General features: G+C 42.4%; 6 protein-coding genes and 3 pseudogenes across 41 annotated transcripts; 6 read left to right on the top strand and 3 right to left on the bottom strand.

Annotated features, from left to right (window-relative positions):
• Window positions 1-2,873: 2,873 nt before the first annotated feature.
• On the top strand, window positions 2,874-84,597 carry SYNPO2L (synaptopodin 2 like). Of its 3 annotated transcripts, XR_009448357.1 has the most exons (5): window positions 2,874-3,161; window positions 4,271-4,422; window positions 4,857-5,371; window positions 8,840-12,427; window positions 82,144-84,597. XR_009448357.1 is itself a non-coding variant. In XM_059662380.1 (4 exons), exons 1-4 carry the CDS (start codon window positions 3,057-3,059, stop codon window positions 11,050-11,052), a joined length of 2,985 nt encoding a protein of 994 aa, XP_059518363.1. In that variant the 5' UTR covers window positions 2,874-3,056; the 3' UTR covers window positions 11,053-12,801. The 3 variants fall into 3 exon arrangements, 2 of the variants coding, with proteins under 2 accessions (XP_059518363.1, XP_059518364.1); XM_059662380.1 differs by lacking the exon at window positions 82,144-84,597 and having other exon boundaries at window positions 8,840-12,801; XM_059662381.1 differs by lacking the exons at window positions 2,874-3,161; window positions 4,271-4,422; window positions 4,857-5,371; window positions 82,144-84,597 and adding an exon at window positions 5,389-6,957 and having other exon boundaries at window positions 8,840-12,801.
• Window positions 15,072-21,539, top strand: MYOZ1 (myozenin 1). The gene is made up of 6 exons (XM_059662355.1): window positions 15,072-15,225; window positions 16,374-16,465; window positions 17,323-17,501; window positions 19,429-19,672; window positions 20,047-20,212; window positions 21,031-21,539. Exons 2-6 carry the CDS (start codon window positions 16,393-16,395, stop codon window positions 21,260-21,262), a joined length of 894 nt encoding a protein of 297 aa, XP_059518338.1. The 5' UTR covers window positions 15,072-15,225; window positions 16,374-16,392; the 3' UTR covers window positions 21,263-21,539.
• USP54 (ubiquitin specific peptidase 54) lies at window positions 24,719-148,799 on the top strand. 23 transcript variants are annotated; one of them, XM_059662365.1, is made up of 23 exons: window positions 24,938-25,229; window positions 69,131-69,249; window positions 69,538-69,701; window positions 76,033-76,125; window positions 97,692-97,826; window positions 100,067-100,180; window positions 102,260-102,342; window positions 102,759-102,864; window positions 102,972-103,118; window positions 105,198-105,347; window positions 108,671-108,839; window positions 110,411-110,581; window positions 113,499-113,630; window positions 113,795-114,175; window positions 114,596-114,827; window positions 120,987-121,111; window positions 123,242-123,409; window positions 125,817-125,951; window positions 126,880-127,075; window positions 128,879-130,275; window positions 140,066-140,184; window positions 145,168-145,354; window positions 147,502-148,799. In XM_059662365.1, the coding sequence occupies exons 3-23, from the start codon at window positions 69,555-69,557 to the stop codon at window positions 148,059-148,061; spliced, it is 4,947 nt and encodes a 1,648-aa protein (XP_059518348.1). In that variant the 5' UTR covers window positions 24,938-25,229; window positions 69,131-69,249; window positions 69,538-69,554; the 3' UTR covers window positions 148,062-148,799. The 23 variants fall into 23 exon arrangements, 22 of the variants coding, with proteins under 22 accessions (XP_059518341.1, XP_059518345.1, XP_059518362.1 ...); XM_059662360.1 differs by lacking the exon at window positions 24,938-25,229 and adding exons at window positions 25,388-25,596; window positions 33,057-33,181 and having other exon boundaries at window positions 69,131-69,701; XM_059662364.1 differs by lacking the exon at window positions 24,938-25,229 and adding an exon at window positions 25,388-25,596.
• LOC132215065 (U2 spliceosomal RNA) lies at window positions 26,379-26,516 on the bottom strand (annotated as a pseudogene).
• A 2,641-nt stretch (window positions 148,800-151,440) lies between the features above and the next one.
• On the top strand, window positions 151,441-203,576 carry PPP3CB (protein phosphatase 3 catalytic subunit beta). Of its 8 annotated transcripts, none has more exons than XM_059662388.1 (15): window positions 151,442-151,637; window positions 167,284-167,484; window positions 168,168-168,292; window positions 171,047-171,158; window positions 173,307-173,452; window positions 173,717-173,856; window positions 173,961-174,038; window positions 174,144-174,238; window positions 177,002-177,127; window positions 187,586-187,663; window positions 192,566-192,592; window positions 194,983-195,067; window positions 195,708-195,805; window positions 200,628-200,657; window positions 201,953-203,576. In XM_059662388.1, exons 1-15 carry the CDS (start codon window positions 151,553-151,555, stop codon window positions 202,129-202,131), a joined length of 1,605 nt encoding a protein of 534 aa, XP_059518371.1. In that variant the 5' UTR covers window positions 151,442-151,552; the 3' UTR covers window positions 202,132-203,576. The 8 variants fall into 8 exon arrangements, with proteins under 8 accessions (XP_059518378.1, XP_059518371.1, XP_059518374.1 ...); XM_059662394.1 differs by lacking the exon at window positions 151,442-151,637 and adding an exon at window positions 151,776-152,419; XM_059662395.1 differs by lacking the exons at window positions 200,628-200,657; window positions 201,953-203,576 and adding an exon at window positions 196,444-196,753 and having other exon boundaries at window positions 151,441-151,637.
• A 1,914-nt stretch (window positions 203,577-205,490) lies between these two features.
• On the bottom strand, window positions 205,491-206,527 carry LOC132214827 (ran-specific GTPase-activating protein-like; annotated as a pseudogene).
• A 19,860-nt stretch (window positions 206,528-226,387) lies between these two features.
• On the top strand, window positions 226,388-231,005 carry MSS51 (MSS51 mitochondrial translational activator). Its single transcript, XM_059662382.1, has 7 exons — window positions 226,388-226,912; window positions 227,442-227,597; window positions 228,185-228,309; window positions 228,505-229,071; window positions 229,358-229,451; window positions 229,779-230,170; window positions 230,388-231,005. Exons 1-6 carry the CDS (start codon window positions 226,674-226,676, stop codon window positions 229,996-229,998), a joined length of 1,401 nt encoding a protein of 466 aa, XP_059518365.1. The 5' UTR covers window positions 226,388-226,673; the 3' UTR covers window positions 229,999-230,170; window positions 230,388-231,005.
• Window positions 231,006-236,062: 5,057 nt separating this feature from the next.
• ANXA7 (annexin A7) lies at window positions 236,063-261,877 on the top strand. 5 transcript variants are annotated; one of them, XM_059662383.1, is made up of 14 exons: window positions 236,063-236,199; window positions 243,342-243,396; window positions 245,194-245,398; window positions 246,216-246,314; window positions 246,885-246,949; window positions 247,885-247,950; window positions 252,750-252,852; window positions 253,062-253,156; window positions 254,942-255,055; window positions 255,292-255,462; window positions 257,660-257,830; window positions 257,910-257,985; window positions 259,332-259,444; window positions 261,451-261,877. In XM_059662383.1, exons 2-14 carry the CDS (start codon window positions 243,343-243,345, stop codon window positions 261,571-261,573), a joined length of 1,455 nt encoding a protein of 484 aa, XP_059518366.1. In that variant the 5' UTR covers window positions 236,063-236,199; window position 243,342; the 3' UTR covers window positions 261,574-261,877. The 5 variants fall into 5 exon arrangements, with proteins under 5 accessions (XP_059518366.1, XP_059518369.1, XP_059518368.1 ...); XM_059662384.1 differs by lacking the exon at window positions 236,063-236,199 and adding an exon at window positions 242,964-243,250; XM_059662386.1 differs by lacking the exon at window positions 246,216-246,314.
• Window positions 241,927-242,943, bottom strand: LOC132214600 (uracil-DNA glycosylase-like; annotated as a pseudogene).
• Window positions 261,878-263,862: the final 1,985 nt, after the last annotated feature.

Raw genomic sequence — 263,862 nt, forward strand, 5'->3', positions numbered from 1 at the left:
CCCAGGTCGCAGATAGCAGGCCTGGATGGTGGCAGGGCAGGCAGGATGGCGCTGTCCTGCCCCACCACTCCAGGTGGCAAATAGCAGGCCCGGATGATGGTGGGGCAGGCGGGATGGCGCTGTCCCACCCTGCCTGCAGTATGCAAATTAGATGCCGTCTTTGTTGGTGGTTAATTTGCATATCATGCTGATTAGCCCATGGGAGGCGTAGCGAAGGTATGTTCAATTACCATGTTTGTCTATTATTAGATAGGGTAGAGGCCTGATGCACAGGTGGGGGCCAGCTGGTTTGCCCTGAAGGGTGTCCCAGATCAGGGTGGGGGTCCTGCTGGGGTGCCTGGCCAGCCTGGGTGAGGGGCTGAGGGCTGTTTTCAGGCTGACCAAACCTCCCAGCAGGCACCCTCACCCCCTGGGGGTGTGGCCAGCCTGGGTGAGGGGCTGAGGACCGTTTTCAGGCTCCCCACAGCCCCTTCAGGGTGGGGGAATGCCGCTCGGGTGCCTGGCCAGCCTAGGTGAGGGGCTGATGGCCATTTTCAGGCTGCCACATCCCCCGGCAACCTAATCTCCCAGCCTCTCTTTTCTTTCTTTTTCTTTTTTTTCTGGGATTTATTTATCTTCTATAATTGAAACTTTGTAGCCTTGAGCAGAGCCAAGGGCCGGCCAAGGCAGGTGGGAAGCTTGGCTTCCTCCATCGCTGGGGGCAACCCAAGCCTCCTGCTCGCTCCACTCCCTGGCCACCACCATCTTAGTTGGGTTAATTTGCATACTTGCTCCTGATTGGCTGGTGGGCATGGCTTGAGCATAGCAGAGGGATGGTTAATTTGCATGTTTCTCTTTTATTATATAGGACTAGAGGCCCAGTGCACGAATTCATGCATGGGTGGGGTCCCTCAGCCTGGCTGACAATCAGGGCCAATTGGGGCAGCGGGAGGTTGGCTGAGGGAGCACACTGACCACCACCAGCGGCCGCTCCTGCATTGAGCATATGCCCCTTGGTGGTCAGTGTGCATCATAGCAACCAGTCAACCAGTCATTCGGTCACTTAGGCTTTTATATATAGAGACTAGAGCAGGGTGGGCAAACTTTTTGACTCGAGGGCCACAATGGGTTCTTAAACTGGACCGGAGGGCCAGAACAAAAGCATGGATGGAGTGTTTGTGTGAACTAATATAAATTCAAAGTAAACATCATTACATAAAAGGGTATGGTCTTTTTTTTCAATAGTTTTATTCATTTCAAACGGGCTGGATCCGGCCCGCAGGCTGTAGTTTGCCCACAGCTGGACTAGAGGCTCGGTGCACAAAATTCATGCATGAGAGGGGGTTCCTCAGCCCAGCCTGCACCCTCTCCAATCTGGGACCCCTCGGGGGATGTCCGACTGCCTCTCACAATCTGGGACTGCTGGCTCCTAACTGCTCGCCTGCCTGCCTGCCTGATTGCCCCTAACCACCTCTGCCTGCCTGCCTGATTGCCCCTAACTGCTCCCCTGCTGGCCTGATCGCCCCTAACCCCCTCTGCCTCACCCCGCACCCAGGACCCAGGATTCCCTCCTCTGGCCGGTCACAGGCACCCAGGACCTGGTCCAGCCGCAGCCGCAGGGGACCGTGGGTGGGTGGCTTTGCCTGGGCCGCAGCCGCAGGCACTCAGGACCGTGGGGTGGGTGACTTGTCCCTCTTCCGGGCTGCAGCCCCAGCTGCTGGCGCCTGGGATTGCAGGGTGGGAGGCTTGTCCCTCTCCCAGGCTGCAGCTTGGCTGATCCCCATTCCTCTCTCGTGAGCTCATTTGTGTCTAGCTGGTCCCCATTCCTCTCTCCCTAGTGTTGAGTGTCTGAGGTGTTATAGGGTGATGGCATGAGGGTGTGATGACTATTTGCATAGTAGCTCTTTATTATATAGGATAGGTTGGCATATTTATGCACAACTATTTGTATTCACCTGTCCATGACCACCTTATTATAATAGGTAATTTAATTTAGAAACATTTATTTTTTAATATATTTTTATTGATTTCAGAGAGGGAGAGAGATAGAAACATCAATGATGAGAGAGAATCATTGATCAGCTGCCTCCTGCATGCCCCACACAGGATCAAGCCCTTTATCCAGGCTTGTGCCCTGACCGGGAATTGAAACCTGACTTCCTGGTTCTTAGGTCGATGCCCAACCACTGAGCCACACTGGCTGGGTTAGCAAAGATTTATTGAGCACTATTCATATCTGTCATTGTTCTGTGGGCTGTTAATTGGCTGTTGCACACAAGTTTCTCATAATCTAAGAGAGAGACAGGCAGATAGACAAACTGTAATAGTGGCTGAAAAATACAACAATAGAAATATATTGATACATCTGTTGCCCAGAGGAAGAAAGGCCTATTGTATAGGTAGGGAGTCAGGAGATGGGCATGAAAGGCTTTATGGAATAGGCAACTGTTCAGCTGGAGCAAAGCTGATCAGAATTCCTCTAAATTGCACCCAGCACTGCAGTGGGATATAGATCTCCATTTTGATTAGCAGGTAGATTCATGCAGGAAGGGGCACTCCTTTCTAGGAAGCTTGAGAACTTGTGGGACAAACCCAGCCATTCCTTGCTCTGGTATTGAAGCCTCTGCTGCTGCCACTTTGAAATGAGCTTTGGAGGAAAGCACTTGGAATTAGTCTATGATCCTATCAGGGAAACCACAGTCCCTGAAAGGGTGTGAGTTATAGAGCCCAGAGAACTACTAGTCTGAGTGTTGAGTAAAAGGCCCCTGCAGGAGAATGGGGGACAGGGGAGAGCAGAAATTTTTACTATAATTAGTTCTGGGAGTAATAGAGCTGGGGGAGGGAGAGGAGTACAGCCGGCAACTATTTTGAGCACAACTCCGATTGACAGGACACGTGTGCTGGACTGTACTGATCCCAGGGCCAAGTTGCCTGCCTGTGGTGTGTGGTGTGGGGGGGAAGGCCTGGGGCAGCAGGAGCAGGACAGCCAGACAGACAGGCCGGACGGGGTACCAGCACCCCGATTCCTCTCCCTGGGACACTGTCCACACTCCGAGGGCCATAGGCCAACCTGAGCCATGGGTGCTGAGAAGGAGGTGCTGGTCACACTGTCAGGGGGAGCCCCCTGGGGCTTCCGACTTCAGGGGGGGGCCGAGCAGAGGAAACCCTTACAGGTATCCAAGGTAAGGGAGAGCCCCTACATTGAGGTTTCAGGGAAAGGGGGAACTTGGGAAGGGTCATGTGGTGAAGTGGGAGGCGGTGAAGAAGAGGAGTGGGGTGGGTAGATGGGCAGGGAAGCATGCTAAAGTTTGGTGGGGGAAGTAATGTCTGAACACCGGCTTCTTGTGGGGGTGGGGGCTATTAGAAAAGGGAATTCCTGGTTTCTGGTAGCGAAGAAAAAGAGACTCTGCCTCCGTTCCCTGTGGCACCATAGCAGCAGAGGCTCAGGGCTGGCCACCCAGTCTCCTGGGTCTGTGCCTCTACCCCAAACTCCAGGAATGTAGGGAAGGTTCTAATTTCTCTCTAACTAAACTGATATGTGATGAGCTGAGGCTGTCATGCCAGCCCAGCCCAGCCCTGCCCTGCCCTGCCCTGCCCTGCCCATGCCTTCCATGCTCCTCTTTTCCTACGCCAGATCCTTCCTCACTAGGCAAGACTCTTTTTGTGGTGCTAGCCTGTCAGTTGAAGTTGTTGCCCTATTGGTTTCATCGTACAGGCTTAATTTTTTCAACTGTAAAATGTGGGTAACAAGAGTTGCTACTTCATAGAACCACTCTAAGGATTAAATGCACTAATACATGTAGAGTGCTTAGCACCGTGCCTAACATTTAGTAAGCACTCAGGAAAAGATAGCCACCATGGCACACCTATACACACACAATCCCAGTCTCCCAGAATCTGCAGGACTCCCTCCAATCTGGAATAATGTTCTAAAACATTAGACTATGTAGATAATAGTGCCTGGGATTCCAAGACCTGGGGGTGAACTATTGCTAGTATAGATATTGCCCTTAGAGGAAAATCTTGGAAAGTCATTTCTAGCACCGGTCCTGCCCCCAATCCTCTCACTCGATGATTATCCTACTTCCCCTCATACAATGTATTGCTCCCTCCACTCTGTACCTTCTTCCCTCTAGGAAGGCCCCCTTAACTGCAGTCCCATGCCCCTCTCTACCCTTTCTTACACTGAAAATCCCTTCCATACATGGGTCCTTCGCGTCCTAACTCCTTTCATGCTATTCCCCCTTGGAGCCCTCCCTCACCTACACTCTCTCCTCCAACACCTTCTCAGATCCGAAGACGGAGCCAGGCTGGCAGAGCAGGACTCCGAGAGAGGGACCAGCTTTTGGCCATCAATGGGGTCTCCTGCACCAGCCTCTCTCACGCCAGTGCCATGAGCCTCATCGATGCCTCAGGGACTCAACTTGTCCTCACTGTGCAGAGGTATGGACTCCTCCCAAGGTGACCCACCTTGTCCCCCTGCTCCCTGACTCAGCTCTGTGTCTCACTGGCCTGGCTTCAGCAACTGACAAGTACCTATTTCTGCTTGTGTATCAGTGCTGGAGTATAGATGTTAGTGTAGGCCTCCCACAGGGCTTGAATAGATCTGTAATTTAGGGATGGAGTGTCGAGTGGCTATCTGAGTGTATGGGCCTCCTTCAACCCCTTGCCTGTCTCATTATCACATCTCCCTCAAAGCCCATTTCTACTCACAGTCCTCCAAGCACATTTGCCTCCCAGTTTGTCTTCAGAGCTCCACTCTCCCCAACCCATTCCACCTATATCTCCCTTCTCCCCTTACCTCCTTTTCCCATCCCCTCCAGATCCCTAGCTGGCAGTCATCCAACCCATTTCTCAAGTTCTCTCATCTTTCGCAGGGTAGAGGATGAAGGGCCTGTGCGATCTCCATCCCCTGGTGAGCTTCAGGTGCTGTCACCTTTATCTCCGATGAGTCCTGAGCCCCCTGGTGCTCCAGTTCCCCAGTCTCTTCAGCCTGGGAGCCTCCTCTCACCCCCTGATAGTGAGGCTTACTACGGAGAAACAGACAGTGATGCTGATGGCCCTGCCACCCAGGAGAAGCCCCGCCGACCCCGCCGCCGAGGCCCCACAAGGCCCACCCCTCCGGGAGCCCCACCTGATGAGGTCTACCTGTCTGACAGCCCTGCAGAGCCGGCACCTGCTATCCCTGGCCCTTCCAACCAGGGTGACAGCCGTGTGAGCTCCCCATCTTCGGAGAATGGGGCCACCCTTAAGCCACCCCCAGCCGAGGCCCTGCTGTTGCCCCATGGTACCCTCCGGCCTGGCCCTCATCTCATCCCTATGGTGGGGCCTGTTTCCCACCCGGTGGCAGAAGATCTTACTACCACCTACACCCAGAAGGCCAAGCAAGCCAGTGAGTGTCTGAACCATCTCCCCCTAGCCAGGATCTTTTCATCTGAGCCCTAAATCTACCCCGTCATAACCATACCTTATTCTTCCCTTGGATATAGTCTTGGGGACAAGTGGAGAAGAGTGATGAGTAGGAGAGGGAAATAATTATTCTCATGGTCCCCATTATTTCTGCTGTTGGAACTAGTTCAGGAAAAAGGTACAGGTGGTTCAACCCAACTCAGTAATAGGGTAAGTAGGGAAGGTGGAATGAGACATGAATCAATGAAGGCTTTGCTTGTTGTCCTTGCTATAATTTTGCTAGGTGCTGGATATAGGGCAGGGAAGTATTTTGAAGCAGGGCACGGCTACAGGGCCTCTTCAGTGTTAAATGCAGGCATAGAATCAGAGCAGCCTTTGACCTTTGTAAATTCAGTTAGCATTCCTGGGGACTGGGAGGCTACGGGATAGTCCCTAAGACAGTGGTTCTCAACCTTCCTAATGCTGCGACCCTTTAATACAGTTCCTCATGTGACCCCCAACCATAAAATTATTTTCGTTGTTACTTCATAACTGTAATTTTGCTAATGTTATGAATCGTCATGTAAATATCTGATATGCAGGATGTATTTTCATTGTTACAAATTGAACATAATTAAAGCATAGTGATTAATCACAAAAACAATATGTAATTATATATGTGTTTTCCGATGGTCTTAGGCGACCCCTGTGAAAGGGTCGTTTGACCCCCAAAGGGGTCGCGACCCACAGGTTGAGAACCGCTGCCTTAGGAAGTGGTAGAGGGAGGGATCTTCAGCTCTTTATCTCAGGCAAGAATGTAGGCCTGGGCAGAAAAAAAAAACAAACCCACAAAACACAGTTCCACTTATCTCAAGCGCTCTGCTATTTTTGATGTGAGCTATAGAACACGGTCTAAGAGTGAGCTTTCTCCCCATCCTATGCCTACCATGCCTCTCCCCAGAGCCCTTTCTCATCACCTTGGAAATCTCCGGATTATCCCTCTAGTTCTCATCTCCCATTCCTCCCCTCCACCATTCTGATTCCTGATCCCTAGAATTTTTGTGTCTCTAAGTCTGTATTAGAAACTAAAGATGTGACAGTTTAGCGTCTGGCATCCCTAAGAATGTCCCATATACCACAAAGAAATTCCAGATGCATGCCCAGGATCCCATGCTTATCCCCAATTCTCATTTTAGCACTCTCTCCCTTCCCATCATGCTGGGTGAGACTGGAGTTAGTGGCTCAGGGCTATTTTTAGTCAAGCAGACCTCATTGTCCAGTGGGGTGAAGTGGGGGGAAGGGTAGGCAGGTGCCCACGTCTATCACACCGGGGCTTGTGGAGCAGGCCAGAGAAGGGAGGGGGACAGGCTCCAAAAATAGCAGAGTGAACTCATTCAGCTGCCAGCTCTGGGGACAAGACAAAGGGGCTTTAAAAGGCATGGGGGGTGGCTCAAGCTGGTCCAGCTCCAGCCAACACTGCCTTTCTCGGCATGGAGACCTTTGAGCCCATCAGCCAAGAGCCCCTCAGCCAAGCCAGCTCCAACAAAGCTCCAGGCCCAGCTCCTGAGCTACAGGACCCATTCTATGCAGGTACTACCTTCCCATGGCCAAGGGAGTCCTGGGATCTAGAATACAGGGGAATGCATCAACAGTTAGGAAGGGAGGTCTTTGGGAAAGGTCTTACTCCCTTATCTATTCCTCCTTTTTGCCTTCCTCTTCCTTCTTTTCTAAGGAAAGTTTCATGACCCCTCTCTCAGAATGGACTAATGCTGTGGTCACATGTCAAAGAGGTTTGTGACCACGTGAGCTGTAGAAAACTCAAGGGGAGAGTGTGTATATGAGAGAGAAGGGTGAATAATCTATGAATATATTAAGGTCTGTATGTGGGAGAAAATAGGTGTGAGTAAGAAAGTGTCTGTATACAGGTGTAGCTACTGACAAGAAAGCTTTAATAGTAATGGTTACTCACAGTGGAACTTATGGCTGCTGTTAAATGCTAAATTTACCTACATTATCTCACTTAATCCTCATAGCAACCCTATGAGGTAGCTATTATCATTCTCATTTACAGATGAGGAAACTGAACTTCAATGAAGTGAAGTAACTCTCCCCAGAACCAAAAACCTAAGCTGAACTCTGACTCCAATATCTATCTCTTGTTCACAGTTCTATTCTGTGGCATAAATGTGGGGATGGGCACACTGAGAGCTCTAATAAGAAGGGAGCTCGGTATCTTGAGTAGAAAGTAGATGGAATTTCAAGAATTTTTTTTTAGGAGGAAGTGGGGATCATGGATCAGAAAGCCCAAGGCAGGGTCCCAGCAACAGGGCAGCCTCTCCCACTTCCTGGCCCCACCTCCCAGGCCCCACATGGCATGGGAAGCCCTGCCTCCCCTTAGTATATAATCCTTTTGTGCCAGCCTGGTAGTGGCTGCCTGAGTTCTCTACCTAGAAGGCTGACCCCTAAGGAAGATTACTCCACTCGCAACCTCAGCTGGGGGGAAAGGTGAATAGATTTACTCGGTGACTTTGAGGCATAAAGATTTGGAGGACTGCCTTGGAGAGCAGCACTCTGGCTTTTCCTGCATCTCGGACCTGACGCTATTCCTAGCTGTGAGTAGCGGGATGTGAGGCAAAAGAAGAGTGCCTGGCAGTTGGAAGGCCAAAGTCTGCTCTGAAACTTTGTTCAAACTTTTAGGAAAAGGCCCTTTGCAGGGGGAACTCCGGGAAGAAGGGCCATCTGGAGTGTGCATGTGCGTGAATATATTTAAGTGACTCTATGTGTTTTTGTTTAAATACCTGTGTGAACTAGGGTATGTGTAAATGAGAGAGAAAGGTACATGAGAAAATGTGCCCACAGCTGGCTTTTACTAGCCCCATATGCTTGTTGAAATGCTGGGTAGTGGGTTATTCCTATGAATGTATATGATGTGGACGGCATGGTGGGGGTGGAATTGTGAATGAAGATCCTTGTTGCTAGGGGTCCTTTGTGTCCTTATCATAGGGGATAAGTGAGTAAGTCCCAAACTTTCCGAGATCTCTGTAATGTGATCTCTGTGGTGGGAGAAAGGTGTCCCTTCTCATCTTTTGTCTCCCTGGGACCTGCCTCATCTTTCTGCCTGGGAAGTGACCCCCCACCCCCAACCTACCCCTGCGTTGTCAGCCAGAAATGGAGGGAGGCAGGGAGGAATGTGAGTGGGGTGGGTAAGAGCACATCTCTGGGAAGATAGCAGAGTAGAGGGAGGCGAGGATGGGAGAGCTGTGGTCAGAGTGGTGTCTGGACAGCCAGCTAGACTCTGCCTTCCTTCCAACTGTCCTTGGTTTCACCTTTCTCCCGCCAATCGGCCCCCAAGTCAGAGGACCTTGAGAAGGCAGGAGGTGGGAGGGCCGAGGCGGCCGGCTGGGAAGGGGGTGGGAGCCTGGGGAAATGGACTCCAGGAGGATCACGAGCTTTTCCCCTCCGGCCTCCCCAGAACTGCAACGGGCAGAGAGCCTCCAGGAGAAGAGCGTGAAGGAGGCCAAGACCAAATGCCGGACGATTGCGTCCCTGCTGACGGCAGCCCCCAACCCCCACTCCAAGGGGGTGCTTATGTTTAAGAAAAGACGGCAGAGAGCCAAGAAATACACCCTGGTGAGCTTTGGGTCTGCAGCTGGGACAGGCGCCGAGGAGGAGGAAGACGGGGTCCCTCCAACGAGCGAATCCGAGCTGGACGAGGAGGCCTTCTCCGACGCCCGCAGCCTCACCAACCAGTCCGACTGGGACAGCCCCTACCTGGACATGGAGCTGGCCAGGCCGGGCTCAGGCGCAGCCGAGGGCCCGGGCCCGGGGCCGGGCGGGCAGCTGAGCGAGGCCTCGGGGAGAGGGGTCCAGCTCTTCGAGCAGCAGCGCCAGCGCGCAGCCTCCAGCCCCCAGGAGCCGGCGGGGGACGGGCCCGCAGCCGCGCTCCACGGGCGCGCCCTGCAGTCACCCCCTCGGGCCCAGAGTGCTCCCCCCGAGGCGGCCGGGCCCCCCGCGTTGCCAGGCCCTTTGGGGGGCCCCGGCCCCTTCCTCCCAGGCGGTGGAGCCCCCACCCCATCTCCCAGCATCTTTAACCGGTCAGCCCGGCCCTTTACCCCAGGCTTTCAGGGGCAGCGTCCAGGTACCACCTCGGTCATTTTCCGGCCCGTGGCCCCCAAGAGGGCGAGCGAAAGCCTGGGCGGCCTCAGCCCTGCTCCACCACCTTTCCTGGCCTCTCCTCAGGGGCCCGCCCCTCTGCCCAGCTCCACCCCCGGGGTTCCCAGCCACCTGCCAGCCTCCAGTTCCCCCGGCACCCCGCGCTCTTCGGGCCCCGTGACGGCCACCAGCTCCCTGTACATCCCAGCCCCGCATCGTCCTGTGACGCCAGGCGGGGCCCCCGAGCCCCCCGCTCCCTCCAGCACGGCTGCCATGACCTCCACCGCTTCCATCTTCCTGTCGGCGCCTCTGCGACCCGCTGTGCGCCCAGAGGCGCCCGCCCCCGGCCCCGCCGCCCCCGAGCCCCCCAGCGCGCGGGAGCAGCGCATCTCCGTGCCAGCCGCTCGCACGGGCATCCTCCAGGAGGCCCGGCGTCGGGGGACTCGGAAGCAGATGTTCCGGCAGGGGAACGAGGAGACGAAGAACTCTCCCAACCCGGAGCTGCTGTCGCTGGTGCAGAACCTGGATGAGAAACCCCGGGCCGGGGGTGCGGAGTCCGGCCCGGAGGAGGATGCGCTGAGCCTGGGGGCTGAAGCCTGCAACTTCATGCAGCCACCAGGGGGCAGGAGTTACAAGACCCTGCCTCACGTGACGCCCCAAACCCCGCCCCCCATGGCTCCCAAGACCCCGCCCCCTATGGCTCCTAAGACTCCACCCCCTATGGCTCCTAAGACCCCGCCCCCTATGGCTCCTAAGACTCCACCCCCAGTGGCTCCCAAGCCCTCATCTCGAGGGTTCCCCGAAGGGCTAGTGAATGGGGCAGCCCCTTCCGCTGGAATCCCTGAGCCCCCCAGGCTTCAGGGCCGGGGTGGGGAGCTATTTGCCAAGCGGCAAAGCCGAGCGGACAGGTTCGTGGTAGAGGCCGCACCTAGTCCTGGCCTCGGCCCTCGGCCCCGAAGCCCTTCTCCTACTCCCTCGCTGCCCCCTTCCTGGAAATACTCACCCAATATCCGAGCCCCGCCTCCTATTGCTTACAACCCACTGCTCTCACCCTATTTCCCCCAGGCTGCCCGAACTCTCCCGAATAAGGCCCAATCCCAGGGGCCGCGGGCAACCCCCAAGCAGGGCATCAAGGCTCTGGATTTCATGCGGCACCAGCCCTACCAACTGAAAACTGCCATGTTCTGTTTTGATGAGGCTCCCCAGACTCCTGGTCCCACCTCCTCAGGGCCCCCCAAAACGGCCCGAATCCAGGAGGTCCGCCGATTTTCCACTCCAGTACCCCAACCCACTGCAGAACCCCTGGCCCCCACTGTGCTTGCCCCCAGAGCAGCCACTACATTGGACGAGCCCATCTGGAGGGCAGAGCTGGCCTCAGTCCCTGTCCTCAGCCCAGCCCCTCCTCCAGAGTCTCCCAGGGGTCTTGGGACCTCACCCAGCTCCTGTGGCTTCCAGGTAGCCAGGCCCCGGTTTTCAGCCACCAAAACGGGATTGCAGGCTCAGGTGTGGAGGCCTGGTGCAGGCCACCACTGAGCAGGGCACAGCTCCCAGGACCAAGGAGAACTAGTTGCTTCTCCAGTGCCTAAAGTTGCTTCTCCTACCCGATCCACCCCCTCTCTCGGGCATTTGGAGGTTAAATTCCCTCCTGCCAGAGGTAGTTTTGGAGTTGGTATCCCATCCCTGTTCCTCCTGGCTCCCAACCTCCCTGCTGCTTTCCAACCTAATACTTCTGCTTTGGTATCTGTGCTTCTCTTTGTGTCTCTGTAGTTTCTTGCCTGGATCTTTGTCTTTATCTCTAGGTCTCTCCACCCATGTGCCCTCACCGGTCTGTATTTCTCTACTTTGTTCTTTTCTCTGTGAACTTCATAACATTCAATGAGAAGCACACAGAGAAGCTACCACTGAGCACTCAACAAGAATCTCACCACCAGGCAGGCAGCGATGAAACTGAATTGATCCTTGTTTGCTCTAAGTTAGTCTCTGCTGCTCACCTTTTCCAAACCTGGCTGGCATATACCTCGGCATGTATGTATGCGTATACGCAAGTGCACAGATGTGCTCTTCTGTCTGAGGCAAGAGCAAGAGGAGATATCTAAATAAAGACCTGATGTGGGTCTCACTCTTGCACTGATGAAAGAAGGGTGAGATAACCCCACATGGATAATCTAGGGGAGAAAGAGGTTCACTACAGTTGAAGACTAGCATCTGTAACTGGTATACAGCATCTTGTGAAACGTGTGGAGTATGGGGAGACGTGAAGGACCAAGGCAGTTTGTATGGGCTGCATTATACCAGTCAGATCAGGAATCTAACTAAAAATTCCATTCCTCAGGATTTCGGACAGTTAGCAACTTGACAGGCCCATGCTGGGCAACAAGCACCCAGGAAGTGAACAGAAAGAAAAACGTCCTCTGAGAATGAACAAATCATTGGCTTCACTTCCTCTAAGCCTAGCACAGACAGAAAGAAAAGAGCCATGGTGTGGAAAATGAGGCAGAACCGGGAGCAGAGCAGAAATTAATGAAATCGATGGAGCCACAAAGAGGAGCATGGTGATAGAGAATGCAGTGTTGGCAGAGAGTAAAGTTAGGTAACAAGAAACCAACTGTGGGCAAGAGGAGGATTTGGGGGGAATTGTGATGGAGAAGAATGCATTTGTTAGAGTGAAGTGGATGATGGTGGGGGGATGTCAGAGTATATACTGAGTGTTGAAAAAACAGTTGGTATCTGTGCTACCTCCTTTGAGTCTGTCCCTCTGTCTTCTTTTTTTAAATTTAAAAGTATATTTTTTATTGATTTTTTACAGAGAGGAAGGGAGAGGGATAGAGAATTAGAAATATCAATGAGAGAGAAACATTGATCAGCTGCCTTCTGCACACCCCCTACAGGGGATGTGCCCACAACTGAGGTACCTGCCCTTGACAGGAATTGAAACCTGGGACCCTTCAGTTCACAGGCCGGCACTCTCTCCACTGAGCCATACCGGTTAGGGCTGTCCCTCTGTCTTCTGCAGCTTGTCCTGACTACCTGGGAAAGGTCGAGGAAACACCTAGAGCCAACCCTCTTTTCAGTCCTACCCTACCCCTCAGACCCTAGCTCTTGTTCCTTTCCAGCTCCAGGTCCTGATCTCTGATCCTAGAGGAATGGAGACTCCCCTTTCACCATGACTACCAAGGGTCACGTTTGCTGCTTGATCTGGAAATTGATCATTTCTTTTGCATATTGGGTGTGAGTCACAGTACTTTTGTTTGTGCACAAGAATAAACTTATACCCCACACCTTCTGTTGCTGTCATCTCTTCTAGGTTTATACCCAAACCCTGATTTCCCCTTGATCTTAACTCATTCAATGATCCTGACCTCCCGATTCCTGGTCTCTTTCTCCATTGCTGCCCTCCTATGTTTCACCCTTTTGCCCTTTACCCCTGGTCTCTGGATCTTCTCTGCCAATTCTGTTCCATTTCTATTTAGTCACTTCTACCACTCCCCTTGGTTCCCTCTCCCCACATTTCCCATGCAGACTATCCCTCTTTCAGTCTCTTGCTCCATACTTCCCAAGCTAGGCCTCAGTTTACAGAACTAAGAGAAGTTGGAAAGGCCTTTTGCCGTCAACATTTCCTAGCTCCCTGGAGGAAGCAACCATATTTCCATGGGAAAACCAAATGGCTGTAGGCCAGTGGTTCTCAACCTTCCTAATGCCGCGACCCTTTAATACAGTTCCTCATGTTGTGGTGACCCCAATTTCATTGTTACAAACTGAACATAATTAAAGCATAGTGATTAATCGCAAAAACAATATGTAATTATATATGTTTTCCGATGGTCTTAGGCGACCCCTGTGAAAGGGTCGTTCGACCCCCAAAGGGGTCGCGACCCACAGGTTGAGAACCGCTGCTGTAGGTGAAGGTGGGGTGGGAGAGGGAAGAACAATAGAGGGTGGGCGGGTAGTGTGGATTGAGACTAATAAAGAAGAGAAGGCACAAGAGGCAAACTAGAATGAAAGACTTTGGAGAGGAAAAGTGCCATTGCTCCAATTTTACCAGCAGGGGGCATATTTGCACCAATAACCAGGTCGAGGACCCAGATGCTCCTAGGTACAGTCTCAGAATTCCAAAGGAAGGGCCCAGAGAGCATAGGCTACATATTCTATCTGTATCACCTGGTAGTTAATTTAGGCACTCAATGACAGGAGACCAAAATTTTGGTTTGTTATTGAGGGAAGGATGGTAGTGATGATGAAATCACCATTTGCTATTTGTTTTTTTTTCTTCTAATTGCTTCTTTGGGATGGGAGGAAATGGAGAAGGAAGACAAAAGATGAGGGATCTAGAAGCTAAACTGATCTAGGAAGAGGCCATCTACAGAAAGCTCAAAGCCCTTTCAGCTCCTAGCCCGAACCTGGAAAGTTTAGGATGGGAAAAGGGCATGGTCAGGAAGAGGGGAGAGCTCACAGAGGGACAGGGGGGGTATTCTGGGAGCTATGAAACCCATTTCTTAAAGCAGCCACACAGGGTGGTGCCAGAACCTAAGCAGAAGGTAGAGGAGGATCCAGATGTTCATGGAGCTACTAGGGAAAGGGCTGGGCACATGACAGGCTTCTCACAAGGGGGCTCTCCAGCTAGTGCCCCTGCCCAGAGGTTTCTCTGGAACAATACAAATGGGGTATGTGCTCCTTTAAAGAAAAGTCCAAGTAGGAACCTTAGAGAGTAAGGCCTTGGCAGGTCAGAAGGCTTCATACACTTCTCAGAGAGACATCAACATCTACCCTGCAGAGCAGGCTGAACTGAGCACCCCAACAGAAAATAGGGGTGAAAAGGCAGAAATTGGTCAGGTCTTCCCCCCCGTCTTCCCTTACAGCCTAGAAAGCACTGGGTTTGGAGAATTTGGTCCCTTAATCTGCTAAGATCTGGCCCTCCCAGAGGAAAGATCAACCCACCCAGGAACTTTCAAAGAGTAGTTCCATTGTGAACAGACATCCCTTCCCCAAACACAGTGCCTTAAGCTTCCCCACCCCAAAATGCACCCACATGTCCTTCCAGCTGTGATGTAGATCGGCTCTGAGTGGCTCTCCAGGTTCTTGTTCTCCCACCCTGAATTCCTATCTACCATTTGCTGCCTACCTCCTCTCGCCTTCTCAGTTTTCACTTTCTCCCTGAATGCTTCTCAGACTCTAGAGCAGTGGTTCTCAACCTTCCTAATGCCACGACCCTTTAATACAGTTCCTCATGTTGTGGTGACCCCCAATTTCATTGTTACAAATTGAACATAATTAAAGCATAGTGATTAATCGCAAAAACAATACGTAATTACATATGTGTTTTCCGATGGTCTTAGGCGACCCCTGTGAAAGGGTCGTTCGACCCCAAAAAGGGGTCGCGACCCACAGGTTGAGAACCGCTGCTCTAGAGGTTAAGCCAAAGGGAGTTCCTGGGCAGACTGGCTCAGACAACTTAGTGGGAGAATCCCAAAGGCCTTTCTGTCATTCCTGAGCCTCTGGACGGGGAGGGCGGGACCTTGGTTCCAGGGTCTCAGTACCCCTTGTGCCATTTGAGCTGCTTACGCTCACCATCTCTATTAATAACCACCCTCCCTCCCCCACTGCCAGTGCTTCCCCCACGCCTGCCCGGCTCAGGTTCTCCAGTCACAGCAGCTCAGTCCTCCAAAGCTGCTGGACCCCAGGGAGAGCTGACCACCGCCCAAGCAACTGGTAAGTCTCCAACTCTGTAACCAGAGGGGCTGGAGCCCATTCTGCTGACTGTTGTGTCTGTGAACGCAGAAGCGACCCTTGATCCTGGGGTAGTTCCCTCTCCCCCGTCTGTGCTCAGCTCCCAGCTGTCCAGTTCAGGGGAGCCACAGAGAGTTGGAAGGAGAGGGTCCCTGAAGGGTGTGGGGAATAGAGATATGGGGGGAGGCACTGGGGAAATAAGAAGGGGGGGGGGGGTCTAAGAGGAAAATTAGAACCTCGAGGCTGAGAGATACAGGGAGAGTCCATTTAGCAGTTCCTGGACTCTGACCTCAGCAGACCCCACTAAGTTAGTAGAACTGCAGATGTGTTGTGGGACAGGACTCAACAGAAAACAACATTTTTGCTGGTTGCCAACGTCTCTCAAGGAGGAGCTGAAGTCTGTATCTTTTCCAGCTTGTCCCCCTTCACTGCCAGAGACTATTATTATGCCCCTGTCCTCCTTCAAATTCCCACTGCTATGATATTGCTGAGTTGACATGCATCAAGGTTCAAATGTCCCCTGACCCGCCCCCCACCCCTCTCCAATTCTGGGGTCTGGGATAGGAGTGACTGAAATGGAGCAGGGAGCACTGCTGTGACCTCCCAGGCCATATTCCAGCTGGCCCAATGGAGGAGCAACAACCTCTCCTTCCTATGGAGAATGTTTTTGGCTGGATCTCAACCCTGGCAGAACATTTTTTCTGACCCCCTCGGGGTTGGGAAAGACTGAGGAGAGATCAGAGCTTGGTATGACAGCCCCAATCTGAGATCCCCATGCAAATAAAAACTTCAAATCATGCTAATGAAACCTGGGTGCATTGCCCTGCCTGCGTGTTACTTTTTGTTTTAGCCCCTGCCCCCCAACATACACTGTGCATCTAACGCATGCACTGGCACTTTGTAAAACAGCTGCAAAGAGGTTGGGAGAAGGCAGGGGCAGGGCTACATCTATAGTTTCTGCCCTGCCTCTCAAGAGAAGAGAAGCCCTAAAGTAATGAGCTCTCACCACTTGAGGGAATTTATTCTGTTGAAAATCTAATAATGAAATTTTGCTCCCTGAAGCCCTTACTGTAGGCACACCCTTCCCAATCCCTGTTCATCTTTCAACTCCCTCTTCCCACCCTATCCAGGCTGAGTCCTACCTCCACAATGCCGCTCTCAGGAACGCCAGCCCCCAACAAAAAGAGGAAATCCAGTAAGCTGATCATGGAACTCACTGGAGGTATGGCATATTTGCACCTGCCTAGTATGGGGCTTCTTCTTAAGAGTATCTCTGGCCCAAGAGTCTCGGAGATATCATAAGGTTATACATGTCTTAGGGTGAAGAGACAAGAGAAATTCAGGGGTAGGGTGGGGTGAGGGATGGTGGTAGTGGGATAGGAGAAAGTATTCAACACTAACTCTTCACCCTTCCACACTTGTAATCTGAGACAATAATACCCAGGCCATATTACCCAGAGTAGGTCCAGGACAACAGGACCCACAGGTCAGTGAGGTAGGTATGTTCACGGAAGAAAATATATGCAATGGAGAGTGGCACAGAGTTAGGTTTCAATAAATGGTTAATCTCCTTACTTCTCTCCTCAAAGCTAGGGAGCCGGTGTACGTATTTAAAATGGAAAACTGCACAGGCTGTTTGCGGCCAGAGTTCACTGAGGGGAAGAGTAGGAGAAGGAGTTAAGGCAGGAGTATGCTGAGAGGTGTCCAACTCCGCACTGTGTTGGCCTTTGGGCTTCACACAGGCCACAGCTTCCCCAGGGGCTTCCATGATGTACTTTATTTGCCCTGTAACCCCATGTCCATGTCCCCTTGACCCCATTCATTCTCTCTACTCTAGTATTTCCACTATCTCCACTCTGCAACCCAGTTCCCATGCATTCTCTCCAACTTTAAAACTAGGAAATCAAAATCCCTTACAAACTAGACAGAAATCTGATCGGACGTCCCAGACAGCATCTGCTTCCCTTAGCGATCTCTGCTGGGACACACGCACTGAGTTATGGATGACATCTGCATTCTGAGCCCAGAAAACCCTATTTTCCTCTTTCCCTTGCCTCTTCCTCCCCACCTCCCTGAAAGGTGGACAGGAGAGCTCGGGCCTGAACCTGGGCAAGAAGATCAGTGTCCCAAGGGACGTGATGTTGGAGGAGCTGTCACTGCTCACTAACCGGGGCTCTAAGATGTTCAAACTGCGGCAGATGCGGGTGGAGAAATTTATCTATGAAAACCACCCTGATGTCTTCTCTGACAGCTCAATGGTGAGTTCGGAACTTTACTACTCTCCAAGCCTAGTGCCCCTTCCGAAAGCTTCGCGGTAGGCCCCGAATCTCCAAAATACCACCAACCTCCCTTTCCCAGAAATTTAAAAGCCCACTAAAACCCCCAGATACAGTGAGCCCTCAACAGCTCCAGGCGGAGTTACAGCCCACCTCTGAAAACTCAGTCTCCATCTTAGAGCTAGTGAAGGTGGGTGGGGAGTACCACACCCTCAGGGAGAAAATTCCTTTCCAGTATGGGTAAGTGTTAAAGATAGGGTTGCCAGATAAAACACAGAAAGCCCAGTCCTGTGTTTTAAAGTTGAGATACACACAGATAATTTTTTAGTAAAGTATGTCCCATTCAATATTTTGACATAAAAATAAAAAAAAATTTTAAATACCAAGACACAAACTAAAATTTTAGATACAAAATAAATACTTTTTAGTATAAATATGTCCCAGAAACTATTTGGGACATAAAAATTAAAAAAACTTTTTTTAATCCTCTCCCGAGGATATTTTTCCATTGATTTTTGCAGAGAGGGGAAGAAGAGAGAGGGAAAGACAGAGAGAAACACTGATGTGAGAGATACACATTGATTGGTTGCCTCCTGCACGCACCCTGACCAGGGCCTGCGCTGGGGAGGAGCCTGCAACTGAGGTACATGCCCTTGACCAGAATCGAACCTGGGAGCCTTAGGTCCGTAGGCTGACTGTCCACTGAGCCAAACTGGCTAGGGCTAAAAATTAAATTTAAAATATAGGGCACTCATTTAAATTTGAATTTCAGATGTACAATGGATACTCTCATATATAAATATGTCCCATGCGATATTTGTGGCATATTTATACTAAAAAAGTATTTGTTGTGTGTCTGAGATTCAAATTTAACTAGTGTCCTGTAATCTTATTTGCTAAATCTGGCAATCCTATAAAGAGTTAAGTGAATTTTTATAGCCATCTCCTTCTTGAGCCATTCTTTTATCTAAGGACCCCAGATGTGGGGACTGACACTATCCTTGAAGATCCTACGTTCCCTAGTCAGGATTCTTCAAAGAAACAGAAGTAGGGATTGAAGAGAAGCCAGGCACAAGATGTTATAGCTGAGAAGGGCATCGTCTCCATTTCCTTTTCACCCCCTCTACCTCCCCTGGGTAGTCAGGGGGGAGTGGAAATAGATGCATACATGGGGCCAGGGGCAGAAGTGTCTGTCACTGGCCTTTATGGAGAAGCAGAGTAAAAATGCTGAGCCAGTTATATCTAACTTTAGGAGACCAAAAGCCCTCCTTCCTGCCTGGGTCTGGTTACACTGGGTGGAGCAAGGGGATGTGCACAATGGGTGGCCAGTAGAGCCTCCTGAAGGAGTTGGTGGGTTATTTTTAGGCTTTGGGGTGAATCCAGTTTTGCTCTTTTGGTCACCCTTCCCCCTCCCCACTATAGTTTCACTGTCAGGAAGTCCTGGTCCAACAGGCACCTAGAGGAGAGAGGGAGAGAAAGAGAAAAAGAGAGAAGAGTTCTGTCTGTTAGACAAGATGAGGAGAGGGCTGGACAGAGACCTCTGTAGCTCTGCAAATGAAGGCTGGGTTCTCCATGCCAAAGCTATATCTCAAATTTTAGTTGAGCCGAAGTCTTGGTCCTCTTCGCTTTGGTAAGAATGGGAAGGAGGGGTGTGGAGAATGAGTTGTCGCCATCCTAAGGTATTATTAGGGGAACTGAGCCAAGGGGGCCCTGCCCCTTAAGGAGAGTTTAATTCCTCATAGTTAAGCTACCCACTATTCATCTATTGGCGGGGAGAATCTTAGAGGATTCAGTGTCTCCTGGTTGTCCATTGTCTCTGATCCAATCTTCTTTGCTATGCATACCTGTGTCTTTGTATATGCTCCATACCCATTGCTAACCTTTCCTTCACTCTGTCCTTTTCTTTCAGGATCACTTCCAGAAGTTCCTTCCTACAGTGGGGGGACAGCTGGGCACAGATGGTCAAGGATTCTCCTATGGCAAGGGCAGCAGTGGAGGCGAGGCAATGAGAAGTGGCTCTTCTGGACAGTATGGCTCTGACCAACAGCACCATCAGGGCCCTGGATCTGGATCTGGGGGTGCAGGTGGTCCAGGGGCCCAGACTGGCAGAGGAGGAGCTGCTGGAACAGCAGGGGTTGGCGATACAGGAACAGGCAAGTATCCTCCCCCAAGAGTAATGTGCCTGGTCCCTAGAGCAGCGATACCCCTAGGAATGAGGCCTAGATTGGGTGTAGGGAGCAGGGGAGGCCTGAGATATCTTAGTGGACTCTCTGGGTCCAGGAGAATAAAGAGATGTGTCAATTTCATTCAGAAGCCTTATTTCTCAGTCACCTTTTGGGCTTTTCAGTTGAAGTCACAGATCTGACCCCAGGCTATCATTATTCCACAAACCTTATACAATTACCAGGAGGATGTTATACCTTTGGTCTCTGGCTCCAGCAACTTCCCTTGCACAGGGGTGTGAGACTAACTTCCCTTGGCTACTAACTGCTATTATTTGACTTCCTTTTCTTTCCATTGCTGCTAGGAGACCAGGCAGGTGGAGAAGGAAAACATATCACTGTGTTCAAGACCTATATTTCCCCATGGGAGAGAGCCATGGGAGTTGACCCCCAGCAAAAAGTGGAACTTGGCATTGACCTGTTGGCCTATGGGGCCAAAGCTGAACTCCCCCAGTATAAGTCCTTCAACAGGTAGGAGTGATGGGGAAGGAACCAGATGCTTCCCAGTGTGTGGCAATGTGTCCTTAGTTGGGATGAAGACTTGGGTTCAAATGCTTCAGGAGGCAAGAGAGGAATATGGGGGACCTAACTGAAGGTCTTCGCTCTTTTTGCCCTAGCTCAGAGAAACAGAAAACTATGATAAAAAAAAAAAATTGCTGGGAGGCAGGATTTGAATTTTAGTTCATAGGCCATTTATTAGCTGTGTGGGCATGGGGAAAGTCACCCTACTTCTGGCCTTGGTTGCTTTAACTATAAATACTATATTATACATTTAAAGTCCTAATGAGGCTCCCTTTACTCAAAGTTAGGTTCCATTACTGTTCCTGCAGTAGGATTCTGGCCCTTTATTCCCTACTTTAGTAAAGCTTAACTGTTCTTTTGAAATTGGGCTTCTCTAGACCATGCATAGTAGATCTGTGTGAAAGCAGGATAGGGAAGTGTTAGAAAAGTGCTTTTTCATTTGGTCCTAAGGAGCCTGGATTTCCCAGGAAATGTTCATTCCTCTCACCCAGACTATATACTATCCACTGGAGTCAGGGTAGGGATTCTATGTTGAAATTTAAGGTGGTCTCAGACCGTTGGGTCTATAATGTTTGGGGTTACTTTCTCTAAAATGCTGGGGAACCAGGAAAGGGGATGGGAATGTAATGGAGAACAACAGGGGTGCAGAAGCAATCTGCAACTAAAATTCACAGACTTCCCTATCTTCAAAACAGAGTAACATCTCACTGATAAAGCTCTGCCCCTTTCATTCTGGTTTTTAATGAAATGATATATCCCCTTTTCAGGACAGCAATGCCTTATGGTGGATATGAGAAGGCATCCAAACGCATGACCTTCCAGATGCCCAAGTTTGACCTGGGGCCCCTGCTGAGTGAACCCTTGGTCCTCTACAACCAGAGCCTCTCCAACAGGCCTTCTTTCAATCGAACCCCTATTCCCTGGCTGAGCTCCGGGGAGCCTGTAGACTACAATGTGGATATCGGCATCCCCTTGGATGGAGAAACAGAGGAGCTGTGAGGTGTTTCCTCCTCTACTTTGCATCAAGTTTCCCCTCTCTGGCTCCAACTTGGAGAGGGAATGCTGAACAGGATACCCCACCCTCATTCCTTTTGGGAATGGAGGGAAAAGGAGGGATAAATCTGCCATTCCATCCTTCACTCTGAGTTCCCACTCCGAGGATCCTTCCTCACCAACTCAGAGCTCTCCTTCCACCTGCTCTGTATGGAAACCTGCTCTTTTATGTAATTTTCTCTGCCACCGGTAACAGTCAATAAACGTCAAGGAAACGCGCTAATTTTTCCTCTGATATTTGAGGGCAGATGAAAACAATGCACAGAGACTACTTAAAATCAAATACTAAACATTCACTATTCAAATTTCAAGACCAAATCTGAGCTCTGGTTCCTTACACACCTACATCCACACTCATGAAACCACATTCATAGATGTATACGGAAACATACTTATTTAATAGTACATAAGGCAAATAATCATGTACAAACACATGTGCCAGCCTACATGTGGGCACAGCTAAGAAGCTACTTTATGCTATGGTTAGGAAATAGGTGTCGGTGACCCTGCTGTTAGATTTCCTTATGTTGCTAATTAGGATTTGGGATAATAAGGATTATCCAAACATTACAGAACTAGAATATGCCACAAAGTTCCCAGATGACACCAGAGTGGGCTTAGTAATATACGTGTTAAAGGTTATAGATTCCCGAAAGGATGAGATGGAATAGGGAGTCATGTTGGAATCCAGAAGGAAGTGGGAGAGCCCTAGTCAGTCTGGCTCAGTGGACAGAGCATTGGCCACAGACTGAAGCGTCCGGGTTTGAGTCCAGTCAAGGGCACGTACCTTGGTTGCAGGTTTCCCGGCACTGGTTGGGTGCGTACAGAAGGCAACCAATCGATGTGTCTTTCTCACATCGATGTTTCTCTCTGTCTCTCCCTCTACCTTCCACTCTATCTAAAAAAATCAATGGAAAAATATCCTTGGGTGAGGATTAACAATAGAAGGAAGTGGGAGAAACCAGCTGTAGTTATGATATGCCTGGCTCTGAATGAACACAGCAAGAAAAGAACTAACAGCCACAGGGGTACGGCAGTGATGTCCAGAAAGTACTATGACTGGGAAGAAACAATGAGAGCCAATAGGAATGAGTAACAGTTCGTTCATTCTCTCTCTCTCTCTCTCTCTCTCTCTCTCTCTCTCTCAGCATAATTATACAGACTTTACTTTTTTTCAATTACAGTTTACATTCAACATTATTTTGGATTAGTTCCAGGTGTACAGCATAGTGGTTAGACATCACTGCTCTACACAGACTGATTCAATTTTCATGGGCCTTGCGTCACATGACATTTACCCTGGCACTTTCCTTTACAACCTAAATAACTTCCAGGGATTCTTTCTGTAAAGTTGTACACAAAGCTTTATTTCCGTGTGCATTTTTCTAAGGAGAGTGTTGTTATAACTTGATTTCCCTCCAAACAGACCCTGAAACAAAAATCTGGATGCAAGCAGCTAATTTGAGAGGTGATCCCAGAATCCAAGAAGTGTAAGGGAGTGAGAAGAAAGCCAAAAAGGATGTTCTGGGCAATTAGGACTGAATCCCACTGGGGACTCAGAATAATACTATTCAAATTGTGGTCCATGTCTTAGCAGCATGATTATCTCTTGGGAGCTTGGTTAAAAGTAGACTCAAGAATCGATGGCTTACTAAGCTCTCGAGGGGACTCCTATGTGTTAGTAAATTTTGAGAAACATTAGATAGAGATCATACCTCAGAATTACCCCATTGAGGGCATAGGGAGCTGGACTTTTTAGCCTCCAAATCTCATCTCTCATTGGTTGCAGATTGCTATTAGGAATGTTAATTCTGCTGGCAATTCCAGACAAAGGTGTTTGAGGTAGGAAGCTATGGGCTTGTACAAGATCTGTCTACCAAAGCTGTAGTAAACTCTGAGGTGGACTGAGGGAATATGGGTTTGACAGGATCTGGATAAGGCTCATGGCTTTCATCATATTCTCAGGTTTGAAACTCTGAGAGCCTACCCCAAAAGTTAAGGACAAATGTTTATTGAGCGCCTCTATATACCAGGTACTAAGTCAGACATCAGAGGTACACAGAAAAATAACTCATGTGACAAGGATATTTCACAGTCAACCATAAAATAATTATGATATGCCTACTCTTAAGGTTGGGATAAAAATAATTCCAGGGTCTGCCAGTAAACAGCCCTGGAAACCTAGCAACTTAATTTTCCCAAGCTCAGAATGTCTGAAGTCTTAAATGTAACAAAAATAATCACGATACAAGTTTACTAATTCACAGGGAGCCCAGGTTGGTTGTGAAACTATTTCCTTAGTAGAAAAGCCTACTTGAAAGTGTAATTATTGCGACGGTGGTCTAATGCCTTAAAGTGCACACTTGTACAGGATCCAGCCAGAAATCCAGTCAAATCCTGAAGCTTTGCCATCCATGTGTTTGGAAATTATTCTTCTGTTAAAACCACCTTTCTTCACAAATGTTTCATACATTTGAATGCCACAGTTCACAGATGTCACCCGTTGGCAGCGGAGCTGTCAATATACTGTTCATACACACCTTTCTGTTTGCCATCGCTTGGTTTAAAACTCAGGAGAGTTTTCAGTTCAGGAGCTCAAGAGAGTTCCCTTCTAGATATGAGCTTGTGCTCTCCCGTGGGTCCTAGTCCCCACTCCTACCTATTGTTTTACACCAGGCCATCTTCTATTGTAACTTGCCTAGCCTCTGCAGCCATTGGAGTGAGCACCCTCACGGGATTCTTTTACATAAACCACATGCCCATAACACTGGGCCCCTAAAATCACCCAGAGAGCAGCTCATTCTCTAGATGAGGGTCTGGAGCTTTGCTGTCTAATATTATTGTCACCAGCCATTAATTATCTAATTGATCATTAAGATATTGATTACGTGCTGAAATATTTAGAATGTTGGGTTAAAAATAATTTCCTATGTATTACTTTAAAAAATGTAGCTACTAGAGGTTTTCAATTGCACAATATATGTCTACTGGCCAGCACTGGTCTAGACCATGAGAGCTATTCAGGAGCTTTAAGAGAGAAAAATGAATTCTCCATTTATTATTTCTATTTCCTTATTATTCCCCTCCGTTTTATTCTTCCTCGTTGACCGACGTTAGGTTCACCCTCTGTTCCCAGATGCTGCTCGGTCTGCATTTAAAGTTGTCTGAGCAGAGAGACAACGCCCTGCAACTAAGCGTTGAGTCACGCAGTAAGGATGTGTCCACCGGGCAGCCAGCAACCGGGGCAAAGTTGAAACCACACAACAATGCGGTCCCCTTCCGCATTCAAACCTCCGTGTTTCCGTCCCATTAAAAAACACACACGTTTATTCCCTATTTTGGTCGGGCTCACTGATGGGGGTGTGGCCCTCGTGGGTAAACATAAACATTTCTGTGGCACCAAACACCGTTTGCAAACCTGCGCAGGGGAAGAGCGGGTGGAAACTTCCTGAAGGAAGGGCACGAGGAGATGGATGGGACGGTCGGTTTCTGCCCGGCTCGTCCCCGCTCTACAGCGGCCTGCAGAAGAAAACTTCAGCTAAAGGCGACGCTGCGCCAAGTGCGAGGCGCCTGGGAAAAGCTATCCCGGGGTGGGGGCTCCCTATGCTACGCCCCGCAGCCCTGACCCTCTGCCAGCGATCGTTCCCCGACTTTCCCGCCAGCTCAAGGCTCTCCCTCGCTCTCGCCCACCTTCAGACCCTGGCACGCCATCCCTAAACGCCTCGCGGCCGCCATTTTACAGGAACTATCGCGAGACTTACTCAGCGGCCCGGAGCCTGACTCATTTACTTTCCTGTGAGAGGCTCCTCGCGGTGGTTCTCGCCGTCGTGGCGGGAAGTGTCGCGAGATCTGGTTGCCTTGGCTCCCTGTAGCTATAGCAGCCGCGGCGGTTCAGGATGCGGCGGCAGGAGCTGTGAGTGCGACACCCTCAGGGGGGCGGGGCTGGAGGTAATGGGGCGCAGGGGGGACAGAGCCTGGGGGGTGATGAGGAAGGTCGGGTCACGGGAGGAGTGGACCCGAGTGTGACGTCTAGGGAAGGACCCGGGTCCAGTGGGTCCTGGGACCGGGCGCCGGTCTGCATTAGGGCACCCAGGGAGGGCTGATCCCTGGGAAGTCCAGAGGGAGGGACCGGGGTGTAGTAGGGTTCAAGGAGCAGGGACCAGAGCGTGAACGCTTGTGTGTGGCGGGAGTAGCAGGGCTCCGGGGACTGAGAACTGGACCCAGGGACCGGACTCCATTGAGGAATCAGTGGGCAGAACTGGGGTACAGCCCGGAGGAGGGTATGTTGAATGGGAGCATAGAGGTTGGGCCCGGTTTGCTTTGCCCTGGCGTGTGTGTGTGTGTGTGTGTGTGTGTGTGTGTGTGTGTGTGTGTGTAACGCGCCAGGACCGAGGTCCTAAATGGCTTGGCGGGAATGGTGGCGTCCCGGACCTCACCGTCCCCCCGCCCCTTCCACAGAAATTCCCGCGGACTCAGATGTGAAAGGAGGAGAGCTAGTGTGTAGTCTGTAGAGAGACTGCGTGGGGTAATGAATGATTGCTGCTCCCAAATAAAGTGTGGGGTGGGATCCGGAGATAGATTTTTGAGAAAAAAAAGAAAAAGAAAAACTCAGATGTTCTTCTTTTAGAGCGTACCGAGTTGGAAGAAGAGGGTGTGTGCCAAGATCACCTTTCTTCCCAGATTCATTCAAGTGTAGGATCCTTTACGGCGCATTTATTAAATTATATATGCAATGCAAAAGCAGGTTAGATGATACGGTGAAAGAATGTGCAGTACGACACGGAAGCCTTCCGCGAAGGTAATTTAAAAACTCGGAACAGTGCTTTTATTGCCGCAGCACCAGGCTGAACGCTAGGGATAGTTTTAGTTACTTGGATATAAAACCTAGTGTTCCCTAAGTGTGCGTATTCAGGTTATGTGCCTTTTAAGAAATGGGTGAGATTTTATCTTCGAAGACTGCACATGTTTTGAATACCTGTCAAAGGACTCTCCCAGGAGTGAAAAGAATAGAGAGGGCAAAACATTAGTCTCTGAGTCTCCAGGACTGTTTTCTGGAAACAGGTTTGCACTGCTTTTCTGGTTAACTTGTATTTCTAGTGAAAACAATGAAGTCTAATGAAATCACAAAGATGATTTCAATCTACAGATACAGCTTTCTGATATTTTACACTTGATCTTAGCCAAAAGGCCGAGAAGCGATAGCTTTCTGATATTTTTACTCACTATCTTTTGTAGGTATAAAGTTGCAAGGGATAACCTCTCTTTTGATGATGTAACTGGATTTTTCCATGTTGAGGTTGACAAATTCATTAATTAGAATGATGGCTTTTAAATCCTAGAGCTAGCCTCGATGTGGCTAGTCATTGAACCTATTTATTTGATATGTGTTAGACTAAAACTTTTAATTTGTAGCATCAGTAGCTAAACTTTAAAGTGCTTTTCTGAGGCAAGAGAAAGCTTATGTGGTTGGGTCCAAAAGATTTCTACATGAATCCATTAACAAGCTTTACTGGGTTCTTTTTATGTGTAGAGTACTGTGTATAAGGCATTGCAAGGTGGGGCATGGAGTGGAGATTAATTCATTTATCCATTCCACGAACATTTATTGAGACCTGTTTTGTGTTTGATTACTAAACCTTCAGGATTCGATGCAAGTAATCCTTGCTCCCTGCCTTGAAATTGTCCAGAGCCTAGGAAGGGAGAGTGACAGAGAAACAAATAATTACAATGTAATAAAGCACAATATATGAACACAGACTCCTGAAACAAGTTTTGGCCCTGAGGAATTCACATAGTAGTTGACAAGACTAAAAAGAAAGAAAGAATTTAGAACATTACAAAATATTAAAGCAAATTCTAAACTGTATGCTATATCAAAAACATATTACATTTCCTGCAACCTTGTTGTTATTAATTCTAGGAGTTTTTAAAATAGATTCCTTGGGATTTTCCATGTAGACAAACATATCATTTGCAAGTAGAGATGGTTATATTTCTCCCTTTCCAATCTGTATGCCTTTTATTTCTTTTTCTTGCCTATTACAGTGCTTAGAACTTCCAATATTGTGGTTGAATAAGAGTAGTGAGAGCAGACATCCTTGCTTTGTTCCTTACCTTTGGGAGGTTAGAGGGGGGGGGGGGGCAATGCATTTAGTATATCACCATTAAGTGTAATATTAGCTTAGGTTTTTGTGTAGATGCCTTTTATCAAGTTGTAACCATATATTTTAAAAATTTCAGTTGAAATGGTAATTTTTCTGCAATGATTTTTCAGATTCTCCAACCTAGTATTCACTCTCCATGTTTCCTGCTTATTCTACTATTATTGAGCTCTTTATTCAGTTGCAACATCCTGCCCTCTCCTTCTCAGACACATACACCCTCTAGGCTATGAAGGGCAGTGGCTGTTTTATACATTTTTATATCACTAGCTTAGTACAGTATGCCTGGCAGCATTGAATTGTTTGATTAAATGAAAGAGTCAATGAATGAATAATTGAACAAAAGAATGAGAAATTATCTCTCACAGGGCTTAAGATAGTTTTAGTGATAAGAGTGAGTTTTGGAGTCAGACAGAATTAAAATCTCAGCCCTTCAATATAATACTGTATTGGGAAAGTTGAGCAAATTACTAAATATTTCTCAACCTGAGCTCCCTTATCTATTAAATTAGGATTACACTACTGGAACAAATTAGGTGAAATAATAGATGTTAATTCTTAGCACAGTAGCTATCATGTAGTAGGCATTCAAATTTTAGTTTTATTTTTTCTTTATTCAACTGTTTTAAATAATAAATGATAGGGATTTAAAAATACTGTGAACTGTATATAGTTATTTCAAATATTGTTCATGTTTGTGTTAAAATAGTCAAACTAATTTAGATTATGCTGGTTTAAGGGGAAATATGGAGACATAAGAAAATTGTATGGAAAAAGTTTGAATGTTTTGTTGAGCAATACCTTGTGCCAACCACTGTGTTACAATGCTTCGCATGAAATAACCCATTTAATCCATACAACAACCCAATGAAGCACACTTCTTCCTTTGAAGGATTATTTCTTAGTTTTTTAATTATAGTTTTCTCATCTCCACCCTTTCTGAGTAAGCCTTAGGAATGGGGCTTATACAATTTAATGCAGATTTCAAACTTTGTAAAGCAGGTAACAAATAATAACTATTTTATTTCTAAGCTACCATCCTTAATATTTGGGGACTATTATTTAGGCTAAGCATTTTTCCTGCAGCAAAACTTAGTGATAATATTTACTTTCTACTTCTCTAGGAGTACATTAGCTGCTGCCAGTATATTAGGTTCTTCATTTGTATGAAACTGATCAGAATAATGAATTTGCCTATTGCCTATAGCACATGAGTCTTTCTCAACAAATAATGTTTGACTCGATTTTTCAAAGAGAAGAAAAGCAGCAGAATGTTTGAAACTGAATTTAGAGTTTTTCTTACTTAATATCTAATGTTGATCAGGCTAAGCAAGGCCTGTTTTGATTAGTTCTCTGTATTTTTTAAATTGTGGTAAAATATACAACATAAAAGTTACCACCTTAATCATTTTAAAAAAATATATTTTTAAATTGATTTTAGAGAGGAAGGGAAGGGAGAGAGAGTTAGAAACATCAATGATGAGAAAATCATTCATCGGTTGCCTCCTGCATGCCCTATACTGGGGATCAAGCCCGCAAACTGGACATATGCCCTGACTGGGAATCGAATCTTGACCTCCTGGTTCATAGCTTGATGCTCAATCACTGAGCTACACTGGCTGGGCACCATTTTAAAAAATATATATATCTTTTTTTATTTCAGAGAGGAAGGGAAAGGGAAAGAGATAGAAACATCAATGATGAGAGAGAATTATTGATTGGCTGCCTCCTGCACATCCCCCACTGGGGATAAAGCCCACAACCCAGGCATGTGCTCTTGGCTGGAATCGAACCTGGGACCCTTCAGTCCGCAGACTGACGCTCTATCCACCGAGCCAAACCAGCTAGGGCTGGGCACCATTTTTAAATGTACAGTTCAGTAATATTAAATACATTCACATTGTACAATTTTTATCTTGCAAAACTGAAATTCTATACCCATTAAAAAATGCTCCCTACTCCTCTCCCCCGAGTCACTGGCAACCACCATCCTACTGTCTATCTCTGAATGTGACTATTCTAGGTATCTGATATAAATGGAATCATAGAGTGTCCTTTTGTGCATGGCTTATTTTATTTAGCATAATGTCCTCCAGGTTCATCCATGTTTTAGTATGTGTCATTATTTCCTTCCTTTTTAAGGCTGAATAATATTTCACTGTACACACACACATCACATTTTGCTTATCCATTCACTTGGATTGCTCCCATCTTCTAGCTGTTATAAATAATGCTGCTAGGAACAGGGGTGTACACTGATCTCTTTGATACCCTGCTTTCAATTCTTTTGGATATATAACCAGAAGTGGAATTGCTGGATCTTATTTTAAATTTTTGAGGCATTGCTATACCATTTTCCATAGTGGCTAACCCATTTTACATTCCCACTAGCAGTATACAAGTGTTTCAATTTCTCCACATCCTCATCAACAATTGTTATTTTCTATTGGATATGAGATAGTATCTCATTGTGATTTTGATTTGTATTTCCCTAATGACTTGTGATGCTGAGCATTTTTACATGTGCTTATTGGCCATTTGTATATCTTCTTTGGAGAAACATCGATGTAAGAGAGACACATCAATTGGTTGCCTCCTGCACATACCCCAACCGGGGCTGGGGATCTAGTCTGCAACAGATGTACATGCCTTTGTCTGGAATTGAACCCACAACCTTTCAGTCCCTGGTCCGATGCTCTATCCATTGAGCCAAACTGGCCAGGGCCCTTTGTGCACTTTTGAATTGGTTGATGGTAAGTTGTTGGAATTCTTTATATGTTCCGGATATTAACTCCTTATCAGACAAATTATTGACAAATATTTTCTCCCATTCTATGAGTTGCCTTCTCACTCTGTTGGTTGTGTCTTTGATGCACAGTTCTCTCTTTTTAAAAAAATTTTATTATTATTTAAGACATTTAAAAAGAATAATACAGTAAGCTTTCTTATATTCATTATCCAGGAAACTAAACATTACTAAATTGGTTGAACGCTCTTACATTTCCCCTTCTTTTTTTTTGTAATCCTCACCTGAGGATATGTTTGATTTTTTTAGAGAAAGGAAGGGAGAGAGAGAAAAACATTAACATGAGAGAGAAAATCCATCAGTTGTCTTCTGTACGTGCTCCAACAGGGGACTGAACCTGAAACCTAGGTATGTGCCTTGACCGGGAATCAAACCCACAGTCTTTTTAAACATTTATATTTAATATATTTTATTGATTTTTTACAGAGAGGAAGGGAGAGGGATAAAGAGTTAGAAACATCGATCAGTTGCCTCCTGCATACCCCCCACTGGGGATGGGCCCGCAACCAAGCTACATGCCCTTGACCGGGATTGAACCTGGGACCCTTCAGTCCGCAGGCCGACGCTCTATCCACTGAGCCAAACCAGTTAGGGCTAGCCCACAGTCTTTTTGTTCACAGGATGATGCTCTAGCCAACTGAGCCACCTGGCGAAGGCAGGTTTGCCCTTCTTTTTTTTTTTTAATCCTCACCTGAGGATATTTTTTCCATTGATTTTTTTTTTTTTTTTTAGAGAGAGTAGAGAGGAGGAGGAGAGAGAGAGAGATCGATGTGAGAGAAACACATCAATTGGTTGCCTCACAACCATGGTACATGCTTTTGACCAGGGATCAAATTCATGACTCATGACCCTTTGGTCTGTGGGCCAGCACTCTAACCACTGAGCAAACCAGCCAGGGAAGGTTTCCCCTTCTTGATTGCAAATCCCTTGCCATCTCTCAAAGAAAACCACTAATGAGTCTAATGTTTCTCTGGCTAGTTTATACTCCTTAGTCCAGCGGTTGCCAACTGGTGGTCTGCTGACCACTGGTGGTCCATGAGGTCTGAAAGGTTGGCGACCGCTGGTTTAAGGAAACCTTTGGAGCAGCGATTGCCAACCGGTGGTTGGCGGAGAAGCTTATCATGAAAGAAGTAAAAACACCACAGAAGTCCTGTGGAAGGTTAAAGTGGGAAAGGCTCTTTCTCAGATTTTATTTTATTTATTTAGTTTAGTTTAAAACTCAGGTCAGCACCCTATCAGAGATGGTTGTATATAATAGGTGCACAAAAATACTTGTTGAATGACTGTTTGGTATGCAGATACTTATGATTGAATATATTTAGTACCAATATTATATCACTTTGAAATGAAGTCTGCATATCTTTTGGATTAGGATTATTATGTGCTTTACCAATAAATAGACCATTATGGCAGAGTAAATGTTTTCTTAGAAGTAGTGAAACTGAGGCAAACTTGAGTTTGCAGGAGTTAGCTCTAACTACATGCGGCACATTTAGCTGGCTGAGTTAATTGAAACTTATAGACAGGACAAACAGAATAAGAGAGATGGGGAAGCATTATGTTCCTGGTTCATTCAGGAAAATGAGATGTAAATTCTAAAAAAGGAGATGATTCTGGTAAGGTCTGACTCTGGGCAAGACCTGTTGGAACAAAACTGTGGGATGTTCACAGGATAGTGGTGAAGAATCTGAGCTCTATTACAGCTGAAAATGAAATCCTTCTCTAGTGACGTTATAATAGAAGCAGCTGCTGCTGCTGCAGCCACTGCTGCCTGAACTTGGTGGCTGCATGAAGTGGCTAGAGCAGGAAATGATTCTATGGCACTAGGCGTGGATAGGGAAGGACTTGTCTGGCTCTGGACAAGTGGTTGCACAGGTTGTGGGTGTCACTTTAAACATACAGAAACCTGCTTGCTGGAGGAGGAGCACCTCCCTGAGGATCAGGTGCACGTCTGAAGGAATGAGCTCATCCTTCTAGCCAGACCTGCTCCAGACGCTGAGTGAACGTTTTCCTAATTGCAAGTCCTGCAGCTGGGAGAAGCAGGAAATGGTTGAAGCTTCAGGTACTTTGTGAGTAGCAAGAATATGGAAGCTATTTTGGGACTCAGAATGTGTGACTGTGAATATCAGGTTGAAGGTGACACACATGCACATTCAGTCTTTCTCTCAGTTGAGGATTGCAGTGAAGTGTGTGGTGGGTTGAGAAAAGCTTTGGTGGTTTTAACTTTATTCCAGTGATTCTTTTTGAGGTGACTTAATAATTTGTTTTCTATATTGTCTTGTTTGGTTATGCTGCTTTGGAAAATAAGAATCTTGAGGGCTTGCCCTGTCCAGGTAGCTCAGTTGGTTAGAGTGTTGCCCGATATGCCAAGGTTGCACGTTTCATCCCTGGTCAGAGCACATAAAAGAATCAACCAATGAATGTATAAATAAGTAGAACAACAATTGATGTTTCTTTTTCTCTCTCTCTCTCTCTGTTTCTCTTTCCTCTCTCTCTCTAAAAGCAATCAATCAAAAAAAAAAAAAAAAGAATCCAGGGGGCTCTTTTTCAATTTCCAAGGATATTTATGGCTTTTTTTTTGAGCTTTGGTTGATGGGACTTACTCCCCTTTTGAAGTTCACTGTGCTTAATTTCAGAGCCCTATGCATGATTCTATTTTGCTTTGTTTTGTATTAACTTACCTAAATTATTCATTTTAAGTAAGCCTCTTTTAAATGAATTGGTTTTAAAAAGAAATATCAATTTTATTTTTTTTTAAACATTTATTTTGAAGTAATTCTAGATTCACATGGAATCAGAGAGATCTGATGTATGCCTTTCCCAGTTTCCCCAGTGGTAACGTCCTGCAAAACTGAAGTGCAATATTACAACCAAGATATTGACACTGATACAGTGAAGGTAAAGAATATTTTCTTGCCGAAACCGGTTTGGCTCAGTGGATAGAGCGTCGGCTTGCGGACTGAAGGGTCCCGGGTTCGATTCCGGTCAGGGGTATGTACCTGGGTTGCGGGCACATCCCCAGTGGGAGATGTGCAGGAGGCAGCTGATCGATGTTTCTCTCTCATCGATGTTTCTAACTCTCTATCTCTCTCCCTTCCTCTCTGTAAAAAATCAATAAAATATATTAAAAAAAAAAAGAATATTTTCTTCACAGGATCTATGTTATTGCTCTTTTATAGCCACACCTATTTCTTTTGTACCTCACCCCCTCTTAAATCCTATCAACCACTAATCGAAAAATCAATTTAAAAATAGATTTTTATTACATTTTTTTAGAGAGAGAGAGGAAGGGAGAGGGAGAAACATCAAGGTGAGAGTGAAACATTGATTGGCTGCCTCCTGTATGCCCCCTACCGGGAATAGAGCCTACAACCCAGGCATGTGCCCTGACTGGGAATAGAAACTGGCAAACTTTGCATGTTCAGGCAACGTCTGACCAACTGAGCCACATCAGCCAGGGCTTGGAAAAATCCGTTTTTAAGCAAGAAATTTTATGTGCAATCTTCAGTATTTTTTTAAAAAAATAATTTTATTGATTTCAGAGAGGAAAGGAGAGGGAAGAGAGTGACAGAAACATCAATGATGTCAGAGAATCATTGATTAACTGCCTCCCGCAGGTCCCCTACTGGGGGTTGAGCCCACAACCCAGGCATGTGCCCTTGACTGAAATAGAACCCAGGACCCTTCAGTCTTCAGGCCAAAGCTCTATCCACTGAGCCAAACCAGCTAGGGCAGTGGTTGGCAAACTCATTAGTCAACAGAGCCAAATATCAACAGTACAACAATTGAATTTCTTTTGAGAGCCAAATTTTTAAAACTTAAACTATATAGGTAGGTACATTGTTATTAACTTAATTAGGGTACTCCAAAGGCTTAGGAAGAGCCACACTCAAGGGGCCAAAGAGCCACCTGTGGCTCGAGAGCGCAGTTTGCCGACCACGGAGCTAGGGCAATAGTAGTTTTGTATTAGAGATCTGCATGGCTTATGAAAAGAGCCCTAGACTGCAATAGGAGATTCTGGTTAATTGTAGCTCTTTGACCTTGGGCAAATAATTTTAATGTCTCTGTGCTTTAGTTTCCTTATATATAAAATGGGATAATGGTATATTAATTTTTATCTAACCTATTTAGAAACTATAAAGTTCTTTAGCCCAGCCAGTGTGCCTCAGGGGTTGAGCGTCAACCCATGAACCAGGAGGTCGAAGCTCGATTCCCGCTCAAGGAACATGCCGGAGTTGCTGGTTCAATCCCCAATGTGGGGCATGCAGGAAGCAGTCGACCAATTAGTTCTTTAAAAAAATAAGTATTATGTATATACAACAAAGAATTCTTGAAGGATTATGGATTTAAAACATGAATTTTAAAATAATAAAGCTTCTAGAAAAAAATGTGAGACAATAACATCATGACCTTACGGAGAAAAAAAAGTACTATGTAGATTATTATTAGCAGCAAGAACAATAGTTTTCAAACTAGAAAGTAATTAGCAACTTGTAAACTAGAAATTGTAGCCCACTATGGTAAGACTGAACATTTAAGAATGAATATAAGCCTTAAGGCTCAATTGAATTTCAGAGTGCTGAATTAATTAATTAGCTAATGATCTTAGAGCCACTGTTGTTAATCATAAATCATAAAAACCAGAGAGAGGCAAATGTTCCGATGTACAAAGTGAGGAAAGTAGTTGGAAACTACAAACCTGTGAAAATTGATATTAATTCCTGGGAAAATTCAATTACAAATGGTCAAAATCAGTTGATATGGAGTATTAAACAAAAAGTTAGCATGGACCCTGGCTGGTGTGGCTCAGTTGGTCGAACACTGTCCTGTGCACTGAAAAGTCGCTGGTTTGATCCCTGGTCAGGGCACATACCCAGGTTTTGGGTTTGATTTCCAGTCGGGTGCTTACAGGAGGCAACTGATACATGTTTCTCTAACATCGATGTTTCTCTCCCTATCTCTCCCTCCCTCTCCCTCTAAAAATTCAATAAAGCTAGGCCCACATGGCTCAGTGGTCGACCTAGGAACCAGGAGGTCCCAGGACGATTCCCAGTCAGGGCACATACCCAGGTTGCGGGCTTGATCCACAGTGTGGGGCATGCAAGAGGCAGCTGGTCCATGATTCTCTCTCGTCATTGATGTTTCTACCTCTCTCTCCCTCTCCCTTCCTCTCTGAAATCAATAAAAGTATTTTTAAAATATATATTTTTTATTTTTTAAATATATATTTTATTGATTTTTTACAGAGAGGAAGGGAGAGGGACAGAGAGTTAGGAATATCGGTGAGAGAGAAACATCGATCAGCTGCCTCCTGCACACCCGCTACTGGAGATGTGCCCGCAACTGAGGAACATGCCCTTGACCGGAATCGAATCTGGGACCCTGGAGTCCGCAGACTGACGCTCTATCCACTGAGCCAAACCGGTTAGGGCTTGAAATACATTTTTATTGATTTCAGAGAGGAAGAGAAAGGGAGAGAGAGAGATAGAAATATCAATGATGAGAGACAATCATTGATCAGCTGCCTCCTGCGCACCCTCCACTGGGGATCAAGCTCGCAACCCAGGCTTGGCCAGAATCAAACCCGGGACCCTTTAGTCTGCAGGCTGACGCTCTATCCACTGAACCAAGCCAGCTAAGGCCATGTTCATAGTTTTAAAAATTCACATAGTATTGTGCCCTGGCTGGTGGCTCAGTTGGTTGGAACATCTTCCCAAACCCCAAAAGGCTGAGAGTTTGATTATCAGTCAGGACACATACCTAGGCTGCAGGTTCCATCCCTGGTTGGTATGCTTATGGGAGGCAACTGATTGATATTTCTCTTTCGCATTGATGTTTCTTTCTCTCTCTCCTTCCCTCTCTCTCTAAAAAATCAATAAAACATATCCTTGGGTGAGGATTTAAAATAAAAATTCAAATATGCTTTGAAGGAAAAATAAGTTATCCCATCCCTTGAGGCAACCATATTCACCTGCCTGAAATATTTCTAATAGCATAATTTATCACTTAATATAAAGTACTAAACTTATAAAGTGCCATATGGTTTTGCCTTTTTTTTGTTTTTGTTTTTTTTAAAATATATTTTATTGATTTTTTACAGAGAGACAGGGAGAGGGATAGAGAGTTAGAAACATCGATCAGCTGCCTCCTGCACACCTCCCACTGGGGATGTGCCTGCAACCAAGCCACATGCCCTTGACCGGAATCGAACCTGGGACCTTTCAGTCCACAGGCTGACGCTGTATCCACTGAGCCAAACCGGTTAGGGCTTTGTTTTGTTTTTTAATTGATTTGAGAGAGAGAGAGAAAGGGAGAGGAAGAAAGAGAGAAACATTCATTGGTTGCCTCCCTCATGTGCTCCCCCTGGGGATCAAACCCAAAACCTGGTTATGTGCTTGGCTGGGAATCAAACAGCGACCCTTTGTGAAATAATGCTTCAACCAACTGAACCACACCAGCCAGGGCAGTTTTGCCTCTTTCATGCATATATGTCTTTTCCCTTATAATCTCAATATAATTATGTAATTTGGAAGATTAAATCATTATTTTTTGTTTACATATACAGATATTGAGCCTGAGCTATATAATATACAATGATTATAATTTTCTTTTTAAAATAAAATTATATAGGTTGTAGGTGTACAATTTTATAATACATCATCTCCATATTATATTACTAGATGCCCAGTGTACGAAATTCGTGCATGGGTAGGGTCCCTAGGCCTGGCTGGTGATGAGGGCTGATTGGGGGCATCTGGCTGCCGGCCAGGGCCTTCCTTCCAGCCAGCCTGGGTCTCCCTTCCTTGGCTGCCGGCTGGGGCCTTCCTTCTTTCCGCGCCGCCCCCTGGTGGCCAGCACACATCATAGTGAGTGATTGAGCTCCTGGTCTCTCGGTCAAACTCCTGAGAGGACAATTTGCATATTAGGCTTTTATATATATAGATATGTTCACCACCCTAAGTCAAATCTCCTACCATCAACATTTATCCCTCTTTTACCATCTTCTACCTCCCTTCACCTCCCTTTTCCTCTGGTAATCACCGTGCTGTTGTCTATGTGTATGAGGTTTTTGTTGTGTGTGGTTTTTTTTCTTCTCAATCCCTTCACCTTTTGTTTTACTCAACTCCCCTTTGACAGCTGTCAGTCTGTTCTCTGTATTTATGAGTTTGTTTCTCTTTTGTATGTTAGTTTATTTTGTGCATTAGATTCCACATATAAGTGAAATCATATGGTACTTGTCTTTCTCTGACTGCCTTTTTTCACTGAGCATAATACTCTCCAGGTCCATCCATACTGTCCAAATGGTAAGACTTCCTTCTTTTTTTATGGCCAAGTGGTATTCATTCCATTGTGTACTAGTAAATATACACAGCTTTAAAAAAAATGTCTACCTGACATTTATTTATTTATTTTATATTGTTTCTTCTCATTGAATTTATTGGGTGACAGAGTGGCATGTGGTAATTTTACATGAGGCCCTAGCCGGTTTGGCTCAGTGGATAGAGTGTTGGCCTGCAGACCGAAGGGTCCCGGGTTTGATTCCGGTCAAAGACATGTACCTCAGTTGCAGCCTCCTCCCTGACCCAGGCCCCTGGTCAAGATGCATGCAGGAGGCAGCCAATCGATGTATTTCTCTCACATTGATATTTCTCTCTGTCTTTCCCTCTCTTCTACTTTCTCTAAAAAATCAATGGAGGAATATCCTCAGGTGAGGATTGAAAAGAAAAAAATTTTAAATGAGGTGTTCAGGGAGTCCCTTTGAGGAGAGTAACATTTAAGTAGAGAGCTGAATGAAGTGAAGGAGCAGGCTATTCAAATAGCTGGGGAATGGGCATTCAATGGAGAGGGATTAGCAAGTGAAAAATCCTTGAGATGGGAATAATCGAGAGAAGTAGGGGCTAGATCTTGAGGGATATGATTCAGAATGTAATGGTAAAATATTGAAGTTTTTTATGTGGAGTAATGATTTGATTTTTTTTTTAAATCCTCACCAAAGGATATGTTTTTACTGATTTCTAGAGAGAGAGAGAGGAAGGGCAAGAGGGAAAAGAAACATTAATGTGAGAGAGAAATATCAATTGGCTGCCTCCCATATGCGCACCAGACATGGGGTCGAACCTGCAACCTTTTGGTGTATGGGGATGCCAATTGAGCCACCAGGCTAGGGCAGATTTTTTTTTTTTTAAATAAATTTTTATTGGTTTCAGAGAGGAAGAGAGAGGGAGAGAGAGATGGAAGCATCAATGATGAGAGAGAATCATTGATTGGCTGCCTCCTGCCCACCCCCCACTGGGGATTGAGCCTGCAACCCAGGCATGTGCCCTTGACCGGAATCGAACCTGGGACCTTTCAGTCCGCAGGCCGACGCTCTATCCACTGAGCCAAACCAGCTAGGGCAGGCTGATTTTTTTTTAAGGTTGTGTTTTTGTTTTTGTTTTAAATATGTTTTTATTGATTTCAGGGAGGAAGGGAGAGGAAGAGAGAGAAACATCACTGGTGAGAGAGAATCATTGATTGGCTGCCTCCTGCATGCCTTATACTAGGGGTTGAGCCCCCAACCTGGGCATATGCCCTGACCGGGAATCGAACTGTGACCTCCTGGTTCATAGGTTGATGCTCAACCACTGAGCCACACCAGCTTGGCACATTTTATTTTTTTAAAGATGATTCTGATTGTTGTGTGAAGAAGTGGTTGTAATGGAAGCAAGGAGACCAGATAGAAGACTATTACAGTCTTCTAGGTAATATCCTAGGTGACTCTGTTAGGATGGTAGCAGTGGAGGTGGTGAAAAAGGATATGTTTTGAGAGTTTTAAGTCAGCTTCTGAGTAAGTATCCAGGGAAACATGCTCAAAAAGTATGTGGTGGAATGTTTGTAATTATTTAGCAAAGGGTGTGCCCAGCAAGTATCACTCCAGCTTGCCTTGTTCATCTGTTCTGTCTTTTCAGCCAGACATAAGACATGTACTCTGACTTTAGCTGCTGTGCTATTTTGGTGACATTTTCAACCTTATTTTTGTCAAAGTGAATTATCTGTGTCTATCCACTTTGGACATATGTGTAATTGGTGGTATTACTGTTGGCTTCTTGATTAGGGAAATGGTTATTGCATTCTGTACCAAGTTAAATGACAACATCAGAGAGTAGAATGCACCGACAACCTGATTTTCTTTGCTTATGCATTATAAAAAATGATTAAAAATCTCATATGCACAGAAGTTGCTTGCCAAACATTAGAAGCCATCTAGTTTTACCAGGTGGCAGCTGCTGTTATTTGTAGGGATCCAATTTAAAAAACAGACATGAAACAGGGTCCTGTCCTTGTTTTGCAAAAAGGGAAACTGACTTAAACACACACACACAGCTTTATTGAGATATAATTTACAAACCATACAAGTCAGCCATTTAAAGTGTACAATTCAATGGTTATTAATATATGAAAGGCCCAGTGCACAAAAATTTGTGCACTTGTGTGTGTGTGTGTGGGGGGTCCCTCAGCCCGGCCTGTGCCCTCTTGCAGTCTGGGACTTCTTGGGGGATGTCTACTTGCTGGTTTAGGCCCGCTCCCTGGGGGATCGGGCTTAAGCTGGCAGTCAGACATCCTTCTGGCAGCCTGGGAGCCCTCAGGGGATGTCCACTTGCCAGTGGGGAGCAGGCCTAAGCTGCAGTCGGACATCCTTAGCACTGCTGAGAAGGCGGGAGAGGCTCCCGCCAACACCGCTGTGCTGGCAGCCATCAGCCTGGCTTGTGGCTGAGCAGAGCTCCCCCTGTGGGAGCGCATTGACAACCGGGGGGCAGCTCCTGCATTGAGCATCTGGCCCCTGGTGGTCAGTGTGTGTCATAGTGACCAGTGACTCCCAGTCGCTCTGCTGTTAGGGTCAATTTGCACATTACCCTTTTATTATATAGGATAGAGGCCTGGTGCATGGGTGGGGGCCGCCTGGTTTGCCCTAAGGGTGTCCTGGATCAGGGTGGGGGTTCCCACTGGGTTGCCTGGCCAGCCTAGGTGAGGGGCTGATGGCTGTTTGCAGGCTGGCCACAGCCCCTTCAGGGTGGAGGTCTGCGCTGGGGTGCCTGGCCAGCCTGGATGAAGGGCTGATGGCCGTTTTCAGGCTGGCCATGGCCGCGGGCTGGAAGCAGGTATCTGGGGTTTATTTATTTTCTATAATTGAAACTTTGCAGCCTTGAGCAGAGCTCAGGGCCGGCCAGGGCAGGCGGGAAGCTTGGCTTCCTCCATCGCTGGGGGCAACCCAAGCCTCCTGCTTGCTCCAGCTCTGTGGCTGCCACCATCTTAGGTGGGTTAATTTGCATATTCGCTTCTGATTGGCTGGGGGCATGGCTTGTGGGTGTAGCAGAGGTAGGGTCAATTTGCACATTTCTCTTTTATTAGATTAGATTCATAGAGTTGAACGGCCATCACCACAATCAATTTTAGAACATTTTTGTCATCCCAAGAAGAAACACTGTACCTATTAACAGCTACTTTCTATTTCCTTTACACCTCCTCTCAGCCCTAGGTAACCACAAACCTACTTTCTATCTCTATAGTTTGCCTATTCTGAACATTTCATATAATTTTAATCATATAATAGATGGTCTTTTGGGACCAGCTTTCACTTAGGATAATATTTTCAAGGTTTAAATATGTTGTAGCATGTATTGTACTTCATTCTTATTATGGCTGAATAATATTAGACTGTATGAATAACCACATTTTATTTATCTACCAGTTGATGTATATTTGAATTTCCACTTTTTGGCTATCATGAATAATGCTCTTATGCACACTGGTGTATAAGTTTTTGAGTGCATATAAGTTTTAATTTCTCTTAGCATATATCTAGAAGTAGCATAGCTGGGTCATATGGTAATTCTATGTTTAATCTTTTGAGCATCAGCCAGACTGTTTTCAAAAGTGTCTGTACCATTTTACATTGACACCAGCAATTTAGGAGAGTTTAGATTTCTCCACGTTTGTGCCAACTCTTGTGTGAAGAGGTATCGCATTGTGGTTTTGATTTTCTTTTAAAAAAAAATATATTTTATTGATTTTTTATAGAGATGAAGGGAGAGGGATAGAGAGTTAAAAACATCAATGAGAGAGAAACATCGATCAGCTGCCTCCTGCACACCCCCTACTGGGAATGTGCCCGAAACCAAGGTACATGCCCTTGACTGGAATCGACCCCGGGACCCTTGAGTCTGCAGGCTGATGCTCTATCCACTGAGCCAAACCGGTTAGGGCTGTGGTTTTGATTTTCATTGTGTTGTTTTAATTTAATTAATCTGTGTTTGTTTGTTATTGTGGGGGAGGAAGAAATTTTCCTCTACTTTTATGACCTCTTCCATAAGAATCAGCCAAAACTGGTTTGGCTCAGTGGATAGAGCGTCGGCCTGCGGACTGAAGGGTCCCGGGTTCGATTCCGGTCAAGGGCATGTACCTGGGTTGCGGGCACATCCCCAGTGGGAGATGTGCAGGAGGCAGCTGATCGATGTTTCTCTCTCATCGATGTTTCTAACTCTCTCTATCTCTCTCCCTTCCTCTCTGTAAAAAATCAATAAAATATATTAAAAAAAAATAAAATAGTGGAAAAAAAAAGAATCGACATAAGACAGATTAATAAGAGAAAATAACCAAATTTAGTTGCATATGTACATTTGGAAACCTCATACACATGAGAGGTTCAGAGACAGAAAATTAAAATGTATGGCAATCTGAGCTTAAGGTTTAGGTAAAGCGCCTGAGCTTCAGAGGGAGGAAGGTCGTTCTTAGGACAGTAAGATGAGCAGAAGTTTAATAATTAGATGTTTGCCCTGCCATATACATAGGTCATAAAAAGTTATTTCTGATAATAATCCTTATTATGAGCAAGGCCTCCAATTTAAATTCTTGAAGGGAGAGGTAAAAGTTCCCTTGGGCCTGCAGGGTCTTGACTGCCTTCAGCTCAAAATAATCCAGTGTCAGCAGGCCTCTTGGGGAGACCTGTTCTAAACCCCTTCATTATTGAGACACTATTTTTAGAATAGTTTTAGATATACAAAACAATTGAGTGGATAGTGGAGAGAGTTCCCATATGTCCCCATCCCAATAGTTTCCCCTATTATTAACATCTTATATTAGTATTGTATATTTGTTGCAATTAAGGAACCAATATTGATATGTATAGTTATCTAAAGTCCATAGATAATTCAGATTTCTTCCATTTTTATTTAATGTCTTTTTTCTGTTCTGTTTCCATCAAAAATTCCACATTACTTGTCATGTCTCCCTAGGCTCCTCTTAGCTGTAACTTTCTCACACTTTGTTTTTTGGTGACTTTAACAGTGTTGGGAAGTACTGGTCAAATATTTTGCAGGATGCCCCTCTATTGGAATTTGTCTGATAATTTTCTCATGATTAGACTAGGGTTATCAGTATTGGGGAGGAAGATCACAGAGATACAATGCCATTCTCATCACATCATGTCAAGGGTACATATTATCAACATGATTTATCATTGTTATTATTGACCTTGATCACCTGGCTAAGGCACTAGTTGTTAGGGTTCTCTACTGTAAAGTCACTCTTCCTGTCTCTCTTCATATTCTGTTGTTGAGCAGCTTTTCATGTGTTTATTATCCATTTGTATATCTTTGGAAAAATGTATGTTAAGATCCTTTTTTTAATTGGGATTTTTTTCAAATACCAATTCTAAAATTGGGTTGTTTTTATTACTTAGTTGTAAGTGTTCTTTATATGTTCTAAATACAAGTCCCTTACTAGATATACAATTTGCAAATATTTCCTCCCATTATTTGGGGTGTCTCATTACTTTTTTGATGATATCCATTGAAGCATAAAAGTTTTAATTTTGATGAAGTAAAATGTATTTTTCTTTTGCTGTTTGTGTCATATCTAAGACTTTGCCTAACCCAAGAGCATGAAGATATATGCTTATATATATTTTAATATGTTTTTATTGATTTTAGATAGAGAGGAAGGGAAAAGAAGAGAGATACCTCAATGTGAAAGAGAAACAACTAGGTTGCCTCCTGAATGTACCCTGACCGGGGATCGAACCCACAACCTGGGTATGTGCCCTGACCAGGAATCCAACCAGCGACCTTTCGGTACATAGGATGATGCTCAACCAATTGTCACACCAGCCAGGGCTTATATTTTCTTCTGAAATTTTATAGGTTTAGCTCTTTCATTTAGATTTTTTTAAAATATATTTTTTATTGATTTCAGAAAGGAAGGGAGAGGGAGAGATAGAAACATCAATGATGAGAGAGAATCATTGATTGGCTGCCTCCTGCACACCCCCCACTGGGGATTGAGCCCACAACCTGTACATGTGCCCTTGACTGGAATCGAACCCTGGACCCTTTAGTTAACAGGCTGATGCTCTGTCCACTAAGCCAAACCAGCTAGGGCTCATTTAGATTTTATTTTCCAATTTGGCTTCTGCTATGAAGCCACTCAGCTCCTGTCTTTACTGCCAAAATCAACATTATCATTAGCATTTCAAAAGTAAAAAACAATAATAATGGTTTTGCTTTGGGTTACTCCAGGAGGGAGTCACCTTTGTTTTTCCTGGAGAAATTCTGTTTGTCTTTTAAACAAATGGTTCTTTTATTAAATTGAATATTCTGCTGTATCCTACCCTGCTTGCTTATGGACACCAATAATGAAAGGATGTGGGATCTGACCAGATAGGACTTTTCAGCCTGTGTTCTTTCATCCCCCACCCTATTTCTCTTGGTTGCTTTATTTAAATGTTAAAGGTAGGTTCTTTCTGCTAATATTATTTATATTTTTCCAGAGGCCTTTGTCTGTTATGGTCAAAGGTAGACTATAGAGGTGTAACATTGCCTGCAAAATACTTGAAATAATACAAGTTTTGTTGAAGCACAGTTGTTTCAAAGTACTGCTGTAATTAGTCATCCAAAATTAGGATCCCTGGACATTTAAACATGACATCTTTAGAATGAGCATAAATGAATCAGAAGGCTTTGCTAAAATGAAAAGTTGCCAATTTTCATTCCAGGGTCTTAGGATTTGCAAATCAAAAACACTATCTGGTAAAGAAAAGAAAGAAAAAAGAAAAGTTGAGAGTTCTTATAGTAAAAAATACACTGTTGAGAAGAATCAGTCCTGCATTCTTAGCCTCTGAATTGGTCTGAGATGGTAATCTTTCAGATGTCTGTTGGTCTGGATAATAGATGCCAGGTGGTCTGAACACGTGAACATTTTCCCCTAAGTTCTCCATAGTGTTATCTATAGGATATATATGTATCTACAGGCATTGATGTGTGAATAAAAAAAGGGACCACATGGCAGGCCTGACAAGCTCAGTGACCAAAAGTAATCACTTGGGATAATATGATCATAAATTCCCAACTGGGCAGCATGTTGGGCAGTCAAGTCCCAGGTGTATGCTTCCTTAGAAAAGGTTAATGTTTACCTTGAGTGAACCCTGCCCATTGGTTTTGTGCATCTAAAATAACATACCCTTGGAATGTAAGTATCTACCTTTTCCAGACCTTTCTGAGGCATAATTGTTGGCTGTAAAATGGCACCAGGTGTTAGACTTTGGTTCAGCAACCTTGGTACTTGAGTTCTGGCTAAGATAGAATTCAGAGCCAAGACTCAAACTATAAGAGAAAGTTTATTTAGAAAGTCACAGAGGTTGAAGAAGTGAGCTACAGAAGAAATGGGCTCAGGAAACAAGTTACAGAAAGAAGGGCCCTTGGAGCTTAGGAGAGCGGGAGATACTGGCCTTGAGAGTTGAAAGAGGGAGGAAAGGTAAAGGCATGCTCCTGAAAGAGACATAGCGCACTCAGGGTCCCTGTCTTAAGGGCTTTTACCTGGAGGTCTCAGGGGAGGATCTCAATAGAATATTCATCAGATTTTTCAGGTGTGCCCCTCAGGTCATGGTCTCCACTGATTGGTTGGTGCCAGGGCAGGGGGCCATTTGTCAGTGCAGCTGGTCCTGATGTCAGCCATGGTGTCACTCTGTCTGATTTTGCTGCTTCTCTGGGTATGGAGCTGAAACACAGCTGAGGCCTAGATGCTATCTCCAGGGGTTAACGTTTAAGGGAGTGGTCGTGCAAGAGCTTGTAGTTTTGCCTATTGTTAGGCACCCTTGACTCTCTGCCCTGGTGACCCTCTGTGCCTGGCCTATGGTTCATGCTCTGCTCATGCCTATCTAACTACCTACTACATAACCACCTGCAGCAGGACTCCTCATTGCTATCTTGTTGCCCCATACCATCTCTATTTACTGTAAATGTTAAATGTTAACTCTCCTATACCCATCAATGTAAAATATTAAGGAGGTGGGAGAAATCTCTAAAATGGAAAGATACATACAGTATGTATCTTTCCATTTTAGAGATTTCTCCCACCTCCTTAATCTTAACCACCGTGGATTTCATAACCTTCCTTGTTTCCCCTTTAATTCAATCCTTTGAGATTTTGCTTCCAGGCTGGTTCTTCGTGTTGTTTTTTTTTTTTAGTTCATTTTTTTGGGGCACCTCCCCTTGGCCCCCCGCCTCTGCTGACAAATGCATAACTGAAAAGTTCAAAGTTTTCAGGCTAGTTAAAAGTAAAATAAAATCTATTCCTCATGCTTTAGCTCATTTGGTCTAAACCAGTTTTATCAGGATGACTATACAGACTCCATGTTAAGTCAGCTTAGCTATACTGACTTCATCTTATTTTCTTCACTCATTCCTTTAATCTAAAACCATATATAGCCGAAACCGGTTTGGCTCAGTGGATAGAGCGTCAGCCTGCGGACTGAGAGGTCCCGGGTTCGATTCCGGTCAAGGGCACGTACCTGGGTTGCGGGCACATTCCCGGTGGGGGATGTGCAAGAGGCAGCTGATCGATGTTTCTCTCTCATCGATGTTTCTAACTCTCTCTATCTCTCTCCCTTCCTCTCTGTGAAAAATCAATAAAATATATTAAAAAAAATAAAAAAAATAAAACCATATATATCACTCTCCCTCTTGACCTACCAGTCATGCCCAGGAAAGCTCCCCTAAAGGCAATTTGGCAAATTGGCACTTACCTAGAACAAATCTTTAGTTACTCAATTTATTTTGGGTGGAGAGGCTCAGTGCTTGATGCAGTTCTCTCTCTCTCTATGAGACAGAATCTACTGTTTAGTCTTTAAAAGGAAATAAGAAATGTCCAAATATAACGTATGCAAGGAAGAATGTATGAATGAGAGTTTTATGTAAAACGAGAGGTACGGTGCCTGAAATTTGTGCACGTGTAGGGTCTCTAGGCCTGGCCGGTGATCAGGGTTGATTGGGGCCTTCCAGCTGCCGGCCAGGGCCTTCGTTTGTTCTGTGCCACCCCCTGGTGGTCAGCACACATCATAGCGAGTAATCAAATTCCCGGTGTCCTGGTCAAACTCCCGAGGGGACACTTTGCATATTAGCCATACACACACACACACACACACACACACACACACACACACACACACTAGGGGCCCGGTGCACGAAATTCGTGCACTGGGTGTGGGGCTGGGGGGAGTGTCCCTCAGCCCAGCCTGCCCCCTCTCACATACTGGGAGCCCTCAGGTGTTGACCCCCATCACCCTCCAATCGCAGGATCGGCCCCTTGCCCAGGCCGGACGCCTCTGGCCTAGGCGTCCGGCCCGGGCAGCAGGGACCTGCAGTGGCAGCGGGGGGTGGGGGGGGTGGGGGGGGGCGCCGCGATCGCGCGGGCTCCGCCCCTGCCCCTGCAGGATGCCTCTGGCTGAGGTGTCCGGCCCGGGCAGCGGGGAACTGCAGCTGCAGCGGCCCCGCGATCGTGGGCTTCGCTTTAGGCCCAGGCAAGGGACCCCTAGCTCCTGGGACTGCCAGCTTCGACCGTGCCCAGCTCCCATCGCTGGCTCCACCCCTACTTCCTGCTATCACTGGCCAGGGCGGAAAAGGCACCTGATTCTCTGATCATGGCTGGGGGGCAGGGCAAAGGCGGCCCCAGGGCCGCCTTTGCCCTGCCCCCCAGCTCTTAGCTCCCCCCTGGGTTTCCGATCACTGTCAGTGGCAGGGGGCTTCTTCCTGCTTTCCCTTTCGCCTCCCTGCATTGTGCCTACATATGCAAATTAACCGCCATCTTGTTGGCAGTTAACTGCCAATCTTAGTTGGCAGTTAATTTGCATATAGCCCTGATTAGCCAATGAAAAGGGTAGCTCGTACGCCAATTACCATTTTTCTCTTTTATTAGTGTCAATATATATATATATATATATATATATATATATATATATATACACATACACACACACACATATATACATATCTATATCTATATATATATACATATCTATATCTATCTATCTATCTATCTATCTATCTATCTATCTATCTATCTATAGTTTCTGAGGGGTTTCAAAAGAGATCACAAGCTATCAGGGTGAGATTTCCCCATGGGTAATCTACCTTGCCTGGCTGAGGTTTGGAAAGTCATGTTACCTAGTTGCATTGTAATCAGGGTTGAAGCTCTTTAACTCTGCTCCAGTACTCTAGTTTTATTTGATTAGTTCCATAATAAAATATGTAACCATCTCTTAATGACTTAGAGAACTTGACCTTGCTATTTGCACATTTTTTCTTTGCATTAGCACTGATCAGTAGAGATGCTGTGCTTCACACTTGAAATGGCACTAATAGCCTCATCCCTACCCAGCACTAGAGCTGAGTTAAGAATACTAATGTGAGTGAAAAAAGGAATACATTTTCCCCCTTTTTAAAAAAAAATATTTTTATTGATTTCAGAGAGGAAGTGAGAGAGATAAAAACATCAATAATGAGAGAAAATCATTGATCAGCTGCCTCCTGCATGCCCCCCACTGGGATATAGCCCACAACCTGGGCATGTGCCCTTGACCAGAATCAAACTGGGGATCCTTTAGTCTGCAAGCCAATGCTCTATCCACAGAGCCAAACCAGCTAGGGCTTTTCCCCCTGTCTTTAAAAAAATATTTTTAGAGAGAGAGAGGAAGGGGGAGAGAAAGAGAAACATTGATTTGTTGTCCATTTATTTACCCATTCATTGGTTTTGGATGAAAGAGGCCACATGCTAACCTGACAAGCCCAGGGAAGGCCTGCATGGCGGTCTTACAAACTCAGAGACCTACAGTAACCACAAAGGATGGTCTGAAATTAAACTTTTAACTAAAAGCAGTCGTGGTGGGCAGCTACATCCTAGACTGGTATTTTCACTGACAAGGTCAACCTTTACCTTAACTGAGCCTGTCTGTCTTTTTGCATCTATAACAACATACCCTTGAAATGTCTGGGTAACTTGTAACTTCCCTTTTCTGGACCCCTTGGAGCACAACCTAATGTGCTTGGACACCAGGACAGATACCATAAATGCCATCATTGTTATCATGTTAATTGTTTCTGCACCCACCTAAGTATGTGTCTATCATTTTCCTTTTTATCCAATCCCAGGGGTTTTGTGCCGCCGCCCCGCCCCGCCCCCGGCTTGCTTTCTCCCACCTCTCTAGTCTATCACCAATGGATTTCATGTAACCCATGTCCCACTTCCCTCCTTTGATTGCAATGTATAAATATTGATGTAACCTGCCATTCTCAGGAGCAATATCTCAATTTGTTGAGGTTCTGCTTCCTAGCATTTGTCGACAGTTTGGCTCAAATAAACTCACAAAAATTCTTTACAGGTTTGAATGTTTTTATGTTAACATGTTGATTCTTGTATGTGTCCTGACGGGGGCTCAAACCTGCAACCTTGGCATATTGGGAAGATGCTCTAACCAACTGAGCTACCTGGCCAGGGCTTCTTTTTTCTTTAAAAAAATTTTTTTATGGGGGTATTTTCTTGTTGCCAAAGTACTACTTTAATTTAGTATATTGATAAAATGTAAGAGCTCAATTCGTTTTGGGCATTTCCTACATCTGTTTAATTTTACCAATAAATCTTAATTAAATATTTTTTAAACATCAACTCATATATTTTTTGTCAACCTATAGAAATACAACGGCTAGGATTCTGCTGATGAGTTTTTTCCCGAGTATGCTTATAAAACAACTCCTTTCAATAAAGCTGTTTTATAACTGGAGTGATACATAGAAGGGTGTGTTGGTCCTCTGGGGCCTTTGTGCCCTGCCTACAAATGTAAGTTCTGGGCTGACTGATCACATGTTTGGGGACAAGACCTTGCCTGCTGTTTGTTTTTAGTGATAGAACTTGGCCTCTTCCCTAAGAGAGGGCTGGAGATCTTTCTCTGCCCTCGCTTTTGGGTTGGGAACATTTGAGATCCAGTGCGTTTAAAAATTGATTCTTGAACCCAGCAGCTCAGTTTACACAACATTTTTTCTTTAAGAGTGTGCATTGCTTAAGAAAGTTGCAGGAATTTTGCCTGTTAAAATGATTTAAGTCCTGACAGTCTTGGAATTCTGAAAAAAGGATTCAAATAATGACATTGTTTTAGTTATTCGCCAAAGCACTATAAAAGTGTCTTTAAGTGCTCTTTTTGACTGTAGCGCAAAGGACTGTTTTTACTGCTGGCCCTCCTTTTGGAAGCAGCTGCCACCCTGCAAACCTTATTGTTATACTGCTGACCTTTGTCATCAGGAATGCCCCTGGAGGAAACAGCCTCCTAATTGTTTTTGTTAAGCCTCTATGAAGTTTGTGATTTGTCCTTTCAAGTTACTTTTGGTTAGTTTCTTAAGTTTACTTTGTTTGCATTTAATTGGGGCTCCACCTTTTCAGTTTTATCATGAATTGTCAGTGCCGAGTTCCTGGTAGGTGGTAAAAAGAATTACTCTTTCCCTGTTATCCTGTTCTGTGGGAAACCTTTGTGGTTTAGATTCACAGTTTCCCATTGTTGTTAGCTGCAGTTGTCTCCTCCCTCCGACCCTTCCCTCCCCACAACTCTAGCTCTTCCCCCTTGTCCCTCCCCATTCCTGCATCCCTTGCCCCACAAATGTCCTTGTGATTGCTGGAGGTTGAGTGTGCTTTGGGGTAAGTATTTTTCTTGTGGTAAAATTGGGTAGATGAGGAATGTAGGAAACGTTAGTCATTGTGAAGTGTTGCTTTTAACAGCAACATTTCAAACTCTGAAATTGAAGTTTTAGGACTCTTAATTTTCAGGAGGCTTCATTCATGCTGACTCTTGTTTCTGTTCTTCCCTTTTTTGTTTCAATTATCAAGGCTTTAATAATTTGATTTTTATTATTGGTTTAAAAAGCTATTCCCATAGATTTTCTTGAGCTTGTTAAAATTAAGGGCAAGGGTTTTGGGGTTTATTATTTTAAATTTCCTTCAAATAGAAGGTTATATGTGATTTTATACATATTTTCAGTATTAACATACTGATAAAAGTAAAAATGAAGAAAAGATCTTATTTTGTGGCTAAGGTGGAAAGTAGCACTTACTTCCAGAATCAGAATGATTCTTTTTTCCTCTTAGCAGAATGTTGTTGGCAAAACTCACTAAGATTTTGGCAATATGTTGTCAAGTCTGGGAAATGGTTTTCTGAGTACTTCAGGATAACAGATGCTTCTGGGAATTATTTTTGGAAATTTAGATTTGTTCATTAATACCTGCTCCCTAGAGGCATGAGATCTATAATCCTTTGGAAAGTAACATATTTAATATTTGAGTCAAGTCACTTTCATATTCCATTTTCTTGGATTGTTTGTTTTGATCTTCAACTAAAACAGAAACTGTGTGTGTGTGTTGTTATTTTTGACACAGAATGGATGGTACTCTGGTATTTCAAGGAGTTGTAAGTTGGAGCCTTGGGTTCTCCAGAAGTACTGCTAATTAAAAGCCATTTTCATGGTAGACATTGTGAGGAAAAACTTGTTCATGGGCCCTGGCCGGCTTGGCTCAGTGGATAAAGCGTCAGCCTGCGGACTGGGGAGGTCCCGGGTTGAGTTCCGGCCAAGGGCACATGCCTGGGTTGCAGGCTGGATCCCCAGTGGGGGGTGTGCAGGAGGCAGCCAATCGATGATTCTCTCTCATCATTGATGTTTCTATCTCTCTGTCCTTCTCCCTTTCTCTCTGAAATCAATAAAGAAATATAAAAAAAAACCCAAAAAACTTGTTTATGGGATTTTATTACTGTTCGGTAGTGATTTCCTGAGCTCCTAGTGTGGCAGGTATTAGTTCCTATGCTCAGTGCTTTGCTTCTAATTCCCACTACAGTCCTGCCAGCAGGTAGTATTATCCCCCTGGGAAGCAGTCATGCATAGGTAGAAAGAACATGGGATGTTCTTTTTTGCAAAATGAGGAAAATAATCCCTGTTTGCTAGATCAATTGTGAGAATTAAAGATATACCATGTTTCTAGTGCCTAGCACTGAGTTGGTGTTCACTAAATGGTGTTTACTATTATCATAATTTTACAGCTGAAAGAGCTGGGGAGGCTAAGTAACTTCCTGAAGTAAGTGGTAGAGCTAGGATTTGAACTGGCTCAAAACCTGGAGTCTGGTATGTTTTTGCTTGAGTATTGTCAAGGCTTTCAGAATAGATTTCAGTGGATCTCTGCCCATCCTTCCACCTCCTTCCCCTACAGAGGAGGTTTGTTGTGTTTTTTTTCTTTTGTTTTTTTTTTAAATAGATGCCCTTCTTTCCCTGGTATCCTCTGTCACCTTCCCAGTCATGTGCTTGGTCTGTCACACTGGAGTTGCTTGTGCCATTCAGTACCAGTGTTCTCCCAGCAGAAATGAGTCAAGCTGGTGCAGTCAGTGGTTTCCCTTCCTATTATCCTCCTGTTGATAGAGCCATCATGCTTTCATTATTGTTTGTGATGAAATAATTTGGGTAATGGTGTGTTATAATGATTCATAAATAATGCAGAGTTGCAACCAAGGATTTAAATTAAAAAGCTTTAGTGGTTTAAAAATTAGGGGAAAAAAAATCTCTGGTTCTAAATTATTGAATCAGAGGATAATATAGGGCAACTTTATGGAACTCATAGTTATGCTTTTGCTATCCTGGGGCCTAATATAATTGCTATTGATTCTCTTTCCTTTATCCACAGCTGTTAACTGATTGGGTATTAGCAATCTGTTTGAGAAAGAATGTTGTGTTTGTCCTACTGGTCATAGAGTATCTTTCTCCCATAGACCAAACACAAGATACTGAATTGGGTATGATATGATTCAGACAGTAGATTCATGGAAGAGATAGATGACTGGTCGTGCTTATAAACTAAGTTATCTCTGAACAAAAAAATGTGTTTCACAACACTTAGTTCTTCATTCATTCTTTTATTTAACTCTGTTGAGTGTAAAGCAATGTAACTTTTTAACTTTGTAGTCTAATAAAGTACTCATACACATGGTTAAATACTGGTTAATAAAGTTCCTGGGAGGGACAGATTAAGTCCCAATTGGTGGGAAGTGGTATTTAGACAATCCTTTGGAAAATGAGTTAATATAAATGACTATTCCTTCCTGATAGGGTGTGACTATTATTAGTATCTAATATTATAATTTGCCAGCAGAATGTCTTTCTCAAGCAGTTTTACTGAGTGAAAAAGATTAGCAGCACTAGGTAGGACTGGGAAGATCGGGGTGGAGAAGAAGGTAATATAGACAGAACAAATCTTGTTTTGTGTGTTTTAAGGGTGATAGTGGTAGATGAGGTTGTAAATGTGCATGGGTTAAGATTGTGGAAGGCCATTTAAGGCCAAGTAGGTTTTCTATAATTAAAAACAAATGTTTGTTGTTGATTTTAGAGAGAGGAAACGGGGAGAGAGAGATTGCCCCAACTAGGGATGGAACTTATGATCTGGGTATGTGCCCTGACTGGGAATTGAACCCGGTCACCTTTTGGTGTACAAGACGAAGCTCCAACCAACTGAGCCACACCGGCCAGGGCAAGGCCAAGGAGTTTTGATAGTATTTCATCATTAAAGTTTTCTGAGCTAAATAGTGATTGATTTGAGTCTGCTCTGGGCAATCTACACTAATAAAAGAGAAAAATGGTAATTGGCGTACGATGATACCCTTTTCATTGGCTAATCAGGGCTATATGCAAATTAACTGCCAACTAAGATTGGCAGTTAACTGCCAACAAAATGGCGGCTAATTTGCATATGTAGGCACAATGCAGGGAGGCGAAAGGGAAAGCAGGAAGAAGCCCCCTGCCACTGACAGTGATCGGGAATCCAGGGGGGAGCTAAGAGCTGGGGGGCAGGGCAAAGGCGGCCCCCAGCCATGATCGGAGAATCAGGCGCCTTTGCCACCCTGGCCAGTGATAGCAGGAAGTAGGGGTGGAGCCAGCGATGGGAGCTGGACACGGTCGAAGCTGGCAGTCCCAGGAGCTGGGGTCCCTTGCCTGGGCCTAAAGCGAAGCCCACGATCGCAGGGCCGCTGCAGCTGCGGGTCCCCGCTGCCCGGGCTGGACGCCTAGGCCAGAGGTGTTAGGCCTGGGCAGGGGCGGAGCCTGCAACCGCGGGGAGCTGGGGGTCTCCTGCCCAGGCCTGACACCTCTGCCGGAGGCCTCAGGCCTGGTCAAGGGGCCGATCCGGTGATTGGTGATCGGAGGGTGATGAGGGTCAACTCCTCTGGCCGAGGCATCAGGCCTGGGCGGGGGGCTGAGCCGGGGATTGGGGGGATATGATGGTCCTCTTGCCCAGGCCTGAAGCCTGGGTCAGAGGCGTCAGGCTTGGGTGGGGGATGGAGCAAGCGATCAGAGGGAGATGGGGGTCCCCTGCCCAGGCATGATTCCTGGGCCAGAGGCCTCAGGCCTGGGCGGGGGCAGAGCCTGTGATCGGGGGGAGATGGGGGTCCCCTGTCCAAGCCTGACACCTCTGGCGGAGGCGTCAGGTCTGGGCAAGGGGCCGATCAGGCGATCGGAGGGTGATGGGGGTCTACGCCTCTGGCTGAGGCATCAGGCCTGGGCAAGGGGCAGAGCCAGCAATCGGAGGGGTCTGGGGGTCCCCTGCCCAGGCCTGATGCCTGGGCCAGAGGCATCAGGCCTGGGCTGGGGGCAGAACCAGTGATGGGGGGAAATGAGGGTCCCCTGCCCAGGCCTGACACCTCTGTCAGAGGCGTCAGGCCTGGGCAAGGGGCCGATCCTCGATTGGAGGGTGATGGGGGTCAATGCCTGAGGGCTCCCAGTATGTGAGAGGGGGCAGGCTGGGCTGAGGGACACTCCCCCCCCCACACACACACCCAGTGCACGAATTTCGTGCACCGGGCCCCTAGTATTTTATAAATAGAATTAGAAGGGGAAGAACAATTTGGAAGTTATCATAATAGATGAATTGTTTTGAGACTGCATTATTTTTGGAATACATTTCCCTCAATTTGATAATTGCTTTGGGTTTATGCTATCAGTTATAATTTAATCTTATGGAATTTTTATGGTAAGTGTATGGATGTGTTAGTAAGAGAGAAGGGAGAGAGGATGGGTATAGGGCAGCTGTGGGCAAACTACGGCCCGCGGGCCGGATCCGGCCCGTTTGAAATGAATAAAACTAAAAAAAAAAAAAAGACCGTATCCTTTTATGTAATGATGTTTACTTTGAATTTATATTAGTTCACACAAACACTCCATCCATGCTTTTGTTCCGGCCCTCCGGTCCAGTTTAAGAACCCATTGTGGCCCTCGAGTCAAAAAGTTTGCCCACCCCTGGTATAGGGGATGGTCACTCATCATAATCATAGCTACTCTTTATAGAACTCCTATTTTGTACCTGGCCCTAAGATATTTTGTATGTATAATTTGTTGAATACTCTCAACAAATTGCATTTATTATAGACTAGGGGCCCGGTGCACGAAATTCGTGCACTGGGTGTGGGGCGGGGGGGAGTGTCCCTCAGCCCAGCCTGCCCCCTCTCACATACTGGGAGCCCTCAGGCGTTGACCCCCATCACCCTCCAATCGCAGGATCGGCCCCTTGCCCATGCCTGACGCCTCTGACCTCTAGTAAAAATATATTTTTTAAAAATATAATAATTAACATATATACATACATTGGTATTGTGTTACACAATTATTCCTCATAGTAGCGTGAAACTGAGTACCTTTGTGTAAATTCCTACTTTTTTATTTTTTGCTCATTTCCCCCCATCACTGGTTCTGCCCCCAGCCCAGGCCTGATGCCTCTGGCCTAGGCGTCCGGCCCGGGCAGCGGGGACCTGCAGTGGCAGTGGAGGGTGCTGCGATCACGCAGGCTCCGCCCCTGTCCCTGCAGGATGCCTCTGGCTGAGGCGTTCGGCCCAGGCAGCGGGGACCCACAGCTGCAGCAGCCCTGTGATCGTGGGCTTCGCTTTAGGCCCAGGCAAGGGACCCCTAGCTCCTGGGACTGCCAGCTTCGACCGTGCCCAGCTCCCATCGCTGGCTCCACCCCTACTTCCTGCTATCACTGGCCAGGGCGGCAAAGGCACCTGATTCTCCGATCATGGCTGGGGGGCAGGGCAAAGGCGGCCCCAGGGCCGCCTTTGCCCTGCCCCCCAGTTCTTAGCTCCCCCCTGGGTTTCCGATCACTGTCAGTGGCAGGGGGCTTCTTCCTGCTTTCCCTTTCGCCTCCCTGCATTGTGCCTACATATGCAAATTAACCGCCATCTTGTTGGCAGTTAACTGCCAATCTTAGTTGGCAGTTAACTGCCAATCTTAGTTGGCAGTTAATTTGCATATAGCCCTGATTAGCCAATGAAAAGGGTATCATCGTACGCTAATTACCATTTTTCTCTTTTATTAGTGTAGATAGTAAATGACTTGAAAGTGATGGAGCAGGATTGGAATATAGATTCATCATCATCATCATCAAAAAACATTTATGCCTCACTAAATACTAGGTACTGGGCTAATTATACATATACTATACTTTATTTTATTAATTTGCATAATAATCCTATGTGATGGATCTTATTTATTAGTCCCATTTTGCTGATGTAGTGCCTGGGAGACTTCAATACTGATTCAATAACTTGATTAAGATGACACAGTTGTTAGGTGATGAAGTCCAGACCTGCTTTACTTTGCTAACTCTGGGTCTCTAATTCTAACTCTGGGTCCCTAAGTTGTATAATTCACGTTATATTCTTTGGGAATGGTACACCTTGGATCTCCACTATGAGCATGGTGTTTCCTGAGGTTATACAATATGGTTGGCCCTGCAGAGGCTGCACTTTTTTTAAAATAACCTTATGATTATTTATTTTTTAAATGTTTATTTATTGATTTGAGAGAGAGACATTGATTTGTTGTTCCACTTATTTATGCATTCATTGGTTGATTCTTGTATGTGCCCTGACTGAGGATCGAGCCCACAACCTTGGGTGCTGGGATGATGTTCTAACCAACTGAGCTACCCAGGTAGGCCTCAGAGTCCATACTTCAAAAAATATATATTTTTTAATTGATTTCAGATAGGGAGAAGGTGAGAAAGATAGAAACATCAATCATGAGGGAGAATCATTGATAGCTGTTTCCTACATGCCTCCTACCGGGGATCGAGCCCACAACCCAGGCATGTGCCCTGACCTGGAATTAAATGGTGACCTCCTGGTTTTTAGGTCAGTGCTCAACCACTGAGCCACACCAGCTGGGCTCAGAGGCTGCACTTTTAACTATTATGTTCTTCCTACTATCATGCTGCATCCTCTAGATAAGTCAGTAAATTATATACTAGTATACATCTCCGGATCTTCATAAGGAATGGTTAAGTAGCCTCCAATTGTCATTTCTTAGTCCTTAAAGTTTGTCACTTGTAACAAAGTGAAACATGTTTTCTTGTCGTTTTACTTTGTTTTTCTACTGGTTTTGGACAAATTTATAGTAAATGACATTTTCCTAAGTTCTTATGAAAGGAAAAACAAAGCTTTCTTTCCTTTATCAGCATACAATTCTTGTTGTACATGATGTAATAATTTGAAGTTGCCAGAGACCAACCCTCAGAAAATCATTTGAGTTGAGTAATTGTGTTCGCTAGAGAGTTTGAGATAACCAGCCCATGAATCAACAAATCACTTAGGTTTTTTAATGGTTGTAGATGGTTATCTGTCTTTATTTTCAAGCTTGAATCAGAAGGAAATATTAATTCAATTGATATAATCTCCATTAGAAAAATTTGTCTGCAGTATCTCAAACTGAATATGGACATTTTGGGGGCTCTTTTATTTAAGGAGAGTCAGAATTTATCAGGTTGTTGGAATTGATTGTTCACCCATCAAACAGCAAGTTTTCTCCTTTAGTTAAATTTTTAATGATTCAATGTCTGTTATATTCAACCTCTGTTTGGAATAAAAAGCTGTTCTTACGGAATATATAATGTTATATAATGTAGCCCATGTACACGAATAACATGGGGGAGGATGGGAATGCTGTAATCTAAGCCCCACTTGCACTGAGAGCAGAGAAGATGAAATAAATGAAGAAAATGGAAAGGTGAGGGAGGGAGGGAATCTGAGAACGCTTTTCATGTAGCTGTTCCTTGTATAATAGTTATTATTTTTAAAAAGAAAAGGAGAGGAAAGGCACTCCAGGTAAAGGCTTTATTAGAGACCAGACACTGAGGAAATAGAGTGCAGAGCATATTCATTATACAAAAAAGAGTCAAGTTTACCTGGTGTGGAGTAAGAGTGAGGAGCACGTACTAGGTGCTAGGTGAAATGTCTGATCAGTGAGTGAGTGAGTAGAAGATGTAGCTAGACGTGGAGGTAACATCTAATGTTTCTCATATTTGTGCAGTTGCTAGACATTTAATTAAATCTAATAAATTAGTGATTTTACTGGCAGGATATCCTATATAATAAAAGGGTAATATGCAAATAGACCAAACAGCAGAACCACCGAACAACCAATCAAAGTGTAATCCTATACTAATAAAAGAGAAAAATGGTAATTGGCGTACAACCGATACCTTTTTCATTGGCTAATCAGCGAGATATGCAAATTAACTGTCAGCCAAGATGGCGGCTGGCAGCCAGGCAGCTGAGAATAGGAGGCTTGGTTGCCCCAGCGATGGAGAAAGTCAAGGATCCCCGCAGCTGCGGGGCTCTGAGCTCCTGAAGCAACAACTCCAAAAGATACAATGTTTTAATTATAGAAGCTAAAAGATGGCGGTTAATTTGCATACTCAGGCTCCAAGCAGAGCGAAGCCAAACAGCCCTGAAGCAGCAGGGCAGAGAGGCCTCAGGGCCTGGGATCAGCAGAGTCGAGAGGCCTCCCGGCCCCGGTGATCAGTGGATCCGAGAGGCCTCCCGGCCCCTGTGATCAGCGGAGCCGAGAGGCCTCCCGGCCCCTGTGATCAGTGGAGCCGAGAGGCCTCCTGGCCCCGTGATCAGTGGAGCCGAGAGGCCTCCCGGCCCCAGTGATCAGCGGATCCGAGAGGCCTCCCGGCCCAGGTGATCAGCGGAGCCGAGAGGCCCAGCCCCGGTGATCAGCGGAGCTGAGAGGCCTCCCGGCCCAGTGATCAGCGGAGCCGAGAGGCCTCCCGGCCCCAGTGATCAGCGGAGTCGGAGGCCCCGCGATCAGCGGAGCCGAGAGGCCTCCGGGCCCCTGTGATCAGCGGAGTCCAGAGGCCTCCCGGCCCGGTGATCAGCGGAGCCGAGAGGCCTCCCGGCCCCGGTGATCAGCGGATCCGAGAGGCCTCCCGGCCCCGTGATCAGCGGAGCCGAGAGGCCTCCCGGCCTGGTGATCAGCGGAGTCCAGAGGCCTCCCAGCCCCGGTGATCAGCGGAGTCCAGAGGCCTCCCGGCTCCGTGATCAGCAGAGTCGGAGGCCCCGCAATCAGCGGAGCCGAGAGGCCTCCGGGCCAGGGATCAGGGGAGCCGAGAGGCGTCCTGGCCCTGGGATCAGCGGAGCAGGGAGGCTTCCCAGCACCGGGATCAGTGTGACAGGGTGCGGAGCTCCAACCCTCTGATCGGCCCTGCTCTGTGCATGACAGGAGTGGCACTGCAACCTCCCTATGGACCCTGCCTTGAGTGTGCCAGGGGGTGGTGCCCCAACCCCCCAATCAGCCCTACCCTGAGCATGACTGAGGGTGGCATCGCAACCTCCCAATCCGCCCTGCTCTGTGCATGACAGGAGGCGGGGCCCCAACTCCCCAATGGGCCCTGCTCTGAGCCCGACCAGGGGTTACACCTAGGATTAGGCCTGCCCTCTGCCACCCGGGAGCAGGCCTAAACCAGCAGGTCCTTATCTCCTGATGGGTCCCAGACTGTGAGAGGGCACAGGCCAGGCTGAGGGACCTCCTCTCCCAACCCCGAGTGCACAAATTTTTGTGCACCGGGCCTCTAGTATGTTAATGATATGCTAAGGTTGCTCAACCGCTCACCATGATGTGCACTGACTGCCAGGGGGCAGACAGTCGACCAGTCGCTATGATGTGCACTGACCACCAGGGGGCAGATGCTCCGACTGGTAGGTTAGCTTGCTGCTGGGGTCCGCCAATCAGGACTGAGCAAGATGGGTTGGATACGCCCTGGAGCCCTCCCATGGTCCCTCCCTGGCCCAATTGTGCACTGGTGGGGTTCCTCAGCCTGGCCTGCGCCCTCTCGCAATCCAGGACCCATCAGGGGATGTCAGAGAGTCGGTTTCAGCCCATTCCACAGGCCACTCCCCTTGGGAGGGCACCAGACACAGGGCTCATGGCTGGTGAGTGCTGCTATGGTAGCGTGAGCCTCTCCCCATCAGGACTGACTGGGCACGAGCCTGGGGCAGGCACAGTGGGGCTGGGATGAGTGGGAGCGGCAGGTAGGAGCTGCAGATGCCATTGAACTATGGGTTTCAGCCCGATCCCTGCAGGCCACCCAGAGGGACCCCACCTGTGTATGAATTCGTTCACTGGGCCTCTAATGTGAATATAAAAATATGGGAATGTAAAAAATTCACAATCAAGAACATGAATCCATTTTTAAGAAGCTGTCAAAATAGGTCTGATTGACTGCTTTGGTTTTTCTTTCTTTAAGCGTGCTATTTGTTTATGTTTTTGCCCTGTTAGCAATAGAATAGTGGACAAGAAAAAATTATGGAAAATAAACTTGTGAAAAACCCATCCATTGCCCTGGCTGGGTGGCATGGTCGGTTGGAGCATTGTCCCATACACCAAAATGTAGTTGGTATGCTTAAAAAAAACTTAGTTGGTATGGAAAAGCCACTGGAAATGGCTTGGGTGGACTGGTGAGTTGGGTGGGGTGGAGTCTCAGGGAATCACCAGGGCAGGTGAACAGTGTTAATCAGGTTGATGAAGACTCAGATATGGTGCCCGCCTGCCAGCTCTATAGGGAGAGGGCTTAGCATAGGAACAATGGCCTCTGCCAGCACTTCTGTGTGGGAGAAAGCAAAACCTGCAGACCTTGCCCCAGCGCCAGACAATTCAGTTCTTCCCTTTATGTCCCTGGTGCCTTTTGAGATGCTGCCCCAGCACTGGAGCTCAGAGGGAGTGAGTCCAAATAAGTCCATATATGGTCCCTTTAAGAAAAATGCCCAGTACTTCAGCAGCCGTTGTCTTACTCAGCCACCCCCCACCCCCATTGGTATTCTCAGCCAGAAGTTGTGGGGACTAGGCTTCCTGGCACTGGAACCTTGGGATGGGGGCTTGGTCTGGGGCTGGAACACCTTGCTCCTCAGGTGGGGACCTCTGCAGCAGAGATCTCTCTTCTGATTTTTAACCAAAGGTCACAAAATTTTCCTCTGTCTTTTAGAATTTTTAGTTTAGGTTTTCTATTTAAGACTATGACCTAAATGGTTGATTTCTTTCACCAATGTTTTGTAGTTTTCAGCATACAGGTCCTACATATATTTTGTTACATTTATCCCTAAGTATTTTATATTTTGTGGTATTATTGTGAATGGTACTTTAAAAGAATTTAAATTTCCATTTGTTCATTGCTAATATATAGAAACACTGTTGACTTTTTAAAAATAGACTTTGTATTTTGTGACCTTACTGACCTCACTTAATAGTTCTTAGAGGTTTTATTATTATTTCTTGTAATTTCCTCGGAATTTTATAACGTAGAACATCATGTTGCCTGTAAATAGAAGCAGTTTTATCTTCCATTACAATCTATATATTTTTAAACTTCTTTTTCCTTGTCTGTTGCACAGGTTAGGGCCGTGGTCGGCAAACTGCGGCTCGCGAGCCACATGTGGCTCTTTGGCCCCTCTTCCATAAAATATCACGTGAGGGCACGCACGTATAGTGCGACTGAAACTTCGTGGCCCATGAGCAGAAGTAGGTATTTTGTGGAAGAGCCACACTCAAGGGGCCAAAGAGCCGCATGTGGCTCGCGAGCCGCAGTTTGCCGACCACTGGGCTAGGGCCTTCAGTATGGTGTTGAACAGGAGTGGTAATGTTACCAGAGAATTGAATTTCTCCATTGCTAGTGGGAGTGGGGTTCTTGGGGTGCTTCTGGAATAAGCATTTTTGGAGGCCCCGATGGGAGGATGAGATGTGGTAAAAGGCTTTATTTTCATGGAGTTATATTTTTCAGGTTCCAAAGTTCCATTTCCCTTATTCCAGTCCTATAAAAGGTGCAGCTAAGGCTTTAGCAGAGCTAAAGCAAAGCCAGTGTCCAGAGTTTCTGTTCCATGGTGGAGCTGGGTTCGATGTAGCATCAGGCTAGTTCAAGTCCACTAGTCCATTGTGTGGAGTCCACATGGCTGTGGGCCACGCTGGTGAGTGCAGAGCATGAGAGCCCCATAAGCCAGGAGTCAGGGGTGAGAGCAGCAAGAGAGAGAGAGGGAACTTTCTTTGTTCAAGGGTTAAATATCACATCTTCCTGGGCTTGCAGTGGCTATGCCTATTTTGGCTAGTGACCTGCTCCCAGGTGTGATTGGCAAGCATCTTCCCAAATCATCCAGACCTTACTGGGCATGTGTCTAAATTGCAGCTTCCCTTTGCTCCTTTCAGTTACTAATTAATAACCAGGTTATTACAATGGTACCAATAAGAGTAGACATTTTTACCTTGCTTGGACCTGAAAAAGGTAGAAATGATCCTATCAAAAACTAATTTTGGCTGGCAACTGATATTGTTCAACTGCTAAGGAAGTTTAAGCTTTTTGCTTTTTTGTGTGAAATATACACAAATAAATAATGGGCCTGGCCGACGTGGCTCAGTGGTTGAGCATCGACTTATGAACCAGGAGTTCACGGGATGATTCCATCAGGGCACATGCCTGGGATTCGGGGCTTGATCCCTGGTAGGGGGCGTGCAGGAGGCTGCCGATCAATGATTCTCTCTCATCATTGATATTTCTCTCGCACTCTCTCCCTCTCCCTTCCTCTCTGAAATAAAAAATATATATATTTAAAACAAAACAAAACAAATAAATAATGGTGCAGCCCTAGCTGGTTTGGCTCAGTGGATAGATCATTGGCCTGCAGACTGAAGGGTTCTGGGTTTAATTCCAATCAAGGACACATGCCTGGGTTGTGGGCTCAATCCCCATAGGGGGCATGCAGGAGGCAGCCAATCAATGATTCTCTGTTATCATTGATGTTTGTATCTCTCTTTCCCTCTCCCTTCCTCTCTGAAATCAATAAAAATATATTAAAAAAATAATGGCACATGTTAAAAAGAAATATTAATTAAAAAACCCCCGATATCAATGAAATGGAATGGCAAGAGATGGGAAGCCAGAAAAACTTATCTATTGTAATAATCTAAATGGGAGGTAATTGTGGTGTAAACTAGGGGCATGACAGTGGAAGTGAAAAAGAAGGTTCAATACAGAGATTTTGAAGGGAGAATTGATAGGCCTTTGTGATGTAGATAGAAAGGGTGAGAGGGATAGAAAGAAATAAAACATTATAGATGTTTTAAACCTGAGTTTTTGGAGGTACTATTAGTAAAAATAAGTAAGTAAGTAAGTAAATAAATAAATAAATAAATAAATAGAAAGGTCAGAGGAGGAACTATTTTAGGTGATGGTGGGGGCGGGGAGGGGAAGAGATGACTTCAGATTTGGGCATGTTCAACTTGTTACAAAAGTGGGACAATTTGCAAGAAGTTGGTAATTTGGTTTTAGGGTTCACAAGATTTGTGATTTATCAGACCAGAAGTAATGTTTGAAGTTCTGACAGAGAAGGGGATGAGAACACCATGGGAAATGCTATAGAAAAGAGCAGGAAGGTCTGATTTAAACTTTAGGGAATGCCCCCCCTTTTTTTAACATTCTTTTTTAAAATTTATTTATTTATTTATTTATTTATTTATTTATTTATTTATTTATTTATTTTTACAGAGAGGAAGGGAGAGGGATAGAGAGTTAGAAACATCTATGAGAGAGAAACATCCATCAGCTGCCTCTTGCACACCCCCTAGTGGGGATGTGCCCACAACCAAGGTACATGCCCTTGGCCGGAATCAAACCTGGGACCCTTCAGTTCACAGGCCGATGCTCTATCCACTGAGCCAAATCGGTTAGGGCAGGGAATGCTCACTTTTAATAAAGTAGCAAAGGATAGAGAAAATGAACTGTCAGCAATAGGTCTACTGTTCATTTGTCATTCTTTCATTTTATTTATTCTCTTGTTTTCTAAATTCACCCAACGAATCCAGGATTATATAGTATCAGGGCAGCCAGTGTTAGGTGCTACAGAAAAGTTAAGAAGAATAAGGCTTATGGGAAGAGCCAGTAGGTTTTGAAATTAGGAGATTTCTTTAGAAAGTGAATGTTCCATGAAGTAAAATTGTGGTGGCGGAGTAAGGAGCAGTACCATGTTCTGATGGTAATCAAGGAGTGGCAGCAGTTGTAAATTATTAATTGTAGAGACATTTAGTAGTGAAAGGTTGAAAAATTTTTAGGACAGTAGGTATAGGCGATATGTTCAAGGTGGCCTTTGTTGTTGCTGGTTTTTTGTTGTTGTTGTTGTTTTTTTAAAGAATATCAGGTATCTCTGTGTGGTTATATTTCAAGGGAGAAGAGCCCTTGAGGAAGGGATGTTTGAAAGGCAATAATAACAATAACAGTAATTTACATAACACTTACTGTATGCCAGCACTTTGCATGTATTAACTAATTCCAGTCCACATAATAACCAATAAGATAGTACAGATATAGTTTGGAATTGTTACTGGTGGAAGTGGAGTTCTTGGGGTGGTGCGAGGAAAATAATTTCCTGAGGCCTCCATGGGAAGACAGGGTTTCATGGAAAGCTTTATTGATGGTGTAAATTAGGGGTGTTCCCCTCTAAGGTCCCATCTCTGTCCATCTCACATGGAAGAAATCCAGTCTTATCTTCTGCAGGGCCAGAATTAGGGCCACTGCCCAGAATTTCTGCTCCATATTTAAAGCAGGCCAGTCTAGCCTCCTGCATGTGGTGTCTTCATGGCCAAGGGCCATGTGGCTGCTTAATGCCACATGGCTATGGAGATGAGTGCACGGGCGAGTGGAGTGGGGTCACAGAGCAAGAGAAAGCAAGAACAAGAGTGCAAGAGCGAGAGAACTCTCTCTCTGGGGATTTTAACCTTTCAAGATTAAAATCCAAGCTTGCATTGGGATCTACCCTCTTGCCAACCCATTGTTCCCCAAGCTAGATTGACAGCAAGCACCTTCCCTAAGTCACCCTGACTTTACTGTTCATCACCCCTTTGGGCCATTCCCTCAGTGATCTTCAGGGAATAGGTGGTTGGTTCCCTGGGGAGCATGAAGTTATAGCTTCCTGGTGAAGTGTCCATGCTTATAATGTCTGGCCTCCTCCTTGCTCTCTTCCTGTTATTAATATTAATAAACTAGCTAATTATGACAGTAACATAATTATTGACATGTGGAGTGTACCAAGGAATTAAGGTAATTGCCTGTTGATTTATCAGGGAAAATATAGTTTCTTAAATAAATTATAAGTAAACTGCTATATAGAATAACAGAAACTAGAGATGTGAGCAACTTTCCTGGTTAAACTGTTTGGATATCTTGTAGATGCAGTTTGACTTCTAATGTTAGGGTTACTTTTGGCTTTAATCACTAGTAATGCGTTACTTAACTGTCCCTTCATTAGAAACAGATACTCTTCATGGTTTTTCCATTTGAATCATTGATTAGTTGAACATGGTCATTCTTTGATGACCTTCTAAAATGTTACCCTATTCCTTGTAATAGGTTCAGTTGTTTGCCTTTTTAAGTTAAACTGCTCTTTATTGATTGATTGATTGATTGATTGATTGATTTTAGAGAAAGAGAGAGACAAGAGAAAGACAGAGAGAGAGAAAGAGAGAGAGAGAAAGAGAATCAATTTGTTGTTCCACTTATTTATCCATTCACTGCTTGATTCTTGTATGTGCCCTGACCAGAGATCAAACCCACAACCTTGGCATATCAGAATGATGCTCTAATCAACTGAGCTACCTGGCCAGGGCCTGAATTTTGTATTTTTAAAATAATTGTAAAATTCAAATGTTTCTCCAAGCACTTAGCTAAATTGTACTGACATATCACTTATCCTATGTGAGGTTTATTGTTCTTTTTATACAATTAGAAGACTTATTCCCGGTACCTTACAACTTTCTGGTATCCTGAGGTCCCCAAACCAAAATTTACTTTTCTGCTTTTAGGCATAGCAGGTCACTCATTAAGTGAACTTATTCATTGCTTATTTTGAAAACTTGCTAGTACTCTCACGTGCTTATCACATTAAAATCTCAGCCATTGTTTGAAATAGGTATTGTGTCACTGTATTACAGACCTGGAAAACAAAGTTCAGAATACCTAAGTAGTTTAGGATTTTACAAAGCAGTAAAAATGTGGAAATTGAACCCACGTCTTCTAACTCAAAGTCTAGTCCTAGTCCTCTTTGTATAATATCACAATTATTCTATATCACTTGTTCCTTATGGCAACTTGACATTATACTGTATTTGAGCTGTCCTTTTCACAGAAATGTATTCAAGTTTTATTCCATTTTATTTTGTCATTATACCTATACTTTATATATATATATATATATGTATATATATATATATATATATATATATATATTATATATTTTTAGTTTGAGATTGCCAATATCATCTGGAATGATACTATTATCTACCAGCTTAGTAATTTTAGTTATAATTTTACATTGAATCAGTAATATGCATACAGTATAAGGTAATTTTTACATAATTTTAAAATCTTTTTTTATTTTTGCAGATATCAATTCCTTTTCAGGTTAAAAACATAATTTAAAATTAACTTCAATAAGTTGTAAGAAATGGTTCAAAGAATTACCATATACCCTTTAGCCAGATTTAGATGTTGTTAACATTTTGCTATATTGATTTGCTTTACCTTTTTCTCTTTCTCTCCCTCTTCATATATACATATAAATATATACACTCTCCATATATGCATATATACTTATAAATTTTTTTCTTCTGAACCATTTATGAGTAAGTTACAGACATCATGCTCTTTTACTCCTAAATACTTCAGTATTGCTTAAGAAGTTCTTTTTCTTAAAAATTTTTTTCTTAAATAGATTTTTAGAGAGAAAGAGGAAGGGGAAAGGAGAGAGAGAGAGAGAGAGAGAGAGAGAGAGAGAAAGAAGAGAGAGAAACATTGATCTGCTGCCTCCCCCACGAGGGAACAAATCCGCAACCCACGACCTTTCTGTGCACGGGATGATGTTCAGACAACTGAGCCACACCAACCAGGGCATGTTTTTCTTCTTTTAAATAGGTTGTTAGAGCCATGTGGGTAGAACTCTTATTTTCTCATGTGTCTTTAGTAGATGACATTGGAAAAGAATCATGTTGTTTGGTGCTAGCCCTGCCACTTAAGTGAAATATTTTGTCATCAGTATTTCTTTGGACCATTTGTTACTGCCTCTCTGGGCTTTGTTCTTTTTGGCTCTCACTTCCAGTTTCTGACACACCTAGAGCAAATGTGAGAGCTTATTGCCTTACCCTACATAATACTGCCATTCAAAGCCTGGAATCTTCTTTTTCCGCTACTGCCTATTTTCCCTTTGCTCCCTAAACTCAGGGGTGTGTACTTAGGGCAGGCTGAGTTTCAGTGAGCTCCTAATGTGGATATTGGAAGCCCCACCTGCTTGCCAAGTCCTTTTGGCTGTGAGCAAAATAGAGGCTTGGTACTTGTCATTCCTCTGCAGCAGTTGAGCTGAAGGAATGCTGCAGGGCTTGTTGGAAGTTGCTTAGCACCTTGCGTGGGTGTGTGTGAGGGTGTGTGTGTGTAGAGTTGAGGGTCTTGTGTAGTTAGTGTGGGAGACCTGAAACCCTTCCTGGTGCCATGCTAATCATTAGGCAGTATTTATTGAATACCTCCTTATGACTAGCACTGTGATAGGAGCTCTTGGAGTAGTATAATAAAATACTTCATTAAGTCACAGTATATTAGGCAAACAATTCTAGCTCTGCCACTTACCAGCTTTGATTTGGGCAAGTTAATGTCTTTAAGCCTCACTTTACTTTCTATAAAATCAAGCTATTAAATCCTACATGATAGGGCTGTTGTGGAGATTGAATAAAGAATGTAAGTATAGTGTTTAGCACATGTCTGACAATAGTTAGGATTTCATTTCATAGTCATATTTAGGATTTATGACTGACACCATATAAAACAAATAGAGAGTAATAAAACAAATAGAGAATAATATAATTCTACAGTGTGTAATCAAATACTTAAATTATGACATGTAAATTATAAATAGTCTGGGAATTTAGAGAAGAGAAAGAACAGTCTTGTGCAACCATTTAATGTTTCTGTGCCTTAGTTTTTCCAATGGACACACTGTGGAGATGCTAGGTGACATCCCAGAGAATGATTAAGGTATTATAGCATTTTAGCTTTTTTAGGTGGTTTATGTGATGGTGGAAAAAAGGGAGAAGCTTGAGGAGCTGTTAGAAACCAAATTTGACACTTATTCTTAATTTTTTCCTTATGTGGTCATGGCAGCCTTATAGGAAAATTTGAAGCTGGAGATTAGAAGCATTGCCTTCCAAAGAAGGTGCTTGCTTTGGTATTTCTCCCTGTTGCCTCACTGGCATTTTAATTAGTTGAGAACTCATGTTGGTCAATGGATGGCCTCTGATTGTAAGCACCTTGGATATAATCTGAGGATTAAGTGATTTGTACCCCAAATTATCTCTCTGATCTTCTAGCAAAAATATAACATACAAACAGACAGGGCAGGATAAGATTTAGTTCTCTTGAACTAATGTTAAGGACATACGGTTTACTTACCATGAGTAGTTCTCTGGGATGTGACATCTTTACTTGAACAGAATCCAGACTGATAACTTGGCCCTCCCAACTTCTAAATAGCCATGAATATGTAAAATACCTTTAAAAATTTCTTTACTTACAATATCCAAAAGAAACTGTTTCAACTCCTTGTTTGTATGTACTTACTTGGTAATTTTTTTGCAAAGTGTGTATTTGGTTTTAATTTTTGTCTAGTTCTCTTCTAGAAAATTTCAGAGAAGTTTCCCATGAAAGTAAAGCTGCTCATACTTTTTTTTCCCCTCTTTGGTTTCTCCTTTTTGTTGTTGTTAGTTTTTTTTCTTCTTGGAATTGTTTGCCAAGGTTTCAAGTTTATAGTGAGAGGTGAGGCAACGTTGATCTTGGCAGAACAGCACAAAGCCAGTAGAGTCATTAAGTGACGCAAGCTTTTGATTTTTTTTTTCTTTCTGTTAAAGCTCTCTGGCACAGCTGGCTATTCTAGTCACAGAGGAAGAGAGGAGAAGAAGTTCTGGGTGGAATGATAGAAGATGTTTGGAGCATATTAAAAAACAGCAGCAGCAACAGCAAATGCCCCATATAATTCAAACAAGGTTCTTAACTCTGTGGAAGCTATGTCAGTTGCTTAGAACTTGAGTTTTTACTTCAGAGGATAATGGGACAAGGCAATAGAAGGCGAGGAGGGTTGCGTTGGATTCTTGCTTATCTGTCTGCCTCTCCTTCCAGTTGGAAAAATCTTCAATCCACAAGAAGCATTGTTAACAAGCCTAAGGAATACACCTTACCCTGATCCTGGATTCTGTTGGAATTGAGGATTACAGCCATTTCACCAGGATTTTATGGAGGTTGTTCAAGAAAAATAGAAGGAAACAATACTCAAGAATTTCTCTGTTTATATTAGTCCTGTGCCATGGTACATTTTGGGCATTGTTTGGAGCAAGTTGGGGACAGCTCTTTCATGTGGATCTAAGTGGATACCTGTATTCCTCAACTACATATATGATGTTTGGAAGGCTATAAACGCAAATTCTTTCAACATATGTTCATTAAGTTCTGGATTCTCTTTCTATTAAGGACTTCAGCAGACAGAAACTCCCTCATCAAAAGACACAAAACCTCCTCTGTGTTTTCAGGCTAAATGTGAACAATCATGTCTTGGAAGAGAAATTATTTTTCAGGGGGCCGTGGTAGTGTCCAAGGGATGTTTGCACCTCGAAGCTCAACCTCTATAGCCCCCAGCAAAGGCCTCAGCAATGAGCCAGGACAAAACAGTTGCTTCCTCAATAGTGCCTTGCAGGTAAGGGCTATTTCTTTCTTTTTGGTTAAATGTATTTTAGTTGCTGGTGCTGTATTTCTGATAACTCTTAAATATAATACTTGACGGTCTCTGTTTGAGGTCAGCACCCTGAGATAATTTTTTAGGTTTATCCGTGTGATCTTAGGCAAGGCACTTTATCTCTGAGTCTCAATTACCTCATTGGTAAAAAGGGGATTAATATGATAATGAAATAATAACTGTAACTACTACTTACCTGCCTAAAGGGGAGGAGGTACACAGACTAGATGATCTTACTACTTGTTTATTGACCTTTTTTCCTGATCAGTCTCTTATTTCCTTTTTTACCCTAGTTGCTTTTCTCTAATATAAAAAGCAAAATTCTGCCCAGCCGGTGTTGCTCAGTGGTTGAGTGTCGACCTATGAACGAGTGGTTATGGTTCAATTCCTGGTTAGGGCACTTGCCCAGTTTGTGGGCTCAATCCCCAGTGTGGGGCATGCAGGAGGCAGCTGATCGATGATTCTCTCTCATCATTGATGTTTCTGTCTCTCTTCCCCTCTCCCTTCCTCTCTGAAATAAAAATATATTTTTAAAAACAGCAAAATTCTTTCCACAAGTCAGACTTTCTTGTCTCATAATTTTCAGGCTTTTAGCACATATACTGAATGGAGTCCAGTCTTTGTTCATTTCTTCATCTCCTTCCTATGAGATCACACGTAGTAGCTCATAATTGGTGTCTGGTTAAATATGCTTGAACAGAGCTAGTGGAAAGTAAATTTTCCTAAGATGATTATCTACTCTAGATTTTCCCTTTTGTTGTTGCTTGCCACCTTAGTGGTCGCAGAATCCCAAAGCTTCCTGATCTGCCTAATCAGGCCCATAATGTTAGGTTCATACCCCTTGTCCTAACTTTCAAGTAATCCCTTTCCTCTCTTTTATACTTTTCAGAGTAAAAGTAAATGAAAATTTCCACCCAAGATAATTATGCTTTGGTTAAGTATTATTAGTTTTATACCTCAGACTTAATGAGAAGGTAAGTTGCTAATGAGAGAAGAAAAGACAAGAGTATCCTATCTAATAAAAGAGAAACATGGTAATTGGCGTACGACCGCTACCCTTCCCATTGGCTAATCAGGGCAATATGCAAATTAACTGTCAGCCAAGATGGCAGCCGGCAGCCAGGCAGCTTGAAACTAACATGAGGCTTGCTTGCTTCAGTGATGGAGGAAACACAACGTTCCCCGCCTGCCTTGCAGGCCTCTGAGCCTGCAGTTTGAAACATTTTAACAAATATATCTCAGAGCTGGAGTCAGAGCTGGAGTTATACATTGTTTTGAACCGAAACAAACCAGATACCTACTTTCAGCAGCAGAGGCCTAAGAGCTGGAGCCTCAGAGCTAAAGCTGGCCCAGAATTAAAAAAGAAAAAAGAAAAAAAGGAGCGGTTGGGAGCTTCCGTCACCTGCGAGCCTGAAACCAGCCCTCAGCCCCTCACCCAGACTGGCCAGGCACCCCAGTGGGGACCCCCACCCTGAAGGGTGTGTGACCAGCTGCAAACAGCCCTCAGCCCCTCACCCAGGCTGGCCAGGCACCCCAGTGGGGACCCTCACCCTGAAGGGTGTGTGACCAGCTGCAAACAGCCATCATCCCCTCACCCAGGGTGGACAGGCACCCCAGTGGGGACCCCCACCCTGATCCAGGACACCCTTCAGGGCAAACTAGCCAGCCCCACCCATGCACCAGGCCTCTATCCTATATAGTAAAAGGGTAATATGCCTCCCAGCACCGGGATCAGCAGAGCCGCGAGGCCTCCCGGCACCGGGATCAGCGTGACAGGGGGCAGCGCCCAAACCCCCTGATCGCCCTGTGGCTCTGTGTGTGACAGGGGGCGGGGCCACAACCTCCCTATCCGCCCTGCTCTGTTCATGACAGGGGAAGGCGCCCCAACCTCCTAATCAGCCCTGCTCTGTGCCTGATATGGGGGGAGCTCCCCAACCTCTGATCGCCCTGCGGCTCTGTGTGTGACAGGGTGCGGCACCCCAAACCCCTAATCGGCCCTGCTCTGTGTGTGACAGGGTGCGGCGCCCCAACCCCTCCTCCTTCCCCCCCACGGGCCCTGCTCTGTGTGTGACAGGGTAGAGCCATAACCTCCCCATCGGCCCTGCCCTGAGTGTGACAGTGGCGGCATCCCAACCCCCTGATCCGCCCTGCTCTGTGTGTGACAGGGGGCGGCGCCCCAACCCGCCCCCCCCCGCTCCACGGGTCCTGCTCTGTGTGTGACAGGGTAGAGCCATAACCTCCCCATCGGCCCTGCCCTGAGTGTGACAGTGGTGGCGTCTCAACCCCCTGATCTGCCCTGCTCTGTGTGTGACAGGGGACGGCGCCCCAACTCCCCTATCGGCCCTACTCTCTGAGTGACGGGGGAGCTCCTCAACCCCCTGATGGGCCCTGCTCTGTGCGTGACATGGGGGAGCTCCCCAACCCCCTGATGGGCCCTGCTCTGTGTGTGACAGGGGGCAGCACCCCAACCCCCAGATTGGCCCTGCTCTGTGCGTGACGGGGTGGCGCCGCAACCTCCCCATCGACCCTGCCTTGAGTGTGACAGGGGGCGGTGCCCCAACCCCCCAATCGGTCCTACTCTGAGCGTGACTGGGGGTGGCATCGCAATCTCCCGATCCACCCTGCTCTGTGCATGACAGGGGGCGGTGCCCCAACACCCCAATCGGCCCTGCTCTGAGCCCAACCAGGGGCTGTACCTAGGAATTGGGCCTGCCCTCTGCCACCCGGGAGCAGGCCTAAGCCAGCAGTGCGTTATCTCCCGAGGGGTCCCAGACTGCTAGAGGGCACAGGCCGGGCTGAGGGACCCCCCCTTTCCCCCGAGTGCACAAATTTTTGTGCATCGGGCCTCTAGTTTAATATAAAAAGCATTGGATTTAGGAATTAGGAGACCTGGATTCTACTCTTTGGCCTTCTGTAGACTAGTCATGTGACCTTGTACAGGTAATAGTATTTCCGTTTCCTCATTCATAATAAAAGAATTGTGTCAAGCTTATTTGTATAATCAAGATTTCATACTCCCAGTTTCTAAATTTTCATTTGGAAACATTAAAAAATTCTATGCTATGAAGCCTATAGGAAGAGTTTAAGCACTTTCACTAATTACTACCACAAATTTCTTGCAGTTGAGTGGGTTGGTTAGGTTTTTTCTAGGTGATGCATATTAGGTTTTTGAGTGACTTTTCATAAACTAATAATACTTTTGTAATTTTGAAGCAGGCAAAATAGTGTTGGCTATAGGTGTGTTTGTGTTTACATCCTTTCTGGCCATAGTCCTGTTTTTATAATTCTGTTTCTATATTTTCTGTCTATACTGTCAATTGAAACAATATTGATGACTTTCCGTTCTAATTTCCAGTGCTATATGCTATATACATATATATACACACATACATATTTCTATACCCATATTTAAGGATTGTGTCATTGGTGATTTTGGATTGCATACTATAATTGTGTTACAAGTTGAAAATAATTGTTTCTATGAAGGAATATTTTAACTTTTGATATGAAAGCTGTGTTCACCACAGCTGTGTTGAATCCATTACATTTGTTTAAAAAGCTGTTACTTACCTGGGAGCATAGTGTGTTTCAAAAAAATTTGAAATATATACTTTGAGACATAAGTAAGAAGCTCCAGAGGTGTTCTGTGATCTGGGGCTCCAGTCACAGAAGTGTAGTGCCTTTTCATATATGGTGACATTTAAATGTTTTCCAGGCAAAAGGAACCCACTAAGGAATTATGCTATATATTACACCATCCTGTCTAATAATAGACAAACATGGTAATTAACCGTACCTCCAACACGTTTCCCATTGGCTAATCAGGGCGATATGCAAATTAACTGCCAACCAAGATGTCGGCCGGCAGCCAGGCAGCTGAAGCGAACAGGAGGCTTGCTTGCTCCAGTGAAGGAGGAACCCAAGGTTCCTCGCCTGCTGCTGCTGGGCTCTGAGCTGCACTCTAAGAAACAATGTTGCAATTATAGAAGCTAAACAAACCCCATGCTTTCAGCCAGCCAGCAGAGCTGGAGTTGCAACAGTGTTTCAATTATAGAAGCCAGACAAACCAGATACCTGCTTTCACAGTCGAGGCCTCAAGCTGGAGCCGAGCCTCAGAGCTACAGCTGGCTCTCAGTTTCAGTGACAGCCATAGAAGGTAAATAAATCCCAGAATAAAAAAAGAAAAAAGAAAAAAAGGAGAGGTTGGGAGTTTCAGTCACCCGCCAGCCTGAAAACAGCCCTCAGCCCTCAGCCAGACTGGCCAGGCACCCCAGTGGGGACCCCCACCCTGAAGGGGGTGTGACCAGCTGCAAACAACCATCATCCCCTCATCCAGGCTGGCCAGGCACCCAAGTGGGACCCCCACCCTGATCCAGGACACCCTTCAAGGCAAACCAGCCGGCCCCCACCTGTGTACCAGGCCTCTATCCTATATAATAAAAGGGTAATATGCCTCCCAGCACCGGGATCAGCGGAGCCACGAGGCCTCCCGAACCGGGAATCAGCGGAGCTGCAAGGCCTCCCGGCACTGGGATCAGCGGAGCCGCGAGGCCTCCTGGCACCGGGATCAGCCGGTGGAGCCACAACCTCCCCATCGGCCCTGCCCTGAGTGTGACGGGGGAGTGCCCCAACCCCCTGATCGGCCCTGCTCTGTGGGTGATGGGGGCAGCGCCCCAACCCCCTGATCCGCCCTGCTCTGTGTGTGACGGGGGCGGTGCCCCAACTCCCCTATCGGCCCTACTCTGTGCATGACAGGGGGAGCTCCCCAACCCCTGATCGGCCCTGCTCTGTGTGTGACAGGGTACGGAGCCCCAACCCCCCTGATGGGCCATGCTCTGTGCGTGACAGGGGACAGCGCCCCAACCCCCTGATTGGCCCTGCTCTGTGCATGACAGCGGGTGGCGCCGCTACCTCCCCATCGACCCTGCCTTGAGTTTAACAGGGGGCGGCACCCCAACCCCCCAATCGGCCCTACCCTGAGCGTGACTGGGGGTGGCATCGCAACTTCCCAATCTGCCCTGCTCTGTGCATGACTGGGGGCAGCGCCCCAACTCCCCAATCGACCCTGCTCTGAGCCTGATCAGGGGCTGCACCTAGGGATTGGGCCTGCCCTCTGCCACCCAGGAGCAGGCCTAAGCCAGCAGGTCATTATCTCCTGAGGGGTCTCAGACTGTGAGAGGGCACAAGTGGGGCTGAGGGACACCCCCCCCCCCGCCAGTGCACAAATTTTTGTGCACCGGGCCTCTAGTTTCTTTTATAACTAAAGTCCATAGTTTATCTAGATGTCTTTAGTTTTTACCTAGTGTCTCTTTCTATTCCTAGATCCCATCTTGGATACCACATTTACATTTACTTGTCATGTTTCCTTAGGTTCATCTTGGCTATAACAGTTTCTCAAAATTTCCTTGTTTTTGATGACATTGACAGTTTTGAGAAGTACTAATCAAGTATTTCATAGGATGTCCCACTGTTTGAACTTGTTTGATGTTTTCCTCATGATTAAATTGGGGGTAAGGGTTTTTAAGAGGAAGACCATAACAATAAAGTGCCATTTTCATCACATCATATCAAGGTTACATATGATGGACATGATTTATCATTGTTGATATCACCTTTTTTTTTTAATCTGTTTGACTTAAGGAAGTTACAACTCTCCAAAAATTGAGAAGTCTAACAAAGACAAAATCCCACACTATAATTCAAGCTTCTAAATACATTTTTGTTTTTTTTATATATTTTATTGATTTTTTACAGAGAGGAAGGGAGAGGGATAGAGAGTCAGAAACATCGATGAGAGAGAAACATCGATCAGCTGCCTCCTGCACACCCCCTACTGGGGATGTGCACACAACCAAGGTACATGCCCTTGACCGGAATCGAACCTGGGACCCTTGAGGTCGCAGGCCGACGCTATCCACTGAGCCAAATCGGTTAGGGCTCTAAATACGTTTTTAAATATTCGTGCTTTTTTGTGGACCATTAAAATAAAATCTTACTCTGCAGCTATTAACCCATAAATATCCTCTTCAGGTTCACATTTGATGTATGTCATACCATATTTTCTGTGTGACCTTCCTTCGTGTTCAAATTACTGTCTTTTCCAGAATATGGTCGTCTCTCTCTCTTGTTAGATGCCTCCTCATCTTTTTTTGACATTTAATATACTAGAATAAACTTTGCGCTTGGGAATAAAGATATATTCTGCAGTCATTACCAATATTCGCTTGAACTCTTGAATTTAAAATTAAATGGTGGCTTCTTATAGAGTAATGTGTTTTCCCTCCTTTGCCAGGTTTTATGGCACTTGGACATCTTCCGACGTAGCTTTAGGCAGCTTACAACTCACAAATGCATGGGAGATTCCTGCATCTTTTGTGCTCTCAAGGTAAGTACTTCAAATTTGATTCTTCTCACTATCATTAGGTTGCCAAATGGTCAATATTGAGGATGCTTTTGATTAATCAAAGTTATTTGCTTGTGGTTCAGTGTAAAGGATGACTATCATTAGTTTTATTTTTCTTCAAAGAATTACTACTTGGCTTAAGTAGTCTGTTTTTTTTAACCTTTTTGCCTATGCAGCTCTATTTAAGGTGATAGGATAGTATTAAAATGTGCTTAGACTTTGAGTGTTTAATTGAAAAGCTAATTCTAAATTTTTATTTTGAAAGCATAAACAACCCAAGTATTCTTAATGTAATTAACTATTGTCTGTTAAAGCGAAATTTAGCAATAAATTCTTCCTACTAAGAAAAGCCAAGTCTGAATTCCTGGTTTGTCACAGGGATACTGGGATGCGATGACTATATGTTTAGTTGCTTGTGACCAAATGAATTGTGACCCAAAAATTCAGAATTTCCCAGTAATATTGGTTATTGCAACAACTGACTCAAAACAGTTTTTTAACCAGCATGAGTTTTAAGCCCATGATAGGTAGATATCTTTAAAAAGAAATAACTGAGTCTTCTGAACTTTTGCTACTTGTGTCACAAGTATCTTTTTTTTCTCCACCCTTTGTTTGGAACCACTGTAACTTTTAGCAAAATATAGAATATAAATTACTGGTTAATTAGGAGTTTAAGTATGAAATTTTAATAAAATCAAACTCTGTACAAATTGTAAGGTTTCTTACTGTGCTCATTCAGACAGAATTCTATTCAAAAGAGCATTTGGCTTGATTTTCTGGGAGGTATATTGACATTGAATTCTAATTTTAAATATATTTTTCATTGATTTTAGAGAGGAAGGGGGGGGGAGAGAGAGAGAGATCAATGATGAGAGAATCATTGATTGGCTGCCTCCTGCACACCCCACACTGGGGATTGAGCCCATAACCCGGGCATGTACCCTGACCTGGAATTGAATCGTGACCTCCTCGTTCATAGGCCAATGCTCAACTATTTAAGTCCGCCGAGCTTAAATATCTAGTTTTAGATAAACAAAAAATATAGTGATCTTTGGTCAGCAAGTCAAAGGGAATTCAGTTCATTGCATTAAAAGCAAAATACTAAGGCATGATACTTGCTAGAGAGATTTGACCACTGAAGAAATCCCCAGTAGAAGAATCTCCTAAAACTGGAAATTCTTATCTATACGAGGAAGGGATAATAAGAACTTATATGACCCCTTGGCATGTCTTTGATTAGTCAGGACTGTGCCATATTCTTTTCATTGATACTTATTATATTTCACTTTCCATAGGGACAAATTGTTAACGCTAATATAAATAAACTAGAGGCCTGGTGCACAGAATTCATGCACTGGGGGAGAGGGGCCCTCAGTCCGGCCTGTACCCTCACAGTTTGGGACCCCTTGGGGGATGTCCGCAGTTCAGTAGCCTTCACTCCTTACCGCCTGCCTGCTCGCTGCTCCATACCACTCAGCTTGCTGCTCTTTAGCACTGCTGCGGAGGTGGGAGAGGCTCCTGCCACCGCCGCTGTGCTCACCAGCTGTGAGCCCGGTTTCTGGCTGAGCAGTGCTCCCCATGGGGGAGCACACTGACCACCAGGGGGCAACTCCTGCATTGAGTGTCTGCCCCCTGGTGGTCAGTGTGCATCATAGTGACCGGTCGTTCTGCCCTAATGGTTGCTTAGGCTTTTAATATATAGACTAGAGGCCTGGTGCACAAAAATTTGTGCACTCGGGGGGAAGGGGGGGTTCCTCAGCCCAGCCTGTGCCCTCTCACAGTCTGGGACCCCTCAGGAGATAACGACCTACTGGCTTAGGCCTGCTCCCGGGTGGCAGAGGGCAGGCCCAATCCCTAAGTGCAGCCCCTGGTTGGGCTCAGAGCAGGGCCGATTGGGGAGTTGGGGCGCCGCCCCCAGTCATGCACAGAGCAGGGCAGATCGGGAGGTTGTGATGCCACCCCCAGTCACGCTCAGGGTAGGGCCGATTGGGGGGTTGGGGTGCCGCCCCCTGTCACACTCAAGGCAGGGTCAATGGGGAGGTTGCGGCGCCACCCGCTGTCACGCACAGAGCAGGGCCAATCAGGGGGTTGGGGCGCTGCCCCCTGTCACGCACAGAGCAAGGCCGATGGGGGGTTGGGGCTCCATACCCTGTCACGCAAGGAGCAGGGCCAATCAGGGGGTTGGGGCGCTGACCCCTGTCATGCACAGAGCAGGGCCCATCAGGGGGGTTGGGGCTCCGTACCCTGTCACGCACAGAGCAGGGCCCAGCAGGGGTTTGGGGAGCTCCCCCCTGTCACGCACAGAGCAGGGCCGATCAGGGGGTTGAGGAGCTCCCCCCGTCACTCACAGAGTAGGGCTGATAGGGGAGTTGGGGCACCGCCCCCTGTCACACACAGAGCAGGGCGAATCAGGGGGTTGGGGCGCCGCCCTCTATCACCCACAGAGCAGGGCCGATCAGGGGGTTGGGGCGCCACCACTGTCACACTCAGGGCAGGGCCGATGGGGAGGTTATGGCTCTACCCCGCCACACACGGAGCAGGGCCTGTGGGGTGGGGGGGTTGGGGCGCCACACCCTGTCACACACAGAGCCGCAGGGTGATCAGGGGGTTGGAGAGCTACCTCCTATCAGGCACAGAACAGGGCTGATCAGGGGGTTGGGGCGCCTTCCCCTGTCCCGAACAGAGCAGGGCAGAAAGGGAGGTTGTGGCCCCGCCCCCTGTCACACACAGAGCCACAGGGCGATCAGGGGGTTTGGGCGCTGCCCCCTGTCACGCTGATCCCGGTGCCGGGAGGCCTCGCGGCTCTGCTGATCCCGGTGCTGGGAGGCATATTACCCTTTTACTATATAGGATAGAGGCCTCGTGCATGGGTGGGGCTGGCTGGTTTGCCCTGAAGTGTGTCCTGGATCAGGGTGGGGGTCCCCACTGGGGTGCCTGTCCACCCTGGGTGAGGGGATGATGGCTGTTTGCAGCTGGTCTCACCCCCTTCAGGGTGGGGGTCCCCACTGGGGTGCCTGGCCAGTCTGGGTGAGGGGCTGAGGGCTGTTTTCAGGCTGGCGGGTGACTGAAGCTCCCAACTGCTCCTTTTTTTCTTTTTTCTTTTTTTTTTTATTCTGGGCCAGCTTTAGCTCTGGCTCCAGCCCTGAGGCCTCTGCTGCTGAAAGCAGGTATCTGGTTTGTTTGGCTTCTATAATTGAAACACTGTATCAATTCCAGCTCTGAGATCCCGGCCTGCTGAAAGCTGTTTTCTAGGGTTTTGTTTAGCTTCTATATTTGTAACAGTGTTTCAAACTGCAGGCTCAGAGTCTGGCAAGGCTCGCGGGGAACGATGGTTTCCTCCGTCGCTGAAGCAAGCAAGCCTCATGTTCGCTTCAAGCTGCCTGGCTGCCAGTCGCCATCTTGGCTGGCAGTTAATTTGCATATCTCCCTGATTAGCCAATGGGAAGGGTAGCCGATGTACGCTAATTACCATGTTTCTCTTTTATTAGATAGGATACCATTATATAAGCAAGAGAAATGAAGAAAACTAACCACCAGACTTTATGGGACACCTCCTGAGATATCTAAGTACAGAAGGGAAGTTGTTTTTCAACCTGTAGGGGCTGAGGATATATATTGGGAGTCTTTCAGAGAAGCAGTTGCTTATTGTAGATAGATAAGTGGGTTGAGGGGATCAAGGCTGTATTTTGCATCTTCATTGTTCTGAGCCTATGTTGGAATTCTGGTACTTTCCTCATCACATCACTGCCTGATCTATCCATTAGATTTCTTTTCCTTCACTCTTTCTTTTGTTATATTGGGAGTTTATTAAAAATTTTGATTTCTCCACTAAAGTGCTTTTCAATCCTTTAGTGCTATATAAGTGTTAAATAATTAGATTTCAGTTTGCACACATTTCATGTTTTAGATGACATTGTTTGCATTCTTTTAATTATTATATTCTTAATTTGAAAATTTTAAATAGATTTATAATGCAGATGGATTAATTTGACCATATGTATGAGCTGAACTTTTCTAATAACTGAGAAATTTCAATTGTTAGACTAGCCATAGTCTCTAAGACATAGTCCTTGATTCATACCGGAGGGCTTCATTTTCTGTGAGAAGAGAAAGGATGATGAGAGTATGGAGGAGCAGCCCTGGGATAGACCATCAAAACCTGGGCCCTCCTATAGGATGTATCTTTTGTTTCCTACTTTAGAAATATTTTTATAGAACATGAAAATAATATATCATTAAACTAGGTTAAATCAGTATAATAAGGCAAGAAAGACAAAGGAAGAATATATTAGAAAGTTGTCATTGTTTGTAGATGATGTGATTGGCTATTTAAACAAATCTCAAAGAATCTACTGATAAATCAATAGAATCAATAAGAGAATTTAGCAGGTTGTTGCTATTAAGGTCAAAGTATAACATTCAATTACATTTCTATATACTGGAAACTAACAGAAAATTCAATGTAAAAAGAACTTTTATAATAGCAACAAGAGATATAAAGTAGATATGAATAAATTTAACAAAAAAGATATATGATATAAAATCCCAGCAGAGATCCAGTATCATCATCAAGTGAACATCCTTGTAACAACTATTTAGGTCAAAATAGAACATTGCCAGCTCTAACTGGTTTGGCTTAGTGGATAGCGTCGGCCTGTGGACTGAAGGGTCCCAGGTTCGATTCCAGTCAAGGGCATGTACCTTGGTTGCGGGCACATCCCCAGTAAGGGGTGTGCAGGAGGCAGCTGATCGATGTTTCATTGATATTTCTAACTCTCTATTCTTCTCCCTCCCTCTTTGTAAAAAATCAATAAAAAATTTAAAAAAAAAATAGAACATTGCCAGTACCATAGTCATTCACCCTCCTTTCTTTCTCAATCACATCTTCTTCTTTCTCCCATGGGTAACCACTTTCCTAATGTTGTGGTAATCACTTCCTGTTTTATCTGATAGTTGTACTACCTATGTGTCCATTCTTAACCTAATTTAAAAATTACCTGTTTTTGAAACTTTATTGTATAAATGTGTGTGTGTGTGTGTGTATGTGTCTTATTTAGCTCAGCAATATGTTTATAAGGTCATCTTGTTGTTTGCAGATTGAGTTTGTTTATTTTCATTATCATATGGTATTTCATTGTATAAAGTAAATCACTGTTTATCCATTCTACTGCTGGCAGTCATTTAGGTTATTTCCAGTTTATTTATTTTATTTATTTTTTGTTAATCTCACCCAAGACTATGTTTTCCATTGATTTATAGAGAGAGTGGAGGTGGGGGTGGGGTGGGGGGGGAAAGAGAAACATCTATGTGAAAGAGACACATTGATTGGTTGCCTCCTGCACATAACCCGGCCGGGACCGGAGACTAAACCTGCAATCCAGGTAGGTGCCCTTGACCAACCAGGAATTGAATCCGAGACCCTTTGGTGTGAAGGCTGACACCCTCTACTGAGCAACATGGGCCAGGGCTCCAGTTTTTTTTAATTTTTTATGAATAATATTGCCAAGAACATTCTTGTACACATCTACAAATGTGTACACTTTTCTTTCTTTTTTCTTTTTTTAAAAATATATTTTATTGATTTTTTACAGAGAGGAAGGGGAGAGAGATAGAGAGTTAGAAACATCGATGAGAGAGAAACATCAATCAGCTGCCTCCTGCACATCTCCCACTGGGGATGTGCCCACAACCCAGGTACATGCCCTTGACCGGAATCGAACCTGGGACCTTTCAGTCCACAGGCTGACGCTCTATCCACTGAGCCAAACCGGTTTTGGCTACACTTTTCTTTTTCATACATACTTAGGAATGGAATTACTTGGTCATAAATTATGTATATCTTCAACTTTTTTATTTATTTATTTTTTAAAAAATATATTTTATTGATTTTTTTACAGAGAGGAAGGGAGAGGGATAGAGCGTTAGAAACATCAATGAGAGAGAAACATCAATCAGCTACCCTCCTACACAGCCCCTACTGGGGATGGGCCCGCAACCAAGGTACATGCCCTCGACAGGAATCGAACCTGGGACCCTTCAGTCCACAGGCTGATGCTCTATCCACTGAGCCAAACCAGTTAGGGCATCTTCAACTTTTTTAGATAATGCCAACTGTTTTCCAGTATTTCCATGTTTTCCAAAGTGGTGGTAATAATATACACTTTGACCAGCAGCTTTTTCCTGGAAATTGAGAAAATTCAATTCTAAAATTCATATGACAAACAGTGAAGAATAGATAGGACACTTTGGGAGAATAATAATAAAATGAGTAACTTACTTTGTGTATCAGTATCAGTCAGAATAGGCTAAGTTATGTTGTGGTAACAAACTAAAACCTCAGTGATAAACATGCAAAAGATTTATTTTTTATTCATGTTACTTGTCCACTGCAGGTTAGTAGGAAAACCCTACAGATGATAGTCATTCGGGAATTGAGGTGCCAATGTTATAACCAAAGTGAATATTACTAGTTGCTAAGCCAAAGGGAAAAAGAGCTCTGGAGGGTTTTACACAGACAGTTTTGTTTGCTCAGCAGGTCACTTCTGCTCACAACTCATTGACCAGAGCTAATCATGTGGCTCTAATGAATCACAAGGGGGCCAGGAAGTATGATCCTATTATACTTTTTGGGAGAAGGGAGAACCAGAAATAGTTGGTAGGCAACACTAATGACTACCATACTTTATCAGATATCAAGACTTATAAAACTATAGTCATTACGATAATGTGGTATCAACACAGTTTGACTAATAAACCAATGGAGCAAAATCAAGAGTTCAGAAACAGACATAGGGAAATTTGCTCCTTGTCCTGCCAATCAAAGAAGAAAGTGGACTTTTCAATAAATGAAGCTTAGATAATTGGTTATGCATATAGGAAAAAAATAAAGGAAATTAGATCCCTAGCTCATATTATACCAAAATTAAGAATTTCAGATGAATTAAGGACAAAATGTGAAAGGCAAAATTTTTCAAGATTTAGAAGGAAATATGAGAAAATAACATGACATCAGGGATAGAGAGGACTTATTATATGAGTGTTAGTACACGCAGATCCAGGGAAAAGCCTTGAGACTGAAAATCTACCTCCATAAGTGGAGGGCAGAGAAAGATCGAAGAAAAAGGTTAGCCACTCCAGTGTAGTATTTAATCGAATTTATTAAGGGAAACTTACATTTGAGGCATATTTTGGGTGGCTGTAGGATGAAATGTATCTATCTGCCATTTGGCAGATGCCAAAGAATGATGTAGGGTAAGAGGAGAGGGATAGTCACAGGTATTAGTACATGAATGCTACCAGGTGTGAGAAATTACTTCACATGCTTGACTAGGTCAGGACAACAACCTGTTCCAAGAACCAGTACATAGCAGGGGGCAAGGGCTGATTTATGTCAGAGTGAACAGCAATTATAATCACTTTCTAAGTGGGCTTTGCAGAAAGCAACCCCCTTTCTGGCCGAGGTCCAGCTTGTGGGACACACAGCAGTCATGTCATGGAACTAACTACCTCTTCCCCACAATAAGACATGAAAAATACAAAGTGAAAAGTATTGATACATTTCAGTACAAAAAAATTTAATGTTCACAGATGACTCCCTTTCATAAAGAGAATAAAAACATAAGGCTACAAGTTGGGAGAAATATCTGTAGTACAGCTGGCTGGTGTGGCTCAGTGGTTGAGCATCAACCTATGAACCAGGAGGTCATGGTTCGATTCCAGTCAAGGCAAACGCCTGGGTTGCTGGCTTGATCCCCAGTAGGGGGCATGCAAGAGGCAGCCAATCAATGATTCTCTCATCATTGACATTTCTATCTCCCTTTCCCCTCTCTGAAATCAATAAAAAAATATAAAAAAATCTATGGTACAAATAACCAACAAAGAACTGGTATCAAGCATAGAACTTCAGAGAAGAAATCTTACAAAGAATAAGTAAGAGTGTTGGCCCATGGACTGAAGGGTCTTGGATTCGATTCAGGTCAAGGGCACGTGGAGTGTGGGCTGTCAGGCATGTGCAGGAGGCAACCAATCAATGTGTTTCCCTCACATCGATGTTTCTGTCTCTCCCCCTACCTTCCTCTCTCTCTAAAAATCAATGAAAAAATATTCTCGGGTGAGGACTAACAAACAAAAAAAGATAAATGTGTCAACAGGAAAATGGGCAAAAGGCATAAACAGGCTTTAAAAGAAGTATATGAAAAATGCTTACCCTGTTTAATAATCTAAGAATATAAATTAGACCATACCCTTTAGATAAGTAGAAATTTAAAAATCAGATAAAACTGTTATCTAAAAGGTGGAATAATGAAAATTTACATACATTGCTGGTTGGAATATAAACTGATATTACTACTTAGTAAAACAGTTTGTCATTTTTCTAGTAAAATTGAACTAGCATATATCCTACCACTCAGTGAATTGCACTCCTACATATATGCTGTGGAAAACAAGTACATGCAATATATACATACATACCTACCAGAAGATATACTTGAGAATGTTCAAAGTATTAGTAGTTTCTATGACTACAGAAAAGTGGAAACAACCCATTCCAACTATAATAGAATGGATTTAAAAAATTATGGTTTATTTCTAAAGTAAAATACTATATAGTAGTGAAAATGAATAGCCTGCAGCTACATATATCAACTTGGATTAATCACAAAAATATACTGAATGAAAAAAGCAAGTCATAGAAAACTACGTAAAGTATGATTCCATTAGTACACTAATCAAAAACAGGCAAACTAAACATATTGTTAGGGATATTTATGTGTGATAAAACTAGAGAAAGAGGAATGATTCACAAAATTCAGGATAGTGTTTATCTCTGGAAGATGGAGGGAGGAGGATGTAATCACTTGGGAAGTCTCAAACTCATTGTTAATTTTTCTATTTCTTTTTTTAATATATATTATTGATATTTTACAGAGAGGAAGGGAGAGGGATAGAGAGTTAGAAATATCGATGAGAGAGAAACATCAATTAGCTGCCTCCTGCACACCCTCTACTGGGGATGTGCCCACAACCAAGGTACATGCCCTTGACCGGAATCGAACCTGGGACCCTTCAGTCCACAGGTCGACGCTCTATCCACTGAGCCAAACCGGTCAGGGCCAATTTTTCTATTTCTTAAATTGGGTGGTGGACACATGGGCATTTATTTATTATTTTTTGGCTATATACATGTCATGTTTTTTTTTTATTTGAATGATGATTTTATTGTAAGTATAAAAAAATGTTTGCTATCATTCTAGAAAGTACACTAAAGTGTAAAGAGAAAAACTGAAAATTTCCTAATTCTACTACAGAGATTATCATTTCTCTTTATGCTTCCTCTCTGGTCTATGACACTTCTAGTAATAAGTCTTTTTGCTCACTGTTTTAGTAAAAATAATACTTTTTTTAGACTCCTAAATTGCTTCTCTATCTCTAGTGTCTTCCTATTTCATTTGTTCTAACCTAAGAATTACCCTAGAGTTACTCTCTTCTTAAAACCTTGAAGTGGCTCCTAATTGTCTCTTAAATCACTTCAAAATGCATGATGATAGACATTAAAAAAAAAACTACTTTCTTTTCCCTTCTTTTCCTTCCCCAGGCACTTGCCATGTAAGCTATGATAGCAGATGGTGTAATTGTTATGGCTACCCCGTAGACATTACAGATATTGTTCACTTGGCCTGGATCCCTTGGTACCCAAAACAGTAACAACAATGAACAAAACAATAACACATCCCTTTTAATCCAAACCACATCCGACTTTCAGAACTCCACTTCAGAAATTTATCTTCATGAAGTTTTAAAAACACTGTCTCTGTCCAGGTCCATGATTGTTTGACTTCACAGTGGTTACCATGGAGTGAGTTTTTGGGAAGGTGGCACAGCTTTTCTTCCCTCTTGGTGTTCCTTACAGTGCCTGCACCATAACAAAAACACTTAGCTTTTCTGGGTTCATATATTGTTTTAGTACATCTTGGATTTTAGTTATGGAGCTTTGGGTACTTGCCTTTTTCATATTGTGACTTTTGGTCTCACATATTTTTTAGGTAGGTCTGCTAATCTAGGCCTTCATGCCTCACTTAGTAAGGGAAGGGTGCGGTGTGTGTGTGTGTGTGTGTGTGTGTGTGTGTGTGGCCAGTGTTGATGGTGGAAAGATCTGCTGAAGGAAAAAGCTTGGGAGTCTGTCAGCAAAGGAGTTATCTGGTATCCTGTAGTTAAGTTACATGTTGACTTTGGGGTGTCACAGTGTGGGTGTAATTCTATGTGTTGTTTTTTCTTTCTGGATGTAATTCTATATTTTCTTTCTCACTTTCCTCTGCCCCCTATTTAAAAAGTAGAGGGATAGTTGATGAGGCTAGTAAGTATTCTTTTTTGCTTATACTTCATGTCCTGTTTATATTCTTTAATGGTAAGGTTGATATGTAAAATTTTAAAACAGGATACTCCAGTCTAAAGTAATCACCCTGTTCCATGTGATTATATGCTATTCAAGAGGCTGAATGGTCTGAGTATCCTTAGATAATTACATCCTAGTGGCATTCTTCTATGAATTCTTGGATAAAAGTATTCCGTAGTACATGGACACAATAAACATAACAAAAACCAAACAAATCCAGGAAACTCCAAAATTCCTGAATTTGAGTACTTTGTTAAACACTTGCCAATTCTATGAAGTCCAAATTTTTTATGTTAGAACATAAGTTTTAGCTCCAGAACCCATTATTAAGGACAAAGAGAAACACAAACATGTTCTTAGATGCATCAGAAGCTAGACAGCTTGCCCTTAATCTGATGTTTGGATGAAGGATTTGCCCTTCCAAATTTGGTTGAAAGTTATGTATATCTGCTTTTTCTTCAGTTGTTTACTTTCCTTTGCACCAACCCTTAAACTGCATGTACTGTTGGCCTTATATGAACACCTCTTGGTTCATGTCTTTGTTTAATATATATATATATATATGTACATATTTTTACATATATATATGTGTGTATGTATATATATTCTCTTCTGCTCTATGAATGTCTGTCACTATTCTGGTGCTTTGTGATCTTCACCAGGTACCATAGTACATGTTGTATCCAGTGCTTAATATTGCTTTTTGGTAGTTTGTACACAATAGTAATGATAATCCATTACTTTTTGTCCTGCAAAATGTACTGAGTTTTTTCGGTGTTATTTGAAGTCCCTAATGTAATTTCAGCCTCAGAATCTTGCATAGGAATTTCTTTTTTAATATATTTTTATTGATTTCAGAGAAGAAGGGAGAGGAAGAGAGAGATAGAAACATCAATGATGAAAGAGAATCATTGATCGGCTGCCTCCTGCATGTCCCCTACTGGGAATCAAGCCTGTAACCGGGGCATGTGCCCTTGATCACAATCGAACCCGGGACCCTTCAGTCCACAGGCCGATGCTCTCCATTGAGCCAAACCGGCTAGGGCCATTGGAATTTTTAATGATGACTTTCATTAAAAAGAATTTGTGTCAGTCTGTCTTTCTGCTTACTTTGAACTACAACGCCTTTCCACTTTGAGACACTAGAAGAGATGTGTGCTAGTTACCTTGTCCCTTCTAAAATCCCAAATTTATTTCTGTCTAGTGTTACTAAAAGATTTTTCCTGACCTCAACTGTTGTCATGCCCTATAGCTTAGAGCTCTTAGTTATTATTCATATTGAATCTACTCTTACACCCTCAGGGTATGACTTTACTTTGGTGTTGGCTTATTTATTTATCTCAGTCCAGGGGAGGAAATCCGTCCTCTGTACTTAGTATGCCACAAAGATTTTGTTCTCCTTCCAGGGATTGTACTAAAGGCTTTGCAGTGCCAGGATGTAGGACAGAGTGTTTTTTGTTATAGGCTAAGAAGAATGTTGCATTGATTGATTAAATTCAACAAATTTCAATTAGTCATTTTTCTTTTAAGAATGCTAGTGTAAGACATAAATCCCAGGGAATGGTGGACAGGGAGGAAATAGGCTTTTGTATATAGGTCTCCCCAACCTAAGTCTGTTTCTGTAGAACAGTATGACTGTTCTGAAGGGGCAGGAAAGTCTGTGTTCTGTTAATAGCCCACTTGTTAATTGGGGGGAAATTTGAGAGTTCAGGGAACAAATCCCTCAATTTTTTTGCATGTTCCATGTAGCTGTTCCTCTCTTGGGTACTGAAGCATAAGCACAGGGAGTTAAAGTGGTATAAGAAACTACATATCATTCATTAGCAATCCAGTCTTTTTTTTTTTTTTTTTTAACTCTTACCATTTGCAACAGCATGGATGGACCTGGAGAGCATTATGCTAAGTGAAATAAGCCAGTCAGAGAAGGATAAGTATCACATGATCTCACCCATTTGTGGAATAAAATGAACAACGTAAGTGGATGAACAAAAATAGATCCAGAGACCTAGAAACATAAAGCACACTGTCAAACCTCAGAGGGAAGGCAGGGGAGGGTGGGGGGGGGGAGTAAGAGATCAACCAAAGGACTTGTATGCACGCATATAAGCATAACCCATGGACACAGACAGTAGCGGGGTGATGGCATGTGCTGAGGGATGGGAGTGGCCTGGGAGATGTCAATGGGGGAAAAAGACGACTTATGTAATACTTTTAACAATAAAGAATTTAAATTAAAAAAAAAAGAAGCTACATATCATTCATTAGCAATCCAGTCTTCTTTTTCTTTGCTTTTTTTTTTTTTTGGTGTATTACAGGTATGGAAGGCTCTTCATTGTCCTGTACTCATGGCCAGTGTCAGAGAGGACTGAACCCATTATCCTGGACTATTTAAACCAAGAAATTAGATTTCTAGTATGTTTCCTGGAAATTTTAGCTTGTAATAAACAGCCCTCATGGTATTATACTCAGTGAAATAAGTCAGTCAAAGGCAAATACCATATGATTTCATTTGTATGTGGAATCTAAAGAACAAAATAAATGAACAAACAAAACAGAAACAGATTCATAGGTACAGAGAACAAACTGAGAGTTGCCAGATGGGAGGGAGATTGGTTCAATTCCTGGTCATGACACATGCCTGGGTTGGGGGTTTGATCCCTGGTAGGGGGTGTGTGGGAGGTGGCCAATCGATGTTTCCCTCTCATCGGTGTTTCTATTTCTCTATCCCTCTCCCTTCCTCTCTCTAAAATCAATAAAAACATATTTTTAATAATAAGAAGTACAAATTGGTAGTTACAAAATAGTCACAGGGAAGTAAAGTTCAGCATAGGGAATATAGTCAATAATATTGTAATAACTATGTATGGTGCCAGGTGGGTACTAGAATTATCGGGGAATCACTTTGTAAATTATATAATTGTCTAATCAGTGTGCTGTATACCTGAAACTAATATAAAATAATATTGAATGTTAACAGTAATTGAAAAATAAAAAATATAAAAAATAAAATAGGAAGATATGTCCTTATATTTAATGAATATATCACCTTGAGTTGAACTTTTTTCTTTTGCTTACCTATGGGATACAAATGTATTTGTCTGGTCTTTTGGTTAAGCTTTCTTAGTTTTAAAATCCTAGTAGGCTGTAACCTAAATATTTTCAACAAATTTTACCACTGACATAACTGGGATAATATAACTCTGAGTCTTTTATTCTTTTTAAAGTTTGGAGTTCAGAATTTCACATGGTAGTCTTATAGAGGGGTATGACTGCAAGGAAAAAAATAGGTCATCATGAGTCTCTCCTTCCCAGTGTATGGAAGAACCTGAAACTTATATAATCTTAAAATATTTGTGTTTGTCCAGAAGGGCCCCCCTTTTAATTTTCCCTGTGGAGAAAGTGGTTATAGTATTAATCCTCAAAATTTGATTTCAATACTGTCGGTACTCTATAAGATCCTATATTTTTTATCTGGGCAAAAATTAGCAAATTGAGTATTATATTTTATAAAAATCTCTACATTAGTTTGTGATTTCCCACTGAAAGCAATATGATTCTCTGATGAATTGGGCTTGCCTCTGCCTTTGTGTGTCTCTGTTCAGTGTCTTGAAATCTTGGTGTTTCTCCCTACCTATGTCTATATCTTTGTGTGTGTGTAGGTGTCTGTCTGTTTTTTATAGATAACAGGAATGAGTGTGGTAGCTTATAATGATCTTTAACTTTATGGCAGATAAAGTGGTATAAATTTGCACTGGGGGCAAATAAAATCCTAAACTCATGGGAAGATATGACATTAACTGAATTTAATTTAAAGGCACTGGTAGAGCATATGTGGGCAATTTTCTGATCAAGAAGTTCAGAAGGTAGCTATTTTTAGACATAAGGTTAAAGAGTCCCAAGAGAGAAACTAGCCAGCTGTTTTCTGCTTTTCCCAAAGTTGGAGCAAGAATCTCTATTAAACTGACTGTATATTTAATGAATTATATTTATATAATTATATATTTAAGGAATTATTATGCTTTTCTGTGTGTTGTAACGATATTATGGTTATGTTTTAAATAAAAAGATTTCTTCATTTATATATATATATTTAAATATATTTTTATTGATTTCAGAGAGGAAGGGAGAGGGAGAAAGATAGAAACATCATCAGCTGCCTTTTGCACACCCCCTATTGGGATTGAGCCTGCAACCCAGGCATGTGCCCTTGACCGGAATCGAACCTGGGTCCTTACAGTTCACAGGCTGACGCTCTATCCACTGAGCCAAATCGGCTAGGGCTGACTTCTTAATTTTTAGAGGCATATTCTCAAATATTTATAGATGAATATTATCTGCAATTTGCTTCAAAATGATCTGGGAGTGGAGTGAGTGGGTTGTATATATGAAATGAGATTGGCCACTGGCTGATAATTGTTCAAGATGGATGATAGGTGCATGGGAGTTTATTGTGCTATTTTGTCTACCCTTGTATTTTTGAAATTTTCCGCAATAAAATGTTGAAAATCCAATATTATTGTTTTGGCTGCCATAATGTTAAACAGTTACATATTCTTTTTCCTCTTGAAAGAGAACATTTAACATTCTTTTGAACACAAAACTAGTGTGAAGTTCTCTTCCAGCAGTCAGTAACAGTCAAGGATTAACTCCTTTATCTTACTTTCAGAGGGTTGATTGGCCACATTTAGGTTTATAATATTTAGGTCTATGATTTCTAGGAGGTGTGGAGAAAAGGACTAATTATGAGAGCCAAAATGATGAGAGATTTGTGAAGCCCAGATGAATAAGAAAAGCCTAGGAACTGAAGAGAGCGGGGCATAATGTGTCACCTCTCAGGGATAAGCTGGACTGCTGACTAGGGCACTTTCCAAAAACCTCAGGCCCATAAAGCATCAAATTTGGTGACAGCCCTTCTCCCCATTTTCTGTAACCATGATTTCTTCTAGTTGCAAGGCTGGGATGTCCTGGAAGAGAAATAAGCAGCTGTTCCCTGCCTACAGATAAAAGTCTCTGTTTTAGAGAGGGGAGGGGGGAGAGGGGGGCAAAAACTTAAGCAACAGCTGCATTTGTAGTTGCCAAAGCACAAAGACTTTCTGCCTTTATGGCACTTCTCTCGTATTTACATGTTTTTTTGCTAATCCAAATAATTACGTGCTCATGTGGTAGAATTGTTTGGATCCAAGAGAGATGGGTGGGGCAGCACCTGCTTTTAGCCATTAAAGTCATGTTGCTTTTGCACTGCATCCAAGAAAATAGTTAACAGACAAAAAGTGATTTGCCTTTTCCTATGAATGAAAAGGAAGACCTCTTTGGTTTCATCCTGTGAAGAAAAGTAAAGAGAAACCTCAAAGGTGGGTTTTCTCTGTTTATTGAAATGAAACCATCAGGGACCCCACAGTGAAAAATTCCTGGGTTTTGGTTCTTCCTGCCCTTTCTTCCTCCCTGCCATAGAACTCAGCAATTGGAAGAATACCAGTTTTTGTTCCTTATTGGTGCTACCACCTGTTCTTACTGCTGAACTAAATGTTCTTGGCTTTCTTTGGTGTGAACAGGATCTCCCTCTGGGAAAGGTGGGAGGAGGGTGAAAAAGGGAACAGGAGGAGGCCCATTGCAGCCCTGTGCTCATGTGAGAGGGACACACAGGGGTTAGTGTGCTGCCCTAACAGAGGGGCTTTGTGCTCTAGCTTCTTCCAGAGCTGGGGCTCCACAGATGCATGCTGGGCAGGCTCAGGCAGCTCCATCCCTGATACACTTGCTTCTTTCTGACAATAGCAGAGCAAGACTGGTAACAATAATTAACATAAAAAAATAAAGAAGATGCAGGCAGAGCAGGCTCAGGCAGCTTCATCCCTGATACACTTGCATCTTTCTGACAATAGCACAGCAAGACTGATAATAATAATTAACATAAAAAAATAAAGAAGATGCAGGCAGAGGCCATTCTGAATGCATTCAAATACTCAATATGTATGGAGAAAGCTGTCCGTAACTAAGCGGTGGAGCTTAATTAAGAGTATAGCATGGAGAGATGGATGCCACTGAACACAAGAGCCAGAGCTGTTGTTGCATATCCACTGTGGGTGCAGGCAGAGCTCTTACCTTAGGTCTTTCCCTGTCTGTGCTGAAACCCTTGTATCTAGGTCATGGGAAATCTTCCTCTCTTGAATAGCAGCAATGGAATGAGAAGTTTGGTCCTTCCTACCCAGATCTCAGAGACTGGGGAGGTAGCTGAAGGTAGAAGCATTTCTGAGTCAAGGCTCTTTGTCAGGAGAGGTCAGTGGCAGACATGTTTCTTAGCAATCTAAAAGGGCTCTTAAATATAATAATAACTAGAAGCCCGTTGCACAAAGATTCACGCAATAGGCCTTCCTTCCCCTGACTGCTGGCACTGGTTTTCCTCCAGCACCTGGGACCCAGGCCTTTGGTCTGGCTGCAGCAGAGAAGCCAAGCCTCTTCAGTCTTCAGTCTTCAGTCTTTAGTCCAGCTGGAGCCTTCAGTCTTCGCTTCACGCCTGCGTATGCAAATCAACTGCCATCTTTGTTGGGTTAATTTGCATACTCATCCAATTGGTGGTGGGCGTAGCGGAGTGACACCAATTTGCATGTTTCTCTTTTATTAGTGTAGATGATAATATAATAACAACTAACACTGAGATAGCACTTATCATATTGCCAGGAATTAGTCTAAGCTTTGGATATACAGATAACTTATTAATCCTTAAATAACCCAAGGAGGTAAATACTATTATAAATTCTCTTTTTAAAAGAGGAAACTAAAGCCTTAAGAAGTTAAGTAACTTGTTCAAGATCATAAAAATGGTAAGTAACAGGGCTGGTATTTTGAACTCAGATAGTTTGGTTCCAGAGTTCATCTTCTTTAACTGTTATACTACACCATCCTTTAGTGGAGCCCTGTTCTTCCTCAGACTGAACCATAGAACAAAGAAAGTTACTATTTTCTCTCTAGAATGTTAACATAACTAGTACTATGCTGGGATAGAAGTTAATTCATTAGGAACTGTTGATGCCTTAGAACAGTGGTTCTCAACCTGTGGGTCGCAACCCCTTTGGCGGTCGAATGACCCTTTCACAGGGATTGCCTAAGACCATCCTGCATATCAGATATTTACATTATGATTCATAACAGTAGCAACATTACAGTTATGAAGTAGCAATGAAAATAATTTTATGGTTGGGTCACAACATGAGGAACTGTATTTAAAGGGCCAGAAGGTTGAGAACCACTGCCTTAGAGTATTAGGGCTTACTTCTTGAGGAAACCCAATTGATAAAGATTAAAGAAGCTGTAGTTTGCAAATATATTTATATAAAGTATTCTGGAACTAATTTATCATTACTTTGTTTTGGAACCAGTTTTGAACTCTGAACAAAAAGGACCAAACCTAATACATCAAACCTGTAGAGATAGAGCCTTCATCAGAAGTAATGTCTTACCATTAACAATTGAGAAGAGCAGCAGGTTGGCTTATGATAGTGGTTACTAAGATTTGCCAAGCTGAGGTGACTTTCAGCAACTCAATGCTCAGACCCCTATTTATTTATAGAAGTAGTCACTGCTTCTTTCCCACCATCGTTTTCCTTTGTTTTTTCAAATTCCCCCAAGTTTCAAAATCCCAGAGGTCACTTGGCAGATATCCAGTTGCCCTCTGGGAGAGTTTAACTATGGACCTAGACCTTTCCTTTTGGTCTATTTAAGAGGTTACTCATAGATATTATTCTACTTCCAGCAAAAAATTATGGAAGGTCTGGCCCTACATTTATAATAGACTTGTGAATACTTGGAGTAATTATAATGGACTAGAGGCCCAGTGCACGGAATTTGTGCATGGGTAGGCTCCTTAGGCCTGGCCAGTGATCAGGGCTGATCAGGGCCTTCCTTCCCCTGGCTGCCGGCTGCTGGCCAGGGGCTTCCTTCATTCCGAGCCACCCCCTGGTGGTCAGTGCACATCATAGTGAGCAGTCGAACGCCTAGTCCCGTGTTCGGCAAACCGCGGCTCGCCAGCCACATGTGGCTCTTTGGCCCCTTGAGTGTGGCTCTTCCACAAAATACCACGTGCGGGCATGCACGTACAGTGTAATTGAAACTTTGTGGCCCATGTGCAGAAGTTGGTATTTTGTGGAAGAGCCGGTATTTTGTGGAAGAGCCACACTCAAGGGGCCAAAGAGCCACATGTCGCTCGTGAGCCGCGGTTTGCCGAGCCGGTTTGCTGGCCACTGTCCTAGTCGGTCAAATGCCCAAGGGAACAATTTGCATATTAGCCTTTTTTTATATAGGATTTCCCTCCCAGCTCCTATCTTATTAAATAATACTAAATATGTATTGCTGGTACTGCTTTCTCCACAGCATATAAAATTATATGTAGGGAAATGCTAGCAGGTTACACAGTAATATATTCTTAAACTGCTATAGGGATGGATGCTCCATGTGTATGAGGAGAAATGATGCTAGTAAGAGAGTAGAATGAGGAAACAGTTCCTACTTGAAATGAGCAGAACGAGGTTTAGTCCCATTTTGTTCTAGCCAGTTATATTACCTTAAGAAAAATGTTCACCTTTTCTAGTGAATTCTTTACCTGCTTTAAAAAGAGAAAGAGAGAGAGAGAGACTTGGCCGGTGTGATTCAGTGGTTGAACCAGGAGGTGACAGTTCGATTCCCAATCAGGGCATATGCCTGGGTTTTGGGCTTAATCACCAGTAGGGAGGGTACAGGAGGCAGCTAATCAGTGATTCTCATCATCGATGTTTCTCTCTCTCTCCCTCTTCCTTCCTCTCTGAAATCAATAAAAACATATTTTTTAAAAGAGGGGGGACTTAAAAATATATTCCCTGCCCTGACCGGTTTGGCTCAATGGATAGAGAGTCAGCCTGCGGACTCAAGGGTCCCAGGTTCGATTCCAGTCAAGGGCATGTACCTTGGTTGCGGGCACATCCCCAGTAGGGAGTGTGCAGGAGGCAGCTTGTTGATGTTTCTCTCTCATCGATGTTTCTAACTCTCTATCCTTCTCCCTTCCTCTCTGTAAAAAGTCAATAAAATATATTTTAAAATAAATAAATAAAATATATATTCCCTTAATAATATCTACCCACATCACATGATTGATTAATTTGTTCAATTCTTCATTTATTTATTTAAAACTAGTTATTGGTTGCCTTCTGTATGCCAGTACCTTTCAAGGTGCTGGGAGGATAGCAGGGAATTAAAGGACAGAAATTTATGTCCTCATATTTATATTCTAGAGAGTGCAATCAGACAATAAATATGTAAAATACATGCTATGACAGATGGTAATAAGTGCCACGGGGAAAAATAAAACTGGCAAGGGTGGGAGATTTAGGAAGAGGGGGTGGAGTTTGCAATTTTAAATAAGGTGATCAGGAAATACTATATTGAGAAGATAATATTTGGATAAAAACCTGAAGGGAATCAGTGACTGAGCTACTGATAGGTCAAGTAAAATGAGGACCAAGAATTGACCATTCTAGGTGGGTGGGGCCTTTTATTCTTAGATCACTTAGGTAGGTTTATAAAGTGAAACTATAAACTATAGACTTATGGTCTCATTAGTAAGTCTGAAAAATGACCCTGGGATTTTTTTATTTGAAGAAGTTACTGGCAAGAATTTTAAACAAATGACATTCTTTGATATGTAACTCATTGTTGAGTGAGGTGTTTATCTGGGTGGTTTAGTGAGGATCTGGGCCATGAGCTGCGGCTGTCAAGGAGTGCATTCTAGTCTCTGTGGGTAAGATTCAATACCACTTGGGAAGGACTCATCAAGCCAGGTGCTACTCGTTGCCACTCTTTGTTTCCATTCTGTGGACATAACACTCATCGTTGTTTCAGATGTAGATAAAGATGGAGAAGACAGATGCATTTAATTACATCAAAATAAAAAACTGCTGCACATAAAAGACACCAGAGACTGGAATAAGATATTTGCCACAGTAATACTTACAAAGACCTAGAAAAACCAAATGTAGCTAGAAAGACTAAAATGAATCAGTCTGATTGTATTAATTGCTGATAAGGATATGGGGAAATTTATTTATAGTCATTCACTCGTGGAAGTAAAAGTTTGCACAGACTTTATAATAGCAAAAAATTGGAGACTGCCAAAATATCTGCCAATAAAGAGATGGATAAATACATGTGGTATCGTCACCTGATAAAATACAACACTGCAGGGAAAAGGGATAAACCAGGTATATATATTATATCATTATGGGCAGATTTCAAAACAATGCTGAATTTTTTTAAAAAGTTAAATTCAGTGTGATACTTTGTACATGAAAAAAAAATACACATACACAAAAGTATATATGTGAAATACTTGTACTTTTATTTATTAATTATTGTATTATTTTCTATATGAACAACTGTAATCCTACTTTTAACCCACTCTCTCTCTATATATATGTATATACATGTATATATGTGTGTGTGTGTGTATATATATATATATCCCTAAATATACAGAGTGTGTATATATGTATATGTATATATGTAAAAGTATTAAAAACAAAAGATTATGCAACAAACTCATGATAGTGAGTGGCTGGTGGAGAGTGGGCAGTCTCGAATGGGACGTTAGCTTTATTCTGTAGATTGGAAGTAAAAATGATCGAATGTTTATTTTTTGGTGTTAGACATGTAGGTGTTTGTTATATTATTATTTGCACTTTTGGGGAATTTTGAATTAGCTAAACAATTAAAAAAGAAGGGAGCCAAGTTTCATAGAATGAGCCCCCAGAGAATAATTTACCAATCCACTTACATATAATTTATCTCTATTTACTGAAGAACACCCACCTCTGTCTATATCAGAGGAAGTGAGGTGATTGAATTGTATTAACTCATGACAGTGGTCTCTCCTAATGTGTCTTTGATGATATCATACTCAGCTGGAAGAGCAAGAATCCTTATTCTTATTAGGATCATGCCCTTTATTCTGACTCATTTTTCCTTTTTTTTTTTTTTTTTTTTTTTTTTTTACTAACTGCAAGCTTATCAACCTGTAGGAGGTACATTTGGTTCCACAGCTATAAGCATGGAGTTGCTAGCATGACAGACTGGGATGTTTAGAAGCTTAATAACAGCATTGTGCTTTTCCCCTTGTCTAACCTCTTCCCTGCAGGGAATCTTTAACCAGTTTCAGTGTAGTAGCGAAAAAGTCCTTCCATCTGACACTCTCCGCAGTGCTCTGGCAAAGACTTTCCAGGATGAACAGCGCTTCCAGCTGGGAATTATGGATGATGCTGCGGAGTGCTTTGTAAGTGCTGGCCTCTGGCCTCTCTCTGATTTGGGGTGGGACTATTGATGGTCTCCATGAGGGATTGGCTACTGTATTGTGGCTACTTACTGTGCCCCTAGTCTCTACAGTTAGAACTAGACATTTCCCTAGTTTCTCAGAGCTCAAGTGTATCCCTGCTAATGCAGTATGAATAGCTTCACAGGCTTACTCTTTTTCCTGTACGCTTAGGGTAGTTTTGTGCTTGCCATTGCATAAAACAGTGCTGTCACCTTCAGAGCAGACAGGGCTCATTAAAATACAAATTGCTGGCTCCTATCCCCTTGAGGTTATGATTCAATAGTTCTGGAATAAAGACCCAAAATATCTATCTCTGACAAGTGCCCAGGTGATGCTAACACTGATGCTACTGGTTTGGGGACCACACTTTGAGAACCCCTGTATTACTAAAGATAATTAAACAGAGAATAACTGAATTCTTAGCACAAGTGTAATGTGCTATTTGGATAACTACATTTCTCCCAGTGATTTTTGGTAGGAAACCCTAACTCTTTTGACCGCTGGGTTCTATCCATCAACCTCCAAAAGACTGTGCATTTATTAAACAACTCAGAATGATATACATCCCATTACAGGGTAAAATGTAGGCCAAAATCAGAGGTACCCCTGAGAATCTGGATCATTGCTGTATTGCTGGTGGGATTATAAAATGATAATGCTACTTTGGAAAAGTTTGGCAGTTTCTTAAAAAATGAAACTTGCAAACTACCATATGATTCTGCAGTTGCCTTCCTGGACCTGTATCCCAGAGAAATGAAAATTTATGTTCATACAAAACCTGTATATGAATATTCATAGAAGATTTATTCATAATAGCCCCAAACTGGAAACAACCCAGATGCCTTTAATAGGTGAATGGTGTTACAAACTGTGTTCGGCCACACTGTGGAATACTATGCAGCAATAAAAAGGAATTAACTCTTTTTTTAAAAAAAATATATTTTATTGATTTTTTTACAGAGAGGAAGGGAGAGGGATAGAGAACTAGAAACATCGATGAGAGAGAAACATTGATCAGCTGCCTCCTGCACACCCCCCACTGGGGATGTACCCGCAACCCAGGTACATGCCCTTGACCGGAATCGAACCTGGGACCCTTCAGTCCACAGGCCGACGCTCTATCCACTGAGCCAAGCCGGTCAGGGCATAACTCTTGATTTATGTAGTCTTCAGGATGGGTCTGAAGGGAATTAGGCTAAGCCTGGCCGAGTAGCTCAGTTGGTTAGCCTGATATGCCAAGGTTGTGTGTTTGATCCCTGCTCAGGGTATATACAGGAATCAGCCAGTGATTGCATAAATAAGTGGAACACTAAATCAATGTTTCTTTCTCTTAAAATCAATCAATAAAAATTTTTTAAAGGGAATTATGCTGAGTAAAAAACACAATAGCAAAAGATTATATATTATATGGTCCCATTTATGTAGCATTTTATTTTTTTAAAAAAATATTTTTATTGATTTTTAGAGAGAGAGTAAGGGATAGGGATAGAGAGATAGAAACACCGATGAGAAGGGAACATCATCGATCAGCTGCCTCCTGCACGTTCCCTACTGGGGATTGAGCCGCAATTTGGGCATGTGCCCTGACTGGGAATCGAATCAGTGACCTCTTGGTTCCTACGTCAATGCTCAAAGGCTGAGTTATACTGGCTGGGCTAGCATTTAAAAAATAACAAATTTTTTTTAGAGAATTTGGAGAATTCTATTGGAGAATCTATTTGGAGAATAGATCAGTGTTTTCTAGGGATTAGGGTTGGAATTGGGTGGATAAAACTATAAAAGAATAGCATGAAGGGAGCCTTGTGGGGGTGGGACAGTTTTGTATTTTGATTATGGTTGTGGTTCCATGACTCTATACCTGAGATAAAATTGTACAGAGCTACACATAAACACAAATGAGGAAACCTGAATGCACTCTGGATTGTATTGATGTCCAATCAATTCCTGATTTGGATATTGTATTATAATTATGCAACATGTTATCATTGGAGGAAAGTGGGTGAAAGGTACATTTGAATTCCTATATAATTTTTTTGAAACTTCCTGAGAATTTATAGTTATTTCAAATTAAAGAGTTAAAAAAATCAGAAGTATTCCTATCTTCCAGAAGGGTTGCTACTTCTCTGAGTAAACTGACAACCAATTTGTACATTTGTCTATTAAGTATTGTTGATATACTGCTTTTGTTCTTTCCCTATTAGGAAAACCTGCTGATGAGAATTCACTTCCATATTGCTGATGAAACCAAAGAGGATATATGTACTGCCCAACACTGCATCTCCCACCAGAAATTTGCAATGACATTATTTGAGCAGGTGAACCTTATTTTTATCCCTATCACTTAAAATGTGTGTATATATATATATATATATATATATATTTATTTATTTTTCTATCTAATAAAAGAGAAACATGGTAATTAGCCGTACCTCCGCTACCCTTCCCATTGGCTAATCAGGGCGATATGCAAATTAACTGCCAGCCAAGATGGTGAACATGAGGCTTGCTTGCTTCAGTGACGGAGGAAACCAACGTCCCCCGCCTGCCTTGCCGGCCTCTGAGCCTGCAGTTTGAAACATTGTTACAAATATAGAAGCTAAACAAAACCCCAGAAACCTGCTTTCAGCCAGCCGGGATCTCAGAGCTGGAGTTGAAACAGTGTTTCGATTATAGAACTCAAACAAACCAGATACCTGCTTTCAGCAGCTGAGGCCTAAGAGCTGGAGCCAAGCCTCAGAGCTAAAGCTGGCCCAGAATAAAAAAAAAACGAAAAAAAAAGGAGCAGTTGGGAGCTTCAGTCACCCGCCAGCCTGAAAACAGCCCTCAGCCCCTCACCCAGACTGGCCAGGCACCCCACTGGGGACCCCCACCCTGAAGGGTGTGTGACCGGCTGCAAACAGCCATCATCCCCTCACCCAGGCACCCCAGTGGGGACCCCCACCCTGAAGGGTGTGTGACCAGCTGCAAACAGCCATCATCCCCTCATCCAGGCTGGCCAGGCACCCCAGTGGGGACCCCCACCCAGATCCAGGACACCCTTCAGGTCAAAGCAGCCGGCCCCACCGTGCACCAGGCCTCTATCCTATATAGTAAAAGGGTAATATGCCTCCCAGCACCGGGATCAGTGTGACAGGGGGCAGCGCCAAAACCCCCTGATCGCCCTGCAGCTCTGTGTGTGACAGGGTGTGGCCCCCCAACCCCCTGATCGGCCCTGCTCTGTGTGTGACAGGGTGCGGTGCCCCAACTCCCTCCCCTCCCCCCCACGGGCCCTGCTCTGTGTGTGACGGGGTAGAGCCATAACCTCCCCATTGGCCCTGCCCTGAGTGTAACAGTGGCGGTGCCCCAATCCCCTGATCAGCCCTGCTCTTTGGGTGATAGAGGGCGGCATCCCAACCGCCCCCCACAGGCCCTGCCCCTGTGTGTGACAGGGTAGAGCCATAACCTCCCCATCGGCCCTGCCCTGAGTGTGACAGGGTGTGGCGCCCCAACCCCCTGATGGGCCCTGCTCTGTGTGTGACAGGGGGGAGCTCCTCAATCCCCTGATCGGCCCTGCTCTGTGTGTGACAGGGGGAGCTCCCCAACCCCCTGATTGGCCCTGCTCTGTGCGTGACAGGGGGTGGCGCCACAACCTCCCCATCGACCCTGCCTTGAGTGTGACAGGGGGCGGTGCCCCAACCCCCCAATCGGCCCTACCCTGAGCGTGACTGGGGTGGCATCACAACCTTCTGATCCGCCCTGCTCTGTGCATGACAGGGGACGTCGTCCCAATTCCCCAATCGGCCCTGCTCTGAGCCCGACCAGGGGCTGAACTTAGGGATTGGGCCTGCCCTCTGCCACCCGGGAGCAGGCCTAAGCCAGCAGGTCGTTATCTCCCAAGGGGTCCCAGAGTGCGAAAGGGCACAGGCCAGGCTGAGGGACCCCCCCTCCCCCCGGAGTGCACAAATTTTTGTTCACTGGGCCTCTAGTATATATATATATATATATATATATATATATATATATATATATATATATAGAGAGAGAGAGAGAGAGAGAGAGAGAGAGAGAGAGAGAGAGAGAGAGAGAGAGAGAAAAGATTTCATAGAGGAAGGCAGAGGGAGAGAGAATTGGAAACATCAATGATGAGAGAGAATCATTGATTGGCTACCTACTGTATGCCCCGCACTGGGGATTGAGCCCAGAACTTGGGTATGTGCCCTGCCCGGGAATCAAACCATGACCTCCTGGTTCATAGGTTGACGATGCTCAACCATTGAGCAACACTGGCTGGACCCCATCACTTCTTGTACCTTTTCTTCAAGGACATTTTATCCTGAGATGTGGGGTGTTAGATGGGTGCCAAAACAATTAATGACTGTGGCTGCTTGGTTTTGCTTTTTCCTTCCTGGGCCCAGTGTGTATGTACTAGCTGTGGCGCCACGTCTGATCCGCTGCCTTTCATCCAGATGGTGCATTACATCTCTACCACTTCCCTTTGGTGAGTCTTACAGGGTTCTCTGTCCCCTGAGGCATGCATACAGTTGATTGGGTTTTAACTGGAAGCATCCAAATAGCTTATATCCTTATTGCTGAGTCTATGCTATATTGTAGGAACTCAGAACTATAATTTTAAAATAACCTTTGTTCTTCTTCTTTTCCATCCCTCATTTTTTCCTAGGCTTAGTTCTGTCCAGCAAAGTGGGAGGAGGAATGGGGATTCTATGAGCTTTGGATTTGGGGACAGGCAGAAGCACTCACTGTGTTTGTGGGACACTGAGGCTGGTTAGGACACGGGCCTTAAGTATAGTGGGCAGGGGAAGAAAGTCAAACATATGAGTTAGAAGTTTGCATGAATGATTTATTTGATTTAGTTGTAACTCTCACCATCATCCCCTTTTATTCCCTATCTTGAAGCAATCAGGCTATTTGTATGCTGGAAAGACGAGAAAAACCCTCCCCAAGCATGTTTGGTGAGTTGCTGCAGAATGCCAGCACCATGGGGGATCTCCGGAACTGTCCGGTGAGTAAGTCAGTGGTGGGGTTTGGGTAGAGAGGGGACCCTGGGATTCGTGGAATTGAAGTGGAGCCAGTGGGAAACGTCAGACTAGCCTCATGTATGTATTCCAGAGCAACTGTGGGGAGAGGATTCGGATTCGCCGCGTGCTGATGAACGCTCCGCAGATTATCACAATTGGGCTGGTGTGGGACTCGGACCACTCAGACTTGGCAGAGGATGTCATTCATAGCCTGGGTACCTGCCTCAAGCTGGGTGATGTGAGTGTTAGTTTAACTCGTAGTGTTATTGCGTCTTATTCTTGCTCAAGGGTGTGAACACTGAACACAAAAGTATATCCTAAATGACGAATATTACAGAGTTTTGGACAATCATACCTGTGTACAGTAATCCCCTCTTATCCATGGTTTCGTTTTCTGTGGTTTCACTTACCCACAGTCAACCATGGTCTTGAAAATATTAAATGGAAAATTCCAAAAGTAAACAATTCGTAAATTTTAAGTCACGTGTAGTTCTGAGTTGTGTGGTGAAATCTCACCCTGTTTTCACTCCCTGCTTCCTGGGAATTGGATAATCCCTTTGTCCAGCGTAGCCACACTTTTATGTATCTGTACATATACATATACCGGTACATATACATGTACATATACTGGTACATATACATATACAGTGATTATTACAGTGCAGCAGTGTTTATATTCAAGTAACCCTTAAAGTAGCCTAATGTTACATCACAGTGTCGACCTATTTCATTCATTTCACTTCTTCTCATTAACTAGTTATTGTATCATCTTACATCACAAGAAGGGTGAGTGCAGTACAAGAAGATTTTGAGAGAGGGAAAGACCACATTCATATAACTTTATTGCAGTATATTGTTACAATTGTTCTACTTTATTATTAGTTATTATTGTTCATCTCCTCTGTGCCCAATTTATAAATTGAACTGTAAAGGAAAAAAACATAGTATATATAGGGTTTAGTACTATCTGCAGTTTCAGACATCCGCCAAGGGAGTCTTGTAATGTTATCCCCTGTAGGTAAGGGGCACTACTATATATGTATATGCATATATTTACATGCATGTAAATGCTCACTTACCTCTTTTGGGTAGGCAGCAAAGGCTTTTTATAAAAAGTGGGATGACCATGGCCTTGAAAGACAAGATAAGCCAAGCTTAGGTACTGGTAAAAATCATGCAATTTATAAAGTTTATAAAGTGTGCTCTACTCACTATTAGTTCATACCACTGTAGAACAGGGAGTTGTATTCAACCACGGGAGGTGGTAAGGTCAAAGAAGTGAGCAATCCTGATTAAAGCTGCTTTGGGGGGTGACGGAGGTGAAAGTTGGTGGCTTGGGTCCTACAGTACGGAATTCACAGTGAGGAACCAATATCTGTTGAGAAGGTAATGAGGTAGCCTGGCAGAGAATTTGGTGGGTTAGTGGTTTTCCGTGGGTCTAGTTAGGAAAATACACAGGGAAACAGACGTCACACCGGGGGGCTTAACCTCATCAGCTCCATGCCCTGGTGCAGGGACAGCCATGGTTTTCCTTTGGTTTAAGAGAAGAACCAGAAACTCTGTGGTTTTCTTTCATAGTTTTGCTCTGGGATAGTACTATGACTAAGGAGATTCCTATTGTTGTGTTTTAGTTTCATTAAACCACTACTGAGAATAAGTGAATACTTTGTCATCTTATTTTAGGTCTTCTTCCCAAGAAATCTCTGACATGAGTAGGCTATATATAACAAAATCTCCTTTTTCTAAAATTCTGTAGCCTACAGTATATTCTGCACTGTTCTAGTTTTATTTTTATGATTGTTTTTCCAACCAAATAAGTTCCTCGTGCAAGAATAATTTTCTTCATTTTTTTTTCTTTGTATGTCCCTTTGCACCTAGGACAGTGTTGGACATGTAGGAATTGAAATGCTGGTATTGCTTCTCCTAAGGGCTTTCTTACTCCCTACTTAGGGACTCAGCAGGAAATTTATATTTGTGGTGCCAGCTGATAAATAACTTTTGAAACTTGAGAATGTTTTTGTTTTGTTTTGGTTTGGTTTGTCAACTTTTTCTGAATCTTGTGATCGGCCCCATCAAGAAAATATTATTGGGAGTTATGGGGGAACATCATCACCTTACCAGTTTATTGGCCACTATTTTGCTTTTCCCTACATTTTGCCTTTTTGGGTTCATTTCTGATGACTAATTGGATTAGCAAAAAATCTTATACTGATGGGCAGAGAAGCAAGTCGATATCTTAAGAAATGATGGAGTCAGTCTGCTGGCAGATGTGAGAGGGTTATGTCACTGCTCTTTCCTTTCTCTTCTTTCCCTGCAGCTATTTTTCAGAGTGACAGATGACCGGGCCAAGCAGTCTGAACTGTACTTAGTAGGAATGATCTGTTACTACGGCAAACATTATTCTACATTCTTTTTCCAAACAAAGATCCGCAAATGGATGTATTTTGATGATGCTCATGTCAAGGAGGTAGGAATATTCAAGCCCTGCTTAAAGTGTTTGGTGACTGCAACAAAAAACTAAGGATAATTATTTATCTTCAATGTTTTATTTTCATAATTTTAGTGTCTATCACTTATCTATTGGATTTATGAGAGTACTAGGGGCCCGGTGCACGAAATTCGTGCACTGGGTGTGTGTGGGGGGAGTGTCCCTCAGCCCAGACTGCCCCCTCTCACATACTGGGAGCCCTCAGGTGTTGACCCCCATCACCTTCCAATCGCAGGATCAGCCCCTTCCCCAGCCTGATGCCTGGGCCAGAGGCGTCAGGCCTGGGCAGGGGACCCTCATTTCCCCCCATCACTGGTTCTGCCCCCAGCCCAGGCCTGATGCCTCTGGCCCAGGCGTCAGGCCTGGGCAGGGGACCCCCAGACCCCTCCGATTGCTGGCTCTGCCCCTTGCCCAGGCCGGACGCCTCCGCCAGAGGCGTAGACCCCCATCACCCTCCGATCGCCTGATCGGCCCCTTGCCCAGGCCTGACGCCTCCGCCAGAGGTGTCAGGCTTGGACAGGGGACCCCCATCTCCCCCCGATCACTGGCTCTGGCCCCCGCCCAGGCCTGATGCCTCAGCCAGAGGAATTGACCCTCATCACCCTCCGATCACCAATCACCGGATCGGCCCCTTGACCAGGCCTGAGGCCTCTGGCAGAGGTGTCAGGCCTGGACAGGGGACCCCCAGCTCCCTGCGGTTGCAGGCTCCACCCCTGCCCAGGCCTAACGCCTCTGGCCTAGGCGTCCGGCCCGGGCAGCGGGGACCCGCAGCTGCAGCGGCCCCGAGATCGCGGGCTCCGCTTTAGGCCCAGGCAAGGGACCCCTAGCTCCTGGGACTGCCAGCTTCGACCGTGCCCAGCTCCCATCGCTGGCTCCACCCCTACTTCCTGCTATCACTGGCCAGGGCGGAAAAGGCACCTGATTCTCCGATCATGGCTGGGGGGCAGGGCAAAGGCGGCCCCAGGGCCGCCTTTGCCCTGCCCCCCACCTCTTAGCTCCCCCCTGGGTTTCCGATCACTGTCAGTGGCAGGGGGCTTCTTCCTGCTTTCCCTTTCGCCTCCCTGCATTGTGCCTACATATGCAAATTAACCGCCATCTTGTTGGCAGTTAACTGCCAATCTTAGTTGGCAGTTAATTTGCATATAGCCCTGATTAGCCAATGAAAAGGGTATTGCCGTACGCCAATTACCATTTTTCTCTTTTATTAGTGTAGATTAGTTTTGTCTTCCCCAATAAATGGCAAGTTTCTCAAGGACAGGATGAATATATCTTCTGTTGTTGTCTCTAAATGCCTTCACATGGCATTCAGCACAGTTAACATTTATATTGACAAATTATTTTTTAAAATGTGTTAATTATTTGATTTGAGCGACAACAGTCTAGTAAATCAGATTAGATTATAAGAATAGCAACAAGTTCAGTATTCCAAATTTTGGAATTATTAGTGGGTAATACTTTATCTCAGGCTGCTATAAAATAGAATCTGATTGTTAGCTCCCTGAAGTACCCTATCACCAATTAACATGATTTTGAGATAGCATAGAAAAAATGGGGCTATGATGATATTTAAAGCTGGAAATTTGTTACTCTCTAAACCAGTGATGGTGAACCTTTTGAGCTCAGCGTGTCAGCATTTTGAAAAACCCTAACTTAACTCTGGTGCCGTGTCACGTATAGAAATTTTTTGATATTTGCAACCATAGTAAAATAAAGACTTATATTTTTTATATTTATTTTATATATTTAAATGCCATTTAACAAAGAAAAATCAACCAAAATATGAGTTCACATGTCACCTCTGACACGCGTGTCATAGGTTTGCCATCACTGCTCTAAACCACAGAGTCCGGATGAAATAGTTTAGGTGATTTGCATGAGTTAGAAAGACAGTTGGGCCAAACCGGTTTGGCTCACTGGATAGAGCGTTGGCCTGCGGACTCAAGGGTCCCAGGTTCGATTCTGGTCAAGGGCATGTACCTTGGTTGCGGGCACATCCCCACTGGGGGGCGTGCAGGAGGCAGCTGGTCAATGTTTCTAACTCTCTATCCCTCTCCCTTCTTCTCTGTAGAAAAGCAATAAAATATATTTTAAAAAAAAAAAGAAAGACAGTTGTGATTAGGTTAGCAGCTAGGAGATTACTTAGACATTCTACACCAATCCATGGACCTTAAGCAGCATCTTCCACAAATAGTAGTCTTTGTCAAATTCTCTTCTTCATCTCTTTTTTGCTGTTGTCATTTCGGGCAGCATATAAATTCTTTGAGCTTTAACTTTTGTTTATTTTATTTTATTGATTTTGAGAGAGAGAGAGAGAGAGAGAGAAACATTGATATGATAGAGAAATATTGGTGTGAGAGAGAAATATTGGTGTGAGAGAGAAACATTGATGTGAGAGTGAAACATCCATCAGCTCCCTCCCCCTGACTGGGAATCAAATTTATACGGATGACACTTGGACCTTACCAGCCAGAGTTAGGATTTTTATTTCAATAATGCTACATGCCTTATAAGATATTATGTAAGATTATATAAGAAGCATATAAATGTGTTTTAGTTAAAATAATGATAACCCAGTTATAAATTTACTAAACATCTATTGTAAATCAGGACTATGGTAGTTATCCTACTCCAAGAATACACCTAACATTGTTACTAGTTTAAGCGTGAGAGAGGGTGACTTTGAGGATTTGACTGGGTTGTTATTTCCATGGCTATTCAGGTACTTTCCCCACTGCCGTGGCAGCACTGAATCCAGCACAAAGCTAAGGCAGAGAGGTCCAGATGTCCATCCTAAGCAGTTTGACGTTTTATGTCCTGCCATGTGTGAACTGACACAGAATGTCATTATTTCTAAGGCAGCCTGTGAAAGGGTTTCTATCTCTTCTTTAGCTTCCTAAAAGTGATTTTAATATTTAGGAGAAATTTTAGAAAAGCAAATTTCAAGAAAGGGTTTTGACTTGATGTCTGTGAAAAGGAAAAGATCACCAAGGCAGCTGATGTCCCCTCACATAGCATATTCACCTTTGAGAATTGTTACTCATATTTCACAACTGAATTGATGTTTCATGAGAATAAAAGTAATTTTATTCATCATTCCTGTCTTGTATGGGGTTTTAATGCTTTCTAAAAGGATTTAACAAAAAAAATTATTAAGTGTAGCTATAAGATCTCTGTTGTGTCTCTTTTACCTAATTCTTGTCTTTTCATCTTTTATTTTCTTTAGAGAAACAGACAGGAAGTTATGTTTTGAATTGTTGGTATGAAATATAATTGTTATGTTCTTCTGATTGTTTTTGGTTCAGATTGGGCCCAAATGGAAGGATGTGGTGACCAAATGCATCAAGGGGCATTACCAGCCTTTGCTGCTGCTTTATGCAGACCCGCAGGGTACCCCAGTGTCCACCCAGGACCTGCCTCCCCAAGTTGAATTCCAGTCATACAGCAGGATGTGCTACGATAGTGAAGATTCAGGTGAGAAGCCTAGCTCTTGCCTCCCCCTTTCTCTCTCCAATGTGATCATTGCATATTTGGGACTCTTGATCATGAGCCTAGCACACACAACCAGCTTGGAGAAAGAGGACCCATTAGAGCAGCGGTTCTCAACCTGTGGGTCGCGACCCCTTTGGGGGTCAAAGGACCCTTTCACAGGGGTCGCCTAAATACATCCTGGATGTCAGATATTTACATTACGATTCATAACAGTAGCAAAATTACAGTTATGAAGTAGCAACGAAAGTAATTTTATGGTTGGGGGTCACCACAACATGAGGAACTGTATTAAAGGGTCGCGGCATTAGGAAGGTTGAGAACCACTGCATTGAGAAAAGAGGAAATGCCAACTCATGCTGAAGCCCAACTTGCTCCAGGCTTTGTTTCCTTCAGCTTCCACGAACGCGTTGCCTGTATTCAATGCAGCCCCAGTTCAAAAGTTCAAGGGAAATTATGTTGATTGAGACTGATAATAAATTTGTGAGGGAAACCTCAGCATTTAACCTTATAATATTGGTAAAGATGACAGATTTTTTACTAGCAATTTAACAGTGACTTAAAAGAGTTAAGACCAAGAGAAATGATATGTTACTACAAAGGTAGTCATATTGTTAGGGATAAGAGATTTTTGTTTTAAAATGCCAAGTGCTGTAGTGATATTCTTCAGCTTATGAATCAATTGTTTACTTCGAATTCAGTTGTTTGGAACCCAAATTATATTTTCCTGTAGAAACAATTTGCCACTTGATGGTTAGTCTCAGGTTAGCCCACAAGAGGCTCATAATACATTAGAAATATAGCCCTAGTGGTTTTGGCTTGATTTCTTAAAAGGAGGAAAAAGAAATGTTCTTTTTCATTTCTATTTTTAGGGCTGGCCCTAAGTATAATTTTGAAAGAGAAGACATTTGTCTTTGGATTCTTTTTCCTTCCCTTTTGTATCTCCATCCTGGTTGGTAACTGGGCTTCTTCCCACCTTTGTAACCCTATCCAAACTTGCTCTACTTCTCTCTTCAATCAAACACCGATTTCCACTACTTATCTTAGCTAGGTGTTTAGAGAAATGTAGTCTAATTCACACTAAAGTATAAATAACAGCCCTATTAACTTCTCAGAGATATTAAAAATGCTTATAATGTCAATTAAAAAAATTTAAGCGACATTTCTGACAGTATAGGAGAAAACTTAGAGGATAGTGGTTATATATGCCAGGTCAGCCTGGGACTCTTTATCTAAGTAGATTTTATTTTTCACACCTTTTTCCTTTCTTCCACTTTTCCCCCCATAGGTTTTCTAAAAGCCCCAAAGTTTTTCACAGTGGCAGGCAAAGTGAGGGCTTCAGCAAGGTAGGGGCAGGAGTGGGAAGAATTGTTTGTGTGTCTGGGTTATCTGGAAGTTGGGTGTTGGGAAGAATGGCTCTGGTATATCCTTTTCATGTTCCATCTAGGACTTTCTTGCCTTATGGATCTTTGTTGCCATCCAGCTCTTTGCCCCCTCTCTACCACTGTCCTTCTCTCTTTCCTCACTTTTGCCTATGTGTCTCCTCCTTCTCTCAGGGAGGGAGCCCTCCATCTCAAGTGATACTCGAACAGATTCCTCAACGGAGAGCTATCCCTACAAACACTCCCACCATGAGTCTGTGGTCAGTCACTTCTCTTCTGAGTCTCAGGGGACAGTCATCTATAATGTGGAGAATGATTCCACGTCTCAGAGCAGTCGGGACACAGGTAGGGACTTATGCAGTGGGTCCTGCTTGTTCCTGCATAGAGTGTATCCAAGGAAAAGAAACTGGGGCAAGTCAGAAATGTTTTTCATGCAAAGGGAAGAAGGCACAGAACATGGGTAATTGAGTGGGATCGAAAGAAGCAACACTGTTCTGAATAAATGATGATGTTCCATTGCATATATTCCTGTCAACAGCAGCATATCAGTAAGGACCATTGTAATGTGATTATTGGTGTGATTGTTTATTCTGAAATCTGCTTTTCTCCTGCTATGCTCTTAATCCCCACCCTTCTAATAATACTCCATTAAATTATTGTGTTCTTGTACCTCATAGGGTTCTCATGCCAGGCTTTGTCCCAAGTTAAGGGCTTTGAGCGGAGAGGCGTGTTATAGGCAGGGGTACCTGCTTATCACTTGCTAGGCTTCCTGAAGAACAGAGACACAAAAGAATGAAAACTTGCTTGTTTGTTGTTGTGAGTTCCATGCATAGAACATTTTTAAATTTTTTTGTTTATCTATGGAGAGTGTGCCAGTGTCAGTGGAAAAAATCAATACAGGGCATAAAAGGAAGAACAGTGAATAATTGACTGCTGAGATGAAATGGTAATCACCCAAGGCTTAGAACAGTGATGGCGAAACTATGACACGTGTGTCAGAGGTGACACACGAACTCATTTTTTTGGTTGATTTTTCTTTGTTAAATGGCATTTAAATATATAAAATAAATATCAAAAATATAAGTCTTTGTTTTACTATGGTTGCAAATATCAAAAAATTTCTATATGTGACAAGGCACCAGAGTTAAGTTAGGGTTTTTCAAAATGCTGACACGCCTAGCTCAAAAGGTTCGCCATCACCGGCTTAGAAAAATGCCCATGCTTTTAGAAACTTGGGGATTAGTGAGCTCATGGCTTCAGATTGGGGTTTATATTTTGTGCATGGCCTTTAAAAAAAATAGAGAATTTCAAATATATTCAGAAGTATACCGAATAGCATACTGCTCCTCCACATACCCATCACCTATTTTCAATAATTATAACTCATGGCAAATCTAGTTTTATCTGTACCTCTACCCACTTCCCCCACTCCCAGACATGTCACTTTTTTCAGAAATATTTTAGTATGTACCTCTAAAATATAAGAAATAATTTTTAAACATACCAATAGTGCAGTTAAAAATATTAATGATTCCTTTAAACCCTAAATAATCAATAAGTGTTTAAATATCAAATTTTCTTTTAAATATCATAACTTTTTAATGGTTTATTTGTTTGCTTGACTCAGAATTGAAATCAGATCTACACATTGCAATGGGTTGATGAGTCTTTTGAATTTCTTTTACTCTGTAGGTTTCTCCTCTGTTTTTTTCTTGCAATTTATTGTTGAAGAAGTAGGCAGTTTGTCTTATAGATTCTGCATTCTAAATTTTGTTGATTATGTTCCTATGGTAAACTTTAGCATGTTTGTTTGTGCTCTGTGTTTTTTGTAAGTTGGTAGTTGGACCTAGAGGTTTGTTCAGATTCATGTTGAATATTTTTGATGATATTGCACAAGTGACTACTTCAAAGTGTGATATATTTTATTTTTTTAGTCTTTACACGAGGGTTTGTTTATTGATTTTTAGAGAAAGAGGAAGGGAGAGAGAGAAAGAGAGAGACATCAATTGGTTTCCTCCCGTATGCACCCCGATCGGGATTGAACCTGCAACATAGGTAATGTGCTCTGACCAGGATTTGAACCTGCATGCTTTTGGTGCATGGGATGATACTCTAACCAACTTAGCCATCCAGCCAGGGCAATGTGATATTTTTAAAACCATATTTCTGAAACTGTGAACCATGGAGGAATTAAGTCACAGGATAAATAAAACATATTTTCCAGGAGAATCAGGTTTATGTTAAGGTTTGTGAATAGCTGAGGGTAGGGGAACATATCTCCATTGGTTTAGTATTTGTAGTTCTAGTAGCTCCAAGTGATTTCCTTATTTCTTAAATCCTTCTTATGGGTCCAGAGGTAGCAAGGGATCAGATAAAAGCAATAAAATATTGCACTGGAAAATATAGCCATATAATTATATTGCTGATACCTGAATAAGTAATTGTTCTAAGTCTGTCTTCCAAGTAAGTTCAGTTGCTTAATTCACCTCTGGCCTCCAGCAGCTTAGATGACTATATCCTTTATAATCTGACCTTTGCTGTTGTCAAATCACCCTCGTACATTCACATACACTGGGCATGAAATAAGGCAAGTTCCATAAAAAGCCCAGACCTCCTGGGTTTCCCAGCAATTAGTATTGAGGAACTGTGAAGTATAATCTCTGGGTTTTGCCAATTTTGGTGAAGCATGGTTGGGGTTGAGAATGAGAATTATTCAAAGTTCAAATGTTCTTTTAAATGACTCACATTTAAGGAAGGTATGGAACTGGGTCTCAAAGCCATACACAGTCAGAGCTCTTATGAGCAGAGGCTGAAACACCTGGGATAATACCAGATATAATAAAAATTAGACTTGATATGTGTTGCTAAATAAGTAAAAGGAAAGCTCTGTGTTCACTTATGAGAGTGAAAATATATCGGTACATGACATTTTTATGCAATCTTTAAAACTTTCACCTTTTAATAAGTATCAAGTAATAGGCCTCTCAGGTTACTGGGAACATTTATGAGTGGGATTGAGACTGGTAATTGCTCAGGAAACTTGTAAATTTGGAAGCTCCCATTAACTACTTGAGCTTCTTTGCATTTATCTGTTGAGAGATTCCCGCTACACTTAAATCAGGTAGCAATGGCCCTTTCAGCTTTCAACCATGGGTACACTAAATTTGTGCCACTGCCATGAATCCCAATGGGAGACTAGTTTCTCAAGAGGATGGAGGTCAGTCTCAGATACCAGCTTACCCCCATTTTCTTTTTCTTTTAGGGCACCTGACTGATAGTGAATGTAATCAGAAACTCACATCCAAGAAAGGGTCGCTGATAGAGCGCAAGAGGAGCTCTGGCCGGCTTAGGAGGAAAGGCGATGAGCCCCAGGCCTCAGGGTACCACAGTGAAGGCAAGCCACTCTGCATTGCTTCTCTCCTAAATCCAAACTTGTCACACTCCAGACCATGGCTTCTCTTTTCTGCTCAAAGGGCTTTCCTTGCTTTCTTAACTTTGGGATCTGGTATCCATGAGCACTTTAAACATTTATATTTGTTTCATTCTTTGTGTTTTTAGGAGAAACACTGAAAGAGAAGCAGGCTCCTAGGAATGCCTCTAAACCACCCAGCAGCACCAACAGACTAAGGGATTTTAAAGAGACAGTCAGCAATATGATCCATAACAGACCATCCCTGGCTTCTCAGACCAACCTAGGGTCTCCCTGTGGGGGGAAAGGAGGAGACCAGATGGACAGAAAACCTCCCAAGAACCTGCTTTTACACTCTCATGACTGGGAAGTAGAGAGTACTAGCAGTGAGTCAAAATCCAGTTCTTCTAGCAAGTATCGTCCAACATGGAGACCCAAACGAGAGTCTCTGAATATTGACAGTATTTTTAGTAAAGACAAAAGGAAGCATTGTGGCTATACTCAGCTCAGCCCATTTTCTGAGGATTCAGGTGAGGAGATAATTAGGGAAGAACTGGGCTTTTGAATAAAGTTTATTTATGTACTAGAGGCCTGATGCACAAAATCTGTGCAAGAGTAGGCCTTCCTTCCCCCGGCTGCCAGCACTGGCTTCCCTCTGGCACCCGGGACCCGGGCTTCCCTCACAGCCCTGGCTTCATCCAGAAGGACGGAAAAACATCCTGAAGGACGTCTGGTCTAATTAGCATATTATGCTTTTATTAGTATAGATTAAAAAAAACCTGGGTTTTCTGGTAGACTTGACAAGGTCCATTTTCACCCCATTGTTGGGTCTTTTGGGATATAATTTTTTTTAGTAAATGAATAGCTGGAGGGAGGAGTTAGTCATGCCTTCATTTGAAGCAGCTGCTAACTCTATCTCCTTTTTCATACTTGTGCTTTGATCGGGATAGCAAAAGAATTTACACCAGATGACCTAAGCAAGCCACCTGCTTACGACCTTAAAACTGGTGGACCAAGCCCCCAATACAAGCCTTGGGGCCCAGCACGGCCAGGCTCTTACCTGTTAGAGCAGCACCCTCGCCTAATCCAGCGAATGGAATCTGGCTATGAGAGCAGTGAGAGGAACAGCAGCAGCCCTGTCAGCCTGGATGCAGCCCTGCCTGAGAGCTCCAGTGTCTGCAGGTATTGTTTGACCTTTGAATAGTGGCATTGTCCCTAGCAGCAGTATGAGCCACCAAGAGGCTTATCAACTCAGGCAAGTAGAGGGGGCATTTTATTACCATCTTGTGGGCAAGCAAAGTATTGTGCTCTATCAACCTTCTATGACAACAGCCCCCTCTGCTGGGAGAAAGAGCAATGGCATTTGAGAAAGAAGAGAGGAGAGACTACTTTATTTTTATTGTTGACTCTATTACAGATGTCCCCCATTTCTCTCTTCCTTCCCCCTCAACTTTGCCTTTCTTTACCCTACTCCCGTCCCCCTAGGCCTTCACCCCATTATTGTCTGTGTCCAGGGGCTTTCGGGGTTGATCTCTTCTTGCACTTCCCACTCCCCTCCCCTCTGAGATCTGTTAGTCTGTTCCATTTATTCATTAGCTTCTAGTCCCCATTTTGTCAGTTTATTTTGTTCTTTAGATTCCACATATAAGTGAGATCATGTGATACTAGTCTTTCTCTGAATGGTGTATTTCACTTAGCTTAATAATCTCCAGGTCCATCTATGCTGTCTCAAAGTGTAAGAGTTCCTCCTTTTTTACAGCCAGGGCACTTGGGCTGTTTCCAGATCGTGGCTATTGTAAATAATGCTTCTATGAACATAGGGGTGCATATATTCTTTCTGATTGGTGTTTTGGGATTCTTAGGATATGTACCCAGAAGTAGGATTGCTGGGTCAAAAGGCAGTTTCATTTTTAATTTTTTGAGGAAACTCCAAACTGTTTTCCACAGTGACTGCACCAGTCTGCATTCCCACCAGCAGTGCAGGAGGGTTCCCTTTTCTCCACATCCTCGCCAGCACTTGTTGTTTGTTGATTTATTGATAGTTGCTATTTTGACCAGTGTGCGGTGATGCCTCATTGTAGTTTTTATTTGCATCTCTCTGATGATTAGTGACCTTGAGCATTTTTTCATATGTCTATTGCCCATCTGTATGACCGCTTTGGAGAAGTGTCTGTTCAGGTCCTTTGCCCATTTTTTAGTAGGATTGTTTAGTAGGATTGCGTGATGAGATATATAAGTTCTTTATATATTTTGAAGATTAACCCCTTATGTGATGTATCACTGGCGAATATGTTCTCTCACATGTTCCCTTTTTTTTTTGTTGGTGATTTCTTTTGCTGTGAAGAAGCTTTTTAGTCTGATGTAGTCTAATTTGTTTATTTTTTTTCTTATGTTTCCCTTTCTCTTGGAGACATATAGGCCAAAATATTACTCCGTGAGATTTTACTGCCTATGTTTTCTTCTAGGATTTTTATGGATTCATGACTTACATTTAGGTCTTGTATCATTTTGAGTTTATTCTTGTATATGGTATAAGTTGTTGGTCTAGTTGCATTTTTTGCATATACCTGTCCAATTTTCCCAGCACCATTATTGAAGAGACTATTTTTACTCCATTGTATGCTCTTGCCTCCTTTGTCAAATATTAATTGACCATAAAGGCATGGGTTTAGTTATAGGCTCTCTGTTCTGTTCTGTTGATCTATATGCCTGTTCTTGTGCCAGTACCAGGCTGTTTTGATTACATTGGCTTTGTAGTATAGTGTAATATCGGGTATTGTGATCCCTCCAACTTTGTTCTTCTCTCTCAAGAATGCTGAGGCTAGCCGTAAGCAGTTTGGCTCAGTGGATAGAGCGCCGGCCTGCGGACTGAGGGGTCCCAGGTTCGATTCTGGTCAAGGGCATGTGCCATGGTTGCAGGCACATCCCCAGTGGGGAGTGTGCAGGAGGCAGCTGATCGATGTTTCTCTCTCATCGATGTTTCTAACTCTCTATCCCTCTCCCTTCCTCTCTGTAAAAAATCAGTAAAATATATTTATATATATAAAAAAAAAAGAATGCTGAGGCTATTCGGGGTATTTTTTGTTCCATATAAATTTTTGGAGTGTTTGTTCTAGATCTGTGAAATATACCATTGGTATTTTAATAGGGATTACTTTGAATCTATAGATTACTTTGGGTAGCATGGACATTTTAATTATGTTGATTCTTCCAATCCACAAAAACAGTATATGAGTCCACTTGTTTATATCTTCCTCTCTTTCTTTTTTTAGTGACCTGTAATTTTCCGAGTACAGGTCTTTTACCTCCTTGGTTAAGTTTATTCCTAGGTGTACCTTATTTTCATTGTTGTTGCAGTAGTAATTGGATTGTTTTCTTGGTTTCTCTTTCTAAGAATTCATTATTGGTGCATAAAATGCTACCGATTTCTGAATATTAATTTTGTACCCTGATACTTTGGCAAATTTTTTAAATGTAGTAGTTTTTTTGGTGGAGTCTTTAGGGTTTTCTATATACAATATAATGTCATCTATGAATAATGACAGTTCTACTTCCTCCTTTCCAATTTGGATGTGTTTTATTTTTTTCTTCTCTGATCACTATGGCTAGGACTTCCAGCACTATGTTGCATAAGAGTGGAGAAAGCGAATATCCTTGTTTTGTTCCTGAGCTTAAGAGAAACACTTTTAGTTTTTGCCCATTGAGTATGATGTTGGCTGTAGGTTTTTCATATATGATTTTTATTATATTGAAGTATGATCCCTCTATTCCCACCTTGCTGAGAGTTTTTATCAAAAACGGGTGCTGGATTCTGTCAACTGCTTCTTTTTTGTGTCTATAGATATGATCATGTGATTTTTATCCTTCATTTTATGTATGTGATGTATCAAATTTATTGATTTGTGATTTGACTACATCCCCAGCATAAATCCCACTTGGTCCCAATGTATGATCTTTTTAATGTGTTGCTAGATGTGATTTGCTAATATTTTGTTGAGGATTTTAGCATTTATGTTCATCAGGGATATTAGCCTATAATTTCTTTCTGTGTAGTATCTTTGTCTGGTTTTGGAATTAGGATAATGCTGGCTTCGTAAAAAGGGTTTAGAAGTCTTCCTTCCTCTTTAATTTTTTGGAATACTTTGAGAAGGATAGGGGTTAGGTCTTCTTTGACTGTTTGGTAAAAATCACCTGTGAAGCCATCTGGTCCAGGACTTTTGTTTACTGGGAGTTTTTTTATTTTATTATTATTGCTTCAATTTCATTAGTTGTTATCAATACATTCAGGTTTTCTAATTCTTCCTGATTCAGTTTTGGAAGAGTGTATGCTTCTAGGAATTTGTCCATTTCACCCAGACTGTCCAATTATTGGCATATAGTTGCTCATAGTATTTTCTTACAATCCTTTGTATTTCTATGATGTCAGTTGTTACTTTACCTCTTTCATTTCTGATTTTATTTGAGTCCTCTCTCTTTATTTCTTAATGAGTCTGGCTAACAGTTCATCATCTTGTTTATCTTTTCAAAGAACCAGCTCTTGGTTTTGTTGATCTTTTGTATTGTTTGGTTTTTTTTTTAGTCTCTATGTTATTTATTTCCGCTCTAATCTTATTTTCTTCCTTCTACTTACTCTGAGCTTTTCTCATATTTTTTTTTTCTAGTTCTTTTAGTTGTAGGGTTAGATTGTTTACTTGAGATTTTTCTTGTTTTTTAAGATAGGCCTGTAATGCTATGAACTTCCCTCTCAGGACTGCTTTTACTGTATCCCATAGATTTTTGGTTTGTTGTGTGTTTGTTTTCATTTGTTTCCAGGAAGTTTTTTATTACTTCTGTGATCTCATTGGTAACCCATTCATTGTTTAATAATGTACTATTTCGTCTCCATGTATTTGAATATTTTTGAGTTTCTTTTATTGTAATTGACTAGGGGCCCGGTGCACGAAATTCGTGCACTGGGTGTGTGTGGGGGGGTGTCCCTCAGCCCAGCCTGCTCCCTCTCACATACTGGGAGCCCTCAGGCATTGACCCCCATCACCCTCCAATCGCAGTATCGGCCCCTTGCCCAGGCCTGACGCCTCTGGCCTAGGCGTCCGGCCCGGGCAGCGGGGACCCACAGCTGCAGCGGCCCCACAATTGTGGGCTTCACTTTAGGCCCAGGCAAGGGACCCCTAGCTCCTGGGACTGCCAGCTTGGACCATGCCCAGCTCCCATCGCTGGCTCCACCCCTACTTCCTGCTATCACTGGCCAGGGCGGCAAAGGCGCCTGATTCTCCAATCATGGCTGGGGGGCAGGGCAAAGGCGGCCCCAGGGCTGCCTTTGCCCTGCCCCCCAGCTCTTAGCTCCCCCCTGGGTTTCCGATCACTGTCAGTGGCAGGGGGCTTCTTCCTGCTTTCCCTTTCGCCTCCCTGCATTGTGCCTACATATGCAAATTCACCGCCATCTTGTTGACAGTTAACTGCCAATCTTAGTTGGCAGTTAACTGCCAATCTTAGTTGGCGGTTAATTTGCATATAGCCTTGATTAGCCAATGAAAAGGGTATCGTCGTACGCCAATTACCATTTTTCTCTTTTATTAGTGTTGATGTCTAGTTTCATGCCACTGTTATCCAAGAAGATGCTTAATATGATTTCAATCTTTTTGAATTTGTTAAGACTTACTTTGTGTCCTAAGATGTGGTAGGAGAGACAACTTTTAAAGTATTATGTATAAAATAATTGTTTAGTAAATAATTTTTAATAAAAAATGGATTAGTGAATCAAAACTTATAGAGTCCTAAGATCAGAGATAAAACCCAATTGTTACTTATTCTTGTCTTTCATTTTAGGATAGGTTCTTGCTTTTGGGGGACCCTGTGTTTTATAAAGCCAATCATATTCATAATTACATAAGGTAACAATGACAACTTAATATTGCTCATTGGCTGGGTAGCTCAGTTGGTTAGAGCATTGTCCTGATATGCCAAGGTTGCAAGTTCAGTCCCCACTCAGGGCATATACAAGCATCAACCAATGAATGCATAACTCTCTCTAAAAATCAATAAATAAAAATAAATAGTGCCCTTGCATCTTGTCCATAGGGCCCAGTTTGCTTTATAAATTTTAGCTCTCCATATATATTTTTTTAAAATATATTTTATTGATTTTTTACAGAGAGGAAGGGAGAGAGATAGAGAGTTAGAAACATCGATGAGAGAGAAACATCGATCAGCTGCCTCCTGGACATCTCCTACTGGGGATGTGCCCGCAACCCAGGTACATGCCCTTGACCGGAATCGAACCCGGGACCTTTCAGTCCGCAGGCCGATGCTCTATCCACTGAGCCAAACCGGTTTCGGCTCCATATATTGTTTTTACTGAGTTGTCACAGAGGCAAGTTTCCTAACAGTACAACAACTTTGAAAGGAGTGATTATATCTTCTGCAGGGGTGATAACCACATCCTCATACTTTCCACTGCTCTTCTCTGTCCACTGGACCCTGTTCAGTTTTTTTTAATATATACATATATATTAGTGACCCGGTGTGCGAAATTGCGTGAGACCAAGACCTGCAGGAAATCGCCCGAGACCCGGGACCCCAGACACCGCCACGCTGTGAGACTCCCCTAAGTCCTGCTGCGCTGCGAGACCCAGAGTCAAATCTCCGCCCACCCATGCATGCCTCACTGTGCACGCAGCCTCACCCACCCACACGTGCCTCACCGCGCGTGCAGCCTCCTGGTGACCCGTCTTTGGTCATTATGGCATTAGGGCCACTGGGTTTTTATTATATATATATAATATATATATATATACACACACACACACATATATATTTATATATATATTTTAAATATATGTTTATTGATTTCAAAGAGGAAGAGAGAGGGATAGAGAGATAGAAACATTAATGATGAGAGAGAATCATTGATTAGTTGCCTCCTGCATGCTCCACACTGGGGATCAAGCCCACAATCCGGGCATATGCACTGACCAGGAATTGAACCACAATCTCCTGGCTCATAGGTCAATGCCCAGCCACTGAGTCACACCAGCTAGGCAGACCTTGTTCAGTTTTAGTCATGAGAATATGTTACAAAGGAATAAGAAAGAAGAAGGCAATCCATATTAGAGCATATGTTTATTAATTCATTAAATAAGGTTTGTCCTAGATGCACAGAATGTGATTGAGGTGAAATAAGATGGGGAATAAGTATTTCATTTTTTTCAGAAATAGTTTAGCAGTTACTTTAATTACACTAATTCAATAATTTGTTGGTTTTTTGAGGGAATTTTGTCCTAAGAATGTTGCTAGTTATCACTCTTCTACTGCTTTCACTAGACTCTAGTTTCTCTTTTGAAGGGATCCAAGTGCTAAGAGATCAGCTGGGTTGGCACCTTCCTGGCGTCACATCCCAAAATCTCACAGCAGTAGCATCCTGGAGGCGGACTCTAGGAGTGTCTGGACAAAGAATCAGCCCCTGTCAGGTAAGCAAAAGGACAATGGATTTGGAGGACTTGATTTGTCTGCCAATTTTATTTGGGAAACAGCCTTACCTGAGAACATATGAAATTAGAGGACAGTTGCACTTTGAGTATTCCATCAGAATGTAAATGTGGAGGCATTTGAGCTGCTTTGGATGATCTATTTTTGGTTTATCACAACTTGCCTGATTGTTTCTTTCTACCTTGGAAAGACCCCTTGTGGGAGCAAGAAGGAACAGAAATTTGGTGAATGGTGTCAGTAGTATCTGCATTCCGCAGAAAAATAAGTCTAGGGCTTTCCTTGGTGTAGAGGCAGCTTCTTGGGAATGTATTTCTTATTGTTTAGTACTATGAATTGAGATAACACAGGGGGACATGTAGACTGTGGACAAAACTGAGAAATAAGTAGGTCAAACCTACCCTTACCCCTGCCTCCATACCCTGTGCAGTACCCTTGTTCTCTTTCCTTCTTGAGTTGCCTTGTTTCCTCATGCTCCCTCTTCCTCAAAACAAGCTCTGAAGGAATGATGTGACTCCCTCATATTAAATATAAGTGACTGAAAATAGTTAAAAATATGCTTTCTCTAAGAGTAGCTAGCATTTTAACAAGCCAAAATCTGAAGATAAGGCAATACTGGAGTTTCAGATAGAGATTTGAGGTAATCATAGGTTTTAGCTCCTTTTTACATTTCTCTCACAACACACATATACTTCTAGTGCATATTCCACTTAAGTGGAGACCCAGTCCAAATGAGGAAGGAAGAAGGAGAGAGAAAGAGACATCAGTGATGAGAAAGAATCCTTGATTGGCTGCCTCCTGCATGTCCCCTATTGGGGTTCGAGTCTGCAACCCAGGCATGTGCCCTTGACTGGAATTGAACCCGGGACCCTTCAGGCCAACAGGCCAACGCTCTATCCACTGAGCCAAACTAGCTAGGCCTGATCACTCTTGTAAAAAATTACATAAGTAAAATTGATCCAACGATTCAGTAACCTGCCCATTGCCTTTTCAAATTCAGGGTACCAGTGATAGATATGATTATGGTATATATCTCTCTACATCTTTCTCTATGCTAATATAAGTATATAATTAAGTTTATTACTACTGTTTCTTAAAAAAATAAAATGAAGTCATACTATAGCTATTAATCTGTTATTTTGATTTTTCACTAAATATAGCATGAACATCCTTTAGATCTATGAACACTGATAAAATTAAATTTGTACTACTGTGGACATTTTACAAACTCATTAAAGAGAAGGTAGAAAGTAAGGATGCAGAATTGACTTGCTCGAAGCTTCCCAATGTATCAGTGACAGCATGTGGCAGAGAATGCTCCCTGATGGTTAAGAGCATGGATTATGAATTTGACTTGCTTGACTTTAATTCAGCTCTACCATTTCCATCAGTGTTACCTTGGGCAATTATTTACCCTCTTTTTTACTTAGTTTCTTCATTCCTAAAATGTGGGCAGTAATAGTATTTACCTCATAGTTTGTTGTGAGAATTAAATGGAATACTATATGTAAAAGTGCTTAAAACTGTGCACTGTTATAGTAAATGCTCAACAAATGTTAGTTGTCATGTTGTTACAAAACACTCAATAAATGTTTTTTATTATTATTACTAGAGACCCGGTGCGCGACATTCATGCACTGAGGGGGTGCGGCCTTAGCCCGGCCTGCGTCCTTTTGCAGTCCAGGAGCCTTGGGGAATGTCGGTCTGCCGCAGAGGCAGGAAAGGCTCCCGCCACTGCCGCTGCAGCACCGCTGTGCTCGCCAACTGTCACTCTGGCCTCTGGCTGAGCAGTGCTCCCCTGTGGGAGCGCACTGACCACCAGGGGTAGCTCCTGCATTGAGCATCTGCCCCCTGGTGATCAGTGCACATCATAGTGACCAGTTGTTCCGCCATTCAGTCAATTGGTATATTACCCTTTTATTATATAGGATTATTATTATTCACAGCCCAGGTCTCACACTGAATCTGATATGGAAAGCAATATTCAAAACATGAATTTCACATGGAGCTAAGAGTTCCAAGGGAAAAGCAGTACAGTGGCTGCAACTGCTGCAGAGGTTTAGTCTTGGTTATGGAAATGTGGTAACTTCCCTTCTCCCTTGCTTGCATTCCAGGTGGGGAGACACCTGCCAAAAGTGAATTGGATGAATTGCAGGAAGAGGTGGCCAGAAGGGCCCAGGAACAGGAACTTCGAAAGAAACAAGAGAAGGAATTAGAAGCAGCTAAAGGGTTTAACCCTCATCCCAGCCGCTTTATGGACTTGGATGAACTGCAGAATCAGGGTAATTGTTGTGAGCATTAGATTATTGGTGATGGGGTCAGCGAGAGAGGGAAGAAAAAATATTCAAGCTCATAAATTTCCCGTCTTCATTTTATTAGCAAAGTTATATTTTATTTTAATTCCGCCATTTTCATGAGAGCTAGTTAAAATAGGAGGTAACAGGCCTCTTGATTGGAGACAGGCACTGCTTTGGGGCCCATCTATTTAAGGCTTATAGATTAGAGATAGTATATTGTTTGTGAAAAATATTTCCCATGAACATCTATAGAAGGTGTAAATAAAACTAGTCACAGTTCAGACAGCAGGAAAGGGCAGTGTGCAAACCACACTGACTGGAGAATTCTACTTGCTGGGCAGAAACATACCTTCAGGATTTCCCACCGGGAGTTCTAGGGAAGTCATTCTACCAAACAGGCTCTAGGAACATAGAACCTGATTGCCTTCTGGTCCTCTGATGATAAATTTCCCAATCTCATATGATTTTCATGAGCTTTACTTAAATTTCTTAACTGCCCCACATCTGTCACTTTTTTCCTTCAATTGCTTTAGGATGTCTCTTTGTCCAAGGTCAGACTAACCTTCAAAACAGGAGTTCAAAAAAGCTGAGCTATCTATTTAGGCCCTGAAACCTATATCTCTGTTGTGTATTTTTTAATAAAATGAATTTATTATTCTCATTATTCAGAATTCCTGGATGTAACAAATTGTGCTAAACCAGCATAAAGAATAGGAGTCAGTGCTATTTTGGGTGGCTGCTTTCTGTTGATCACTTTCCCCTTTTTACTTAGAGAAATTTCCTGGGCTAATTTGGGGGCCACTTTTCTCCTGTAATCTTGCAGTCTTTTGATTTAAGTCTATTGTTGACTTTTATTTACCAAGGCATTGTATTTATCAGATTTAAATTCCTCATTCCTTAGCTATCCCTAAGGATAGTCTTTTCTTCCTGTTTATCCTCAAGATGTATTGCATTGGATCTCAGGTTTATGCTGCTTTTGAAAGAGGAGCCTTTTCATCTCCCTCCTTTGCCTTTTTACCTCCCTTTGTCTGTAGGGTAGTAAGTACATTAAAGTTGAGATGGGATCCCTCTGGCTATATTTCATTTTCAATTTTCCATACACTTTGATTCAGTATCTTTTGAAAAAGCAAGAAATGGAGTGCTAAGATTCTAGAGGATACGAATTAAAATGTAGTACAGTGATTGGTCAACTGTAGTTTCCCTATATCTCTGTAGAAAACTTTAATGACTGTAGCCACCACCTGTTATTATAAAGGTTGAATAGAGTCAGTTGATTTCAAATAATATAGGAATTCAGGCCTGGAGGTCAGGGGATTACGTCTCTGGAGGTGGCATAGAACCTGAATGCTAAGTTCTTCAGAACCAACTTGCTACTTTCACCACCTTCCCATTACTCTTCAAGAGCCATGGTGAATTAGGGAGTGAACGTTAGGGGTGTGGAAGAGCCTTTCTTTCCATGTCCAACTAAAGGTAAGTGGAGGATTAAGACATTATGGGAGAAATGAGTGACATTTTGATTTTTTTTTTTTTTGTGAGCTTGGGGAAACTCACCACTAATCCCAATTGTAGATGAACTTATATTACAGCTTACTACCAATCGATGGTTATTGAAGGCAAAGGAGTACCTAAACTTGAGGAACCTTTTGCAGAAGTTGCCCTCACAGTACTTTCTTGCTTTTTCATCTGGCTCTGTACTTGGACTCTCCTGCACCTGCTTTGGCACGCATTCACTTTCAGGGGAGGAAGGAATATCTCATGCTCTCTGTATGGGAATGTAACTTTTGTGAGGTAGGTTTGGTGAGCAAGGACATGATAAAAGTAAATACTTAGCTGTGCTGATGAAAGATATGTGTATGCAAACCAACAACCAAGGCAGTTCAACAGATATATTGAGGTTAGGAACTGTAGACTTCCTGTGTCCAAGAGGCGTCCTGGTCTTCCAGATGAGGGTGTTTAGAAAGGACTGTGAATTGATGTAGGAATGAATTGTTTACAGATGGCTTTTCAGAGTAGTGAAGCCACTTTTGCCTTAACACAGCAGCTGAGGTTTCTTGGAGATCTGGGGTGTTCTGATACTAGTTGGCAAGATTGTGGAAAAAATGGTCAATTCAGGCATAAGAATCTACCTTCTGCTCTAGACAGTGCTTTATTCTTTCCTTGAGGTCTTGGAGTTGGAATATGTGGTGGACAATGACATACCCTCTTTCATGGCCTTGGGTAAGGTGTCAGTTAAGGCAAAAATGGATGTTCTACGTGTTTCAGAGAATTCTTAATAGCAATGGACAGTTGGAATAAGGGTAGACCGAAGGCTCAGCAGCAGGGATCTCTGTGCATTGAAGGGAAACAACAGTACATAGGAAAAGTTGGAAGCAATTGTAATGAAAATGAAAAGTGCTGGCCCTTTCAGGGAGGAGTGACGGCTTTGAGAGGTCCCTGAAGGAGGCAGATTCAATATTTGAAGAGTCACGGCATCTGGAACAGAAGGGAGACTGTGCTGCAGCCTTGGCTCTCTGTAACGAAGCCATCTGTAAGTAACTCTAACCACTATGCCTATGGCACTTTTGATTAACTTCATAACAGGTATTAGTGTTGTCCCACTCAGGTGGGATAAAAGCAGCTTTTATGTCTCCTCACTCATTCTCCCAAAGTGAGAGGCTCTTTAGCTCTTTGCCCTTCGGAGTTCTACTAGTCAGTGTGCCAGGCACTGACACTGCAGCCTATGGATATTTCCTGGAATCATCTCAGCAGGAGTCCACAGATGAATCACCCAGCCAGGCCTACCTTCTTATCCCAGGACAAGTTAGACCTCAGATGTGAGGTTGGCTTGCTCTTTCTCTAGTCACTGACTAGTGAGGTGCAGCTTATGGCAGGAAAGAAGGAATGAATTGACTGCGGCTTCCCAGGCCTGTGACTTTGCACTGCATATGTGGTTCTTTATGTTTTTCCCCTGCCTTTCTGGTGTGCCACATCATTAGGGTACAACAAGGGACTAAGGCTTAGAAGTTGTATCTGGTTCGTAAGTGGGACCCACAAGAAGCTGTGTTCTGTAAAGACACATGTAGGAGTGGATCTTATTTCTGCTGTTGGCCTCCAGGAAGGGGGAGTTGGGAGCAGAGTGTGGAGACCAGAGTCGGACAGATCACTTGCAAAGGACAAGAGTGGCAACCTCTAAGATGGAAGCACCGATTTACCTTCCTAATTCATTTTAGTTTAACTTTTTGTTTGTTTTTAAAATTTGAATTAACCTGTTTAGCCTCCATGGCTTCTGCGAATGTTCCTTATAGCCAGGGCCAGCTCTGTGCCCTGACAGCATATGCATGGTCCACGCCTTACATTTCTGCTGCATCTTTTGAGTTTTACTGCATATCTTTGCTCATTTTTGGTTCAATTTTATTCTTTTTATTTTTGTTTGTATTTTGTGTTCTGTTTCTGCTATATTTTCTTTTGCATTTTAGCTAAACTAAGACTTGCCCTGCATGGTGCCAGCTCTAGCACGCACAGCAGAGCCCTAGTCGATAAGAAGTTGCAAATCAGTATTCGAAAAGCACGGAGCCTGCAGGATCGCATGCAGCAGCAGCAATCATCGCAGCAGCCGTCGCAGCCCTCAGCCTGCCTCCCCTCACAGGCAGGGGCCCTCCCTCAGCCAACAAGGTAGTGCCTGGGAACCACAGTAGTTCATGTTTGCCAGGGGAGGAAGAGCCCAGGGGTGCTCCATAGCCAGAGCTCTCATTGTCTTGGCGACTACAGGGGAGAGAAGACTCCTATGAAAAAACTTCTCTTAGGTCAGACATACAGTGAAAGTTCATCCCACTGCTGGTTCTTTTCTTAATAGTTCCTGGAAAGATGTAGGAAATGTAGTATAATAAATAGACCATTTGTTCGTATTTCCTGTGGGGGCATTTGTCCCTGGATTTGTGTAGTAACATGATTATTAAATTTGTACAATAGGCATTCTTAGACGTGGCAATCCAAGCTACATTTCATGTTGCAGTAGCAGCCATGTGAATTATTTGGGGATTTCAGTGGTTTATTGTCCCTCATGGAAGCAGAGAAAAGAGTCTTTCTTGCTCTGATGAAACCATAGAGAAGTGACACGAAGATTTCCTTTGTTTTGCTTTGCTATGGTTAGGACTGGCCATTAGTGTAGTTGTCACATTTTAGCCCTTGAATTTGGCTGTTCCTCCGAATAGGTAGATTTAAGTAAAAGTAAATATTGGCTTTTAATAAACCTGAGTAGTTTTCAGAACATAAACATTATAAAAGCAGCTAGCATTTTTTGGACATCTGCCTATGCTCAGGCACTAAGTTTAAACACTTTATGTTTTATTGTATTTAATTCTCACAATAAACTTAGGATAAGGACTATTATTTAGTGATACTGTATAAATAAAGAAATCAGACTTAGAGGATAAGATAAGTAAGGTACTATTATTTAGTGATACTGTATAAATAAAGAAATCAGACTTAGAGGATAAGATAAGTAAGGTACCCAGTATTATTCAGCTAATAAGTGGTAAAAGTGTGGAATTCAAATTCAGGTAGGTCTATTTGACTTCATTAGGCTTCTCATATAAATAAAATATCATATTTTCCATAATATTGTAAGAGTAACTGAGTGACTGTACCCACAAAAGTTTATAGCATATTGTCATTTAAATGTAATTCTTTTGTTGTATACTCCACCAGCAGAATGTTGTTATGAGAACCTGATCAGATATGTTTTGAATATAAGCAATTTAGGCAACTAAACTCTTTCCAGAAAACTTATGCTACTTGATGTATGTGAGTGACTGAGGTTTTATTTTAGTTCTTCTAACACAATTTTTAGGTCAGAAATACAAAACAATTAGTAAGAAACCAATAAATACAGTTAATCCTGACTTCCACTCCCAAATTCCAAGACAGTCACAGTACCTTACTTTGGGGAAACATCTCAGTGCGTAATACACCAAATTCAGATTATGAGAACATACTTGAAATGGTTGGTTTTTATGTAACCCCATGAACCCAAATTACCCTGTACTATGGCCTTTTGGTTCTTTTGGCTGTTCTGCCTCTTAGGACCCCAGGTATGAGTGATTTCTAGCTTTTGCTTACTTCCCAGGTCATCTGCATGTGGGACTAGAAATTTTTTTTTAAATTTGCAAGTAATATATGATTGGAATAGGACTGTGTGGGTAGTAAAGAATATTGTCAAGGGCTTTTCTTAATATTACTGAGTGCAGTTTTGGTGAGGGCATGTAATAAAGAGGGTTAATATTTAATTGGGTGTGAGCAGACCATGTGCCTTCTCTTGTGAGCCTCTGAACTGTTGATTTAGTTGTGCTTGTCTTTCCATTTATTTTCACCATTCCCTTGGTGGATAGCTAGAACTTGGAACGGAATGAACAGTTTTTTTGTAAGTGATCTTGTCAATCAAGACAGCTTACAACTGGCTCTCTCCCTTTATTTCAGTGAACAGCCTATCCCGCTCCAAGTATTGTTAACCCGGGAGGCCCAACTGGAACCCTACACGAATACAGAGTTTGGGGCCAGTTCTTTCGTCTGCTCATCTGCTTCCTGCCATGAGTCACACTCATCACTGTTCTCAGAGTCATCTGCCCTCTCTGCCCCACAGCATAATTCCCCCAGTAGGTCTGCCTCGAACCTTCTTAATTCAGTTGAGGTAGATAGCATTGACCCCTCTGTGTTCCACAGGCAGGGCTTACCTAAAACACCAGGGAGGACTGAGAAGAACTCTCATCATGCTTGGGAACCATTGGATGTACAAGAGGGTAAGCTGCAAGGCTACAGGGATGACAACAGCAGCTGCAACAGGTTCCCCCCTCAAGAAGGAAGAGGCATTGATCAAGAAGAGCTATTTCAAGAAAAGAGGGATACTTCTGGCTCATCCCAGGTGATGCCTTGGTCACATCCAACTGGAACAGCTGGGTGTGAGAGAGGAGATGCACACACCCTAAGCTGTAGTCCTGCAAGTTCATCAGCTCAGCCTGGCCTCCCCTTTTACAGAGCCTGCCACCCTATAATGCCTGCTGCTTCCTCATCTGTGTTTCACTCTCCTGATACTGTGCAGAAAACTAACCAATGCCTCCAAGCCAACAGCCTCACAACTTTGTTGACGTCAAAAGTGGACGGAAGCAGTGAGGAGCCCTGTAGGCCAGAGTTTCCGGGCACAAAGGGGCTTGTTCGCTCTCTGACAGAACAGTTCCAAAGGATGCAAGGCGCCACCACGAGGGATGGCACAGGCTCCCAGGATAGAAGCTTTCCAAATAGTCGGAAGAAGAACTCTTCTCCTTCTGACTCTCAGCCTCCTTTCCCACAAGGTCAAGGGAAAGGCCATTGGCCTTGGGCTAAACAGCAGCCCTCTGTGGATGGTAGGAACAGACTGCCTTCCCGGGAAGAAACTCCTGATCATCCTTCCCTTGCGATGAACTCTGGGCTACCTAATGGTGAAACTTCTTGGGGAGGACAACCCAGGTTGGCAGAGCCAGATATGTACCAAAGGAAGCCAACTCAAGTAAGAGATGCTAGGCCTAAGGAACTGGGCAGCAATGTTGACTTGGGGACTCCCTTGCCTTTGGATTCCTGGGTGAATGTCACAAGGCTCTCTGATTCTCAGCCTAAACATGGAGCCCCTGGGCCAGAAATGAAGTCCTCCCTGAAAAATCCCCATACTTGTGTAGCCTATCCAGACAGAAACCACATCTTTTTTCATCCACATTGGAACCAAGATACAGAGCAGGAGACCTCAGAATTGGAGTCTCTCTACCAGGCCAGTCTTCAGGCTTCTCAAGCAGGCTGGTCTGGATGGGGGCAGCAGGATGTGGCCTGGCATCCACCTAGACAAACAGGTAAGCGTGCTACCAGGGGTGGGGGGTTGGGGAACATATAAAAGCTGAAAGCATGAGGACAAGATCAGAGGTGGGGTGGTGTTCTGTCCAAGTAGTATCCCCAGCTTAGGAGGTGGTAGTAAAACTTTTGACTTTATTTGTAAGGACTTCAGGACAAGGGCTAGATATTTTCTGGCTAGAGTGAAGAATGGGGACAGAATCATCACTCATGGGCCCATTCCCTCCTTCTAAAGAGAGAAACCATTGAGTATATGCCAGAGCTTCTTCAATATACACTAAGGAAGGGCACATATGTCTTTGAAAGTAACTGGTGTGACATGGGTGAGGGAGACTTCCATGGCTTAGAAGCTAAACTAATCCCAAGATCCAGCTTCCAGATCCAACTTGCAGTGAGGATGTGCCCGTTGAGTCAAGTCTGCAAAGGGCATTATCAGATCACACTGAACCAGCAATAAATATCAAGACCTTCCTTGATCCCTCCAGGAACTGTCCGGTTTAGAATTTTCAAGGTAGTATGCCTTTAGGGTACCCGCTCGCTGACTTTTCATGAGATTTTATTATGTGAATTCTATACTTTAAATGCATATTACAGACTTAGTTCTAGATATTGAATAAAGGAAGAATATTTATAGCTTAGATTGATGAACTTAAGAATTTCAAAGCCTGAACTATCATTAACTGTCAGTATACATTTAGACAAGTCACTTAATATCCCAGTATCAGGTTTTTACCTATAAAAAGGGAAAATTAGTTCAATGATTTTGTTTTTTAAGATACCTTCCAACTCTTAAAATATGTATGATTCTATGAAATTGAACTCAGAGAACTTTATCATCAGCTCGGGCCTAGCAGTTTCTATAATAGTATGGGTTCCTTACATGCTGCCAACCAATGTTTAATTACAGCCAAACAAGTGTTCAATGAGTACCTACTATGCTCCAAGGAGCTGTGGGGAAATATCACATAAATATGAAATTTGATATGATTTTTAGGATGTGTATCCTAGTGTAGACTTTACAATAACATTTCTTAAGTGCTCCTCAGGTACATGGGGGCAGGACAATATAAGAAGATTCTAAAGAATGAGGGAAAGCTGGAGTCTGCCTTAGTTAGCTTCCTGTATAATGTAATGGAGAAAGAATAAACAAATGTCAAGTGTCTTAATAATCATAAACACATAAAATTACATTGTAATCTATATGTATATAAATGCCTAGGCGACCATTCGACTGGTAGCTATGACACACACTGACCACCAGGAGGCAGATGCTCAACGCAGGAGCTGCCGAGTGACAGTAACATTGCAGAGTGCCCTCTTGCACTCTGGGACCCCTCGGGGGATGTCGGACTGCCAGTTTTGGCCCGATCCCCCGCAGCCCAGGCCGAGGGACCCCACCTGCCGGAGGGATCCCGTTCACTCCACAGATGCCCTTTGAGCCTGGGAGACCAGGGAGGGACCGTGGGAGGTTGGCTCCAGGGAGTGTCCGGCCCGTCTCGCCCTGTCCTGCCCTGCCAGCCACCTTCTAATTAATTTCCTTTCAATGTGCACCAATCCATGCACCGGGCTTCTAGTCCAGTAGTCGCCAACCTTTTGGACCGCATGGACCACCAGTGATCTACGGACCACCGGTTGGTGACTGCTGCTCTAGTCTATATAAATAAAAGCCTAACCGACCGAATGACTGGTCGATGGTTGCTATGATGTGCACTAACTACCAGGGGGAAGTGACTTACCATTCAACAAAAAGAAATAAAGAAATAAAAAGTATAAGAACAAGAAAAAAGAAAGAAAGGGAGGGGTGGGGGGGGAAGGTAAAGATTACTTATAATGTAATTATTAAAGTAGACAAATTATGAGACTTTAAAAATATATTTAACAAAGTATTATGATTTAAAAAATCATTTATATACAACAGCAGCCAATATTTTAAGCTCTAATTAAAGATACTATTTAAATACCCTGAAAACATAAAGTAGCTAGAAACAAATCTAGCACAAGATTTTAAACTTGTTGGGAAGAAAAGAGTAGGCCTTCCTTCCCCCGGCTGCTGGCTCCAGCTTCCCTCTGACACCTGAGACTCGGGCTTCCCTCGCAGCCCCTCTTTGTCTAGAAGGACATCTGGTCTAATTAGCATATTACACTTTTATTATTATAGATAATTTACATACCATACAATTAACTTAAACTGTACAATTCAGAGGTTTTTATTGTATTCACAGAATCGTCCATCACCACAATTTTAAAGTGTTTTCCTCACCCCCAAAAGAAAGCATGTATCCATTAGTGATCACTACCCATTTCCTCCTACCCCTTTTCCCCAGCCCAGGCAACCTCTAATCTATTTTCTGTGTATAGATTTGCCTATTTGGGACATTTTATGACATTTTATATAAATGGGATAATATAATATACTGTTTTTGTGACCAGAAGTACCTAAAGATTTATAAAAACACTAGAGGCCCAGTGTACGAATTCATGCACCAGTGGGTTCCATCGGCCTGGCCTGCGGGATCGGGCCAAAATCGGCTCTCTGACATACCCCAAGGGGTCTCATTGCAAGAGGGTGTAGGCCAGGCCGAGTGACCCCACTGGTGCACGATTGGGGCCAGGGAGGGACCATTTGTTCGACTGTTTAACCAGTCGCAATGATGCGCACTGACCACCAGAGGGCAGACGTTCCGACTGGTAGGTTAGCTTGCTGCTTGGGTTGGGCCATCAGGACTGGGGGAGACGGGGCCAGACACGCCCTGGAGCCCTCCCGCAGTCCTTCCCTGACTCCAGTCATGCGCCAATGGGGTCCCTTGGCCTGGCCTGCGCCCTCTCACAATCCTGGACCCCTCGGGGGATGTCGGAGAGCGGGTTTTGGCTCAATCCCCACAGGCCAGGCCGAGGGACCCCACTGGTGCACCAATCCATGCATCGGGCCTCTAGTATGTTAATAATTGGCCAAAATAATCACCATCCTTTAGTGATAAGTACATGGGAGTGGGGAGTATTATAACATTTTACCCTTAACTTTTAAATATATTTGAAAATTTTCCATGACGAAAGGTTATTTTTTATTTTTTGGATAAGGTCTGCCCAACTTCAAAGAAAGAATACAGGTCAAGGTCAATCCTATATAATAAAAGTCTAATATGCTAAGTGTCCAGTTGTCCATTCAACCAATCAAAGCATAATATGTTAATGATATGCTAAGGCTGCTCAACTGCTTGCTATAACGTACACTGACCACCAGGGGGCAGATAGTCGACTGGTCGACCAGTTGCTATGACGTACACTGATCACCAGGGGGCAGACACTCCAACCAGTAGGTTAACTTGGTGCTGCGTTTGGGCTGATCAGGACTGAGCATATTAGACTTATCACTAATGGATGGTGATTATTTTGGCCAATTATTAACATACTAGAGGCCGATGCACGGATTGGTGCACCAGTGGGGTCCCTCAGCCTGGCCTGTGGGGATTGGGCTGAAACCGGTCGGAACGTCTGCCCTCTGGTGGTCAGTGCGCATCATTGCGACTGGTTGAACAGTCGAATGAATGGTCAGACACTTAGCATATTAGGCTTTTATTATATAGGACTAATGGCCCGGTGCACGAAATTTGTGCACAGCGGAGGGTGTGTTCCTGCACCCTCTCCAATTTGGGACCCCCTCGAAGAATGTCCTACTGCCAGTTTACAGGGATCGGGCCTAAACCAGCAGTCGGACATCCCTCTCGCAATCCGGGACTGCTGGCTCCTAACCGCTCACCTGCCTGCCTGCCTGCCTGCCTGATTGCCTCTAACCACTCTGCCTGCCGGCCTGCTTGCCCCCAACGGCCCCCCCTGCTGCCAGCCTGCTTGCCCCCAAATGCCCCCCGCCAGCCTGATCACCCCAAACTGCGCCCCCCCTGCTGGCCTGCTCGCCCCTACCTTCCCTCCCCACTGGCCTGCTCATCCCCAATTATCCCCCTGCTGGCCTGCTCACTCCAAACTGCCCCCCCCCCCCCGCTGTCCTGATCATCTCCAACTGACCCCCACTGATGGTCTGCTTACCCCTAATGGCCCTGCCCCCCACCAGCCTGATCACCCACAACTGCTCTCCCCTCTTGGCCTCTAACCGCCTCTACCTCGGCCCCGCCACCATGGCTTTGTCCAGAAGAACATCTGGAAGGTCTCCTAGTCTAATTAGCATATTACTCTTTTATTTGTATAGATATATTTGTCTGTAAATATGGTTATGATTGCAGATATGAGTAGGACCAGGTAAAATTTTATAGAATGGGCCTTTTATTACAGATGGTTTGCCATGTATGCATTTTTTCTAAAGAAGTAAAAATTACTTTAAAAAATGTTTCAGGAAGACTTTGAGAAATTTACAATATCTGCTTTTCTTCCAAGAAAGTTGTCACTTTTATGCCAGAGTGAGAATTATTTATATGCTTTGTATGTCAGCATTGGGCCACTGTGACTGGGGGGCACTTAGCTTGACTTGAGAGTAATTATCTTGCTCACTGGCTGGAAGGGAGGGTGTGTGGCAGAGGAGATAAAACTCGGTTCTGGATTATTCATAGATTGCTGACTTTCTGGATTGATTGTGCAAGCCCCTCCTTTTATTGATGTCCACCTTCTATTGACAGACATCTACCCTGGGAGAGAAATGAGATGAAACTCTCTTTCTTTTCATTGTAAAAAGCATTTGAATTCCTTGTGATAAGGCCACCCAGCCATCCACAGTCAGGTACACATTTTCATGGAGGGTGTTCCCACTCTTGAATAAATTAAAACAATTTTTTTCTTTTAATTTAAACTTTCTTCTATAGCTGTTTTCTTGTTACTTAAAAGCTAGTTTTTTTGAAACTACTTCCAAAGCTTTTCAAGCTGTATATGTCCTTGGAATGAATTTATAAATAAGAATTGAGCCCGGCCGGTGTGACTCAGTGGTTTAGCATCGACCTATGAACCAGGAAATCACAGTTTGATTCCAGGTCAGGCCATATGCCCGGGTTGTGGGCTTGATCCCCAGTACAGGGCGTGTAGGAGGCAGCCAATCAATGACTCTCTCTCATCATTGATGTTTCTACCTCTCTCCCTCTCCCTTCCTCTCTGAATCAGTAAGAATATATTTTAGAGAGAGAGAGAGAGAGAGAGGAAGAGAGAGAGAGAGAGAGAGAGGAGAGTATATATGTTTGTAAATAAGAAAACATGTATTTGATGCTCTTAGAAAGTCTTATTTTCTTTCATTAAAACTTGTGCAGTATAGGGAACTCCATAGATTCTCTTAATTTGAAGAAAGTTAGAGGGAAAGGTACTAATTCAGAGTTCCTTGGGAAAATGTGTCACATATATTTTTTTATGTTTTTTTTAATCAAAAACTGAAATATTTTCTATTCAGAAAATATATTTGGATCTAAATATCTACTATAATTTTAACCCTAAAATATCAATTTAAATATTTTAAAAATGGTTGGGATGTTTGTTTTTTTAAATAAGTTAGGTTTCTGGACTTCTACATGTTATTGGATCACCTGGGGTAATTTTCTGATTTGAAAATTAAGAATTATAGTCAGAGGGGAGGACATGAGAATTTTTAAAGAACATATTCAATTTACTTTAGAAGCCGAACCTCTCTTATCATGTGACTTGTTTTGTATGTTTGTTAAACTATATTATCACATAAGCATTGCTGCTATTGGGACAAACAGTGACAGTTGATTCGGGTCATTTGAATGTCCACTGTCTGTTTTAATTTGTATGTTCGTTTTGACTCTGTAATATGCTCAAACTTCAGTGGAAGTCATGAGAACCTATTATTTTTGCCTGCTCCTTCCTTTACATTGGAAATACTCTATTTTACTCAGAGGGACCTTAACTTTGATGTAAGGGATTGTTTCCATTGCCAACTGTTTTCTTCCTTGCCAAGTAAGAGAGTTGTTGTGAACTCTTCAGTGATGCCTTCCCCAGGATATTTGCAGATGTGGTTGGGAAAAGTCATTTCATCCCCGACCTTTGCATGTCGGGTGCTGGGGTGCCGGGGTGCCGCCTTGCCTGCGGCTCTCCGATCCTGATGCGGCTCTCTCTACCCCCATGGTGACCACCGGCCTGTGCCCCGGCTCTCTCTCCCTCCGATCGCCATGGCGACCATAGGACGCAGGCCAGGCATCCGGGGGTGCCGCCTGGCCTGCAGCCTGGCTTTCGGATGGCGATCACCGGCCCGGGGGGCCGCCTTTGACATGCCACTTGGCTCTTGCCTGCTGCCTGGGTTTCCGATCACTGTTCTTCTGTCCTTCTCCTTTCACCTTCCATCATTGTGCCTACGTATGCAAATTAACCGCCATCTTTGTTGACAGTTAATTTGCGTATCGCCCTAATTAGCCAATGGGAAGCGTAGCAGAGGTATGGTTAATTACCCTTTTTGTCTTTTATTAGATAGGATGGCCAATAATTGATTTAGCTATAGCACCCTCCCCTTCCCCTTTCCCACTGGATTATTTTAATGCAAATCCCCAGACATTTCATCTATAAACTAGAGGCCTGATGCACGAAATTCATGCAAGAGTAAGCCTTCACAGCCACAGTGGCTGCCTGGATTTCTCCCTCACAGCCGCGGCGGCTGCCTTGATCCTGTGGCTGCAGCCCCGGCTTCGTTTGGAAGGTCATCTGGAAGGATGTCTGGTCTAATTAGTTTATTACGCTTTTATTATTATAGACTAGAGGCCCAATGCACAAAATTCGTGCAAGGGGCTCAGCCCTCGCAGCCGCAGTGGCTCCCTCAGTACTCACAGCCCCGGCTTCGTCCGGAAGGACGTCTGGAAGGTCGTTCAGCTGTCTGGTCTAATTAGCGTATTACGCTTTTATTATTATAGATAGTTTAGAATCTATCTCAAAGAAATAAAGACTTTTAAAAGGCAAAACTATAACATTACACATAAAAGTAACAATAATTTCTTAATATAATGCAGTTACCAGTATTCATATTTTTTCAGTTGTCCCATTGATGTCTTCTCACAGTTGGTTTACTTCAAATCAGAATCCAAAGAAGATTCTCACATTGCATTTTGCTGATTTGCTTCAAGGCTTTTTTTTCTTAAGGCCTGTAAGATATCCTTTATCTTTTACCCCCATTTATTTGTTGAAAAAATTTCATCATTTATCCTCCGCATTCTAGATTTTATTGATTATATTCTAGTAGAGCTTTTTTAAAATTTTCTAAACATGTTCTTCTAGCCTCTGTTTTTCCTGTAACCTGGTACTTAGGGCTAGAGGATTGATTAAAATCAGATTCCATTTAAAAAAAAATTTCATAGGTAGGACTTTAAACTTCTTATATCAGAAAGTACATAATATCTGGTAGTCTTTCTTGTTACTCTTTATCGGTAGTAGACATTATCTTAATTCTACCATCTATCAAATCCAGAAATCCCTCAACAGTACTCTTAACAGATGGCCACCTCCACCTCTGCTTAAATATCTTTAAAAGAATCAGAGTCTACTCCCTTCAGGACAGCGGTCACCAACCTTTTGGACTTCACGGACCACTGGTTGGTGACCACTGCTTCAGGAGGTTTCAATAGCCACCTCCTGTCTAGGGAATCATGCTTGACTTGACTAGCGGAGCACCAGATTCTAATCATCGTAGCTGTAATTCTTAAATCTGACTGCCTGTCATAGTCACCTGATGAGTAGCTTTTAAAAAAAAAAACAAAGAAATAATTTTATATAAATGGGATCATAGCACACATGCTGTTTTTATTATGGATAATTTTACTGTTTCTCTCTCCTTCCCTCACATTAATCCCTACCTTTTATTCCCACCTTCCCAGGTAATAATGTACTGTGCATATTTCTGTAGTTTACTGTTCATAAAATCTTATGTAGATTGACATATAGTGTTTTTTGAGGGGGATAATATTACAGGATGTTGTTTTTTTCATCTTAACAATACTTCATGAAAATCCCTCCCAAGTTGGGGTGGATGCCAAGGTTGCGGGCTCAGTCCCCAGTAGGGGGTATGCAGGATGCAGCCGTTCGATGTTTCTCTCTCATCAATATTTCTCTCTCTCTTTCCTCCCTTTCTCTCTCTCTCAAATCAATAAAAACATATTTAAAATAAATAAGTAAATATTTCTATGCTCTAACCACAAAGATTCCGATTCAGTAGGTCTGTGGAGAGGTACAGGAAGCTGTATTTTTTAAAGCTCCTAGATGAATCTGCGGTAGTTTTAGAACAACTATGTTTAAGCTCCAGGAAACATTAAAAAAAAACTGGTCTTCTACCTTAATATCAGCAATAACATGTGTCAGCCTGATAGCATATAAAATCAAAATACCAAACCAAGACAGGAATTGGCAATAGGCATAGATATATCAAATACAGGTCAAGGGCATGTACATCTTCAGAATGGAAGGCTTAGTTAGTTATATTGGGGCAAGCCCCTTGGAAGTCACATATCCAGTTTGTAGCAGTTCTTAACAGTCTAGCAAGATTTTGAGGAAGAGGTAAGCATTTAGTGATTGTTTAGAACTTAAGTGATTGAGCCCAGCTGGCATAGCTCAGGGGTTAAGCTTCAACCTATGAACCAGGAGGTCACAGTTGGATACCTGGTCAGGGCACATGCCCGGGTTATAGGCTCGATTCCTAGTGTGGGGTGTGTAGGAGGCAGCCAATCAGTGATTCTCTATGATCATTGATGTTTCTCTCTCTCTCTCTCTCTCTCTCCCCCTCTCTCCCATTCTCCTTTTTTCTCTGAAATCAATACTATATAATAAAGAGGTAATATGCAAATTGACCATCACTCCAACACACAAGATGGCCGCCCCCATGTGGCCACAAGATGGCCTGCAAGGGAGGGCAGTTAGGGGCTATCGGGCCGGCAGGGGAGCAGTTAGGCATCGATCAGGCTGGCAGGGGAGTGGTTCTGGGGTGATCAGGCTGGAAGGCAGAAGTGGTTATGGCAATCAGGCAGGCAGGCAGGCGAGTGGTTGGGAGCTAGCAGTCCTGGATTGTGAGAGGGATGTCCGACTGCCCACCTGGATCGGGCCTAAACTGGCAGTCACACATCCCTCGAGGGGTCCCAGATTGGAGAGGGTGCAGGCTGGGCTGAGGGATACACACACCCCCATGCACGAATTTTGTGCACCGGGCCTCTAGTAAAAAAATATTTAAAAAAAAAATTTAAGTGACTGAGAGAAGCTAATGGAAATAAAAGAGCATTACACATACAAAATATTACTGAAGAGCTCCTATTCATAAAATTTAAAAATTGAGAGACTTGAATTTTAATACTGGTTAAAGTACTTACTACCTGTCAGACCATGGAACTTATTTTCCCATAATGTAAAATGAGGAGGTTTGATAGATGATTATTCGATCATTTCAGTTTCTAACTAGACTATAGATAACAGTTTCTTTGTCATCACAGATGCTCTAGAGAATCACTGTGTTGGAAAATTTCCTCTGTATGTGTATGTATATATATATGTCTTGGGCCCAAGTCTTGACAGAAGCAAAGTTAATGTTTACAAAAATGAAATGAGGCAAGATGGGACATTAAGCTATCTCTCCACAGAGCCCCTTCTCTACGAGGTTCTTCAAGGCCTGTGATCTGAGACCTTCTGTGGCCTATAAGAAACAACCCATATTCTGAAACTCCTGTTTCTACATTCGAGGAGCATACCCTCAATTGGATTTAGGGATGCATATTTGTTATTTAATGAAACAACTCCTGAATTTTGTGCTGTGAGGCGCAGAGTTTAGGCTCCAAGAAAAGGGATGGCTTCAACTTGTATTTACCTTTCCCTCCTCAGGCTCTGCAGATGACATGGGAAGAAGACTGCACTCAGCCCCTGGCCTTGGCCTCTCAAAGACCCCAACAGCAGAAATGGAGCAGAGTCTCCATGAAGCCAGCACAGTGCCAGCTTCTCAGGTAGCAGTTTCAGGTGCTAAAGTGCTGGGCATGGGGTGGTATGTTGGGGAAGAAATTGTGGCAATATGAACAGTTGGCTTGGTTGTAAGGCAGGGGCATGGTAACATGGGGCTATTAGATGAAAACAAGGTCTATGATTGAGCTTCTTTTGAGTGAGAGGAGATCACCACTTGGGCACTACCTTTCAAATACATCTAATTCAGGTCTCTACTAGTAACTCTTACCTTATTCTCTCCCAAATCCCTGGGGACAGGATCTGTGGGGAAACCATAGGTCTGGTTTTATGTGTTTATCTATGTATGTCTGTGTATTTGAAGGCTACCGCTTGCTGAGACCCCAGCAGGGAGTATGGGGACAAACACAGTGCAGAGAATTTTTGCTGCATCTCATGTAATCTCAGCGGCACTGTTGTCTTAGAGAGGGCAGAGGTCCCAGTCTCTTCTCACAGTTTTGTAAGTGTCTGTCTATTCAGAGCACCTCTTTCTCTTGCTAGGTAAAATATGGTGTAAGTGAAGGGGAAGAAGAAACTGAAGGTTGTAATTTGGGGGAAAGCTATGTGCCCTCAGCAAAAATGAGGACACATAATTATGATTTTATTGACACACATTTAGTTGGAGCTCAGAGGAATGTCCCTTCCCTGTAACAGTTCTGCAAGGTGTATTATAGGGATGCCCAGGGTGAGAAGAATCCTAGTAGCTTGAGAGGGGTTTCTAAGAAGCAATGACTGCTGATTTGGGTCAGAACCCATTGCACTAATCAAAGGAAGAGATGGGATGGAATGTTGTTTTGCCTTTTCCTCTCCATCTCAGTACATGATTGAGTGAAGTCCAGTGTGCTTTCAAGCTGAAATGAAGCATTTGCATTAGCAAAAAAAAAAAAAAAAGATTTTAAAATCCTCCTTCTGAGGCCTTTCTTTTTTTAATTTGTTATTTATTAATGAGAGAGAAAGAGAAAGAGAAAGAAAGATCAATTTGTCATTCCACTTATTTATGCATTCATTGGTTGATTCTTGTATGTGCCCTGACTGGGGATTGAACCGTGACCTCCTGGTTCATAGGTCGATACTCAACCACTGAGCCATGCCAGCCGGGCCTGAGGCCTTTCTTACATAATTAATGTGGTAATCTGTAGGTGAAAGGGACGGAGACATCCACATTAACAGAGATCACAAACTCAAATAGTTTCAGTGGCTGGGTTTATAAATTGTGCCTTTTGAGAAGTTCACACAATTGCCCAAAGCAAGTTGAGTTTTCATTACAATAGCGGTCAAGATGCAAAGCACCAGTGCATTGAACCTTGCTCACCAGATTAGTTCAATATAGTTTTAAAAACAGGTTTTAAATATGTGGTATAAAAATAAAAAGAACTAATGAAACGGGCCGGTGAGCGGGTGGCGCCAGGCCACCAGCCAAGGCGGGTGCCAGTGGGGGCCCCCCCAATTGCCCTGCTGGTTGCCCCACAGATCAGCCCTGATCGCCAGCCAGGCCTAGGGACCCTACTCTATATATTGGGAACAATCCCTTAGATTTAAAAATTAAAACTTGGCAAGGCTATTCTAACACTGAAAAACAGGATGATGCAGCAATGACATCCATGTACTCCGGCTTGCACATTTTGTGGTCAGCCCTGATTCTGACACTTATAACTGTGTGACAAAGCCAATTACTTGGCTGGGGAAAATGGTACTACTGTCTCAGAAGGATCATGTTATGTACTACTTTTTATAATTAGGGCAAAAAAATATAGCTGCCCATACAACAGCAAGATGCCTTTCACCTGTATGAAAAGTATGGTTACTGGTGCATGCAGCATCCCGGATTGTGAGAGGGATGTCTGACTGTTGGTTTAGGCACAATTCCATGGGGATTGGGCTTAAACCGGCAATTGGACATCCCCCAAGGGGTCCCAGATTGCGAGAGGGTGCAGGCCAGGCTGAGGGGAAATCCCCCCCACCCTTGCCATGCATGAATTTGGTGCACCGGGCTTCTAGTATATATATATAACAAGTAAAGGGACCTGAAGCAGATGCTAACTGAATTAAAAGAAGCTACTTTGGTATGGCAAGATTAGAGTCTGACAAGGAAAGAATGGAGAGTGTTGACAAGTGAGACTGGACAGAATATAAACAAGGGTTATATCATGAACCACAGTAAGAAGTTTGGGAAGATAGAAGTGGACATACTGGAGAGCCAATTAGGAAGCAAAAATCAATGGGTTGATGCTTGCCTGCCTGGATATGGGGAAAGGAGAATCAAAGATCATATCCAGGAATTAGGAGTTGATTGATAATGGTATATTTGAGGGAAGAGAAGTAAGAATATATTTGAGGGAAGAGAATTATACAATTTTGGATATATAGGGTGGGGCAAAAGTAGGTTTACAGCTCATATGGGAATACTATATAATAAAGAGGCAATATGCAAATTCATCATCACTCCAACACAAGATGGCCGCCCCCATGTGGACACAAGATGGCCTGCAGGGGAGCGCAGTTGGGAGAGACCAGGCCTGAAAGGGAGGGCAGTTGGGGGGGGACCAGGCCTGCAGGGGAGGGCAGATGGAGGCGACCAGGCATGCAGGGGAGGGCAGTTGGGGGTGACCAGGCTGGCAAGGGAGGGCAGTTAGGGGCAATCGGGCTGGCAGGGGAGGGCAGTTAGGGGTGACCGGGCCAGCAGGGGAGGACAATTAGGGACAATCAGGTTGGCAGGGGTGCAGTTAGGCATCTATCAGGCTGGTAGGGGAGTGGTTAGGTGGTGATCAGGCTGGCAGGCAGAAGTGGTTAGGGGCAATCAGGCAGGCAGGCAGGTGAGCGGTTGGGAGCCAGCAGTCCTGGATTGTGAGAGGGATGTCTGACTGCTTTCGAGGGGTCCCAGATTGGAGAGGGTGCAGGCTGGGCTGGGGGAACCCCATCTCCCCCGTGCACGAATTTTGTGCACCGGGTCTCTAGTTAATAAATAATACAAGAATAAACTCTGTGTTTTGTGTAGTCATAAACGTAAGTCTGCTTTTGCCCATCCTATGTTAAGCTTGAGTGGAGATATGTGGTAAGCCTTTGGATGTGAGACATAATAGGCTTGAAGTTGAGATTTGAGCATCACAGCCATTGAAAAGAAGAAAAGAATATTGTTAACGAGAAGACCAGGATATATCCCTGAAGAGTATCAGATTCAAGGTAGTTCTTCTGAAGAACTCAAAAAGGGGACTTGGCAAAAGGGACCAAAGAGATAGAGGGAAAACAGGGAAGTGTGGTGTCACTTCTGTCCAGAAGAAAGGAACAGTTGTTTGTGTCACATGCTAGGAGTGCCTGGTCCTTAGGCTGTATGGTAAATGCCTGTGTGCCATGCTATGGTAGATGCTGTGAGCATACTGGTAAAACAACACAAATTCTGTCCTTGAATAACTTGCAATCTAGTAAAGGAAATAAGATATACTGGCATATAGATTATTTTGTTTAATACTTATAAAGTGCCTGTAATATTCCAGGTGATGTTCAAGGTGCTGGGGATACTGGAGTAAAAAGAAATGTATTCTACTAGGAGAGAAAGACAATAAACAAGTTAATCCTAGACAATGTATGATAAAGAAGAATAAAACAAAGCAAGAGGAGAAAAGGAGTAAGGAGGTAACTGGTTATTCTCAGGGTTATTTTTTTAAAATATATTTTTATTGATTTTAGAGAAAAAGGGAGAGGGAGAGAGAAATAGAAACATCAATGATGAGAGAGAGTCATTGATCTGTCGCCTCCTGCGTGTCCCCCAGTGAGGATCGAGCCCACAACCCGGGCATGTGCCCTTGACTGGAATTGAACCCGGGACCCTTCAGTCCACAGTCCAACGCTCTATCCACTGAGCCAAACCAGCCAGGGCCTCAGGGTTACTTTTGATAGAGTAGGGAGGGAAATTGGCTCTAAGGAAGTAATATTTGATCAGAGGCCTCAGTGATATGAAGGTGTGTGCCATGGGAAGAGCATTCCAAGTAACAGAAGCACTTAGTGTAAAGAGCCCAAGGTGAAATGAGCGTGGCATGTTTGAGGAACAGTAAGAAGGTGAGAGTGTAAAAGGTGCAGGAATGGTGTTGGAGATCAGTGAGAAAGATTGGCATTGCCATATCATATAGGAACGTGCAGGCCACAGGAATGAGGTAGCGGGCTATAGTGGAGATAGGAAGATCAGATCGGAGGTTGTCTCCAGGGCCCAGTTAAGTTGAAATATGGAACCTATTGGTAGAAATAACAGTCCTTGGCAAAGGGAACTAATGGAATTGTGGATAAAAGGTGCAAAATTAAGGGCAATGTCAACATTTGAGTATGGATGACTTAAAAAAATGTGATACCTGGAGGAGGAGTTTGGAAGAATGTTGGTTCACTTGTGTACATATTAGTGTTTCAAATGTTAAAGGGGAAATTTCTGAGATTTTGCCACAAAAGTGAGTGACTAATGGAGTATAAAGCAGGGTATACTGGTAAGCATCAGTGGGTGCAAACTTGACAGGCAAAAAAGGAGATTGTGGAATGTAGCAGTGAGAGGAAAGAAAATCTAGTAGTAGAGTTCTTGATTGTACACTTAAGGATATATATTTTGGTTCCCAATATTTAGAAAATAGAATTTTCTTTTTCAATCTCTCAGGCTTTCATAATTTCTCTCATTTCTTCTTTATTTTTAAATTTCTATTTCTCTCTAATTCTACTGTTAGCATTAAGGAGTTTGCTAAAGACATAGATGGTAGGTTGGGAAGGTGAAGGCTATGAGGAAGGTAAGTTAAGAGGAGAGGATCTACAATTTGGTGTCTCCAGTTTACAGTGATCAGGAGTTTCTAACAAGACTAACAGGAAGGGTGACTGAGTAAACTGAGTCCTTTCCAGAACAAGGCATGTTTGCACTTTAGCTCCCTCCATCTCCCTCTCATTGCCTCACTGTGTTTACCTAACCATATCCTGCTATGTGTTAATTCTCATCTCTGTGTTTTTTGTCGTCTCATTATAAGGATTCATCAAACGCAAGGAAAAAGGCTTTGGAAACCGGGCACCGTTGTTCCAGCTCCTCTTCCCTCCCTGTCACTCATGACCCTCCTGTGTTTCTCCTTGGTCCCCAGCTCTACCCACCCCAACCACAGCTCCTGTCCCCAGAAGTCTTGATGCCCAGCATAGCAGGGGAGTCCCATAGACCCCCAGGTAACTCTCCCCAAGTCTAATATTATGTGCCAGAATGTGGTACCTTTCCAGGGACCTAAGGTTCAAACTAGTCAAACTATAGGTAGGGGTGTGTGTGTGTGTGTGTGTGTGTGTGTGTGTGTGTGTGTGTGTGTCTCAAGATGGGGCTGTAAAAGGATAGAAATTATTGTTTTAAGATCAAGCATTGAGCTAGATGAATTGTGATTGAGTCATTTCTTGGGCAACATGGTTCTTAGACTGAGGGTCTAAACCAGAGTTCCCATAATCTAACTACCCATGAAAATGAACTGCTTCAGTCCTGATAGGATAAGCTTTTAAGTGACCCTGGGTAGTTAATACCCAGTCTTTAGGATCCCCCCAAAACAAAGTATCATCTCTATTAGTTTTCTCTCCTTGTATCCCCTAAGTCTTAGTTGAAGGATGGTCTAGGACAGCGGTTCTCAACATGTGGGTCGCGACCCCTTTGGCGGTCGAACGACCCTTTCACAGGGGTCGCCTAAGACCATCCTGCATATCAGGTATTTACATTACGATTCATAACAGTAGCAACATTACAGTTATGAAGTAGCAACGAAAATAATTTTATGGTTGGGTCACAACATGCGGAACTGTATTTAAAGGGCCAGAAGGTTGAGAACCACTGGTCTAGGAGGACGTGGAGTGAATGGGAGTCTTGGGAAGACCCTGTACATGGAATACCCATGCCACATAGACAGATCCAAACAGTCCTGGGGAAGGTGGGCAGCATCCATCTGGCTTTCTACTAGTACACAGTGAGATTTGCTTCCTTTCCTCTTCATGGGCTGAATCTACAGTTTAAGGCACTGATTCTCATGGGAAAGGGGAAGTGATACTAGCATCTAATTGGTAGAGGCCCGGGATGTTGCTAAACATCCTGCAATGCACAGGGCAGTTTCCCTGCACTCCTTTATCCCCCAAACAAAGAATTATCAGCCCCAAATATCAGTAGTTCTAAGGTTAAGAAATGTTGGCTTATGGATATAAATGCCTTAGGGCAGGGGATGGTTGTGGTTCTAGAACAGAAGATAGAGTAATATTGTTGATATTTGTGTCCACATTTTTGTTGTTGTTGTTAATCCTCACCCGAGGATATTTTTCCATTCATTTTTTAGAGAGAGAGAGAGAAAAAAACTTCCCATGTGAGAGAGACACATCAATTGGTTTCCTCCCACACGGCCTGACCAGGGCTGGGGATTGAGCCTGCAACTGAGATACATGCCCTTGTCTGGAATCGAACCTGGGACTCTTCAGTCCGTAGTCCGGTGTTCTATCCACTGAGCCAAACCAGCTAGGGCTGGGTCCACATTTTAGCGAGCTTTGGATAAGCAGGCCTTCCGGATAGATGGACTTTCTATTATTCTGTGGAGCAGCCAGCTAGCCAGCTTCCTTTCACAATTGTTAAAGGCGTCTGATCATACAGTCAGCATTTATTGCCGCCTGTTCTGCACCAAATGCTATAGTGAATTCAGAGGAGAAAGAAGGCCGCTCTCTACTCTCAAAAAGCTCAGTGTTTAAATCAAAATATGCATACATACATCATATGACATATAGTACAGATGTTGATGGGATATAAAATTGAAGAATGGGAAGTATTTTTTAGAAGTGATTTTTGAAGTTAGTTATTTTGTTTCTTTTACATAAAGGAGAATTAATATATAGAAAAGACATTTCACATTGCATATGTGGGAGGTAAGAATAAAAGCAGAGATCTCAGAATGTGCAAGAATGTAGCAGAGACAGCTTAACTGGAATGAAGGTACCATGTTAAGAAAACGAGTGATGTTTTGGAGTGGTGGCTCTAGGAGTAGAGCTGTCACAATGAGAGTATACATTTGCAATATTAGGGAGACATTCTACTGTGTGTGTGTGTGTGTGTGTGTGTGTGTGTGTAGTGGAATGAGGTATGGCAGTATCCAGGAGACTACTTTATTTGCCAAGGTTGAAGGTAAGAGACTTGATTTTGATGTAATTAAAAATGAAATTAAAAGCAAAGGTAGGCTCCTCCTTCCCCTTGTGTGTATGCTCTTAGAGGGGTGGAGAGTTGGGAGGAACAGCCAAGAAGGGTCGTCTGGGAAGGAGAATGGTTTACTGAAGATGCTCAGTCTTTGGTTCTTTTCTCTTCCCAGGAACTTCAAGGAGTGTCCAGCCGTTTCTGGCTATGTGTGACAGGGGTGAAACTTCCCAACGGGTCAAGTACGCAGGAACGACTTTGAACTACCGGAGTCTCCCCCATCGTAACAGAACAGATGCCTCTTGGGGAGTGTGGTCAGAGGCCAACCAGCGTATTGGGGCTAGATTCCTGACTACTCCAGGGTACAAGCCTCAGCTAACCCACTCTGCCACACTACCAGAAAGACACCAGGGCCATCATGTTCCCCATGCTCAGTCATGGGGAGATCTTTTCCATTCACCTTCCCCCGCTCCCATTGTTCACCCTGTGTCCCCACCATTAAGCAGTCTTCATGTTCCCATGAGGTCAGCTTGGAATTTGGGTCCTGTTCCAGGGTCTCGATCCCCTGGTCCTCGGAGAGTAGATATGCCCCCAGATGATGACTGGAGGCAAAGCAGTTATACCCCGCAACCTGGGCCCAGGAGGACAGGGGGACAGGAGTTTCTGTATGTTCTAGCAGATGCCCCTAGAAGAGAGCAGACCAGGGCTAGAGCCCTGCAGCACAGCAGGTGGTAAGGGTCACCCCTTTCTTCTCTGAGAGCCACGGCTTTCTTTTTAAACAGTACTGTGCAGAGTTCATACCCTACATCCCTGCCAGGGTTGTGCTAATCTCATCTCATCATAGAGCTGGCAGTTTCTCCTAAGGGTGCCAGGAATCTCTAATGTGATGTGGCTTTTTGAGAAGGAATATTTGAAATTCTAATTTCCATTCACCTAGCGAAAGGAAGCAGCTGCTATTTAGGGCTTTATTTGAGCCACTTTAAAAATGAATCCATATTACTCTGGACACTAGCCATTCCTTAGGTCATTGTTTTAGTCCTGGATACTTTATGCCCATACCTGTTCCTGAGCCCTCATCCTCTGTTCCTCTACTATATTACCAAATCCTACCCTTCATTTTACCTACCTGTCCATATTACCTGTCTTCCCCATCCCCCATTCTTGAAGGGACATGAAGCCCTATGGTCATTGTCCTGACCACAGGGCAGCCCATCTACCCAAGTGTTATAGACTGTCAGCCTTCCCTGTGCTCCCAAACCTTAGGCCTAGAATGCGGAACTGCCAACATTTGCCCTCTGAACAGATGGAGTCGGGCACACTAACACACCCTCTTGTCTCAGCAGCAGAGCCATTACTGCCACTTGCTCAGTCCCCATTGTAAACCCTCAGAGTCAGCTGACCTATTTTAGGGCCAAACATACTGTTTTTGTAAAGTATTTTTCATTAATAAATCTATAATATAGTTCTATTTAATTCCTTGTCATTTAATTGTCTTTTAAAGCCCCTTTTTATGCTCTTGTTCTTTTATATTGGTGTGGGCTGGCATATATATTAATTAGATGCTTTGTGCACGAAATTCATGCACTGGGAGCGGGGGTGGGGGGGGAGGGATCCCTCAGCCTAGTCTGCAACCTCTCGCAGTCCGGGAGCCCTTGGGAGATGTCTGATTGTTTAGGGGGGAGTGGGCCTAAGCTGACAGACATCCTTAGAGCTGCCACCACTGCCGCTGCGCTTGCCAGCTGTGAGCCCAGGTTCTGGCTGAGTGGTGCTCCCCCTGTGGGATCGGGCCGAAGTCCCCTCTCTGACATCCTCTGAGGGGTCCTGGATTGCGAGAGGGTGCAGGCCAGGCCGAGGGACCCCACCAGTGCATGATCAGGGCAGGGGAGAGACATGGGAGGTTGGCCAGCCGGGGAGGGACTGCTGGAGGGCTCCAGGGTGTGTCCGTCCCGTCTCGCTCAGTCCCAATTGGCTGGACCCCAGCAGCAAGCTAACCTACCAATCAGAGCATCTTACCCCTGGTGGTCAGTGCACATCATAGTGAGTGGTTGAGCGGCCTTAGCATATCATTAGTATATTACACTTTAATTGGTTGACTGGACGACTGGACACTTAGCATATTAGGCTTTGGTTATATAGGATATATATGGCTTTTGAATCAGTGAAAGTGAGGAGCCAAAGAGTTTAAGGGTTGAAGGATAGTTGAAGGATATATATTCAAGGTAGGAGTCAATGTGCCCTAAAATGGAGTGACTTTCCTTGTTATTGCTGCTGCCAGTATATTTCCTACTCCTTTCCAAGAGGCACTAAATACATTACCTGCTTTCTCCATACCTCCTTAGGGAGATTTTCTAGAGATTTGAACTCCTCTTATAAATTCACTCTTGATCTATGCATTCTTGGTGCCCTCCCTCTATAAGTTTGTGATGTGCTTCCTCTCCCTCGTTCTCTTTCCATGGCTGCTCCTCCCTTCCCTTCCCCTGTGGAATTATTGCACTTCCATGCCTGAAATCATTTTTACCCCGTCCCACTCCCAAATTCTCCTCCCTCTAAAAGATATTTTGTGGGTTCCCTTTGCAAAGAATACCTATTGGGTATTCCTCTTCTCTTTTACCCCAGGGCTCAGGATCATTGAGTCTGACAAAAAGAAGAGGTAGAATGTGCTCTTTAAGACCTTTGGCTGCTGCTTACCTAATTATCACCCATTATGAACAGATTCTGAGCTCATGCAGTGCTGAGCAGGAGGATGGGCAGGAATTTCTCACCCCTCCCACTTGCATCCTGTGCCATCAAGATACATACATCTTAGTGGATGTGCTGGTCTCTATCCATGATCCAGTACATCTACTGGTGATAATTATTGAGTAGTCAATCAGTTCTTTTTTTTTGTTTGTTTTTTTAAAAAATATATTTTATTGATTTTTTACAGAGAGGAAGGGAGAGGGATAGAGAGTTAGAAACATGAATTAGAGAGAAACATCGATCAGCTGCTTCCTGCACACCCCCTACTGGGGATGTGCCCGCAACCAAGATACATGCCCTTGACTGGAATTGAACCCAGGACCCTTCAGTCCGCAGGCCTACCGATGCTCTATCCACTGAGCCAAACCAGTCAGGGCAATCAGTTCTTTTTTAAAACATTTTTTATTTATTTCAGAGAGGAAGGGAGAAGGAGAGATAGAAACATCAATGAGAGAGAATCACTGATCAGCTGCCTCCAGCATGCCCCCGCCCCCCCCCCCCCCCGCCCTCGCAAGCCCACAACCCTGGCATGTGCCCGCACCAGGAATCGAACCGTGACCTCCTGGTTCATAGGTCGAGGCTCAACCACTGGGCCAGCCAGGCCTCAATCAGTTCTTGTCCCACTGTCCTCTTCCCCATGAATATCCGTCCCTATTTAGGTTTCATAGGTCACCTGTGCGCGGATTCTGTACGTGCACGGAAACACCACATGAGGTATTTCTTACGAGGAACTAATTTCCAATTCTCTACTTGTTCCTCGGCCTTCCAAATCGAACTTCTGAATGAACCAAGGGGCAGGCGTGCTCTTTTCAGGTGAATCTGTAGACTCTTGGAGTATCGTTTGATGTCACCCCTTCCTTTCCCTTACCTATTTGGTCCTTAACCTCGGAGCCTAACCTTCCCTACCTGCATTCATTCTTACTCTGTGCCATCCGTCTTAACAATCCCAGGCTCTACACACACGGGCCAGATTCCCTCTCAAACGCCACTGTGAACGATCGCTTTGTGGAACCTGCAATGCCTCCTCTATTTCTCTCGTCCCTTACCAACCAAAGTGCCCAGATCCGGTAGCCAAACTGTTCTACACTTGTTTTCCTATTAGTAGGAGAGTCTGAGATTTCATCACGTCTTCCCTCTTACTGGCAGCTCCTTGAGAGCCCGTCCTGCTTTCTGGCTCTCCTTTCACCGCAGCACCTAGCCACGGGCAACCCTTGCTCCTCACGCTTCGGTTTTCGCCTGCCCAGAATTTTAACTTGATCCCTTGGCCACGTCCTGCTGCTCCAGCCGCAGTAATTTTGACCAGGTCCCTAGAGCCTGCCCCGCCCCCGCCCCCGCCCCCGCCCGCGCGGTGCATGCCGGTCCGAGCCCCTCTGTAGGGAAAGAGGGTCCGCCATGTTCCCCGGCGGCGCCGCCGCTTGGCTCTGGTAGCCGCCGCCCCCGCCCCCAACCCCGCCCGGCCCAACGCCGAGCCGAGCCCCGGGCCCAGCATGGCCGCCCCGGAGCCGGCCCGGGCCGCACCGCCCCCACCCCCGCCCCCGCCGCCCCCTCCCGGGGCTGACCGCGTCGTCAAAGGTGAGAGGTGGACGGAGCCCTGGGGGCCCGGCCCGAGGCGCTGAGTGAGGGCGGGCGGAGACCGTCCCTCCCGAGCGGCCCGGAAGGGCGGGCGAGTGACTGGCTGCCTCCCTCGGGGAGTGGCCCCTGGGCGGGCCCCTGCTGGGCTGGGCTGAGCCGGTGGCGGCGGCTCCGCGGTCTCTCCGGCCTGCGGGCCGGGCCGGGGGGTTCGCGCTCGGCCTCGGAGCCGAAGGGCTGGGGCCTCTGGGCGCCGCGACGAGCCCCTTCCTTTTCCCGCTGGGCCCGTCCGAGCGGCCCGGGGCCGCGATGCGCTTCCTGCTCGGCGACAGCTGCACGCCCGGCTGCCGGGACGGACCGAGGGGCGCCGGCCGCCCGCCACGCGGGGCGGGGGCTGAGCCGTCAGACATCTCGGCTCTGGCCGCGCCCGCGCCCCGGTGACAGCCGCCCGCCCCTCGCGCCCCCAGTTAGAGCCGGCCCCCCGGTTTCGCTCCGGGACTCCGCGGCCACCCCGCGCGGGGGAACCATGTGGGGTTAGACCAGGGTGAAGGGACGAGGCAGGATTTGGGGACCCGGCTTTAGGTGCAGAACAGATGGAGAAAAGACACAAAAAAAAGCCTCGTGGGTAGAAAGAAGCGTTTACAAAATTTAGAAAACCGTCAACACTGGTCAAAGGCCTAAGGGTTACCCCTGCCCTTCGAGCGCACACCCATACACTCCCCGTGGAAGGAAAAGTTAAATATTTCCCAGCTGGGGCCGAATTTATGGATGTTTACCCACAACAGGTCAGCAGATGCATTTAAAATAGAAAAAAAAATAAAGGGCTAGTTGAGAGTTGCTTCGATTTCCATGCTTTCTGGGAGAGCCCATCAACCGCAAACACTTCCGTGGAGGTGAAAAACGATTTGGAATGATTTTTTTCTTTACCATGTAGCTTGGTCAATAAATTGAAATCATTATAGGATAAAGTTTTTTTTTATTGTATTACGTTTATTCTTGAAAGATAGATACTTCTTTTGTTTATTTATTTAATTTAGTTTCTCAAATATACTGGCACAATCTTTAAACACTGTTAAGCCTAGTGACCAGGTATGTTTCCATTAAAATATTTAAAAACAAGAGAAAGTTTTTCTTTTGTGTTTATTTTAAGTTTTCAATTTGAGCCTCCTTTAATAATAACACTAATTTGTATCCAGGCTTCTGCAGATAATTTTTAAAAGTTAGTAGTATATCCGACTGGGCCAGGCATTGGAATGAGTTGAATAAAGAGTTTATGGGATCCTGGTCCTGTGAAATCTTCTTAAAAAGAAAGAGAGAAAGATTGGTAGGTCAGGCATTCATCCTATTATGAAATACTGGAGTTTTTGTCCGGGTGGGCACAAGAGACATGGGCTACCTCTTCATTTTCTGATTATTTATCTGTGTTATATGTTCATTTCCTGGGCACTTCCACCCTATTATTGGATGGGACAACCAATCACATTCCTGAACAATGAGTTTATGCTATTCTTACGCTGTGTATCTTCTTGTTTCTTGTATATATGTGTGTGTGTGTATTAGAGGCCTGGTGCACAAAAATTTGTGCACTGGGGGGGGAAGGGGGGTCCCTCAGCCCGGCCTGTGTCCTCTCACAGTCTGGGACCCCTCGGGGAATGACCACCTGCTGGCTTAGGCCCGCTCCCTGGGGGATTGGGCCTAAGCTGGCAGTCAGACATCCCTCTGGCAGCCTGGGAGCCCTCGGGGGATGTCCACTTGCCAGCAGGGAGCAGGCCTAAGCTGCAGTGGGACATCCTTAGTGCTGCTGAGGAGGCGGGAGAGGCTCCCACCACCACCACCACTGTACTGGCAGCCGTCAGCCTGGCTTGTGGCTGAGCAGAGCTCCCCCTGTGGGAGCGCACTACCACCAGGGGGCAGCTCCTGCATTGAGTGTCTGGCCTCTGGTGGTCAGTGTGTGTCATAGTGACCAGTCATTCTGCTGTTAGGGTCAATTTGCATATTACCCTTTTATTATGTAGGATAGAGGCCTGGTGCACGGGTGGGGGCCGGCTAGTTTGCCCTGAAGAGTGTCCCGGATCAGGGTGGGGGTCCCCACTGGGGTGCCTGGCCAGTCTGGTGAGGGGCTGAGTTCCGTTTTCAGGCTGGCCAAGCCCCTCCGGCAACGGAAGCTCCCAGCCTCTCCTTTTTTTCTTTTTTTTTTGTCCTGGGATTTATTTACCTTCTATAACTGAAACTTTGTAGCTTTGAGAGGAGCTCAGAGCAGGCCAGGGCGGGCGGGAGGGAAGCCTCCTGCTCGCTCCAGCTCCGTGGCCAAGGCTGAAAGCAGGTATCTGGGGTTTATTTACCTTCTATAATTGAAACTTTGTTGCTTTGACTGGCGCTCAGAGCCAGGCCACGGCAAGTGGGAAGCTTGGCCTCCTGCATCATTGGGGTAACCAAGCCTCCTGCTTGCTCCAGCTCTGTGGCTGCTGGCCGCCATCTTGGTTGGGTTAATTTGCATATAGTTGCTCTGATTGGCTGGTGGGCGTGGCTTAAGATGTGGCAAAGGTGTGGTCAATTTGCATGTTTGTCTTTTATTAGTGTAGATATATATGGTAATGTTTTCCCTGTACTATTTAAATACAGTAAAAATAAGATTTCAAACAAGGTGTATTCTAGGGGTAAGATGTGATTCCAAAACAGTCATATCTGAATATAGAATAAAAATAATTTGATTTAGTAAATAGAAAATCATAGTTAAATAGAGTTTATAGGTATAAGATCTCATGTACTCAATAGTATATTTTTCATCAAGACAACTTTCATTTCTTTATTGTGTTTGTTAGCCAGTTGGAATGCCTGATATGGATCACATGTTTATAGAGATAGTTTGCAACAGACTAGTTTGCACATGGAGTCTCATCCCTGGCTTACTCAGAAATTACTGGGAAATTCACCTTTCATACAGAAACCCACTTTTAGATTTCAGCTGCTTTCTTGCATTCCTCATTCAATAATTGCATACCATAATATTACATTTGATGACAGAGAAGATATCCACAGTGTTCATTCAATCAATTTTAAAACTTGTTAAAATCCAGATTTTTTACAAAGTACATTATGTGCTAGTTTTGCAGTTGTACCATTTCATATTAGTAATATTATGGAGACCATCATTGGTATCAAATACAAGTAGTCGTTTATACCCTGGAACTTTTCCTTTTCTCAATTTTATACTCTTAACACTTCTAGTCAAGAGGCCTGTATTTTATAGTCACATGGATTTTAAAGGGAGGAGATAGGTCTTTCAGCGTTGAATATTCAGGTGTCTGAAATTCACTTCATCTGAAGTTTGAGATATTGGAATACTATAGGTGATTCATGTATAAATGTAATTAGCTCTTCACTGAAATTATTAGTGGTAATTCCATATCACTAATAAAGAGTAATTAGGTTTTCTGGTTAGTTAAAGCAAATTTAGTTGTGAGCCCACTCCAGCTGATGGCTCTGGTATAATTCTTCTCTTTTAAAGTTTATGTAGCCCAAGTGCTTTGGGTGAGAATAGTATGCCTTCTTTAACTATTTTCTGTTAAGCATTTTTCTATTCTTTTAGATAAGAAGTTGGAAATAAGAAAATAGAAACAAACTAGGAAAAATAGCTAACTGCATCTCCATAAGTGCCTTACTGCCACATCAACAAAGTTGGTATGGGTAATTAATTAAAGCATAAAACTTTGAATTTTATGTATATTGCTCTCCCTCCTCCCCTGCAAATTTGCTTGACCTAAATTGTACAGACACTTCCTTTTCTTTCCAGATACTTTAAAAATGTACCCAGATTTGTAAGACTAGGTTGTCCCTTGAGATGATTGAATCTTTTAGTCTTAATTTTTTTAAAAAGTGTACTTTATCACTTGCAGTGCATTGTCTATATCAGTGATGGCAAACCTTTTGAGCTCGGCATGTCAGCATTTTGAAAAACCCTAACTTAACTCTGGTTCCGTGTCACATATAGAAATTTTTTGATATTTGCAACCATAATTAAACAAAGACTTATATTTTTGATATTTATTTTATATATTTAAATGCCATTTAACAAAGGAAAATCAACCAAAAAAATGAGTTCGCGTGTCACCTCTGACACGCGTGTCATAGGTTCACCATCACTGGTCTATATTGTGTGTATGTTCATTTTAGCACACACAATGTGACTTTCTTTTGGATTCAATATAAATATTTTTAACCTCATTTCTTAAATTTTCAGATTTTCTGATTAAACCAAAACACTGAAGAGTATGTGTTTTAAATTTTTCAAAGCTGATGTATTTCTAATGGGCAACCTTTGATTTACTTAGGTTCTGTTGCTAGCCTGCCCTGCTTAGGTCATTTGGCTAAAGTGTTTCCCAGTACCTTAGCTTTATTAGGATTGCTTATTTTTCATTACAGATTTTTATTTTTATTTTTTTAATATTTGTATTTATTTCAGAGAGGAAGGGAGAGGGAGATAGAAATAGAAACATCAATAATGAGAGAGAATCATTGATCGGCTGCCTGCTGCACCTCCCACACAGGGGATCAAGCCCACAACCCTGGCATGTGCCCTGACCAGGAATTGAACCGTGACCCCCTGGTTCATAGATGATGCTCAACCACTAAGCACCACTGGCCCGGCTCATTACAGATTTTTAGATGAAACACATAGGTCTTGGGGTCACATAGCTACTTCAGTGTTTCTTGCTAATTCTATTTCATTATATTTTAAAACAACTTGAATTTTAATTTTTGTTTACTAGAGGTATTTTGTGGACTTGCCTATGTAAAAAGATAACTATTAAAATTGATTTTTAATTTTTTTTCTACCCCCATTAAATTCTTAAGCCTACTAAAATAATTCTTCAGTACTATGTGTCCTAGAGAAAGCAAAAGAACAGAGAATAGCGTGTGTGTGTGTGTGTGTGTGTGTGTGTGTATGAGAGAGAGAACACACTGTGGTAACAAGGCATCTTAGAAGGAACATACCAAGGAGGAAATACAGCTGCTTACTAGTGAGGCAAAGGTTTCAGGTTCCAGAGCCATTGAATGAATTGGTAGAAGTTGTAAACACCAGGCTGGTATTGCTCAGTGGTTCCACGTCGACCTGTGAACCAGGAGGTTACAGTTCGGTTGATTCCTGGTTAGTGCACATGCCCCAGTTGCAGGCTCGAGCCCGAATAGGGGGTATGCAGGAGGCAGTTGATCAATGATTCTCTTTCATCATTGATGTTTCTACCTCCCTCTCCCTTCCTCTCTCTGAAATAAAAACATTTTCAAAAAAGTTGTAAGGAAGTTTAGTGAAAAGAACCTTGATTTATTAAATGAGTTATGTTTTACTGCCAATCATATGACATTATTTCATCATAAAAATGCTTATACACAGAGATAAGATAAGCTGAAGCTAATTGGATATCTTTGTTTGGTATGTAAAATTTATTTTGATACCTCAAATAATCAAATGGGAGATATTTGTTAAATGCCTGCTATATGCTAAAACTGTAGAAAAACAAGTGTAAAAAGATAAAATACAGTATTGGTTCTTGAAGAAATAAGTACTCATGAAAGGTTATATGTCATATGGACAGGTGTGTTTGATAAATGTGAGTAAAGGGGCAGAACCAGCAATTATTTGAGTTCAAAGGAGGCTGTGATGACTCTGGACTGGAGTGGTCTAGCAAGAGTTTGTATAGGAGTAAAGAGGCCTTGAAGGATGGGTAGGTTTCAGATAAGTAGAGGATTGGAACCAGTTATTTGTGCAACATTTATTAAGTACCTGCTTTGCACCAGGTATTATATTAGACATTGGGGAATTAAATATATTAAGTTAGATAGATTCTCTTGGAGTGCTGGCAGTCTAGAGGAGAAGGATGGGTAGGTTTCAGATAAGTAGAGGATTAGAACCAGTTATTTGTGCAACATTTATTAAGTACCTGCTTTGCACCAGGTATTATATTAGACATTGGGGAATTAAATATATTAAGTTAGATAGATTCTCTTGGAGTGCTGGCAGTCTAGAGGAGGAGACATTATTGTAATAAATAATACAGTGAACTAGGTACAAAGTGCTGTTGGAGCTGTAAAAAAGGGATTGACTATCTTACCTGGAGAGAAAGCATCACCAAGTCTTATGTTTTGAGGTGGGCCTTAACGGACAAGTAGAATTTCTCTAGGTAGAAGTTAGGTCTGGGTAGAGAAAATATTTTCTGGTAGCACAAACAGCAGCAGAAGGGCATGGAGTTGTGTTTTTTCTTAAGCGTGAAATATGTGACAGTGTGTAAAGTGCTTGGCAAGTAATGGCAGGAGATGAAGTTGGAGGGATCTTTTGTACACCAGCTGAAAAGCTAGGACTTGAGCTAATAAACAGTATAACCTCTGAATGATTAAGAACACAGGTTCTAGAGTTAGGCTGACTGGGTTTGAATCCTAGCTCTACCTTAATAACCTTTTTACTGTGGACAATATTCTTAATATCATTAAGCCTCAATTTTCTCATCTGTGAAGTAGAGGTAATGAAGTAATATTATGGGGGTTTCGAAGGATTAATGAAGATAGTCGAGGTAAAGTATGTACCACAGTGTCTGGCCTGGCACATGATAAGTATTCAGCAATGGTAGCCATCACCATTATTATTGTTGAAGGTTTCAAAGTAGAGGAATGATCCAATATCTTAGTTTTGAAAGCTAATATGGTATTGTGTAGAACAAAATGTTAGAAGAGGAGAGGCTTAAATCAGGGTGTCAGAAGATTAATTGTGTAGTTCAAATACAGAATGACCAAGGCATGAATTAATGGAAAGAGAGAAACCAGATATGACACAACTTATGAGTAATATTAAACGGTAGATATATATTGGATCAGTTATTGGATATGGGAATGAAAGAGGTGGAAGAGCAAAACTTTTTAAAGGAAACAATAATCCAGCTAATTTTGCTTTAGGAATTGATTACATTGATTAAATTTAGAGGCAGAGATTAGAATGACATGTGAAGACAAATTGAGAAGGCCCCTGAAAATAAGTTCCAGGCCCTGGCCAGGTAGCTTGGTTATAGTGTTGTCTCAATACGCCAAGGTTGTGGGTTCCATCCCTATTCAGGACACATACAAAAATCAGTCAATGAATGCATAAACAAGTGGAACAACAGATCGATGTTTCTCTCTCTTCCTCTCTCTCTCAAAATCAGACAAAAATTTTTTTAAAAAAGAAAATAAGTTTCAGGCTTTTTTCCCCTTTAAGAAACTACCCAAAGTTTTTGAGTTGGTTAATCGAGCTGTGCTTTACACAATCAAGGGGGAGAAAAAGTAGAGCTTAGATTTTTCTAGTACACAAAGTGGTAAGACCTTGAATTAGCTAACATTGATTGCAGTAATGGAGATGTAAGAAAATGAGCATATGAAGAACCAATAGGACTTGGGGCTTAAAAAAACGACACCAAAATTTTAAGTCTGAGTGACAGAGAATGGTAATATAACAAAAATAAGCTGGGAAAGGGAATCAGTTTTGATGGGAAGGTATTGTATTCACAAAACCCCCACAAATTAAAAGGAACCCGAAGGATACTTTGAAATTTTGAATACAGTACTATAGGATTTATTGAACCTTTTCCTTTAAGAGCATGTGGCCAATGCATGCTTCTACCTCTGGCGACCGTTTTTCATGATTAAGAAGACTCCTGATGAATCTTTTAGTTACAAAAGCATTGTCATTGCGTTAGTATAAGACAGATGGTTCTGGATTAGCATTTGAAGATCTCAGTTGCAATCATGGCTCTACCATGGTTGTTAAGGTAGAGCTAGGATTCAAACCCAGTTAGTTGAAATACTTTGAGTCAAAACTGTTACCTCATTTGTGAGATGGAGATAAAACCTGCCCTATAAACACACAGGATGTCTCTGAGAATCATACAGGATTATGTATGTGAAAATACTTTATAAATAAAGCACTATGTTTTTATGGCTATAAATTAGTATCAAGATACACAAATATTTTAGGAGCTGTAGTATATCTTCAATTCAGTAAACACTTATTAGTTACCTATGTTCCAATCTCTAGGTATGTAGAGATGAAAGACAGCCCTCTCCCTTCAAGGAGCTCAAGCTCATGGGGGAAACATATTTACAGTGCAGTTGCTAAGTGCCATGATATAGGTGTGCATCAAATGTTATGCTATGGAACCACACAGGAGGTGGTGACCTTAACCTCGTCTGGAAACATTAGGAAAATTTTTCAATAATGGGAACACTGAAATGAGTTTAAGGACAAGGAGAAATTAGGCAAAAGATAGGAATAGTGTACCCCCAAACAGGCATGCAAGGTAAACATTTTAAATAAAACGATGTAATTTAAAAAATGAAAATAAAGTGTCCATAGTGTAGGATGTATGTGGAACGTGAGAGAGTGCAAAAGATGAGGGTTGGAAATGTAGGGAAGGGTCAGATCACAGAATCTTGTATGCCATGTTCGGATAAAGAATTTAGATATTATGTAATGAAACCTGTCTTGAAACAAGAGAATGCTGAATTTTTAAAAATGTTTTTATTGGTTTTAGAGAGAGAGGAAGGGAGAGGGAGAGAAACATCTGTGTGAGAGAGTAATATCAATTGGCTACCTCCTGCTTGCCCCCAACTGGGGATTGAGCCTACAGCCCAGGGCATGTGCCCTGACTGAGAATTGAACTGGCAACCCTTTGGTGCTCAACCAGCTGAGCCACACCAGCCAGGGCAAGAATGTTGAATTTTGGAATAAGTATTCTGATTATTGTGGAGTATGGGAATAATTGAAAAGGTCGTAGTAATTCCAGGAGGAGTGGGCGAAATTCCCTCCCCAGTTTTCCAGGACCAAAGGAAAATAGACAAAAAGTGAGAAGATGAAGATATCCGTTGTAGATTACTTTTTCAAGAAGCTTAGTTGTCAAGATAAGGGATAGCTACCTTTATATTTCTTCCTATCTCAGGGAAGAGGTATTCCTCCCATCCAATACTAAACATTCTATCTGTGCTCTGAAGCCCATACCCCACGCATGTCCCCCTATTCTGTTTCTTCTGCCTCTGACTCTCCATTGGGTCTTTCCTTTGAGCAGATAAACATAGTTAAGTCTCTGATCTTAAAAATAACCCAGGCCAGCCGGTGTGGCTCTGTGGTTAAGCATCAACCTATGAATCAAGAGGTCGCCAGTTTGATTCCTGGTCAGGGCATATGCCTGGGCTCAATCCTCAGTAGGGGACGTGCAGGAGGCAGCTGATCGAAGTTTCTATCTCTTTATACTTTTCCCTTCCTCTCTCCCTAAAATCAATAAAAACATGAAAAAACAACACAAAACAAGCAATTCTCCCTTACTCCTCATTCCTATATATTGTGAGTTTTATATGAGAGATGACTAGAAGTTTAACAAAGGCAGGGACTTCAAAGGAGGAGGTGTTTTTTGCCTCAGTGAACTGATGATGTTAGAAGTGGTAATGGGGAGCTAAAGGCTGAACTTTTTTTCTCTGCTGGAGTAGTGGAGTGTGGATTAATGAGGAGTGTTCACTTTGAAAAATGTGTTTGAGAAAATGTCCTTCAGGGGAACCAAGATTTAATTAAGCTAGAGAGATGAAGACAAGAGTTCTTTGAACAAAGAGTAAAATGGGGGCGGGGAGGGGTGGATTTTTTTTTTTTTTTTTTTTTGCTTGTGATGGGAATTCTAGAGGCCTCAGTAAAAAAGATTCAGAGGGAGGAGAACAGCCAGAGGATGGCATGGAATAAGTGAAAGAAATACAGAGAGCCCAGCCAGTGTGGCTCAGTGGTTGAAAGTTGACCTATGAACCAGAAGGTCATGGTTTGATTCCCCATCAGGGCACATGTCCTGGTTGTGGGCTTTATCCCCTGTAGGGAGCATGCAGGAGGCATCCAATCAATAATGCTCATCATTGATGTTTCTATCTCTCTCATCCCCCTCCCTTCCTCTCTGAAATCAATAAAAAAAATTTTTTTAAGTTAAAAAAAAATACAAAGAAAAATTCAGAAGTATAGATGACAGGGGGGACTTCATTTTACGTCGTTGCCAATAGCACAGGCATCTGAATGGCACTTGGGAGTAAAGTTGTTCATTTGGCACCGGCTGCAACCCAGTTGGTGTTGGAAGCCTCAGGGGGCCTAATCGTTTGCAGCCTTTGCTTATACTTGGGGAACAGGATTAATTTTCAGGATTACTTACTCAGTAGTAGAAAAAGTAAGATCTCTGTCCCTCCCACATCCCTGATCAATCTGTGTTCCTGGGTTTATTTTTCCAACTTCCTAAATTAAATCTTTTTTAGGCCTTGTTTTTTAGCACCAGTACATTAAATCTGAATGAAATACCCTGTGAATGTTATTGATTACTAAGAAGATATGCTCATCATGGTAAAATTTGGGTTAAAGCAAGTTTTTGAACAGGACAGTTTGGTCAAAAATGAATATTATCAAATCAGGTTTGCTAGTGTTAGAAACTTGGTGATTTGATGTGATTTTATAGCCCTTTAGGTTGTTCCAGCTAATCCTCCATTTTAGCCATTTCAATTATTGATCATTTACATTACAATTACATACATTTATGTTCTGGTTTTTCCCTATCACCAATATAGAAGAGCAGGAAAAATAGTCTGAAAATAAGGAGAAAAATATATAATATAGGAAGAAAAACCTAGGAAAGCAGGAATAATGGACTGAAGATGAATTAGAAATAAAAAAGAAAAACCTCTTAAAAGCCTGAAAATAGATGGAAATGCTTTAAAATTAGAAGTTGCCAAACAAAGTAGTAATTTGAGAATATTAATTTTTAAAATATTTTTATTGATTGATTTTAGAGAGAAAGAGCGCGTGAAACATCGATTTGTTGTTTTACTTAGGTATTTATTGGTTGATTCTTGTATGTGCCCTACTGAGGGCTCAAACTTGAAATCTTAGCATATTGGAATAATGCTCTAATGAACTGAATTACCCAGCTAGGGTGATAATATTAATTTTTGATGAAAAATATTGAACCCTCTATTGACCAATAGGGCCAATAATTAATACCTTATTAGGCCAAATTCTACTTGGTAAGTTTTCTTTTGCCTGATTAGACCACTTGCTAAAGCTCCTTTCCTACCTGCCAAAGAGCACATGCCTTTTTCCTCTTATTTTCTTATGTACTGATATATTAAAACATATTATTTTGAAACTCCCTGTTCTCCACTTTCAGTTTGTGTTGTTAGAACAACACTGATCTTCCATAATTTTTACCTAACTTTTATCTAGGGTGGCATTTCTTCACTCCTTAATTTGTAACCATTCCTTAAAAGTATTCCAGCCCTGGCCTGGTTTTCTCAGTGGATAGAGCTTTGGCCTGCAGACTGAAGGGCTGTGGGTTCTATTCCCAGTCAAGGGCACATACCTGGTTGCAGGGCTCAATCCCCAGCCCAGGCAACTCTCGTTGTGTCTCTCCCACATCAATTTTTCTCTCTCCCCCTCCACTCTCTACAAAAATCAATGGAAAAAATATCCTCAGTTGAGGACTTAAAAAAATCTATATTAATAAAAGGGTAATATGCTATTTAGACCAGATTTCTTCCAGACGTCCTTCCGGACAAAGCCCTGGTGGTGGGGGCTGAGGCAATCAGGCAGGTAGGTAGAGTGGTTAGGGGCAATCAGGCTGGCAGGGGAGAGCGGTTAGGGGCAGTCAGGCAGGCAGGAAGAGGTGTTAGGGGCAATGAGGCAGGCAGACAGAGGTGTTGGGAGTGATCAGGCAGGCAGGCAGGCGAGCAGTGAGGAGTCAGTGGTCCCAGGTTACCAGAGGGTGCAGGCCAGGCTGAGGGACCCCCTCCTCCGTGCACGAAATTCGGCCTCTAGTAAATAAATAAAAGGTATCCCAGCTGGTCCTGAAATGTAAAAGTGTGCCTTGAGTTGAAAAAGAAGTGAAAAAGCATAGGTCTATAGATAACTTACTGATGAGCATGGAGGCAGTTTATACTCCACTCCCGCACCTCCCACCCCATAAATAAAGACATTTTGGCTCTTGGTTAAAGAGGGGGTAATACCTCAGTGTGACTTTCACAACATGCATGAACACATGCAGTGCCAACTGATGACTGGCTGACCAAGATGGGTGGGGGCTTCCAGATAGATTTTTAAGAAGTTCTATATTTTGACAGAATTCATTTATTAGTGGAATTGTTGATTATTACTAAGTATACATAATCTAGAATGCAGCCTCTTAAATAGTGCCTGTTTTCCTAAGTAAAGTGATTAACACATTGTTTTCAGGTAGTTTTTATCGCACGCTAACAGGTGGCACGGGCCATTTTTGCTAATTTTTTGCGCAAATGGCAACATTCAGTAAAATTACGATAACTTTAGTTTACGTATTTATATGTTACCCGCATCCTACCGCTAGTCTATAAAAAACGTATTAATACGTGTCCCGTGCTCTACTACACTGGTAGAACGTATAAATACGTTTCCTGCATACAATGTGTTAAGAAATTCTCTTGGCCTAATGAGAAAAATATGATTTTATCTTGATCTCAGAAATTTATATTTAAGAAATATTTAAACTTCTCATTTTTGTGTCCCCAAAGTAACTTTTGATTTATTGAGTAAACAATTGTTAATTTCTGTAGCTTTTAAACAGTTGGTTTACTGATGAAGGCAAATTTAGTTATAGCATCCTATATAATAAAGAGGTAATATGCAAATTGACCCTCACTCCATATGCCGTCACAAGATGGCTGTGCTCGCAGCAGAGTCAGGGTTCCCGTAACACAAGATGGCTGTGACCACAGTGGAGGCAGGATTCCCATAACGAGCCATAACAAGTGATCAGTAGGGACCTGAGGCTGCGTGGCACCGGGCCGGGGAACCTCAGGCCACACCCCCCACCCTGGTGCCAGGCTGGGGGACCTGAGTTTGCGCCCCCGGCCCAGGGGGCTTAATGGGAGACCTCAGGCTGCGCCCCTGCCCAGCAGGGCTTGAAGGGGGACCTCAGGCCACGCCCCACGCCCCAGCGCCAGGCTGGGAGACCTCAGGCCGCACCCCATGCCAGGCGCTGGGCTGGAGGACCTCAGGCTGCGCCCCCCAACCCAGCGGGGCTTGACGGGGGACCTGAGGCTGCGCCCCCCACCCAGCGGGGCTTGACGGGGGACCTGAGGCTGCACCCCCTGCCCAGCGCTGGGCCTGGGGACCTGAGGCTGCACACCCCCGCCCAGTGGGGCTTGACGGGGGTGGGGCCAGCTGGGTCTGGGTCTCACGTGATTTCAAGGTGCACGCAAGTGGACGGGGGCTTGACTCTGGGTCCCACGGTGTGCCCCAGACTCTGACAGGAGGAAGATTTTCATATACATTTTACTAATTTTCTTTCATCTCTGACACTTCTATTGTAGAGAAAGGGCAAATAGCAATGTTAATACATTTCCTCTAATTATTCCCTTTTAATGTGCACAAATTTCGTGCACCGGGCCACTAGTATATAATAGTTTGTGTAATTTTTTAAAATACGTTTTTATTGATATCAGGGAGAGGGAAAGAGAGAAACATTAACAATGAGAATCATTGATGGGCTGCCTCTTGCACCCCCCTTTGGGGATTGAGCCTGAAACCTTGGGCTTGTGCCCTGACCGGGAATGGAACCAATGACCTCCTGGTTCATAGGTCAGTGCTCAACCACGGAGCCACACCAGCTGGATTTTTTAATCTTTAGTTGGAGAAAAACATATTTTAGCAGAGGTTTTTATTTTACTAGAATCTAGAAATAGTATATTTGGGGGAATTAAATGTATTCAATGCCTGTTTCAGGTAGTAAAAAGAAATGGGAATAAATGTATTCTAATCAAGGGGAAAAAAGCAAGTTCAAGTTTTGCTTTACTAAATGTCAAAACAAAGAAGAAGAAAGCAAGAGGGATTGGTGATTTCAGAATCTTTTAGAAGTGGTTGACAGTCCCTCTACATCAGTTCTTATCTCACTTCTAAGGGATTGAGTTTTTCCTAAAATTTTTTTCCTCATATGCACTTTTTAAAGGATCGAGTTCTTTTTTTCCCTTGTATGAGAACGTGCTTATTTATTATTCTTCCTTCCATAATTAATGTAATTCTAGCCCAGCCCCCTTCTTTAGTTACTCCAAGTTATGAAATATGAAGAAGCAGTTGTTCCTATATATTTCCAGTCTTCTATATAATAACTGCTAATCACAATGAAACATTAAGAAAATACTATAAACTGTATAGACATATGAGTTTTTTTTTCCCCAAAAAAGTTTTAGTTCAGAAAAGAGGGAGCTGCCTTACATTTGGTCTGTATGTAGACTCTTACTATAAATTTCTCTTTATTTTGAAAAACAAAGTAGTATTTGATAAAGAGCCTAAAACAACTTCAGTGATCTTGAGTGCATAAAGAACTCACTTGTTGGATTCAGTGAAAAATGCATCAAATAAACTTAACAGATATATAGTAATTTTTGCTAGATCTATGACTTCAAATTGTGCTAGATACCATTGAAAATATACCTTCCTGTTTTCTGTTCCATTTAAAAAATATCAGCTTAAAACAGTATAGTCGGTGATTACTTGTATAAACTATATATATATATATATGTACTACAGGAGTAAAAAGGCCAATTATTTCAGTAGTTAAGACTGTAGCTTAGGATAAATTTTCAATAATCACTTTTACATATATTCAAAAAGTGCTTTTTCTCAAACAACTTAAATGGAAGTGAAGATAATTTGCTTTTAAAAAGTATTAGAGCCCTAACTGGTTTGGCTCAGTGGATAGAGCCTTGAGTGCCTGCAGACTCAAGGGTCCCAGGTTCTATTCCAGTCAAGGGCATGTGCCTTGGTTGCGGGCACATCCCCAGTAGGGAGTGTGCAGGAGGCAGCTGATCAATGTTTCTCTCTCATTGATGTTTCTAGCTTTCTATCCCTCTCCCTTCCTCTCTGTAAAAAAATCAATAAAATATATATTTTAAAAAGTATTTGATGACTTAAAAAATGACTCCATGGTAAGGAATATACTGATGTTGAAGGTGTGTATAACTATTTCAAATGGGTGTTTTGTGAAACATGAAGGTAAGAGAAAAGCAGTATTTCAAAATGGTCATGATTTATTAATGTTTGAAATCTATGCATGCATCTAAATTAATTTAAATTTCATAAGAAAGTATTTGGCTGTTTTATCTATATCCCTAAAAGTTTCTATTCAAGTTGGCCAGAAAACAATGTTTTTTATATTCTTATTAGGAACATGGTGGATCACCTTATATTTGGGATTTCTGTCTATTCAGGCTTATGTAGTATTAAGTTATATTTATTGTACTTCATATAAGGTGAAAAGTGTATGATATGTTTTGAGAGTTCTACCAAAAAAATGTTTTATCTTAAAGAAGCTCTGGTTATCCTGAAAGAACTTTAATTTTGTGAGACAATTCATTTCTCTAATAATTCTCAACATACAAAATGTTATATACTGATTAATAAAAAGACGTATACTTTGCTCTTTTTTTAAAGGCTTTTAAAAAATTAAGACTTCTATCCAATAAATGAAGAACAAAAACCACCTTTTTATTTTTTACTCTTATTTACTTAGTTCTATTTATTAGTTTTATGTTAATATAATATATAGTGATTTATTTTTTCTTAATTAAAATAAAATTGCAGCTGTCCCTTTCCCCCCAACACATCGCTTGACATCTGAAGAAGTATTTGATATGGATGGGATACCTAGGGTTGATGTTCTGAAGAACCACTTAGTAAAAGAAGGTCGAGTAGATGAAGAAATTGCACTTAGAATTATCAATGAGGGTGCTGCCATCCTTCGGAGAGAAAAAACAATGATAGAAGTAGAGGCTCCAATTACAGGTACATTTATTTATGTTTTGGATATTATTTTTTTATCACACCATTATTTAATTGCCTCGATATAGAGCTGTCTCCTTTTTAATCATAGCATATACTAAATTAATATTACATGGACATTATCTTGAAATTTACATTATTTTTTAAAGTTTTCCCCTATTTTCAGTGAATAAATATGATCCTAAATAATCTGAGTGCAGAAGTTAGTCTAATATGCTATTGGTTGTGTTGGCCATAATTCAGTTTGATTCAATAAATACTTATTTACTTTGCTTTCTGTCATTAGGGACAAATACCTAAATATCATATCAGATACCAAAGATAATTATTTAGAAGTCTACAGAAAGTATTGAGTTAGACTGGCGTTTTTACTGCCATCATTATAATTTTGTCATCCTAAGACACACATGGTTGATTTTCTAAAGAGAAGCTTTATAAAATATAGATGAAAATTTTGTTGCTGGCTTCAAGTTTATTACTTTTGTTACATCTTGTTCTATATCTTGAGCACATGAACACTTGGGTACACAGCATCCCTATCATGATTCTTCATAGATGACTGCCTTCTCAGACATGTCTTGATAGAATTTATACTATCCCTTATGTAAAATAAATTAGAATTTAAGTAAAATTTGTTATTTCAGAGTGTGGTTTTTTTTTCATATCTAATAATCTTCTTGTTTCAGTGTGTGGTGACATCCATGGCCAATTTTTTGATCTGATGAAACTTTTTGAAGTAGGAGGATCCCCTGCTAATACACGATACCTTTTTCTTGGTGATTATGTGGACAGAGGTTATTTTAGTATAGAGGTAATAATCATGTACTGTCATTTGATTTGCTTTTAAGTGTTATCATAGATGATTTTCATTAATTCCTAGTAAAATAAATTTCTTAAAGTACCTGTGTTGGGTTCTTTTTAATACCTCAGTATTTTCTGATGTTTTTAGGTAAAGCTACTATTTATTCCTCTTCTGTTATTCAAAATAATCTATTAATTTCCCTGTATTACTCTGTTTATATAATTGCCATTTTTCTCAGTGGAAATTATAAGCAAACTGAGGGGTCTATATTGCCCTGTTATCTAGTAGCCCTAAGGAGTTAATGCTATTTCTCTCTCTTAGCCCTAAAGGTATTAACCTGTGTGAAAGAAGAGTAATTGAATTTTCTCTGATTAAATAAAGCACATTATAATGCGTTTATTGCTTAAACCCTAGTACTTCTATTCCTCCTTCTGTAGCTCTTAAGACCCCTAGTATATCATATGGAATCCTGTGTATTCTGAAATTATTCATTTGTTTTTAAAAACTTAAGAGGCATTAAAATGACCTGTTGATTATCACTTAATGGTAGGTGATTCTTTTTCTACTTTTACTTTTCTAATTATATAAATAAAAATTATATAAATAAAATCAGGTTAAAATAGAACAATATGTATTTTCTAATATATCTCCTTTTTAAAATTTTTAAAAAATTTATAAGATTACATTTCGGGCATATAACATAATTTGACATTTACATACTCTCCTTTTTTGAATGAAAATGAGACTATATTATAATGTTTTTCTGTAACTAGCTTTTTTTCACACACCCTTATACTGCGATGTATTCCAAGTCAGTAAATATAAATTTAAAGCATCATTTTTTCTTTTTTAAAAAATGTAAGTCTTTATTGTTGAAAGTATTACATACGTCCCCTTTTTCTCCCATTGGCCCCTTCTAGTCTGCCCTATTGCCGCCTCCCCCCTTCCCAGGCCTTCACCACCTATTGTCTATGTCCATGGGTTATGCATATGTAATACAAGTTCTTTTGTTGATCTCTTCCCATCCACTCACCTCCACCTTCCCTCTGCGATTTGACAGTCTGTTCTATACAGCATCATTTTTAATAGCTGCATTGTGTCCCATTGAATAAACAAACCACAATAGATTTAATAAGCTCCTTATTGTTAGATACTTAAGGTGTTCTGCAGTTTTTTTCCATTACAAATGATGCTTCATTAAGCCAAGTTATTTATGCATCTTTGCATACTTGCCCAATTATTTCTGTAGGACAGATTCCTAAAGGTAAAGTTGCTGGATAAAAGGTCTACCAATAGATACTTGTGTTGAGCATTTTATATGTTCCAAGCATGGTCTAAGGACTTAACACACATTGATTAATTTCATCCTTACAACAGTGTTATGAGGTGAGCACTGCTATTTTATCCACTTTAGAGATGAGGAATTGCAGGCTTGGAAAGGTTAAGTAAACTTGCCCAAGGTCACATTGTTAGTAATAGCTGCAGTCAGGCAATCTGACTCCAAGCCTATGCTCTTAACCCACCTCTCCTGGTAAATATTGAAGACTTAACCTGGTGACTTTCCATGCTGATTACCATTGTTTATATCCCTTTCTTCAGTTTTTTTGTCAACCTCCCTGAAGTATGCTAGGATACCTAGTGGCCAAGGGGGTTCAGCACTCTGTCCACTGAAATTTGCTTAGGAACTTGATTATCCTGAGTACTTCCTCCCATTCATAGTTTCATTATCAGCCCCCTCAATCTTCCCTCAAGGCTTCAAGAAAAACAGATAATAGTCTTTAACGAAAAGACTGGGGGCTTTGACAAAAACAATAAACATTTTTAGGAAACTTAGTTGGTAACTGAACATGGTGGTGTGTATGCCCTTGTAGCTGACTCTTAATACATTTTGTTATAAAAGGAAAATAACAAAGAATCAAAATATGCAAGAAAGACAGGTAATTCTTTAATAAATATTTTTTAATAAGTATTTTTCTGGTTTCTTCTTTTCTTGTGAATAAAATGAAGGTGTGAATAGTTACATATTTCAGTAGACCTTAACTTGTTAAAAATAAAGTTTGTTTTTTCTTTTTATATAAGTAATATAAACTAAGATTATTTCCATAGTAAATAGTCCTTCCTTATTTTTTTAACCAAATAAGTAAAATGTGACTCTGTTTCTTATGTTAAATCTATTTAGAGAAAGTATTAGTTTATTACAAAATAAACATAAACATGGCTATTTCCTTCATTAGGTAGCATGGCCTAATGCTTAACATCAGAGGATCAGCATTTTATCTCCATTACTTACAAGCTTCATGATTTTGGACAAGTTACTTAAACTCTGCTTTAGTTTCCTCAGTTGTAAAATAGAAATAATATTACATCATAGGGTTAGAGAAATAAGTGAGCAGGATTAATTTTACAGTGCTTGATACATTGTAAGTACTCAATAAATGTTAGCTGCTATAATTTTTTACATTATTATTTGTTGATCTACTTAAGAAGGAGACCAACCTGCTAATTGTTTTTACAGCAAACAATTTGTAAATCTAAAGTAGTTAAATAGATTGACTCATTCATTCACCAAATATTTATTGATCTTTTTCTGTTGGCTAGGTACTTTTCTAGGAGTTTACATTTTAGTTAGGAACAAAGAAAAAAGATAATAATGAGTAATAGAGAATGTAAGTGTAATAGGGTTAGAGGAAAAGGAGCAATGATCAAGCAACTAAGTTAAACACAAATATAAGATAAATTCACTGGAAACATTTTCTTTTGCAGTGTGTCTTATATTTATGGGTCCTGAAGATACTATACCCAAGCACATTATTTCTTCTGAGAGGCAATCATGAATGCAGACACCTTACTGAATATTTTACCTTTAAGCAGGAATGTGAGTACTGCCATCAGAAATATTTTCACTTTCTCATTCTTTTTGGGTGACATGGATAGTAAGCGTTTGATGATTTTGTAGTATAATATATAAGAACAGATTTTGTGTACAAACATGTAAAGAATTGAAGAAGATTGTCAGGAACTCTCTAGTGTTTAATGGCATTTTATTCTAACATATGTACTTAAGAATAGTTTTGAGTTTTATATATAGTAATATTAACAGGAAGGATAAAACTAAAAAGAAATTGTTGTTGCATTGACGATTATTGTCCCCCAATATTGAGGCATTCCTATGAAATTTCTTAACAAATTGTTCATCCTGTCATCATTGCAGATTTTTTGAAACATGCTATTAATGAATTGGCATTCTTAGCCTGTAATGTGTACCCCATTTCTCTCTTAAATTATTATAGCAGTGGTAATCGAATAGTTATAAGCAATCACATGGTATAGAACAATGTTTGGCCATTTTTCACACCTTATACCTGTGTGGTTATTAAGTTAATAATTAAACCTTAGAGTTAAGTTCTAAAAATAGGTAATTTCAGAATTATTGAGACTCAGACATGATTCAGTAAAGATCATATTAGTAGAGACTTCCAGTAAAGGAAGAAAAAGTGGTAGGTAATACAGACGAGGCAAAGTCATATAACTTCAAGGATCAGGCAGATAATCTAAATGAATATGAGAAATTCCATGCCTTACCTAAAAGCAATCAAATTAAAATTTGCCCTAAAAGCAACCAAGCAATCAAATTAAAATGTTTATTAAATCACTAGAGGCTTGGTGCACGAATTCATGCACCAGTGGGGTCTCTCAGTCTGGCCTGCGGGATCGGGCCAAAACCAGCTCTCCGACATCCCTTGAAGGGTCCCAAATTGTGAGAGGGCGCAGGCCGGGCCAAGGGACCCCACCGGTGCACGATTGGGATTCAGGAGGGACACGGGAGGTTGGCCAGCCAGGAAGGAACCATGGGAGGGCTCCACGGCATGTCTGGCCCATCTGCTCAGTCCCAATCGACCAGACCCCAGCAGCAAGCTAACCTACTAGTCGGAGCATCTTCCCCCTGGTAGTCAGTGCACATCATAGTGACTGGTCGACCGGTTGACTGTCTGCCCCCTGGTGGTCAGTGCACATCATAGCGAGCGGTTGAGCGGCCTTAGCATATCATTAGCATATTACACTTTGATTGGTTGAACAGACGACAAGACACTTAGCATATTAGGCTTTTATTATATAGGATAATGCTGGAAAACAGGTCTAATAGACTATCCGTTTAGGACCTCTGGTGGCTGGGTATAGATTTTCTCATTTGAATGTTACAATATTAAAAAGGAAAATAGGAGCTAAGCTCCCTCTCTTTAAATAATTAACAAACTACTCACCCAAATTCCACCAAAAACAAACTATCTAGGCATTTAAAGGTATAAAGGAGTAAAAGAATAGTATGCTATCTTAAAAGTAAATGACAAGTTTGATTTGGTAGAGTTTTGTCTTGTGTTATATTGACTTTCAGCTTCACTGCCCATTTTAAGCATTGGTTATGGACTTGAACCCCTTTGTTTCTTCAACATATGAAAAAGATATTTCTTTTATTTATGTTTTAATTGGATTGACCTTGAGTTTTGTAGTGATGATATAGTAGTTTTGCTTATAACAACAAAGTAGTCACTGACACTTAGAATAAAATAAAATATTAAACTGTTTTAGCTTTAAGTATAGTTCTAATTTTGCTTTACTTGGCCTAAAAGGTGAAGGGTTGAGCTATTTTTAGAGATTGAACGTATTTTTAGTAATATTTTATGACTATCTGCTGCATACCCAAAATAAATTTAGAAGAGCAAATATTTTGTGTAAGACCGATAACATTGATTATCTTTGTTGATTTTTATAGAGCAAGATGCTTGCTTCACTCTTTATTGTGTTTAATTCTGAGATTTTGCTCATCATCACAGTCATGATACCATTTTATAAATTCCTCTTGTTGCCTTTTATAGTCACCCCTTCACGTGTTCTCAACCTCTGGCCCCCACTTGGCTATTCTCTGTCTTTAGTTTCCTTGCCTTTGTGTTAATAGTCAAGTACACATGTTTTCAAAATGATCAACTAGTAATATAATTTTCAATTTAATTTTTTCTTTTTCTAGGTAAAATTAAATATTCAGAAAGAGTCTATGAAGCTTGTATGGAAGCTTTTGATAGCCTGCCTCTTGCTGCACTTCTAAACCAACAATTTCTTTGTGTTCATGGTGGACTTTCACCAGAAATCCACACACTGGATGATATTAGGAGAGTAAGTACATAGTTTAATTCCAAGGTTGACTCCTATCTTTAGTACTTTGTTGGATAGAAAGTAGATGCTTCAAACTTCTCTTCACTGCTAATATTAGGTATGATAAAAATTAGTATACTGATATTTTAAGGAAATACCTTCTAACCATTCAAAACAATGTGGTATGGACAGTATTCAAAGTTGGTATCGCTTTCCTATGTCTATTCTGTTCTCACTTTTTGACAAGTTATTTCTGTTTGTTTGTTTCTTTTCTTTCTTTCACAGTTAGATAGATTCAAAGAGCCACCTGCGTTTGGACCAATGTGTGACTTGTTATGGTCTGATCCTTCTGAAGATTTTGGAAATGAAAAATCACAGGAACATTTTAGTCACAATACAGTTCGAGGATGTTCTTATTTTTATAAGTAAGGAAAAATATCCAAGCTTAATCAAGTTTTAGTTGTTAAAATAGAATATGCTTCACATAGAAAACCATTCTTTTACTTAATTTACTCTTTTCCCCCCACAGCTATCCAGCAGTATGTGAATTTTTGCAAAACAATAATTTGTTATCGATTATTAGAGCTCATGAAGCTCAAGATGCAGGGTAAGAATTCTGTTTCCCTGACCCAAATTAACACCTTATGTACAAATCAAACTTAGTAACAATGATTGATGCTTTACGATGCATATTAAGCTATTTGTTTTGCAGCTATAGAATGTACAGAAAAAGTCAAACTACAGGGTTCCCTTCATTAATAACAATTTTTTCGGCACCTAATTACTTAGATGTCTACAATAATAAAGGTAAGATGTTGTTGATAAAAAAAAATTGTTAAACAACTTAGCATTTTAATGGACTTATTTTTTTAAAAAATATAATAGAAAGCGGGCATTGTTTGAATCTATAACTACCCAAATCTCCTTATAAAAAGGTGTAAGATATAAGGGAGGGGTGAGATCAAGAAATAAAAATCCAAAATGTAAAACTTAAGTCATATGTAACCATTCCACAACTTGTTACTTACAAAAGCTGTCTTGTAAAAGAATGCTAAGTTAAGTACGTCAAGCAAAACCAAATATGATTTTTTTCAAACTTCCCTTTCTTAAATCTTTCCCCTTATAATCAAGAGAATGTTTTCTTGTTTACATAAAGCTACTGCTGCTGCTTTGACCATTTCGTGTATTTATATTGTATAGTTGTTTAGTTTATCATGTTTCTTGTTTTATGTTCACTGATCTAGGTTCTCTTTCCCTTTCTTATTTCCTTCTTTTACCTCCACAGTCTTATCACTGCCCCATGAAGATTTGTAATTGAGCTTTCTTTGATTCATTTGCTCAGACCTCCTTTCAGTGATACATTCTTCCCTTTTCTTTTTACTGTTTTGTCTTCCTTTTTATTAAATTTTTTTTTTTTACCTTCTATTCCATTGGTTTCCATTCCCCCTCCTTCCCTTCAAATTTGAGCTGTGCATAATAGTAATTGGGTTTCACTTAACTTTGAACATTGCTATTTGACAGATGATATCAAAAGATTTTAATCTAGTTAAGTGTGTGCCAGGGTCATTGAAGATGAGCTTGAGTATGTTTACGTAGTTCATTTTCAGAAGAGGATATTAAGTCAGCTCCTATTCTCTCTTGATGTGTCTGGAATTCAGTGTACTATGCCATAGTTTCAAGGATCAGACTGGAGTGGATGTGCCAGGAAGAAAGAACAGACTATAAAAGTACATTTAGGGAGATAATGAGGTCATTGTTAAATATGGGTCCTGGTTTGAGTTCAGAAGAGGAGCAGAGTGAGAAGGAGTTCTTTGGATGATTGGAGGTGATGGTTAAAAGATTAAACCATTTGCCAGAGGTGGTCAAACTGTAGAATGCTATATAATAACTTTGATACAGAATGTGCTGCAGGAACTTAATACTATGTTAATTACCAAATCAACCAAACTATTGATGCTAATTGAGTTGCTCATCTTTAGAAGCTGGTATCAATGCAGCCTCTAACAATTGTGCCAGTGCTAAAATATTTAAAATTGTATTTTGGTTTGTAAATTTTTAGACTTTTGTAAAGATACCTTATGAGGTATGTCTTCATTTTTTAGGAGAAACCAACCTTAAGTTTTTATTACATTTTCAAGAACAGAATCAAATGTTACATTTAACTTTCTACTAGTGCCCTCATTTCTTAACTGTGACTTCCCCTTGTCAGTATTAACGAAGCTAGTGTTCAGTGCTCGTTTGACTACTACCTTACAGTTGTCCTTTGCCAGATTGACTCAGGAGGTTAAGGGATCACTTTTCTTAGTACTCAGAAAAGAAACTCAAACCATTGAATCTGTCTTGTCAAAATCAAATGTCTCTTGGTAGTTCTGAGTCTGTACATAGTGTTAATGATTTGAGTGCTTATGTGGTATGCGTATGTTTGTAATGTTTCATTCTCCATGTAAGACAATTTTCTAGATTCTCCTTTTTTTTTTAAAGCTGAAAGGTTGGTATCAGCTTTTAATTTCTGAGGCTAAATTTAAAATACTTTTATTTCATGGGAATTTCATAAAAGAAACAGACATGTTAGTTGTGATTCTATATTAGCCAGAATCTCAAATCTTGGAATTTAACATCTGCATTTCAGTGCTTTTTATTCAAATGAAAAAAAGTCTCCACATAATTATAATACCTGCAAAGTATTTTATACTTTTATGTATTTTCATGCAAAATACATTATTCTCTGATCTTAAAACAAACCTCTGAGGTAGGCAGGTTGGACATACTAGTCCTTTATGTAAATGAGAAATAGATTAATTAAATAATTTACCAAGCATGGTGAAGCTAGTATGTACTGTAGCTTAGATTAGAACCTAGCCCATCTAACATACATCAATTAATTTAAGATAATATTTATATTAATATATTGAAACATAAGAAAGATACCTAAAATTGAGATGAATATGTTATCTTTGAGTTATTTGGCTATAATATTCTCTCTTCTGGTACTGTAGGGGTGGGTTTTTCTAAATGAAGTAAAATATTTCTTTGTAGTAGTTTTACTTGATTTTCCATATTAAATGAAATAAATATATTTACATTTATAAATAAAATGTTTCACATTACATTTTTTTGTTTTCTGTTTTGTTTTTCTTTATTACCATTCAGCTATCCTATTCAGGTTGCCTACAACTAAAAAGACCCTCTTAAATTCCTGTAACTTAAATGAACTTTTAAACCTAGAAAATTGTTCATTGCCATTCTGTGTTTCCTCTGTAAATTGAGTTTTCACAATTTTGGATTTAATAAAAGTGTATATTTATCATTGGATTATAAAGTAAAACAAACATTTAAAAAAGAATAGAATATTTATTAATAACAACAAAATTTGACTATGCCCTAAATAAAAGTGTTAAAAAACAGAAAATGTGTTATTAAAAATTAGTGCCTACCTCCCTCTACTAGCCCTCATTCTACTCATCCCTTGATTCCTCACCCCATTAAAAAGATATTTTTCTGCTTTTATGTGTTTTAGACTTTTGGAGCTAAACACAAATTGTTACATTGACATTTATACTTATCTTGCAGCTGCTGTATTAAAGTATGAAAATAATGTGATGAATATTCGACAATTTAACTGTTCTCCACATCCTTACTGGTTGCCCAATTTTATGGATGTCTTCACGTGGTCTTTACCATTTGTTGGAGAAAAAGGTATAATTTTAATTTTAAAAAATTGTTTTATTACTGTTACATTTACTCCAGTTTACTATTGCAGGCATATACGTGCTAAAGAAGCTGAAGTCTAGTTTCACTGTGGGTACAACTCTACTTGTGTCAGTGGGTGTGGATATGAAGGCCTCAAAGATATTTTAGTTAGCTGTTTACAGCCTCCATGGGAGTGTGTCTGGGGGATTGGGAGAAGACTTATAAATAGCCCAATGTTGTCTTCAGCTGTTGGGTTTTCTATCTTTTTTTCTTTAGCTTAAATCTTGTATGAAGGTGTAGAGGGATAGCTTTGCTTTGTAAAAGACACTGTTGTATGTTTTAACAACAATTTTTGGGAATGTCACAGCAATTCATGGGAGAATTTAATAGGCCTTGTTTTGGGCAATGTTAGTCATTTTATAGCAATTCTGTACTCTGAGAAAAATAAAGAAAAATTCGGGTTCTAACTTAATATTCCATATAAAAATATGCATGTATGAAATTTTAGTGGTGCTTCTCTAATAATTTAGAAGAATATCTATTGGTATATACTTAATAGGCTTTTAAAGAGAATATAAACGCTATTTAAGAAGTTTTGTTTCTATATTTTGTCCTTGTTCTATAGAATTCTTAAGCTTACTTTATCACATTCTCCTTTTCCAATTTTGCGTTAATTTTTCCACAAGGCAATGCCTTAGTTTCCATATGTGGAAGAGTATGAGAGTACAGACATGATTGGAAAACATTTTGTTCTATAACCTTCTCTATTTTTTCTCACCTCTTTCATGTTACAAAATGTTTCTTTCTGTTTTAGATACGGTACTTTTGCCGGCAATTTTTGGTTCTAAAATTTAGAGTTAATACTTAAACTGTGCATGTCAAACTGGTTTTTTTGTTTTGTTTTTTTTAGATTGCTTTCAGTCTTTGTCAGTTACTTAATAGGTCAGCATTAAATTAATATAGAGATAGAATTACCCACTTTAGCATTTGAGAAGGGGGCCAGTAAAGGGCTTAGGTGCAAGGGATGGATTACACTATAACCTTCTATCTTTGGTATATGAGAAATAGTTCAATCATAGCATCATCAGGCTAAAGTAATTTAAGAATTCATCTTGCTCATTCTCCTATCTCCAAGCTAGACTGCAACTCAACTGTTCCAATACTAGAGGCCCGGTGCACAGGTTTGTGCACTGGTAGGGTCCCTCGGCCTGGCCTGCAGGGATCGGGCCAAAACTGGCTCTCCTACATCCCCCGAGGGTCCTGGATTGCAAGAGGGCACAGGCCAGGCCGAGGGACCCCACCAGTGCACGATTAGGGCTGGGGAGGGACCACAGGAGGACTCCAGGGCGTGTCCGGCCCGTCTCGCCCAGTCCCAATTGGCCAGACCCCAGCAGCAAGCTAACCTACCAGTCGGAGCGTCTGCCCTCTGGTGGTCATGCATGTCATAGCGACTGGTTGAATGGTCGGACACTTAGCATGTTAGGCTTTTATTATATAGGATAATATCAGTGGAATGGGGGGTAGAGAGAGCAGGAAGGATAAAGTAAAAGGAATACGGACATTTTATAAATTCTAATTTGATTCTCTGATCTTTCCACAATAAGGAAATATTTACACCTAATTGCTATAAGTGTTTAAACAAGGAAAGAGTTGAGAATAGTTTTTCTCAAGCAATGTATCTATAAAAAATCAGGACATCAAAAAAAAAAGGGGGGGGGACCAAAAAACCAGGACATCACAGAATTTTAGAGCTCATGATGAACTTAACAATCATGTAGCCTAACTCCTTTTGAAAGATGAGAAAATTTAATCTTTCAGTTGATATCTCATAAATGAAGATGGAGAACAGATTTCTATCAGTATTTCTACATTTGAAGTCTGTTACTAAGTGATCTTTTATTCTTCTTTTGCCACTCTAATTTTTTACTTATAGAGAGAGGAAGGGGAAAAGAGAGAGAGAAACATTAGTTGGTTGCCTCCCACATGGGCCCTGACTGGGGATTGAACCCACAACCTGGGCATGTGCCCTGACCTGGAATCAAACCTGCCACCTTTTGGTATACAGAATGATGCCCCAACCAACTGAGCCACACCATCCAGGGCTTTCTTTTGCCACTCTAAATCATCTTATCCTATCTAATAAAAGAGAAACCTGGTAATTAGCGTACAACCGCTACCCTTCCCATTGGCTAATCAGGGCGATATGCAAATTAACTGCCAGCCAAGATGGCGGCCGGCAGCCAGGCAGCTGGAAGCGAACATGAGGCTAGCTTGCTTCAGTGACAGAGGACTCCAACGTTCCCCACCTGCCGCTGCCGGCCTCTGAGCTGCAACTCTAAGCAACTATGTTACAAATATAGAAGCTAAACAAAACCCCAGAAACCTGCTTTAGTCCGCCGGGCTTCAGCCAGCAGGATCGCAACACTGTTTCAAATACAGAAGGTAAACAAAGGCCAGAAACCTGCTTCAGCAGCGGAGGCCTAAGAGCTGGAGCCTCAGAGCTAAAGCTGGCCCAGAATTAAAAAAGAAAAAAGAAAAAAAGGAGCGGTTGGGAGCTTCAGTCACCCGCCAGCCTGAAAACAGCCCTCAGCCACTCACCCAGACTGGCCAGGCACCCCAGTGGGGACCCCCACCCTGAAGGGTGTGTGACCAGCTGCAAACAGCCATCATCCCCTCACCCAGGCTGGCCAGGCACCCCAGTGGGGACCCCCACCCTGATCCAGGACACCCTTCAGGGCAAACCAGCCGGCCCCCACCCGTGCACCAGGCCTCTATCCTATATAGTAAAAGGGTAATATGCCTCCCAGCACCGGGATCAGCGGAGCCATGAGGCCTCCTGGCACCGGGATCAGCGTGACGGGGCAGCGCCCAAACCCCCTGATCGCCCTGCGGCTCTGTGTGATAGGGGGCGGGGCCACAACCTCCCTATCCACCCTGCTCTGTTTGTGACAGGGGAAGGCGCCCCAACCCCCTGATCAGCCCTGCTCTGTGCCTGATAAGGGGGAGCTCCCCAACCCCCTGATCGCCCTGCGGCTCTGTGTGTGACAGGCTGCGGCGCCCCAACCCCCTGATCGGCCCTGCTCTGTGTGTGACTGGGCGGTGCCCCAACTCCCCTATCGGCCCTACTCTGTGTGTGACAGGGGGGATCTCCCCAACCCCTTGATTGCCCTGCGGCTCTGTGTGTGACAGGCTGCGGTGCCCCAACCCCCTGATCAACCCTGCTCTGTGTGTGGCAGGGTGCGGCGCCCCAACCCCCTGATCGGCCCTGCTCTGTGTGTGACAGGGTGCGGTGCCCCAACCCGCCCCCCCCCCCCACGGGCCCTGCTCTGTGTGTGACGGGGTAGAGCCATAACCTCTCCATCGGCCCTGCCCTGAGTGTGACAGGGTGCGGCGCCCCAACCCCCTGATCCACCCAGCTCTGTGTGTGACAGGGGCGGTGTCCCAACCCCCCAATCAGCCCTACCCTGAGCGTGACTGAGGGTGGCATTGAAACCTCCTGATCCGCCCTGCTCTGTGCATGACAGGGGCGGCGCCCCAACTCCCCAATCAGCCCTGCTCTGAGCCTGACCAGGGGCTGCACCTAGGGATTGGGCCTGCCCTCTGCCACCCGGGAGCAGGCCTAAGCCAGCAGGTCGTTATCTCCTGAGGGGTCCCAGACTGCGAGAGGGCACAGGCCGGGCTGAGGGGACCCCCCCCCCCGAGTGCACAAATTTTTGTGCACCGGGCCTCTAGTCTATACTAATAAAAGGGTAATATGCTAATTAGACCAGGAGACCTTCCAGACAAAGCCATGGTGGCGGGCCGAGGCAGAGGTGGTTACGGGCAATCAGGTCAGGAGGGGAGGGCAGTTTCGGGTGAGCAGGCTGGCAGGGGGGTCAGTTGGGGGCCATGAGGGCAGCAGGGGGGCAGTTGGGGGAGAGCAGGCCGGCAGTTGGGGGCAATCAGGCCGGCAGTGAGGAGCAGTTGGGGGCCATGAGGCTGGCAAGGGAGAGCAGTTGGGGACTATGAGGCCGGCAAGGAGGGCAGTTGGGGGTGAGCAGGCTGGCCAAGGGGGGTAGTTGGGGGCCATGAGGCCAACAGTGGGGGGCAGTTGGGGGCGATCAGGCCGGCAATGGGGGCAGTTGGGGGTGAGAAGGCCAGTGCAGGGGCAGTTGGGAGCGAGCAGGTTGGCAGGCAGAGTGGTTAGGGGCGATCAGGCAGGCAGGTAAGTGGTTAGGAGCCAGTGGTCCTGGATTGCGAAAGGGATGTCCGACTGTCAGTTTAAACCGGCAGTCGGACATCCCCTGAGGGGTCCCAGATTGGAGAGAGTGCAGGCCGGGCTGAGGAACACCCCCCCACCCATGCACAAATTTCGTGCACCGGGCCACTAGTCCTATATAATAAAAGGCTAATATGCAAATTGTCCCCTTCGACCCAGAGTTCAATCAGTGGGTGGGGCCAGCCAGCCAACTGCCTGTGGCCCCTCCCTCCGGTCGGCCTGGCCCAATAGGCCCTGATCAAGGTGGGCCGGCCAGACCCCACCCATGCATGAATTCATGCACTGGGTCTCTATTCTATTATAAGATCAGGAAGTATTCATCTTGACCATTTTTGTTGTATATCTATGAATCTTCTCTAAATTACTCATGTCTTTCTAAAAATGTGAAGTTCAGGCCCTGGCTGGAGTGGCCCAGTTGTTTGGGCGTCATCTTGTGCCCCAAAAGATTGCTGGTTCAGTTCCCATTTAGATCACATGCCTGGATTGTGGGCTCGATCCTTGGTAGAGGGCGTGCAGGAGGCAGCTGATGGATGCTTTCTCCCTCTTCCTTCCTCTCTCTAAAAATCAATAAAAATACTAAAAATAAATAAAAATAAAAACGTGAAGCTTAAAATTTAATATTATATGCAATGTTGAGCACAGTAAGAAAATTTTCTCAAACTTGTTGCATATTTTTTCATTTTAATGCATGTTATTTATTTAGATAGCCTAACTACTTGATTCTAGTAAAACTTTTCTTTTGGTATGGAAAGCAGCAAATGATGTTTCATTTGTTCTACTTCAAATAAGCCAGTGTGACTTTGGTCTAGTTCCTGGGAAGCAACTAACATAAGCCAGCGCCTTCCTGAGAGGCTGGTTTAATCCTGAAGTTTGATACAAGCTGTGTTTTTAACCTTTTGAGGGCTTTTTTTTTTCATTGAAAAATAAAGTTGGAATTTCCAACATGTACAAAGGCAGAGTGACTAATAAGATGAGTTCCCATGAACCAATTACTCCAACAGTTATCATGGCCAATATTGTGTCATTTATATCCCCTTCCACTGCTCCCCAACACACACTTCAGATATTTGTAATCAAATCTCAGCTGGTTTTTTTTTTATATCTATAAATGTTTTAGAAAATGGAAAAGCGTTTATAGTAAGGATTCCTTTTTAGGTTAACGTAACTGCACAATTTTTAAATATAAAACAATTTTTTAAAAATTTATTTCAGAGAGGAAGGGGAGAGGGAGAGATAGAAACGCCAATGATGAGAGAGAATCAAGCTTCCTGCACACCCCCCACTGGTGATCGAGCCCTCAACCCGGGCATGTGCCCTGACCTAGAATCGAACTGTGACCTTTTGGTTCATTGGTCAATGCTCAATCACTGAGCCACACTGGTTGAGCTAAAACCCTTTTGAGAATCTGATGAAAGGGACTTTTGCCCCAGAAAAATTCATGTACAAATATGCTTACATTTGTACATACACATAACATCTTCAGGACGCTGAAGTCAATTGGTTAGTCCCCTCGGGTTTATTGGCTCCAATTTAAGAACCTCTGTTCTAAAGGATCCACTATGTTGTGATCTTCCATAGAAGGTCATACTTGTAAGATTTATTCCTTTACCAGATGTTCTTTTGAAAGTGTGTTTTATTCAAGGTACTTAGGATACAAAAATAAAGTAAGATATGATTCTTTGCAGATTAATAAGGGATTTAAGCTACATAAATAATGATAAAATATAATACCGTGAGCAGTCTTAGACAAGCATAGTTTTATAGCAATTAAGAGAGAAAGGAGATTATATTTGTCAGAGGGATTAAAGTATCATTGGTCTGGGACTCGAAGAATGGTGGAATTGTGCTGGTACATAAGGGCATGAGAATTCTAGGTAAGAGATCTTCCTGAACCTGAGTCTGAAAGCAAGAAAGCATAAGGCCACTGACAAATGTTGAGGGGTTCAGTCTGATTAGCTAGTAAGATGTATGGAGAACAGTAGAGGAAAATAATGAAAAGCTAAGTCATGTCTAGGTCATGAGGCTCTTGATCACCATACAGAGAATTTGGAACTTTCATAAATGGTGGGGAGCAATTGAAACAGAATATGACCATGATAGTTACTTAGAAAAATTATTTTGGTGAAATGGACTGGAAGAAAGACTAAAGGTTGGGAGACCTGTTATGAAGCTACATCAAGAATCAAATGGAAACATAATGAAACTCTGGTAGGATTAGGAATGGAAAGCAGGGGAGAACTGTAAGAATTGTAGAAGTAGAATCAGTGAGACTTAACACTAATGCATGTTTAAGGGGAGGGAATGGTTAAAGATAACTTGGATGTTTTGAATCTGGTAATGATATGACACTATCATTAACACGCTCTGATGAAAACCCCTGTTATTCTAGCAATCCCTCATTCTGGTTATATAAGCTTCATTGGAATCACTCAGCCTTTGACCATGTCTATTATTTTTAGTCAGAGCCCTCCTTCCCTCTCTTCCTTCTTAGTACACCCTCAAACTCCTTTATCTCTTGTTTTTCTATTTCGCTTGTCCTAGAACTCGGCCCCAGTAAAGTCCAGCCACCCATTATCTCTGTTCTTATAACCAGGGTATAGAGCACTGCTGAAGATATTTATACAGCCTTATAAATAGGTACCACCCTTTGATTTCTAGCATTAGCTGGGCTGTTAAAATATATATATACATATATTTATTATATGTATATATTTTTATACATATAAAATATATATTTTTTTCTCTTTTAATTGATTTCAGAGAGGAAGGAAGATAGAGAGATAGAAATATCAATGATGAAAGAGAATCATTGATCGGCTATCTCTTGCACACCCCCTACTGGGGATTGAGCCTGCCACGCGGGCATTTGCCCTGACCAGGAATGGAACCAGTGACCTCCTGGCTCATAGGTCAATGCTCAACCACAGAGCCATTCCAGCTGGGCTAGCTGGGCTCTTAAAAGCACTCAAACATCCTTTATGTCACTAGTCAGCTTCCTCTCCCTCTGGTAGCTTTCAAGATAAACTTTAACCTGTCACACAAGGTTTTTGGACTTTCCCTACTTTCTCTTTAGCCCCATTTCTTGCCTTTCTATTTCATATTCTCTATGTTCTAGCCATAACACAGCACAGCACAGCCAATCTCCTAAATGTATTGTGCTCTCTCAGTTTCACGCCTTCACACTTTTTCTGTATGTTTTCATAATAGTTTCATGGAGGTAATTCATATGCTGTACAGTTAACCTGTTCAAATTGTACGATCCAATGTTTTCTTACTATATTCACAGAATTGTGCATCTTTTAACACAGTCAATTTTGAAACGTTTTCATCATTCTTCAAAGAAACCCTGTATCCATTAGCAGTCACTCCTGGTTTCCTTCCACCTCTCCTTGCCAGCCCTGAACAACCACTACTCTACTTTCTGTCTTCATAGATTTGCCTATTCTGAACATTTTATATAAACGGAATCATATAATCAATATGTGGTCTTTTGTGACTGGCTTCTTTCCATAATATTTTCAAGGTTCACCCCTGTTGTAGCATGAATAAGTACTTCATTCCTTTTGGTGACCAAATAATATTCTGTTGTATGGCTATACCACATTTTGTTTATCCATTCATCAGCGGATGGACAGTTGGTTGTTTCCACTTTTTGACTATTGTGAATAACTAGAGGCCCAGTGCACGAATTCATGCATGGGTGAGGTCTGGCCGGCCTATCTTGATGGGGGCCGATCAGGGCTGGGCTGGTTGGGGGAGGGGCCATGGGAGGTTGAGGGGTGCCGATTGGGACCCCCCAACCTCACATGGCCCTTCCCCTGGCCGGCCTAGCTGCAGTGCACGTCATAGCAACTGGTCATTTGGTCGTTCCAGTTGCTTGGCTTTTATATATATATATATATATGGATGCTGTGATGAACATTTGTGTACAAGTATTTGTGTGGATATATGTTTTCACTTTTCTTAGGTATAGAACTGGGAGTAAAATTGCTGGGTCATATGGATGTTTGACCTTTGGAGGATTGACCAAACCCTTTTCCAAAGCAGCTGTACCATTTTACAATCTCTCTGGCAGTATATAATAGTTCCAATATTTTCATTTACTTGCCAACTTTTATTTATTATTTATCGTGTTATTATAGTCATCATATTGGATATGAAGTTATCTGTCACTGTAGCTTTGATTTGTATTTTCCTAATGAATAATGATGTTGAACATATTTTCATGTGCCTATTGGCCATTTGAATATTTTCTTTGAAGAAATGTTTATTTGGCCCAGCCAGCATGGCTCAGTGGTTGAGTGTTGACCTATGAACCAGGAGTCATGGTTTGATTCCCTATCGGGGCATAAGCTCGGGTTCCTGGCTTGATCCCCAGTGTGGGGCATGCAGGAAGCAGCTGATCAATGATTCTCTCTCATCATTGATGTTTCTCTCACTCTCTCTCTTCCTCTCTGAAATCAATAAAAATATATTTTTTAAAAAAGAAATGTTTATTTGAATCCTTTATTCATTTTAATGGATTATTTGTCTTATTATTTAGTTGTAAGAATTCTTTATATATTTTAGATGCAAGTCCCTTATCAGATATATTTAGGTCTTTGATCCAATTTGAGTAAATTTTTGTGTATGATGTGAAGTGGTAAGTATGTGCAATTTCATTCTTTGCATGTGGATATTCAGTTCCTCCACACCATTTGTTGAAGAGACTATTGTTTCCCCACTGAATTTTTTTAGCACCCCTGTCAAAAATCAATTGATCTTAAATGTGAGGTTTTATGTCTGAACTCTCAGTTGTATCCCATTGATCTATATGACTACTTCATGTTTTTCTAACTTTTGTTTTAGAATGTCTTATCTGCCCTTTCCACCTGGGTAAACTACTTCATGATTCTTTTACCAAAAGCTTTCCTTTCCCTAGCATATCTTTGGCATACCTCTATATACTTACAGCATAGTGCTGTGCTCATCACTCTTCTGTGGCATGCATATATAATATACACACATATATATTCTTCAGTAGTTAGTAAGCTTTTGGAGAGTAGGGATTGGACTTTCATATATGAATCCCAGAGCTGTCCATTTCTAGTTGCCATCAGAAGATTGAATAGACATTTTTATTTATTAATTGAAATTTATTATACCTTTCTTTTTTATTTACTCATCTGTCAGATACTTATTGAATACCTGTCATGTGCCAGGCACTGTTCTAGGCTCTGGGGATACAGCAGCAAACAAAACAGTCCCCTGCACTCATGAAGCTTTCATTCCAGTAGGGGGAAACAGACAATATACAAAGAGTTGGATGGTTGCCAATAAAACCAGCAAGGAAATCCATTTTGCAAGAAAGGGGGTCAAGACTGGTGATACAGAATTTGGAATTGTCTTCAAAAAGTTGATACTTGAAACTATATTGTAATAAAATCACTAAGAAACTTGAGTATATAAAAAGAACATGACTGCAGAGAGAGTCTTCAGAATATCCAAACTTGGGGAGGGGGGTAATCTAAAGGTAGAAAAACCATAAGAGTAGAATTCTGGAAACCAAGAGAAAAATATATAGAATGGTAAAGGTGAATTAAGCCTAAGAACAAATTATGGATTCAGATTGTTAGATAGTCATTGATAATCTTAAGAATTAAGTTTCAGGAGAGTTGTTGGAGCCAGATTTTAAGAGTCCTCTGGGGAGAGGTCAATGGGGGGAAAAGGAGACGTGTAATACTTTAAACTATAAATAATTTAAATTAAAATAAATAAATTTTAAGAGAGAGATTGAATCCTAGGACTTTTTTGCAACAGTGGAACTGTGCTATGATTTTTTTCTTACTCCTTAATGATGTATCCATAAATGAGGAATTTAAATGTATATACGTAGATGGTGTTTTTTTCGTTGTTGTTGTTTTTGTTTTTTTGTGTGTGTGTGTGGTTTTTTTTTTTTTATCTCTGTAGGACTTCTTTTTTTCCCCCTGAGAGACCTAAAAATTTATTCCATAAAGTATCTCTCTCAGAGTTGTTATCCATTGAATTTCTTTCATTTTGAAAGCCTTTATGTCTTTTAATTTTGTCATTCCTTCTATCAGAATGTGTTAGTCTTAGGTCAATCATTTGACCATTTATATAAATAGTTGCTGTGTATATATATGTAGATAGTTGAATGTAAGCAGTTAATGTGTAACTTTGTGTTTTCTTTTTTTCCTTTGGAATAGTGACAGAAATGTTGGTGAATGTTCTGAGTATTTGCTCTGATGATGAACTGATGACTGAAGGTGAAGACCAGTTTGATGGTATGATTATTCATTTTACTATTTTTTTCATTGTGAAATGGTATCTTTTGAACTGCCAGCTTCAGTACACACTCTTTTGCAAAATTTAGTCATTGATCTCAAATGACTATGCTATTTGATAAGTAACAGTCACTTTTTCAGATACTATTTATTTTAAGATTTTTAAAATAACTTTAATGATTTTATTTTTGTTCATTTGTTTGTATGGGGAAGAAGATGAATTTTGGGGAAAGGAGAATTTGGAAGAAAGAACAGAAGGAAAGGAAAACTGAAGGTGTAAAAGGATGTGGTTCTTCATGAATATAGACACTGCTTAGAGAAGGAAGGATAAAAATGCTCTTTGTTTTATTGGCACAATATTGCTTAGTGCATCAAAATTTTGTTGTTACTTCTTTCCAAAAAGAAAAGTAGGCTGTCCCAACTTATGAGTGAGCAGTTGTGTTCTAAGAAATCACAGGCTGGTTAAGTTTGAGATTCAGAAAGCATATTTTCCATAGAAACAAGGTTATACCAATACAGGGTTGTTAGTTCTTAGGAAAGCCAATCAGCCTTTGTACCTAATGTGCATTTGTAGTATAAATACTACAGATACAGAAACAAAATTCCTTTTATTTTTTGTTTTGAAATTTTTATTTTAAACTTTTAAATTTAAATATTTATTTAAACTTAATTCATTGAGTAAATAAGTACATAAATAACTTATGAGCTAAAAACTTCATTTTCTTCCATATCCCTTCATCTCTTTGTTGTAGCATACTTTTCATAGTTATAAGCAGTATATAAAATGTTCCCATGTATTAAACGTGGTTTGTATATTGGTAAAATTTAATGACTACTTATTTCTAAGTATTAATATATAATAGTTTTCATAGTTAATTTCATATTTTTTGGCATTTGGGTAACTTAAGATATCCTATTATGAATAACATAATAAACATTTGTAGAATAGTTTTTATTTTCCTTCTTGGAATAAATTTATAGAAGAGCATTATAGAGTAAAGAATATAAATTTTAGCTTTATTATTTTAGCTATGAATTGCCAGATTACTTTGCAGAAGAACTGAACCAGTATAAAGTGCTTCTAGCAACAAATCCATAGATCTATTTCTCCACAGGCCCACCTCATTGGATTTTGCTCATTTTTACTTATTTTGCTTGGTGGCTATATAGTAAGAAATTATAGTTGGTTTAATTTACATTTAATTTACATTTCCTTGAAGTTAAGGGAAGAAATTACTGTCTACTTTTCTAACAGTGTAAACCATCCATTTCAGTTGACCACTTACCGAGTAAAATCTGAGTAAAAACTATTTTGATATTTCTCTATTTACAAACAGGTTTGATTCTTAAACCCTGTTGTAAGCCCATCTGTTCAAAGTGTCTGTGTGCAAGTGTCTGCAATTGCCGTCTGTTGGTGGCAGGCAGAGATATGCTTTTTTTCACTTTAGTTTGTTATAACAGAGTAAAATAAATTATGTAGTTTTTTGGGGGGGGGGGCTTTACTGAATAATACTTATTTTTCCTTATTTTGATTATCTCTCTTTTTCATGTTTGTGTACAAGTTTTTAATTTTAACATGTTTCATATTTGTCTTTTCCATACAATTTTTTAAAAATATTTTTTATTGATTTCAGAGAGGAAAGGAGGAGAGAAAGATAGAAGCATCAATGATGAGCAATCATTACTGATTGACTGCCTCCTGCATGCCCCCCACTGGGGACCAAGCCCACAACCCAGGCATGTGCCCACACCAGGAATCAAACTATGACCTCCTTGTTCCTAGGTTGATGCTAAACCACTGAGCCACCCTGGCTGGGCTATACAGTTTTTAAATAGTTTTAATTAAGTATTTCTTTTCCCTGTTCTACCACCTTTTTAAGGCTAGATCTGGGTTCAGATTCTAGTTCCTTATAATGGCTGTGTGGCCTCAGTAAGTTACTCAACCTTTCTGAGCCTCAATTTTCTTATCTTCTAAGTGAAGATAATGGTAACTACTTCATAATGTTATAGGTATTGATATGACTGAAATAATTTTTGGTACATAGCCCACTAATATTTCCAGATACATTTTTGTGTTAATTTGCCAAATTCTGTGAAATACCTAGTATGAGTTTTCATTGGGTTATATTAAAACCATATCTAGCCCTAGCCTGTTTGGGTCAGTGGATAGAGCGTCGGCCCTCAGACTGAAGGGTCCTGGGTTTGATTACGGTCAAGGGCACTTAGCTCGGTTGTAGGTTCTATCCCTGGCTCTGGTCGGAGCTCATGCGGGAGAAAACCAATTGAGGTGTCTCTCTCACATTGATGTTTCTCTCTGTCTCTTCCCCCTCCACTCTCTCTAAAAATGAACAGAAAAATATCCTTGGGTGAGGATTAACAAAAAACAATATCTAAATCTAGGAAGTTTAAAAAAATTTAGTTTTCCAAACTAAGATCAAGCTCTTTTGCTCTATATAATTAGTTCACTTACTATCTTACTATAATTACTCTATTTAATACATAATTATTCCATTTAAAATTATAATTTTTCTTTGAAAAAAATCTGTTATTCTCAAGTTAAATTAATACTTTAATATTTTATATTCTTATTACTATTACTATTATAACTGGTTATCTCTGAGAATATATAAAGTAATGACATATTTGTGGGTTTATCCAGTGTTCAACAGCTTAGATCAGAAAAATTATTTCCTATGATAATTTTTATTTTGTTTCTCTTAACTTAAAAATAAGTCATTATCAAAAAGCTGATACTATTTATTTTCTATATTGTTCCCTTTTATTCTTTAAAAATTATATCAATATTGCTAATAGTATGTTAAATAGGAGTGATGCTAGGTAATGCTTCAGTCCTCTTCCTATAATAAAAAGAAAAAAAGTTTCTGTTAAGTCTAGGATAGTATGTGGTTTAAATACCTATGATTTATATGAATATAGACACTAAATCTTTTTTGGAAATTTGATTGGAAATATAAAGTACTATTATTATAGTTCTGAGATTTAATGTGTCTTATCAATATTTTCCCTGTCAATGATAAATTATGCTTATTCATGCAATTGTTATATCATTCTTACCCTCCGGGGATGAATCACATTTGATTATTAAAGAGGCAGTGTGGAAAGGATCAGTGGGTCAGGTGTCTCAGCGCTACCATTATACTTCTAGCTGTGTAATCCTGGAAAAGTTACCTAATTTATCAGGATCTTCTCATCTGTAGATTGAGGGAATAATAGGATGAAGATTCTTTCCCACTCTTAAGTAATTTAAAAATTGGTAGCCCTATTTATGACAGTGTGTCTATAAGAAACTAAAATGAATTCCTTTTTTCTTCACCTTTATACTCAGGTATTAGAAGCAAGGACTCCCAAGAAAATCTTAAGAGTATGGGTCTTAGAGTCTGCATGGGGGAATGAGAGTGAGTTAGTGGAGGAAGAACACTGAGGAATGAGGAAAGGGAGAGAAAATTAGGATAGGTACTGGGCTGGGATAGGGAAAAGAGCTCCGGAAATAGGTTTATTTTTCTTTCTTACTCATATTTCTTCATTTCTTTCCCAAAACTCTGTTCATCTTTTCTTCCTTCTTTTCACCATGATAGCATGTCTTCTGTCCTCTCCTCCTTTTTCTATTCAGCAATGGAACCATCCTATGGACTGGGCCTGGGGAGAAATCCAACTTAGAAATAAAACTTGGTTGGGCAGGGATTTCTGTAGAGACAGAATAAAGGTTTAGCTTTTCTGTGGGAAAAGGGAGAGAGCAAGATTGGAGATTTCCCAGTAGCAGGAAGGAAAGAGTAATTTTTGCATATTCAGGTTTGAAATTGAGTGAAGGAATAAGATTCTTTTCCTTTTTAAGTTATGGCCTTTGGTTTTCTGTATTGTTTAATAATGTATGTGTGGGGTTATTGTTAAGTCAAATATTTGCATAAACATATTGCATGTATAAATGCACATAGCATTCATTTTAGAGGTATTATTTAATCGTTAAAGAATTTTTGAACACTGATTTTTGTGATATCTTGAGTTTGGTAAAGAAAATACATAACTCATATGTACTTTAGTTTTACTAAACTAAAACTTTGCATTTCCTATAATTGGAATCATGTACCTCACTCAGCATTAGAATGGAAGATATGGAAAGCCCAGATGAAACATCTCTGCTGCTTACTCTTAGAGCTATTACTTGCTTTGAAACAGTCTGTCACTATTTCTGCAAAAAGTTGTCCCTCAAACTTCCAGATTCTATTAGGAACAAAAAGCACATACTATTGATCCTGAGTATGAGCAAAGATTCTACGCTTCAGATTCAAGAAGTTGTGTGCTCTTGTTATTATGAAGTGCGGGAGGCTTAGTCTTTCCTTCATTGGGAGTGGGTGAGGTTTTCCACCGAGGTAGTTAATAAAGTTACCTACATTTCTCTGTATATACTACAGATTTTGCAGATGTTGGTGTCCTTGAAGAACCACATGAGTTTGTATCATATTTGTGTCATTACCTTTCACTTAACATACTTCCATGAGTGATACATTTCTTTAGGGGTATTAATATAAATGTGCAATTGTTGTTAGCACAGTCTTTTATCAGTCTTATGTGTTTTCACATGTATTTTTGTCCCTAATTTGTCTACTCTCACTAAATATTATACTCATTCTGTCCCTAATTTCTTCTGAACACATATCTTTTAAGAATCTTTCCTTTAGAGCTCTATACAGTGGCATCCTTCTTTTATTTACCACATCCTACAATACTACATTTTTCAAATTTCAAATATGAGGGTCTTCATTTTTCTCTCTTTCTACATTCATTCTTCAGTACCACTGCCAAGTTAAATTTCTATCTTTTTATTTGTCTCAACCACCTTTTTTCCATCATTCACTTCCTTTTTTCTGGACTCTCCATCTGAAGAACGGCTCATATATGGCAATAAAAAAGGTACAGACCAGACAGAGTAACATTGTTTTGAAATATGACTTCATAAGTTGTCCTCATGTCCATGTAAGTCAGCACATTCATTGAGTACTATTTATGCAGAGTCCTCTTGGGCCTTGTGAAAATTTAGTTTAAGTTTTATCTAAGTTAGAATTTGGTGTTTTTAGAAGTCATATTCCAAGATATCTGTCTTTCTGTGCATGAAAATATTTTCCCCTCTTTTTCATCCCTCTTGTTTTTAAATTTCATTCTTTTGCTTATTTGTAATGTTTTGTACTTTTCCCTGCATGATTAGGGGTGTTTGATTGTCTGTCTATTCCCCAAAGTAATTTTACTGTGGACATTTACTTTAATATTATGCATGATGTGTTTGTAGACTGATTTAAAATCCTGATTTGTACAATGCGTTTATATTCCAATGAATTTTTAAATTTGAAATCCGTAGTTTACATAGTATTCAGTTTTACAGGTATATAAATTAAGACTGAAAATTCAATATACTTCATTACAGTCATCTTCCCCCATCCCATACCCCTTTCCTAGCTATTTAAAAAATTTTGTCAATTTTAAAACAAAATGTATATATTAATTTATTTTAGGAGACTCAGACTTACTTTATATCCTTGGATAAAATACTGAGTAAACTTGATTTATTTGTCTATAAAATGAGGAGATTGAACTTTGCAATATCTTTAATGTCTTTTCAAATTCTAATATTCTACAATTCTGAGACTTTTAGTTTTTGTTTTGTTTTGTTTTGTTTTGTTTCATCTTAAAAATACCTGTGTGGTGCCATGGTACCAATACCATTTTGGACTTGTAAAAGCTGTAGCTTTAGTACTCATAATATTGCCCTTCATAGCACCATAAAGATGGTCATGGAGCCTATTTTCTCTAAAATGTGTCTTTTGTTTTCATCTTTTGAGATTGGATTTTTTTTTCTGTTTCCTTGCAGTAAGGTCCAGTCATCGTCTTAGTTTTTAATTATATATGTTTGTGGGATGCTTGAATTTTAAATGAGATGCTCTAGCCCAGAAGACTATAATTGTTCAAATCTTGGTATACCTAAGGCCCCTTTTGGTCCAGTGTCTTTAACCTTTCCTTAACTTTCTTCTCAACCATGGTGCTTCCCTATGTGTGTTTTCATCATGCTGAAGCACAGCTCTAAGAAACCACACTCTTGGGTCCAGAGTGATTCTAGATGCTGTATATGAGATGACAGGACTGAGATTATTGTTCTTTTTAGTGTTTCATCAGCTAAATATTCAGTTATTTTGGTATGTTCTCTTCTGTATCAGTGATAGACAGCACAGCTAACCCTTTAGAAATTAAGCATTAGAGAGCATATGAGATCTTGCTCCTCAGCAATTGTCCTCATTTTTGGCTCAAATAAAGTAATAAAAATTCTCAAAAGGAAGGAGAGAGAGAAAATGAAATATGAAAGAAAGAAAGAAATGAAGTATTAGTGATCCTTTAGATATTTTTTAGGGAGTCTTTTCTCATTGCTCACACTCTCTTTGTGCCATACTCACTTAGGGAGGCAAGAACTAGTATATATTTGTATGACCTTACAAGATACATAGTTTATGAGGTTGAGATGCACATTGTTGTTGAAATGCCTTGTATGGCCCTTAGTTCTGGGTCACCTGCATAGTAGTGGCTTCATACCATTATTTTTAGAGAGCAAGGGAGCTTATTTTGTCATAGCATAATGAGATATTTCCCCAGCCTGCATGTCAAAGGCTTTTATAATAGTTAAACAGAAAATTATAGGCTACTACCAGTTTTTTCTGTTAGTCTGCATGCCATTGGCTCTCATGAGAATTAAACAAAGACTGTAGGGTTGTTACCATTTTTTTTTGTCATTTGTTTTGTGATACAGGTTGGGTTGTAGTTTCTTTCCCATTGCCGTTTTATTAATTATTCAGTAGTGCGAGAGTCATAAAGTTTATGGGTTACTTTTCATTTTCATCTGTATCAGATCCCAGTATTAGATCAATGCCGAGCTAAACATTAAAGGAGTAAGAAGCTTTTTGACATGAGTTTATCTAGTCTCCTCCATTTGAGCTGGTGGCAGGGGCCTGGTGTTGGTTCAGATGAGTGTGGAACAGGCTAATACAGCGGTTCTCAACCTGTGGGTCGCGACCCATTTGGCCGTCAAACGACCCTTTCACAGGGTTCGCCTAAGACCATCCTGCATATCAGATATTTACATTACGATTCATAACAGTAGCAATATTACAGTTATGAAGTAGCAACGAAAATAATTTTATGGTTGGGGGTCACAGCATAAGGAACTGTATTTAAAGGGTCAGAAGGTTGAGAACCCCTGGGCTAATAGAATGGTGCAAGTCAATGCCCTAAACCTGAGTCTTTATTTATTCCATTGAAAGTAGGTTCAGCTGCCGCTCGGAAAGAAATCATAAGAAACAAAATTCGAGCAATTGGCAAGATGGCAAGAGTCTTCTCTGTTCTCAGGTAATGATACATTTTTCTAATTATTTGTTTCAGAGAAATTATTTGTATTGTACTTTGTTAACAAGCAGTGTCCTGTTTGTCATCTAAAAACAGTATAGTAGTATTCTCCCTGTAAAGAAGTTCTACATTTACACATTGAAGAGGGGAACAGGTTCCTTTGAAACTAGGGTTTTTGACCCTTGTGATTATTCACCTTTGGTATCTCTTGTCCTTTGTGATAAAAGAATCTATACATTGAAAATTAAAGCAAGCTAAGAAGGAAAGGGCCACTTCTTAGAGTATTTTTTATGAACTTGCTCATCTGTATAAGAAGTCCCTTTTGTTGGAGACACAAATTGTCTTCCTGGGGCTCATCTAGGAAGGGTACACATGAATGGGTCAGTCCCATTGATGATAAACCTTACCATATATTTATTTAATAAAGGTTTTCAGAAAAAACAATGTATGCCTCAGTAGTAAGGTACAACCTCATATCTGAAGCATTTAGAATAGGGGAAAACGTATATCTTGCAATTGAGGAAAATATGGTAATAGTAATGCACATCATAAATTACATACATGGGCTATATCTGGGCCTGTCTTCTCTTTTAAACTAAGAACTTATTGGATGTCTCTGATGTTTGTTATATCTCTGCTATAGGGAGGAGAGTGAAAGTGTGCTGACACTCAAGGGTCTGACTCCCACAGGAATGTTGCCTAGTGGAGTGTTGGCTGGAGGACGGCAGACCCTGCAAAGTGGTAATGATGTTATGCAACTTGCTGTGCCTCAGATGGACTGGGGCACACCTCACTCTTTTGCTAACAATACACATAATGCATGCAGGGAATTCCTTCTGCTTTTTAGTTCCTGTCTCAGCAGCTGACATAGGTAGAATACTCTATGATAGGTAGTATCTGATTAATAACCTGAGCAGGGCAGAAAATTGACAGAATGAGTATTCATTTCAATTGAAAATAATAGTCTCTCAGCTTTTCATGAAATGATATGGGAGCAGATCATATCATAATGTCTGAAATATTTATTTACTTTATTTATTTATCGATTTCATTCACCCTTTTCTTTTAAAAGCCCCAGTTTCAGAATGTGAATCCAGGATATGCTATATCGTATTACTAAAATGGAAATGTAATTTCAACTTTCTTATTTTTTTTAATTTATGTAATTGTATTCGACTATGCTTTTATTATCAGATACTTAATTTTAGAAGTAATAATATGCTTGGGCCCCAGAACATTACTTATGCACTTACTTGCTAAAAGATTTGTGCAAGGTTTTGTACCCTGGTAAATGATGCCAAAGTTTGTTTTCTGTGGTGTTTGTCAAATGTTCTATGTATAATCGACTGTCTGTAACATGCTGTTTTCTTCCTCTGCAGATGTAGCTGCTTTCCTAAATCTGTCTGTCTTTCTTTAGGTTAGCTGTATGTCTGTAAAAGTATGTTAAATTAAATTACTCTATCAGACACTTGTCTGCCTTTTGATGTAGAAGCAACTTTGTAGCACCTTGTTTTGAAGTTTGCTGCATTCCAGTTGCTGCACTTTGTGCATTCTGAACATGAATGTAACATTAGATATTAAGTCATTGTTATAAGGGGTTAAATTTAAATCCTGTAAGTCAAAATCGAAAGGGTGTTATTAAGTGTGCCTTTATTTTGCATGAAAATAAAAAGAATTATACGTAAAGCATTCCTGTAATCTGGCTCATTGAATATTTTATATTTTTTAAAAAAACCTTTTTTTTTTTTTTTTTAGTAAATATTTGTGTAAAACACTGGGTTAACTTTTTGAAAGCCCATTACAGATTAAATAGAAGAGAGTGTTGTGAATGTTGTAGACTATGCACAGTAACTCAAAGTCTAGATTTCTTTCCCTTGTGGTTGGAAAGCAAAAATGTGATACGAAAGCTTAATTGATGTTTTATTGTAGCCACTTTTGACAGCCCTCCAAGGGTCACTGCTTTATTAAAACAGGCAGCAACAGATCCAATGTTTTCCTTAGTCATGATTAACAATTTCTTTTTGGTGTTATAATTAGGAAATGTCTAAAGCAAAAACAAAAGGAAATTTTAATTTAAAGTTTAAGATAAATTTAAATTAGATTGGTTTTTCACAATTTCATTTCACTCAATCTCATAATAAATGCTTAAATAAATAAAAATAATATTTCCTGTAGACAAATAATTTCTACTTGAGCCTATTTATGTTGTATTTTATATGTTATTGTGTTGTCTGCTACCACCACTGGCATATGTGAGAAATACAGCTATGTTTTGAAATTGTAGTTTCAAATTTTTATTCTGGATGAGGTCTTCTTTTTTTATTTATTTACAAATCTGCTTTTATTTTTTTTATATCCCTTGCCCTCCATTTTTTATTATATTGCAAACATTAGACAAATGAACTAAAAAGAATTTGATTGAAACAAACTAAAATCTTAAACATTCAATAAAACTTGTAACAGTGTTAATAGAAAAAGGATGAATTTTAATAAGCTTGAAAAATGTTATACCCTTCCCCTTCTTCGTTCAGAAAAGAAAAAGAAAACTGAAAGGATTTCATACATAAATGAATCATCCTTGGATATATTATTACTTTTACGTTGTTTCCACAACAAACCTTTCTTTCAGATTTCACAATTGGCACCTGTTAATTAGTGCTTTGTTGGCAGTTGGCACTTCTGTTTTTTTAAATTTGCATGCAGCCTGAAGCTCAGTTTTCCACTTTGAAATCACCCTCAACTTCAGGGAAGGATTGAAAGACAACTCTACTGAAGGAACTGTCTATTTCTAGCATAGAGTGAGTTACTGGTTGGTGCTGAGCTAACGGGGTCCAATTTGGAAAACTAGATAGCTCCCTAGTTCTGTCAGTGATGGGTCTTGATAGAGTGGTTTGACCATTTGGTTGAAGTGATTTCCCTAGCATAAGATTAACTTATTTTGAAACAAATCATGAAACGCATACAACAGCTGCAATTTTGTGTTTGTTTACAAGCTTATCTAACATTTTAAATTTTAGTAGACACATTTCCTGATGTGAATAACTGAGAATTAACTATTGCAAAAAGGAAGTTTTTAAATTCTAAGAACTCAGTTCTGTTGTCAGAAAACAAAAATTATGTTCTCAATAACTTTAATGTTAATTTGTGATATTTCTCAAGTGTTACTACAAATTGCACAACTCTATTGCAGTCGTATTTAATATTCATATTTTTTGTGCATTTTCTTCATGGAAATTTGATGGAGATCTAGCCCTTTATTGCTAACTTCATCAAGACCTATATGGGAAAATATATGGCCATCTCTGTTTTTAGTAATGTCTAATTCCTCTTGATCATTTACCTTGTGTAATACTGTGGAACACAATTTGAGACAGCACTATACTCAAACTTTTTAAGGCCGTGTCAAGATGTTCTATAAAACTGAAAACCAAGAAAGGAAAAATAGTGCCTTTCAGATAGAATTTTGCCATTGTCAGATCTATTTCTTTTCACTTTAATGTTTGCTTCAAATTAACTTTTAATTCTAAGTTTGACATTCAAGTTTGACATGGTATGCAGTTTTGAGTATGATAGCTATTTTGTATTCTGCAAAGAATTTGGAAGCATTTAGAGGCCTCAGGAAAGGACAGAGATTATCATTTGACCTAGAAAACATTTTTATATATCAAATTAAAAGCCCATAGAACAATTTCAAAAGTATAATGTCACATTTCATCATTTTTAAAGTTTATTAGCAGACTTAAACTATCGACACACTAAAAAAAAAAGGACACATGACATCCTTAAAACTTAAAAAAAACTATTGACATGCTCAAATAAATACTAATTCTTTTAGTGACATGTTTTTATTTTTAATTGCCACATATAATACAAGTTAGAAAATATTTCATGTAAAATTACTTCTGTTACTACAAACTCTAAAAATATTCTGATTGGCATTTTCCCCCCGTTCAGTTTCTAAATTATAAAGAAAAATAGTCCATATTTTGAAGAATAGGTGTTCTAAGGCTGGCCAAGAAAAGATAGGTCATTTATCCCAGTTTTCTGTCTGGGAAAATTCCAAGAGTATTGTCCAAATGTACAGGGCTAGATTTTGTAAATGGTGATTTGTACAGTGGTATACAATAAGTATGTCTGCTTTGATTTACATTTAATGGTTAAGGAATTCTTCTCTTTCTTATTCAGTGTTCATCCTACTTCTTTTGGGTCCCCATTTCATTTTAGTATCTGGCTGAGATCAACAACCTTTTGTAATTTAGTCTACTTTAATTCCTTAGACTCACCAATGTCCTTTCACATTAAAAATTGTTTTGGATAAAATTTATTTCTAAATGATATGTACCGCTAAAAGGTTGTTTCAAGAATAATTCTCCTAAGTGGCCTATTCTAGAAGAAACAAAATAGAAGGGATATGCCATTATTGTTGTAAATATTCTCAGTGTGTTTATATGGGTAATGTGGATGATTGGCAATATTGTCAGGCAGTATTGTCCTCATTCTCAATGTGTTTTATACAATTTGAACCCAGAAGTGAGCTAAAGGAATCTTTGACTATAAAATGTATAACTAAATATGTTGAAATTCTCTAAATGAGGTAGAGACAAGCTTTACCAAGAATGCATCTCTTATTTATATGACCTATGTATATGTTCATATCATGAAATAATTAGATTTTATTGCCCATAAGACCTCAGTTCATTCTCTTGATTCCTCTCTAGTTGGTTGCTGGGTTTGAAAAGATGTTAATAGTCATTTATCTGTCTTTACTTGAGAATGTAAGTTATTAGTACCTGTGGCAGATTTGAGTTCATGATAAACTGAACATAAGTGGATTTTATTAAGGCTATAGATATTAATATCTTTAGATATTTGGAACACCAATGTTAGAATAGAAAGGAAGTTCCTCGTAGACAAGAGGGGGGTCCTTTTAGGTTACCCACAAGCAACAGAGCTACAGAACTGTTCTACTTAATGCAATTCACCAAGTTTACTGCCCTTAAATTTCATTGTAGCCATACCAACTTTTGCAGCTTATGCTTTGCCCTATGAATCAGAAGCAACAGGAAGAACATTGCTAACTTCTCCTAGTTTATATCTTAGGGAACCAACTGGTGATGAGTATTACTTTAGAAAGTAAAGAATCTCTTGTTTGTTCTCCTGCTACAATTCTACCATCATAATTTCACCCTAGAGAATTTCCTTGCGATTGTGAAGGGTATGATATAATAAACTTGGAAAATTCTAAGGCCATCAGAATACTGTACTCAAGATGGGTAATTAATACTGGAGTGCATTTGCATGGGTGCTGAGGTGTCTGTGTATACAGAAGGTCTGTGTGTTCTGTGCTCTGAGCAATGTTGTCATAGTGCTGTGTGTAAACTGTGCTGTATCAGGAAGGGGGATTGGATGGGGCTCTCTAATATGGGTATTATGTTAAATTGTAAATGATGATGTAGTATGGGGTACTGTAATATTTTAAGTGATCATTGCCTTTTCTGCTGTACAATATGACCCTTCTCATCTCTCTCATTCATTTTGCATGCCTCTGCTCACTTCTGTACAGCCACAGTTGAGGCTATTGAGGCTGAAAAAGGTACGATCAGAGTCCTTGCGCTGGGCAGGGAACTGTGGTGTGTGGGTGGGCATCAGAGAATGTCCTGTGGGTGTGTCTTACTCCTACCTTGCACAACCCAAGATGAATCAGACTCACTGACTCATCCAGTTTGTCACATTTCTCTCTCTCTCTCTTTCTCTCTCTCTCTCTCTTTTTAATCACAAGGACTGATTTCCATAATGACAATGTGGGTTTACCCCTTTTGTAGTATATTATCCAACTAGCATTTAATGTTTCTGAATTCTTTAGAGTACATCATGTAATGCTATATTATAGCATTTAAAGTTGCATATAAAAATCTATTCCATATTTTGCATGATTCTGTGCTACTCAGATTTTTCCCCTAAGTTAAACCCACTCTAGACATAAGTGCAGAAGCTGTCACTATGATTTTGTTGTTGTTGCAGTTTGGGCTAGTGTTTGCTAATAATAATAGCATATTCACGTATTGCCTTAAAATTACACATTGGCAAATGCTTTGCTGACTCTGAATCCCAGGATTTACACATATTGAAGCAACCAGATTACAATCAGTAGTATGGAAATCTTTTCTATGCACATTTTAATGTAGGATACATCATTCCAGATGAAGTAAATGAGAAACTATAACAATTGGAGGAGAATTACCATTTATTTTTATGAACATGGAGTGGATGGCCAGTGAATTAAAGATGACATCTTCTAAAATATGAAACTATAAATATTTTTTTGCTATCAACCAAACACAGACCTAACTCCTGGAGGCATTTCCCACCTTTTTCTTTTCATATTGGTGGTGATGGAGTGATGATACCTTGGCCTTAAAGATAGGTCTGATCTGCTAAATTTCAACTTTACTTTTCTCCTCCCAAGCTTTTGACACAGATTTGTATGTTGAGGGTTAACCTTGTTTAGCCTCCTCACTTGTCTGTTATGGATGCTGCCTTCCTGTGATGGTCCTGGTGATGTTGGGGTCAGGGGTGGGGGTAATTGGTGTAGTAGAAATCAGACTGAGACCCTGAGACCATTGCCTAGAGGTTGATTTTGGAGACGGGAGGGTTATTTTTGTGTGTGTTTTTTTAAAGGCTCTGCTAACACTTGTCATCTATGATGCTGTCATGTCTATATTTAGTTTTAAACATTTCACATTTTAAGGGGAAGTCTGGAATGGGGATAGGATTAAATAAGATTTAAATGTTACTATGTACAGCTAATGTCTTCTTAAAACTTATTATGTTTTTGAAATCTCAAATTGTTTTTCATTTACTGACTTATCAAATTTGCATTTTGTTAAGCAATACGAGGATTCTCTCCACCACATAGAATCTGCAGTTTTGAAGAGGCAAAGGGTTTGGATAGGATCAATGAGAGAATGCCACCCCGGAAAGATGCAGTACAACCAGATGGTTTCAATTCTCTGAACACCGCACATGCCACTGAGAACCACGGGACTGGCAACCATAGTGCCCAGTGACCCACGGCTTCCCAGGGACTCACATCTCGGGCCCCAAATGGACAGATTACCCGAGAAGCTGGAGGGGTTGGCCAAGCTGACTGTAAATGTCACAATCCCTCTGGAGAAACCATTGTGCTTTTGAGACCTCAGCCCCCTTCCTGGATGAAGGCTTGAGGGCCCTGGGACATATTGTGCTATCTGATAAGATTGGGTCATCGCTGCCAAGGTAGAGAGCAGTGAGCAAGGGGCTTGGGGCAATTTCCGTTGGAGGGCTACTGCACCTCCATTTATGCTTGTGGTTCACACATTTAAGTTTACAAATGAGATTTCTTTTTCCCTTCAGTAGAAGTAGATTTTCTTTTTCAAACATGACTTCAAATGCAATCCTAAGAGCTATCGTGGACATTTTCCCCCATGGAATGTCTTTAAAGGGTGAACTAGCATGGTCTTAAAATACATTTCTGAGGTTACTAAGCTGTATTTTGAATTATGGTCTGAGAAATGCTGAGAAACCCAGTTGGTGTTTATACAAAATGCTGACCTCAGGTCTATAGTTCTTAAATGTGGCTAATTCTGTAATATAGTCTTGGTATTTTTTAATTATGAATGCACAACCTATTTCTAGACAGACTCTCTTACTTGAACACAAATCCAAAAACTAATTCAGAATCTTTTTGTCCAGATCTTCTGAGATTTACATCCCAGAGATTTAAAAAGAAAACCTCTAAATTTCAAAATTAATACAGAATTACAGAATTACTCATTTAAGATACATTAGAAGAAATTTGTACATTGTCAAAGTAAATTTTAATTCAAATCATGTCTGTAAAACTTGACGTATTTTGTGTATGCATGTTTTCATTTTGCAAATATTTAATATATAGACCTATGATGTACAGGTACAACATGTATAAGTTACCTAGATGTTATGAGAAATTTTAGTTTATTGTGAGTACTCAAGTTGCTTAAATAGCCACCAGGATGATTTGCTGCTGGCTTTTTATCATTTTTTTTTATGTTTTGATGCAAAGGAAATTTTAAAATGATCTGGAAATGTTTTTGATTAAGCAATGCAGCATAGAAGCAACAATGGTTCTATTCAATCATTCAGATGTTAATGGAGGCATAAAAGTCAAGACTGCATGTTGAACATTTTCTTTTGATAGCTACAGAACTGCTTGGTTAAATTAAATGGAACCATGTGCTCATTTTTCACAATTATTGAACTGTATTGATTGCCACTGTAGTTTGGTATTTCCCTTTACTTTGGTGGCCTGCTTCCCTCATGCCCTGGAATACAACTCAGAGCTCCAGGCAGCGGAACCATCTATTGTTTTGTTTGCCAGAAGTGTATCCTGTATGGTCTCCTGTCTGAGTTGGAAATATTATGCATGTGCAGGACTATCTGAGTATTTTATAAATAGTAGCACACAATAAATTCCATGCATGGGCCGCTGCTCCTATCTCTGTGTTGGGTTTTATTTGGATGTAGTCTGATTTGACCTTCTCATGCATATCAGAAAATCCTGTTAATAGAACTGGGATATATCTTTCAGAGAAGATTATCTCATGAACAGTTCCTGGTAATTTAATGAATTAAATTCTTGTCTTCATAAATTTTGCTCTTTAAGAAATTTTTGTTACACTTGTTTTGCATGAGCAATAGTAACTGAGCATGAGAGGACTGGGTGCCTATTATATATAGATAGGCCTTCTGAATCTAATATTTAAAATCACTGTTTCACTTAACTTTTAATTGAAAGAAAATCTTATTGTCTAGAATTTTGTTACAATATGATTGGAAATTTACTGGGTGTTTTAACAGTAAGAAAAAAAGATATTAGTGATACTGCATTTTCCTGCCATCATATTCCTTTTTACCCCCATAATAAAAATTGGTATAGAATTTTGAAAATTGAGGGAAATTAGAATATTTTTTGACATTTTATACTAATCTGATTATGTAACAGCTTTAATTACAGTTTTCAACAATGATTATAATACACATTCTAAAGCATTAATTTAAGTAAAAATGTATATAATTTGCCTACTTGCAGGTAGCAAACAGAGCTCAAATTGTTGACTATTATAACTTCTTTTTCTTTACTGACCAGTGGGGTGACATTGATTAATAAAGTTATATAGGGTTCAGGTGTACAATTCTATAATACATAGTCTGTATATTGTATTGTGTGTTCATCACCCAAGTCAAGTCTCCTTCCATTACCATTTATCCCCCTTATACCATTTTCTACCTCTCCCACCCCCTTTTTTCTCTGGTAATCACCATATTGTTGTCTGTGTCTATGAGAGTTTTTTGTTTTGGTTTGGTTTTGTTTTTGCTTCATCCCTTCACTTTTTCACCCAGCCCTGCAACTCCCCTCCCCTCTGACAGATGTCTGCTTTCTATCTATAACTGTGTTTCTATTTTCTTAGCTTATTTTGTTCATTAGATTCCACATATAAGTGAAATCATATGGTACTTGTCTTTGGCTTATTTCACGTAGTATATGCTCTCTAGGTCCATCCATACTGTCACAAAAGGTAAGATTTCCTCTTTTTTTTTTATGGCCAAGTAGTATTCCACTGTGTAAATGCTTTTTTATCCACTCATCTACTGATAGACACCTAGGCATTTCCCGGTTGGTTGTAAATAATATTGCAATGAACATAAGGGTTCATATATTCTTTTGAATTAATGTTTTGGGTTTCTTCGAATATATTCCCAGAAGTAGAATGTTGGATCATAAGGCAGTTCCATTTTTAATTTTTGGAGGTCATACCATACTGTTTTCCACTATGGCAGCACCAATCTGCAGTCCCACTGGTGGTGCATGAGGGTTCTCTTTTTTCATGTTCTGCCAACACTTGTTTGTTGATTTATTGATGGTAGCCATTCTAACAGGTAGAAGGTGATTATTTCATTATGCTTTAAATTTGCATTTCTCTGATGATTAGTGATGTTGAACATCTTTTCATATGTCTGTTGGATATCTATATGCCCTCTGGTGAAGCGTCTACCTGGGTCTTTTGCTCGTTTTTTAACTAGATGGGTTTTTTGTGTGTGTGTGTTGAGTTGTGTAAGTTCTTAATAAATTTTGGACACTAGCCCCTTATCAGATGCATCATTGGCAAATCTATTCTCCCATTCAGTGGTTTGTCTTTTCATTTTGTTGATGGTTTCCTTTGCTGTGCAAAAATATTTTAGTTTGATGTGGTCCCATTTGTTTATTTTTTTCTTTTGTTTCCCTTGCTTGAGACAATATATCAGAAAAAATATTGCTAAGAGAAAGATTTTACTGCCTATGTTTTCTTCTAAGATTTTTATGGTTTTGAGTCTAACATTTAAGTCTCTGATTTATTTTTAGTTTATTCTTTTTTTTTTTAATATATTTTATTGATTTTTTACAGAGAGGAAGGGAGAGAGATAGAGAGTTAGAAACATCGATCAGCTGCCTCCTGCACATCTCCTACTGGGGATGTGCCCGCAACCCAGGTACATGCCCTTGACCAGAATCGAACCTGGGACCCTTCAGTCCACAGGCCGACGCTCTATCCACTGAGCCAAACCGGTCAGGGCTCTTTTTTAATTTTTTATTATTTTTTTTAAATTTTTGTTGGAATTCAGTTCCCTTGTAAAAACAAACCGAAAAGAAGGACAGGGCAAACTTTTTTAAAAAGTAAATGGGAAAAAAAAAAGCATTGCTTCTCCTCAGCTTTCTCCTTGGTGTCCTCGTCTTCAGACTCCTTGCTCTCCTCCACCAAAAGAGCTTCTAGCTTTTCAGCCACTTTCTCAGCATTATCCTTTTTACCCAATCCTCCTCTCTTTGATCTCTTTCTTGCATTCTTCAAACTTTGTCTTGAATTTCTGTGCTTTTTCAGTACTGAGGAAGCAGATGGCCAGTAGCTCCTGCTTGGGGAGCTCGTCAGCAAAGTCAGACCCAGGTCATTGCCTGTGTTGGCTTTAGCTCCATCATTGGCATGATATAGTTGTTGGCACATATCTTCAAGGTCTTATCCCTCCTCATGAGGAGTCTAATGGTCCCTTTTCCCTTATGCTTCAGGACTTGACATCACCAGTGCCTTGTTCCTCCCATTCTGGGAAATTGTTCTCTGAAGTGAATCTGAACAGCTTTGCCCTCATTTTGAAAAGCTTCTCTTCATCTTCTAGTGTTTTAATTTCTTGCTCAGGAAGAGAAACTATAGGCTTAAACTGAGGGATGTGGTTGGACTCATCTGCATTCTCAATGGAGGTATGGTCTTCATGGGTGTCCTTGGTGGCCATGTGGCCGCCTGGGTGGCTCGGCACTGGCTCGGCACTGGCTCGGTGGCTCCTTCACTCCAAGTCTGGTGCTGGCACCAGTGCCTCCCATACCTTCACCTATTCCCTCCACCTAGTGACTGCTAGTTGTTGTTGTTGTTGTTGTTGTTGTTGTTGTTGTTGTTGCCTCCCATACCTTCACCTATTCCCTCCACCTAGTGACTGCTAGTTGTTGTTGTTGTCCTTCATTTTTGCTAGTTTTTTTTAATTGTATTGATTGATTTTTAGATAGCGAGAGAAAAGGTGGGAGAAAGAGAGAAACATCAGTTTGTTCTGCTTATTTATGCATTCATTGGTTGATTTTTTTCTTTCTTTTTTAAAAAAAATATATTTTTATTGATTTTAGAGAGGAAGGAAAAGGGAGAGAGAGCTAGAAACATCAATGATGAGAGAGGATCACTGATTGGCTGCCTCCTGCACACCCTCCACTGGGGATCGAGCCCGCAACCCATGCATGTGCCCTTGACCGGAATCGAACCTGGGATCCTTCAGTCTGGAGGCCGACGCTCCATCCATCGAGCCAAACCAGCTAGGGCTTTTTTTGTTTGTTTGTTTGTTTTTGTTTGTTTGTTAATCCACACCCGAGGATATTTTTCCATTGATTTTTAGAGAGAGTGGAAGGGAGAGGGAGAGACAGAGAAACATCGACATGAAAGAGACACATCCATTGGTTGCTCCTCACATGCACTCTGACCAAGGCTGGGGATGGAGCCATGTGCCCTTGACAGGAACATTGCTTGCTTGATTCTTGTATGTGCCCTGACAAGGAATTGAACCCATAACCTTGGTGTATCAGGATGACACTCTAACCAACTGAGCTGCCCAGCCAGGGCAGTTTTTCTTTGAATGTTTGGTAAAATTCATCTATAAAACCATCCACTGAGGACTTCTTTCGTTGGGAGCTTTTTTATTACTACTTCGATTTCATTAGTTGTAGTCAGATTCTCTGATTCTTCCTGATTCAGTTTTGGAAGATTGTATGTTCCTAAGAATTTGTCCATTTCTTCCAGATTGTCCAATTTGTTGGCATATAGTTGTTTGTAATATTTTCTTACAATCCTCTGTATTTCTTTATGTCTATTGTTACTTCTCTTTCATTTCTGGTTTTATTTGGGGCCTCTTTTTTTTTTTTTTTTTTTTTTTTTGATGAGTCTGTTTAAAGGTTTGTAAATCCTGTTTATCTTTTAAAAGAACCATGTCTTGGTTTCATTGAATTTTAGACTACGTTTTGTTTATGTTTGTTTTTTTTTAATTTTCTTCCTTCTACTCACTTTGGGCTTTGTTTGTTGTTCTTTTTCAAGTTCCTTTAAGTGTAAAGTTAGACTGTAGTTGTTGTTTTAATATATTTTTATTGATTTCAGAGAGGAAGGGAGGAGAAAGAGATAGAAATATCAATGATGAGAGAGGATTATTGATTGGCTGCCTCCTGCACCCCCTCCCCCCACCCTCCTGCCCACTGGGGATTGCGCTCACAACCTGGGCTTGTGCCCTGACTGGGAATCAAACCCTAATCTCCTGGTTCATAGGTCGACGCTCAACCCAGGCTAAAGTTAGATTGTTTATCTGAGATTTTTCTTGTTTCTTGAGATAGACCTGTAATACTATTGATAACTAGAACGGCAAGCTGAGGTTTTGTTCCCAGGGTCATGTCTCATGACTCCAAAGAGTGAACTCCACAGACCAGAAGATCAAAGCAAAACGTGGAAAATTTATTATAAGCAGATTCAGACTCCCAACCCAAATAATGGGTTGTCAGTGAAGCCTTGTAGTCTAGCAGTATATATTTACTACAAGCCTGCTCAGTATCTACCCGTGTCACCACCTGCTTGATCCCCTCAATTGTTCTTGCCCAGCAATGGACCTGAACTTTCCCTGTTCCTATGCATCAGTTCACCTTATTTTGCTGCAAACCCTCCCTAGTTTCACATGCCTCCTGCTCTGAGTCCAAAAACATTCTATTATTTCTGCATCGTTGGTTCCTGTGATTAGGCTTTCTCAAACTGCCGTGTCTGCCCTGCCTGTGTTCCACATGCTTTTGTTTTCCACTGAACCCCTGCCTGTCTGTCAAGCTAACTACTCTCACTATGACTTTCCCTCTTTTAAAAAAACATACATTTTTATTGATTTCAGAGAGGAAGGAAGAGCAAGAGAGAGAGAAACATCAGTGATGAGAGAGACTCATTGATTGGCTGCCTCCTACACGCTTCCTACTGGGGATGAAGCCTGCAACTCACGCACGTGCCCTGACGGAATCTAACCGTGACCTCCTGGTTCATAGGTCAATGCTCAACCACTGAGCCACATGGGCCAGACATGACTTTCCCTCTTAAGACTGCTTTCCCGGTTCCCCATAAATTTTGAGTGGTTGTGTTCTCATCATTTGTTTCAAGGTATCTTTTGATTTCTTCCTCGATCTTATCATTAACCCATTCTTTGTTTAGTAACATGTTTTTTAGCCTCCATGTCTTTGTTTGGTTTTTAGTTTTGTGATTGATTTCTGCTTTCATAGTATTATGCTCAGAGAAGATGCTTGATATGATTTCAATCCTTTTAAATTTATTGAGACTTGTTTTGTGTCCTAAACATGTGGTCCATCCTAGAAAATGTTTCATGTGCACTTAAAAAGAATGTATATTCTCCTGTTTTGGGATGAAATGCTCTGAAGATATCAATTAAATTCATTTGATCTAGTGCAGCTGTTCTCAACCTGTGGGTCGCGAACAATGAAAATACATCCTGTATATCAGATATTTACATTACGATTCATAACAGTAGCAAAATTACAGTTACAAAGTAGCAACGAAAATAATTTTATGGATGGGGGTCACCACAACATGAGGAACTGTATTAAAGGGTCACGGCATTAAGAAGGTTGAGAACCACTGAATTCTAGCGTGGCATTTAAGGCCACTATTTCCTTATTGATTTTCGGTCCAGTAAGATATATTCATTGATGTCAGTGGGGTGTTACTGGTAAAATTCTCTACTGTGATTGTAATACTGTCATTCTATCATTTTATGTCCATCAAGATTTGCTTTATACATTTAGGGGCACTATGTTGAGTGCATAAATGTTTACAAGGGTTATATCCTCTTGTTAGATTGCTGCCTTTATTATTATTTTTTTAAATATATTTTATTGATGTTTTTACAGAGAGGAAGGGAGAGGGATAGAGAGTTAGAAACATCGATGAGAGAGAAACACCAATCAGCTGCCTCCTGCACACCCTCTACTGGGGATGTGCCTACAACCAAGGTACATGCCCTTGACCACAATCGAACCCGGGACCCTTCAGTCCGCAGGCCAACAAACACTCCATCCACTGAGCCAAACCAGTTAGGGCAGATTGCTGCCTTTATTATTACTAGTGTCCTTCTTTGTCTCTTACTATAGCCTCTGTTTTAAAGTCTATTTTGTCAGAAATAAATATTGCTACCCCTGCTTTATTTCCTTTCCATTTGCATGAAATATCTTTTTACAACCCTTTACATGTACTCTGTATTTTCTGTTCTGAGGTGGGTCTCTTGTAGACAGCATATGTATGGGTCTTATTTTCTTATCCATTCAACTACCCTATATCTTTTGATTGAAGCATTTCAGCCATTTACATTTAAAGTGATCATTAATAGGTACATATTTATTGCCATTTTATTCTTTTAACTATGTTCCATGTTTTTTTGTTTGTTTCGTCTTCTCCTTCCCTTCCTCTTACCCCTGCTACTCCTCTTTCTCCTCCTCTCCCCCTCCCTATTCCTTTGCTTCTTCTCCTCCTCTTGCCTATCCTTTCTCTTCCTCCTCCTTTTTCTCCCTCTTGCTCTTCTTCTTAAAGGAGGCTCTTTAACATTTTTTTATACTGTTTTGGTGGTAACAAACTCCTTTAGCTTTTTCTTGTCTGGAAAGCTCTTTATTTCTACTTTAATTTTAAATGTTAGCCTTGCTGAGCAAAGTAGTCTGGGTTGTAGGTCCTTGCTTTTCATCACTTTAAATATTTCATGCCAATCCCTTCTGGCCTGAAATATTTTGAGAAATAAACTGACAATCTTATGGGAGCTCCCTTGTAGTTAACTAACTGCTACTTTTAAAATTCTCTCTTTGTCATTAACCTTTTGCATTTTAATTATGATGTGTCTTGGTGTGGGCCTCTTTGGGTTCATTTGTTTGGAACTTTCTGTGCTTGCTGGATTTGTGTGACTTTTTCCTTCATCAGGTTAGGGAAATTTTTAGTCATTATTTCTTCAAATAGTTTCTCAATCCCTGCAGTCTCTCTTCTCCTTCTGGTACCCTTATGATGTGGATGTTATGCTTTATGTTGTCACAAAGGTACCTTAAATGATTTTCTACCTTGTTTTCCAAAGTGCTGATTTGATCCTCTGCTTTATCCAACCTACTGTTTATTTCTTCCAATGTATTCTTCACTTTTGACTGGTCCTTTTTTACGGTTTCTGTGTCCTTTTTCATACTATTGTGCATCCTCATAACCCTTACTTTGAACTCTATCTGATAAATTGCTTGCTTCTGTTTTATTTAGCTCTCTTTCTGGAAATTTCTCTTGTTCTTTTACTTGGGGCCTGTTTCTTTGTCTCCCTGTTTTAGCTGTCTCTGTGTTTGTTTCTATGTATGAGGTAGATATGCTATGACTCTCAGTCTTGCTGGGTGGCCTTATGTAGTATGTATCCTGTGGGGTTCAGAGGTGCAGTCTCCTTGATCACCTGAACTGGCTGCTCCAGGAATGTCCCTTGTGTGGGTTATGTGGGCCTTCCTTTTGTAATTGAGTCTTGATTGCTATTGGCCCATTCACGCATGGGATCAACCCTCAGGCTGGCTGACTGTGAGGCTCAGTCCCAACCACAGCATGCAAGCTGCTGTGCAGGTGCTGCCCACATGAAGCAGAGTTTGCCTAGGAGGGTCTGGTGCCTGCCGAGATCTCCCTTTGGATATACTGCTTGTGAAGCTAATTGTATCCTGCTCTGATGTTGTCTGAAGCTGGCCACTGAGTGTGTTGGTTCTGGGCCTTTTGGGAGGGACTCTAGTGCAGGTCAATGTTAGATGTTGCCTGTGTCTGGCCCTGGGCAACCTATTAGAGCTGCAAGTGATTCACAGGTTGTGGCTGCCTCTGCTGGGCCAGGGTGTGCACAGGAAGGACCAAGCTGCATACCAAGGCTGGCACTGGGCCCAGGGGTCGGTCAGCAAGTTTCCCAAGGCACCCCAGGATTTGCCTCCCCCTGCCTTTGCCTGCCAGCTGTCTGTTAGGCTCTGTCACTGAAAGAGCCTCTGGCAGTATCCGAGGTGCATAAGGTAGGTTCACAGTGAGTCACCAGGTAGGGGTGAGTGATGTTCACCAGAGTGATACAGGCTCAAACTCAGTGCCAGTGCAGGGTCCAAGGCCACTAGGCAATTGTCCCCAGGTTTACCAAGTCTAGCTACCACCCACTGGGTGCTTGCACACCTTTGTGTTCGGGAGGGTCACAGGGAGTCGTCAGGGTGAGGCCAACAGAGTTTATCAGGCCCAAACAGACCAAGATTTGGCCCTTTTAAGGAGGGCTCTGCACTGCTCAGGAATGTGAGGAGAAAATGGCCCTGTTCTAGTCACAGAATCTGTCCCAGATTCTGCCAGGAGAGGGAGCTCAGCAAGATGGGTCCTCGAGGAGTCAAAGGATGGGGCTATGTCCTGTGAGGGGGAGGTGTGGATCAGGCTTCTGGGGTGTGGCCGTCACCCCAGACACAACTCAGTCTGTCCTGGATTTTGCCCTAACCTCGGCAGAGTGGAGCCGCTAGGAATCAGGCCTGTGGTAACTCCAGAGCCACAGCCCAGAGGGTGGTTCCAGCAGATCCCCTGTGAGAGGAAAGCACCAGTCAATTTCACGGAGAAGTGGGGGGAATGTCCCCCACCCTGAAGCCACACAGCTCAGTCACTGACACAACCTAAGTCTGCCCAGACCTCTATATTCTGACTAAGACAACTGACTCCTCAGCAGGGCCTAAGCTCCACAGGGTGGGTAGGAGGGAGTCCAGAGAGTGGGGCTATTACATTCCCCCAGGCTATTGCCACAGGGAGGAGAGTAGATGCCATGTAAGAAAGATGGCATCTATCATATGGGAGAATGACTCAGCACAGGGATCCTGGAGGCTGTCCCTTCAGCTTTCTCCCCAGAGCCACAAACAAATTCCACTCTAGTCTGCTCTACCCTCCCTCTGCCGGAGCCCAGGGTGAGTGGCTGCAAATGAAATTTTTGCATTGGCCCTTTAAGAAGGTGCTGTGTCTCTGGCGGACTCCCATCTCTCCCTGATGGACAGAAACCCTGCTGCTTTTCACAGCCCTGTGTTATGTGGGCGTCTTTCCCAGTTCTGGTGCTCTAGGCTGGGGAGCGTGGCTTGGAGGTTAGACCTCATGCTTTGCAGCTGAGATATTCTCCGGAATCTCAGCCACCTTGGGAGCGGGGCCAGCCCTTTTCGTGTCTCTGCCCTTCTTACTAGCCTCAGTGCAGCTGCTTCTATAATCCTTGGTTTTCAGACTTCTCTTCAGCTAATGTTCATTTGGATATTCAGGATGATTGTTCTATAATTTAGTTGTAATTCCAGTTTGGTCTTGGGAGCAGGTGAATGTAGCTTCCACCTACTCCACTGCCATCTTGGATTTCCTATTGCAGCTTCTACTTGCCTACCAGTTCAAGAGCTGCCTTTAAAGTTATTACACACTGCATACCTTGAAGATTCTTCTTGATATTACTGTTTTATGAAAACTGCCTCTTGTGCTTAATGAGTATATCAGGTACTAGAGATTTCCTTAGCCCTTCCTTAAGTCCATCAGTAGGGTTATATAGTGTTTGTGGGAATGATGGGTAAATAGAAAGCATAATTAGCAAACTAAGAAGAATTACATGTTCATAGTAAGAATTAAAAAGGAGCCCTAGCCGGTTTAGCTCAGTGGGGAGAGCATCGGCCTGCAGATTGAAGGGTCACTGGTTCGATTCCAGTCAAGGGCATATGCCCAGGTTGTGGGCTTGATCCCCAGTAGGGGGCATGCAGGAGGCAGCCGTTCAATGAATCTCACCATTGATGTCTCTCTCCCTCTCCATTCCTCTCTGAAATCAATAAATTTATTTTTTTAATTAAAAAGGAGAAAACAAGAGAAAGGAATGGAACTCAGAAAAACTGGTATACATGAAGAGTGGTAGATTACAGTAAACCAGCGGTTCTCAACCTGTGGGTCACGACCCCTTTAGCAGTTGAACTACCCTTTCACAGGAGTCGCCTAAGACCATCCTGCATATCAGATATTTACATTACGATTCATAACAGTAGCAAAATTACAGTTATGAAGTAGCAACGAAAATAATTTTATGGTTGGGTCACAACATGAGGAATTGTATTTAAAGGGCCAGAAGGTTGAGAACCACTGCAGTAAACCCTCAATTTTGTGGACCTTGATTTAACATACTGAGTTTAACGGAGAACATTTCTGATCTGTATGTCATATATAAAAATTAGCACCCTGTTCATTTTAAAATACTTGTAACCAAGATTTGCTTCTAGTTAAATTAATAGGTTATTTTTTACATTAATTCACTGTTATTTTTAACAAATTTTAGCAAATAGCCATATGTCGGATAAAACACTAGTAATTTTGCTGACATAAATAATTATTAAATGTCTACAACTATAGTCTACATATTTAAATCCAAGAGTCACTGCTCGTGAACAATGGTCATGGAATGATTAGCATGTGCTCACACCACATCTCTCGAGGTAATTGGTTGTGTTGTCCTGTGGCGTGACGTTCTGCAGCAGTTTGAATGTTCGCCAGCCAACGTTCCCACGTATGCTAAGCCACGTCCCAGCCTTGTGCATTTGTTCACTCGTGGTGACTGGTGAATGCACACATTTACTAGACTTATTCGTATAAATTTAAAATTACAGCAATACATATAGACAGCTTTTCTGTGAAATTAAACTTTTCATGCGTACTTAATTTTAATTACACAAACATGCTTACATAAGTAAAAAGAGGTAAACTAACCAATTTGTCAACTTTTTTAAAATATGTGCTATTGATTTTTTACAGAGAGGAATGGAGTGGGATAGAGAGTTAGAAACATTAACGAGAGAGAGAGATTGCTCAGCTGCCTCCTGCACACTCCCCACTGGGTATGTGCCCGCAACCAAGGCACATGCCCTTGACCAGAATTGAACCCGGGACCCTTAAGTCCGCAGGCTGACGCTCTATCCATTGAGCCAAACGAGTCAGGGCCAATTTGTCAATTTTTTAACATATGCATCGGAAAACCTACTTTATTATATAGTGGACTTTTGGCTTAATGGACACCCCCTCGCCTGAATTAGTCCATTATATTAAGGTTTTACTGTATCACCCTGTGCCCCACAGACCACTTCCTACCTCTTTCTAGTCTTTCTTCATAAGTAGAAGTATTTTTAAGTTAAAAAATATATATATCCCTCATCCTAATCCTCAATAAATTCAATGTAAAGGATATTATATATATATATATATATATATATATATATATATATATATATATATATATACACACACACACACACATATATATATATATATATATATCCCATGATGAATGCAAATTGTATCTACCAGAGCAAGTAGTAGTGATGATAAAATGTAAGCTACTTTTCAATATCAAATTTTTTCTATATATGATCTCCCTTTACATTCAAAGATGATTCTTCTGAATTAAAAAAGATAATCTCTGACTTCTTGGACCTTCTTCAGTTCAGGCATTATTAACAGAACTTTAAACGTTCTGCCAGTGACATTTTAAATAGGCCTGAAACCTTTCTTAAAATTAATCACCCCTATTTTTTTTTCAGGATTTTTGTCCATTGCAACTGGTGTTCCTTTGTCCACACCTGTTCTACATAATGTTATGTAACATTTTGTTGTGTCCTTAACTCTTCCACCTTCCCTGCTGTCGTTTGTGCTTGCTACCATTTGGGTTTTTGTTTTGTTTGCTTGTTTTTTAAATCCATTCTCAGCGTCTGTTCATATGTAGATTTGATTTTCCACATTCCAGGTCTTCATTGTAAGTGGTCTGTTCCCCAGTCATGTTCACAGTGACAGGTAAGTGACATAGCTGGGGTCAGGTATAAGCAGAATGATCTTACAGTCATATAGGACCACTGCTCACAAGGTTCTAGTGTTTTGTAGCTCTAAGTGAAAAGGAGCTAGGAATGTGGAAATAAATTCCCTGAGTCAGCATCCATTAAAGGAAGGAATAAGATGTTTGAGTTGATTCTTATTTTATGTTCATTGAAATAGTATGTATTTTTAATAATTTACAATAGCTAATATCTGGAAACAGCCCAAGTGCCCATCAGTAGATGATTGGATAAAAAAGCTGTGGTACATTTATACCATGGAATACTATGCAGCAGTAAAAAAGAAGAATCTCTTACCCTTTGAGACAGCATGGAGGGACCTGGAGAGTATCATGCTAAGTGAAATAAGTCAGTCAGAGAAAGACAAGTATCACAGGATCTCACTCATATGTGGAATCTAATGAACAAAATAAACTGATGAACAGAGTGGATCCAGAAACATGGAAGCATGGAACAGACTGTGAAATCTTGGAGGGAAGGCGGGAAGGGCGGATGGGCGAGAAGTAATCAACCAAAGACCTTGTATACATATATGCATAACCCATGGACACAGACAATAGGATGGTGCAAGGCCTGGGGCTTGGGGGCAGGGGCAGGCTGGAGGGGGTCAATGGGGGAAGGAGGGGGACATATACTAGTATAATACTTTCAACAATAAAGATTTATTTTAAAAAATAGTATGCATTTTTAGTTACTAATATTTAGGTCTTTAATATTTACATTAGCCCCCCCTTCCCCCCCGATTCATGATCTCACTTTCCATGGTTTCAGTGAACTGTGATCCAAAATATTCATGGAAAATTCCAAAAATAAACAATTTATAAGTTTTAGATTGCTCACAATTCTGAGTAGCATGATGAAAACTCATGCTCTCTTGCTCCATCCTGACCAGGACACGAATCATCCCTTTGTCCAGCATATCCACACTATCACTCCCAGGAGTCACTTAATAGCCTTCTCTTCTTGGTTATCAGATGGACTATCAAGATATTGCAGTACTGTCCTAGCCGGTTTGGCTCAGTGGATAGAACGTCAGCCTGCAGACTGAAGGATCCCAGGTTCGATTCCAGTCAAGAGCACATGCCTCGGTTGTGGGCTCGATCCCCAGTGGGGGGCATGCAGGAGGCAGCTGATCAATGATTCTCATCATTGATGTTTCTATCTCTCCCTCTCCCTTTCTCTCTGAAATCAATAAAAAATATATTTAAAAAAAGATATTGCAGTATTTGTTCAAGTAACCCTATTTTACTTAATGCCACACATAACTTTTGTTGTAATATTATAATTGTTATATTTTATTATTGCTGTTAATCTCTTACTGTGCCTGATTTATAAATTAACTGTTGGTTTCAGGCATCTAATGAGGGTCTAGGGATATATACCCAGTGGGTGAGGGGACTACCATATTCCTCTTTTGAAACAAACGGGGGAGTGCCTCTGATGACATTCACTCAGAAAGTGCCTTGCTCTCTTTTCAGGGAGAGTGAATTTTAAAAATTAATTATTGATCGCTTCCCCTATAATTGATTTCCTTCCGTACCATCAAATAACCATTTATTGTCTTTCTTGGTTATTATTATTTTAATTTTTATTTATTGATTGATCTTAGAGAAGAAGGGGGTGAGAATGAGAGAGAGATTTATTGTTCCACTTATGCATTTATTGGTTGATAATTTTTAAAAAAATATATTTCTTTATTGATTTCAGAGAGGAAGAGAGAGGGGAGAGAGAGAGATAGAAACATCAATGATGAGAGAGAATCATTGATTGGCTGCCTCCTGCACAGCCCCTACTGGGGATCAAGCCTGCAACCCAGGCATGTGCCCTTGGCAGGGATCGAACCTGTGGCCCTTCAGTCCACAGGCTGACGTTCTATCCACTGAGCCAAGCTGGCCAGGGCTATTGGTTGATTCTTGTATGTACCCTGACTGGGGATCGAACCTGCAACCTTGGTGTATCTGGAGGACACTCCAACCAACTGAGTTACCCTGGCAGAGCTTTTCTTGGGTATTGTACTTAAGCCTAGATTGGTCATCGCTGGGTTGTGTTTGAGCAGTGTTATGCTGAAACGCACTTTGGGCTTGGGAGAACTCCTCCTGGGCCTATATTGACATCTAGAAACCAAAGGGTTCCTTTTACCCTGAGCTAGTGCTTAGCCTTTCCAACCAAATATTGATATCTGAACTAATCCCAAGGGTTTTTTCCTGGTGCTGTGTTCTAAGAGCAGAATCCTGCCTTAGTGAGAGAGATCCAGGAACTAGTAGGCTTCATCTTTCTTCAACCTGCCTGGCCTTTGGCAAGTATGGGAGTGTTGACAGCGTTCTGAGCCTTCTTGGCAGAAAAGGAAGGTCGGAAAGAGAGGTCGATAGGCAGAGGGCCAGGTCCCTGCTTGCTTCCTTAGTGAGAATTAAGCATGTCTGGCTGGCAGGCCACACGTAATTACAGAGACACAGCATTTCAGCAGTTGGCAAGGAAAGTGATAGGAAGGGACAGCTTCGAGTCAACCACAACCTGGATCTGAGGAGGTCAAACTCACTTCACTTGGAAGAAATAGAGAAGAAGGAAGCTGAGGGCTTAGCAAGGTAAGTAACTTTTTCATCAACCAGTTTGCTGGCTTAGTTTATAGTTGACTAAAGCATTAGCACCTCAGGGAGTGTTAATCACTGCTCAAGCAGCTGAACGTGGTCATAATAGCAGTGCTCCCAGTGTATTTCTCCTGTTCTCTTTCTTTTTCTCGGCCCTTTTTGAGGCTCCCCAGTGACTAACTTCACTCCCCTTCTCCTCCCTACCTCTCCAAGGGCATTTTGTATTTGCTGGTGCATTACAGAAAATTAAATGGGCCTTCCTGGTCTGAAGGTGAGACGTAAGGCTTTTTGTGATAAGGAGGGGAAAAGATGGGAGAACTAGGTCTGGGAATAAACTACTAATTTAGGGGGGTTGGTGGTGAAGGATAGAGGCCACCCAGTTTGTCTTCTCTCCAGTCCTTGGTGTTTTCTCTCATATAAACTGGGAATAAATTAGAGCCCAAGTCACTGGAGACAGAAAGAAGTTTAAATGATTTCCTTTCTCAGTGGAGTAGACTGAACTCTGGAAAATGCTGAAAGCTTGCTGTAATTCTTTCCAACGTCTCCCTGGCCCCCTGTTTTTTTGCCTTTCTCTCAGTAACTGTCCCTGCCCCAACAACATGAACGGGGAGGATTCTGGGGCTGGGACACACCAACTCACACATGAGTTCGAGTTTGTGGGTGCAAGTGCAGAGACCAGGCCCCTTATTTAATTCCTCTGTATCACGAATCTGCTGTAATCACAAGAAACTATGGCAGCAAGGGTTTCACCAGCACCACTCCTCCTCCCCAAGCTGTGTAATCCCTTGACTTCCAGGCAGTTCCACCAACCCCCAGAGAGCCAAGAGTTAACCTCTTATTGGAGGAAGACCTCTCTTTGCAAAGGCAGATTAAGTACCTCCCTGGTCTTATTTGGCTTCCATTGTAGCATAAAGGTTCTTTATTGAACATCAGGAAGGTATTTATTGTTATTTCTATGATTTTAAGACTCTTGAGTTGTCTCAAAGATACTTTTCCTCCCTACCTATAAACAAAAGATGAGCTCATTCTCTCAAGGCTTATCTTGCCTGAGGGGGCTGGGTAGAGAGAGCAGATGAATGCTGCTTCTAGAAATGCAATGGTTTTATAGAAATGTGATGGAAGTGTGTGGTCTTTAAAAGTGGAGGGGCCCTGGCCAGTGTGGCTCAGTTGGGTGGAGTGTTGTCCCCTACACCAGAAGGTTGCAGGCTGGATTCCGGTCAGTTTCACATATCTTGGTTGTGGGTTTGATTCCTGGTGCCAATTGATGTAACTCTCTCAGGTCAATGTCTGTCTGTCTGTCTGTCTGTCTATCTATCTATCTTTTCCTACCTCTCTCTTTAAAATCAATAAACATATCCTAGGGTGAGGATAAAAAAGTGCAGGGAAGCCCTGACCAGTTTGGCTCAGTGGATAGAGTGTCGGCCTGCAGACTGAAGTGTCCCAGGTTCGATTCCGGTCAAGGGCATGTACCTTGGTCGCGGGCACATCCCCAGTAAGGGGTGTGCAGGAGGCAGCTGATCGATGTTTCTCTCTCATCGATGTTTCTAATTCTCTATCCCTCTCCCTTCCTCTCTGTAAAAAATCAAATATATATATATATAGTGTAGGGAAGAGTTAAGCTAGTTAGGATCCAAAGATGTGAACACATGAAGGCAATTCCATTTACCTTTAGTAAAGGGCTATGACTCTTAAGTCCTAAAATAATCTATCCTTAGGTCTAATTTCTTCTTTATTGGTAGGATTTTAGAAGATAGGTTATGCAGATGAGATTAGCTATCTGTTCTGTAGACTCCGAAATCATCCATTCATCTCTGGGTCAAAGGGAGAACTTAAAGGGATGGAATGAAAGGATGAGGAGAAAGAAAATACAAAGGAAAATATAAATTAGTTCCTCCATTAACCTGAGGAAGGGTTCGCAAGATAATGGATATTAGCTAGATGATTCTGGGAAGTTTTTTATTTGTTTGTTCTGCTACCTACATCTCAGCTGAATGATGACCTGGAGATTTTTTTCTAACAAATTTGGTCTGGAAGGATTAAATGTCAGACCATTTTTGTAACAAAACATGATCCCTGGTTTGAACTTTAATAGTTAGTTACCTCATTCAAACCAACCACTGTCAGTATTTTTATCCTCTCATATTTCCCTGTGCCTGGAGACAATTAATCTGGGGGGTAATAATGTTTTAGTTTCTCAATCTCTATGGATACCTTTTTTAAAAATTGAGGTGAAATTCACAAAACAAAATTAATCCTTTTAAAGTGAGCAATTAAATGGCATTTAGTACATTCATATTGTTGTGTATCCACCACCTCTGTTTAGTTCTGAAACAGTTTCATCAACCCCAAAGGGAAACCCCATATCCATTAAGCATACTCTCCATGCCCCCTTCCACTTTGCCACTGCAATTTGCTTTCTTTTTCTGGATTTACCTATTCTTAAAATTTTGTTGTTGTTAATCCTCACCTGAGAATATTTTTTCCTACTGATTTTTAGAGAGAGTGGAAGGAAAGGAGAGGGGGGAGAGAGACACTGGTTGGTTGCCTCCCACAAGTGTCCCAACTGGGGCTGGAGATTGAGCCTGCAACCCAGATATGTGCCCTTGGCTGGGAGTCAAACCCCCGACCCTTCGGTGCACGGGGGCCAACACTTTAGCCACTGAGCCACACTGGCCACGACTGAATTTACCTATTCTTGATATTTTATATAAATGTAATCATATAGCGTGACCTTTTATGTCTGGCTTCTTTCACTAGCATAATCTTTTTGAGGTTCATCCATGTAGCATATATCAGTACTTCATTTCTTTTTATGTCTGAATAATATTCTATTATATACATAACCCAATTTATTGTCAAAGTAAGAAACGTCCAAACCTGTCACAGTTATGAGTTTATTTGAGCCAAACTGAGGAACAAGATCTCAAAAGCTCTGGAGAATAACAGTTTTGCAACTGAAATTAAGGAGGCAATTAAGGAAGATTACATGGAGATGGGAAAAAAGCAAGATGGGGATTGGATTACAGGATAGTTAACAAGATTATGTGCTCTTATGAGGTGGTAAGGCTTATTTTATAGGTGTGTTAACCTAGGTGCATAGAAACAATGGACAGAGCTTCCTTAAGGCAAAGATAAATCCTTTTTTAAAAATATTTTTTTTATTGATTTCTGAGAAGAAGGGAGAGGGAGCGATAGAAGCATCAATGAGGAGAGGGAATTCCCCGATCAGCATGCCCCCTCCTGGGGATCGAGTTCACAACCCAGGCATGTGCCCTGACTGGAATTGAACCGTGACCTCCTGGTTCATAGGTTGGCACTCAACCACTGAGCCACACCAACTGGGCAAGGCAAAGATAACTCTTTTCCTAAAAAGTTGTATGCCTGTAGTGACCTACCCAGTTAGGAATTTATGATCAGATCACCCTGTGAGGTTAATTTCCATAGAACCCTCTCCCCCACTTTTTTCACATTATTCATTCATCTGTTGGTGGACTTTTGGGGTTTTATACTTTTGAGATATTGTGAATAGTGGTACTATGAACATTTATGTATAAGCATTGTTTAAGTACCTGTTTCCAATTATTTTGAGTATATACTAAGAGTGATATTGCTGGGTCATATAGTAGTTACTATGTGTTTAACTTTTTGCAGAGCCGCCATGCTGTTTTCCATAGTGACTGTACTATTTTACATTCCTCCTATGGGTGCACAAATGTTCCAATTTTTCCACACCTCACCAACACTTGTTATTTTCTGTGGTTTTCTTTATAATAGTCATCCTAAAGGGTGTGAAGTGGTATCTCGTGGTTTTGATTTGCATTTTCCTGATTAGCGTAGATGAAAAAGGGGACGCGTACCAAACCTGGCAAACTCAGGAGAGAACAGTATGGTGGGCTTTGCAAACTCAGAGACCAAAAGTAACCAACCACATAGGATAGTCTGAACATAAAAATTTCTAACTAACAGTGGGTTATGCTGGTAGGCATGTCCTAGACCTGTGGTTTCCTTGACAAAGGTCAGTCTTCCTTGACAAAGTGAGCCTGTCGTCTTTTTGCATCTAAAATAACATACCTCTGCAATGTCAGAGTAATGGTCTGTTCCAGACCCCCGAGGGCACACCCACTGCACCAGAGCAGGAGACCAGAGAACCCATCATTATCTCACTTTCCTGAATACCATCTCTATGTACTGTAAATATTAATTATTAATGATCCTGTACCCACCTATGTAAAAGAGATTTGTCTCGCCCGGCTGGTGCGGCCAGGGGGGTAAGCATTGACCTATGAACCAGGAGTTCACAGTTTGATTCCTGATCAGGGCACATGCCCTGGTTGCCAGCTCAATCCCCAGTAAGGGGCATGCAGGAAGCAGCTGATCAATGATTTTCTCTCATCATTGATGTTTCTATCTCTCCCTCTCCATTCCTCTCTGAAATCAATACAATTTTTTTTTAAGTATGTCTTTCTGTTTTACTTTTTTATTCAATTCCAGAGATTTCTATATTTTGCTTTCTTCCTCCCCCTTAATCTACCACTGAAACTGGAAATGAAAGGGTCTGTGCTGCCTGCTGCTACCGGAGTCAATTAAGTAGAGACCGGGTTGAGTTGAGTCTTTATGATGCGTTTATTTAATCAGCCGACAATCTGAGAGAGCGGCAGGTGTAACGCCCTGAAAAGACGCTCAAGTCAGTGTTATATAAGGTTAAAGGATGGAAGGTGGAAATCTAACAACTAAGTGAGTTCCCAGGGTCTGCTCCCTAGCATTGTCCTGAAAAGGTTAGCTCTCAGCGTTTGTCTCTGTCCTTGGTCTGCTCTCAGAATGTATCTTCTTTCTGAGTGATGGGGCGGGCCACGTGGACTTCAAGGTCGATTTATCTTACGACCGTTTTCCTTTTTCACACTGCATTCGCAGGGTCTGTAAGAAAACCTCTTACCTATAGTTAGTAAGGTGAATAATACTAAACAATGATGATTCTGTTCCTATTCTGTGCCCTCCCCTGTCACCACTGGTGGATTTCATGTAAACCTTCCTCTATCTCTTCCTTTATTTTATTCTAATGTATAAAATAAGCTGCAAAACTGTCATTCTCTGGAGCATTTTATTTCTATCTGTTGAGAGTTTGCTTTCTGGCAATTGTCCTCAGATTGGTTCAAATAAATTCTCCCCCGCGCCCCCCCCCCCCCCCCCCAGTAAACTCATAAAAATTTTTTCTTAGGCTGGACATTCTTTTGTCAACATTAGTGATGTTGAACATCTTTTCATGTGCTTTTGGGCAGTTTCTGTGTTTTCTTTGGAGAAATGTCTGGTCAGATCTTTTGCCCATTTTTGAATTGGGTTGTTTGGTGGTGTTGAGTCTTAGAAGTTCTTCACATGTTCAGGCTATTCATCTCTAATCAGGAATGTGATTTGCAAACACTTTCTCCCATTCTATGGATTTCTATTTCATTCTGTCCTTTGCTGCACAAAAGTTTTTAATTTTGATGTAGTCCAATTTATCTGTTTTTCTTTTGTTGCCTGTACTTTTGGTGCTTTATCCACGAAATTGCCAAATCCAATATCATGAAGTTTCCCCCCCTATGTGTTGTTATAAGACTGTAATTTTAGCTCTTAGGTTTAGGTCTTTAGACTCAGTCATCAAGCTCAATCCATTCTATTTCATTAATTCCACAGAATGTTCCCATCTACATTTCTATGCTCATGCTCTTCTCTGTGTTCAGAAATCCTTTTTTTCTATCTCCTTGTATTCAAAGTATTACCATCTTTCATGTTAATACAAAGTATTACCATCTTTCATTGCTACTCTTGTAGCAATTTCAACCTTTTTAATCTCATGACACACATAAACTAATTACTAAAATTCTGCAGCACATCAAAAAATATATTTGCCGATCTGATAAAAAATATATGATTTTGATTCATCCACACTGGATGGCTCTTGTATTGGTTGTTGTCATTTTTAAAAATATATATATATTATTGATTTTTTACAGAGAGGAAGGGAGAGGGATAGAGAGTTAGAAACATCGACGAGAGAGAAACATCAATCAGCTGCCTCCTGCACGCCCCCTACTGGGGATGTGCCCGCAGCCAAGGTACATGCCCCCGACCGGAATCAAACCCAGGACCCTTCAGTCTGCAGGCCGATGCTCTATCCACTGAGCCAAACTGGTCAGGGCGGTTGTTATTTTAAAATTGACAATCTAACGGAAGAGAGGTTAGTGCACTTGACTAAATAGTCCAGTATTGCATGTTTTAAAAATCCCTGTGGCACACCGGTTGAAAATTGCTGGTCTATTCCAACTGCTCCCTGCTTTTTATTTTATTTTATTTTATTTTTTTGCTCCCTGCTTTGTAAAGTCTTCCTTGAAGAAACTCACTTCTTCTGATTTCCTATTAGTGCTTTAGTTTCACTTTTCTTATAGGATATCAATACAATTTTATTTTTTCAAAAAGTATGTCTCTCTGTTTTACTTTTTTATTCAATTTCAGAGATTTCCCAATTTTGAACAAAACTGCCTTATAAATATACTGCCTTATACTATAGTTTACATTTAATCCCTCTATAAGATATCTAGATGTTAAGTATATTTTTCACAAGTTTTTTCATTATAGTATTTTGTACATTATTTTATATGTTTATAAATAAATATTTGTTTAATGAATGGATGATTTTATTTTTGTCAATGTAGTTCTTTTGGTTTACTCGGCACTCGGAGAAGGAATGGTAAGCCAAGGAGGGCGGCCATCACAGAGTTCCTGCTGGGTAGGGGGTAGGTGTTGGTGTAGGTATGGGTGTGGTTGCAGGGTTAGTTCTACTTCAAAACTCACCTCTTGCCCAGCTGGCGTGCCTCAGTGGTTGAGTATTGACCTATGAACCAAGAGGTCATCGTTCAATTCCCGGTCAAGGCACATGCCCAGGTTGTGGGCTCTATCCCCAGTTGGGGTGTGCAGGAGGCAGCTGATCAATGATTCTCTCTCGTCATTGATGTTTCTATCTCTCTCTCCCTCTCCCTTCATCTCTGAAATCAATAAAAATATATTATAAAAAAAATACAAACTCATCTCTTTAAGAAATTTTTCTCAGTACTTGCATTACTTCTGTTAACTATGTAACTCTTAGCATTCTGGTGCTCATTTAATTTTCATGTCTTGATTTATTGCCTATAAATGTGATGACAGGCCTTTTAAAATGAATGTTTTACTTTCCCAACTAAATTAGATTGACTTATTCAATTAGATGGTAGTTTGTGACAGCCCAAACTTCTGTTGCTTTTTCTTCTAAGTTGATTTTTTGAAATATACTCATATATGAATACTAGAGGCCTGGTGCATGAAATTCATGCAAGAGTAAGCCTTCCTTCCCCCGGCTGCCAGCACAGGCTTCCCTCTGGCACCTGGGACCCAAGCTTCCCTCGCAGCCCCAGCTTCATCTGGAAGGTCATCCGGAAGGATGTCTGGTCTAATTAGCATATTGTGCTCTTATTATTATAGATATTTTTTGTATAAAAAAGTCAAAAGTTGCCTTTAAGTCTAAAGTTGCCTTTGATCAACTCAGTTCCTATCCTAGAGCCTCTTCCCCCCAGTTAATCACTGTTATTGGTTTTAGAGGAGCCCTTCCAGACCTTTTTCTATGCATTACTTACAGACATATTTATATTTTACTAGAGGACTGGTGCACAGATTCGTGCACCCTCTCCCAATCTGGGTCCCCTCGGGGGATGTTGGACTGCCAATTTCAGCCAGATCCCCACAGGCCAGGCTGAGGGAACCCACCAGTGCACAAATATGTGCACCGGGCCTCTAGTATTTTTTTTTTTTTTTTAATGAATAAAGGGACTCAGCACTTGCCCAGCACATAGCTTGCACTCTGCCACATACTGTAAGAGTTGCTGTTTTTGTTTTTGTTTTTAATATATTTTATTGATTTTTTACAGAGAGGAAGGGAGAGGGATAGAGAGTTAGAAACATTGATGAGAGAGAAACATCGATCAGCTGCCTCCTGCACACTCCCCACTGGGGATGTGCCCGCAACCAAGGTACATGCCATGCCTTTGACCGGAATCAAACCTGGGACCCTTGAGTCCGCAGGCTGACACTCTATCCACTGAGCCAAACTGGTTAGGTCAGGCCTCTAATATTTATATAAGATCTTTGGTTAATCTCTTCTCGCCCTCCCCCCACTTCCCTCTGAGATTCATCAGTCTGTTCCATGTTTCCATGCCTATGCATTGAGAATCTGCCCCCTGGTGGTCAGGGTGCATCATAGCTACCAGTTGAACAGTCGAATAGTCACTTAGGCTTTTATATAGAGATATAGAACATCATATGTAATATTTCCCCCTTTGTTTTTCTTTGTAGTGATCAATAATCAGTAGATCAGAAATAAGTCTTACTGATACCTGGGTCTGAAAGACTAGAATGAGAAGTGAAAGGTCAAATGTATGAAAACATATCATCCAGCTTGCAAAATTCCCTTCTATATCTTGTCTACATATAGTCCCCAGGTATCAGTGGACAGACCATGGCTCCACGGCCCCGGCGACGAAGGCACAAGAAATTGTCCTCATCAGTGGCTCCCACAGCTGTGACCCAGCCTACAGCTGTGACCCCTCCCACAGCTGTGACCCCTGTGCCTTTGACCCTCTCAAAACCTGGCCCTAGCATTGATGCACTTGGCTTCTACTCCTTGGACAATAATGTTCCTGGCCTATCCCAGCTGATTCTTCAGAAGCTGAACATGAAAAGCTATGAAGAATACAAGTGAGTGACTAGCTCTGTGGAAGAGCCATTTGTAGTCACCCTTAGAAATGATTTCAAAAGGTGGAGAGGGAGTATAACTTGGGAATAATGAAGTATTTGCAACAAGGGATTTTTCTCATCCTGACTTTTGCCAGTTCATTACTATAGAAATTAAAAAATATAATTTGTGCCATGGCTGGTGTGGCTCATTAGGCTGGAGCATTGTCCCATACACCAAAAAGTAACAGGTTCAATTCCCAGTCACGGAACATACCAGGGGTTCAATCCCCAGTCAGGGTGTGTGCAGGAGGCAGCCAATCGATGTTTCTCTCACATTGATGTTTCTATCTCTGTCTTTCTCTCTATAAAAGTCAATAAAAAAGAAAATGAAAATAAAAGTGCATATTAAAAAAATATATATATATTATTATTAAGTCAAAATGATGGGAGTAGGTAGAAATACAACATGTAGGAGGCAAAGGAGGGGTCCTGAGAGACTTTGGAGATACTCTTTTCCCTATTGCTGTACCGTTGCATGCTGTCTCCGCAGATTGGTGATAGATGGGGATACTCCTGTATCAGGCTTTGGATTTCGATGCCCTCGAGAAATGTTCCAGAAGATGGAGGACACGTTCCGATTCTGTGCTCACTGTAGAGCGCTCCCCAATGGCCTTTCAGACTCCAAGGTCCTCCGGCACTGCAAGAGGTGACTCATCAGGGGCAAATAGGGGAGAGATCCAGAAACGACCCTGTTCTAAGACCTCATTGTAGGAGGAAAGGTCAGCGTTTTCACAAAAACATAAGGCCTCCTCCTCATTCTATGTGATCCAGGCCACAGACAGATTAGAAAAGGGTTGGGCTCCTGCTTGTTTTGGTGCTATGGGGAAGTCACACAGAGATCCCAGTACTATGCTACCTTCTTCCTCTTGAGAACTTGAGGGGTAAGACCACAATCTGTTCTGGGCAGGTTAGGGTTGAGACACGCATGGTAAGAGGGCAGCCACAAACTTCTGGAGTTATTTTTTTCTTTAAGGGATGTAAAAAGTGAGTTGTTGCAGATAGAGACTGAGGTGTTATTCTGACCCAAGAGAAAAACTACATTCCCAATCTCTCCTGCCTCCCCTCCTAATGTAGTCCCCAAATTTGGTGGCAAATAGCTGTCATTCCTCTCCCTGCCTTCCTTACCCAGTAATTTTTTTTCCTAAGAAGAGGAATATCAATTCTCTTCCCCAGATATTCTCCCAATCACCTTTGAAATATAGGAACCAATATTTCTGGGGCTTATTCTCTCAGGTGCAGAAATGTCTATTACTGTGGTCCAGAGTGCCAGAGGTCAGATTGGCCCGCCCACAGGAGGGTTTGTCAAGAGCTGCGTCTTGTAGCTGTGGACCGTCTCATGGAATGGCTTCTGGTCACAGGTGGAGCGGTGGTGTTGGGGAACTCTGCCATAATGGTCAAGGTTGAAAGCATGTTGTTCTGAGGGGAAAATGAAGAACGGAGAGGGGCAGGGGGGTGAGGCCTCCCTGGTCACAGGTTGGGAGAATGAACCTAGACGGAACATTGAAGCCAGAGAAGAATTAGGTCACTTCTTTGTTGTTCCTTCTTTCCTGCAGGAGATTTTGTCCTACCCGCAGGACCCTGGCCATGGCTTCCGGAAGTTGTACAGGGCTGGGACACCTGGTTTTCTATGCGGCGCCTACAGCTAGATGCTATACTGGCTGCTGTGCTAGGTAGTCATGCCATGACCACCCTATGGGCCAGTGCAGGGAGGCCAAGGCCAGACCCAGATGTCCTGCAGGGCTCTTTGAAGCGACTCCTGACAGATGTCCTGTCACGGCCTTTGACCCTGGGCTTGGGGCTTCGGGCCTTGGGGATAAATGTGAAGAAGATCGGAGGGAGCACAGTGCATGTAGTTGGTGCTTCCCACGCGGAGACATTTCTCACGCGCCCCGGGGACTATGATGAGCTTGGTTACATGTTTCCTGGACACCTTGGCCTCCGTATAATAATGGTGGGTGTAGACGTCGCTACTGGCTTTTCACAGAGCACCTCAACTTCACCTGTGGAACCTGGCACAGTTCAGCTTAGTGGCCATAGGGGCCTCTACCATAACTTCTGGGAGGAGCAGGTAGAGACTGGGCGGACAGCCCATCCAGATTTGGTGGTGGCATTCCATCCAGGTAAGAGTGGTTCAGGGGAATACTGGGTGGGTCCTCTGGGAATTTTCTATTCTGACTCGTATTTTCTATCTTTGGAGCCACATTCATAAGGTCAGGTTAAACACAATATGATGATGACCTTGTTGATCGTTAGCCTTATGTGCTACACCTGGGTTCAAAATTTTCCACTGAAGAACCTGGGGTGGGTGATAGTGGTAAATGATCATTAGCAGTGAGCGAGGTGAAGGTTAGGATGGACATAATCAGAGAAGTATCTACCTCAGCCTTTCCCCTCTCTATTCCATAGGTTTTCACGCTTCCCCAGACTTGATGGAGGCTTGGCTGCCCACCCTTCTGCTACTTCGAGATTATGAAATCCCTACATTGATGACTGTTTACAGGTTTGGATCTCTTCCTATTTGTGATACCTCCCTGACTCACTCAGGCCTCTATTTATAGAGATGAGCTAATTTCTCTCTCCTTTGCTCATCTTTTGCCTTCTGGTGAGGATTTTCTTTCTTCTCACACGTGGCTTTCTGGTCCCCTTGGAACAAAGGCCTATGTTAGTAAGTTGGTAACTAGTGAGACATCTGGGAGGGAAGGATAGCCTTTGCCTACTCCAGCCTGAGGTAATTTGGGGGCTTGATGGGCCCAGAAATGTCAAGTTCTGAGCACTTTCTCTCCTATCTCTCTCATCAGCAGAGCAATTTTTTTTCTGTCTCCCTTAGCCACCAGGAGTTGGCAGCCTCTTTGCAGATTCTGGTGGACCTGGATATACACATCATTGCCTATGGAGCCAACCCTTTCACGTCCCTCAAACCCGAACAGGTCTATTCCAACCCCAACAAGCAGCCAGTTTACGGCAGCGCCTACTATATCACGTTTCTTGGGAGCTCCTGCCAGCTGGATAAGAGGCAGTTGGGAGAGAAAGTAGATGGTGGGGATTAAATAGCTGAGCCAGATTCTCACTGGATACCTAGAAAAGGGGTGGCTGATAAAATTACCCTGCTGATGCCAGTTTATTGCCAACTTTGAAATCTCATTGTCCAGGTAAAGCTTCTAAGCAGCATGGGAACTCCCATATGATGTGACTCATTTCTGAGAGGTTAGCGGCCCAGGGGTGGGCAAACTTTTTGACTCAAGGGCCACAATGGGTTCTTAAACTGGACCAGAGGCCGGAACAAAAGCATGGATGGAGTGTTTGTGTGAACTAATATAAATTCAAAGTAAACATCATTACATAAAAGGGTACGGTCTTTTTTTTTTTTTTTTTTTTTAGCTTTATTCATTTGGCCCGCGGGCCTTAGTTTGCCCACGGCTGGGTTAGCCACAGGCAGCTTCTAGAGTCGGGATTCTAGCTTCGGTGTGCGGCAAGAGGCCTCGGTGTCAGTCTTTCCAGAGCCTAGAGGCCTAACAGTTTCCTTTGTGCAAAAGTTATACCTTTTGACTTCAACCAGATGGCACCAAGGAGAAGCATGGCACCTTATTTTGAAAGACTTCTTGTCCAGCAATTTGGTCTAAAAAATGGAGAGGTGCTAATGACTTGAGGTGGTGCAAGAAGGGGCAAGTCAGAGAAGTGGTTGGGAACCTGGGGAGGTTGTGAGGATTGGCACACTGTTCTATTTCTTGGCATTTTCAAGATAAGTATCTCATGTTTGTATTTTCTCTTGAGGACTTTTAACCCTAGAGCAAGCAGCATTTTGCCCTGGCATTATATTTTAGATATTCCAGTTATATCAGACTTTATTTAAATATACTCGAGTTATTTGTTATCATCTGATCTATACCACAATAAACTCAGTTTGGGGCTTCTTAAGTCACTGGTTTTTAATCTTATTTCCTATTCACTGGCAAGTATTACTTGTCTACACACACACCACCTCACAATTGGAAGTTTCTCTCTTGTCAAAAGAGTGATTAACATCAGCTCCCTGTTCAGGCCTGCCAGTCTACCACACCCTGTCTCATGTCTTCCTTCTTCTTCTTTCTTAAAAATATATTTTTATTGATTTCAAAAAGGAAGGGAGAGGGAGAGAGAGATAGAAACATCAGTGATGAGAGAGAATCATTGATCGGTTGCCTCCTGCATGCCCCACACTGGGGACTGAGCCTGTAACCAGGGAATGTGCCCTGACCAGGATTCAAACCGTGAACTCCTGGTTCATAGGTCAATGCTCAACCACTGAGCCACACCAGCCAGGCATATCTTCCTTCTTTTATCACACTCTCAGGATTAGGATATTCCCTAGGTATTCATTCCTATAACCTTGCCAGGACCTCAAAACCCCACCCTAACCCTAACACACACCTACGCATTCTTATTGCCTGCTTTGATAGGGTAATGTCAGAATTCATTTATTCATTCAAAGCACTCAGTTAGTAGCTACCATGTAAAAGGTATTAGGGCTTTGGGATATATAAAGTTGAATGAGACACTGTCCTTATTCTTAGCCGAGGAAGGGAAATAATACATATACATAGATATCTTTATTACAAGATGTAATGTGGAATAAAAACCTTGTGGTCTAAGGTAATAGAGTGAAAGGAGGAGCCACTTTGCTAAGGTAAAGATTTTGTGAATTAGAAACAGATGGAGGGCAAGACATATCTTCAGACACTGGGGGACAAAATGACTGCTCTAACAGCACAGAAAGTAGACTCTGACACGATGGAATGCTCACATTATGAGGAGCATAATGGCTCCTATGTCACATGAATTCTGGAGCGGATGACGGTCTTCAGAGCTGTTTTGTTTTGTTTTTGCGAAGTGTATGTGGTTGAATACAGCAGGTAAGTTAAACGCCCGTGTGCTATGACTGCTGTTGAATGTGCCACAGTAGACATCAGTAAAGGTGTCGTTGGGTGCAAAAGGGGAGTAACCACGTCTACCCAGGGGAAGGGAAGGAGCAGCAGGAGGAGGTTAGGAAGCAGGAAACGTTTTTGAAGCAGGAAGGAGGTGGGAAGTCTTTGCATTGTCTAAATAGATGAACAATTGTTCAAAGGCAGGCCATGCTTTCTAGGCAGAGGAGCATGAGGAAAGGAAGAAGGGCGAATCGAAAGGATGAGGTGGGAAGTCTAGAGGGAGTGTCTGAACAGGCTGTTGGGTGTTTGGGCCTATAGCTCAGGGGAGTGGGCTGGAAAGCAGAGGTTTGGGAAATAGTCCCTTAAGGTGATCCTTAAGGCAGAGGGAGGGGTGGGGCTGAGCTCACCAAGGGAATAGTGCCCATTGATCGAAGATGAGTACAGACAGGCTTCTTAGGGAATGCCTAAATCCCGGAGGTCTCTGGGGCAGATTGGACAGAAAGCCCGCTATTTGCCAGATAAACAGACTGGTGGGGTCTGAAGGAAATGCTGGGGACCCAAAGTGTTGTGCAGTTTATTTAAATTTGACAGTGACTTTCCTCAAGTCTTTCACTTCACTCCTCTTTTGGGGACATGTATAGCTTGCTCTTTCCACTTAAAAAAAAAAAAAGTTTCCCCCCAAATTATAAGAGAAAGTTTATTTAGAAAGTTCCACAAGTAGTAGAAGGGCCCTTGGGACTTAAGGAGAGATAAAGGCAGAGGTAATGTGCCTAAGCCGTGGTCAGCAAACTGCGGCTCGAGAGCCACATGCGGCTCTGTGGCCCCTTGAGTGTAGCCACGAAGTTTCAATCGCACTGTCCGTGCACGCCTGCACGTGGTATTTTGTGGAAGAGCCACAGTCAAGGGGCCGCAGTTTGCCGACCACTGGTCTAGGGGGAAGAAGAAGAGTGGGGAGGGAAAGGCTCTGGTGTGCTCCCTAGAGAGAGCGCATGCCCCACTTAAAATTTTAACCTACCCTCTCCCCCTCCCCTGAGGAAGCGTTTAGGTAGAGAAGCCATGTAGAGCAGTGATGGCGAACCTTTGGAGCTCGGCGTGTCAGCATTTTGAAAAACCCTAACTTATTTTTTTTTTTTTTAAGTTTCAAAATATTTATTGAAAAACAATTTACCATGACATTCCTATACCACAAACATACCACAGGACTCTAAATAAGCAACAAAAGTATACAAAGTCTATCCTGAAAATATCTTTGGAGGTATTAAATATATAGGCCCATAAGGATAGAGCTGAGTAAACTTAAAAATGTTAGTCCTTGGTCACACAACTATTTGGTAATTACTAAAGAGGTGCCTCTTGGCATTAGATTGCAATTAACTGGGAGAGGGGAGGTGCAGGTGTGCTAATGTACTCGTTTAGAAATTAAAAAGAAAACAATTGAATAAACTTAGGGAAAAACCCTAACTTAACTCTGGTGCCGTGTCACATGTAGAAATTTTTTGATATTTGCAACCATAGTAAAACAAAGACTTATATTTTTGATACTTATTTTATATATTTAAACTAGAGGCCCATTGCAGGAAGATTCCTGCAAGAATAGGGCTTCCTGAGACGCAGTGAAGGAGAGAAGGGAGCGAAGCGCACCGAGCTCTCTCCCTTCTCCGCCGCTTTGCTCCTTCGCCAGGTCACAGACCCAAGGCCTGGATGCCCCAGGCAGCGTTGAGTGCTGCCGGCCCCCCGCCTGCAGTATGCAAATTAGCCGCCATCTTTGTTGGTGGTTAATTTGCATATTGTGCTGATTAGCCAATTGGAGGTATGGTCAATTACCATGTTTGTCTATTATTAGATAGGAGGATGCCATTTAACAAAGAAAAATCAACCAAAAAAATGAGTTCACGTGTCACCTTTGACACGCATGTCATAGGTTTGCCATCACTGATGTAGAGTAATAGGAAGATGGCTTTCAAACGTTAGTCACCAGGAGGGCTTATTAAAACAGATTGCTGGCCCATGTCTGGTGTGGCTCAGTTGGTTGAGCATTGTCCCCTGCACTGAAAGGTTGCTGGTTCAATCCCCAGTCAGGGCACATACCCAAGTTGTGGGTTCAAACCCCAGTTGGGGTGAGTGTGGGAGGCAACTGGTTGATGTTTCTCTCTCACATTGATATTTTTCTCTCTCTCTTTCCCTCTCTCCTTAACATTAATTAAAAGAAAAAAACACAAACAACCCTGAAAAACAAAACAAAACAAAAACAGATTGCTGGGCCCTGGCTGGGTAGCTCAGTTGGTAAGAACATGATCCCTATATACCAATGTTGTGGGTTTGATCCCAGTCAGGACACAAACAAGAATCAACCAATGAATGCATAAATAGGTGGAAAAACAAATAGCTATTTCTCTCTCTAAAATCAACCAATAAACTAAAAAACAAAAACACCAGCAGATTGCTGGGCTCTACCCCTAGAGTTTGATTAGGTAGATCTAAGGTGAAATCCAATAATTTGCATTCCTATCAAGTTCCCAAGCTATGTTCCCAGTCTGGGACCAAACTTGAGAGCCATTGTAAAGGTAACGGACTGGTTTCTGCTGTGGAATACAAACTCTCTTAATGAGTTGAAGACACTGGTCTGGGGCCTAGAAATTGCCTCAAATGTTTAATGCTAGTGTTAACTTAAGAAACATTCAAACCTGTGAATAATTTTTGTGAGTTTATTTGAGCCAAACTATCGACAATTGCCTGGAAGCAGAATTTCAACGAATTTAGATAATGCTCCAGAGAATGGTGGTTTTTCACCTTGTTTAATACTTTACAATCAAAGGAGTTACATGACATCCATTGGTGATAGAGAGGCGGGAGAAAGCAAAACGGGGAAACCTCTGTGATTGGATAAAAAGTAAAATGATAGACACATGCTTCGAACCTGGGACCCTTCAGTCCGAAGGTGGATGCTCTATCCCAGTGGTTCTCAACCTTGGCTGCACATTAGAATCACCTGGGAATCTTTTTAAAATCCTGACTTCTGGGCCTCATCCTCCGGAAATTCTGTTTCTTTGTTATGGGGTGGGGCCACAACATTAGTAACAAAGAAACAGAATTTCCGGAGGATGAGGCCCAGAAATCAGGATTTTAAAAAGATTCCCAAGTGATTGTAATGTGCAGCCAAGGTTGAGAATCACTGCTCTATCCAGTGCCAGACACAGGTGAGTACAGGATAGTTAACAGTCAACAATTAACAGATAACAATAAAGTCAGGAAATTAGTGGTTGGACTCCACCCCATTGGCTGTGCCCTGAGAGGTCCAGAAAAAGCTAAGCTTCAAATTACCCTGACATTCCACAGGTACCTTATCTTAGATGCAAAAAGACAACAGGCTCAGTAAAGATAGAACGCGATCTTTGTCAGGGAAGATACTGGCCTAGGACATGACTACCCACCATAGACTGCTTTTTAATTAAAAAAAATTTTTTTATTGATTTCAGAGAGGAAGGGAGAGGGAGAAACATCAATGATGGAAAGAATCATTGATCGGCTGCCTCCTGCCCCCTCCCCCTCTCTGGGGACCAAGCCCGCAAACAGGGCACGTGTCCTTTGCCTCAATTGAAACCGAGTCCCTTCAGTCCGTAGGCGGATGCTCTATCCACTGAGCCAAACCAGCTAACCTAACGTTTTAACTTCAGACCATCCCTTGTGGCCCCTTTAGGTCTCTTGAGTTTGCAAGGCGGCCAGGCAGGCCTTCCCTGAGCTGCCAGGTTAGCATGTGCCCCGTTTCCTGCACACACACGTGTGTGTGTGTGTGTGTGTGTGTGTGTGTGTGTGTCAGATGACATGGCTCCATCTCGCATAAGGGGAGCCTGGCAACCCCCAACGACCCCCTTCCGGTTTGGGGCGTTCCGACTCTAGAAACACTCATTTCTCAGAGGGCAAATAACCACACCGTTCTAGTCCCTGAGGATACAGGGGAGGCCGGCTTACCCAGGCGGAGCGGCCGCACCAGGCCTCCAGTCTCAGCCCTTCCCGCCCCCCACACTGCAGGGGCTCGGGGACCCCTCAAAGCCACGGAAACTGCCCCCGCGACCTGCCGGAGCCCAGCGGGACCGGGCGCGGTCCGCGTGGAGAAACGCGGTGGAACTGGTTGGCCCATCGCAGGTGGAGCGGCGGTCGGGCGGGGCCGGGAGAGGCAGGGGCTGGGGTCCGGCCACCCCCGGCGGGGCCCCGCCCAGGGGCGTTCCCTGCGGCGGCGGCGCTGCTAACGGGCCGCGCGGCGGCCCCCGCGCCCCGCCCTCCGCGGCCCGCCCCCGGCTCCATCTTGCCGCCGACTGGGCTGGGCTGTGACGCTGCTCCCGGTGTCAGGTGAGGAGCGGTGCCCCCTGCCCCGGCCACCCCTTCGCCCCCTCGCCCCGGCCGCTCGAGGCCCCGCGCCGGGCCGTCGGGGAAATGGGGCCCCGCGCGCGTCCCCGTTCCCGGGGCGGTGCAGGGGCCCGCGGGCTTCCCGGGTGGCGGGCGACTCGGGGTGCGCGTCTCCGGACCCCCTGCCCGGAGTGCAGGGGTGGGGTAGGCGCGGCGGCCGCCCGGCGGGCGGAGACGGGAAGCCCTGCTCGCCGGTTCTCGGGGCCGCTCGCCGGGCGGAGGCCGGGGGGCCGGGGCGCACGCGGGCAGGTGGCCCGCAGGTGCGGGGCTGCGGCGCGGGCCGGGGCCTCGGGGCGGCTGGGAGGAGCGGCGGGCAGCGCGCAGAGCCGAGCCGGCCTGGGGACGGGACTTCCCGGTGACACAGCAGGTTTGGGGAAACTCGGGAAATGCGCGCTGTGCTCACCGAGTGGACGCTGGACGCAGCGCGTGCGCCGGCCCGGCGGGCAGTTGTTGGAAACTTGCGGGAAGGCGCGTTCCCATCCGATCCCGCGCCCGGAGCGGCGCCGCCCGCGCATGCTGTGCGCACCAGCCGGTCCCCGCGAGCGCTGCGCGCAGGGGAAATGGCCGCGTCCGCCGCGCGTGGCGGGTGGAGAGAAGTCATCCCACTGCCTGTGAGCTCCCTGGCTCTGCCGGCCGAGAGGGAGCTGCTCTGATAAAGCGATCGGCCCAGCTACGTGTGCTGAGTGTCATGAGTGCCGCCGGCTGGAGACGGGCAGGCGCGGGGCAGGGTTCCTTCTGGCCGCGGCAAGTGGACGCCGCTTTTCACTCCACGGTGGCTGCCTGCCTGTCCACGCAGAAGCCAGCTGTGCCTCCTGCCCTGTACCCCGTGGCCCTTGCTGACTGATGGAAATGGCCCTTCCGAGAGGCAGGTTTTGGAAATTGTATCTGCTCTTGGCCATTATCGTATCGTTCACTCCTTTTCCTATTTGTTTCCTAAACTTCCAGCAGCTGCCTCTTGGGTTCCTGGGCTTCATGCCATCGGACACTCCCATAGTGAGGCCCACCCCTTTTCGCTGCTGACTCACTGGGTGGAGATGGTTTTGGAGAACCAAGAATGATTTTCTAGTCTTTTAAATGCAGTTTCCCAGGGAGAATGTTACAAAGAAAAGCTCTGCTTCACCAGGATGGCCTTACTATGCTTTGGGCAAAGTTGAGTAATTTCTTAAGTCACCCTGGGGTTTGTGTAAGCTTTTTTACACACGCTTTTGAAATGTACCTTTTGATTAGATGATACTTGCCCAATTCCAAAAGAGTTAAAGGTACATTATGTCCTAGCTCTCCTTCCTGGAGGCAGCCACTGGTTTTCAACTTCCTTGAGGGGACTTTCAGGGTATTCTCTACATGTTCAAGGAAGTAAACGTATTTCTTTCCACATTTGGGTGCAAATGACCTATGTCATTTTCAACACCCCCTTACTAGGACTTAGGGATAATTTAATATATAAGAAAAAAAAAAGAGCTGCTCATTTTCAGTAGCTGCATAACACTTCATTGTATGACTATCCATAATCTATTTAACCTGTCCCTTACTGTTGGACTTTTAGGTTGTTTTTAACTTTTTTCTATTATAGATAGTGCTGTAATTAATAGTCTTGTACATATATGTGTTATTTGTGCAAATATTTCTATAAGATACATCTCTGGAAATGGAATTGTGTTCTAGTTCTTTATGTAATTACATTTTTCAAAATGTAACCAGATTCACTTTCTTAAAAATTGCATTAAGTTTTCTCATGTGCAGATAGTCTTTATTTTCATTCTGTTTTTAAACTCTTGTTGACGTAATTCCTCTAGCCCTTTAAAGGTAAAATTTAAGAAATGCAGAAATAGGACTTTGTCACTGGAACAATTCCTGGGATTTAGAAATTTAATTGTTTTTTTGTAGTCTTTGGTACGGTAACTACTTGTTGCCTTAAAAATGTTATGTATGTGTTTCATAACTTATTTTCAAATGGTCTGACTGTTGTTAGATGTTGTTGTCCCTTTACTCCTTATACCACCCAGGCTTAGAGAAGAAGAGAGCCAAAAACATTTTAGTTTGTTCCTGTTTTTACATCCAGGCCTTTGTATATCAAATAACTATTTTAGAACTGAATCAGTTTTCTTAATATCTTACTATCTTTTTTATTAACTTACTAGAGGCCTGGTGCATGAAATTCATGCACTCGGGGGGCGTCCCTCAGCCCAGCCTGTGCCCTCTCATAGTCTGGGAGCCCTTGGGGTATGTCCGACTGCCGGCTTAGGCCCGCTCCCCACAGCAGTCTGGCTGAGTGGTGCTCCCCCTGGTGGTCAGTGCACATCATAGCGAGCAGTTGAGCATCCTTAGCATATCATTAGCATATTATGCTTTGGTTGAACAGATGACCGGACATTTAGCATATTAGACTTTGATTATATAGGATAAATTTGACTCAGTATATGCCCATTTATTTTAAATTTAGCAAGTTTTCAGCTTCTATCCTGTGCTTATGTCATAAGAGACACTATAATAACTTAAACTTATTACCTCATTTTTCTATATTGTATACTCAAAAGGCATGATACCTTCTCATCTTTATCAGCACCTAGGACAGTGCATATTACATAGTGGGTTTTTATAAATTTTGATTTGGATTTGTTTGGGGTCTTTATATAAAAATAATACAAATCCTTTACAGCCATATTGGGGAGAAGAGCCAAAACACATATTGAAAAAATCAGCAAATTAAATGGTAGATCTGGACATGTCAATATTCTAGTACCAAAATATGACTCTCAGACCAGCAGCAGCAGCCTCTGGAAGCTTAGTTATAAATGCAGAATCTCAGGCTCCATCTCAAAACTACTGAATCAGAGGCTGCATTTTAACAAGATTCCCAAAGGGGCTCACATATATATTAAAGTTAAAGAAGTACTGTTTTATCTAGTACATTGTTCAAAGAAGGGAGAAAAGATTTGAGCTGGATGAGTGAGGAGAGGTGAGTGAGCTCAGGCTTGAGGCCAGGTCAGCTAAAGATAACAGTGGTTTAAGCAGAGATGTGCTAAGAGTGGTTCAGGTGGTAGAGATTTCGCACTGGGAGTTAGGTGTTGGTGAAGATAAATTGAATAGATAAATTGGAACCAGTAGTAAGGAGATCTGACTGTCAGGCTAATGAATTTTCATTCGATACTCCAGCAGTAGTCATTGAGGAGTTTTGACCTGAAAAGTAATACGTGGAAAGAGCAGCATTTTAGGAACGTTCACCTAGTGATGGTGCCCAGGAAAACTGGAAGTATGAGAGTATAAACAAATAAATGAAGTAATTTTAGTAAAATGGGCATCAAGCAATGAAAACCTGGTCTAAGGATATGGCCGTGAGAATAGAAATGACTGAAAGGATAGGAGAGGCATTTCAAAGAAGAAGAGAAAAATAGTATTGGGTTACTTACTATATTGGAGTAATAGGTAATTTAAGTAGCAGTACTATTGACAGATATGGGATATTAAGGGTGATCTGGTGGGGAATGAGTATTTAATTGCACACAAAAACCTTCTAACTAGCTTCTATCTTTTTTTATCTTCACTGACAAGGTCAACCTTTTTTTTAAAATATATTTTATTGATTTTTTACAGAGAGGAAGGGAGAGAGATAGAGAGTTAGAAACATTGATGAGAGAGAAACATCGACCAGCTGCTTCCTGCACACCCCCCACTGGGGATGTGCCCTCAACACAGGTACATGCCCTTGTCCAGAATCGAACCCGGGACCCTTCAGTCTGCAGGCCGACACTCTAGCCACTGAGCCAACCGGTTAGGGCGCACTTCCTGGACTTGTACTAGTATGTGTACTTCCTTCACCAAGTTAGGGAAGTTTTCTGTCATTTTTTCAAATAGGTTTTCAATTTCTTTTTTTTAAAAATTGATTTCAGAGAGGAATGAAGAAGGAGAGAGAGAGACAGAAACATTAATGATGAGAGAGAATCATTGATAGGCTGCCTCTCGCATGCCCCCCCATGTGGGATTAAGCCCGCATGTGCCCTGACAGGATTGAACAGTGACCTCCTGGTTCATAGGTTGACACTCAACCACTGAGCCACACCAGTCGGGCTCTCTCTCTTTTCCTTCCAGCACTACATGTTGTGAACGTTGGTATGCTTAACGTTGTCCCAGAGGCTCCATACACTATCCTCATTTTAAAAAATATATATATTTTTATTGATTTCAGAGAGGAAGGGAGAGGGAGAGAGAGATAGAAACATCAATGATGAGAGAGAATCATTGATCGGCTGCCTTCCGCATGTCCCCTACTGGGGGTGGAGCCTGGAATCCGGAAATGTGCCCTGACTGCGACTTGAACGTGGGACCCTTCAGTCTGTAGGCCGATGCTCTATCCACTGAGCAAAACTGGCCAGGGCTGTGGGGTTTCTTATATGTTACTTTTATTTTTTAATAAGTTTGAAATTTTTCAAAATCTGAAGTTTATAAAAGTAAAGGTAGGGTTTAATCCAGGTATCTATGACTATATGTTAACTCTTATCCATTATAACATTGTTTCCCAGAATGTGGTTATATCACTACATAAGAGGATTTCTGTGGCATGTGGGAGTATTTTAATATTTACATATTCATCTCAATGTTACCTTCTCTCTTTTTTTTCAAACTTCAACAACCTTTTATTACCAAACTGTTGCAGGTTTAACTTTGAGCCCGGCTAACAGCATCTCTAACAGGAGCTAGGATGGAGGTTCAGCCCTAATAAAGATGGTCTCTTAAAGGATTAAAAAAATACAAAACATCCACATAGAAATTTAACTGTGACCTCCTGGTTCATAGGTCGGCCCTCAACCACTGAGCCACATTGGCCGAGCATATAAGTATTTTTTAAGAGTGAAATTCCCCAGAGTTGCAGAAAATGGTATCCCAAAGTGATTTCAGTCCAGAAAAAAAAACAGCATTTAGCACTATGCTGCCTTTTCTCCCAGTTCAAGATACACATGGGAGAAAACCATTTCCCTTCTTAAAAAAACAAAACAAAACAAAACCCTTTCTCCTCCTGTTCTACTTCCACTGCTTATTCCTAGAAACACCCAGAGAACAGTATAAACAAGGCCCGGCCCACTTCTCTCCTGGCCTCACCAGTCTGAAGGCTCGCAGCAGGGATTGTTCTGAGGAATTTTCTCCTCTGCTACGATCAGGAAACTGACCCCTAATTCCTGGGAACCGGCCAACAAAAATCCCATTTCCTTCCAGGAGGGGCCTGAGGGCTCTAAAGGATCAAAGGGCAGTGGACCTGGCCCATGTGCCAAGGGGTCCTTTCTATATAAAAACACCTGACACCTTATAACCTAACGTTGAACCTACAGGTAAAAGCGAGCAGCAGCTGACTGAGATACTAAAAAGGTGCTTATCTCTCCATCTTCAGCCGTAAAGGAAACAGAGGGGAGGAGAGTCCAGAAAGGAATTTGACCTCCTCTCCTTTCCCAAAACTTTGATGTGTCTTCTAAGCCAAAGCCAAGTTCCTGAGACAGACACGTGGGCACAGGGCACAGAGTCTGCCTGATAGCACTGCCGCTCCTGGGCAGCCTGGCCTCCTGGGCAGCCTGGTGCATGGCCCCTTTACTGAACCGTTCTCCCTCCCTGGTGTGCATCGTGGTAAGGATCACTAGGGCAATTATTTTCTCAGTTCAACTTCGTCACAGACAAATACTTCAACAGCAGCTTCTAGAAACTGCCTGGAGGGGAACCCCTCCCCCCTTTTCAGGGTCACAGATCCTTCCAGTTGATGGGCTCCTTGCCAGACTTTTGCAGCAGCTCGTTGGTTTTAGAGAAATGTCTGCCCCCAGAGAACCCTCTGTACACGGACAGTGGGCAGGGATGGGCAGGGGTGGGCGGTCTGCAGGATGCGATGGTGCTTCCTGTGGATGGCACTACCCTTCCTCTAAGCTTGGGAGCCCCAGAGCATGAAGACGAGGCCACTCGAGTTGTGCTTTAGCCAGGACACACCCGACTCGGGGAACTGCGCCCAGCCCTTCTCCGTATGAGACCTGGCCTGATGTGCTGGCACCGCGAGGACAGCGTTGAGGAGAACACCTTCCCTGGCCCGCCCAGGTCCCGCTCCACGGCCAGGACGCACAGCACCATCCATGTCTGTGGACGGCGCGCCATGAATGTCTTCCACGCCGCGCGCGCGGAGGAGGAGCAGCCGTGAGCTTGACTGGGCCCATGACATGGATCCCGGCCCAGGGTGACACCTGCACGGCTCCTGTGCTGCACATTCGGGTGCACGTGAAGACGCCGTGGGTGGATACACTGTGATGTCTTCTGCAGCAAATCCCATTAGCTTCGTAAAACACGGCTTCCGAACCCGCCGCTAGGTGCTGCTTCCAACTCGCACCGAAACCCACCGGCGGGTAGCGAGCCGCGAGTCTCTGCAGGTCGGCGCCTTGTTCCGGATGCGGACCCACTGCTCGGGCGGTGGGTGTGCCGGGCCCCTCCTGCTCCGCCCGGGCCTTCTCGGCGGGGCTCCCCGCTGCGTCCCTGCTCTCGGGTTGGCCGGCTCGGGGCTGCGGGCACGGGGCTGCGGGCACGTGGCTTCCTGGCGGGGCTGGGGGGGTGGGAGGAGAGCGGCTTCTGGCCGATCACCCCGAAGCTGGCCGGTCCCCGCGAGGCTGGGGGAAGCCGAGGCGCCCGCAGGCTCCCACCGAGGGGGGTGGGCTGGGCGGGGGCCATGTGACCTCCTCTTTGTGGCAAGAAGACTATTTCACGTTTTCCCTGTATGGAAGTAATATAAAGCAACTTTAAAAATAGTTTTAAGTGAAAAATAAACTGGCTTAAAAGAAAATAGTTCGTAAATAGAAGTACTGGTAGTATTGAGATACGACAAGAATTGTATGGTATGCGGAGAATGGTGTTGGAACACTTGCTCTGCTATCCTAACCCAATTGGTACCAATGATGAGATGAAGAAACACGTTATCAGCGTTGCTTTACCAGCCCCAATACCCACATTTGAATGCCAGCCAGACTCTTGAAAGAAGGTGTATTTTTTTATAAGATCCTATGACAGTATATGTCTACAAAGGCTGTAACTTGTATAAGAAATCACAGAGGACTTTTTTATTGTTACAGAATGTCCTATCCAGGCTATCCCCCCACGGGCTACCCACCTTTCCCTGGATACCCTGTAAGTATTGCCCCTTAAATACTAAAATAGCTCATTCCCTGGAGCAGGTGCTGTAGGACTAGCCCTTGACCGAGCTGACAGATAGGCCAGAGCAGGGCTCGCCAATCCCCGTGCCCGAGTGCAGGAGGGTGCTGTGGGGGACAGAGCATCTGCATGCCCTGCGGAAAGCCAGCAGCTCTCGGCCTCAGTCTGCTATGGCCACGCGGGGAGGCAGGCCCAGTGAGGCCAGGCCCTGCATTTCGTCAGGTAAAACAAGCAATCTGGATTTTGTTGAAATTGACCCAATTTGAAAAATTGGGAAAATAATTTTTTTTTTTTATTTCTTCCCATTTGGCTCCATCCCCTCCCCCCTCCCGCCCCCCCAATGTGGTGGCCTTTCACACTTGGCTCTCTACGGGGGAATTACTTTCTTTAAATGTTAAATGCTGTATGAGTCAATCAAATGTGTGTAAGCTAAATTCATCCCGTGAGTCACCGTTTGGTTTGTGTTTGTTGTTTTTTTTTGAGTCACTGTTCTTTAACCCTTGTGTTAGAAGGTTTAAAATAACTAGGAAGGTCTTGACTCAGAGATAACAGATTGCAGTGGATTAGAGGGTCCTTGATTTGTAGTCCTGAGACTAGTGTTTGGAGTACATTTTATCAACGTGCTGTCAAGTTCTGCCTGGTTGATGTCTGTACTCTGAGGACTAAACTTACAGCTGAGGCCTAAGTGAGAATCACGCATTTCAGTTTTACGCTCATAAGAATGCAGGGCTTGTTTCTGACAGCGCGTAGGAAGAGGGGCCTGCAGATTAATGATAATGTGTGTATCCTTATGTAAAGTGAATACATAGCTGGATTTATCAGAGGAGAGATGAGAATTACGACTATGTTTCCAGATGCCTGTGTACTACACTGGGCTCTGGCAATCATTTTCGTCAGTGTAGGGTAATTGCTGAAACAGACAACTCAGCCACCCCAGTGACTGGACTCAAGAAAAGCTCATTTCTTCCTTCAGGCTCCTGGAAGCCCGGGGGGTGAGGGAGGGGCGGGGAGAAGCCTTTGTTCCAGGTGGTCTTCAGGTTCCCGGGCCCCTTCCAAGTATTGGCTCTGTCACCCTAGCACCTTGGGGTCCTCCCCTTGGACCCTCTGCTTCAGCTGCAGATGAAGGAAAAGAGAGAGGAGGAAAGAGAGTAGGTTTTTAGGGGCCAGGCTGGAAGTGGTGTCTGTCACTGCCTGCATTCATTCACCGGTATTCGGTCATACGGTCCTACTGAACTGCAGGGCGGTCTGGGAAATGTAGTCTAGCTTTGTGGCCAGGGGAGGAAGTTGAGTGAACACCTGACAGTCTCTGCCTCTCTTAGACGTTGTCTGTTCTGAACCCACGTGTGACTCAGGTCACCTTTATTTTTCTGTTGTGTAACAGGTCCAGGTGTGTTGCAGGCGAACGAGGACTTTCTTACTTTAGTGTGGAGAGGTGGATCTTTCTCATATTTCTAGGTGCTAGGAAATTGAAGGAACTAATGAGCTTTGTGACCTGTTCCTGAGGGTTTGGGAGGAGCCTGGTTCTTACTCCCAAATAGAGAAACAGACGCCCCGACAACGTAGAATGAAATTTAACTGAGTTCTGAGAGACAAGTGTCCTGAAAAATATAGGATATTCATAAACTAGGGTAAGATACCAAGCCTTCTAATGGGCTTTTAATATGTAAAAAGAACAAGCTAGACCTTAACAGTCACAGCTGTTGGTTCCCTTTTTTAGGTGGGTCGTATTTCTCTAGGGTCACATTCATTTGAAAATATTTTCTGGTTTTGCAGCCGGCGGGTCAGGAGTCATCGTTTCCCCCTCCTGGGCAGTATCCTTATCCTAGTGGCTTTCCTCCCATGGGAGGAGGTGCCTACCCAGCAGCGCCAGGTAGTGGCTACCCCGGAGCTGGAGGCTACCCTGCTCCCGGTGGCTATCCAGCCCCCGGGGGCTACCCTGGCGCCCCACAGCCAGGAGGGGCCCCATCCTATCCAGGAGGTGAGTGATGGGCCGAGGCATCGTGGTGGTTTGGTTGCTACAGCACTTTTTCCTTCTCCCCTTTATCCTCCTCATTCCTGCTTGTTTCGTATGAGGTCAGCATAGCTCTTGGCCTACTTTCCGCCTTAGACAGCAAGGACACAGCTGGCAACATAGAAGGTAAACGTTCTCAGGAGCTAGCAACTGGGAGCAAGCTCAAAAATTAGGAAAGAAATTGGGAGAAATCTCATGGTAATAAAAGATCAATATTTAACAGTTTGATTATTTATAGTCTTAGAAGCTATTAAGGCTTTTTTTCCCCCCCTAATCCTCACCGGAGGATATATTTTTACTGATTTTAGAAAAGGGGAGAGAGAGAGAGACATTGATGTATAAGAGAAACATCGATCTGTTGCCTCCTGTTGCGCCCTTTCCGGGGATGGGATCGAACCCGCAACCTAGGCATGTGCCCCGACCGGGCATCAAACCAGCCACCTCTTGGTGCATGGGATGATGCTTCAGTCAACGGAGCCACACCAGCCAGGGCAGATTAAGGCATTTCAGTTAGCATGATTGTGACCTTCAGAATAGCTTTGTCCAGAGGGGAAAAAAGTAACTTAGCATTTTTATACGGTAATTTACTAAGGCAAATGAATGAAGTAAAATTTTAAGTTTATTTTTTAATGGGGAAGGAGTTGGTGAGAAATTGAATTTAGACCAATAGGGGCCAGAAGCATTAATAGCACCTTTCCCCCCCCCTCACTGTTAATAGTAGATATTTTTCTAAAGTTTTGTCTTTAGTCATGAGAACTGTCACTAGAGTTGATTCTTTCTCTAGTTCCTCCAGGCCAAGGGTTTGGAGCCCCGCCAGGTGGAGCAGGCTTTCCTGGCTATACACAGCCTTTTGGAGGCGTCCCAGCACAGGGCCCCCTACCTGGTAGGTACCTGCTGTGCAGAGACAGCCCCAGCATGATAGTGTGAATTTTTCAGTGGCCACTGAGAGAGATTAGTTTCTGCTTGTCAACAAACATTTGTGTTAAGTACCTTTGTAAATAAATTTAAGTACATGGTTTCATGAAATGTATGAATTTGGTGGAAAAATATAATTAGTAAGATTGAAATAAGACCCACTTTTTCAATTAAAAAAAGAATGTCCTAAAGCCAAAAAAGCAAAACCTTGTGGAACTTCTCTGCTCACTCCGGTACCACAGAGGAAACCACCCCCGGAACTGTGTCCTCACATCCTCTCCAGATGGAATCAGAATTTAATATGACTCAAGTGTTTTAAAGAAAAGTGTATTTGTTAGGCTATGATGTAGGACATGGAATATTAGAAAAGGCTCTTATGACCTAGTTTGTTGTAGATTTAGTAAGTTATACTGAAAAATTATCCTAGTGAATAACATGGGAATGTTCTTATATATTTACATAATTCATAATAACCAGTGCTGTTTTGAAAAATTAAGCCATATAAAACCTGTTTTTCTGGATGTTTTCAAACGTGTAGGTGGCTATCCCGGAGGACAGATGCCTTCTCAGTATCCTGGAGGACAAGCTCCTTACTCTTCTCAGGTATTGTTGCTCCTGCCTTTTTTTTTTTTTTAAATATTTTATTGATTTTTTACAGAGAGGAAGGGAGAGGGATAGAGAGTTAGAAACATCAATGAGAGAGAAGCATTGATCAGCTGCCTCCTGCACGCCCTCCACTGGGGATGTGCCTGCAACCAAGGTACATGCCCTTGGCCGGAATCGAACCTGGGACCCTTCAGTCCGCAGGCCGCCGCTCTATCCTCTGAGCCAAACCGGTTAGGGCTGCTCCTGCCTTTAAAGTTTAGTCGGGGTAACTGACTAATGCCAAAGAAGAGCCCCTCTCCTTGGCCACATTAGAGCACCACAGGAAGCGGATGAGATGGTCCATAACAGCGATTTTCAACCGGGGCAGGAGCCACAGGAATTTTTAAAACACGCAGTATCTGATTCTTTAGTCAGGGACACTGACCTCTTTTCCCTTAGATTGTCAAATAAAAAAACGACAACAGCCAACACAACCATAGCCACCCAGTATGAATGAATACAAATTATACCTTTTTTTTTTTTTGTCAGATCAGCAGAAAAGATAGTATGTTTTTTGGTGTGCTGCAGAATTTTAGTAATCAGTTTGTGTGTGCCATGAGATGAGAAAGGTTGAAAGTCGCCGTTCTATAACATCACCTAAGACTTTAAACTTTGCTTCTGATAGACCCCATGCTCTCTTTGGTTTATCTGCTGTGAGTAGTGGCCTGATGACTTTGATAAGACAAACCTAGGTCCCTTCTCACAGGTGCTAATACTTATAATTTTTTCATAGAGATTCGCTTGGGCTCTTAGCATGGGTTTTAGCTCTTTTTTCTCTTCCTCCACTGGCAGTTATAAATACCAACTTGGGTGACTGGTGTTTCTGGCACTGTTTCCTATAGTGTGGTTTTGTCTTCCATTTTTACCTTTATAACTCTCCACTCTTCTTTCAGATCAATACAGAATCCTTTCCTTCCTATCCTGTTTTCTCTCCTGTTTCTTTGGACAATAGCAGTGAAGTGAGTAAGGTTTTCTGCTCTTCACTAATTTCTAGTTTCCCTACATAAGCCTTCGTTTGTTTCTCATTTCTTGTGTATTTGTCTCTCACCACTTCCTGGGGCTCAGCTGTATTCTGGTTTACCTTTATGTCCCTGTAGTGCTTGGCAGCGCTTTAAACATGGTAACCAATTAATTGTTGAGTTGATTTCTCAATAGCCCCAGAAAGTCTCCTGTATGTCAAATCTTTGCCTCATCTCTGTATAGCTCCTTGTTTTAACATTTTTATTCTTTAATTGCAATGTTAGCTCTTTATATCTTTTGCAAGTTACCAGGAACATAAGCAGTGTGCTTTTATGCTTTCTTTTATTTATTTATTCTTGCCAAAGGATATGTTCATTGATTTTATTTTGTTTTTTATTTTTTTTGTTAATCCTCACCCGAGGGTATTTTTCCATTGATAATTTAGGGAGAGTGGAAGAGAGAGGGAAAGCGAGAGAGCAACACATGGGTTGGTTGCCTCCTGCACGCACCCCAACCAGGTCCTGGGTTGGGGAGGAGCCTGCAACCAAGGTATGTGCCCTTAACTGGAATCGAATCCGGGATCCTTTGGCCTGCAGGCCGAGAATACTGTATCCACTGAGCCAAACCGGCTAGGGCTGTTTATTGATTTTAGAGAGAGAAAGAAGGAGAGGGAGGTGGAGGGGGAGGAAGAAGCTGGGGAGGAGAGAGGAGGGCGGGAGAAACATCGATAGGCTGCCTCTTGTATGTGCCCCGACCTGAGATGGAACCCCTAGCCTGGGTATGTGCCTGCCTGGGAATCAAATCCCCCACCTTTGGTGTACAGGATGACGCTCCAACCAACTGAGCCACCTGGCCAAGGCAATTTGCTTATTTCTTTTTATCCTGTCTTTTCATAAAGATTAGCATTTTCAAGCGTTTTTAAGGCTAAGGTGGGAGAGGGATTGATTACAGTATTTGAAGAAAAATACCTTAGCCATTTTCTGGCTTACTTTCCTGATTTGAGGAATTTTAGCTCCAGATGGATTAAGAAACTTGTCCAGGGCCACACCACACAGCTAGTGAAAGACAAAGCTGAGACCAGATCCTCGCTGTTCTGACTCTCAGACCAGTGGTTTTCCCATTACACAGTGCTGCTTTGCTGATAGAGCAAATGACATTCCTCCAAAGCATGTAGTAGATTGTTTTCAGTCCTTTTGTCATTGTTGCAGTTGTGAGTTATAAGTCTTTAGGTATTTTTGATAATTCGTATGAGAATTTTTAAATTTTAGTTGAAGTATGCATATAATTTTAGAGACATTTTATGACTGAAAGAGAAAAGATTTTTAAACAGAAAGCACTAAAAGTAAAACATACACATGCAGCTTATTTTGTGTAACAATTACCATCTTAAGGTAGAGCTAAAACTAATAGATGGAATTCGCAGAGTGGCATGTTTTGAAGAGCTTTTAGGTGGGAGTGGGATAGGGTACCTTGTGAGGGGTGACTTCCCTGCCACTGAGAATCTTCCGGTAGAGGTAGGTGTGTGTGTGTGTGTGTGTGTGTGTGTGAAGATGTAAAGAAAGTTTCTGTCTTATTTGGGCAGTTGGGTCAGGTAACCTCTTTTGATGAACCCAGTAGTAAGTTTATGGTAGTTTTTCAGCAGGGAGATTGAAATCAAATGGGTATCAAAGGTTGGAACTTTTGGTGGCAGAAGATAGTGTAGACTTTGCTGTGCTGAGAAATCTCCCCTTAGAGTTTTAACCTCAACAGCATGGACCCTGATTTCTCTGAACTTAGTATAACGCCGAAAGGATGAGTATCCTTGATGAAGATTCACTTCAAATTAGACTTTCAACAAAGAATAAACAAAACCAGTTTTTCCTAGAGATGCAAAATGGAATAGTTTTTGTTGTTTTTTTTTAAGAAAGAATGAGATGACGGGATATGAGAATAATTAGACAGTAATTGATGAGGGTTAGTTTCACTATCTCGTCCGGTATATTATAAACAAAGGCTTCTTCCCTACTTAGGATGTTAGTGACAGTGATTACATCACAGGAAATTTCCTTAGTTTCCTGATGCATTAAAGACTCATGTAAAGGCAATATGTTGAAAAAAAATTTATACTTGGATATTCTCAACAAGTAAAATAATTTTAGTTTTTTCCTAAAACCACTATACACACAGTTCTTGTTAGTTTTCTACTTAACATTCCTGGCTTAGAAACTAGTGAAGGATTGGTTGGTAAAGCTAATGGGTAGGAGAAAATGTTGCTGAAAGAGTGTGAAGGAGTGGGAGGAATTATTGACCGCAAATGTTCGTTGAATGATGGCTTGGTCCCCTCCATCCCACTTACTGTGCCCCCACAGGTGCTGGCACATTACTGTATTTGATGGGTATGAGTCTAATAAACACAGCTTCTGTTACCTAAAGAGCAATGGGATCGTTTTGTATTTGAAATTATGTCAGTTGCATGTTTAAATGATATTTTAGAGAATAAAATTAATAAGCAAAATTTAATAAACAACTTATTGGGTTAAATAAAATACATTATTAAAGTTGAATTTAAAAAAATGTGGTAGGATATCATCGTTTCATTCCATTCTTTTTTAAAAAAAAAAATATTTTTTATTGATTTCAGAGAGGAAGGGAGAGCGGGAGAGAGAGAGAAACATCAGTGATGAGAGAGAAGCATTGACTAGCTGCCTCCTGCATGCCCCCCCCCTTGGGGATTGAACCCTAATCCCAGGCATGTGTCCTGACTGGGAATCGAACTGGGACCTCCTGGTTCATAGGTCGATGTTCAACCACTGAGCCACGCCAGCCAAGCCGTTCTAGTCTTAAGCTCTGATGTGAATATTTTAAGAAAACTATTGATGCCCTCAGTAGATAGAGTGACAGCCTCTGGACTGAAGGGTCCCAGGTTCGATGTTTCTATCTCTCCCTCTCCCATCCTCTCTGAAATCAATAAAAATATATTTTTAAAAAAGGACAACTATTGAATTGTTTCATAGTTTTGCATTTTTAATTTTTTTTACTTTTAATTTTGAAGTAATTTTACACTTAAAAAAATTGCAAAAAATATACATAGAATTCCTGTAAACCCTTTAGACTCAGATTCTTCAAATGTTAATTTCTTACATAAAAATAGTACAGTGATCAAAATCAAGAAATTACATTGATAAGATACTATTATCCAACCATTTCACTAATTGTCCCTGCAATGCCCTTTTCTGGTTCAGAATCAAATCCAGGATGAAATATTGCATTTGTTGTCATGTCTTTTAAATTTCCTTTAATATGAAACAGTCTTTAGTTTTTGTTGTTCATGACCTTGACACTTTCAAAGAGTACTAGTTATTTTGTGTCATATTCCTTAATTTGGGTTTATCTGATATTTCCTCATGATTAAATTCAGGTTATGCCATTTGGGCAAGAATACCACAGAAATGATGTTGTGTTCCCACTGTATCCTACCAGTAGGCACTTATTGTTGACTTATTCTTTTACTGGTAATAATTGGTTTTGATCAAACTTTTACCCACTAATTTTAACATCCATTGATGGTTCTTGCCTGAAACAATTATTACTGTGGTATTGTCATCCGGTAATTTTTAAAAATTTCTTCATAGATTTCTGTTTTAAAAATATAGTATCTACTTTGCTTTCTGGTTTATTTCCTTATAAAATCTATGAAGAATATTGTACCTCCTGGAATCTCTAATCATCACTTTCATTTGTGCCTTTTTTCGGAGAAGTTTAATAGTGGCAAGGCTTATTAAAGCAAAAAGCGAAAGTATACTCTCGGATAATAAACTTGTAGCCTAAGCACTAAACCAAAAGAAAAAAGAAAAAGTACACTGTAGAGAGAGAGAGAGAGAGAGCGGGCAGGCTAGAGGAAGCTGCTGCCTTTTGTGCTTTTCTTAATATACGATGTTTTATTTTATGTCTAATAATCAGGGCTCTTAGAGGAGCTTAAGAGATATTAACCAAATTATATTGCTTATTCAAAACCTCCTTGGGCTACTCATGTTCTGTTTTACTAAAGCCATTATTATATTCTTGTCTTTAAATCAAACACTGCTACTCATCTCACACTATCCAGGGATCATTTATTTTTCTCCTCCTATTTTACCAAGAAGGAATTCCAAGTACAATTTGATGGTTCTCAATCTTTTCCTTACTGTGGGATTCAAGGACACATTATATAGCCCCTGCTTATTCTTGATCCTTTGCACTCCTCTCCTTGCCTCTAAACATATCCTATATCCCAAGGAATTCCAAGTGGGATGCAAGGCACAGGAAGATTGTCACTAATTTTGCCAGCTTTGCTCGACTCCTGAAAGTGTGGTAGCTGACTGTCTGTTGGCATGAGGGAGATAAGTCTTTCCTGGCTGTTCCAGTATGAGCTCTGAGACCATTGCTCATATCCTTGGCCTGAAACGCAAACACTGGCCTCTTTGCCTAAGAGTTTTGACTGGGAAGTCTTGAATTGTCTTTCCAACAGAAAATCCTGACTTGGATTTTTATTTTTAATTTTTTAATTTTTCTGAGTTTATATGAGCCAAACTGAGGACATATGCCAGGGAGCAAGATTTCAAAGGTTCCTTGATTTTTATTTTTAGTTTGTATTTTTTTTTTTAATTAAAGAAGGTGAACATTTTTTTCATATCCTCCCCCCCACCCCCCGTTTTATTGAGCTGTAATTGACATACAACCGTATTAGTTTTAGGTACACAGCATGATGATTTGGTATATGTACATCTTGTGAAATAATTGCCCCAGTAACGGACTTGGATGTTATGCCTCTTGTTCTCAGCCTGCCGCCATGACTCAGGGAACTCAAGGAACAATTCGACCAGCTGCCAACTTTGATCCTATGAGAGATGCAGAAATTCTTCGTAAAGCAATGAAGGGCTTTGGTAAGAAAAATGGATTTTTGTCTTATTTATAATGAGTTTAAGTGATTAAAGTAGAAATAAGCTTTCTATCATAAACCAACTTTATGTGTCAGCCCGTGGGCACATTCCTCTGTTTGATCTGGCACCAGTTACCTTATAAACATTTAAGCGATTTCCTCAGGGAACATCCAGTGCACTTATTCTTACTTAAACATGTTTGGTTCTTTCAGGGACAGACGAACAGGCAATTGTGGATGTCGTGTCCACCCGGTCCAATGATCAAAGGCAAAAAATTAAAGCAGCTTTTAAGACCATGTATGGAAAGGTAATTTTTTTCTTAAGTGAGCGTGAACAGTGACCCGTAGACCCTGCGTCCATGTCAGGTTGCACACTGTTGTCTTACTATTACTGATGAACAAAACAGCTCCGTTCCAGAGGCCCCGGGAGTAGTGTGTTCATTTTTTCTCTTAAAAGGCTTTCTGATTCTAGAGTAGTCCTTGGCCATGATGTCGCACCTCACACCAGGTCTGGTGTGTGGTAGATGTTCCGTAGAAAGTAGATTGTGACCACGGTCATCATCAGCGTGGTTCTCTCCTCTCTGTGGGGTGGGATCCACGGGCTTCTCTACAGAGCCCCTCTCATTCTTGGCCTTGGCATCATCTTCCACTCCTTTCCCTCCCTCTACACATATCCTCCGTTTCCGATTGCATGGAACTTCTCGCCGTTCTCTGCCCACACCATGACCTTGTATACTTCTGTGCTTAGTATACGTTGTTCTCTTGGCCGAGAAGACCTTTTTTCCTTTTTCTGCACGACAAACAACTCCAGGATTTGGCTTCAGTTAGCTACTCTGTGCAGTTTCCCTCATTGCTGAATGTTCTCTTCTGTAGCCTCTTTTGCCATCATAGTCCATACTGCCTGTTGTTGCCACGTCCGTGCCATTTGCCTGCATACACGTTTCCAGCGGCTCCTGCAGCACGCAGAATCCAATTCAGCATTCTCTAGCTTAGCCTTCAAGGTAATATGCCGAGCATATAGTTATAACTTTGATTTACTCACCTGTGAAAATGTTTCCCTCTAACAGAATTGGATGTCTTATTGTCCCACTGAACTCGCTTTGGTCATTCTTGCCCCTGCACTAGTGATTCTCAGCTTTAGCTCATCATCATAATCTCCTTTAGAACTTGAAAACACGTGCAGAGGAGCATTTGAGACCTTGCTCCCTGGCGAGTCGTCAGTTTGGATCGAATGACTCTGATAAAAATTAAAACAACAAAAACAAAAAAACACCACATCAGAACCTGAGTATTTTCCTCAACATCAATTTTTGTTTGTTTTTAAGAAAGATTCCACAGATGATTTTAATGCATAGCCAAGGCGGGAAACCATTTTTCTATTCCATGTTTGTTTTTCCTTCTTGCCTGAAATACCTTTCTTCTTCCTCTTTGCCTGCTAATTTTTTTTTTTCCTCTGTGCCATTGAGTGACAGCTACCACTGGCACAGTCCCAGGAAAAAGATGCACTCAGGGGTTTTCTTTCAGCGCCAGCTGCCAAATCCTGGCCCCACTGTGCCTGCTGATTTCTATGTCCTCTTCAAGATCTGGACTGAAAGCTTTCTTTGCATCCTGTAGCTCACTTTGACTTTTTCTGTTATTTATTTCTGTCCTACCTACTCATCTGGCGCTGGAGTACCGGCTGCCTTATACTGGTATCTCTTTTTAGATGTTTATCTTATTTTTCAAATAAGAACACCATGAGGATTTCTACTTCCTCATAGAACAAGAACAATTTCTTATACTAATAAATATCTGTTCATCGTTTTGTTCATTTGAATTGTTCTTTGTTTCATGTATTTCTTGTTTTTGTACCTGGTATAGTGATGGAACTACAGTAAGAATTTAAGTTTTTATTGATAGAATGAATAAAATACATCTACTTGAGTATAACAAACTTTAAATGTATATATTTACTTATTTATTGTATAATATCCAGATGTGAAATTTAGGTTTTCATAAAACAATTCAATTCCATTTTCTATATTTTTCTTTAAAAATGTAAATAACAAAATTTGGAGAGCACATATACTTAGTTTATACTTGTAATTAAACAGGATTTAATCAAAGATCTCAAGTCAGAGTTAAGTGGGAATATGGAAGAACTGATCCTTGCCCTGTTCATGCCAAGCACATATTATGATGCCTGGAGTTTACGGAATGCAATGAAGGTACTATATGTCATTTACTTTGAATGTTTTATCTAATGTAACACCACCCCCCCCCAAATTGTGGCAGTTCTGTATTCATAGTGACAACTAAATCATACATTTTTTCATATCTCTGACTATATAGAGCTTGTTAGGTCTGGAGACCAAAGAAATATTTGATGGAACAGTAAGATTTAATAACTTATGGAGATTTTGTTTTTCTTTTGTGTAATTCTTCCTTTCATTATTTCACATAGGGAGCAGGAACTCAGGAACGTGTATTGATTGAAATTTTATGCACAAGAACTAATCGGGAAATCCAAGAAATTGTCCGATGTTATCAGTCGGAATTTGGGCGAGACCTTGAGAAGGACATTAGGTCAGATACATCAGGGCATTTTGAACGTTTGCTTGTATCCATGTGCCAGGTGAGTACAGTGTGGATGTTTGTGTGAGGGTGGAGGGAACATTCTTTGCTGCCTGTTGCCAGTGAGCATCCTGCATTCCTTTTAATATTGAGCCCCCTTGGAATGCTGCCGCCTTTAAGAGGGACAACACAGAACCCAGTATACAAATTTCTCTGTAGTCACTGTTGAGATTTATTTCTGTAGATCTGGCTTTGGAAAGGAATCAGAAATCAGTTTGAAGCTGTGTCGTGGGATGGGATGAGTCTGTGCTTTTGAGCTTAGCCCATTAAGTTCTCCCACTAACGACGGATACGCAGGAGTGCCCTGGAAGTGCTGTAGGGCAAGAACTGTGTGAGGAGAGCCAGAAATGCAGAAAAGTGCTTCAGGATTCACACAACTATTGTGATTGGCACCTTCCTTATTCTGATTCCCCAGATGTGCTGGAGAGGGGACAGAAAATTCTCCAAATAGGGTATTTGGAATGACATTATAAACACGCTTGGAACGAGACAATGAGGGTTTACTTGAGCAAGATGATGCAAAAGACTAGCATGCCGATTCAATCTCAGCAGGTACTGGCTGTCCTGCTAGTGCTCAAGGTCGGACAGCCCTGAGGGGTCTCGAAGTAGAGAGGCTCTTCAGGGCAAGGGAGGGAGTTGCAGGAAAAGCAGTGAGCCAGAGTGAGTGGGTGTGCGTGTGGACGTGAGAAAAGAACACAAGTGGATGAGAGGAAACGGAATTTACCTACAACAGTAACGGAGCAGGGGAGGAGGTTGGCATTAGAAAGAACGAGAAGAAGAAAACGAACAGGAACGGATTTAACACTAAAAAATGGTGAAGACTTTATATGAGGTGTGGAGTGTCTCTGCAGGGTTCCAGGCCCAGCCGGTGTATAAAGCAAAGGGACCGCTTCCAGGGCGTAAGCAGAGGGACGGCTTCCTAGGAAACCGGGCCGTGCGTGTGTTTGAGTCTAAAGGCAGAAGGGAGGAATGTCCCTGAGCACCGCCTCCTGTGCTGTAGTCAGGTGTCCACTTGGAATCTGCTCCTACATGCCCCTGTGCCCAGGGTTCTTGGGAAGACAGTTTCTCACCTCAGGGAGCCCTCTCCATGTCGCTCCTCAGACACCGAGACTCTAGAGGACAGCCTTTCCCTTGTATTTCTGTTCTGGAGTGAAACCAACTGCCCATCTAAGCTTTGCCCTTGCTCAGGCTCACAGCTGCCTTCCTCCCGCCCTCCCTCCTACCCTACGGGAGAGTTTGGTATACAAATCGGCACAGTCTAGCAGAACTTGAGTTGTTTATACCTTCTTCTAAAAAGTTCATGCATCATTTTCATTTATACATTCATAATAAATACTTACGTATTAAGGTTACACTTGGAAAGGAAAGGAAGTTTATGAAGCCTCCATGTTCTATGTTCCCTCCCTTAAATTCCTTGAGGCAGAGACCTTGTTCCTCCCATGTGGCACATCCATCGGTTTGTTTCCCTGGAGAATATGGGCTGGCAGAGAGCAAGTGCTCGCTGCTTTGGGGTGCATTAATGAATACAGAGAGGAGTTAGGTGTAATGCATAGTGATCTTAAATCCTTGCTGAGGAGGAGAATAACGTCTTCCTTTAAGTGGTGGTTTATGTCTCTAGTAGAGATTTGTGTATGTTTGTGTGGTGTGTGTGTGTGTGTGTGTGTGTGTGTGTGTGTATGTGTATAAATCATATGTATGTGTATATGATTTTTTATGGAAACCTTTTCTGGTTTAATTTAGATCTCAGAGCCCTGAAAATTTCTCATTTTAACATAATCTCATTAAATCATGATCACATACTCTCAAATTCAAAGTTGGCAGTGCAATAAAGTACTAGTTACACGAGTAGTTCGTTTGGAAATGAAAACTATGCATGGCAAACTCAATGCATTAATCTTTTTATTTAAAACTTTTTAAAATTGATTTGAGAGAGAGAGAGAGAGAGAAACATTAATGTGAGAAATAAATATTGATCAGCTGCTTCCCACACACACCCCCAATCGGGGCTCACACCCCAACCAGGGAATGTGCCCTGACTCGGAATTGAACCCTCCACCTTTTGGTGTACAGGATGACGCTCCAACTAACTGAGCCACCAGCCAGGGCTAGGCATTCATCTTTAATAAATGACGAGATTGGAAAGAACATTTTTAATAGGACTTGTACCGCTTCCTTCCAATTTCTGCCGCCTCTTGCAGGGAAACCGTGATGAGAACCAGAATGTTAACCACCAGATGGCTCAGGAAGATGCTCAGCGACTCTATCAAGCTGGCGAGGGGAAGCTGGGGACAGACGAGTCTTGCTTTAACATGATTCTTGCCACAAGAAGCTTTCCTCAGCTGAGAGCTACCATGGAGGCTTATTCCAGGGTATGAGCCTTTATTTTGCAGGCCTGGCTTCTGTTTTAACGTGTGGAAATATTTTAACTCGATAACGTTTTGTCTGCAGGTGGCTAATCGAGATTTGTTAAGCAGTGTTGCCCGCGAGTTTTCCGGAAGCGTGGAAAGCGGTTTGAAGGCCATCTGTAAGATACTTTTGTGTTTTGCTTTATTTTGCTTCTCAATGAGTGAGCTTTTGAGTGCTTTTTGTTCCTATTAAGTAATGATAATATAGCCTCCCGGGAATCTGCTTAAGCAGATGCGGAGCCAGTCTGTGAATGTTCATGGCAGGATCAGTTGGGGTTGTTTCAGAATTATTTGATGTTTATTCTGTGTGCCCTTCTTGAGAACTATGCAAGAGTATCTGGTAGCCCTGGCCAAATACTCAGTTGGTTAGAGCGTCGTCCTGATAAGTCAAGGTTGTGAGTTCAGTCCCCGGTCAGGGCACATATAAGAATCAGCCAATGAAGGCATCAATAAGAGAACAACTCTCTCTCTCTCTCTCTCCATCCCTTCCTCCTTCTTTCTCTTTCCCTTTTCCTCCTCCTCTGCCTCACCTTTCCCTTCCTTTCTCTCTCTAAAAATCAGTCAATAAAAATTTTTTAAAAATACATGTTTATATATATATATATATGATAGATTGTAACATTTCCATTAAGGTGACTGGGAAAGCACTATGCAGCTATGAGTGCCACTACACAAACCATCATTTTTGAGCCCCCCCCCCCAAAAAAAAACACCACACAACAACAAACAAAAAACCACTTCTCAATTACTCAGCCCAAGGAGACTCTTTTCCCTTTTGGAATTAAATACCAAATCTCTGGTGTCCTGATATTCAGCCTAATGAACTGGAACTATTATTCTCATGGAGAATATAGGACTAAAGAGAGTATTAGTAACACATTGGTATTAGCAATTGAATGTCTTACAAATAATACTGTAGTATTGTAGCTAAATTATTAACGAACCATTCTCTACCGTCTGCAGGAAGAGACTTTGCTAAGTTAATTTAATAAGAAATGCCTGTTAGATTTTTTTGCCACAGAGCCACACTGGCCAGGGCAGATTTCTTATTCTGAAATCATTGCTCAGATCTGTGTTTTCTCTTTTATATTATTTGTATCTCATATCCTTCTCTGGGAAAATGTTCTATTTGACTCCTAGAATTCAGAATTCATCATTGCTTTTAAGTGAGATACTGCTAAGGCAGAGTTGCTATATATCTTCTCATTGTGAGGGGCAAAAATACAAAGAATCTAAGCTGTTGCATCTGTGGAGAGGAAATGGGTTTGGGGGGGCCAGGGGGAGTCTTTCAGAATTGAAGGTAGCTTGTCTGGTGCATCTAGAAAGAAAGGTGATACAAATCCAGGGGGAGAATATTTTCAGCTTCGGTTTCCGAGAGGATGGCGTGGGGAAGGACCACGGGCAGGCGAGAGGTGAGCGGGAGCCCGGAGCACGGGCGCGTTCCTGAAGCCTCTCTGCCTTGCAGTGCAGTGCGCCCTGAACCGCCAGGCCTTCTTCGCCGAGAGGCTCTACTGCTCCATGAAAGGCGCCGGCACCGACGACTCCACCCTGGTCCGGATCGTGGTCACTCGGAGTGAGGTGAGCCTTTCTGTTCTTGTCTGATCTCAGTTAATTTTGAATGTTGATTTCTTAAAAGTGCCTCAGTTGGGCCGAAACCGGTTTGGCTCAGTGGATAGAGCGTCGGCCTGCGGACTGAAAGGTCCCAGGTTCGATTCCGGTCAAGGGCATGTACCTGGGTTGCGGGCACATCCCCAGTAGGAGGTGTGCAGGAGGCAGCTGATCGATGTTTCTCTCTCATCGATGTTTCTAACTCTCTATCTCTCTCCCTTCCTCTCTGTAAAAAATCAATAAAATATATTAAAAAAAAAAAGTGCCTCAGTTGATTGTCAGTCCCTCAGGAAGACGTTAAGGAAAGGCTGTCGTTGTCACTGCCTCGTGTGAAGCGGTGGTCGTCGGCCGCTTTCCTCCAGGAGAGAGGCTTGCTTAGTGAAAGGGACCGCTGTACTGTCCGCGGGGCAGCAGAGCCAAGAGGTGTGCCCACCTGAGAAGGTCTGGAGGGACTAGGTTACTAGTTGAAGGTAGGTTGGAAGATGGTTTTGGGTTTTCATTTTACTTAGGTAAAAAATTGTCTAAAAGACCTATTTAATCTTATTGGTTATGAAAAATTCCTGAAATTTAGCATACCTTCCTAATCATAAAACAAAAAATTTATCTTTGTCTCTTTATCTAAATATAGCTTCAAATGTTTTCTTTGATTTTTAAATATTTATTGGGTATTTTTTATTGAAAGAAAACATACATATCCAGCTAAATTATACTAAAAAAGGTAAATTATCTTTAAAAGGACAACCAGAATAGGGTGTTTTATCTTTTTTTAAAATTGATTTCAGAGATAAGAAGAGGGAGAGAGATGGAAACATCAGTGATGAGAAAGAATCATCAATTGGCTGCCTCTTGCACACCCCCTACTGGGGATTGAGCCTGCAACCCAGGCATGTGCCCTGACCAGGAACTGAACCCTTACCTCCTGGTTCATGAGTCGAAGCTCAAACTCTGAGCCACACCAGCCAGGCCTGAATAGGGTATTTTATAAAAGCTCTTTATGTATTTGTTCATAGACCTAAATTTTCTATGCAAGCTATTTTTTTTTAGTTGCAATAAAATATACATAATGTAAAACTTACCATTTTAACCATTTTTTTTTAATACAGTTCAGTGGCATTAAGTACATTCACATTGTTGTGCAACCACCACCACCAGAATTTTTTCACCTGGAATTCCCCACTCGTTAAACAATAACTCACCATTCTTTCTCCACAATCCCTGGCAACCACCATTCTGTTTTCTGTCCCTATAATTGATTACCCCTAGGTACCTTAAATAAGTGGAAATATCCTGTATTTGTCCTGTTGTGACTGTTTTTTTCACGTAGGATAATGTCTTCAGGGTTCATCCATGTTGTATCTTGTGTCAGAATTTCCTTCCCTTTTAGGACTGAGTGATTTTATTGTCTGTATATCCCACCTTTCGTTTATCCTTTCGTCTGTCAGTGGACACTCAGGTTGCTCCCACCTTTTGGCTGTTGTGAACAATGCTGCTCTCAGCATGGGTACATATATTTTGAGTCCCTGCTTTTCATTTTTGTGTATATACCCGGAAGTGGAATTGCTGTTTCATCTGGCAATTATATTTTGTTACTGTTTTAAGGACCCGCCATACCATTTTCCACAGTGGTTGCCTATTTCACAGCCCTGCTAGCAATCCACAAGGGTTCCAACTTCACATCCTGGCCCACACTTGTTATTTTCTGTGTTTTTGATAATAGCGATTTGATTATCAAATGGTTTTTAAATGACTAATACTTTTGGAATAATAGAGGAGACCCGTACCATCCTTACCCGGTATTTTTACAGTCAGTGAATCCGACCTTCCTGGGTAGTTGCTAACCATAGAGTGTCAATCGCTTGATGTTATTTCCCCTCTGCTTTGATTCTAATTAGGACCTTTTCACTCTCAAAAAACAATTCGAATAAATGCCTTGGCAGCTTTTTTCTGACATTAAAAATATCATCTCTTGCGCGCAGATTGATCTTGTACAAATAAAACAGATGTTCTGCCAGATGTACCAGAAGACCCTGGGCACCATGATTGCCAGTGACACGAGCGGAGATTACCGGAAGCTGCTGCTCGCCATCGTGGGCCAGTAGGAGGGATTTTTTTAAATGAATGAAGCTGTTCAAAGCTTATCTTTCAAAGCAGTGCTGACCTGCATGCAGCGATGTCAACCATCATGTAACCAAAAGAATGTTTTATTGAAGACTGTGTCAGGCTTGTGCTTGTTTTGCACATGCGGTTATTGCCTTAATTCCAATGTTACTCTTCTCTCTATACAATCAATGTAAAGCCATAATCATAATGTAGATTTAATGGACTGTTTGTAAAGTATACTTTTCTCACTGTACTTATTCTAATCAGAATACCAAATTGAATAAAAATCACAACAATCTCTAATTCTGTGTAATGATACTGAATTTTTATAAAGGTTGCTAAAAATTCTGCCTACCCAAGTCCTACTAGGTCCATTGGGCAGTTATAATTGATGGTATTTTAAAACTATTACTTAAAAAAAATAAATTTAGCTCTTTTAACCTAGAATAATTTACATCTTATCTATACTAATAAAAGGATAATATGCAAATTGTTGGGACGCCCTCTCACACAACGACTGATGAGCTGGAGGCTGTGTGCACAGCAGGTGCTTGTGGGTGGGGACTTGCAGCGTTGGGGACAGGGAGGCCTTTGTGCGCCTGCCTCTTTGGGGCAATCCATCAAGGAGCCCTGGATGGGTGGGCGGGGCCTACCTCTTTGGGGCGATGGATTGTGGGGCTCCCACACTGTGACAGGGCACAGGCCAGGCTGGGGGGCCCCCCCTGAGTGCATGAATTCTGTGCACCGGGCCATTGGTTTTATATAAATTAGTATTCTATACTCATAAACACTAATCTTTACACAGAGAAAATAGATTAGTATTGCCTGTAGCAACTTTTAAAAGGGATGAAGTATTATATGCATAAAATATATAGCCTACTTTTATGTCTATTAAAACCCCCTAAATATCTTTATTGACCCTATTAGCCCTAGCCAGTTTGATAGAGCAGTGGCCCTCGAACTGAAGAGTCCCAGGTTCAATTAACTTTATACCCATTAGCAATCACTCCTCATTCCCCCTCCTGTCCAGCTCATGGTAATCACTAATCTATACTGTCTCTCTCTCTGGATTTGCCTATTTGGGGCTTTTCATCTGAATAAAATAATATAATATGTAGCCCTTTATGTCTGGCTTCTTCCAATTAGCATACTGTTTTTTAAGATCTGTTGTTGCATAAATCAATACTTCATGTATTTAATGGCTGAATAATCCATTGTTTAGATTATATATACATTTTATATCTTCATTAATTGATAGACATTTGGGTTGTTTTCACTTTTTGGTTATTATGAATAATACTGTTATGAACATTCTTGTACAAATTTTGGAAGGACACATGTTTCACTTCTCTTGGCTATGGAACTAGGAATTGCTGGATCATATGATATCTTCATGTTAACTTTTTGAGGATCTGCTAAACGGTTTTCCAAAGCAGTAGCATCTACCAGCAACAAATGAGGTTTCTAATTTCTCCTCATTTTCACCATCACTATCATTATCTATCTCTTGTGTTTTTGTTTTTGTTTTAAATGTATTTTTATTAATTTCAGAGAGGAAGAGAGAGGGAGAGAGAGAGAAACATCAATGATGAGAGAATCATTGATTGGCTGCCTCCTGCATGCCCCCTACTGGGGATTGAGCCCGCAACCTGGGCATGGTCCTTGACTGGAATCGAACCCGGGACCTCTCAGTCCGAAGGCCGATGCTCTATCCACTGAGCAAAACTGTCTAGGGTATCTTTGTGGTTTTGATTTGCATTTCCCTAATGACTAATGAGCTATTTCCTTGTGTTTATTGGCCATTTGCATATCTCCTTTAGAAAAATGTCTATTCAAATACCTTGCCCATTTTTAGATTGTGTTGTTTTTATTGTTGAGTTGTAGGGTTATTTATATATTCTGGATAGTAGACACTTATCAGATATGATTTTGTTTTGTATTATTTAATGAAACGGTCAGTCATGTGGGCTCAAGAAATTTATCTCCTGAGATGTACTCCCCATGGTCAACTTAGCACCAGGAAGGGACTGGGCTGAGGCAGGTCTGCTGTGGCACGGTCTGAGGTATGTGGGCTCTTGACTTCTTCAAGGAAAGAATTGAAGGCACGAGTCCAGGTGATTTTTAGAGCATGTTTATTAACGCTTGGGATAGTTAAACAAAGGTAGGCCTTAGGATAGAAGTGGACTCGGGAAAGGAGGTCACAGTAACAGAAGTGAGCTAGGCTGGGCTGCCTAGACTCAGTAATGAAAGTCATAGTCACAGAAGTGAGCCAAGGTGGGTCCGCTTTT

This window comes from Myotis daubentonii, chromosome 13, assembly GCF_963259705.1.
Source record: "Myotis daubentonii chromosome 13, mMyoDau2.1, whole genome shotgun sequence".
Lineage (NCBI taxonomy): Eukaryota > Metazoa > Chordata > Mammalia > Chiroptera > Vespertilionidae > Myotis > Myotis daubentonii.

Coding starts and splice junctions, on each gene's coding strand:
- SYNPO2L (XM_059662380.1), top strand. CDS start 3,057: ATGGGTGCTGAGAAGGAGGTGCTGGTCACACTGTCAGGGGGAGCCCCC. Junction 4,423..4,856: donor CTTGTCCTCACTGTGCAGAG/GTATGGACTCCT, acceptor CATCTTTCGCAG/GGTAGAGGATGAAGGGCCTG. Junction 5,372..8,839: donor CCAGAAGGCCAAGCAAGCCA/GTGAGTGTCTGA, acceptor CGGCCTCCCCAG/AACTGCAACGGGCAGAGAGC.
- MYOZ1 (XM_059662355.1), top strand. CDS start 16,393: ATGCCGCTCTCAGGAACGCCAGCCCCCAACAAAAAGAGGAAATCCAGT. Junction 17,502..19,428: donor TCTTCTCTGACAGCTCAATG/GTGAGTTCGGAA, acceptor CTTTTCTTTCAG/GATCACTTCCAGAAGTTCCT. Junction 20,213..21,030: donor CAGTATAAGTCCTTCAACAG/GTAGGAGTGATG, acceptor TCCCCTTTTCAG/GACAGCAATGCCTTATGGTG.
- USP54 (XM_059662358.1), top strand. CDS start 69,555: ATGTCTTGGAAGAGAAATTATTTTTCAGGGGGCCGTGGTAGTGTCCAA. Junction 108,840..110,410: donor CTACGATAGTGAAGATTCAG/GTGAGAAGCCTA, acceptor TCCTTCTCTCAG/GGAGGGAGCCCTCCATCTCA. Junction 110,582..113,498: donor TCAGAGCAGTCGGGACACAG/GTAGGGACTTAT, acceptor TTTTTCTTTTAG/GGCACCTGACTGATAGTGAA.
- PPP3CB (XM_059662388.1), top strand. CDS start 151,553: ATGGCCGCCCCGGAGCCGGCCCGGGCCGCACCGCCCCCACCCCCGCCC. Junction 151,638..167,283: donor GGCTGACCGCGTCGTCAAAG/GTGAGAGGTGGA, acceptor ATAAAATTGCAG/CTGTCCCTTTCCCCCCAACA. Junction 195,806..200,627: donor ACGGCAGACCCTGCAAAGTG/GTAATGATGTTA, acceptor ACTTCTGTACAG/CCACAGTTGAGGCTATTGAG.
- MSS51 (XM_059662382.1), top strand. CDS start 226,674: ATGGCTCCACGGCCCCGGCGACGAAGGCACAAGAAATTGTCCTCATCA. Junction 227,598..228,184: donor GTCCTCCGGCACTGCAAGAG/GTGACTCATCAG, acceptor TTATTCTCTCAG/GTGCAGAAATGTCTATTACT. Junction 229,072..229,357: donor GGTGGTGGCATTCCATCCAG/GTAAGAGTGGTT, acceptor TCTATTCCATAG/GTTTTCACGCTTCCCCAGAC.
- ANXA7 (XM_059662383.1), top strand. CDS start 243,343: ATGTCCTATCCAGGCTATCCCCCCACGGGCTACCCACCTTTCCCTGGA. Junction 257,986..259,331: donor AAGCGGTTTGAAGGCCATCT/GTAAGATACTTT, acceptor TCTGCCTTGCAG/TGCAGTGCGCCCTGAACCGC. Junction 259,445..261,450: donor TCGTGGTCACTCGGAGTGAG/GTGAGCCTTTCT, acceptor TCTTGCGCGCAG/ATTGATCTTGTACAAATAAA.